This window comes from Vigna angularis, chromosome 1 (assembly GCF_016808095.1).
Source record: "Vigna angularis cultivar LongXiaoDou No.4 chromosome 1, ASM1680809v1, whole genome shotgun sequence".
NCBI classification, from domain to species: domain Eukaryota; kingdom Viridiplantae; phylum Streptophyta; class Magnoliopsida; order Fabales; family Fabaceae; genus Vigna; species Vigna angularis.
This window is the reverse complement of record NC_068970.1, coordinates 59,329,700-59,609,430: the sequence shown is the minus strand read 5'-3', so window position 1 is coordinate 59,609,430 and position 279,731 is coordinate 59,329,700. Positions and strand designations below refer to the sequence as shown.

At 33.2% G+C, this 279,731-nt stretch overlaps 29 protein-coding genes, 1 non-coding gene and 1 pseudogene across 51 annotated transcripts; 12 read left to right on the top strand and 19 right to left on the bottom strand.

The window, feature by feature from the left end:
• Nucleotides 1–442: 442 nt before the first annotated feature.
• LOC108346108 (E3 ubiquitin-protein ligase RGLG3) lies at nt 443–15,627 on the bottom strand. Of its 4 annotated transcripts, none has more exons than XM_052875477.1 (13): nt 15,524–15,614; nt 7,717–10,121; nt 6,411–6,731; nt 5,677–5,761; nt 5,452–5,592; nt 5,258–5,371; nt 3,132–3,229; nt 2,954–3,033; nt 2,774–2,879; nt 1,901–2,028; nt 1,694–1,826; nt 1,541–1,597; nt 443–755 (listed from the first exon to the last, which is right to left on the bottom strand). In XM_052875477.1, the coding sequence occupies exons 2-13, from the start codon at nt 7,771–7,773 to the stop codon at nt 672–674; spliced, it is 1,404 nt and encodes a 467-aa protein (XP_052731437.1). In that variant the 5' UTR covers nt 7,774–10,121; nt 15,524–15,614; the 3' UTR covers nt 443–671. The 4 variants fall into 4 exon arrangements, with proteins under 4 accessions (XP_052731437.1, XP_017440600.1, XP_017440591.1 ...); XM_017585111.2 differs by having other exon boundaries at nt 8,619–10,121; nt 15,524–15,613; XM_017585102.2 differs by lacking the exon at nt 7,717–10,121 and having other exon boundaries at nt 15,524–15,627.
• Nucleotides 15,628–16,990: 1,363 nt separating this feature from the next.
• Nucleotides 16,991–20,089, top strand: LOC108325481 (mitochondrial import inner membrane translocase subunit TIM23-2-like; annotated as a pseudogene).
• A 4,329-nt stretch (nt 20,090–24,418) lies between these two features.
• LOC108318914 (nuclear transcription factor Y subunit B-7) lies at nt 24,419–25,093 on the bottom strand. Its single transcript, XM_017549904.1, has one exon. It carries the CDS (start codon nt 25,091–25,093, stop codon nt 24,419–24,421), a length of 675 nt encoding a protein of 224 aa, XP_017405393.1.
• A 2,952-nt stretch (nt 25,094–28,045) lies between these two features.
• Nucleotides 28,046–33,634, bottom strand: LOC108318899 (probable methyltransferase PMT26). 2 transcript variants are annotated; one of them, XM_017549898.2, is made up of 10 exons: nt 33,451–33,593; nt 33,147–33,275; nt 31,535–32,679; nt 31,316–31,465; nt 30,385–30,655; nt 30,076–30,186; nt 29,815–29,989; nt 28,829–29,101; nt 28,552–28,746; nt 28,046–28,477 (listed from the first exon to the last, which is right to left on the bottom strand). In XM_017549898.2, exons 3-10 carry the CDS (start codon nt 32,639–32,641, stop codon nt 28,237–28,239), a joined length of 2,523 nt encoding a protein of 840 aa, XP_017405387.1. In that variant the 5' UTR covers nt 32,642–32,679; nt 33,147–33,275; nt 33,451–33,593; the 3' UTR covers nt 28,046–28,236. The 2 variants fall into 2 exon arrangements, with proteins under 2 accessions (XP_017405387.1, XP_017405379.1); XM_017549890.2 differs by lacking the exon at nt 33,147–33,275 and having other exon boundaries at nt 33,451–33,634.
• A 3,101-nt stretch (nt 33,635–36,735) lies between these two features.
• Nucleotides 36,736–45,184, top strand: LOC108347273 (protein trichome birefringence-like 14). 4 transcript variants are annotated; one of them, XM_017586452.2, is made up of 6 exons: nt 36,737–36,989; nt 37,152–37,279; nt 37,983–38,246; nt 39,449–39,808; nt 41,183–41,378; nt 44,022–45,184. In XM_017586452.2, the coding sequence occupies exons 3-6, from the start codon at nt 38,090–38,092 to the stop codon at nt 44,848–44,850; spliced, it is 1,542 nt and encodes a 513-aa protein (XP_017441941.1). In that variant the 5' UTR covers nt 36,737–36,989; nt 37,152–37,279; nt 37,983–38,089; the 3' UTR covers nt 44,851–45,184. The 4 variants fall into 4 exon arrangements, with proteins under 4 accessions (XP_052734049.1, XP_017441941.1, XP_017441933.1 ...); XM_017586459.2 differs by having other exon boundaries at nt 36,738–36,989; nt 37,119–37,279; XM_052878089.1 differs by lacking the exon at nt 37,152–37,279 and having other exon boundaries at nt 36,736–36,989; nt 39,423–39,808.
• Nucleotides 45,185–49,076: 3,892 nt separating this feature from the next.
• LOC108330825 (phosphoribosylformylglycinamidine cyclo-ligase, chloroplastic/mitochondrial) lies at nt 49,077–51,609 on the top strand. The gene is made up of 8 exons (XM_017565396.2): nt 49,077–49,585; nt 49,667–49,761; nt 49,853–49,954; nt 50,041–50,100; nt 50,601–50,773; nt 50,853–50,955; nt 51,048–51,206; nt 51,302–51,609. The coding sequence occupies exons 1-8, from the start codon at nt 49,282–49,284 to the stop codon at nt 51,470–51,472; spliced, it is 1,167 nt and encodes a 388-aa protein (XP_017420885.1). The 5' UTR covers nt 49,077–49,281; the 3' UTR covers nt 51,473–51,609.
• Nucleotides 51,610–51,740: 131 nt separating this feature from the next.
• LOC108344991 (uncharacterized) lies at nt 51,741–60,197 on the top strand. Of its 9 annotated transcripts, none has more exons than XM_052875456.1 (8): nt 51,801–51,849; nt 53,100–53,342; nt 53,676–53,790; nt 54,911–55,099; nt 55,617–55,660; nt 56,467–56,566; nt 56,967–57,033; nt 57,121–60,197. In XM_052875456.1, the coding sequence occupies exons 2-8, from the start codon at nt 53,154–53,156 to the stop codon at nt 57,164–57,166; spliced, it is 750 nt and encodes a 249-aa protein (XP_052731416.1). In that variant the 5' UTR covers nt 51,801–51,849; nt 53,100–53,153; the 3' UTR covers nt 57,167–60,197. The 9 variants fall into 9 exon arrangements, with proteins under 9 accessions (XP_052731435.1, XP_052731416.1, XP_052731419.1 ...); XM_052875459.1 differs by lacking the exon at nt 51,801–51,849 and adding an exon at nt 52,760–53,032 and having other exon boundaries at nt 53,120–53,342; XM_052875453.1 differs by lacking the exon at nt 51,801–51,849 and adding an exon at nt 52,761–53,032.
• On the bottom strand, nt 57,995–60,118 carry LOC108344982 (ABC transporter G family member 5). The gene has a single exon (XM_017583531.2). It carries the CDS (start codon nt 60,116–60,118, stop codon nt 58,172–58,174), a length of 1,947 nt encoding a protein of 648 aa, XP_017439020.1. The 3' UTR covers nt 57,995–58,171.
• A 10,123-nt stretch (nt 60,198–70,320) lies between the features above and the next one.
• LOC108321839 (histone deacetylase 14, chloroplastic) lies at nt 70,321–78,881 on the top strand. 2 transcript variants are annotated; one of them, XM_017553714.2, is made up of 9 exons: nt 70,321–70,457; nt 70,676–70,872; nt 71,703–71,777; nt 72,558–72,659; nt 75,637–75,708; nt 75,870–75,926; nt 76,567–76,818; nt 78,014–78,195; nt 78,360–78,881. In XM_017553714.2, the coding sequence occupies exons 1-9, from the start codon at nt 70,418–70,420 to the stop codon at nt 78,658–78,660; spliced, it is 1,278 nt and encodes a 425-aa protein (XP_017409203.1). In that variant the 5' UTR covers nt 70,321–70,417; the 3' UTR covers nt 78,661–78,881. The 2 variants fall into 2 exon arrangements, with proteins under 2 accessions (XP_017409203.1, XP_017409212.1); XM_017553723.2 differs by having other exon boundaries at nt 70,355–70,457; nt 70,679–70,872.
• A 4,256-nt stretch (nt 78,882–83,137) lies between these two features.
• LOC108341308 (NAC domain-containing protein 104-like) lies at nt 83,138–84,430 on the top strand. Its single transcript, XM_017579013.2, has 3 exons — nt 83,138–83,318; nt 83,613–83,884; nt 84,065–84,430. Exons 1-3 carry the CDS (start codon nt 83,156–83,158, stop codon nt 84,242–84,244), a joined length of 615 nt encoding a protein of 204 aa, XP_017434502.1. The 5' UTR covers nt 83,138–83,155; the 3' UTR covers nt 84,245–84,430.
• Nucleotides 84,431–85,903: 1,473 nt separating this feature from the next.
• LOC108322229 (extensin) lies at nt 85,904–93,444 on the top strand. The gene is made up of 7 exons (XM_052875424.1): nt 85,904–86,043; nt 86,893–86,950; nt 87,031–87,144; nt 89,926–90,048; nt 90,182–90,319; nt 91,677–93,060; nt 93,170–93,444. Exons 6-7 carry the CDS (start codon nt 91,936–91,938, stop codon nt 93,254–93,256), a joined length of 1,212 nt encoding a protein of 403 aa, XP_052731384.1. The 5' UTR covers nt 85,904–86,043; nt 86,893–86,950; nt 87,031–87,144; nt 89,926–90,048; nt 90,182–90,319; nt 91,677–91,935; the 3' UTR covers nt 93,257–93,444.
• A 762-nt stretch (nt 93,445–94,206) lies between these two features.
• Nucleotides 94,207–96,932, top strand: LOC108325500 (cation/H(+) antiporter 15). The gene is made up of 3 exons (XM_017558585.2): nt 94,207–94,440; nt 94,531–95,529; nt 95,631–96,932. The coding sequence occupies exons 1-3, from the start codon at nt 94,207–94,209 to the stop codon at nt 96,858–96,860; spliced, it is 2,463 nt and encodes an 820-aa protein (XP_017414074.1). The 3' UTR covers nt 96,861–96,932.
• A 5,194-nt stretch (nt 96,933–102,126) lies between these two features.
• Nucleotides 102,127–104,742, bottom strand: LOC128196012 (uncharacterized). The gene is made up of 2 exons (XM_052875420.1): nt 102,491–104,742; nt 102,127–102,360 (listed from the first exon to the last, which is right to left on the bottom strand). Exons 1-2 carry the CDS (start codon nt 104,714–104,716, stop codon nt 102,271–102,273), a joined length of 2,316 nt encoding a protein of 771 aa, XP_052731380.1. The 5' UTR covers nt 104,717–104,742; the 3' UTR covers nt 102,127–102,270.
• A 755-nt stretch (nt 104,743–105,497) lies between these two features.
• On the bottom strand, nt 105,498–106,308 carry LOC108325521 (uncharacterized). Its single transcript, XM_017558606.2, has one exon. It carries the CDS (start codon nt 106,110–106,112, stop codon nt 105,543–105,545), a length of 570 nt encoding a protein of 189 aa, XP_017414095.2. The 5' UTR covers nt 106,113–106,308; the 3' UTR covers nt 105,498–105,542.
• A 9,151-nt stretch (nt 106,309–115,459) lies between these two features.
• LOC108340443 (U-box domain-containing protein 25) lies at nt 115,460–117,443 on the top strand. Its single transcript, XM_017577839.2, has one exon. It carries the CDS (start codon nt 116,079–116,081, stop codon nt 117,249–117,251), a length of 1,173 nt encoding a protein of 390 aa, XP_017433328.1. The 5' UTR covers nt 115,460–116,078; the 3' UTR covers nt 117,252–117,443.
• A 9,441-nt stretch (nt 117,444–126,884) lies between these two features.
• Nucleotides 126,885–129,830, bottom strand: LOC108334734 (uncharacterized). The gene is made up of 3 exons (XM_017570670.2): nt 129,324–129,830; nt 127,353–127,491; nt 126,885–127,268 (listed from the first exon to the last, which is right to left on the bottom strand). The coding sequence occupies exons 1-3, from the start codon at nt 129,762–129,764 to the stop codon at nt 127,084–127,086; spliced, it is 765 nt and encodes a 254-aa protein (XP_017426159.1). The 5' UTR covers nt 129,765–129,830; the 3' UTR covers nt 126,885–127,083.
• A 587-nt stretch (nt 129,831–130,417) lies between these two features.
• LOC108322379 (ras-related protein RABC1) lies at nt 130,418–133,791 on the bottom strand. 4 transcript variants are annotated; one of them, XM_052875404.1, is made up of 7 exons: nt 133,622–133,791; nt 133,358–133,530; nt 133,200–133,268; nt 132,908–132,973; nt 132,499–132,620; nt 131,141–131,269; nt 130,418–130,770 (listed from the first exon to the last, which is right to left on the bottom strand). In XM_052875404.1, the coding sequence occupies exons 2-7, from the start codon at nt 133,491–133,493 to the stop codon at nt 130,654–130,656; spliced, it is 639 nt and encodes a 212-aa protein (XP_052731364.1). In that variant the 5' UTR covers nt 133,494–133,530; nt 133,622–133,791; the 3' UTR covers nt 130,418–130,653. The 4 variants fall into 4 exon arrangements, with proteins under 4 accessions (XP_052731364.1, XP_052731361.1, XP_017410057.1 ...); XM_052875401.1 differs by having other exon boundaries at nt 133,358–133,502; nt 133,622–133,790; XM_017554568.2 differs by having other exon boundaries at nt 130,418–130,761; nt 133,622–133,785.
• A 6,030-nt stretch (nt 133,792–139,821) lies between these two features.
• LOC108320414 (mitogen-activated protein kinase kinase kinase 3) lies at nt 139,822–145,722 on the bottom strand. Its single transcript, XM_017551832.2, has 11 exons — nt 145,057–145,722; nt 143,934–144,260; nt 143,473–143,560; nt 143,254–143,316; nt 142,964–143,124; nt 142,802–142,877; nt 142,284–142,343; nt 142,066–142,173; nt 141,737–141,976; nt 140,513–140,616; nt 139,822–140,403 (listed from the first exon to the last, which is right to left on the bottom strand). Exons 1-11 carry the CDS (start codon nt 145,386–145,388, stop codon nt 140,139–140,141), a joined length of 1,824 nt encoding a protein of 607 aa, XP_017407321.1. The 5' UTR covers nt 145,389–145,722; the 3' UTR covers nt 139,822–140,138.
• Nucleotides 145,723–155,354: 9,632 nt separating this feature from the next.
• On the bottom strand, nt 155,355–156,644 carry LOC108336005 (60S acidic ribosomal protein P0). Its single transcript, XM_017572283.2, has 3 exons — nt 156,089–156,644; nt 155,893–155,961; nt 155,355–155,748 (listed from the first exon to the last, which is right to left on the bottom strand). Exons 1-3 carry the CDS (start codon nt 156,332–156,334, stop codon nt 155,497–155,499), a joined length of 567 nt encoding a protein of 188 aa, XP_017427772.1. The 5' UTR covers nt 156,335–156,644; the 3' UTR covers nt 155,355–155,496.
• A 2,454-nt stretch (nt 156,645–159,098) lies between these two features.
• Nucleotides 159,099–175,050, bottom strand: LOC108345545 (callose synthase 5). Its single transcript, XM_052872874.1, is given in 42 exon segments — nt 159,099–159,756; nt 160,165–160,350; nt 160,463–160,513; nt 160,768–161,565; nt 161,865–162,113; nt 162,115–162,283; nt 162,605–162,688; nt 162,763–162,878; nt 162,964–163,083; nt 163,167–163,278; nt 163,373–163,562; nt 163,949–164,017; nt 164,093–164,218; nt 164,299–164,408; nt 164,731–164,882; nt 164,952–165,069; nt 165,160–165,251; nt 165,738–165,861; nt 166,371–166,531; nt 166,603–166,704; nt 166,707–166,889; nt 166,971–167,093; nt 167,627–167,713; nt 167,817–167,866; nt 167,934–168,015; nt 168,111–168,171; nt 168,271–168,323; nt 170,091–170,425; nt 171,196–171,310; nt 171,394–171,519; nt 171,595–171,673; nt 171,760–171,836; nt 171,947–172,084; nt 172,218–172,344; nt 172,425–172,516; nt 172,712–172,804; nt 172,895–173,023; nt 173,108–173,218; nt 173,325–173,421; nt 173,494–173,615; nt 174,678–174,778; nt 174,876–175,050. Coding segments are annotated over 42 exon segments (5,916 nt in total). The 3' UTR covers nt 159,099–159,525.
• On the bottom strand, nt 163,940–164,020 carry LOC128195077 (small nucleolar RNA J33). The gene has a single exon (XR_008246650.1). It is a non-coding gene; the product is annotated as a small nucleolar RNA J33 (small nucleolar RNA).
• A 4,305-nt stretch (nt 175,051–179,355) lies between the features above and the next one.
• On the bottom strand, nt 179,356–180,828 carry LOC108340631 (uncharacterized). Its single transcript, XM_017578130.2, has 3 exons — nt 180,449–180,828; nt 180,305–180,367; nt 179,356–179,620 (listed from the first exon to the last, which is right to left on the bottom strand). Exons 1-3 carry the CDS (start codon nt 180,536–180,538, stop codon nt 179,456–179,458), a joined length of 318 nt encoding a protein of 105 aa, XP_017433619.1. The 5' UTR covers nt 180,539–180,828; the 3' UTR covers nt 179,356–179,455.
• Nucleotides 180,829–187,872: 7,044 nt separating this feature from the next.
• Nucleotides 187,873–190,311, top strand: LOC108344100 (BTB/POZ domain-containing protein At2g13690). Its single transcript, XM_017582570.2, has 2 exons — nt 187,873–188,599; nt 189,190–190,311. The coding sequence occupies exons 1-2, from the start codon at nt 188,021–188,023 to the stop codon at nt 190,120–190,122; spliced, it is 1,512 nt and encodes a 503-aa protein (XP_017438059.1). The 5' UTR covers nt 187,873–188,020; the 3' UTR covers nt 190,123–190,311.
• Nucleotides 190,312–190,865: 554 nt separating this feature from the next.
• Nucleotides 190,866–194,873, bottom strand: LOC108344104 (NAC domain-containing protein 82). Its single transcript, XM_017582572.2, has 4 exons — nt 194,126–194,873; nt 193,544–193,821; nt 192,812–193,156; nt 190,866–191,530 (listed from the first exon to the last, which is right to left on the bottom strand). The coding sequence occupies exons 1-4, from the start codon at nt 194,280–194,282 to the stop codon at nt 191,321–191,323; spliced, it is 990 nt and encodes a 329-aa protein (XP_017438061.1). The 5' UTR covers nt 194,283–194,873; the 3' UTR covers nt 190,866–191,320.
• A 1,237-nt stretch (nt 194,874–196,110) lies between these two features.
• LOC108343917 (phosphatidylinositol 4-kinase beta 1) lies at nt 196,111–212,356 on the bottom strand. Of its 3 annotated transcripts, XM_017582366.2 has the most exons (16): nt 210,310–212,356; nt 207,252–207,440; nt 207,070–207,118; nt 206,749–206,881; nt 206,162–206,651; nt 204,037–204,117; nt 203,842–203,961; nt 203,097–203,166; nt 202,048–202,145; nt 201,859–201,963; nt 198,804–198,857; nt 198,545–198,688; nt 198,376–198,429; nt 198,199–198,273; nt 197,031–197,114; nt 196,111–196,947 (listed from the first exon to the last, which is right to left on the bottom strand). In XM_017582366.2, exons 1-16 carry the CDS (start codon nt 211,798–211,800, stop codon nt 196,846–196,848), a joined length of 3,339 nt encoding a protein of 1,112 aa, XP_017437855.1. In that variant the 5' UTR covers nt 211,801–212,356; the 3' UTR covers nt 196,111–196,845. The 3 variants fall into 3 exon arrangements, 2 of the variants coding, with proteins under 2 accessions (XP_017437855.1, XP_052731347.1); XR_008248037.1 differs by lacking the exons at nt 196,111–196,947; nt 197,031–197,114; nt 198,199–198,273; ... (1 more) ...; nt 198,545–198,688; nt 198,804–198,857 and having other exon boundaries at nt 201,922–201,963; nt 203,097–203,137; XM_052875387.1 differs by lacking the exons at nt 196,111–196,947; nt 197,031–197,114; nt 198,199–198,273; ... (3 more) ...; nt 201,859–201,963; nt 202,048–202,145 and having other exon boundaries at nt 203,097–203,235.
• Nucleotides 212,357–217,727: 5,371 nt separating this feature from the next.
• On the bottom strand, nt 217,728–221,329 carry LOC108325530 (uncharacterized). Its single transcript, XM_017558619.2, has 5 exons — nt 220,850–221,329; nt 219,802–220,303; nt 219,342–219,543; nt 218,440–218,916; nt 217,728–218,274 (listed from the first exon to the last, which is right to left on the bottom strand). Exons 1-5 carry the CDS (start codon nt 221,268–221,270, stop codon nt 217,930–217,932), a joined length of 1,947 nt encoding a protein of 648 aa, XP_017414108.2. The 5' UTR covers nt 221,271–221,329; the 3' UTR covers nt 217,728–217,929.
• Nucleotides 221,330–225,620: 4,291 nt separating this feature from the next.
• On the bottom strand, nt 225,621–230,494 carry LOC108325539 (uncharacterized). The gene is made up of 5 exons (XM_017558630.2): nt 230,073–230,494; nt 228,091–228,592; nt 227,790–227,991; nt 226,969–227,481; nt 225,621–226,064 (listed from the first exon to the last, which is right to left on the bottom strand). The coding sequence occupies exons 1-5, from the start codon at nt 230,491–230,493 to the stop codon at nt 225,657–225,659; spliced, it is 2,046 nt and encodes a 681-aa protein (XP_017414119.1). The 5' UTR covers nt 230,494; the 3' UTR covers nt 225,621–225,656.
• Nucleotides 230,495–243,689: 13,195 nt separating this feature from the next.
• Nucleotides 243,690–244,411, top strand: LOC108341105 (cell wall / vacuolar inhibitor of fructosidase 2). Its single transcript, XM_017578742.2, has one exon. It carries the CDS (start codon nt 243,727–243,729, stop codon nt 244,297–244,299), a length of 573 nt encoding a protein of 190 aa, XP_017434231.1. The 5' UTR covers nt 243,690–243,726; the 3' UTR covers nt 244,300–244,411.
• A 5,879-nt stretch (nt 244,412–250,290) lies between these two features.
• LOC108325280 (chromatin assembly factor 1 subunit FAS2) lies at nt 250,291–255,254 on the top strand. The gene is made up of 13 exons (XM_052869436.1): nt 250,291–250,824; nt 251,231–251,503; nt 251,581–251,689; nt 251,911–251,937; nt 252,025–252,097; nt 252,580–252,683; nt 252,772–252,983; nt 253,066–253,162; nt 253,492–253,564; nt 253,715–253,812; nt 254,063–254,201; nt 254,293–254,393; nt 254,470–255,254. The coding sequence occupies exons 2-13, from the start codon at nt 251,390–251,392 to the stop codon at nt 255,084–255,086; spliced, it is 1,764 nt and encodes a 587-aa protein (XP_052725396.1). The 5' UTR covers nt 250,291–250,824; nt 251,231–251,389; the 3' UTR covers nt 255,087–255,254.
• Nucleotides 255,255–255,614: 360 nt separating this feature from the next.
• LOC108344355 (protein trichome berefringence-like 7) lies at nt 255,615–263,803 on the bottom strand. Its single transcript, XM_052869369.1, has 4 exons — nt 261,851–263,803; nt 257,942–258,100; nt 257,373–257,683; nt 255,615–256,425 (listed from the first exon to the last, which is right to left on the bottom strand). Exons 1-4 carry the CDS (start codon nt 262,681–262,683, stop codon nt 256,421–256,423), a joined length of 1,308 nt encoding a protein of 435 aa, XP_052725329.1. The 5' UTR covers nt 262,684–263,803; the 3' UTR covers nt 255,615–256,420.
• A 10,857-nt stretch (nt 263,804–274,660) lies between these two features.
• Nucleotides 274,661–276,438, bottom strand: LOC108338461 (transcription factor HEC3). Its single transcript, XM_017575369.1, has 2 exons — nt 276,238–276,438; nt 274,661–276,018 (listed from the first exon to the last, which is right to left on the bottom strand). The coding sequence occupies exon 2, from the start codon at nt 275,916–275,918 to the stop codon at nt 275,088–275,090; it is 831 nt and encodes a 276-aa protein (XP_017430858.1). The 5' UTR covers nt 275,919–276,018; nt 276,238–276,438; the 3' UTR covers nt 274,661–275,087.
• Nucleotides 276,439–279,731: the final 3,293 nt, after the last annotated feature.

The window sequence follows — 279,731 nt, the reverse complement described above, 5'->3', positions numbered from 1 at the left end:
TTAACAATTGCGTCAACATTAACTTTTTTTTCTTTTTTTCTTGCTATTATATTTTGTGGATAGTTTTTTTTTTTATTTGGTTGGTGTTTTGGTGTGCAATTTTATAGCGAAAGTTATAATCAAACTATTTTCTTGCATTTTATGCCCATGTTACCAAGACAATAAGATGGAAAATATTACTTCAAGTTATAACCAATTAAAGGATGTGATGAAAAACAAAAAAGATAGGGTAAAAAGGTTAAAAACAATTAATTAAGAGAAATTTGATGGAGGGATTGAAGACGTGCCAAAATAAAGAAGATCACACATCGTTGAAAAATAATGAAAACCATAAAAAAAATGTCCCCATTTAAGACGAAAGTCTCAAATTTGTGGGATAGATATTCAAACACTTTCAAATTCAATTACCATAAACATTTTTATTTGAACACAAACACAAACATAAAAAAAAATGTCCCCATTTAAGACGGAAGTCTCAAATTTGTGGGATAGATATTCAAACACTTTCAAATTCAATGAACATAAACATTTTTGTTTGAACACAAACACAAGACTGTACATACAAACCTTACTGTACATCTTGTGAAGGAGATTTTACAGGTGCATTAGATTTCTTATACAGGTAATAGCGGAAATATAAACATGAATGAAGTGATAAGAAATGTCCAAATTCAAGTGAATAGTCTCAGACGAGTTGTAATTGGCTGCCGGCACATAGGGCAAGAAGATAATGTCAAGCCACACTCCTTGCAAGTCTGTCAAAAGCAAAAATGCTAAGAATTAAATAAGATATATTTTGATATGTTAGTTAAATATGCCGTTGCCTCTTAAGCACTTATGTTTAAGGAAGTGAAAATAGATTGTTTCACTTGATAAATAACTGTAAAATAATTCTAAAGAGCTTATTTATAAAAATAAATTGATACAAGGATACATGAAAATTAAGCTAACTTTAGACATAATTATGATAAATAGGGTAACCTAGACACAATATAACCTAGACACAATATAATCATGATAAATAAGATAAATCTAGACACAATATAATTATGATAAATAGGATAATCTTAAATATAATATAATAATGATAAATAGATAAATATTCTAACAGTTTCATCCACCCATTTTGTTAGTTTGTTACGGATTATGTACTAGAGGGAACGATTATTTGAACCTATTATTTGATCATAAACTACTGTGGATAATAAATTCATTGACTTTTATAATAGTTCTCTTAAGACTTAAAGTCACAACAATGCTGAGATAAATATTTAATCGTTGCATTATTCTGACTTTGAGAAAGGAAAGTATCTTTTTCATTTTTCCATCAATTTTCATCCCAAGCACAAAAGTAAGAGTTCCTCAAACGAAAAAGTTTTCAACTTAAAAATTCCTTTAAACATGATTAAACCCGAAACCAAAACATTAACATTGACAATAGCATAAAGTGAAAAAGAAATTAGGATTATCAAACATAAATAGTTAAAACCCTATGGCACATAAACATTAGAATCGAATAAAGTTCATTACAGAAACTTACTGTATGACCGCATCCAAAAGCCATGTCCTTCGGATTGGTTAAGCAAATAGGGCATGCCTAAAGCAAGAAACACATTTATCTTGTAAGCATAATTTGATTTTAAAATAAACCTAATGCAGGAGAAAGACACCTCAATCGGTACAGGAAGCATACTGATTCTACCGTAGCTGGACCTGATGGCTCAACTGATTCAAATTTTGGAACTGCTAGAACTGCATTGTCACGATCTATTACTTCCTTAGGCGGAGGAAGAGGCCTTTTACGTTGATAGCTAATTGACTTTTCACTGCACCAGAATAATTTGAGATCTGTATCCTTGGATATAATTTAGAATTATCACACCTGTATTTCATTACTTACTTGGCAAGTTGAAGGTTTTGGGTTATCCGGTATTGAATTGGAATTTCCATAAGGGCAGCAAGTGCAAATGCTGCTTCCTTCTTTGATGCATCTTTGTTTTCAGACATGATCTTTGTGAAATTCACAAACTGAAGGGGAAAGAAGGAACAAAAAGTGGATAACATGTCCATATTATAATAGTAGTATTTAGTAGTAGTAGTAGTAATAAAAACTCAAATCATAAATGGTTCACAACTAAAGGTGGGTATTCTAAAATATGGAACACTTAAATTTTGCAGTCTTTTTCTACTACTAAGCAGTCATTTTAAAACTGATTACCTCCAATTCACATACTAATGCTATGTTTAAATATATCAGAACGATTTCTTCAAAATGTCTGGTTTTAAGTACTCGTTAGAAAGAGAATTTTAGACTAATTGAACCATATAAAACTAGTCTGTATCTACTTATACACTATAATTTGATTATATCTCAAGTAGTCCAGCAGTACTGTTTCTTTTCAACTCAAGCTGTCATGTCATTTACACAAGTATGTTTTTATGACTTTTCTTTGATACACAAAGTTGTTTGTTAGCTTCAACTTGAGGGGAAATGACAGAATATTACCGTATCCCATGTAAAAGAGTACTATTGTTTTTATTGTGTCAGTACATAGTTAGTGTTGTTGGGTGGGTCATTTATTAGTTGTAAAATAATTTGTACTCGACCTAGATTACAGGCAGAGAAGGGGTATAAGACCCATATTATATTCAGAATCTAGTTATAAGTATTTCTATACCCTTAACCGCGTCCCCTAAAATTTAAACAATACTAAACACTAATTACAAACTCACGAAAATGAGCACATAGTCGGATCATACATCAGTCAAATACCTGAAAGTTGTCAAATAAGCGCTGAGCAATGCTATCATCGAAGTTCTTCATTTCATCCCATGGACCATCTCCAACTCCAACCAAAATAATTGAGAGGGGATAGTGACTGATGAATGATGATCAGAATAGCTCTACACTAAAGACAGATACCAAGAGCAGTAGCAAAAGAAATTGCTTTACCTTGCAGCAATAATGGAATTAATAGTTGTTTCTTCCTGTGGACTAAACTTTCCATGTGGTGTGCCTGAATTTCTGGTAACCTATAAAAAGAAGATATTTCAGAAATAAAAAATAAAATTTGTGAAAAATAAATCATGTCACGAAAAGATACTAATAAAATAACATAAATAGGTAAAACCTGTCCATCAGCAATAAGGACAAGAACATGGTATTGACCATTGCTTCTTTCCACAATATCAACTGCTGCATCGATTACAGGGGCAAATGATGTTGGACCTATGTATAAGGAGATAACTGTCAGGATGGGTATCACTGTTTAGATACCCAAGTCATCTTTCTCCTTCAATTTTTTTTTCCTATTTGGACTAGAAGAATAATTCATTGAAGAAAAATGGAAATATAAAGCAGGATTATCCTTAAAAATGATATAAAACCTAAAAAAAAAGACCAGAGCATATGCATCAACCTAAAAGGGAAATTTAGTGCACATTTATGCATAGCTTATTTTAGACAAATAAGCACTTTGTTTTAAAAAACTCTTTCGGGAAGCTGTAGAAAAGAACTTTCATGACCCTACATAAGATCGTCAACAGAAAGTTTGCAATTAATGGAAACAGCAAAATAATCATATCCACTTGTCCTACTCTAACTGGGAAGGAATAAATGAGCTGCTTTCACGTTTTTTATTGGTGCCTACAGTTCTTCCATAAAACTCGCTTCAATCTCTAGTCCAACTTGGCAGATGATATTCTTTGCATTCTACTTCTAGATTCAGGTAATTCTAATTTTATATCTAAACCTCGGTATATTGGTTCTAGAGCTACGAAGCATAGACACGGACATGGGGATACAACTAAATTGATATATATATATCAACCCGGCTCACCACATATTTGAGCCGGGTTGGGTTTGAAAAAAATATAATTTTTTTATGCAGGTTAGTTTTCAACCCGACTCACTTAGAACCCGACTCACCGGATTGAATTTGTAGTGAGCCGGATTGGCTCACCAACCCACCTAATTTAATTTAATATTTATTATTTTGTGTTCCAATATTATTAATTAGCATTTTTTATTACATTGCAGATAGTGATAAAAAAGATGTTTCAAGAGAGAAAAATATTATAAATTTATTTATTCAAAACTCTAATATTATAAATGAAAAAGTATTACAAAAGTTATCAATATTAAAAACTTATTTGTTCGTCTTTTGTACATGTTTTTGGATTACGAAACATTTATAAAAAAGAAGTCTAACAAAATATTTTGTCTCTTATGATACGTAGACTTGCCCTTCAAGAGTTGTCATTAGGGAGCATGAACTGTTAGACACTGATATATGTGACACGTATTTTTCAATACATAAAAAATGCTTTGAGCCAAGGATTATAGTATGAAGATAAAGGCAATACTAACATGGTTACTCTAATGCGGATTGGACAGGATCACCTATAGAAGATTCAATTTTGGATATTGTGTTCCTATTAGAGATCTCATGGAAAAACAAGAAACATAACATAGTTTCTAGATCCAGTGCAGAAGCAAAATATCATGTTACGACAACAACCACTTGTGAGCTTACATGGCTAAAGCAACTACTACAAGAACTAAAAATTGTGGACATATTTGTTACACTTTACAATACATCAAACCTAATCTTCCATGAAAGAACCAAACACATAAAGATTAATGATCACTTTTTTAGAGAAAAGGTGCTCTTTAGAGTAAACACAACCGATTTTGTCAATTCTATCAACCAATTGGTAGACGTGTTCACCAAGTCCCTCATATGCCCTTGGGTTAAGTACATTTGTAACAAACTTAGTATATATGACATATACTTTAACTTGATACTTTAACTTGAGAGAGACTGTTAGAATGTAATTAGCCACTAGCAATTACAGATTGTAGAAAATTAGGATCATTTATTCCTGATTTTTAGTCAAGAATTTGTTGTATTTAATTCCGTAAATTGGTATAAACATACCACTTGATCTGCATTTGACACACAACATTCAGATAACACTTTCTTATAAACTGCACACAAAGCCCATTACTTTCACAAGTTTTCTAGGTCATTGGATCAGCACATCAACTAGCATGTCTTCTACAAGTTTTTACGTCATATTTTCATGTATACATTTTATAATTTTTCTTACAGTGGTGACTTGCCATCATCATCATACAGGTGCTTCTAGACAATCACTATAGTAGGGTTATTCTGCAGGGTCCTAAATATGTTTGATATATAAACTTGTAAAAGAAAATTGTCAAAAATGGTCAGCAAGGACAATAATATTAAACCTGCCAATTTTAAGTGTGGCACAATCTCTCGGTAGCGTGCAAGTACTTCCTCAAAACCGTGACAATAGCGATCATCGGGATAAAAGCTGAACACATTCTGATCATGTGTATATGCTACAAAAGTATACTAATAATATCAATAGAGGAGAACAAATAAAATTTCTTCGAAAAGTAAATCAGAAACAGCTTCTCACCATCACCAAATCCAAAACATGGGATCAGATTGTCTTCATCAAACGAAGAGAGAGTACGGCCAATAATAGAGATCGCTTGCTCATATGGATTAGGAGTGTTTCCAATATAATGAAGGCTTTTATGGTTGAAAGAATATTTTCCTACAATTACCACGGTGTGACTTTTCAGCGTTCTCCACAGTTATATGTACGTATACAATTAATTTTATGTTCAACAGAAATAACCTGTCCACTCATTGCTTTTGGTGAAGTCAATACCAATTATAAGATTCGAAGACTCCAAACCAGCTTCTCTCAAAGCGGAAACAACCTGAGATATAACATGCAAAAGCTAAGTTTTTTAGGAAATCCTCGCGAAACAGCAAATCATGTACGGTAAGGGGAGGTACATCTTTCTGCCAGAGAATGTTGGCCTAAACATTTTTCAAGACTAACAAATTCCATTTGATTTTATCTTGTTGCGTCCTTAAATATCCTCATATAATTGTTTCCAGTCTCCATAGCTAAACCACTGAGTTAATAGCAAGTTGGTTAATTAGTTTCTTTCTTATCAAATGGACCTAAAAGCAATATGTTAGCTTTTATAAGCGTGCGTTCAGGCAGTGCGAACCTTTTTAAATGGACCCACATTTCTTCAAAGTTCATATTTCTTCTGAAACTAAAGCAGGCTATCAATAAATTTATATTTAAAAGTTGTAACACATTCAATGACTATTAGTATGTCCATATATAGATAATATAGATAACTCGAAAACTTTAAAAAAATAGTGATGTTCAACTGATCAACAAATTCTTACACAAGTTGATTTGAAATTATATAATCAAACAAACTAAAATTTTCCTACAAGTCTGATTGAGGATTCATCCTCTAGTATACCAGAAAGCAGTTTTCCTTGGAATGATAAGATTAATAATTACTATTTCCCCTAAATCAATGAGCAAAAAGTAGCAGTGAAAACCTGATCCAATGAACTGAAATTGTCAGGTATATATGTGGGTCGCTGCTTATGGTGATGTTTGGTATTCACCAAACTCCCAGCATATAAAGAGGGTTGAACCGGTTGATGATATTGATAGCTAGTATTCATTGAACTTTCATCATAGGAAGGGTGGTCATGATATTGATGACTAGCACTTGCTGAACTTCCAACGAAGGAAGGGGGTTGATGATATTGGTAGCTAGTATTTGCTGAACTTCCTTCAGAGGACCGGGGTCGCTGGTGAAAATCAGCATGAGAATCACTTGACTCTGCATTTCCCATAATTAAAAGTCCTTTCACCTATATCAAAATTAAAAGTAAATAGACAACAACATAGAATTGGAGATAAAAACAATAGGACTAAATACAAATTAAAATGAGAACCACAACAAAAGAAGTGATAAAAATTCACAGTAGTTGTAAAATACTATATATCTGGACTCAAATGAAAGCAAAATTACGTAAGTTCAGACTAATGAATAAAGTAGTTATGTTCATCAAATACTTTTCACTGCATGAAATAAAGAGGCGCTTTAACTAAATCATCCCCAGTCATATTTATTTCAATGATGCTCAAGTGCAAGAATAAGTATATCTGACATAAGAACGTTAGATGAGGTTAAGATAATCAGAATTTGGTTATATTTGTTAAACATGGCCATTATTATTTTTTGCTTATATGAGAAAGTATTACCTTCAAGGGAAAATGACAAAATAATAACCGGATCAAATCATTGTAACAACCCTAATTAGCATATATTATACCACTAATTACATCATCACATAATTAGTGATAGACAGTAAAGAGTGTAAATATATATGTAAGATCTCATTTAATAGTGTACAACTACTAAACAAAACAATATAGATATAATAAGCATTAAGGAGGGAAGACTAACATATAACTATTATGTTACCGTCATTCATACAAATATGTACTGCAAACAGATAGCCATATAGCTATAACAGAACAAGAGTTTGTCAAACAGAAGAAGATTATACATAATAAGGTATCCTAAAACTATACGATTGCACCATTCTCATTTTGCATTGGATCAACTACTACATCTTCATTTGCTTACATTATTAGGGTGATCATTGCAAACAAAAAGATCACATAGACAAAATAAACACACAAGAAAGGGTAAACTAATGTGCAATAAGAGTAATCAATAAAACAGACATAGAGATATTATCACATATAAATCATTCTTAACAACATACATATCACATACAAAGACTCATATTAGACTCAACAATCTGAATACGTGTATTGATATCATACCCTGGAGAGTTTTGTACTTGTAGTGGCCTCTGCGCCATTACCAATGGGTTTCACCATACCACACGCAAGGTTAGTTCGTTAACATTTTTTGCCAAGGTAAAACCCCTAGAATAGGACCACCTGCTCCTCTCACCACATACCCCACCCATCTCTAGTTGAGATTATATGGTTATTAGAACGACAAGATAGCTCTCAAAACAGAATCCATATATCAATACACACATTATTTTAACCACCACTAATACTCCTTGGATTAGTCCGAACCGTTCTCATATTACATTATAAACCAATAATCATTTTAACATTAACAAAATCACACATTAAACATACAATAAGAGACATGAAAATTAGTTAGACTATGATAATTTCGCTCAACGAGAATCTCTACTCGCTCAATGTGTAGTGTCCGAAAGCACATTCACCCAACGACCTGGCAATTCACCCAACGAGAATATCATTAGAACTTATAAACTTAAATCCTCACAAAAGTTGCCCAGCGAAACTTGTCTTGTTGAGCTACAACTAGGTCAATGAGCTCTCTAACTCTGGTGGTGCCTAACGACCACCGAGTTAGTAATTCTCTTACTTTGACTTCTCTCAGCGAGTATATTCTTGCCTAGGGATTGTCAAGTCAGTGAGCTCTCTGACTTTCGTCTCGCTCAACAAGTATATTCTCGCCCAACAACTACCAAGTCAGTAGCCCTCTGACTTCAACTTTGCCCAGCGAGTCTTAATCAAACCAGAGGCTAGAGTAGATACCATAAGATCATACTGTAGCTCTCCCACAAGTAAACTCAACTCTTAAACAGAAGCTTCTGACACAAAGAAGTGTGTCGCTCAAGAATCATACAAAACACTAAGATTCCTACTGGCTATCACACAACTGCCAACAATAAGGTTACCTGATCAAACTTCCTCTACTCCAGACATAGCATACACCCTCCTTGTAGCCTGAGGTTTGTCACCCCTCTTCTTCTATTGAGATGTCTACTGAGGTTGAGCTACAACACTTATGCTAGAAGGACAATCCTTAGCAAAGTCCCTCTCCACCAGAATGGTTACATCTCTTATAACCAGCCATCTGAGGACAACGCTCCTTAGATGCGGTCCTTTACAAACATAACACTGAACCCTGCTCTGCTAAAACTGCTGCTGGGAAGAACTCCCTCTTAACCCTTAAGGCTGAGGTCTAGAGTAAGGTTTCTTCCTCTCATCCTGTCCAACTTTTGACCTAGATGGTCCTTTCACTCTCTATGGTTGTTTCTGCTGAACTTCAATCTCAGCCTTCAACTTTTCCACCACTTTGGCTTTCTCTATTAAAGCAGGAAACTCCTTAATAGAGTGGCACTATCACCATCTTCATGTTAGCTCTCAACCCATTCTCAAAATTTCTACACCTCCATTCTTCATTCATGGTCAAGGTATAAATATGTCCCAAATGCTTCAACTTATCTGCATACTCCGTCACTGACATGCTTCCCTGCACCAGTTGTAAGAACTCCACCTCTTTAGCATATCTCACACTATCAGGTCTAGAGTAAGGTTTCTTCCTCTCATCCTGTCTCGCTCTTGACCTAAATGGTCCTTCCACTCTTTATGGTTGCTTCTGTTGAACTTGAATCTCAACCTTCAACTTTTCCACCACTCTGGCTCTCTCTATTAAAGCAGGAAACTCCTTAATAGAGAGTGGCAGTATCACCATCTTCATGTCAACTCTTGACCCATTCTCAAATTTCCTACACCTCCATTCTTCATCCATGGGCAAGGTATAGAAACACCTCAGATGCTTGAACTTATCTGTATACTCTGTCACTAACATGCTTCCTTGCACCAGTTGCAAGAACTCCACCGCTTTAGCATATCTCACACTATTAGGGAAGTATTCAGCATAGAAGTTCCTTTTAAACAACTCCCAGGTGATGTTCTCCCCGCCTTCTTCTAACATTAGCCTCCATATTAGCCCACCAATGTACCGCTTTTCCAGAGAGCTGATACTCGGAATAGGTCAACCTGTTCTTCGCTGACACCTCTTGGCATCAAAGATTCTCTCCATATCACTTAACCATTGATCTGCCCCATCTGGGCTTGTCTTCCCATAAAACTTTGATGGATGATGTTGTAGAAAGTTCTCCAAACTCCATTATTCAACTTGAGGAGGTGGAACATGCGAAGAACCAATTGATGTCCTATTCTCCTCCAACTGCCTCAATGCATCCAGATGACATTGTTGAGTCGTCTCAAAACATAGCCTAGTAGCTTCCATATGTTGCAGGGCCATTTGGTGTTGTTGCATCATGGCATCACTCTATTGCTGAAGGGCTACTGCCACAGACTCGATTGCCCTAGTCAGGTTGGGCATATCTAAGGTTGTAAGGGGAGGAGGAGGTGGCCTAGGTGCCATGACTCTGCCCACACAGATAAAAACAATTAGTCTAACTCAAAGAAACTGACATATTAGCCAAACATAACCAAGAACACACAACAAAAACTAAGCACGCCTAAACCTACAGGGTTTTCAAAGGAACAACTGCTCTAATACAAAAAATGCAACATCCCATTTAGTAGTGTAAAACTACTAAACAAAATATTATACATATGATAATCACTAAGCAGAGAAGACTAACATATAACTACTATATTACAGTTATCCATACAAGTATTATTACATACAAATAGTCATATAACTAAACTAACAGAACCAGAGTTTGTCAAAAAGAAGATTATACACAACAAGGTAAACCCAAAACTATACAACTATACCACCCTCGTCCTGCACTAGATCAACTGCTACATCCTCATCTACTCACACCATTAAGGTGATCATTGCAAACAAAGAGAACACACAAACAAAACAAACACAGAGCAAAGGGTAACCTAATGCGCAAAAAGAGCAATCATAAAACAAATATAGAGATGTTATCACATATAAATCATTCATAACAATAACCATTTGGCATACAAAAACTCATTAGATTCCATGATCTGGACACATGTATTGATATCAGACTCTGGTGAGTTTTGCCTTCCCACACACAAGGTTAGTCTGTTAACATCAGTCCCTAAATTAGGACCTCCTGCTCCTCTCACCACGTACCCCACCCTTCTCTAGTTGAGATTGGATGGTTATTAGAGTGAAAAGATAACTCCCACTACGAAATCCATATATCAATACTCAAAATAGGCCAACCTGTTCTCCGTTGGACACCTCTTGGCATCAAACATTCTTTCTCTCCATATCTCTTAACCACTAATTCGGTCCATCTAGTCTTGTCTTCCCATCAAACTTTGTTGGATGATGTTGTAGAAAGTTCTCCAAGCTCCACTCTTGAACTTGAGGGGGTGGAACTTGCGAAAGACCAGTTGATGTCCTATTCTCCTCTAACTGCCTCAATGCATTCAGATGACGTTGAATTGTCTCAGAAGATAGCCTAGCAGCTTTATTAGAGTGACAGGATAACTCCCAATACAAAATCCATATATCAATACACACACTATTTAAACCACCAAATCATATTACATTATAAACCAACCATCATTTTAACATTCATAAAATCATAAATTAAACATACCATAAGAGACATATGAAAAATTAGTTAGACTATGAGAATTTCGCCCAACGAGAATATCTATTCGCTCAACGAGTAGTGTCTGAAAGCACACTCGACCAACAAGCAGACAGCTTGCCCAGTGAGAATATCATCAGAACTTACAGACTTAAATTCTCACAAAAGTTGCCCACCTTATAAGCTAGTTTTGTGGAGATTGAATTAAGCTTAAAGTTCACTTCTTAACATGATATCAAAGCCATGGGTTAAAAGACTATCCTATCGATATTTGTTGGACATGTTGTTCCACCGACTATCGTGCCACTATAGGCCCACCTATTAATATTTAGTTTCACGCACAAAATGTATATACCTCAATGTAAAGGAGGTATGTTGGAAGACCTACATCTATTAAAGATAAGACTATTTCATAGTATATAAGTAAGTACGGGATTGAGTTAGGCTTAAAGTCCACATTTTAACAATCTCTATGGCCCGAGATAAACTAGGCATATCTACTGGTGGAGGAGGAGTAGGTAGTCTATGTGCTATCTTCTAAGCACATAAAGAATTACGTTACATATCAACTAAAATCTTTATGTCTTTAGATTAACCTTATACAAATTCCTTTAACTTATGAAATTCTACTCCAAAACAAGCATATACATGTTGCATAAGCATTTCCACAACACTTAGACAAAAAAATTCAGAATTATCTTTCTCTCTTAATACTATTATTTTCACTAACCAAATCAACAAAGTTGGACTTAAAAAGATATACACACTAAAGAAGCACAACAAACCCACAACCCTCAAATCATGCTAAGAATAAACTATTCTAATACTAAAAATATAACGAATCTAATTAGCAGATATTATACCACTAATTACATCATCACGTAATTAATAACCAAAGGTGAAGAGTATAAATATATACATATATACAATGTATTTCCAGTTCTCTCACTAAGTGTTTCAAAAAAATTCAAAAGATAAATAAGCATCACAATCATAGGAGGGATTTCAAAAGATACAAGAATATATACATATATACCACCTATTCTAAAATCTCAGATCTTTGCAGCCTCACAACTGCTAGCTACTATCATTTGCATGTTCTTATGCTCACGTATAATATACGATCATTTTAAGTGGAAAACCACGACACAACAAAAAACAAAGGGTAAAGTAGTGAAAATTGAACAATACTACATATAACAATTCATCATCAACTCAAAACCAACAAAGCTCATCAAGAATGAAAATTCTATCGCACAACACAGCTCTCTCAACTCAAACCTTCATGACTCAATCATAAGATAGACATCTGACTTTACTTTCAAAAGACCAATGTATTGAATAGACTCAAAGACTCTGCACCTGTCATAATCACTCTCACCTCTGAGGAGCTATTATTATAAATTTAAGGTTTAATTAGTACTTTGATCCATGTATTGAAAGCAAATATTCAATTGTTTCTCAATATTTTTTTTTATTCAATTGAGTCCCAATTTTTTTTAAAATCATGCAATGTTGACTCTGCTATTAAATTGGTATTAACACTGTTTGGTGGGTGTCACATGCCAATATCTTAAATTTAATTTTTTTAAGTTTCTTTTTAGTTTTTTTTATTTGAATTTTTCTTCATCCCTTCATCTCCTTCCTTTTTCTCCCCACAACACTCTATCTCCTTCCTCCTCTTCCTCCCCCACACCACCCCTCCATCTTCTTTCTCCGCCTTCCCCATACACCACCAACCCCAGCTCTACAACCTCCATACCACCAACAAAAAACCCAACTCTTATTCCTCTCTTTCTCTCTCGATTTTGTTCATCAGAAACCCTAAACCTAACTTCCACATCACAAGGGAGTTGCAACTTTGCCCACAACTATACTTGCTTTGCCAAAATGGGAGTTCTTTAAGGCTTTACATTTTCAGGACAAAATTTGCCTTATGAGCACGCCGGGTATATACAAACTCATCTACATTTTCAGAATCTATCAAGTATAAACAACCCCAATTAAATTGTAATGGTGGTTTGGGGTTTTTGGTGTAGGGGTTGGTGGTGGATGAGGGAGGAGGAGGAAGGAGATAGAGAGGTGGTGTAGGGGTGGAGGAGGAAGGAGATAAAGGGGTGATGTAGGAGAGGAGAAGGAGGGGGAAGGAGATGGAGAGGTGGTGTGGGGGAGGAAGAGGAAGGGGATGAAGGGATGAAAAAAAAATTCCAAGAAAAAGAAAACAAAACAATGGTTCTCCACCTCCCTTACAACGGAAGTCTTTCTTTTTTATCCGCGAGTACACCATGGTCTGCACTTAGCATCTCCTGCTCTTCATGTCTCATGATTTATCTGGCTGTCTGCCACTGGTCGCCTGTCAAGGCTTCACCTTATCATGGAGGGGCATACTTGCTTGAGCCCGATCACCAGACTTGAACCAATAGCTATAATAGCAGTTATAGGGAGGGACGACACACATAGATCTCCACAATGGTAAGATATTATCCCCTTTGGACCAAGCCCTCGCGGATTTGCTTTTGGTACCACTTTAGAAGGCCTCTTACCAAGGGCAGTATCTTATGTGTATATAAACTCATTTCCATATCTTGTTTTATTTGATGTGAAACTTTGTTTGTATGCTAACAACTTCAATATAGGAACTAAAGTACTAATTAAACCTAGATTTAAATATTAGTACCTATTGTCCATCTCGAGTATGACCAAGGTAAATTCCTTATTTATGTGAGGTCCGAACTTTTTTCATACTAAAGTTCCAGATGTGGGAACCTTCTTCGATTCTCACATCTAAATATCTTCTTTTATATGAGTCTGATACCAGTAGAGTTAGGACATCATATCAACGTAGTACTCCTTATTAAGAGTCACTACATTCACAACATCTACACAAAACACATTTTCCATCCCAAAACACTTTAAATTAATTTAAAATACAATATTTCCTCGAATTTTTGCCCGTACCCACTTTCCCCACATAGCAAAAATCGAAAACAGAGCTCTTTGGATTTCAAATTTTAGTTGGTTCCCAATGGCACCTAACTCGTGCCTAGTGGCTCAAGCCTCTATGCTCACTGGAAAACCAAATTTTCATTTTGGCTTACTACCCTTAGGTCTCATTCAGTGATTAAGGTCCCAGAAACCAATTTTGTGGAGCTCACCCAACATGCCCAAGTCTCGGCCAACATGTGATGAGAGGGTGCTCTGCAAGCAATGAGAGGGGGCTCACTAGAAGTGGAAATTTTTGCTCACGCCCAGTGGTGCTGAGGTCGTGCGGGACTGCATAATTCAGAACCTAGCATTTTTACTAGCTTCCCTTACCTGAGTATAGCTTTCTCTCATAGCTAAACTCTCACAAACCAAGAAATAATGCTACCCTCACTAGAGACCTAGAGCTAGGAATTCCAATAAGACAGTTATAATGGTAATACAAGCTGAGGATCACTTTTCTCAAATGTCATCACTAAGATTTATGAGTAAAACAACACCAAAACTAAAGAATAAAGACTCTGTGGAGTAAATGGAAACTCTGTTTTGAAATCTGATCGATTCAAAATCTTCCTTAGCTCTTCAATTACCACGTGGTGCGATCATATTCGAAAATAAACGAGAATTGGAGGAGAATTTGAATGAAAGGAGGAAGGGAAAATGGTTGGTGAAAGGGAGAATGGGAGGAAGAAAGGATAAACACGAAGGTGCTTTCTCTCTCTCTTCTGTTTCTCTTTTTTCTATTTTTAAAATACTACAACCACAACGGTTTTAGTATGCTTAAACATCATTCGCAGCAGCTTATATAAAGCTTAAACAAATTTCCGGGAATAACATTTCATTTTCACAGCTAGCTTTCTAAAAGTATAAACCAGACTCATTTGTTTAGCAATACATGTTTCTGAAAACCCATGTAACCAAACGAAATTGAAAAGTATCTTCAGCAAAAAAAATTCTGCCAAAGCTAGGTTTGACCAGCTACAGAACAAAGATGAAAACAGAAACATATCAAAGCTTGATAGTATTCCGTCAATAGCTATGATGACACATGCTCTGCCAAATATTACTAGCCACAAACTAAACGCCGTTTGGTTTCTAACATCAGATTTCGTCACCGGAAAATAAAAATTTCAATTTATTCAGTAACCTTAACAGGATTGAGGATTCTGCAATTGCATCACAAATCCAAAACACTAACGTCAAACTTAAATTGCACGAATCAAGAATCGTATCAGTATTGTAGAAAGAGAGTGTTGAGTCACCTGAGCCAAAACGAATCTGAGTTCGAAGTGAATGAATTGCCTCAACTCGCGCTTTTTCTAGATACTATTTTGACTGGTGACCATTTTCTCATACAGGATATATTGTTAACTAATTTTATAAAATAAGATTAAAAAGATTAAAAATTAAAAATATAACATCAATTAAGATTTTAACAAATATCTTTATATATTTTCAAATACCATTTCTTAACCTTTTATCGCTCGTTCTGTTTTGATTTAAGTTAACACGTAATCTTTAACATATTCATTTAAGTTAACACGTTATAACAATTAATAAATTACTTAAAAATAGGTCTTAAATGTTAAATTGTTATCAGATTAATTTTAAAACTTGGTATTCTAATTTTTTTTCATTAGCAGCTTAGTAAATTTAATTGGACTATATTTAAAGGAAATAATTGCAGAAAAAACGTAAAAAATAATAATTAGAAAGCACAAATTTTTTCTTTGAAAATATAATATTTTAACACATAAATCTTTTACATTTTTTTTAGTTTTTATTTTAAATATTCGTAAAAAATTATTTTTTATAACTATTTTATCTTTATATTAAGTATCAAATAAATGTATATGCATAGTATATTTTTATGCGTGCACTCAAACTTTTCTTTCTTTGTCAAAATGTGAAATACTTTTTGAGTTTGTTTGATAAGGATGGAATGGAGTCTTTGGCAAAAGGTGCATTATCCATGTCAATCATTGAATCAAATTTAAATGCTTTTGTGTTAATAATTGAAGTGAAGATACTTTTATAAGAAACAGTAAGCAATGCTTTTGGGTCAATAATTAAAACGAAAATATTTTTATAATCAAACCATGCTTTCATTTTCATGGTTACAAGTGTTCAAATATTTTTTGGATGAAAATTAAAAATATTAAAAAAAATTAATAAGGTTATGAATTAAAATGTTATTAAAAAAACTTAATTATTTTTTTCTCACTAAAAGCTGTTTGAGCATGTACATTAATTAAATATTTAAAAAAAAAATAAAAATATATATATATATATATATATATATATATATTTTAAATCACTTATCTAAACAAAATATTTTTAAAATAAAATACTTTAAAACATATCCATTCAAATTTAATCTATTAAATATTTCAGAAAACTTGCAAAATTCCCATCTAAATAAAACACAACCCTTTCTTTTTCACAATATTATTTGTGTAATAAATATAAGAAAACAACAAACACTCAGTGAAATTTCACGACAAATATGAGAAAAGAAAAGAATGGGAAGAGAAGAAAAAAAGTAGTAATACAATGACACGTCTACGTGGCACTTACATTCATATAACACGGCCGACTTAATATTTTTAAAAAAAAAATTACATTCTGATTGAGGGTAAAAAGGGGAGAAGGTTTCGTTCTTGTTTCGGTTGTGAATGAAAAAAAAATTACTACTCTTGGTTTGAGAACCAACTTTGTATTTCTAAACCCTAGCTTCTGCAAAACCCTCTCTCCCCACCCGAGCTTACGATCCCTACAAGGATCTCGATGCTCCAATTCGAAACCTTTACCACCTCCCAACCTCGCCGGAGTTCCTCTTCGTTGAAGAGCCTGCCGAAAGCGCCGCTCATGGGGCGAGAACCTCACCTTCTACACCAGATGCGGCTACCTGGCCGGAGCCGTTGGCGGTGCGGGCTCAGGACTTGTTGAGGGCGTCAAGGCCTTTGAGTCCGGGGACACAATGAAGCTCCGAATCAACCGCGTTCTAAACGCGGCGGGACACTCGGGTCGGGTCTGGGGAAACCGGGTCGGGATACTAGGGTTACTCTACGCCGAAATCAAGAGCAGAATCCAGGCGGCAAGAGACGCGGACGACGTATGAAATAGCGTCCCAGCGGGGCTCTGCACCAGCGCACTGTACCGGGCGGCGAGAGGGGTGAGATCAGCGGCGGTAGCCAGAGTGGTGGGCGGCGCTGTGGTGGGAGTGGCCGTGGTGGGGAAGCAAGCGTTGAAACGATATGTGCCTATATAAAAGAAAGATCATCACCCAGTTAGAGTGCGAAACAGAACCTCTAATATCTTTTAATTATATCAAACTTTGAGGGATAAAGAAATGACATAGATTACAGTGTTAGAAAATGATTGTAATAGTTATGTCAAATATGGTAGTGTTGATGGTAGTGACTGAGCATCTTTTGCAGGTTGCAGAGTATTGCTTTCATGCCATGTTTTTTCACTTTTACTATGACTGCGGATTATAGTGTGTAATTTATTGAGTCACCTTGTGATGAATATAGTTTGTGATGCCACTAAAAAAATTGTGATTCTTTTGCCTCTTTTTATGTGATGGGCTTTGCTGGATATGATTTTGAGTGAATATCAAACCTCATCTTGTGTTTCATTGGTTTGCTGGAAACATTTTGGACCGAAAAATCTCATTTTGAATGTGGTTTTTTGTGTGACTGAGATATCATATCAGAGTTCATTATAGTAAATTTTGTTAAACTTATGGTACTGCATAAATATATAGTTTCATCTGTGAGGGATGCGATGGAATTCTTACATAGATTAAAAGTATATTTTATTTTTCAAACCAATTTTATGAGATAAGTTAGACTTAAATTTACTATTATTACCTTATTCAGAAAAGGTTGTTTGTGCCTCATCAGATTTTTGATGAATTTTGGTATCTTTGATGATATATTTTGCATGTTTCATTGTTTCTTACCTTCCTCATCTCTCATTGCAGCCTTGTACTTTGAAGGTATATTAGTAAAGTTGATTATGGCTTGTGATTAGTGATGATGTTTACTCTTTTATGTTTGAATATATGTGCACAAAAGAAGCAGTTTTGAGTGTGAAGAAAGTATTGTGGTTATAATTTATAAATGTGTTTTTGTTGAGAAAATCAATGGTGTTGCTTGGGTTTTTGATAAAATGGATTCCTAAATAAACCTACGGTAGGAGGGGGAATTTTATGAAAAGCTTATGGCAAAGCTATCTATGTTCAGACTTTTTAGATGAAAGTAAAGCAAAGGTATCATGGAGATGGCCTAAGAGGAAAAGCATAATCTTGGATGTGGCAAAGGGGTTGGCCTATTTGCAGTATGGAGTTCAACCTATAATTTTGCATAGGGATATCAAAGCCACCAATTTTGCAGAGGGATATCAAACCTGCAATCAGTAGTTGGGGATTGAAGGTTTGAAAAAAAAAATTAACAAATTAATCTATGTAAAACACTGTGCTGTTTGCTATATTAAAATAAAATTCTGCAGAAAAATGGTTGTTGTTTTAGAATAAAATTCTGCAGAAAATGGTGCTGTTTTGACATAAAAATGCTGCAGAAAATTGCTGTTGTTTTATACTACAATTTTGCAGAAACCTTTGCTGTAAAACCTCCATAAAAACTTTGTTGTTTGCTGCCAAAAAGTCTGTCTGTTAACTATTATAAATGCTGTAAATTCCTTGCTGTTTTTACACCAGAAAAGTCTTTCTATTGGGTTAAAAATCCTGTATAAAACATTGTTGTTTGTTGTTGTTTTGGCTGTTGTTACTATCGTAAAATCCTTGCTTTTTTAGTATAAAAGTGCTACAGAAAAAAATTCCTTCCTGTTTTGGTTAAGAAACTTGCATAAAAGACTCATTGTAATTGCTGTAAAATCACATGTACATAAGTTTAGCATTGACCATGGCTGTTGGATTAACGTGCATGAAATGTGATGTTAATAGATGTGGTGGTTTAAATAGGTGATTTATATATATGAAATTGGCTGTTCGAAAACTGAGTTCATTTGACCAAATAAACAATTCTTGTTGTTAATCTTAGATGATGGATTGCCAGAAAAAAAAGGTTATCATGTGAGAATGGATCATGATGATATTATATGCTATGCTAGTATGGTTTTACAGAGTTATATGGTATAATTGTGATGTTTTATGTTAATTAGTGTATAATAGAATTAGTACAAACTTTAAATGTTATGCTAAAATAGTCAAAGTGATATTATTGTTTAAAATATTAATTGATTTACTAATTTTATGGATGCAATTTTTATATGTTTAAAATATTATTGGGTTGTGTGATATAAGTGATGTTTCTAATATTTCTTTAATGTGTAGGTATGATTGTGGTATGTTGGTGATTAAATATATGGAGTTATGGGACGACATACCTAAATTTGATGGGAATGAAATGTCCGATTACACAATGGTTTGTATTATTTATGTATATCTTTATTTTAATATAATTTATGATAAGAGATTTATAACTGGAATATTTGACAAGAATAATGTTATTGCAGGAACACTTACAACTTCTGCGACAACAATGTTCATCGAAGTACTGTCATGAAGAAATGTGGGATGCAATATTCAATGAAGTCATGAAGTAGGAGAATATAAACAAGTTAAATATACTGAAGAAGGGGAAAAAGTTGTAATAGAAGGTCAACATGATTTCATTGATGTACATATTGAACACATACTTCATGAAATATGATTGATTAGGATATAATTTTTGTTATTGGTTTTCATGTTGTTTAGTTTGTGTAATGAAGAATATGTTGTACTGGTTAATGTTTATGAATCTTATCATTCAATATAAAATGCTTCATGGTTTAAAATATAAGTTTGGTTAAACATAAAAGTTTTGATGCCAACCATATAGTAGTCCCTACATTTTTAGGAGAAGGTGATAGTTCATGGTGATGAACTTGATATAACCATTTAATGCACCAAAGAAATTGAGTAAAAAATCACATAACATTTATGATATAACTGCTTACTGCACCAAAGAAATGTGATAATGGATATTGAATTTAATCACTTATATTATTGTACAGAATCTCTTTCAAAAATAATCACATCAGAATGAGTAGATAACCACTTACTACAACAATGAATTTGTTGAAACGTATCCTGAAAAACCACAAGAAAATTGTTCATAAGAAATTTAGTAAAAAACCACGTAACACTTATTATATAACCACTTACTCTACCAAAGAAATGTAATCATTAATATTGAATTTAACCACTTCTACTGTTGCACAAAACCTCTTTCAAAAATAAAGACATAGAACTTAGTAGATAACCATTTACTAGACCTAAGAAATGTGATGATTGATATTTAATTAAACAATTTCTATTCTTGTACATAACCTCTTTTAGAAATAACCGCATAGGACTTAGTAGATAACCACTTACTACACCTAAGAAATGTGATGATTGATATTGAATTAAACCACTTTTATTGTTGTATAAAATCTCTATCGGAAATAACCACATAGGACCTAATATATAACAATTTACTGCACCAAAGAAATGTGATCATTGTTATTGAATTTAACCACTATTATTGTTGTACAGAACCTTTTTAAAAAATTACCACATAAGACTTAGTAGATAACCACATACGGCACCAATATATTTGATGAAATCTAACCTCAAAAACCACAACATTTGTTGTTCATAAGAAATTGAGTGTAAAACCACATAACACCTATTATATAACCACTTACTACACCAAAAAAATGTGATCATTGATATTGAATTTAACCACTTTTATTGTTGTACAAAATTTCTTTAAAAAATAACCACATAGGATTGAGCAGATAACCATATACTGCACCAATAAATTTGATGAAATCTAACCTCAAAAACCACAACATTTGTTGTTCATAAGCAATTGAGTATAAAACCACATAAGACCTAATATATAACAATTTACTACACCAAAGAAATGTGATTATTGTTATTGAATTTAACCACTTTTATTGTTGTAGAGAACATCTCTCAGAAATAACCACATAGGACTTGGTAGATAACCACATACTGCACCAATAAATTTGATAAAATATATCTTAAAAAACACAAACATTTGTTGTTCGTAAGCAATTGAGTAAAATACCACTTAGGCATGAGTATATAAGTACTTCCTGCACTAATAAATGTGATCATTGATATTGAATTTAACTACTTTATTATTGTTTATTTGTACATAACTACCTTAACAAATAACCACATAACACTTAAGACATAACCACTTACTGGACCAATGCTTGTGAAATCAATTTTTCACTCACTTGTGCCATTTATCTTTGATTTTTGGCAGGGTGTTCATAATTATTTGCTTTAATCATTGTACTTCGTTGTGCTATGGTTTAAAAGTTATTCAACTGCAACACTTGGTGCAATTTATTTTGTTATTAATCATTTCGTCAGTTGTACAAAACCACTTTAATATATAACATCTTTAACCAGTTTCTGGACGAATTTGTCAATTTTTTTTATATCACAACATCATATAAAACTTAGAACATAACATACATTACATTACCACTTAATTACATTACCACTTAATGCAACAACACATTCATGAAGCTAACTTTAGTACTTCACTAATTGTACTACATAACAAAGTCGTGTAACCACGCACAATATTCAAAAATGACAAGGATAAAATTGAAATACAAATCAACAAATTATGAAAGTCCTCAATTTGTTTTACTTTTAATTGTTCTTATTTGATCCACTGCTTTCATGTTTGTCGTTGTAAACAGGTGAAATCAATTTGCTAAGGATGTCATCATCAGAATGTGTTGGAGGCTTTTGGTAACAATTGGTATTGATAGACGTACTAGGTCATCACTTCGGCAACCAATATCACTTGCAAAAACCTGCACATACGGGGAGTATCATTCAAAGTGATAAAAAAAGTTCAAAAAATATATAACACCACAATAATTCTTTGTTAAAACTGCATTAGCCTCTTTAAAAATCTGTGCTTGAATGTAATTGTTTATCCTACTAAGTATCCTATCCATCTTTCCAATAAATGTACATCTCTTTAAATTTCCTCCTTATTGGTGTGCCTAAAAGATTAAAAATGCATGCGGTATCAATCACGATACAACCACCTTAGTTATAATTGTAGCTAAAGGATAAATATTTCTATATTGTTACTTGGTTGATATGTGACCATTCCCAATGGTTATGTGCTTGTGGAGAACAATTAACTTCCAATAAAGCACTTCATATCATCAAGCATGATGGAAACACGAAAATTAGTACACTTAGAGCAACCAATAAATTTTTATAACTTATTTTAGTTGTTCCTACTTTATGAAAGCAGAGTAAATCTACCACGACAACTTCAGATGGCCATACAACCTGTTAAAAAGAATCACAACACATGTAACCAGAATCAATTAAAACAACACAACATATATACTTCCAATTTCCAATCCACAAATTAAAACACTAACTAACACCCACATGATACTTCCAATACTTTCAACCCTCTTCAATTTCACCACCCACAAAAATCTATACGCACATTCTATTAACACTAAAGCCACTCCAGTATCCAACTTAATATTCTCCCTTGATATGACGCTCTTGAATTCTAAAGAGTGTTTCTCCCCTTTTTCAAATTTCAATTCCTAAGTTGTTATTCACAAATGGAAGGGCAAAATTCACAAATATAAACCATTTACCAAGAGAATATTTATTGTATATACTTAAGACATAAAAGTGAAGATACTTCTTCATTTTATACACTTCTAATTAATCCAAACATAATTATCCAAGTGTGAGAAATTCATTAATAACTGTGTTTACAGTTGTTAGCAACCCTAGGTCAAATAAATATGAAATGCATGACGATATGTCAATAGAGAAAAAGAAAAGGATTATTTATGATAAGGGAAAAATGAAGAACCTGTCCAGTATTTGCTTCCTCCTCTCCGACAACCAACATGTACTTGTACTGAGCTAATTGTGCTTCTCGTACCTGCAAAATGTCACAACTTCAATTTAAAGACATTTCTCTTCAATCAAGAAACAGCTTTCAATTACATATTTACTAAACATTTAGTATACAAGTTACAAATCAAGCAAACCAGATTTGTCATAAATCAATATTAGTTTACAATACAGGACAATCAAATTTGTCAAACAGGGAAACTAACCAAAATAATATGCCAAATTACACATTCAAACACAGTTTTCAAATTAGACAGAACTAACTCCCCAAACCGTATTCTCTCAGTGCTTATCACGGATTGAGAATTTAGTGTTCTCCCTACCGCAACTCTCCCTCAGACCACCTTGCCCCCTTTAGTCTAGGGTTCACCAAAATGAAGCAAATACAAATGGAAAAATACAAAAATCATGACAAAAGAAGAAACAAAGAAGAACCATACACCCTCCGATTAAGTGGCACCCATGGAGTTCTCGCCTTCTCTATCAACCGAACCCTACCACAACACGCTAAAGAAGAACCATACACCCTCCGATTAAGTGGCAACCATGGAGTTCTCGCCTTCTCTATCAACCGAACCCTACCACAGCACGCTCTTCCACTTCTCCGCTTCTCTATCACCCCAACCCTAGCAAAGCACGAAGAGCTCTTCCAAAATGTGAAATCAGACAAACTAGAAAACTGAATACAGAGAGCACCCTAAATAAAACGCAGCGTTTAATTTAGAGGGTAAATGACAATATCACCCTTCTGTACATTCACAAAATTTGGGCCCCACCGCGTGTCATATGAATGTCAAATATTTTGGCTGTGTCAAAGTATTCTTTTTCAAAAAAAAAAGGAAATCTGAGAGTTTATATTGCTACAGCTATACAAACATACACTAGACGTGCATGTTATTACATGCAAAAGCAATGTTATTGAACCCTAAAAGTGCTTAAATTGTTCTAAAAACATGAAATTGTGTCTCCAAAAAACTGTTATATATATGTAATTGTATCCAAATGCTTTAGGCCAAGAAGAAAACGGAGAAAGAAACCCAAAAGGTGGATCACTTTATTATGAAAAATGGAGTTCTAAAGGTTATTTATTTACGCAGTGGGTATAAAATGAAAAACAAAAGCAAAGATGTATAAAAGCTTGGTGGATTTTTTAATCTTATTCGTACCAGTGTCCCACAGAATCAATCTGGTGATTCTGAATGGAGTTTGGGGAAAAGGGTAACGGAAACTTCTGATCAGAGGTGACATATGGAGGCTGAGAAATGAGATTGGTGGAGGCATATGCACCATTGAATTGTTGGTTATTATCGTCTTGGCTACTGTTACTGTTATTTTGTTGGTGCTGTTGTAGCCTTTGCTCAGAACGAAGTTGCTTTGGAATGTTAAGTTTTTCTCCTTCAATCTCTTTATATTTCTGAAGGTAAATTTTCAAGGGTTCAACGTAATCTTCAAACCCTAAGGTTGTGATGGCCCAAATCACATCATCACCGTTGATGGTCTTTCTCTTCTCCCTCTGACATTTGTCTGAGGCTTCTCCGGTGACAAAGCTGATGAACTCAGAGACACACTCTTGGACAGTTTCCTTTGCGTCCTTGGAGATTTTCCCATTGGAAGGAATAACCTTTTTCATGATTCTTCCCACGTTGGCAATGGGGAGAAACCGGTCTTGTTCTTTGTTGTGGTTATTGTTGTTATTATGGTTATTGTTGATGTTGTTGTTTTGTGTGGTTGAGGTGGTGTTTGTTGTGTTGTTGGTTGTCTTTAAGCAAGGGCTTCTGGGGCTTGCAGAGTTAAAACCATTTGGCAAAGTGTTATGGCTCTCATCTTCCATGACAATGTTGGAGATAAAGGAAATGAAGAAGAATAATATTTATTACTTAATTATGTTGCATATTATATTACTGTGTAGGTAAACTGAAAGAGAGGCATAAAACTAGGCATGCAAGAAGGGTTAAGACAAGGAAAATTCGAAAACAAAAAAATGAGTGCCGTGGATTTTTTCACCAATCAAATCCACCGGACTCGCTCTAGATGTTAGATTACAATACTATTATTGACATCCAAAACTCTCTTTCTTTCTTTATATGTCTATGTGATATTCATTCAAAATCAACAACTATGTTTATATTATATATTCTTTTCATCTTTGGTTCTAATAATCAACTTTACGATAATTATATTATGCAAATGTATTATATATATAACTGATAAGATCATTTATGATAATTATATATATATATATATATATATATATATATATATATATATATATGCATATATATATGCATATATGTTGGTCAACCATTAAAGTGAGAAAACCTCGAGTCATTATAAGTGTATTTCTCCACCTGCTTCTTGTTTTATGTTTTGTTATTTTAGATTAAAATATTAATTACGTATATAATCATATATGTATGTATATATGTATGTAGATATGTATATTATCTTTCAATAAAGTAAATTTTGAAAAATGAATGTTGTTTGTATAGGATAAATATGGAACAAAGTGAATGTATACATATATAGATATGAAGTCTATGATTTATATCAAACATATATATACTTTAGAAAATGGGTTTTAGTGTAAAGAAAAAGGAGGAAGTTATTATATGATAAGGTGATTTTGAAAGATTTTTGTTTCAAAGGCTTGTAAACCAAAAGAAGAAGAAACTTATATGGAGGGACGTATTAAAGAACAAATTGTAAAACTGTGATGCATCTTAGTAAGAAATGATTGTGTACAGTTCAAAATTGGTGAAAGATCATAACCATGACTTTATGTCGAAGACATTTGTTGCAATCTATGAGTAACATATCATATGTTATAAGGAGATGTAAAAAGAACTATGATTAGTTTTGGTATTATGATGATTACTACTGGTTTGAAAGTTATAAATATTTGGAGTTATATAAAATTTTGATAAACTTTAGTAATTGTTTATGTTGAAATGGGACGAGCATCTCCGCCGAATGTCTTCCAGTCTCTATCGAACGGTCTTCTGGTTCTGAGATCATTTATTCTATTATAATGTGTAACTAGATTAAGAATAACTTGACTAATATGCTTTAGCTAGGGAGATGGTAGATCCAAAAATGATTATAATTGCTTTAAGAGTGTTGTAGTTTTTACACCACTTATGATGAGTATAGCTTAATTTGTGCATCATTTATTGGTGTAATTCATCAATGGCAAAATGTCATCTTTGATGATTGTACTTTGTTTGATGAAACGCGCTTTTCTCGTAGTTGGTTATTCAAAGTGATCTTTGAAAGTACGAAAAATCAACAACTAAAAATAGTTATTGTAGACCAAGATATTGCCATGACCAAAGCAACAAGATAATGTCAAATGTATGTCATATATATCATTCTTGTGACATATAACTAGTTATGTACCTTCTTATTTGGGTATTCTTAACTTTAAACATAAGTTTCAAAATCTGTTTAATAATTACACCAAAGGTTGTGATTTAGAAAAGAATTTGAAATCACTTAAAATGGAATGGTAAACAAATACCAATTTCATGATCATTGGTTAAACAATATGTACCAAATTTGTTATAAATGGTCAACCAATTCCATCTATAAAATTTTACAATTTCGAGACTAAATATTCCACCGACTATACTTTCTAATATATTTCAAAGAATGAACTCATGAAGACAACTTGATAAATTATAATTTGTATTTTAACTTAATTTTTTGGCACCAAATTTTATATTGGATGTCTTCATTTGGAGTTTCGCATGATATACATACCATGAATTATATGGTTTATTGGGACTAGTAATTTAGAGTAATTAGCTAAGATGTTAAGTTATCTTTTGACATAATAGTAATTGGATATCATGGAATGTATTTTGCATATACCAACATAACTATTATGTAGCATTTTTAGTTCTCACACATTGAATACCACATTGTCGTTAATAAGCAAAGACAAACCTTGAAAGTACTCTAAATTCTTATCACATAAAATAATTAAAATTTTGGATGGCTTTATTTGACAAATAAATTAAATTAAATTTTGGATTTTAGACATTTTTTTATATATTCTTTGTTTCGAGATTTTTCTCATTTCTTTTATTATGATTATAGACGGATGGTCGTTATAAAATATAAGAGATAATATGAAAAGTAAAAACTTACGAAGAAAACAAATGCGTAACAAACATAAGAAAAAAAAACATAGAAAAAGTAGTTTGAAGCATAAAACTGTCGTTTTAATTTTAATTATCCTTTAAAAAATTGATAGGTTTTCAAAAATGAAATCCGGAAAAATAAGAAGAAACGAGCTAAGAATGATGAAGTATGTATAAAACTGATGTGCTAGGTTGTCGATGGCTTGTACACACTTAGCAGAAGGACAAAAAGCTACCAAATGTGTATGTTTATCGGTAGACACAGACCAAAAACTGGTACAATCATACCTCCTCATCATACTAAATCGAACAAAAAGTCCTGTGAAACCCTAGTCTTTCTAGTGTGGTGATTAAAATATGAAACGCGATGATTTAGTTCAGCGAACAGATCAACACGACCCCTTCCCTCTTTCTTTTTTGTAAAACAGAATCATGGGTTCCCATTACAATGCTCCTTTTATTTTCTATAGGGAAAGATTTTAAGACATAAGTAATATTAAGCCTTTACTTCCAGTATTTGATATTTGAATCAAGAGCATATAGCTCCTGTCCCATTATTGAATGACATAAGTACCACCAATTATGGTGAAAACCTCCCTATAACTCCTCAGAATCTCAACTAATTACCAAAAGCCTCTACATTTGAAAGAATATGATAAATTTTTCTTGACTGTATAGCACCATGTTACAGCAAAAGACACAAATCGTAACAGGGATCAAAATTCGTTACCAAGGGAAAATCAAAAGAGCACATAAATGCCTAACTATAATTATACATAAATAATGGCGGAAGTAAAGGTACAAAGAATTTTGGACAGCGAAAACCCAACAATCATGTTGATAACTTGCCAATAGCATACTCGAGTGTTTCGAGTTCCGAAGGCCGCCACGTAGACTTCTGGACACACAAAAAGCCAACTTTATCTTTAGAGTAAGTCATGCGAACCTCCCACTGCATGGACTTCACCATAGCTGCTATCTCGTTAATGATTTCAGTAGTGTCCCGCACAATAAGCTTTCCCTCAGGCCTAAGAATCCTATCAACCTCAGCCATTACAGCTCTCAAATTACACCTGCATGGCCGTAGAACATTAGCATATAATACATATTACTGGTGACCAATTAGAAATGAAATAGTTGTTAGCACCTTTTCTTAATATTTGAAAATAGTCGATCTGCATGAAGTAGATCATAGGACCTCGGATAGGTGCTAAATGATTCACACCAGTCATGGTACATGCCAAAGAGACCACGTTCATAAATAATGGGAAGCGTGTCCGGAGCATTCACTGAAATCACATTCATGACCCAAATATTCAAATCCTTCAAGGCAGCAGCAAACCTGTAAAACAAAAAACAATTTGTCAAAGTGGCTATAACAGCGGCATAATTCAGAGAAAAATGGGAAATCAAATTTCGCTCACCCTCCATATACTGCTCTCATATCCATGACATTCCGCACATTGGACCACTTAATTCCGATCCCATTAAGATAAGACTTGGACACTATACGTTTCCAGTGTTCATAATCAACAGTAAAATCTTCAGGGGCGGGCTTTCCATAAACTCCAACATGAGAATTTGTAAGCCAGTAAGGTGAGTTGGTCAATCTTGCTGGCCAACTTTCTGGCCATTGTGACCCACGTTCTGTTGAATTCACTGGTATTTTATGCATGCAATCTTGTAATGGAATGTTCCTGCAGACAGAGAGATTAGGCAGCAGCTATATATACTTACACCTTTTTGGGTGCATGATAACGATCCAATTAATGCACAGGGGAAGTTTAAAAAAGGTAGTGTGAGATTGTCAGTGTTCTATCTTATAAAATAAATACTGCGGGGAGATTGAAAAGGTAGAAACTACAGAAATAAAGCATTTGTTCATTTGTAGCAGAATCCGATTGTAACAAAATAACCGCACAACGTTTGATTTGTGACTGTATGTTTTTCACACATGTTCCCTGTGGGAAAATTGAATAAATATTTAATTACGCATGGGTCCCTATAATTTGCATTTTTTACACTTTAGCCTCTACTCATAAAACTACTCATTTTAGTTTTAACACACAATTTAGTCTGTTTTAGTCGACAAATTTGGACACCAAGGACTAAAAGTAGAGACTGAAATATATGTAGAAACTAAAACAGATTAAAAAATGTGAGGGGACTGAGAAAATAAAAAATGTATGCCTAGAAACTAAAGTGAATGGTTTTTAGGTGTAGGGATTAAAGCATAAAATTGTGCAAATATAAAATCTAGAGGAGTAACTAAACCTTGACTAGAAATATCTACAATATTTATATTCCAGTGAAAGATGAATATCAAATATTAACGTAGTATGAAACTCCTTTTTTCTGCTTTTTATTTTTAAAGAAAACATTGTTGATGTGTCAATTAACAAAGAAATACCATGCTGCATTAGGATCGTCGGAGTCTGGACACATAGGAGGCTGAGCAGTAGAACGTTTTTCATAACATTCATTAGAATCTGGCTTCTTGAACACAGCGATACCAACTCCATTAAGTTTATCCTTGGTGATGGACACTAGTTCCCAGCATATTGCTTTTGTTAGTTTCTTCATATCTGCAAATTAATTCAGAAAAAGTCAGAACTAATGCAGCAGCGTTAAACTGATTAATAGAGGCAGACAACAGTATATCATTGTCTACCTGTCCATATTTCAACATCTTCAGCAAGCTTCTGGTAAATAGGAGTAGCAGACCATACAAAGAAACCACCTGGTCGCAAAACTCTGTTCAGCTCTAAAAGAAGTTTCCCACCTACACGTATACAAGGAGCAAGTCCGAAAAAAATCCAGTTAAATTTATATGAATTTTACATCTATTACACTCTATATAGAAGTTCTCTTAATACCTAAATGCCCAAGCCGCGGGAAAGCACCACAACGCTACATAAAATTTCAAACTTGTATGAACAAAAAATTTATCTAATCAAAGTCAAAGTTAGGTCGTTTCTACCTTCTATATGCCAAGGAACTCTACAGCGTGCACAATGGACAGCATCAAATACTCTCCCAGGGAAGGGAAGCCTCTTTGTGCCCATCACAGCGGATATAGCAGGAATCCCTCTTTCAAGTGCAAATTGTACCTGAGCTTCGTGTTCATCTTTTGGTGCCATTGACATTGTAAGTACATCTCTTTCAAAGAGAAAGCCGCCAAAGCTGGCAACACCGCATCCAACATCTAAAATCACACGTGTGCGTTTGCCCCAAGCAATATCAGGCACAGACTGCAGCGTCAATGTTCCGTATATTAAGTGCAAAACTCAACATCAAAAAAGAAAACATATCACAGCCACATAAAGCATAATTTCTTTTAGTCATTACCATGTCTAAGTTCTCATATTGCCAAAGAAATTTAACATTTGTATTAGCATTTTTTTCTCTAGTTGTCAGAGAAGCTCAATGTAGAACCTCAAATCCCATAGTACAGTCAGTAACATCATCTTGTTTAAAGTTCCAATCTATCAGGGTTCCGCCAACCCCAAAAGGTTAGACATTGAACAAATTGCAATCACTTATTTTAATGCTAATATAATATCTAATATTTTCTTTGCTTTGAATATCAATGTTAATGTTAATGTCAGACGTCAAACAAAATTAATCTCGTACCATTCACCTAAGAAATGTGAATGTTAGATCAACAGGAAACATTTTGTTTTATGATTTCCCTAATGAGTGCCTTTAGAGCACACGTTAAGCAATTACATTATGAAGTTTTAAATAAAATGTACAAACATTTAATATGTATAAAATCTAATAAGTTGTATAGCACATACAACATATGGGAACATGCAGCAATTTTTTCTCCAGATTTATATATAAAAACTCAACACTAGTAAAAGCAACTAACAGTTAACCTGACAAGAATAGGGTATACATTTATTTACCTGTTGTATGAAGTCAATGTAATGAAGTGCACCGTGTTTGAATTGGGTTCCACCACCTGGAAAAGTAAGGTATTCGCCAGTTACTTTCACCCAATTCTGGTGCCCCTTATATTCAGCAAGCTTAGTGTGTGGAACATTAGAATACCATATCTGCAGGAAAACAATTTATTATTTAGTGAAAGAATAAAATAACTGACAAGCATTTGTGTCATTGTCTACCTTCTCTCTGCTCTTGGGCCATTCAATCGGGCGTTTGTATCCATTAGGAAGAGCGACAAGGCAGGTAGGAGGTTTTTGGGGGCATTGCCTTTCTCTGTGCTCGTAGTGTTTGGTGCTTGGAAGACTACTGATTGCTTTCAAGTTGTCGAGGCATGGAATGAAGTCAGGGCCAGTAGTGACATTGCACAGTTTCCAATCGTACCCAGTAGACTGCTTGGAGGATTCTTGAGATTCCTTTTCATTATTTGACTTTGATGCCTGAGTCGAAAAAGAACCATTTTGCGGGGTACTTTCATTCAGAAGATCTGACTGAGCTACAGTAGGGAATGCATCAGTTGAACCCTGGTTGTTGGCAGTGTCATCAGTTTTCTTATCGGAATTTTCGTCAGAGTCTTTGGTACCAGTTTGTTCCACGTTTTCTTCGGTCGTATCTGGTGTTTCACCTGCATCATCAGATTTCTTATCATCTGAATATGAATCGAACTGCTTGTTCTCATTTGATTCGGGTTTACTTTCAGTCCCATCGGATTCTGATTTTTTATCGTTCTCATCAGAATCTGATTTCTTCACGCTCTCATCAGAATCTGATTTCTTCACGCTTTCGTCAGAATCCGATTTCTTCACGCTCTCATCAAAATCTGATTTCCTCTCGCTAACATTTGAATCTTGATTTTCTGTTTTTGTATCAACAGAAGGTTTCTCTTCAGACTTTTCGTCCGATTTATCTTCTGTTTTTTCTGGCTCGTCAGAGCTTTTATAAGGTTCCACACTACTATCCCCTTTTGTTGCATCAGCAGACAGATCTCCCTGATTTTCTTCAAACTGTTGAGAACTTTTATTAGAGGGGTCAGTTGCCTGTTCTGTCACCTCGCTCTGTTCTTGCACCTCGCTTTGTTCTTTCACCCCACTCTGATCCTGCCCCTCATTCTTATTATCCTGAGACATATCTACGTTTTGCACAGGCACTACAGACGATGACGTCATCATCCAAATACCAAACAAGCAAAGAGCAACAAACACGACAATAGTCACTGTCGAAAGGTAGCTCGTTGCCGATCGCTTATTATTATTATTATTATCTATTCTAGTATACTTAGCTTGAGCCATGTTGTTTGAGGGAGCAACTGTTCACAGATAGTTTAGGCCTGCAACATAAGCCAAACAACAATTTAACACCATCCAAATTGTTAGGCATGGATCAGTTCTCAATTGCCAATATCTATGCAGTTAGATGAAAAAGACAAATACATTCACTCAATTGCCAATATTCATCAGTTAGATGAAAAAAATAAATACATTCGAAAAAATAAATATAAATCTGGAAATAATAACAAAAATTGGCAAAAACTTAAGGTGACGACTGAATTTGACAAGTTATAAGAAGGTCCACTAAATTGATTCCGTTTGACGACTGTCGAAGCCTTGCACAATTCGAGAGGAAACACAAAGATAGACATTGAGATGCATGTTTCTCTCTCTCAACCCGAGAACATCGTCTCACAAAGTAAAACGACCAGATCTAACAAAATTCAACAAACAAGAACGAGCTAGAAACATATAAAACAACCAGAAAAAATGGATGACAAAAATTCAACAACGAAGATTCCATTACCAAGAATTACGGAACGACACATTTCAAAGATTCAAGACATTCAACGAACCGAAAACAGAAACAAAGACAGGTTCAACTCTAAATCAACAACATTCCAGCGCAGATCTACTCTGCCAGGGAAAAAAAAGCCTGCACCGAAGTCACGCAAAATGCATGCTAAGATAAAAGGAAGCAACAAGAAAAACGTCCAATCGAAATAAGCAAAACCGCGAATGCGAAAATTAAATAGAGAAAAACGCAATTCCGTTGAAATAGCCGGTAGATCTGAATAGCTTGAAATGAAAGAAAGGTTAACTGGACGAACCTATAGCTGTTCCGAATACGAGAAGCAAGAGGAGGAAGTTAACTCATCGTGTCGCGCATGGCGAAAGTGAAAAAGAGAAGAACGCAGAAAGAAAACACGGAAATGGAGTGCAACGAGGAAGTGTTTTGAGATAGATATAATAAAACGAGAGGATGGGGTACACCAGCGTTTTGTCTTTATGGGAGGAATGCGTTCAATCAGCGGCGTGAGTTAATTGTATTATTTTTTTTTTAATATTCAAAATAAAAAATTTAAAATATTAATAGTTTAAAGAATTTATGTTGTAATTAAACATGGAAATCTTACTGAATGTGACGTTTGTGAGAGAAAATAAATAAAATTAAAAAGAAAAAGTATCAGTAGACATTAATATACTAGTATGTATTAGAAAGTGACGTCCCCATGAATGGCGTGAAACCGGTGGGGATCAACATTTCAACGTGTTCGCGTATGCCAAACAAAGACCCATGTCGCAGTAAATTCGCGAGGGTATATAGGTAATAAAGTGTAATATTCTTTTTTCAATATTAATTAATGGAAATTGTCATATTAAGAAAAACCTGCACGTGCTCTGTCTCGAATCTCCACGTAAAAATGAATATTGTTTATTAAAAAGAGTTGCCTACAACTTAAGGCACAAGAATATTCAACGTGCCATTCATAATGTATTTGCAGATCGAATTTAAATAATTTTTTTAAGGAGATAACTTGGATTTTACTTTTTTTAAAATAAATAATATTTCTGAAGTGTTTGGACACGTACCAAACGAAGGTCGTTGAGATCTGTAACGTGGTTCCCACCTCAAGTGGAGATGTTTGAGACTTTTGAATCGGTGGGTTGTTTTTTCTTTATTCTTTTAATTTACAAGATTGCATAATGTGACGTGTCATGGGTAGGTTGGGAAAAAGACTGAAAAGGACGCGTGAGGAAAATGAAGTGCATTAACACAAACACAATGTCAGAAATGGTAAAAAATATATTGTAAAAGAAATTGTGAAACATATTACATGAATATTTTAACTGAGTACATAAAAGAGAATAAAATTTGTAAATATTTTTAACAGACATGCCTAGTAAAGGAGTATAGGTATTTAATTATTTGTTAATAGAGTGGATATAGATATTATGACATGCAAATATTTATTATTTATTAATAAATTTTATTTGAGTATTTTTTAAATTAAAGTGATTGAAATAAAACTATTAGTAAAAGAAAAATTAATCATAATTTTTTTTAAATTTATATTGTAACATAATTCATTTAAGTTTTTTAAGAAAAATCTAAATTTATTTACGCTTAACATTTTATTGAGTAACCTAATTTAAATTGTATTTAAAAGTTGTGTTCTTTTTATCTAAGTTTATATTTTCAATATTTTTGTTTAAAAATTAAAAAAATTTATACATAAAACTATTCACGGATATTCATAAATATTGACAGGTATTTTTATACATATACTTAACAAATGAAACATATTTTTAGGACATAACGAGTAGACGTTTTCCATCCATGCATATAAATTAACATTTCCAAAATTGGTCTGAAATTGATTCAAATTTGAACGAATTTAACTTAAAAATTACGAATTTAATAAATTACCAACATAATATATTATTAATTATTAAAACTTATTCCTCATACTTTTTTTAATAAATTGTGAAAGAGTTAAAAAATTGTTATACATCATACTTTCTAACTAAACAACCATATATGCATAATTACCTCTTAAAAAACAAAACTATTTGTTTATATGATTTTGTTTTGAAACATGCTCCAATGCCTTTTGGTCATAATAATAGCTTTTGATAAGCATATAAGGAATTACTTTAGTTTACATTTAATCATAATTTAATGAATTACTTTTAGTAAGCATGAAGGTACATATTTCCAGAGGTACCAAACTCATTAACTCATTTAAATAGTATATATTTTGGATCTTAAAAATTGATAAATGAAGAATGAAAAACCCCCAATAAAAGAGAATGGTAAGTATATATTCGTTGCGTTGCAACTTACGTGAATGCTATCAAAATTTTATTAGAACTAAAGAAAATTATTATATTTATTGATTTTTCAAAAAAAAATATTTATTTACACTTAAAAATGAACATAAAAAAATTGTAAAAAAAATAAAATAAATTACAATAGCTTGAGATATTCAATCATCACTGCGTGGAACTATAAATGTATTAGTCAACCTTTATTATTATTTTTCAGTAAAAATGGTTTTGTTTACTAATACAAAATATAGTGTTGACATTATTTAAAAAGGTTATGATTTGATAATATAAATGATACATATTGTCCCAGATAATTGGATTATTTGTTACATAATGCAGGGGTGATAATTCTAATGTATCAATAACATGTATTTAAAAACCTGAATTATAATCAATATTTAAATTGATTGATGGATCTTTAACCAATATTTTAAAAGTGTTAAAATCTTTATATGAATATTTAAATTTTTTATGGTTTTAATAAATGAAATTTATTTTATTTAAAGAAATCATATTAATTAAATAATATATATATATATATATATATATATATATATATATATAAATTCATAAGGTAGAATATAAATATGGAACTGAGGAATAAGAAAATTATATTTTTTTTATAAAAAATAAAGAAAGCTAATATCATATATATGAAAAAAGGTAAATACCGATTTAAAAAATACAAGAAATGTGAGTTTTGTTGAAATATAAAAAAGGCAAGTAGATATCTCTGTTATTATATCAACAGAGACCTCTGATTATATTAATTTCTGGCTACTTATTCAGGTATTATAATAATCGAAGTGTCTAATTATAAAATTTAAAAGTATTATCACAAAAAATATGTTAGTAATTTTTTTAATAACTGGATGGTATATGAGGCTGAATTGATTTTAAAAACTTAAAAGAATTTTCATTAAGTTTTTCATACGAATTATAAATTACACATTAATAAAGTTATACAAACTAAAAATTGACTTAGTTCATAATTTGATGTACTATATATTTCTTGTATATTTTTAAAAGATAATAATATATAATTAATATTATCGTTTAAATTATTTTTTTAACTAACCGTTACGATGTTTATGTAATCTATTGTAAATGTAAAAAAATATTAAAAAATAGGTCAAAGAATATAACAATTGAAAAATAATATTAAAATGTATGTTTATAGGCGTTAAAATCCAGACTTATTCTTTTATTCTTCAACGCAGTGACTCCTCAGAGGAACATTAATCATCATTTGCAATCACGATTCCACAATACCTTATTTGATTATTTTAATGACAGAAATATCCCTCATCTCGTCATAAAACAAGGTTCTTCAATTTGGATCCCTGGCGGTGAGTCACGGACCAGCATAACCAGTAAAATAATAGCATCACTATCACCATTATCATCTTCTTCATCGTCCTCACCTTCTTCATCAATCTCAGGGTTAACTTCCTCTTTTCCATCTACAAAGGCAGTGGATCTGCAATTGTGAAAAACCCTACACAACCCAATCAAGTTGCTCCTGCAACTACCACAGGTTCTTATTCTGTTGTTTTTCTTTTTCTAATTTTTGTTACTATTAACATTAATATTTGCATGCATTTTTTTCCCGTTTTTCTAGCTTTAATTTCACTTATAAGTTAAGAGTAGGCATTTGAATTTGAAGGTATTTGTTGCAATTGTGCATGGAAATATATAGGTCGAGTCGGATCATTAGCAGGCAGAAAAGGCTACATCAATTGGATGTTGGTTTTGGATGTTTGGAGATCTTAATGAATTGTTAACGGAGATTTTGTTTGATTTTTCCTGATGTATGTCTGGCCTCTGGTAATACATCCACACTCTGATTATTTCTTCATGAACATAAATCCGTGTTTTGGTGTGATAATACAATTCTGTTTTAATGGAAAATTTGTGCCCAGTTCAATCGGAAGTTGTTATCAGTTGAGTATGTGTCCATGACAGAGGTGTGTGTTTGTTTGCGTGGAGTGTGATTATGAAGGTGAATAATGTGTTTGTGGAAGATGAAATGCGGTACTAAGGAAGTGATTTTAAGTTGTTTGCTTGGCCTATTCTGAGTGCTAAAACGTTTTTTTGGGTTGGATGAGACTGAACTTCCTAGTGGGGCATTTTTAATACCAAAAAGTTCGAGTAGGAGAGAGATAAACAATAAGGTACGGAGTGTTGATTTTTTTTATTACATCGTTTTCTATTCGAACTGTGCAAGAGAGGATACATATACTCAACTGTGAAGTACAAATAAAAGAGTATGTATACTTTCCAGTAGTAGACAGTTCCATTAGGAAAGAAGAAAAAGGGAAGGAAGAAAAAGAATAGAAAGTGAGATAATTTTTTAAATTGTTTGGGAGGAAAGAAAGATAAAATGAGCAGACATGTGGACTTCTTTGCTTCATTTTTTGCTGAATCATAGACTTCTCTGCTTGAATACTGATGTCTAGCTAGCTCCAAATATTTTTATTTTCATGTCTTTATTTGTCTTTCTGATCCCTTCATTCTTATACTTACACAGATAAGCCTCTGGAACAACTAGAGTCACTGGAGATATTGTGTGATAGATATTTCCTGAATGTACTGTCTGAGTCAAAGATCTGTATTTTCTATATCGATTAAGCTCAAATGAAAGGAGGACATATTTATAGCTTTAAAGGGAGGTTTATTTTCCTGCCTCTGGTTACCCTTGTTCTATTTACCACATTAATGTGGACATGGGAGAGAAATCCAATAATAGCTATGACTTTAAGATCTGCTCAAGAATGGTACAACTTACCTTCAGGTTTGTACTCTAGCATGGAAATGCATAATACATTAACCACCTCTGTTCTCTTGATCCTTGGTACTGACAGATTGAGTTTGAAACAATTTATGCCGTATTTCAACAAAATCTAAAATCGAAAGCTGCTCCAAGATTAGATTTAGAAGTGGAATATTTTACAAGGAGGAATGCTTGTACCTCTTATTTTTTAGCGTGTTCAGATATTGATATTAATAATAATTTAAATAGTTTTGGAATTTGATGTGTCCTAGTTCTTTAACTTACTAATCAATAAGGATCTTAACATTCATATGATGAATTATAGCTTATAGAAGCTTGATAACGTTCTTGAACTTAGACTTAATTGATAAGGATGTTGATATCTCTTTGGATCTGTTTGGGCTAACTTCTCCATAAGTTCCTTCTTGGAGAGAAAAATCAGAGGAAAAATTGAAATTAACTTCTTTATAAGCTAAAATTAACTTATGCATAAGCTGACTTGTAGAAACTCTCTAATATAGCTTCTGTAAATTTTAGCTCATAAATAAGCTAATTTAATTTTTTTTCTTCTCGTTTTTCTCTTCTAAAAGAGCTAATGGAGAAGTTCATCCAAACATGCTCAAAATAGTTATTGCTTTTGGCCTTGTAGAATTTCTGATAGAAACTTAGAAACACAAAACAGAATGTTAACAGGTTTAGAGGGAAAGTAAGCATGAAGGAATAGTTTGTCACTGTTATTACAAAATTAGGGACTATTCTCTTCCAAGGATTTTCCCTTACAACAGAGTAATGTGCTCAGTTTAGTCCATGATTTCCCAATACCCTTTTCATATGTACACTTTCTGTTATTTATTCTTTCTATAACCTACTCTCCTAATTGACTAACTGTCCAACTTCCAGCCTAACAACACTGCTATTTTTATTTTTTCTAGTATACAATCTCTGGTCTGTCCTTCCTGACACATTGTATTGGTCCCTAACAATTTCCATGGTATAAAATAAACACTGTTAACTGCATGTGTGTCTGTCAATTTCCCTAACAAGTTTGACATTTTCAATTGTATTTGCCTTTTGTTGGATCTGTTCATCACTGTTCCATTGACTAATAATTAATTGATTCTTGTTGGTTTTGTTACCATTTTCTGTTTGTGTTTTGTAATTACCATTACCTAATTCTGCTATTTTCTGTACACTGAGGACTTTCTTTATGAATGCATCTTCAGCGGAAGCCCCTATTGAATCTGTGGGAACCGCAACACTGGAAAAGGATGTGGAAAAATCCGCTACTCCCAGCACAGAAAATAGAACAGAAATTCACCTTGATACTCAGGTTGTGGCAACTGTGGATTCTATACCTGCAGACTCTCCAAAATCTCAATACAATCAAAATTTCACTCCTTCTTCCAGAAGTACAGGAACTCCAACACTGGAAAAGGGTGGGGAAAAATCCATAACCCCAACCACAGAAAATGGAACAAAACTTCAATTTGATTCTGAGGGTATGGCAGCTATGGATTCTATACCTGCAGAATCTCCAAAAACTCAATACAATCAAAATATCACAGCTTCTTCTAGAAGTAAAGGTAGATTCTTTTTGTTCTATTCTTAAATTCATTATAATTAACTTTTTCTTCCACTCTATGAATATTACCTACTGTCATCATTGTTCTGCAAGTACTTGTTTTCTGGGAACCGTTCAAATCACTGCTTTTGAGAATCTGCTTGGGCTGCTCTCTGGCTACTGATTACTGGTCTACGCTGTACACACTAAACAAAGTGAACAACTTTGCTACTTAAGGGTTGTTGTTAATAAGACAAACTAATGGAATCCCTCATCTACCGTAGAGTCAAGAAGTATCCCACTAGATTATTGTTCCCCTGCTATCAAACTTTCTGGATAAGTAGCATTTTCCTATCTATTTTTAGTACTTGCTTAAGTAGGATACAAGTTGAAGATAACAATGACATAAAAATGTTTCCTCTAACAGCTTCTAATTTCTTAAAACATTTTGTTCTCTTTGAATTGGTTGCTTATGCGGAATTCAAATTGGATAACAATGTAACAGATTCATTTCAAGCATTTTAATATTGGAACTTGATATTCTCTTTGAAGTTGGTTATTTCCTTGGGAATCTTAAGTTGTTTGACTGGAGCAATTTTTTTCCTCTCTCTTTCTCAAGTTTTGTAGTAAGTATTACTTCCACCTTCCACTATCATGATATCCATGAATTTTTGCAACATCACCCCAGAAGTTGAATTGTATTTTCAAATCTTAAAGTTTGTTGATAACTCATATTCTGGGAAGTATTTTGAGATCTTAAAAAAACGAAGGCTGAACTCTTATTGAGAGTCTCCTCCTGATGTAGAATGGATTAAGCATATTGAAAGACTATAGTATTTCTGGGAACATTATATTATTATAGAATTTAGTTTTCCTATTATTTTAAAGATCTTTCACTATTTTTAGAGATTGTATGTTTAATTAGTATTTATACACACTTTTATATTTGATCAAAATTTGTGCAGGATTTTATTATCTTTTGACTATGAATAGATTATACCCTTTAGGTGCCTCATATTATTCAAACTTTTTCCCCATAATTGATTATTGATATTTAATCTTAGAGTATCTGAAACTTGAGTTGTCAGAACATTTTCCCCGTAAAGGAGCACTCTTAGTTTGTTTATTACTTTGTTGTTAGATGATTGTCTTATCAGAAGAGGGTAATAGTTTCTTAGTCCAGAGATTAGCATCTTCTTTGTAGTTACATGTTTACCAGTACAATCTAGACTTTCTAACTGGTGACATTTGCCACAATTACTCCAACTAATGCCCCAGAAAATTAGCAAATAGTTTGAAGATTCTATGCCTTTTCCTGGTTTAATATGCTTAAGCCTTGTATCTTCAACAAAATTCTCTGGCTGGATTTATGTTGATTGGATTTCTCCTTTTGCAGTTTGTAATTACGCCAAGGGTAAGTGGGTTGCCGATAGCAGGAGGCCGCTGTATTCTGGGTTCAACTGTAAGCAATGGTTATCCTCAATGTGGTCATGTAGAATGACACAACGACCAGATTTCTCGTTTGAGGGATATCGCTGGCAACCAGAAAATTGTGAAATGCAAGAGTTTAACCGGTCTGCGTTCTTGAGAAAGTAGGTATAATATTTTCTTCTTCTTAGATATAGTTATTCATAACACATCTGTTAGGACATGGAAGGTATATGAGAGGAGAAAGGTGAGGAAGAGTACTTAACTGCTAAACAGTTAAGTGGGGCGGGAAAAGGGTCTTTATAAAAGGACCTCTTTTATTGTTTTCAGTTAGACAGTTATGATTCTTGAGTGTGTAGACCGGTTCAGAACCTGGTGAAGGAGGTTAAGCTCCTGGTATCCCATTGTATTCTTGATTCTTTTGCTGTGAATACCATACAATTCTTTACCCAATTCTTGTTTTGAGATTACTGAAGTGTGTGAGTGAGTGAGAAAGTTAGGATTCTTACCTAGATTCCTAACAAAGTGGTCTGACCTGCCGGATCTGTTTGGGGGAGAGCGAGAACGATGGAGGGAAGAATGAACATAGTTGAAGGACGAATGGAACATCTTGAAATGGCCGTAGACGGATTGAAGGCGGAGTCAGCGGCGAACTGGCAAGACTCGATAGCGATGCGTAAAGACATCCAAGAACTGGTACGGTTGATGGGTGTGCGAACCAAGCAAACCGAGGAGAGCTCCGACGGGAGCCATGGTTCAGTCAATGATAGTAGGGGTGGCCGGCGCGACGACGCAGAAGGAGAAAGAGATGGGGAGCCTTCAAAGAACCCACCCAATTGGAGGCAAAGGGTGGAGTTACCCACATTTGAAGGACCCGATCCTTTGAACTGGATTAACAGGGCCGAAAAATTCTTTGACATACAGAAGGTGGCGGAGGCTGAGAAGATCGAACTGGCCCTTATAGCCCAGGGCACTAGTGCCCTGAGAGAAGTTTACGGGTGGTGCTATTAGCGGAAGATGAAGAAGGGGATGCAAAGGGGAAGAGGTCGAGACGGAGCCACCCCGCATGGAGTTATCGGCATTCTCAGCTGGCGGGCTGACGCAGCCAAAGACGCTGAAGTTACAGGGGAGGGTGGGAGAAAAAGTCGTGCTGATATTGGTGGACAGTGGTGCGAGCCACAACTTCATCAGTAAGAAGTTGGTGGAGGAGCTGAAGCTCAAACAGGAAGACACCCTTCCATATCAAGTAAGCTTGGGGGACGGCCACAAGAAGACCCGATGGTGCTGTCTGAGGGTGGTGGTCGACATGGGGGGAGTTGAGATTGAGGAGAAATTCTATTTTTTCGAGTTAGGAGGCGTAGATATGATCCTCAGAGTCGAGTGGTTGGCCACATTGGGGGAGATCACACTAAATTGGGGGAAGTCCACCATGTCGTTCAGGCAAGCAGGGAAGAAGGTTATCATAAAAGGGGACCCGACGCTGGAGAGAAGGGTGGTTGAACCAGAAAATCTGTTGAAAATGAATGAAGCAGAAACATGGGCTCTGGTTTGGAGCTTGGAGAGCAGAGGACCGAAACGAGAAGATAGAGGAGAAGAGGGGCTGATGGAGGAGCAGAAGGAGGAAATGGGGAGAGTTTTGGAACAGTATGAGGGGGTATTTAGGGAACCCCAAGGACTGCCTCCTGACAGGGAAGAGAGACATCAAATCACTTTAAAAGATGGGGTCGACCCTGTCAACGTACGCCCCTACTGCTATCCACATGTCATGAAGGAGGAGATCGAACGACAGGTGGCAGAAATGTTGCATGCAGGGATTATTCGACCAAGTATAAGTCCCTACTCGAGCCGTGTGATTCTCGTAAAGAAAAAAGACGGTAGCTGGCAATTTTGCATAGACTACCGAGCTCTCAACAGAGCCACCGTCCCCAACAAGTTCCCCATACCCGTAATCGAAGAGTTGCTGGACGAGCTTAGAGGAGAGAGGTATTTCTCGAAGGTGGACCTTAAAGCCGGGTACCACCAGGAAGTAGATATCCAGAAGACGGCGTTTAGGACCCACTTGGGGCATTATGAGTTCCTGGTGATGCCCTTCGGCCTCACCAACGCCCTTGCCACTTTCCAAAGCGCCATGAACGAGCTATTCCGGCCGTATTTGAGGAAGTTCGTTCTCGTCTTCTTCGACGACATTCTCATGTACAGCGCTACGTGGGCAGAGCATCTGCAGCAAGTGAACATGGTGTTGGGCAGATCTGCAGCAAGTGAACATGGAAGGTATATGAGAGGAGAAAGGTGAGGAAGAGTACTTAACTGCTAGATAGTTAAGTGGGGCGGGAAAAGGGTCTTTATAAAAGGACCTCTTTTATTGTTTTCAGTTAGACAGTTATGATTCTTGAGTGTGTAGACCGGTTCAGAACCTGGTGAAGGAGGTTAAGCTCCTGGTATCCCATTGTATTCTTGATTCTTTTGCTGTGAATACCATACAATTCTTTACCCAATTCTTGTTTTGAGATTACTGAAGTGTGTGAGTGAGTGAGATAGTTAGGATTCTTACCCAGATTCCTAACAACATCTTTCAAAGTATTTGCCTGCTACGTTTATTCAATTGCTTATATGTAAATATGCTTAAAAGCTTTATGATTTTACGACAAACATAAATAACCTTGCATCATTTTACTTTTTATTTTATTCGGTCTGTACTCTGTTTGCTTAAATCATAATTTCTAGTAATTTTGTCTTTACCTTTCTCTGTTTTTCTTTGGGTTAAAAAATATAACGGGATTGGTATTTGATACTAATGTGGAATGTAGGATGCAGGACAAAACAATTGCTTTCATAGGAGATTCGTTGGGCCGGCAACAATTTCAGTCTCTAATGTGTATGGTCACTGGTGGGGAAGAGAGCCCAGAGGTTCAAAATGTGGGATGGGAGTATGGTTTGGTAAAAGCACGTGGAGCTATTCGTCCAGATGGTTGGGCTTATAGATTTCCCAAGACTAATACCACTATATTATATTATTGGTCAGCTAGCTTAAGTGATTTGCAGCCCTTTAACATCTCAGACAAACTGTCAAACGTTGCCATGCATTTAGACCGTCCCCCAGCTTTCATGAGTCGGTTCCTCCATCGCTTTGATGTTTTGGTTCTTAATACAGGACACCACTGGAACAGGGGGAAGCTTACTGCGAACAGGTGGATAATGCATGTTAATGGAAAGCCAAATGAAGACAAGCAGATTGAAGTAATTGCAAATGCCAAAAACTTAACAATCTACAGTATAGCCAGATGGCTTGATTTGCAGCTTGTTTCTCATCCTCGGCTCAAAGCTTTCTTCAGGACTATATCTCCTAGGCATTTCTTCAATGGGGATTGGAACACTGGTGGAAGCTGTGATAACACTATACCTTTAACCAATGGAAGTGAGATCATGCAAGAAGGGTCTACTGATACAACTATTGAAGGTGCTCTAAAGGGTACAAAGATTAAAATACTGGACATAACTGCCCTATCGCAATTGAGGGATGAGGCTCACATGTCGCGCTACACTTTTAGAGGAACTCTTAATTCAAGTGACTGCTTGCACTGGTGCCTACCTGGTATTCCAGATACGTGGAACGAACTCCTTGTTGCTCAGATATAGGCTGTCATAGTTTAGGCATCTCTCCTTTCTTACAAATGCATTACAGAATGCATTAGTAAGATGTTTAGGGCACCAGAATATGTTCATTATTTATGGTCTAGGAAGACCAATTATTTGTTTCGTCCAATGATGTATTTCATTTATTGTTTTCTCACCAAATAGGAAAAGTGGGGAGATCGTACAGCCCCATTCCATTTTCATTTTAATGAAAGAACAATTAGGCGAAACTTATATATATGTATGATTTGGACAGAATCGAGGATGAACATAACAACACGAGGTATGAGCTATAAATACCATAGGCATGACCAAACTTGTCATGGCCTTTATTCAACAGTTTGAAATGATTTTGTATTTTCTGTGGAGGTATCTGTATTATAATTGGTTTCCATATGAGTAGAGTGAAAAAGAAATTATCATTGAGACTAGTAATAAATGCTTGTGTGTTAAAAACACTGTCTTCTTTCTTTCAGGTCGGAATAAATTTCTTTCTTTATTTTATTTTATTTGTAACATGGGCTGTGTATCTGGTTACAAGCTAATCTATCCGAGAAACAGAGTGTAAACAGATTATGTTTAAGCTAACATATCATCTTCACTCAGTTTTTATGTCAGAGCATTGAGAATAATTATGTATAGTTTTGTCATCTAGTTTTCAAATTTAGTTAACCTTTTCACTTATCTTTTCTTATTCTTACATGTGTTTGCCCCTATTTAATTTTGTTTATCAAAAGTTTCATTCCAGAGAGCATCATTACAAAGTTTTGAAATTCTAATTACACTGGCACCCTACTGCTTCCACGATCATGTGTCTGCTCTTTTATTTTATTCTATGACTGTCTTAGAGAATGAAGGATCAGACTTAAGCTGCTTTAAGTCTCACAACAATGAACAGATAAAATCAACGATAGTGCCTTTGTGTATATAGGCATACCTATGGGGGAAATCCAAGGAAGTCAACCTTATGGGATGATGTGGTCAATAAAATTAAGAAAAAACTAGTGAGGTGGATGGGTAGGTTTTTTTCTTTTGCAGAAAGAACATGTCTAATTAAATTTGTTTTACAGTCCTCCCATTGTATTATTTTTCCTTCTTTAAATCACCAGCTGGGATATCCAACACCATTACAAATCTACAGAGATTTTTTATGGGGTTGGGATGCAATGCGAAGGGAGATAACATGGATAAAGTGGGTCAATATATGCAAACCTAAGGAATAAGGAGGGTTGGATATTAAGGGCATTGGACTATCTAATACATTTTTGGCCGAGTGGAAATGAAAGTTGAGTACAATAGATAAGGGTCTGAGGAAGGAAATCTTAGAATTCAAATATGAGTCTTGGAGAAATTTGAATGATATTGGTAATCTTACTAACCAATCAAGGTAGTGTAGTGATTTGAGGATAATGTGTAGAAATGAGGCAGATGGGGAGTGCTTTAATGAGAATGTGGAGTAGAAATTAGAGACAGGTTCTAAGATTAATTTTTGGAAAGGGATGGTTAGGAGATTTTCCTCTTATGTATACATTTCTTAAGATGTATCTAAATGCACAAAATAAAGGGGCTATAATAGGGAAATTGGGATGGTGGAATGATAATAAATGTGTGGAGTGGAAGAGATCATGGTTTGAGTGAGAAAGACCGTATATATCAATTCTAATGTCATTAAAACAATTTTCTCTAAATGTGGAAAAGGAAGATGAATGGAAGTGGTGTGATGTAGAGGGGATGCATATATAGTAAGATCAACTTATGAAAAGCTAAAAAGTAACCAACAATGGGACGATACTGTTTTCTTTAGATCTTTTTGAAAAGTCAAGGTTTTACCACGAACATAATTTTTAACTTGGAGGGTAATTTTGAATATAGTGGCAACTAAGCCTAACTTGAGGCATAGAAAGTCCTAGTAGGCAACAATATATGTGTAATGCGTGGTGAGGTGGATGAAATACTGTGTCATCTACTTTTTACTAAGTTGACAACCACAATATGGAGTGTGTAACAAATGGATAGAGACAAATTCAATGCAACATTGTCAAGCAGTAAATCACTTCTAATAATTTAGTAGTTTAGAGCTTAATGTCAAATGTAATATCTTTTCGAAGTGTACGTGAATAACAACCATTTGGGATTTTTGGAATATGAAAAACTATAATTATCTTTAAGAATGCTAGTGTGGATGTAAAATAAATCTTTCGTTTGACACAAATTAAAGTTTGGGTATGATTAACACATAAATTCAACAAGACACTCATTTCATAGTAACAAAGTTGCTCAGTAGGGCCTTGTTCACTTGAGTGGATTTGAGGGAGAGTAATTGAGGGGATTTGAGAGGATTTGAAAATAATTTTTTTTGTTGATTATTTGAGTGAATTTGGAGGTAAATGAGATTGGATTTGGAAGTAAATTTTTTTAATCTGTCACGTCAATCAAATCCTACACTAATTCTCACAAACTTTACTTCCAAATTCATTCTCACTTACCTCCAAATTGACTCAAATAAACAACAACAAAATTTATTTTCAAATCCTCTCAAATCCCCTCAATTACTCCCCCTCAAATCCCCTCAAGTGAACAAGGCCTAGAGGATGGTGTGAAATAGGAAAGTATGTTTGGTTAGTTTTTAGAAAACCTCTACTCTATTTTGTAAATAAGGACCTAACACACTGAAGTAAGGTACTAATGGATTAAGTTGTAGAATGTTTAGCAATGAGTTAACTTTGGTGAAAAAACTTAAACCATCATTTGCTTGAACAAACCTATTATATCTTTACACATCAAAAGCAAGATTTCAATATAGAGTAGTAATGCAATTATGGATAACATTTGAAGGATTACACACGTCCCTATAATTAATCTTTCTACTTTATCTATTATGGGTATTTTGGAGTTTAATTTGAGGTGTGTCCTAATTTTTAGTTGATAATGAGCCCTTTTTTCATGTGATAGATTTTTTTTTATAATTTATATTATAAGCATTGCATTGTATTTAGAAGTATAATTTTGAAAGTACTCTATTAGACTTATTTTATAAGTTTGTATAAGGGTCAAGACATCATAAATGCTTGCATTATTTATTTAATTATTTTTTGTTGATATAAAAGATTGTGAAATTATATTTTATTGGAGAGGTAATATACAAGAAATTAAAGAAACAAGTAAAACTATAAGTTTAAATAAGCTTTCACTAAAATCATTTTTGAAGTTAAGAGACTTTAATATGAGTATTTTTATTTTTAAAGCAATGTAAAATTTAGCGAAATTTTTTCTATCAAGCATACAAATTGTTTTTAATCATTCTTATTTTTTCAAAAATGAAATTCAACCAGATATAAACTATGAAAAATTGATAGATTTGATTTTAAATTATTAAATGTTGGTAATATTTTATCTAAATTAATCTAAATCACATGTCTCTCTTTATGTAGAAACTTAAAAATACACAAATTTTATTAATAGGGTACTCAATAGCTAATTTATATTCATTTTCTTTTTAACCTTTATTGAAGGATACAAAAACTTATAAATATAAATCTAGGTCACACAAAAGTATTAGTTCAATTGAGACTCTTACCTTATACTTTTATTTTCTTGTACTTATTTTCGTCTACCCCTTTCACAAGAATTATCAACTCAATACCTAAAAAACATTATGTCTAAACTTAGTAAGAACACCCTATTATAGTTAAAATATTTATCATAAAAAATTATTATATTATTTTTTAAACTTTTAATGTAAGAATTAAATTAATTTATATTTTGAATTTTAGAAACATGGTTAAAACTTCCCTTTAATACACTGTATATTCTTTAACATGGTAAATTACACTTGTAGCAACAAATAATATAATTTATATATTGACATCCTCACGTGTGAAGTTTATACATCTTCTGATATAAAATTTTCTTACATATTTTTAATATATTGGAGATATAAAGAGGTTTTCTACAAAATAAATAAATATATTTTTAAAACTTTTTTAGGTTTGATTTAATTCGATCTCTAGAAAAAAGAATTCAATCATTTGCATATTTAAAAATTTTGAGATAACCTAGTCATCATGACATAGCCATACTTTGAAGTTTACGATCATCCAATGCAAACATAAAAGTTATCTATCAAACTACATTGTCACTTCATTATTTTAATTTTACATTATCTTAATCTAATACGAGCTTATCCTTTCATCAACCAAAACGACGTTGTTTCAATTATTCTATTAGGCACACACCCACGACAAAAATCTCTTCCCCACTATAAACCCATACATTAGGGCGCGCTTTTACCGGGCCTCTCTCGCCACCGCATCTCCACCGCGTCTCCGCCGCAGTTCCGTCCATCTCTGCCACCGCAGCTCCGTCCATCTCTGCCACCGCTTCTGCTTATCTCACTCGCTCTTTGTTTCTATAATTCTTCTACCGATCTCAACAATGAGTCTTTCAGCATGGGCAGAGCTATCACGTTGTTTCGCCGCCGCAGCATCCGCGAAACCTAATTCCGGCAAGTCCAACCCCACAGCCGCAACAAGCCTCGTTATAAACAGTCCAATAGGTCGTGACGGTGCCGTTTTGTCAGTTTCTCGGTCGAGGAAGACCAGCAGAATAGTCGTGGAAGCTAGTCAAGGTCTTACTTATAGGGACGCCGGCGTGGACATCGATGCCGGTGCCGAACTCGTGCGTAGGATAGCGAAGATGGCGCCAGGGATTGGAGGCTTCGGCGGTTTATACCCTCTCGGTATCGTTTGAATCTCTTTTTTTACTCTTTTGTTTTTCGTTCCTTGTAATTGAATTTTAATCGAACCTGTTCTCTGGGTAGGTGATTCGTACCTCGTTGCCGGAACCGACGGCGTGGGAACGAAGCTGATGCTTGCGTTCGAAACTGGAATTCACGATACTATTGGGATTGATCTGGTAAATTTTTTTGCAAAGTGATTTTTTTTTTAATTTTATTTTGTATTTTGTGTATGGTTTTGGAGGTTTGAGCGTTGTTTATTCTGTTTAGGTTGCGATGAGTGTGAATGACATTGTGACTTCGGGGGCGAAGCCTTTGTTTTTCCTTGATTACTTTGCAACTGGCCGCCTTGACGTGGACGTGGCGGAAAAGGTAAATTCTGCGCCTTCTATTAAACTTTGAGCGAGTTGTGAAAGCTTATTCGTGTTTCTATTCTCATATAACTTCATTTTCTTCAGGTTGTAAAAGGCATTGTTGATGGTTGTAAGCAATCTGATTGCGTTCTTTTAGGAGGAGAGGTAATTGACAAGTCTTGCTGCTTGTTTTTTCACAGTATATAATTGGGTGGCATCGGTCTTGCCATGTCATGTTGTCATGCATTCACTTTTGACACTGAAGTAACTGGATAATTCACTGCTAAAATTAAATCTTTTTTGTTTTAAACTTATTGCGAGTCTCAGATATTGAGTTGAGTGTACTTAGATGAATGATTGGATATTTACTAGAACAGATAAGTTTTGAACAACTGCTTGTGAGAGAAAAAAGTTGAAGGGGCAGTTATTATGTTGTGTGGCTTGACATTGTGAGAAGAGTAATAGAACAAACGCTAGTCACCGTTTACTGGTTTAAATGTTACATGGATTCTTGGAACTTGATTGTCGTGGATTTTTCTGATCTTACATTGTTGCCAAGATGATTAAGTACTTGAAAATATTGTTGCCAATATCTCTTCTGTAATAAGTGTGATAAAAGAGAGTATGGTTTTTTATATTTCTATTTGGTTTTATTTGCTTTTCAGACTGCAGAGATGCCTGGTCTCTATAAAGAAGGTGAGTATGATCTTAGTGGCTGTGCAGTTGGAATTGTGAAGAAAGATTCTGTAATTAATGGGAAAAATATAGTTGCCGGTGACGTTATTATTGGTCTACCATCGAGTGGAGTTCACTCTAATGGTTTCTCACTTGTAAGAAGGTTGGTCAAGTATAGAATCGATTAGATTTTATTTATTATGGATTATCAGTTGCTGAAATTTAATAATATATCCTAACAGAGTACTTGCTCAAAGTGGTCTTTCACTGAAAGATCAGCTTCCTGGTAGCAATATTACAATTGCAGAGGCTTTGATGGCCCCAACTGTGATCTATGTCAAACAGGTCATTCTACATTCTGCGTGACAAACTTTTAAATACCATTTTTTTCTTATATAAATTTTTCCCTTGACTTACTCTCTCACTTTTCAAAATAGGTACTGGATTTAATTAGCAAGGGAGGGGTGAAGGGAATTGCCCACATCACTGGTGGCGGTTTCACAGATAACATACCCCGAGTTTTTCCGGAAGGCCTCGGAGCATTAATATACGACGGCTCGTGGGAAGTGCCTGCAGTGTTTAAGTGGCTTCAGGAGGTAACACATCTTTCTGTAACGCTCCTTGAATAAATATACCATAGCGGAAAAGAAATAATATAAAAACTAAATTGATTGATAACTTCTCACATTAGGCTGGGAAGATAGAAGACTCCGAGATGAGACGGACTTTTAATATGGGCATAGGGATGATCCTGGTGGTTAGTCCAGAGGCAGCTAACAGAATACTCGAGAACAGAGGCCAAACAGACAAATTCTACCGCATTGGTGAAATTATAAGCGGCAACGGAGTCACCTTCAGCTAATTTTTTTAGTTGAGTTTATTTAACGTTGTAATTTTAATACTTTAATATAAAGTTCCTCTCAGGATGGGATTTGAACTCTTGGTTTACTTGGAGCCTAATAAATTTCCAAACATAAATGTTACAACATTTGACAACAATTTTGCGGATGTTAAGTTGCTGTTGAAAAGTGTTTACGCTTATCTTCATTTGACAACAATTTTGCGGATGTTAAGTTGCTGTTGAAAAGTGTTTACGCTTATCTTGATCTCCCATTTAGTGAAAATGATTGAAGTATAATGATCTTGTGATTTTAGGGACGGCTGTAGAGAGAAAGCAATGGAAGAGGAAGCTTTTAGCATAGTATCCACATACAAGCTTATCAAATTCGAGATAAACTCGTGAGAATTGAGTTTTCTTCAGATAAAAAAATTATATAAATAATACCTTAATTCAAATAAATAAGATTACAAAATTATATAACTTTAAATAAATAAAATTTATAATTATATTATTTATAAAAATAAATATTTAAATTATTGTTATTAATTTTGATCTCATTAAAATATATCTTTCAAACTCGTAGAACACAAGTTTGCTTTCGAGCCATAGACGTAAACTCGAGCCATAGACTAACTTGAAAGTTTGATAATCATGTCCACATAAACATTTTTTTTTTTTTAAAATAGCATTTCACAACCATGGTGTGATATTGAACATATTTAAAGACATTCAAGACTTACTTCTTATTTCCTATTATACAAACTTATATATGCTTTAACACATTTTACTTCCATAGATATTAGTTAATTATAACGTTGTTTAAAATAATATATTTTTATGATAAACTACGACGTTGGAAAGTAATCTCCTAATTCTAATATAAGAGACTACATGGGTACTGACACCTTAATCTCCACATTTCTATTGCATCGTTATATATTTATTATATGAAAATAATAAAATATTTCTTTTCATTTTTATACACACAAGATAAAATTATTTTGTTCAACTATTTTTCTTTATAAAAAGATATAATTTTTTTTATGTGTATTTTATATTTTGATATATTATTTTTCCATATTACAACTATTATCTAAAAAAGTAATACTTAACGCGACAGAAAATAAATATTGTAATAAAAACTTAATAACAATAATTTGAAGTTAAAGAAAAATAATTATATTTTCTATACTTTAAGTACGAAACTAATTTATTTCTATCACTTCAATACAATAATGCAAAAATACAATAAAAATATAGATATTTATTTCAAACATATGTATTTTTATTAATATTGAAGAGAAAGCAATAAAACAAACTAAATAAGACATCCAGGAGTACTGTACTGTTATAGATTATAAAAGTTGAATGTTTAAAATGCAAATGTGAAACAAAACCTTTTTTTTCTTTTTTCTTTTTTCGTGCTTTCTTCTCCAAATTTGGTTCTAATCAATCATTTCTCGTTCTGCTCTTTCCCTCTCTCCCTGTTCGTTTAAATGACACACCTTCGTCCAATCCTATAGTTCTTTTCTGTAACTATTGATGTTATACTTTTAACATCACTCTTTCGTTTTTAAACAGGTGAGAAACCCTAGTTTTTTTCTTCTAATTATATGATAACAACTCCAATTATTGCTTGTGTGTGAAGCTGGATCCTCAAGTTTGTAGCTTTGTCACCTTTGGAGCATAATCTTGACTTGGGATGGCGTTTGAAGGCTTTGATCCTATCTTTAGCAAACCCAAAGTGGAATGGACTTCTCAAAGGTCTTCTCCGTTGTGTCCCTTTTTCGTCCATGTTTATGCCGCTGATTCTTCTCACCTTGTAATTCATGTCACTAATATCTGTGATGCCTGGGAAGCTCGTCTTTCACTTTCCATGCTTGAGGACATTGTGAGCATTCTTGATCACCTTCACTTGCTTGCATCATTATCTGTTTGAGGAAGAAATGTGATTCACAGTGTTGGTTCGGAGAAGAACTGTTAAAAATTTAAACAAAAAAGAAGAAGGAAAAATGTTGATTCAATTTAATAAAGAGGTTAAATAAAACTCAAATGCCTTTTGTTGGTAATTTTTGCTATATGTTGTGATGTTATGATCCTGAATATCAAATGTTTTTTTTTCTTCCTTTATTATGTTAGTTTGCTAAAAAATTCTGAAAAAGAAAAGTATTCTTATCATTTTATTTATAGTAGTGATTGCCATTTTTTTTTATCTTTTGTGCAGAGGGATATTGTTGGAATAGGGGGATCCTGGTCAGAGTTTGTCAATTATTTTATAACATCCCTTAAGTCACAAGATCTGAAGCTGGTTCTAGAGGCAAATTCAAATTCTGATGCTAGTTAGTATTCTAGCAACATCTACTCTTCGTTTTCTGGAAATTTTAAAATAAGAAACATCATACAATGTATGATATTTCGAAATAAATTTAACTGCAGAAGTGTTTGAGCACGACCTTACCCATTTTGAATTTCAGTCCTTCCTTGAAGATCTGGATCAATGAAGTTCTGAGGGATTTAAGTTTTTGTGGTCAGGCTATGATTTAGTAAAAACATATATATGTTCTGTTTTATAAGTGTGTATGCATAAACTTCTGAGAAATTTAAATAGGAAACATGAGTGGTCTGAATTGAATTAATTAAAATTTTTATCACCATTGAAGAAACTTTTGATCTTGTGTTTAAATGTTTTGCCAAATAGGCCCTTTAATTTTATGTAAGCCCAGAAAAGTTCTCCTATAGTTGCCATTCCCCTTATTTTTCTTTTAAGAAATTTAATGTTTTAGGCGCATAATTAAACTCTTTGTTGTGGCTGTTCTTTAAGGGGAGTCTCTATCATTAACTTTCATGATCATTTGTTCTATTAGTGTGTGGCATTAGACTTAATGAAGAGGTTTGGTGACTCATACAAAGTGGTGGCTATTTCACATGAGGTTAAATGTTGCATTATGGGGGTTATCGCAAAGTAGATGATTATGGAGTGGACAATCTAAGTTGAAAGAAATCAAAGAATAGAGTTGTTGCATGTATGTAGTTAAAACTTGATTTTGATATTTACCATGATTTTCTTGTTATGTTGCCTAGCACCTTGATATCATTTTCATTTTGATATCTTTCAATCGTGGTATTTTGATTCTATTTGTTGTCTTTCTAATGCTGCTGTTTGTGAAATGGGATTTCTGTCTTGTTATTGCGGATTACTTTTTGTCCTGCTTCAGTAATCCGTTAATAATTTATTATTTTTCATTTTCAATTCATATATTGACCAATATTTCAAGAGTTACGGTTGTAATACTTCTATATGGCTACATAAATATCCCATAATTTTTGTATGTTCTAATTTAGAAGTTCTCTGATGCACCTGATAAAGAATTCCATATTATAATTATTGTTTTTATGAATCATTTTAACTAAACATACTCATTGGTCACTGCTCTCTGTTGTCCGATGCTAATATTTCAGGTGTTAGTCATGCAAAATTAGTAGCTCAGAAATCAAAAGGGATGCCTTTGATCACCATTCCACTTACCAAAGTTGTGGACTGCACTGCTATGGAAGTTAAGTTGAATTTTTGCTCAAGCCTCTTTGATGCATTCAAAATGAAAAGCATGGAGTGTTCTCTTGTAAAAGGTGTGCGCAACCTTTCAAAAAGTATTGATCTTTTGAATCTGAGGTCTTACTTGTGTTTTGTTTTTTCTAATCATGTTTGTAAATGATCAATATAGCTTGTTTAATTATGTTGAATTTCTAGGCTATAATTTTGTCATCGAAAGATAATTTGTTATAAAAAAATGAAATTTAGTTGCATAGTTGTCATTCTGAAATTCATTCTTTATGACTGGACGAATAATTGTAGTTCATTCCTTTTATTCTTTGGTAAAAAAAGTTTGGACTATTTAGTGGTAATTGGAAATATGAGTAGCTTTGGCTTTCATGAATGGCCAATTTAGAAAATATGAAAAATGCTTGCCATCGCCTGTGCTCTTGATGATAAGTTGGTAGGTCTATGTTTCTTCTCTGATATTGATAATTTGTTCATGTCTTTGATTCATTGTAACTCATTTCTAGATTTTCCTTCCAAAGATGTGGGGAAGATATATATAAACTTAGACCTAGACCTATATAGCCTATGTTCTGGAGTTCATTGTTACTTTTGTTGTTCTTTCAGAGCAAGAGCACTCTGCCCGGACAAACATGTTAGCAGCTGAAAAGGTTCGATAGCCAAATTGAGTTGAACTTTTACAGCACAGGCTCTGTATATATTATAATTTTTCTGGTTGATATCTCTGATCATAATTTTTTGGTCGGGATTGCAAAGGAATTGATTTGCGTTCCTCCTTTGTGGCGGTGTTGAAGTTTTATTGGAAACTTTCTGGATGTCATTAATAATGGCTGAATATTATAGAGTTCTCTTACGTAGTGTGGAATTCATTGTTATATTATGAATTACAAGTTTAACAGAACATGTCTTTATTGAAATTAAGTATAGGAATCAGTTCACAAAACAAATGAAAGTATCAAGAAGAACTATCAGGCATTCAAGAGGCCTGAACTCTGCACTTTCCACATTTGCCCAGTCGGCCTTATAATGCGCTTCCCTTCCTTTTTATTCTCCCTAAGTCTACTTCTAACTAACACTAGTTAGCAGCTATTGACAACTGTTTCAGCTGAACAGGGGTCTCATCCCATTCTCCCTTTCCAATTCTCCTATTATACGCCCTCTCCTAACAGGAGGTTGCAACCCTCCTTCATAGATATGATTCCTTTCATTTTCATAGTCTAATCGTGGGTTTTTCCTTTGCTTAATATGTCATTACGCTTGAATGATTTATATTAAAAACTTAGATTATATATCACCTACCTCAACATTTGATTTGAATGGGATTTTGCTTATTCTTAGGTTCTGGGTTGAAAGTTTTAACTTTCACCCATCTGCTGTTAATAGTAAATTGGTAAAATTAAATTGGCCCCTATTATCATTGTAAGCTTAACATGATCATTCTTTTTATACCTATCAGGAAAGAAATGAGAGCATTCAGCTGGAACAGAGGCAAAAGTTTCAAAAGATTAGCGACTTAGACAATGGTGTTTCTACTGAGGGATTGCAAAACTCTCCAGGTAAAGGGTCGGTCTTTGCTGAGAAAGTGTTATCTTGCCTTCTGTAGTGTAGGGGTGCAGTTAATAATTGTGGGGGTGCAGTTAATAATTGTGGGGGTGCAGAAAGCAATAGCCGTCTATCATCTTCGTCTTTTGGTTTAATTATTTCTTCTGCTAGGAAAACGGTAACAGTATTCTTAGATCTATTCTCTTATGAATCAAGAAGAAAAACAAAACACAGGGACAAGGAGAAGAAAGGCCACTTCCCTCTTTGAATGTTCTCTTATGTTTGGGAGCTTCTGCTTATATTTCGCTGTTGCTTTATTGCAACTGTTTTGGATTGTATTCACCATGTCTTGGATTTTAGTGCTTCAAGCATTAATGAAAACAATTTGTGTTTCACCTTCCTGGTGACATGCAGACAAGCAAGCAACTAGGCATGGAGGTTCTACTAAAGTCAAGAATCGTAAGGTGCCAGCATATCGCAGGCAAGTTTTCTTACTAGCTTATTAGCCTTAGTTGTAGTCCTACTGTGTACTGCTTTCATCATAGTAACACTCAACTTTTTTTCTCAGCAGGACCAAAGTAAGAGGGGCCCTCTTGCATGATAATGAGGAATGAGTTATAATTGAGTTCCATTCAAACCAGTTGCTTAGTAGGAAGGAAGTGAAAGAACGAACAAAACAAAGTAGCATTCCATTGAATTTCAGATGTTTTTGCTTGGCTTGGTATACATGGGGAAATTTGATGGGATGGGATGGTTATGTTTCACTTGATGATAAAACTTAAGACGGCCAGAGTGAATTTAAACTAATCTGACATTATAGTGGACATGCTTGTATATACTACAATTATTTAAACGTGTACAATATTTTTTATTAGTGCTTTTGGACACCCTGTGTTGTGAAAAAAATATTTTTCTTTTCTTAAAATTTGGGAATAGGCAGGAAATTCATGATAAGTTGTCCACCCAAAGTTTGTGCTTTAGGTGTAGTGTAATGTGCTCAACCTAACTGCAGCACATGGAATGAAATCTTCTGTTGGTTAACCACGTGGTCCATTGTTAATGATAATAGCCCAGCTTGATTGCCAGAAGTATGAGCTGAAAAAATATTAGTGCCACATTACAGAATAGATGCCTCTTCCATATGTATTAGCATTCGTGACTTTTAGAAATAATGATAAAAATGAATCTTGAGACAAGTGACCATAGGATAGTTCTCGTAATGTTTGCCAATTGCTTTGTAAATGCCCCATAATTTAGCGTTAAAAAAGCACCCAGTTCAGTCATAATGAATAGTGTAATTGAAATTTGGCCTGCTAAGCGAGGTATAGAATAATCCCACTTTGTTTGTTCTTTTTTCAGGACAAAGCCAGTGACATTGGCCTAGCCTGAGATGATTTAAAATGAGTCGAGGAAGGAATCTAGATGATAAGAGAAACACAATGTTGTGAATTAAGTAATCATGTAAAGCAAAAACCAACATAATATCCTGTTAGTACAATTTGTTGGCATTGACCAGACCTATAATTCTTTATGCTTTTTTTTAGAATATCTTCATCGCTTCCTATCAGAAGAAAAACCAAGACACGTGAACGAGAGAGAAAGAGAGAGTCACCATAGACTTAGTTGGTGATAACCTTGCCAAATCTCCTTTGGGAACATCTGTATCTAAGAATGACATAAGAGATGAACCTGTAAACCAAGATGAAGCACACAGTGACCCCAACATTCTTCCATCTGTTACTCTCTCCCCCGTACCCTTCTTCTTCAAGGACATCCTCTCCGCTCTTAAGACATGCCCCAAACATGTACTCCAAGCACTTTCCCGAGTTGGAGAACTCGTTGATCAGGAACCCTTCAAAGGGATACTTAAACAAGGATATATAATGCATGAAAATCCAGTAGTTTGGAATTTCTTGCTTTGATATGAAGTACCCAGAGAACAAGAAGAATGACCCTATAACACCAGCAATCACTGAATTCCCAACAATAAAATTAGGCACCAGAGCACTAAAACACACCACAACTGAATTGGCCGTGTAAAGAATCAGCCATATCAGCAACAAAAAGTGCAAAAAGGCCAAGAAATTCCGGTTGAGACCAACAATCCAGTACAAGGGCATTGAGAACAAAATGGCTAGGATGAGAAGAAATGGCAAGTAAACTAGGCCATTGGCAATTGCATACGATGACACACGGTAGCTTCCACAAGATGTTTCCTTCATTAGAATCTCCCTTTCTTGCAGAAAAATGGGTAGAGCTTCTATGCTGCTTGACAACAAAAACGTTAATATGAAAGCAAATAGACCCACCCTTTCATAAGCTCCCTCTATATCATCCTTAAGGTTACAAAAGATGGATCCCACAACCAACCCAGAAACCAGCATCTGAATTGTCCTACAAGCAAATAGCTCTTTTGTACGAAATATGTTCTTGGAAAACCTATGGGTGAGAATCATAGTTTCTCTCAATCTAGAATTAGCAAAATCACAAGTGAAATCCATTCCAACGAAGATGGTTTCTTCATCAATTACCTTGGATTGCTGAAACAGCTGTTGCAAGGTAAACTTACCGTTCCTAATCTCACCAGCTTCATCACCGATTTTTTTCTGTTGCATTGTCCCTGGCAATTGCCTTGGAGTTTCCACCTGAACTGGCACACATGTCTGTTGTTGCTGAATGGTATCGATGGACTCAATGGCAAATTCAACTACATTGACATGAAGAGGAAGCTCCAAACCGATCAACCTTAGATTTACACCAAGCAACTCAGCAGTTCCATGGTGCAAAACACTTCCATTGGCCAACAACAACAATGAATTGAACAGCTTCACTATTCTGAACCCGGGTTGATGGATACTAAGGATTATAGTTCTCCCTTTTGTGTCAGCCATGACCTTAAGCATGTCAATTATTTGCAAAGCTGAAGTACTGTCAAGCCCTGAAGTTGGTTCATCAAGAATCAGCACTTTTGGTTCATGTATGACTTCAACACCAATGGAAACTCTGCGCCTCTCACCACCAGATATGCCTCGAACCCTATCATCGCCAATTCTAGTGCCAGCAACGTGGTCAAGTCCAAGCTCCTTAATCAATGACTTGACCCTGGAGCAGAGTTCCTCCTGAGAAAGCTTCAGCCTCAGCTTTGCACTAAACATCAGGGTTTCTTCAACTGTAAGCAAAGGAAACAAAGTGTCCTTTTGTGTCACATACCCTGAAAGCTTCCTGAACTGAGCTTTGTCCACAGGCTTGTGGTTCACCAACACAGTACCACCTTGAGGGTTATGTTTGCCGGCTAGAATCTCAAGCAGTGATGATTTGCCAGCTCCGCTTGGCCCAACAATTGCTAGGATCTCCCATGGTTTGGCTTGGAAACTCACTTTCTTCAGCACATGCCTTACTCCACTGCAACTTTGTTCAGCTTCTGCTTCCCCTTCTGGCTCTTTACCATCTTGTTCAGTATCAAGTTGTGCAGATTTGCTGAAGATTTTAAAAGGGTGCTCCGATTTGTGTGTGTGGATGGTGTAGTTTATGCCAATGGCCTCAACCTCACAGCCTTGCATCTTCATTTGAATAGATTGCTATGCCTCCTTTTTCTATATGTTTCTCTCGGTTGTTTCTACTCTCTTCTAATTCCCCAACCCATTTTGCTCTCTTCCTCTCTGTTCTATAATCTTTTTTAAATCAGTGGTTTTGGCCTCTGCTACTGACAGTGAAACAATGTGTGGCTGTAAGGGATTTAGCTGCAAAGACACTCAGCTCCTCGAACTCTGTATAAAAAGTTCACGTGCACCTCTTGCTATTTCTTCACCAATTTTACATATTTGGACACGAAGATGCTCGTATAAATTTAAAATAACTAATAATGTAGACGTAACAACTCAACAATATAATAGTATTTCTCTACAGTTACTAATGTTAGTGGATATAACATGCTTTTGGTAAGAATTAACACTTTTTCAGAGATAATAAGTTCTTTAACTAAAGATAATCTTTGTTGATTAACGTACCAAATTGAACGTCTACCATTTTTTCTCTGGTCTAGGATGTGGAACATTGAAAAATTCACGTGAATAATTTTGGTTTCTCGTTGTTTAATGGACAGCTATGCATCAAACATAGCTTGGATGTTGTTGCCAGTTGCCAATGGCAACTGTGAAATGAAGGATGCTAAATCAAAACTGTGAATGGTTTTGGTGTTTTGGTGCATAATTGATACAGATATGGGATTAGATTCGTGCTGACATATTTTTATTTATTACAATTCAGTTTGTCACACTGTTTATTACATAATACTACACTGTTTTACCTGCACCATGATGTTTGCAAACAATTTTTTTATCACTTTGATCTTGTATCCACTTAAGCAGCGAATAATCTAATTCATGCAATAATAACAATGGAACCTTTTACCAGTGATGTATATCTGGAAACAAGGGTCAAGTTTTTATCAGTTCTATCACTTCCTCTTTATATTTGTGTTTACTGATCAAATTAGCTATAACACAAAATTAAGAACACTGTTGAGAGTATACCAGAGTACTGAAAATTTTCGTGTATTTTAGGAGGATTGGTTATAGAAGTGATATTTTTTGGAACAAAAACCATGAAGGGCTAATCATGGAATTATTGAAAAACACTTAAGTACACATTTGGACTTGCATGAAAGGACAATAAGATTTGGCAATTACCAGAGTGGTGGACCCTTGGGTCTTCAAATTTGTGGCTGAAATTTCATAACGCTCCACAACGAATCAAAATCTTTCATAGCTGTGTATTTTGATAAGCTCACAGATTTTCATCTTTGTCCTGAAGTTCAAGCAAAGCACTTACTACATACAATTATCTTCTGCCAAACACTGCTTTCTCCAATTCTATCTTTGAGCATACTGATAAAAAGTATGCTCTAGAAATCTACACGATCATGAGATCATCTTATCTGTTTAATTATTAAAACAAGAAAAAAAAAATATCATTTTCTAATCAAATTGCTCCAAGACCAACCAACCAACCCTTATGTGCAGTTTGATGGAGTCATGTGATCACTCAAAAACCATAAGAATTTGTTGAATGTAATGTGATCATATCTCCTTCTATATATAAATAATTTTGTTATTGCACCTTAGATTTGCCGTCATGTAATGTTGAGGTTTTTACAAATCTAAGCAAAAAGATTTGCTTATTATTAATCTAGGCAAAAATTTTTATTTACATAAATAAATGAACAAGTCATGCAAGCCTTATACGAATTCAAATGAAAAAATCGTATATCCTGTACGTTTTCTGTTGCGGATAATTGATTACAAGTAGTTGTAATCGATTATACAATGTCATAGTTGTATAAGAGAGTTCCGACTTCACTGATAGTTGATTACATCAATAATGTAATTAATTACAAGTGCTGAAATTTGAATAAAAGAACTAATAATTAATTACAATATTATTAGAATCAATTACAATGTTGTTGTTGTATTCAATTATCAGGTTTTTTATTCGATTACAGAGAAAAAACCTTTTTGGCCCTAATCAGTAATAAGCAAATATTTTTGTCTAGATCCATAAGAAAACCTAATGTTGAATGCTATTACCAGAAAAATCTTTGAAACAAATTATGAGTAAGATAAAGTTGTGTGGTTGGCTCATCACCAGACAACATTATTTTTATTCTGTTACTGGTTTCTCTTAATTTGGTCTGTATGTAAATTGTGACAACACCTATGGAGCTTCTAAACGTTAACAGAAATCCAACACGAAACTCTTTTGAAGTGTTTTAGATTGTTGTAAGAAGTTTTCCCCTTTTTTATTTATTTGTTCAAGAAAGTTTGTCTGGATTCGAATATCTAATTCACTGTCATAGAAGAAGCTGAAGGACCCGTGAACTCTTTCTGTGGTCAATTGGGTACACCCTGTATCTCTCTCACTTGCCACTTGCCCCACCTACAACAACTACCATTTTTACTACTTTGGATCAATATCAAGAAACAAAGTCAAGTTTGATAAAATAAAATAAAAAAAACTAATTAGTCTAATAAGAAAATACACTTAGCTTGCCCGTGAACCCCTTCCCTTTCACTGTTCAATTATTGGAAACATCACTCCTCACCACACAAGCAAAATCTACACCACTAAAGTCCAATTCATTCCATTTATGATATTGGATTTTGATTTATTTTCCTTTGAACTAGTTAAGGAATAAGGATGTTTGCTTATTATAAGCTAATGGATTCAATCATTTCAACTATTGTTGTTATTATTTTGATCATATGTCACTTCTTTCCTCAGCCTTCATTCATGAGATCAGAAGATGCTATGTCATGGCCTCTTCTTTTTGTCTTTGCTGAGAACAGTTTTATGCTTCTACCAGTGCTTTTGGATTCGACACTGCATATAATACACTGTGATTTTCCTTCCACACAGGATCCGATCTAAATCCCAAGAACAATAAAATGTTGCAGATTAATGCATATTGTCTTTTGTTGCTTAGTTTAACGTTTATGTGAATTAGCAGGACTGCAGTTTTAAGAAAATAGTGATATATAACAGTAATATATATACAGCTTTCATAATCAATCTTCTGAAACTTTTTTAACCCCATTTAATCTTCTCTTTTCATGTTACAATTTTCTTTAATTTAAACATAGAGGGTACCAATTCCTCACTGAAATTCTTTATCTTTAGAGAGATTAGTTAAAGAAGTTCTTGGAGGGTAAAGTGTATCATTTATTAATCCATTAATGTGCAAAATAATCCTCTAAAATCATGATTATTCCTTCTTACTTGTTTATTAATCTGGTGTTGTGTCAGGTTATTTAGATCCAAAATGTAGATCCAAAACCAGCTATATCCAGTAATAAACCTGTTCTTATTAGCACACTGTTAGCTGAACCTGCTGTCAATTTTAACATTAAAAAATATTAATATATAATAATCAGATAATTAACTAGTCCTTCAAACAATTCCAGAACAAAGTGATGATATTATCAATAAACAATTCCAAAGCAAAATGATAATGAACATGTGTGTGTCTGACCATATGATTAATTAAGATGGCTAGGGTGTGTTTATTTTCACTTTCAAGGTATTTAGGTAAATTTATTTGAGTAAAATAAGCATATATTTAGAAATGATAATGTAATAAGGTTTTTATGTTGTGATAGTTAAATAATTAAAAGATATTTCTATGATTTTTCTTAAACACTAATCAAAAAATGTGAAGCATTTATTTTGTTAATTTAAAATTCAGTTTTATATTAATTATTTATATGTTAAATTATTTTATTATAACTAATCATTGAAACTTAATCTATAAATATTATTGATTTAAATTATAATAATATTTTATATTTACATCTTACAAAAATATAATATAAAAAATTTATTCATTTTAATTGTTTTTATTTAAATTTTTAATTTAAAAAATTAAACAAGTCAGTAGGTTAGGAACGGATTCACTTGTCAATTTAACTTTGACGAGACAGACGAGTCACAAAAACAAGTTAATGGATTAAAAATTCCAACCAACATTTTTTTTTTTTGACAAAATAGACTTACAAACCATAATTTATTTTGAGACATTTTTTTTAAATTGCCTATTTTTCATGTTTGCAATAAATGTAGAAAAATAAAAATAAAAATAAATACTTTTTTATCATATGTAATTATAAAGTTTAAAAATCAGTTAAAATTAAATCATAATATTTATCATATAACTTTATTTCACAAGTAAATACCTTTTAAATAACATTAACACAATTTTTTAACAATATTTTGACACGTATTATTTTTTATTAGGTTTAAAATACGTTAATATATTAACAAATAAATAATAAACTAGTAAAAAAATAACTTTTGTTGTTAAAAGAAGAAGAAAGGTTGCACAACAGCTCAATCAAACTAGCAAACCCAATCCAATTGAATAGAAATATATAAGTTCATTTTGTGCAGTTTTTTTGTCTTTTTTCTGATACAACTTTATATTCTGTTAGGTGGTACAGGCGTTACACACACCTCACCCACGGTTGTACCCTCTGCTATATTTTTCTGTTATTCTTTTTTGTCCTTTCATAGGCAATAGGTTGTATATAAATATATACTTCATTGCTTTCATCAATATAGCAGAAATTACTATCTCAATCCTTTTGTCTTCAGCCTTTGTCTGTCATTTATTTTGTTCTCTTATATGGTATCAAAGCTCCATCTCTTGGAACTTTGCTAATACCTTCCTTTCTTCATCATGTCTGAAGTTCACTCTGAATCTGAAACCACCTCCAATGGTGGTAATGTAGATCCTAGTCTTAACCCTTATAGCCCATATTGTATTTATCCTAGTGAATGGCCTAGTTCCATTATCATTACCCCTGTTCTGACCGACTCAAACTACCATTCCTGGTCCCATACCATTCGCATGGCCCTAATCTCTAAAAACAAGTGGGTTTTCTCACCGGTGCTATTGCTAGACCTGCTGCTACTGATCCTTTGTGCACTTCATGGGAACGTTGTAATACTTTAATCATGTCATGGCTCCTTAACTCTGTGTCCCCATCTATTGCTCAAAGTGTCATCTATTTTGAAAGTGTTGTTGCTATCTGGAATGATCTTAGAGATCGCTTTTCTCAGAGTGATCTTCTCCGTATTGCAGAGCTCCAAGAAGAAATATATGGCATAAAGCAAGGCTCTCGTCCTGTATCCGAATACTACATATCCCTCAAAACTCTCTGGGAGGAGCTTGATAATTATCGCCCATTTCCAGAATATCAGTGTTCTGCCAAGACATATCATCAACAAGACTTTGTTATCCGTTTTCTCAAAGGATTGGAGGACCGATTTTCTATGGTTCGTTCCCAGATCCTTCTTATGGACCCTTTGCCGCCAATATCCCGTGTTTTCTCTATGGTAGTGCAACAAGAGCGTCAACACTTGCTTTCCCATTGAGAAGAAGAACTAAATGCCTTCATTAACTCCGGATTCACTTCTTCTGGTAAGGGACGCAGCGGTCAAGTTCCTCCTAGGGGTCCTACAAGCAACAATACACGCAATGCTTCCAACAAGAAGTGCGTATACTGCCACCGCACCGGCCATACTGTTGAAACCTGCTATGGCAAGCATGGGTACCCACCGGGTCATCCACGATATTCGGGTCGTCCTCGCTTTAATCAACGTGATGGTGTTGCTTTTGCCAATAGTGCCGCTCAAGAAATCAACAACAACCACAACCCTTCTGTTGAGGGATCCTCCTCTAATGGATCCGGATTTCACTTAACCCAGGCCCAATATCAAACTTTAATCAACCTCCTCCAGCCACAGCCTTCTGATACTAATGGTACAAGTTCTGTCCAACACTCTCGGGCCAACATCACTCAAGTGATTTCACCAACAGGTCCATTACATGTTTCTAACCCTAAGCTTGGTATTTCATTTGTTTTTTGCACCACATCCTTTACACAATCACGTATTCATCATTGTTTGTCCAATACACACACTATCCCTGTCACACACTCACAAAATAACACTCCTTGGATTATTGATTCTGGGGCAACGGATCATATTACCTTATCTTTAGATTCTTTTTTTAATTATTCTAAAATTAAACCTGTCCAAATCAATTTACCCAATGGTACTGTTGTCTTTGCACATTTTTCGGGCTCTGTTCAATTCTCCCCAAATTTTATAATCCATAATGTTCTTTTTGTTCCCAATTTCAATTTTAATTTGCTCTCTATTTCTAAACTCATTCTTTCTCAAAAATATTCTCTCACCTTTTCTAGTGTCCACTATTATATACCGAAAATGGGGTCATTGAAGATGATTGGTTTGGGTAAATTGAAACAAGGCCTTTATCACTTGGACATGAACCAGCATACGAGTTTAACACCTAAAGCCTCCTTCATCAGTAATTTCACTATCCCTCCCATCAACAACGCCAATCTTTGGCATTTTAGGCTAGGACACCTTTCCGGGAAACGTCTTAATGTTTTACACATGAATTTTCCTTTTATTTCTAAACATGTTAATGACAATTGTGACATTTGCCATTTAGCTAAACAAAAACGTTTGTCATATTCCCCAAGTATTAGTAAATCTTCCAATTTATTTGATTTAGTTCATATGGATATTTGGGGACCTTTTTCTAAACCATCTTTTCATGGTCATAAATATTTCCTAACTATTGTTGAGGATTTTAGTCGTTTTACATGGGTTGTTTTATTAAAATCAAAAGGGGAAGTCCAAAAGCATGTTCGAAATTTTATTGCCTTAATTGAAAATCAATTTCATACCACCATTAAGTGTATCCGTTCGGACAATGGACTTGAATTTTTTCAAAGAGATTATTTTTCATCAAAGGGCATTTTACATCAAACAAGTTGTGTTTATACCCCCCCAACAAAATGGACGTGTCGAACGAAAACATCAACACATTCTTAATGTGGCTAGGGCCTTCATGTGTTCAATCTAACCTTCCCACACCTTTTTGGTCTTATGCTATTAAACATGCAGTTTTCCTAATAAACTGTGTTCCTTCACTTGTTATTCAAAATAAAACTCCCTTTGAATTATTGTACAAAGAACCTCTTGATTTTTCTATGATTAAAATTTTTGGTTGTCTTTGCTATGCATCAACAAATCCTTCTCGCCAAAAATTTGACGCCCGCTCTAGACATGAGAGTTTTTTAGGCTTCCAAACAGGAACCAAAGGCTATGTCATTTTTGACATCAACAACAAAGAAATTTTTGTATCACGTAATGTTACATTTAATGAGACGTTTTTTTCCTTTTTCACTACCCTGTCCAGCTTCACAATCTACTACCAATGCACTCCCAGACCATGACACTAGCCCAATTCATATTCAAACCCTTCCAGAACTTGAAATAGACTATTCCAACCACCCTTCCTTTGAATCACCCACTCACCATGAGCCTATAGGCTCCCCAGATCTCACTCTTTGTCCTAACTTACCTTCTTCATCACAAATCACTGACCCTCCTTCACCACACCATCAACCTTCTCCCTCATCACCACCACCAAATTCCCCTCCACCTCCGCGACATTCAACCCGGATCACCACTCGCCCAAGCTATCTTGATGATTATTATTGCAACATTTCTTCCGGTGATTTGGCCATTGTTCCAAAGGAATCCCCTTCAAAGATCTTGTATCCTCTTCAGTCCATCGTCACTCATTCTCACTTGTCTTCTCCTTATTCTCACTTTCTGATGTGTCTCAATCGAGAGGAAGAACCAAAGACGTATCAAGAGGCTGTTACCCAACATTGCTGGAAGGAGGCCATGCAAGCTGAAATTTTGGCCTTGAAGCAGAACAAAACTTGGGACATTGTTCCGACACCTCCCTCTGTCAAACCCATCGGATGCAAATGGGTTTTCAAAATTAAGCAAAGGCCTGATGGATCTGTGGAATGCTATAAAGCTCGCCTTGTTGCGAAAGGGTACTCACAAATTGAAGGGGTCGATTATCTAGAAACTTTTTCCCTTATCGTAAAAATGGCTACTGTCAGGGTCCTTCTAGCTTTGGCATCCATCCACAATTGGGACTTGCAACAACTCGACGTCAGCAATGCTTTTCTCCATGGGGACCTTTCAAAAGACATGTATATGGTAATTCCTCCTGGACTGTCTGGTCATCCTACTAATCATTGTTGCAAGCTTAAAAAGTCTCTCTATGGCTTGAAACAAGCAAGTCGCAAATGGTATGAAAATTATCTCTTTTATTGCTATCTTCTGGGTATGTTCAAGCACATGTTGATCATAGTTTATTTGTCAAAGTTACTGGTTCTGCTTTCACTGCTCTCATTGTTTACGTTGATGATATCGTGCTTACGGGAAATTGTGCTTCTGAAATTACTAAAATTAAGATCATCCTTCACTCTTCTTTTCATATAAAGGATCTTGGTCAATTGAAATACTTTTTGGGAATAGAGGTGGCTCATTCTAGCAAAGGAATTTCTATATGTCAACGCAAATATTTTCTGGATTTGATTAAAGATTCTGGCCTCATGGGTTGCAAACCCTCTTCCACTCCAATGGATGATTCTTTGCGTCTTCATCAAGACTCTAGTGGTCTTTTAGATGATCCTTTGTCATACAGACGATTGGTAGGACGTCTCATCTATTTAACCAGCACAAGACCTGATATAGTCTTTGCCACCCAACAACTCAATCAATTCATGGTAGCACCAAATCAAACTCATTTTTAAGCTGTCTTGGGAGTGGTTCGATACCTAAAAGGATGCCTTGGAAAATGTTTATTTTTTAGTCGCAAGTCCTTAACACAACTTCATGGATTTAGTGATGCTGATTGGGCTACGTGTGTTGATACACGATGTTCCATCACTGGTTATTGTTTTTTCATTGGCAACTCTTTAGTGTCTTGGAAAGCCAAGAAGCAATCTACAGTTTCTCGATCTTCTGCAGAAGCAGAGTATAGGGCACTTGCCTCTGCCACTTGTGAGCTTCAATGACTTTCTTTCCTCCTTGGTGATTTGAGAATTCCTATTACTAAGCGTTCTGTCCTCTATTGTGACAGCCAAAGTGCATTATATATTGCAGCCAATCCGGTCTTTCACGAAAGGACGAAGCATTTAGAGATTGATTGTCACATCGTCCGTGAAAAATTACTTGTTGGTCTCATGCACCTCTTACCAATTTCATCATCCCATCAATAGCAGATATTTTCACTAAAGCGCTCCCTCCACGATTATTTCACTCCAATTTATCCAAGCTGGAGCTTCTTGACATCTTCAAACCTCTAGCTTGTGAGGGGCTAAAAAAAGAAAGAAAGGTTCCACAACAGCTCAATCAAACCAGCAAACTCAATCCAATTGAATAGAAATATATAAGTTCATTTTGTACAGTTTTTTGTCTTTTTTCTGATACAACTTTATATTCTGTTAGGTGGTACAGGCGTTACACACACCTCACCCACGGTTGTATCCTCTGCTATATTTTTCTGTTATTCTTTTTTGTCCTTTCATAGGCAATAGGTTGTATATAAATATATACTGCATTCCTTTCATCAATACAACAGAAATTACTATCTCAATCCTTTGTCTTCAGCCTTTGTCTATCATTTATTTTGTTCTCTTATAGTTGTCTCAAAATGTTTTCAAAGAATCTTAGTCAAATTTTTTTTCCCTAATTTTTGTTATGATAAGTTGGTGTAGCAATAAAATTTGGAAAGAAAGATCTAAAAACTTGTAAGTTTAACTTTTTTTTTGATATAAGAGATATAAGATTGATTTAAAATTAAAAATTAAAAATTTCTTAAAAATTTCTTAAAAATCAATAAAATAAATCACCTATCAATTATACGTAGTCTTGACATTCTTAAACCTTTTTTTCTAACTTTATCTGTAAATGTAAATGTAAATGTAAATTTATTTGTTTATAAATTTTAATTATTAAAACAATATTATATTACAATTTAAGTTCTTCCTTATCAAATCATAATATATATATATATATATATATATATATATATATATATATATCTTACAGCTTTACATTTCAAAAAATAATTAAGGTGTTGTTCTAGGAATACATTTATTTGTCATGTGTATTATTAGCACTTTTATTGAAAACTTTCTATTTTTAAATTTTATTAGCAAGTGTCTCATGTTCTACTTATTATTGTTTATTTAAAATAATTTTAATATACTAATAAAATAACAAACTATTATTAATTGTATATTTTGATCAAATATCAAACAATTATGTGAAAATTCAAAATTGTGACTGCTAGAAATTTGTTAGGGAAGTATAAGCTATGAATTTGTCGTGTTGTTATCCTATGTTTGTGATAACTCAACTTATGAAGTTGTGTTTATGTGGTGGTTACCATTTTCCAACTCTTCTCCATGCACCTTCACAAGCTTTCTAGCATGCCTTCCTCCTTGGGTACTACTCCTCCTTTCTTTCATAAATGCACTATCACATCAACTTCCACTTCAATTTTCAATAGAATTTCAATTTACTAAAGGGAGGATTTTTTTTACTAATCATCAGACCATTTTTGCAATCTTTGTGTGATGCCAATTATGATGTGGGATTGGGATTTTGGATTATCAAAATTGAAACTTAAATGTTTCCCAGAGCCTAAAACTGTGCTTGTGTAGCAGGGAGTGCGTTCTTTCTGGTGGGTCACCGAGTTTTGGACATGAGAAGGAGTAATGGTTGTTTATTCCGGAAGAATCGGAGATGGGTCGGAGCATCCATTTCGTGTTCTGGTGTTAGGAACGATTTGCCTTCTATTGAACAGCTTAGTGATGCACGGGTAATATACTCCGTCGCTGCATCTATGGGACACAACCAGGTATATCATTCCAACTTTGGATCTCTGTTGAAAGGGTTCAACTTGATCCTCGACTCTTTGTGATTCTTATGGTTTGTTTGGAGGAGAAAAAATAATACAGAAAGGAGACAATACGGATAACAATGAACTTTCTTTTATTTGGTTGGAAAAAATGGGGAGAACTCTAATTTCATTTTCTCTTGAATTCAATTTCAAATTTCAGACTTTTTCCTCCTTTGGCATAGAGAGTTAGAGCATCTTTAGATAACTTTTTCCATTAGTATGTAAAGGAGAGGGAAAAATAAGTGTATTGGCTTTTTCAATGAGCTAAATTTAACTTATTAGTTTTTTGGATATGGAAATGAAAATGCCTTTTTATAAAGTTAGATGCGTAAGGTTTTTTTTTTTTTTAGCAGCAAATGTTAGTATTTTGTTAGTGAGAGGAGTTAAGAACCCACAACTTCACCCACCTTCTGGGAGAACTCATAACTTCTCTCACCCTTTCTTCTAATTTTACCACTATCTTATAACTCCAAATGGGTAAGTTGATTTTAACTTATACACTCAATTTATTTTAACTTCTTATTCTGTACTTCTACGTGTGCTAATGGAATAAACAAGGTCTTAAAGTTAGGTTGCAATTTTTTCTTCTTCTTTTGAACTTCTTAGTTCATAACTTAAACTTGTTTGTCGAGGGATTGTGTACTTGTATTCCAGTGTGATATCTGCTAATGTTGTACTCTAATTCTGTTTTGGTTAGAAATACCATCAGAGATTATGCTGTCAGTTGCCACTCTGGCTGAATTCATCGCATCTTCGTGATTGTAATTTGGATGTACTATTTGTTACAGGAGGCTCATCCAGAATCACATTTTCGAGTTCCTGCAATTGTGAATGCTCTAGAAGAAATGCAGCTCTCTTCTAAGGTACTAAAAGCTATGGTGCTTTTGAAATTTTACCTGTCATCTGTTTATGCCTTGTTCATATCTTCTTTTGAAAGATTTGATATTATGTAGATATTGACATTTGAAAACTTAGTTGTGTCTGATATTCAGAAAATAAACAAAGTGTCTTTTTCATTCAAATCGCTTTTGTTCAATGTGTGTTTGAAACTTTGATTCAGTTTTTCTTTTTTAGTGTTGTTTAGAGACTATTTTATAATCAGTTTTCAGAAACTAATGTTTAGATAGTAGGAATAAGGAAGAGGTTAATGAGTATTATAAGAAAGAAGACAAATACGAGAAAACTGAGATAGGTGTTCGGGATAAGAGCTGAAAAAGAGGTATTAGTTTTGAAAACAATTTTCAAAGTTTACTCTTAGCCAATGATTTTTTTTTTAATTGAACATAGTTCCCAAGAGTAGGAAACAAACAAACAAACACACACTAAATGAATGATGGTTTTTTTTTTCTGGGTACAGAAGTAGGCTGCATTTTATCCTCAATAATATATCACAATCTACTTACGTTAATTTGCAACATTTTGTATTTGATTGAAAGACCAATCAGCTTCTCGAGGGCCTAGGAAATCTGTGGCTGTAGGGTTTGTGCACATGTTATCAGCCACAAAAAAGCTTGGCAATTTAAGAAAGAAACTGGCTTAACTGAATGATAACGTGAATTGACTTATGATTTGTCATTCTGGTATAGTGGCATTAAATAGTATAGTATATTAATTTTAACAAATTCTTTTTATGTATGATTCAGTTCCGTGGCTCTGAGTTAATTGAACTTCAAAATTTTGAGCCTGCTTCAGTAGATGATATTGCAAGTGTTCATGCAAGAGCCTATGTTTCTGGACTTGAAAAGGTAATATTTTTTTTACTGTTGGGTTTTCAGATCTGATATCTTATTATGAAGAAATTGAGATAAACTCACAACTCCACAATTACAAAGGATAGAACACTGCAGAACTTTAAGGGTCTGTGTCTCACAATGCCAAAGGCCCTAATTCTCTCTCAAAATGTCAAGATGATCCCTCTTTTAGCTCCCTTGTTATTTATTGGTAACACACTTTTTTTCTCCAACCAACAAACGGAAACTATCTATGTAACTAGCTAACTAATGAGTATATATCATTTTGTTGGAAATTTGCCTTAATGAAGGTCTCTCCTAGCTCATGTTAGATGCGGCCTCTTTGTGCTGCTGTAATTGCAGCCTCTAGAGTTGATAAAACTAGTGTAATCCTCATGTTACAATCCTATTTAAAAGCATTGAGTCAGTCATTAAGTCCAAATTGTAAGGTGATATTAAACTCTATCCTAAATCCATTATTGGCCACCAGTCTTTGCCCATGTTCTTATATCTAGTCTTCGAAATGAGGGACATTGTTGTTGGGCCAATCAGATTTGCCCATGCTCCAAATCTTCAATCGTAGGGATGAGGATGTGTTGAAATTCCTCATCAACAAAGGATATGATCAGTGTAGTCCTTAGATGACTTGAGTAGTCTAACCAATTTCGCAGAGTTAAGTGCCCTTAGCCAAAACTCTTAAAATTTCCTTTGCTTCAATTCTTTTTTTGTGAGATGTTGTGCTTTTTAAATTATAATGTTTTCAATTTGACACTGTAATGAAGAATTAGTGATTTGGAAATATGCTAGTATCTGTTATATTTGTTCCTCTTCTGCTATACATTCATTTATGCTTTGAATTATGTCTCCTAATCTTGCTGTGTATTTCAATTAAATATGTTACATCATAAGAATTATTTAGTTGCTGAATTTGTTATGTGCTCTGCCATCACTTTTATCAATTACTTCCACTTGATGTGTGCTTTAATTCAGTTGAATGCACAATGTTAATTGTTAGATATATTATCTTTTATTTTTTAGTTGGTTTGTTATTATTTCTCATTTGTATTTTGGGCTTAGCCCATATTTCTTCTATTATAAATAGAGAACCCTATATGTGTATTTTACACAAGAGGGATTAATTTAAATATAGTTTTTTACTATATTCAACATGGTATCAGAGCAGGTTCTCTGATCTTCTTCTGGTGTCTCTGCTGTCTGCCGGCGGCTGGCCGCCATGGCCGCCGGCAGCCCCTAAAATTTCAGTGGGCAACCCTTCTCTCTTTCTTTTTCTCTTAAATCTGTGCCACAGTCAGCACCGTGCAGTCAGATCTCTCCACCGTCGCCGCCGCTTCTTTCCGGCCAGTCCGTCGCCGCCTCCGGCCACCGCTACCGCCGTCGTCGCCGCCGCCGCCGCCGGAGTTCCAGAATCGACCGGCGACCACACCATCGGAATCGTCTCGGCCGGGCGACCACCGTCGCACAAAGATCTCGGAGATCGGAGCACCCACGCGCCGCCACGCGCCGCCGCAAGATTCGCCGCTGCCGTCGCGCGTGCCGGCGCGTCGCCGGAGCTTTCCGCCGCCGATCAGCACTGCCGTGATCGCCTCTTCGCCCTCTTTCTGGATCTGTGGTCGTTGCATCAATCGGAGTACTTTGAATTTTTAAGGTTTCTCCCTCACCATGGCTGCCCAACTTGATGATCGGAGTCGGTCTCGCCAACCAGACCATCGCCGCTGGCCATGCCGTTTGCCGCTGTCCCGCGCCGTTTGACCACTGTCCAGCCACTATTGATCGCTGTCCAGGTGCCGTTTCCGCTGTCCGGCGCCATTTAGTTTGCCGCTGTTCGGCACTGTTTGCCACTTTTCGGTGCTAGAGTTAGCCCGATGTTTGGCCCTGTTTGCCGCTGTTCAGTGCTAGAGTTAGCACTGTTTGCTGCTGTTTGGTGCTAGAGTTAGCACTGTTTGCCGTTGTTCGATGCTAGAGTTTAGACCGATCTTCTTGTGATACACGGCTAAGTATCACCACTTGGGAGTTGTCCAGCAAAGAATTTTGGACCTCCAACGTATCTTTAGATCTTTGATGTCTTTGTTTCATCATTGTAGCTTAATATTTTGTTTTGTTTTAGTGGTCCAGCAACTGTGATATTCCACATTTCCGCCGTTCACGCTGAGGGGCCGTTCACACTGAGGGGGAGTACGTTTCCAAGACATTGCAAGTCAAGTCACATATATATGGGTGTAGTCCCTGCAGTTTTGTAAGATTTCAGCTACTACTGTTGATCCCGTCACCCATCCATCATTGATGAGAATTTAGTGTAGTCCCTGCAGTTTTGTAGCTCTTAGCTTTCAGCTACCACTGTTGATCCCGTCACTCATCCATCATTGATTGGGAATCAGTCCTTGCAGATTGTCATTGTCCACCACTACTTTCCTTCATCCACTTTTGAAGTTGAAGTTTCACAAGCTGCTGTTAGTTCATCTATGTTTGCCTCACACTCTTGAAGACAAATCATCTAGTTTAACACTGAGTTCATCTATTCCAAGCTTAGTTCATACAATTTGTATGCTCCAGCTTGAGGGGGAGTGTTAGATATATTATCTTTTATCTTTTAGTTGGTTTGTTATTATTTATCATTTGTATTTTGGGCTTAGCCCATATTTCTTCTATTATAAATAGAGAACCCTATATGTGTATTTTACACAAGAGGGATTAATTTAAATATAGTTTTTTACTATATTCAACATTAATAAAACAAAATCAAGGATTTCTGCTGCGCACTGAATGTTCACTGGGTATTTATACTCAATATATGTTTGTTTGTGTCTTCTGAATTCTGATCAGTCCAATTTCCACCATCCTAGTTTTTAGTTGACGTGTTCAGCAACACTGACCATGTTGTAGCTTTCATAATTTCTATTGTATTTGATTTTATCATTGCACTGGAATTTTCTTATCTGAAATTTGTGATATTTACTCTTCTCAATCCTTATAGGTTATGGATCAAGCTGTGGAGAAGGGCCTTATTTTCGTTGAAGGTTCTGGACCAACATATGCCACTGCCACTGTAATTTCTCTTCCAAGAGCTTTATGATTCTTTCCCAAGCTCATAGGTTTTCCTGGAAGTCATTCTATGCCAGAAACATTAGTTCACTGTGGTTGCAAATACATTGAAAATATGATGTATATTGTGGTTTCCTCATTCTTATGGTGGTATTCATGATACAGACCTTTCAGGAGTCAATAATTGCAGCTGGTGCTGGATTAGCCTTAGTGGACTCAGTGGTGATCTCTCAACCTGGCATGTTCATCTCTTGGTAATAATCTGTGTGTTTTGGGGAGGGGTAAGTGAATGAATATAGATATGAACGATGTTCGTATCTGCTTCTTCTAGTGACTTGTGTACTAAAAGACTATTTCGTTCTTCGTAGGAAATTTGGGTCTTTCTTTTAGCGGAACCCGCTATTGACTGATCTCACGTATATCTATCTTGTATCATAAATATTTGGGGAGATGGGGAGTAGCAAATATAACAAGTTTTGGAAATATTTTGTGTGTCGTCTAATATATTTCAAGTTGTTAGTGATAAAAGAGAAAACATTCTTGAGTCCCCACTTTCAAGCTTAAGCTTTTAGAAACATGGTATCAAGGCCTGTATGACCAAATGATCAATATTTTTATCTGTCATTCTTCATGATTAAGTTCAATTTCTGCACAGGGTGCACATACTGTACATTTTCTATGCTGCATGTTGGCTCTTGCATGAGGGGTTTGTCATAGATACGAAAATCCTGGTCCTCCAATTAATACAGCTAAGGCGTTTGGAATAGTTAGTCTCAGGACAGAAATGTTTCAAGACGTATAGAGAACTGGGTATATATTTCTGATTTGGATAGAAATTTCTCTCGTTCAATTTCATATTCAGGTTGCAGGTTCAAAGATAAAGAGTGATGCACCCACTGGTTTTGCTCTGATAAGACCTCCAGGACATCATGCTGTTCCACAAGGACCTATGGGCTTCTGCATTTTCAGCAATGTGGCCATTGCAGCCCGTCATGCTCAGCGTGTTCATGGACTGAAGCGGGTGTTTATTATTGATTTTGATGTTCATCATGGGAATGGAACAAATGATGCTTTCTATAATGATCCAGATGTATTTTTCCTTTCGTTTCATCAAGTAAGCTTCAAATTTAGTCTAGCTCTGGTTATATTTTCTTGTGTTTTTGTTGATTTTGAAATGCCAACTGGGTTCAATGATTCTGGTTTCTTTTTCCAATGTTATCTCACTGATGTTTTAGAAATTAGAAGCAGAGTTATCTTCAGTGTAAATTTGCTAAGATTCTTGAAAATTTATGTCTCTAATAAATTAAAATTTTAGATTATTACACAATTTTTATTTATTTTACTTGAAGATGATGCCTCGTGGTAGAGGGAAAGATGACTGTATCATGAAATGCTGTTCAGTTTTAATCTGGTATCTGGATGCTCACGGGAAAGTGTTATCCTTGTATATTGCCGCTGACCATATTTTTCTCACTAGAAGTATTCTTATTCAACATTTTTATATATTAAAACATTTTACAAATAACTACTTTATATATGCTATTATGCTATTTAATATCCATTCTATTGTCTGTCTCTTCGTAACATTCAACGAGACTACTGATTCACTTGAGTCATCTCTGGTGGACATGGGTTCTTTACCTCTTCCACTCTCATGTACCCTTTACAATTAATTTTACCATATCAATATACTGCAATTGCAGAACTTCTTCTGTATGTTGCATCTCAAAGGTATCAAGATCTTCTCAGTGCTAATTCTGAAATTGAAGCCATGGCCCAACTGCTTTAGTTTCTGATGTTATTCCTTTGGAGCAATTGATTAATATATAATGTCTATACTTTTATTCTTGACATAACTGCAATTATTCCTTAATTTGTTGATGTAACTGCATTGTCTCCCCTGATCTTTGATTTAAGCATATTATCTCCCAACTTACTAGTGTGCCTTGCATATTGTAATGCTCCCTGCGGAAATATATTTACGTGGTTGGACAAAGTAACAAGCTAAAACTTCACATATTTGCACTGAGTACCCTTTTTTACACTACGTACCCACGAACTGTCATGCAATATCAATTAGATAAAAATCAAAGAGACTACCACCTACCCTTTATTTGCACGTTTCAACATATAATATGATAATGTAATGGGGCACTGGACACATGGAAGTGTTTTTATGGGGCATCTAGGTAATGTGAGGGGGAGAAACATTCTGTGAACTAAGATAAGAAATAGTAAAACTTTTGCTAATCTGCTAAAATGGGAAGAAAGGTGCGATTTTGAGCTTTCTCATGGCTTCCCTGGCTCAGGATGGAAGCTACCCAGGCACCGGTAAATTTAATGAAGTGGGAAGTGGGGATGGTGAAGGAACCACATTAAATCTGCCTCTTCCTGGAGGCTCAGGTGATACTGCTGTTAGAACCGTGTTCGATGAAGTTATTGTACCATGTGCCCAAAGATTTAAACCAGACATCATTCTTGTTTCTGCTGGGTGAGTCTTTCTCTGAATCATGCTCATAAATAGAAACACTGAATCAATTTTAGCAAGTGGCATTCCAGAATACCTGATAAACTTTTAATACAATATACAAGGCTTCTTCGTATAAATTGTCACCGTCTCATTTTTACATGTGGAATTTCGTGTTCATTTGTTAGGTATGACGGGCACGTGTTGGATCCACTCGCTAATCTTCAATATACAACTGGAACATATTACATGCTAGCATCCAGTATTAAGCAACTAGCGAGGGATTTATGTGGGGGACGGTGCGTGTTTTTCTTGGAGGGAGGATATAATCTGAAGTCTCTGTCATATTCAGTGGCAGACACATTTCGTGCTCTTCTTGGTGATAGAAGCTTGGCATCTGAATTTGATGACCCTAACATTTTGTACGAAGAGCCATCTACAAAAGTTAAGCAAGCAATTCAGAGGATAAAACACATTCATTCCCTTTGATGTCGAAATCAGAAACTGACATGACAAGTATATATAATCTAGCTAACATTAATAATTTCATGTTTTGTGGGATCCATCCACAAGTGTATGTCGTTACCTCCTTAGGTTGTCTCTGCCCCACTTATCACATAGAAGCAAAGCAATGGTACAGAATTGTTTCTGATCATGTTGTCATAGCCATGTCACTATATACAAAGGAATAAAACCTTCTTTTTATATCACTGAGGAGTGCAAGCTATAAAGTTTCTAAACACTCTTAACAAATTAGTCTCACCAAATTGATTGAGCCTCAATTTTTTAAGTGGATTTCACTTTCTATTCAGTGAGCTTAGCAAAGTTATATGTATTGTGAGGATCACTGTGAAAGTGACCAACATATTACTTGTTTTAGACATTTTGCATACCGCCACTGGTAGAATTAGGGTGTGTTTGGGAATCTGGTTGTTAGGGCCAAAAAGTACGTTGGTGGAAGGAACTGAAGTAATCTGTTTTAGTCAAAAAGTAATGAGTTTCCAAACATGCACTTAGTAGCACGCCAAGTACTATAATATTGGACTGGGCAATCTCTTCTACTATTTTTTTCAAAACCTTTCAAATCGACTTTATATTTCTCAAATGTTATTTAAAGAGTTGAATTGCAACGACTCTTACCTTTCCTTCGAGTTTTTACCATTAAATCAATTTTATAACTCGAATAACTGGTTGAGTACAAATAAATTTTTGTACAAAAACAAAATAAAAATGGTGAAATTATTAGATACAAATCACACTTAATTGCTTAAAATTTTTACAAAGATATAGTATTGATTTTGAAGAAATATACTCACCAATATTAAATGTAACAATATTTTGATATAGAGCTGTCAAAACGGGTAACCCGGCACGACCAGAGGTTGGCCACTTAGTGAGTCAACCCAACCCGACTCATTTATTAGCGAGCTAAAAAAATTCGAATCCGACCCGATCCACCACGGGTTGGTGGGTTAAACAGGTTGATTCATTGGCTCACTTAATTAACTTTTTTTTCACTCTCTTCTTCTCAGATTCTTATAACATGTTACTTTGATCGATCAGATTGAAACAGTAATAATTGGACCAATTGATATAAAAGAAAATGAAACAAAAGAAATATATTATTATATATATTCTAAGCTATCAAGCATAAAAATTTGCCAATTTAATTTAATGAGACATACACAACCATTTGACCAAGAAACTACATATAGCCGTTAACAAAAATATATAGCAGAAGATAAAACTATCATGCTTGTAGATAGGTCTAAAAACAAGATAAAACAAATGATATATTCCGGAATTATCCAATCTATAATATTATCCATCTATTAAATTGGAGTCTTGAATGGATAAATCCATAGTATTATGCTCTCTTCAAGCATCTTCTTTTTTTATCTCCATCTATAATATTATCCAATATATAATCTTAGGATTTTATTTGCAGAGAGGGTAAAGGTTGTGCATTTTTGATTTCAATAATTTAATTTAATTAAAAAAAATAGGTGGATTGGTGAGTCAATCCGACCCATCACGGGTTCAACCCGTGTGAGCCGGGTTCTTAGTGAGCCGGGTCAAAATTGGCTCGCATCAAAACTTTTACATTTTTTTCCAACCTAACCCGGTTCAAACCCGTGATGAGCCAGATTAACTTACGGGTTTCAACCCATTTTGACGACACTATTTTGATATTTGATTAGTAGTTTCATAAGAAAGCCTATCTTTACGTGTTTACGTGTAATTGACGTTGTTACAATCTATTGATGTAGTTTTTTTGTTAATGATATCTATACAAATTTTTTTTACGGATTTAATTTGTTCAACAATACAAATTTTAGATAGAATTATTCAATAAAATTTTCCTATTCTTTCTTATTCTCTTTTCCTCTTTTTTTTTTCCCTCTCAATTATCAACTTTATATTTTATCATTTCAGCCATATTATATGAAATAACTAACACAAGTACTTCTAAATAATAAAATATTTTTTAATTAAGAAATAAAGAGGCTCTCATATGAATTAATAGAAGGATCTTGTTAACCAGAGTAATTTGTTTTTTAATTTAAAATAATGATCAAACTTAAAAATTATAAAATTAGCAATTTTTTTTATTTCAGCCAATTTATTTTATCTTTTTGGGCTTAAATATTGTATTAATAAATTAAAGGAAACAAAGTTATACCCTTTAATCGATTCACTCCCAAATTGGTTAAAATCCAATATGTGATTTCCACATGTGAAAGTCTCACCCACATAAATACTAAACCATTTTAATCTTCAAAACAAAAACTAGAACATTAAGATTTATTGTATTATTGAACACACTCTAAACATAGTGTCAATATTCCCAAAGGATTATAGATTGATGTATGAGAAAACAACAAGACCTCTAATTAGTTACCCAAACGGTAGGTTGGTGGTAATAAAATGAAAAAGAATGTGAACACTTAAAAGTGTTTCTAGTGGAAAACAAAGTAAACAACAAATCCTCCTCGTCAAAATTTGAAAAAAAAAAGAATCTAAGCTTGATGCTTTTTATGTTCATATTGCTAAGTAGAATTTCCGTTCACACATATATATGGTTTGCATTTGTTGGCTATGGTTAAAGTAATAAAATCAGAGTTAAATAAAAAACTTTGTTTATGAACAGACATAGTGGCAGCAAAAGGTAATGACCTACCAAGCACTGCATGACGCAAGATTTCATAAAGTTTTATCCTTTAGTGAAACGTAATGATGGTTAATGAATCAGATACTAAGAGCCACAAAAACATCCACCATAATGCAACAGAATTATTTGTGTCTGTTATATTTGTCTCACTAAGTAGCATACCAGAATAACGTTAATTTGGTAGAATCAATGTTGCCAAAAATAGATGAAGAGGACAAGTACCAGGAACCAAAGGTGCTTCTTTTCATAATTAAGAAGAGGAAAATAAGGGCAGAAAAATGAAGAAAAGAGACTTTATTTTTAAATGTACTGTGAATTTGTGAACAATGCAATGCCTCTAATTAAGCATTCAGAGTCTTTAATTAGCACGTAATTTAATCCTCCTCTAACGGTGCAGATTGCAATAATTAAAAATTCAAATGGGTTGCCTTTAACATTTTGAATGATTTTTTATCTTTTTGGGGTGTGAGGATGAACTTCCATGGTTAGGGTTAAAATGATTCATGCCTGGGTGAAGGTGAGCAAGAACACTTATGACACATGCTATTCAAACCATGTAAAGAACACATTTTTAGATGTCATTGCCCCACCATTCACCATATACTAGTGCTTACTAGATAATTATAATTAAAGTTGCTAATTAATAACCATATTGATCATGCCCATCTCTATCCACTACTTAATTATTTATACCATAAGAGTGGATACATATCCAAATTCATCTCATACTTTTATCAATTCAATCCAAATAAAAATCAATTTAGGTTTAAAAAATCAAAATTTTAACGTTAATCAATTTAAATATTTCTATTAGTATGAACTCAACCCACTCGTGTCCAACCTTGATTACATATGAATAAGTAAGTAAAAGGTTGGCCAAACATTTTTTTTTGCAGTAAATTTTAAAAATTACTTTCACTATGGTTTAAGTGAGGAAGTCAAAAAGTAAAGCCGAAATTATATGCACATGACACTCCAACTTTGACTAGTCCCACTATTTGTTAGGAATATCCACTTTTCAAAATATATTTCCTTTTTCATTTTACTTTGAGACTAATTTAAATCTTGGAACATCTTTCTGGATAGAGTAATTCTTATCACGTATAATCTTGTCATAGCTAGATTCAAAACCACATTCCCTATGTTCAAATATTATGCATTAATTGAATAGATAATTAAGAAAGCGAAATTAAGGTGTTGGTGATGGATTGTGGTAGCAAGTGGGAGGAAACTAGAATTGACAGTAAAAAAAAAGGAGGAAACATGCATCATGCAGATAAGGCAGGTCTTAATATTCCCCTAGTGCTTATCCTTGATAACTCAAATAATTATGCACAATAATGTGATGTTAAATTATGATTCACAGTACAAAATTTAAAGTTCAATATTATATATTAAATAAAAATGAAAAAGTTAATATTTTACGTCTTATAGTTAAGATTAAAGTGTGGATCAGTTATTTCATCAGTCATATTCTAACACTTAAACTATAATACTTTTAAGTAAAAAGAGTTGCTTTCTGATTTTTTGACTTAATGATAAACACTAAATCTAATAGAAAGATTTATAAATTCTATAATTTTAAGATTTTGAATTAAAAGTAATACGACTATATATATGAAATTAACTCTAATTTTCTTTACCCTACTTAATTTCTTTAGGCAACGCCGACTTTGTTCTTGCAACTCAATTTTTTTTTTCAGAATTATAATCAGGCAAAATCTCTTTCTTACTTTAATTAACAATATATAGTATATACTTTGAGAAACTTGACCTAATGCTGAAGTCCTCCACATAAACTAAAAAAACGAAATGATGGCTTGTGGGAGTGTAAACCTTCCTCCTGGCTTTTGCTTCTCTCCAACTGATGAAGAACTTGTCCTTCACTTTCTTTATCCCAAAACCTCTCTGCCATGCCATCCCAACATCATTCCAGACCTTGACCTCTCTCTGCATGATCCATGGCACTTAAATGGTATGTCTCTATATATATACTTCATTTCAACATCTAATAACTTGTTCAATCATATGCATGCATGTATGGATCCAACTATACATGTCATGCTACTATAACCAGTCTAGTTCAGATGCCTGAACATCATCATCAACATGTCTGAGTTGTGGTAACTTCTCGTATACAAGTTTCACTTGTTTTAGTAAAAACCAAAACCACATATGACCCAGAATGAAAACAAAAAATCATATATATTTGTTTGGTGTTTATATTTACTATACCTACATGTTTGTTGTACATTTTATATATATTCAGGTAAAGCGTTGTCAAGTGGAAATCAACACTATTTCTTCAGCAGAGCGAAGGAAAACAGATCCACAGAAAATGGGTATTGGAAGGAAATAGGATTGACAGAAGCAATAGTATCATCTGCATCTGAAAAAGTGGGGTTGAAGAAGTACCTTGTGTTCAACCTTGGTGAAGCTCCACAAGGCACTGAAACCAGTTGGTTCATGCAAGAGTATCATATTTGCTCATCCAGTTTTACCACTGCATCTTGTGGAACTACTCGAGGAAGAAGAAAATCTGTAAGCAATTAATTATTAATCATAGTATATTATATTTATTGAAAATTTCTCATAGTCTAAATTGAATGAAAATCAAAAAATTTATTAGAAGTTTCGATAAGACCAATTTATATAGGATATAAGTAAACGTAAATATATTAGAATTCATTCTAATTAGTTTTGTGATAATGTTGAATGCAGGATCAGTGTAGGAGTAAATGGGTTTTGTGCAAAGCCTATGAGAAGAAAAGTTGTGAAGGGCGACAAGGTGTAAATTGTGACAAGGATGAGAATGACAGTGGAACTGAGCTTTCATGGCTAGATGAATTTTATATGTCATTAGATGATGACCTTGAAGAAGTTATGAGCCTTCCAAATTAGATTAAATTTTGAATAACGTATGTTAGGATATTAATCTATCTGCATGCCAGAATTTTAATTATATACAATGACTTGTATTTTTAATGGCAGATTACGGATTCTGTAGTTAATTAATTAGGTAATGGCTTTTTTGTTCCCACTTTTCAGACGTCCTTATGCATCAAAGAGAATATACTTTGCTTGTCAAATGCAGCTTATATAGTTTTCAATCTTTTTTTTTTTTGTTTGTTTCGAAACTTCTTTTATATACGGTTGCTTTCATCTTTGTACTATACATACACATACATACATGTATACTTACAGTTTATACAGTTTACAGAGAATCATACATAGTGGGTCCCACCACTGGCCACTCTGTTATAGATAAGCGTTGTCTCTTTATTATTCGAATGCATTTTTCATTGTCCCATAAAGAATGAAATGTTTGGAATAAATTAATTAACCGATCTCGTTATTCAACCTTAATGAAATAATTTGAATTAGATCTCTTGATTAAAATAATTTGGATTATATATATTAAATTGAATGCGTAATTCTGTATCAAAATTGAACTACTCCAATTCAAAATAGTCCGGATTTTCGTTAAAATGTGATTTGAAACAAACACAAAAATTAAAATTAGATTTAATTTTAATTTAATGTTAAGTTCAAACCAAATGAAACTGCCATTTTTGTGATTCAGATTAATTTTTGTGATTTTTTTTATTATTTTAAATGAGCTAAACATTTTAAAATGAAATTTGTCAAAGAGACATGTGAATTTTTCTATATAACTTTCATGGTTATAATATTTTTCAAATTCATAAATGAATTATATAATCTTTCAATTAAAAAATACAATACAGATTGCTATCTTGTTTTTGCTAAATATAATTATATTGTAAGTACAATACAATCAAATCGAAGAAAATATTCCTTAATTATAATTGTCGGTGTGGTGGGATTTTAAATATCTAGTTTAAAAATTGTGTGCCATTGAATGATTTTTATACATTAACTTAGAGGAAAATTTGAAAAACTAGTTCAAAACCAATTCAAAAATTTGAAACTGATTATATGAGCAACAGGATTATAACATTTTTTCTTTTGACACATAGTATAATGATAAAATAGTTATAAAAATATAAATTTTTATATTTAAAAGAAAATAAAGAAAGATAAGGTTAAATAGATGTAAAAAATTTAAGTTGTTAAAAAAGTTGACGGAGAAAAAGTATCATCAACTAAGGTTAGTAGTTAAAACCTATTAGCATAATATTAGGTAAATTAACCATAATCTAAACGAAGAATGTACAATATAATTATATGATATTTAATAATCTTAATTACATGTATTTGATTAACTTAATTACATACTAATTGGCTTAATTTTAACAAGAATATGGATTATTGCAGTATAATCTCTCCAACTGAAGAGCAGAACATTGGCCACCGTTTCTCACAATGGAACACCTTTTCCCTCATTCTCTTCGTAACACTCTTCCAAACACTGACCCCCAATTCCTCTTCTTCTCCTCCCAATTACACCTTCCGCCACTACGCTGCTTCCGACAGCCACCGCGCCTACGTTGAAGCCGCCCTCCGCCCCGAGGGATGGCGCTGGATCCCGCGGCAGAACCCGACGACGCAGTTCCCCACTGATTTCGGGCTGGTGGCCATCGAGGATTCCGGGGTGGTAGACGAGATTCGGAAACTGGGGTCGGTTAAAAATGTGAGCTTGGACGTGAGCTGCAAGAGGGGTTGATGACGAAGGATCATAGACTCGACAAGAAGGATTACTTGGATAAAATTGAGCTTAGGTGGACGTGATTACTTAAATTTCTTGTGCTATGTGTTCCTGCTCACTAATTCAAGAGTATTACTAGTTTCTGTATTTTTCTTATTCCGAAGTAGAAATTTAAGATATGTTACTTGTGAAAATATGATGGTATTATTTGGTGAATGGTTATAAGATGACATGTTAGTTTCTCTGCTGTAACTCTTATATTTAAAGAAACCGTTATTTGTTTCTGGTACTTGTATGTAATAATAATTATTTCTTTCCCATAGTATATAAATGTCCTTTTATAGAGGTTTATGATAACAACAAATAATATAATCATGGTTTCTGAAAATGGAAAGATGGACCACTTTATGGAACTTTGAACAATCCAGCTGATCAAAGTGATGTCATTGGTGTTGGTGGTATTGTTTTCCTCACGTGACATGAGTACCTGGGAGCTTCCTCATGGGTAACATCCTCGTATTTGTTTATATTTCATTGTTTCTTCTTCACTGTCATTTGTTAAATATTTCTGATGATGACTTCTGTATTTTTTTCCCTAGCTTTTTGTTTATGCAAATACTTTTAGTGAGTGAAGAATGTATATTTGAGTTCAAACAACTAATTACTCATATTTAGTTGTGAGGCATAATCTCCACTTGCAATTTGTAGCGATCCTATGTAAAGAATTGATGAGCTTTCAATGAAGCTTCGGTCATTGTACAATGCATGTTAGATGTTTAACTAACATGAAAATATTTTTTATTTAATACATGAGTTATTCTTGTCCTCTGTTTTTCTATTCCGTAACATCTTTAATTTCTATGCAAGTTTGCTTTCTTGTTAATAACTTTTTTAAAATTATATTGACATCTTTACCTTGCAGTTATGGCTGCGTAAGGCCAGGCCTGGTTGGATATGGACGGGGCATTATGGGATCAAAAGTTAGTGCAAACTGTAAACGCTTGTCAGGAACTAGTGTTACAGGTTTTGTAGTTATTGGTGTTGTATGTTTGCTTGTCAGCGTCATTCCTGAACCTGAGAGAAAAAGTATCTTAAACCCAGCAAGCATGAAACAAGCATTGGTTGAGGGTGCTGGGCCTAACATGTATGAGCAGGGTGCTGGCAGAGTTGATATGTATGTTCTCTTGTTTTACCTTTCTATTTTATTTGGTTTTAAGATATATCTTAACGGGACAGACAATTTACCATAGCAAAGCAATGGTTGCAGAGTTATTCTTTCTATGATAGTGCTCAGCATTTTAGGAACCATGCTGGGAAATGAATTAGCATGAGTGTATGTATATATACATTCATAATCGATTGGTCAAACCACAGAGTTGTAGGCATATATGCAAGGTTAAGGAACTTGAGAGTCTGCTGCGTAGACTTGTGGAGGTTTCATAGACTCAGCTTGTGGACTTGTAAGAGTCTACTTCATATGAAAAAGAAATAATACTTGTAAATATATACTAATTCAATACCATAATTAACAAAAATAAAACAATAATTCTGCAAACTTTAGTGAATAAAATACCAAAGTAAATCAACAACCAAGTCTCATCATAGAGGTTTATCTGGACTTAAAATGCAAGAACAGAACTCCAAAATTTTTTATAAGAACAGAAAGGAAAAGAAGAAAAAAAATTATAAAGTACGTAACAAAATCAAAGGGAGAATGTGCTTACGTCTTTGTAGAGCAGAGGAGACAAAAATAATGGCAGATTCAATATTGCCTGAGGACTCATGTGCGATGCAGAGGACTTGAAATACAGTTGCCAAAATGCAGTTCAGACAAAAGCTCAGTTTCGATGCAAAGCAGAATGAAACCAGAAGAGAGTGAAATGTAGAGGAGAATCATCATACCGCGGAAGGAGAAATGATGCAACGTGAAATGGGAGAAGAAAACCTAATTACATCCTTTTAACTGTGTCCTTGGTGACATTCTGAATGAACTTTCTTTTGCACAACTTGGTTGTAAACTAGCAGGTCTGCTTAATTTTTGCCCATGTCTGCCATAGTTAGCACAAGTCTACTCCAAAACTGAGTTAATTTATGGCCACTCACTAGACTCATAAACTTGTACGAGTTTGCAAGATAATAGGTGATTTTGGTAACAATGCATATATGTACTCTATTCTGACAATCCTCTTCAAGGCATATAGATCAGTATCTAAATGATGTATTTGGCTTTGCATTGTGGTGGACTAGTGCAATCATATTTTAATATCACCTGTACATCGCATTGCATGTTAGAGTTCTCTCGAAATTCTGATTCTACTTTTGTTAAAATGTGGATGAGAATGCTACCCTTTTTCCCACTTTAATCTTCGTCAAGATCAAACTTGATTGAGTCTACCCATTCTTTTTAAGTTGTTATGAACCTTTGACTTTTTCTACATTCTCTGAGCAATGATTCTGGTCATGTAGCTTGAGCCATGTGAACACATTGTCATTGCTGTATTTGGGGCATCGTATTCATACTTGAATGTTGACATGATTCAGTAGTAGGGAAAAGGATCCTTGTCTAATTTTCTGAGTGCCAAACTGGGTTGCTTTACTTCAAAATTTGGTACTTTTTCTGGGATCATTTTGTGACAAAAATCTGGCTCCGATTCATGGCATAGAGGGTTGATGATTTGTTTTGAACTTTCATGTTCATCAAGATCATGGTTTCATTTTGGATGTTTATTTTTTAATGGTGATTTTAGACTATGAACTATGATTCGGTAGTCTACAAGTCAATTTTCTTTTAGATTCTGAACTTTACAGGTAGGATATATGAGTAATCAAGTCATCGTATTTAAATGGCCATCTTTCTTTTGGGTGTTTACCATTCTGAGCTATATGCTTCAGGTGCTGCTTTGTAACTTATATAATTGTAGGACTGTAGGATGAAAAGACAAATCTATTTGATACAAGTGTTAAATCAAACTTCAAAGAAAAACCTTAGAACTTGTATGTAATTGTGGATCACATATTTGCTTCAGACATTTTGAATATTAAAATGCAAGTAGTGTGGTGCCACATCCCAAGATTTGAGATATGCGATGTGGGACCTTCGAACACTCCATCCCTTCACAGATGCCTGTCATAACAGGTGAGTCTACAATAATAACCGATTTACCGATATGGATTATAGGTTTTGATGCCATACTAGATTTTGTTACGCGACATATATGAGGTTGCCAAACAAATATATAAGTTGCATCCAAGATTTAAAGCAAACAATGTGGGACAAACAAATATTTTGCTATGAGAAGTAAGTTGTTTGTTTGTAATAATTTTCTTTTACTTGGAGGAGGGGTGCACACTTTCATATTCTTTCTCCTTTTATCTTCGTTTTTTTTTTTAAAATTTCTCTAGTCACATCCTTCATCAGTAAAGTTATGCTGACAATTCTTTTCTAGGCACATACGATAGTATCAAATAATGTCTTTGGCTCTGCATTGTGGACAACTGCAATCATATTTTAAAATCACTGCATGAAATTGCTTGTATAAGTGCATTTTGGTATTCTGTTTCTAGATTAATGTGGCAAAATATGGTAGCCTTTTCCCTCTTTAATCTGTATTCAATTAAAAGGTTCTTTTTCTTTTGAAATGTTAAGCTGAAACCGAATGTCTCTAAAACAACTCAAGTGTTTTGTTCAATAACTTCTATTAACAAAACAGATATGATATGCGAGTAAATAAAATCCTTTCTAATAATACATGTATAATCTATATATTTTTTATTATAAAGATGACAACTCCTTATACCTATAACTGTAATACTTTCTCTCTGATCAATATAAGTCATATCTGTTCTTGCTGCATATCCATATACTACTCCTTGTAATGCAGTTTTAGCAGATTCAAAATATTATTTGCATCAATATAAGTGATATCTGTTCTGATTTGTTTGCCTTGTTTGACAGGTAGTACTTCAATAGCCTTCTATTTAGCTGATTGGTTTTATATTCTGTTATACTCATATAGCCGAGACTCATGATCCCTGACTTCATTGCTCGTGCTTGTGAAGTTGTAAAGCTAATGTCTAGGTGATGCTTGTTTTCAAATTGTTTGTGAGAGTTTTATCAAATGGTTATATTTGCAGATTGGGAATTTTTTAAATTTATGTGGTGATATACGGTGTAATTATTAAATTTATATATACCTTGTTGTACTTTTTAGGACAAAATTTGAAGATGGTAAGTTTGAGAAGAGTTCACATATGCCTGACAATGTACAAAAAAAGGCTTCTAGAAGTACCTCTTGTGCTTCCTTGTGGATATGCTTCAACATTTGCAGTATTTATGGGGGCTTGTAGAGGTGAGATCTTTCTAAACCTTTGGAAAATTGACTGTGATGGTTTGTGATAAACATCCAAAAACCTTAATTTACTCGCAGCTTTTTTTTAATATGTTAGTTTCCTTTTCTTTCAACATGTTAGTTTCCTTTTCTTTCAACATGTTTTTAGCTATTTTTTATATGCATTTGCTTCTTATTAAAATAAACTTAGAAAAGAATAACTTAATGTGCTTTTACGTAATGGAATATCCCATTGCTCGTAGTTTTTTTAGTCAATTTCCTTAGCATAAGCTAAGCAGACACTATATAAAACAAACAATAAAACATTGTTGGTTAATTTCAATTAAACCAACACTGTGATAAAAGAAAATATATAATTAAATATTGTTTATTAACTTCAATTAAATCAAAACTATAATAAAAGAAATATGAAAATACATATTTCATTAGCACTGGTTACAACGTCATATTAAAAAAAAATATAAAAATATAAAAATACATCGTTTAAATTCATATTAAATATAAATAATTATTTTATACTTTGAGTATAGGGCTTTGTATTGGATACGAGCATGAACCAGAATTATTAAGAGTAGTGATATATTTACAATTTATTTAAATGTACAAATATATTTCATTTAAATATATAACCATATGACAATTTGATTTAACTTATCAATCATTTACTTATATTATTATAATCTAGTTGTTAAATGGTTTCATTAGTTATTAAAGTATTAATTTTTATATTTTTAAGAAAAATAATTTTTTGACATCCAAATAACGATTTAATAATCCGTTTTCAAAGATAACGTGATAATTAGAAAAAATAAATCTTTATAGAAAAGTAGAAAGAAACGTATAAACAGTAAAAATTAGCTAATAATATAAATTTATTAGAAAATGTCAATGTATCATTGCCCTGTTTCTAATAGCCGAAGAAGAAAAAGAAAAGGTGAAAACCTTGAATTAATAATGGATACCCCGACTCGTAAACATGCATTTCGATTCAAGTATAGAAGAAAAACATTTTAAAAATTTCAGTGAGAATAACAAAATGAAATTAACGAACAGAATCATTTGTACTTATAACAAAAAAGTTATGGAAACAGTTATGCAGTAAGTTTATCAAACATGTAGTTCTAGAATATGAAAGTAGGTGACCCCACATCCTCTATACTATGGTTTTTTATTCCTTAATGAATTTTAAGCAGTATCATCTACATCATCATGTTGATTTTGTTTCTTTTTCATTCTTCTGAGATTTCCTGTGGGAAAGAGAAAACATCTAAATCACATTGGTATATTGGTTCATCAGATATTAACAGAAGGCAATGACCCCCACTAACTTAGGTCATGTGTATGGCATTTATAATAGGTAAACTTGTGTTCTCATAACATGCAACTTTGGGAAGTTAAATCCAAAGAGAGAGTTTTGGTTGCGTAGGTCCCTTATTACAAGATATCCTATGCCTTTTCTGTTGTTTACATTAATGTTGTAATCACACGAAGGCTACATCTCCTCTTACATGGTTACTATGTCATCTACATCTCAACCTTCTAATCGAATCATAGCCATAATCCACAGGCCATAAATATCAATCTAATTTTCCCTACCAAATCACTTCCAACACACAATGGCTGCAGTGTTCTTGGTTTTGGCTTTAGCTAGTCTTACCAACCCTCTAGCCATAATCAATGCCCAAACACCAACAGGTACAGGTTACCCCTCCAAATTTCAACCTTCAACATTGCCAAACACAACTCCATCTGCACCATCAGTAGCCAAACAACAAGAAGCATCTTCTCCCACTTCAACTAGCAAGCCAACACCAGCAACCACATCTTCACCCTCCAAATTGCCAAATGCAGCTTCCCCCGTTTCTGCTACAAAGCCTCCCATTGTCATAGCAACCCCTCTTCCCTCAAGGAAACCACCAGTAGCAAGCTCTCCCACTTCTAGTAAATCACCAGTTCCCAAGGTTTCGTCTCCAACATCATCTGCACCGGTTAAATCACCACTTCCTAAGGTTTCATCTCCAAAATCATCTGTTCCTGTGAGATCACCAGTTCCCAAAGCTACATCTCCAACTTCTGCTCCTGTGAAATCACCACTTCCAAAAGCTACATCTCCATCGTCTGCTCCTGTGAAATTACCAGATCCCAAGCCTTTACCACCAATATCCTCTCCAGTGAAGCCACCAGTTCCCAAAACAACACCTCCAAAGATAGCTCCCTTGAAACCACCCGTTCCAAAAACAACACCCCCAAAAATAGCACCAGTGAAACCACCTGTTCCAAAGATTACACCAGCATCAAGTCCGAAACCCTCATCCCCCAAAATCCCACCACCAAAACCGCCCAAAAAAGCCCCTATTTTGCCACCACCACTGCCATTACTGCCTACCCCAAAAGTATCCCCAACTCCGGCTGAAGCACCAACAGAAAAGGCACCAGCACCTGCACACAAAAAGAAAGCGCCAAAACCATCACCAGTTCCTTCACCACTAAGTAACACTCCAACACCTGCACCAACGCCTTCGATTGAAACACCAACCCCAGCAGCAGCACCCCAAGATGACATCCCAGAACCTCCTCCTCACAGGCACAGCAGAAGAAGACACAAACACAAGACACATCACTCGCAATCTCTGGCTCCAGCACCAACCATTATTCGGAGGAGTCCCCCAGCACCACTTGTTCAAGATATTACCACAACCCAGCCAGAAGCGACGCCTGCACCAGCACCAAATCCCAAAGCGGTATGTATACAATAATTGTACACTTTTTTAACGTAATAGTTTTGTAATGAAGTCCTAAACAGTTTTACTCATGTCTCATGCATCTCATGTTTTTCGTCTTTGTTTACAGAATGGTGCGCAAGCATACAATAGGCAAGGGAACACATGGCCAAGTGTTGGAGTCGCCATTGCCATTTTGTTATCTGTCATCACATGACACTTTCAAAGTTTCATATGAAGAACATGGATTGATGGTGTGGTTTGCAGAACATATAGAATCAGTTAAATGTATGAAACTGAATAAAGAATTATTATACCCGTTTTTTTTTTACATTGTTCTTTCTGTGTTTAAAGGTATTCTTTGCTAAGATGCATAAATATATGCTCTTTATCGTTTTGTACTATCATCTTAGTCCTTGATTCATAGATTAGCATAATATTTTTATAATGTATTTTTTTTTGTATAATTATAATTATTTTTCAATAAACAGTTCGAGTTATTTTTGACAATACTAAATTTCTAGTTGTAATCTTTTAATTAACAACTATAATCAAAATTTTGTGAAAAGATTAAAAACATTATATTTGTAAGTTGTATTTTAAATAAATGAGATGAAGAAAAAAAAATGATTGTAACGACATTAGTGATGTAAAAAACATATCAAATATCTAAAGTTTATTTTTTTTAATAAGGGCTTAGTAATTTAATCTGATTTTTACTTGGTAGGAGTTATAAAAAATAATTTTTAAAACAGAAATAATGCATGACAAAAGAAGTGGATATTAATCCCACATTGATCTTAAAATAGGTACCCAAACATAAGCCATGAAAATTAAGTAGAGCTCCCTCTTGAATGGATAACCATCAAAACATACGAACATGACTTCTTTCATTACATTCCTCTCATTTCTGTGTTTCATCCAAAAAGAAAATGAAGCAAAACACCTCTCTCTCGTTTTTCATCTTTTGAATTCATCCATCACCCCCAAACCACACATTCGATTGTATTCAGATTTTGCATGCAAATTAGGTGATGTATGCATATATTCTGCACAGTGACAGTTGTAAGACTCAGGCAATGAATGTTTGAGGAAGCAAAGAACCTAGATCGGTATATATACATTGGGATTGAGTAGAAGAGGGAGTGAATTAATATACCTATTACAATGAAAGGAAAATTGGCAACAAAATCATTGGCATTTGATGTAAATGAAACGGAACCTATAATATGCTATGCAGCCACCATGGTATCATCAGAAGGGCTTTGGCATAAGGAAAACCCTTTGAACTATTCTCTGCCTCTCTTTCTCTTGCAATTACTGTTAGTTCTCGTTGTCACCCGTCTATTCGTGTACATACTCAAGCCCATTCGCCAGCCACGCGTTATTTCAGAACTCATGGTTAGTCCCTTTACCATTTTCTACTGTGAATCCAATCAAAGTTTTACATCGTACTTAATGTTGCGTTGTTACATGCATGCATGTGTGTAGGGAGGCATAATATTAGGTCCTTCGGTGCTTGGGAAAAACAAAACATTTTCTAATGCAGTTTTTCCGCAAAGAGGTGAGATCTTGCTTGAAGCAATGGCAAATGTTGGCATCGTATATTTTATGTTCTTGGTGGGAGTGGGGATGGATGCACAATCGTTAAGACGCATAGGTAGAAAAGCAGTGACCATTGCAGTTCTAGGCATGGTCCTCCCTTTCGCAATTGGAGCTCTCTTCGCTGTGTATTTGATCAAATTCGACGGAATATCAGAAAGAAGCACCGCTAACGTCCTATTCATTGGTTCAATTCTTTCTGTGGCAGCGTTTCCCGTTCTTGTGAGAATCCTTGCAGAGCTGAAATTCATCAACTCTGAGTTGGGAAGGATTGCTCTTTCATCTGCACTCGTCAATGATCTGCTTTCATGTCTGCTCTTGATTTTTTCTATTAATTTGGCACAGCGTAATAAGCCTTCTATCACTATGCTGTCGACATTCTTGTCAAGTGTAGGGTTTATCGCTTTTAATATTTTTGTGGTGAGACCTGGAGTGTTGTGGATGGTAAGGAAAACCCCGGAGGGTGAAACGTTCAATGATTTCTATATGTGCGTAATATTAGCAGGTGTGATGCTCTCAGGTTTGATCACAGATGCTATTGGAACCCATGCAGTTTTTGGAGCCTTTGTGTTTGGTTTGACAATCCCAAATGGACCTCTAGGGCTCTCTATTGTGGAAAGACTAGAGGACTTTATAACGTTGCTTTTGCTCCCTCTATTTTTCGCCACTAATGGCCTAAAAACTAATCTTGGACTGCTCGATGACTTCCGCGAATGGGTTATTTTGATTACTCTTGTTATTTTGACTAGCATTGGCAAAATCATTGGCACTATGGTCGCTGCATTCTATTATCAAATATCAGTTCGTGATGGAGCAGTCCTTGGTTTGCTCCTGAACACAAAAGGCGTTGTTGAAATTATTGTGATTAACATAGGCAAGGATAAAAAGGTACACCCACTTGCACTACTGCTACTATTACATACATACATAAATGATTGGCATTGCTTGATCCAAAAATGTCTCTGTGATTGTTGTTCAATTGGCAACAGGTTTTGAGCAGCGAATCGTTTGCAACCTTGATGCTTATAAGCATATTAATGACCGCAATCATTGTACCTGGGATGTCACTTATATACAAACCAATGAGAGGAATGATACCTTACAAAAGAAGAACCATTCAAATGTCACAAAAAGAATCAGAGTTCAGAGTCCTAGTTTGTATCCACACTCCTCGAAATGTGCCGACAATGATTAACCTCCTTGACGCCACTAACCCTTCAAAGAGGTCCCCAATATGCATTTACTTGCTTCATTTGACCGAGCTCAGTGGCCAGGCATCTGCATTATTCCTTGTTCAACATCACACTGCCAAGGATCCAGACCAACCAGCCTATAACAAGACTGAAGCTCAATCCGAACACATAGTCAATGCCTTTCGAAACTACGAGCACCATGCTTTCCACGTCTCAGTGCAGCCCTCAACAGTAATCTCCCCTTACTCCACCATGCACGAGGACGTATGCAACTTGGCTCAGGACAAGCGTGTGGCCTTCGTTATCGTCCCTTTCCACAAACATCAAGCGGTTGATGGCGAAATGGAGCCCACCAACATGTCACACCGAACTGTGAACCTCAATATTCTAAGCCAAGCACCTTGCTCCGTTGGGATTCTAGTGGATAGAGGGTTTAGTACGTGCAGCCATCTGGCTCCAGATCAAAAGTCTCGCAATGTGGCAGTGTTGTTCTTTGGAGGGCCTGATGATAGAGAAGCACTGAGCTATGCATGGAAGATGTCAGAAAATCCAGGGATAAACCTTACTGTGATGCGTTTTGTTCATGGAGAAGAAGTAATGCATCAACATAGTGACCTGAGCCCTGACGAAAGTACGGTACTGACAGTGAAAACGGATAAGGACTCTCAGAAGAAACTTGATGAGAGGCTTATAAGTTGGTTTAGGACAAGCTGTGAGGATGATGGCTCAGTTGTTTATGTCGAGAAAATGGTGAACAATGGAGAGCAGACAGTAGCAGCAATAAGGTCAATGGATGATATTCACGACCTTTTCATAATTGGGAGAAGCGAAGGAATGAAATCACCACTCATAGCAGGACTCACTGATTGGAGTGAGTGTCCTGAGTTAGGGGCAATTGGGGACTTGTTGGCTTCATCAGATTTTGCAGCCACTGCTTCTGTGTTGATAGTGCAGCAATATCTTGGGCAAGGAACGGAAGATGTGTTGGAAACAAACCAGGAGGAGGAGCAGACACTACCACCATGATCACGATCACAAATGAAGAATATTTAAATCATGAGAACCTCATTCAATGATATCATTCAACACCAGGTATTGAATGATCTCATTGAAAAAGGTTTTTATCCACATATTCCACGTTCATTGACATCATTCAAGTACATATATGTATATACGTGTATTGATATCCAGTGAAGTCCTACAATGAGAGACAAGCTTCCACAAACAATTTAAAATCCAGATAATGTAACATTATAGAGTATAGATTTGAGATAGTTCACATGTACATATCCTTTAAATCATAGAATACACTTGTAAAGTTAAATCATAAAATAATTTAAACTTCCTTTATAAAGTTAAAATCAATTTACCCACCTTAAATATTAAGAAAAGTATATGAGCAAGCTTATCAATTTCTAAGAAATTGGTATATTATTTTAGAGTATTGATAGATGTACGTGATCAAAATTGCATACATCAATTTGACGTTATTTATTTAAACTTTGTATTAATTTAACCAAAACATTGCAATGGTTAACGGAAGTGTTGTCTTCGAAAAGTCATGTTTGTCTATCATAATTAAGTGGATTTTTCATGTTATCGTTGGCGATGATTATAGGGTTTTTAGAAGGTTTTTTAATCGTTATTAAGTGATAATTAATTTCTCATATTATCACAAGGTTGATGATGATTATAGGAATTTTAAAAGGTTCTTTAATCCTTATGTAATATTTAGATGTGTTACCATTAACACATTGGTTCAAATAAGAAGTTAAACAACAATTATACTAATTTAATCAAAACACTACACTAATTTAACCAACATGTAAAACACTACACTAATTTAACCAACATGGGAAAGTGCATAATAGGTATAGTATATGCTTATAATTTTTCATTATTCTATAAAAGCAAAATTCATTTTAAAAACAAAATTTACTCTTTTATTATTATAAGTACTACTTGCTTATAATAAAAGTCAATTTCATTCAATAGAAATATGCGGTGAATTATTCATAATCATTTGCTCATAGAGGTCTGTGTCGTATATTTTACAATTACATTAAGACTTTTATGTCTTGGGTGTCTGAGTAAGAGAAAAAAGTGAGAGTGTGCGAGAGTGAAAAACAGAGAAAGCGTGCTTGAGAAAGAGAGAAAGAGAGAGTGAGAGAGAGAGAGTGAGTGAGATTGTAAATCTTGTAAACGGTTTGTCTTTGTTACAAAAGAAAGCTAATCATGACAATTGGAGTTTGCATATCAAGGTTATTCTTAGATCCCAAGACGTGTGGATGTAATAGAGAATGAGTACCAAGAACCAACGGAGGATGAACATATGATTGCACAAATTATCGCGTTAAGAAAAACGCGAGTAAAAGATAAGTCGACTTTGTATCTATTGTATAGAGTTGTGGACGAGTCCAACTTTGAAAAAATAACAAAAACTACATCTTCAAAAGAAGTGTGAGAGATCCTAGAGACAACATACACAGGATAATATCGTGTTAAGCAAGTCACACTTCAAACATTCAGAGGCAAGTTTGAAAATTTGAAGATGAAAGACAGAGGACGGGTGACCGGGTACATATTTCGGGTAGAGACGGTGACAAATCAACTCGGTAGGAATGGAGAATTGTTGCCAACCAGTCAGGCGGTGGAGAAAATTTTTGAGATCATTAACAAATGATTTTGAAAGCATTGTTTACATCATCGAGGAGTCCAAGGACCTGTCAACACTCTTAGTTGAAGAACTTTCTGGGTCGCTTGAGCAACACAAGTAGATGAGAAAGAAAAGAAGGGGCCACTTGATCAAGCACTGCAATCGAAGCTTGACCTGAAAGGAGGAACTCATAGTACTCAAGGTCAAGGTCTTAGAAATAATGGACGAGGTAGCTGAAGGCGTGATGCACATGGCCGAGGTGATTTTGAGGATGACTTGAATAGATTGAGCTGTAGAACTAGGGTGGCCATGGACAAGAGAGGCCAAGGAGGTCGATCAAATTCTAGAGTGGAGTGTTTCAAGTGTGACAAGCATGACCACTATGCAAACGAGTGCAGATCAGCGAAATGATACAATTGTGGTAAGGTCGGATGCTACACAAAAGGAGAATAATTTCCTTTCAGAGGAAGATGACGAAGAAATAGGGATTCTGATGATGACAAGAAGCTAAGAGGTCAAGCTATCGAGCTAGAGATTGGATGTTAAGCTGGGTCTAGGCTTTGTGAAGATAAGAAGATCGGATGTCAGTTGGGTTCGGGTTATATGATGATGAGGAAGTCGGATACCGAGCTAGATCCGGGTTGTAGGAGGACGAAAAGACCAGATGCCAACCTAAATTTGAGTTGCATGGAAATAATGAGGTCAAAAATAAGGTTGTGCTTGAATGTGGAACTAAAGGCCAAACTCAAATCGGGCTACTCAAACAACTCGATTTGGTACCTAGACATAGGGGCAAGTAATCATATATGTGGAAATGAGAGTTTCTTCAAACAACTCACCAAGGTGGAGGCCATATATGTATCATTTGGAGGCGACTCTAAGGTGGTTATGAAAGGACGTGGAACAATATGATATTTATAGAAGGGTTGGAGAGATAAGAGATGTTTATTACGTTCCTATGCTCAAGAGTAACATATTAAACACAGGTCAAATGATGTAGAATGACAACTTGGTTTAATGAAGGATGAAGTACTTTACTTGAAGGACAAGCTCAAACGTTTGGTTATACAGGCAGAAATTAAGAAAAATTGGATGTATAAGTTAGAGCTAAATATTCTGTAAAAAAGTGTTTGAAGCTTGATGTGAAGGACAAAGTCATGATATGAAATTTCCAATTTTGCCACTTGAACTTTAGAGGGCTAACTTTGTTGTCAAAGAAGGAGTTAGTACTTGAACTGCCAAGTGTGGAGTTTGAAAGGAAGTTCTATGAAGAGTGTGTACTCGAAAAACATCCAAGGGCGAGTTTTCCAAATACAAACGAGTATAAGGCAAAAGAACAACTTAGACTGATACATGTCGATCTGAATGAATGAAGTTGGGACAATATGAAGGAGAAGTCATCTAGAAGCTCAAAATCTAAGGGAGAGAGCTTGTAAATAGACAGCAGGAGCTCGAATGTTCATAGAAGAAGCACAGAGTCCATTGCTAAGAGGATTAAGTATTCAGATTAGGAAGATTATCCTTTGCATAAAAAAACTCATAGTTTGCGGGACACTTATAACTCCACTGGTAAGGTACATGCGATATGTTTGTTGACTAGTACAGAAGATCTTAAATTTAAAGAAGTTGTGCTTGATGACGAGCGAAAGAAAACAATAGATGAAGTGATTAGTTCAATTGAATGGAATAATACATAAGAGCTAGCAAATTTACCACAAGAGCCCGATCAATTGGTGTGAAGTAGGTATATTAGAAGAAAATTAACATGGATGGAGAAAGGGAATGTTACAAAGCTTGACTAGTGGTGAAGAGCTATAAACAACAAAAGGAAATCGATTATGATAAAGTTTTTACTCCTGCGATGAGGATGGAGAAAATTCGGTTGTTGTTCTTCCTAGTTCCCCAACACAAATGGAAGATATAACAAATGAATGTAAAGTCGTCATTTTTTAATGGAGTGTTGGAAGAGGAGATCTACATGGAGAAACCTCTCGATTACATGTGAAGAGGCAAAGAGAAGAAGGTGTTGAAGCTGAAGATGGTGTTGTATGACTAACAACAAGCCCCTCAAATATGGAATGAAAGGATTGACACCTACTTCAAGAAGAATGGTTATAAGCAGTGGTCATATGAACATGCTCTATACTTAAAGAAGAATAAAGAAGATATGTTGATTGTTGCCCTATACGTAGATGACTTGATCTTCATGGGAAGCGGAACCGAGTTGGTTGAAGCGTTTAAGGAGGTAATGAAAAAGTTTGAGATGACTGATCTAAGTGTCATGAAGTACTTTCTTAGTTTGGAGGTCGATCAAAGCACATAAGGCATTTTTGTGTCCCAAAAGAGGTAATGTTGAGGAGATATTGAAGAAGTAGAAGATGATGAAGTGCAACCCGATTTCTAATCCTATGAAATCCGATACGAAATTGTCTAAGGTAGTTGACAAACTCGAGGCTAGACTTGATGCTAAGCACATGGATCACAAGTCGGTTTATGCAGGGGCCGATGTATTTTCATTGGAAAGCGTTGAAATGGATATTTAGGTACGTGAAAGGAACAATATTGCTTCGATTGTTTTATACCAAATTAGACAAACTTAGTGGATACTCGGACAATGACTGGTGTAGAGACATTGATGACCGAAAGAGCACGATAAACTATGTTTTCTTTATGGGAAACACGACCTTCACCTAGCTGTCAAAGAAACAATTTATTGTGATACTATCAACTTGTGAGGCCTAGTACATGACAACATCTTTGAGTGTGCGACATGTTGTTTGGCTTAAAAATCTTCTAAGCAAACTAAAGATAAAGTAAGAAGAGAAGGTGGTAATCCGAGTAAACATCAGGTCGATTATTGAGTTAGCAAAGAACCCAATCAATTACGAGAGAAACATACAAATTGATATCAATTTCATTTTATTTGAAAACAAGTAAAAGAAAGATGCTTAAAGCTAGAACATATAGAAAGTAAAGATAAAATTGATGATATGTTCACAAAGTTACTTCCATCATTATTGTTCCAGCACTGTACAAAGCTGATCCAGAGGAAAGATGAAAAAGTTTAAGCTTAAGTAGGAATTTTATTGAATAAACTTAAATTTAAAGGTTTATTGTAATTTTGTTTGGAGATAACAATTTTTTTTTAACAATTTTTTGACAATAAATTATGTATAACTATTTTATTAGTTGATATATTTAAAATAGACCAATTACAAGCACACGACCCAGATAGTTATAAAAAAATTGTAAATAAAAGTTATTAAAAAACATTTTCCATTTCGTTTACCGTTTTATTTTTCTTTTGGTTTACAGTTGTCGCGTAACCGGTTTCTCTTACCGAGTTTGGTTTTTCAGTTGTCGTAGTTATTTCAGTTTTTATTGTGCTCGGCCAGTGTGTGATGCTCGGCTAGTTTTTATTTTGTTTTCTATTTCTATTATTTTGTATTCGGTATATTACAATTTCCGGTTATTTAAAGGCCAATTTCATTTGCTCACACGTGTGTCGTATATTTTACAAAATGATAGTGGGAATAATGGATTCAGATTTGTTAAGTACAAGATTTTTTATTCAGAAATTCATCAAATTAAATGGGAAATCTATAACACTTCTGCATTCTGCTTAGCAGTGCCTGGTTTTAACAATTCAAAAACTCGTACCATTAATATTATTCGGCAAAGATCACAACACAGAGAAAAAAAAGTAAAAAATAATATTATGTTCTGCAAACCACACCACCGCTTAGAGTGAATCATGTTCTTCATAGGACTTTAAAAGTGTCATGTGATGACAGACAATAACAAAATGGCAATGGCGACTCCAACACTCTGCCACGTATTCCCTTGCTTATAGTATGCTTGCGCACCATTCTGTAAACAAAATGAAAAATATGAGATGAATGAGACGTAAATAAAACTGTTTAAGACTTCATTACAAGAGTATTAGGTTAAAGTAAACAATTGTAATTCAAATCTGAGTCGAAAGATAGTATATATATACCGCATTGGGACTTGGTGCTGGTGCAGGCGTCTCTTCTGAGTCGGTTGTGGTAATATCTTCAACTAGTGGTGCTGGGGGACTCCTCCGAATAATGGCTGGTGCTGGAGCCAGAGATTGCGAGTGATGTCTCCTGTGCTTGTGTTTGTGTCTTCTTCTCTTGTGCTTGTGGGGAGGAGGTTCTGGCGTGTCTTCTTCGGGTGCTGGTGCTGGGGTTGGTGTTTCAATCGAAGGCGTTGGTGCAGGTGTTGGGGTGCTACTTAGTGGTGAAGGAACAGGTGATGGTTTTGGTGCTTTCCTTTTGTGTGCAGGTGCCGGTGCTGGTGCTTTTTTGGCTGGTGCTGGCGCTGTTGGTGCTTCGGCTGGTGTGGGGGATGCTGTTGGAGTAGGTAATAGTGGTGAGTCAGCTGGTGGTAATGGCAGTGGTGGAGGTGAAATAGGTGCTTCTTTGGGTGGTTGTGGTGGTTGTGGTGGTGGGAGTTTTGGAGATGGGGATTTTGGACTTAATGCTGGTGTAATCTTGGGAACAGGTGGTTTTACAGGTGCTATTTTTGGAGGTGCTGTTTTGGGAGCGGGTGGTTTCACGGGAGTGGCGGTTGGTGGTAAATCCTTGGGGACTGGTAATTTAACTGGAGCAGATGATGGTGGTAAAGGCTTGGGATCAGGTAATTTAGCAGGAGCAGATGTTGGAGAAGTGTCTTTTGGAATTGGCGATTTCACAGGAGCAGATAATGGAGATGTAGGTTTTGGAACTGGTAATTTCACAGGAGCAGATGATGCTGGGGATATAGCCTTGGGGACTGGAGATTTCCCAGGAGATGATGTTGGAGATGAAACCTTAGGAACCGGTGATTTCACAGGTGCAGATGATGTTGGAGATGAGACCTTGGGAACTGGTGATTTCACCGGTGCGGATGATGTTGGAGATGAAACCTTAGGAATTGGGGATTTCGCAGGTGCGGATGATGTAGGAGATGCAACTTTGGGAACTGGTGATTTACTAGAAGTGGGAGAAGTTGCGACTGGTGGTTTTATTGAGGGAAGAGGGGTTGCAATGACAATGGGTGGTTTCGTGACAGAAGTGGGGGAAGCGGCAGTTGGCAATTTGGAGGGCGCAGATGTGGTTGCTGGTGTTGGCTTGATAGTTGCAGTTGGAGAAGTTGCTGCTGGTGGTTTCTGTGAAGTGGTAGGAGTTGCAGCCACAGCAGGTGGTTGTTTGGCTACTGATGGTGCAGTTGGAGTTGTTGTTGGCAATGTAGACGGTGCATTTGGAGTTGTGGTTGGAATTGCTGAAGGTGCATTTGGGTTTGTTGCTGGCATTGTAGAAGGTGCATTTGGTGTTGTGGTTGGCAATGTAGAAGGTGCATTCGGTGTTGTTGTAGGCAACGTTGAAGGTGCACTTGGTGTTGTAGAAGGCAATGCAGAGGGTGCATTTGAGGTTGTAGTTGGCCATGTAGAAGGTGTATTAGGGGTGGTAGTTGGCCACGTAGAAGGTGTATTAGGGGTTGTAGTTGGCCATGTAGAAGGTGTATTTGGGGTTGTAGTTGGCCACGTAGAAGGTGTATTTGGGGTTGTAGTTGGCCATGTAGAAGGTGTATTTGGGGTTGTAGTTTGCCATGTAGAAGGTGTGCTTGGGGTTGTCGTTTGCCAGGTAGAAGGGGTATTTGGGTTTGTGGTTTGCCATGTAGAAGGGGTATTTGGGGTTGTGGTTTGCCATGTAGAAGGTGTGTTTGGGGTTGTAGTTGGCCATGTAGAAGGTGTATTTGGGGTTGTAGTAGGCCATGTATTAGGGGTTGTAGTTGGCCATGTAGAAGGTGTATTTGGGGTTGTAGTTGGCCATGTAGAAGGTGTATTTGGGGTTGTAGTTGGCCATGTAGAAGGTGTATTTGGAGTTGTAGTTTGCCATGCAGAAGGGGTGTTTGGGGTTGTAGTTGGCCATGTAGAAGGTGTATTAGGGGTTGTAGTTGGCCATGTAGAAGGGGTATTTGGGGTTGTAGTTTGCCATGTAGAAGGGGTATTTGGGGTTGTGGTTGGCCATGTAGAAGGTGTGCTTGGGGTTGTAGTTGGCCACGTAGAAGGTGTATTTGGGGTTGTAGTTTGCCATGTAGAAGGTGTGTTTGGGGTTGCAGGTTGCCAATTGGAAGGGTTACCTTCTGGTGCTTGGGCATTGATTGTGGCTAGCGGATGGCTGAGGCTAGCTAAAACCAGTACCCAGAACACCACAGCCATTGTTGAAGATGGTTTAAAAGTGAACATTAGGTTATTATTTATAGGCATTAAAAGGTTGAGACGTAAATGACATAGTGCATGCAAGAGGAGATGTAGCCTTCACAGTGGAAAAGGCATAGGATGTTTTGACATGCATTAATGGACCTTGGAAATCATAACTCTTTCTCTTTGGATTTAAGTGGCCATGTTGGAAGCTAATGAGAATACAATTTTACCTATTATACCTCCATACAACCTATATGTAAGTAGGGGGTCATAAGCTTACGTTAAAATCTGATGAACCCACATACCAATGTGATTGAGATGTTTTTGCTTTCCCGCAAGTTTTATCAAATGGTAAGGCTTAAGCTTTGCCCCAAAAGAAACCAGATAAACTGGATGATAGGGAGTGAGCAACCTCAGTTCACAGCAATGAAAAATCCTACTCACTTACTTTGCTTTTATATTATGTTAATTGTTACAATAAAAAAAATTGCTGAGATCTCAGATTAACTTTGTTTTTGGAGACGTATAGCAGCCAAATATGAAAAACAAATGAGATGAAAAGAACTGTCTAAGCTAAATTTAGATTCAGAGTAAATTATGTAGTTTATGTTTGAAGCAGGTTTTGTGCAATCAAACTGTATATTTATAGATATTATACCAAACAAAATACATCATAACCAGTTACATGCACGTATAAGCTTACGCATAACAATTGCTCAAAACACTGATAAACAATAACAAAATATATATCTGCCATATATTGTTGGCTTAATTTTCGAACTACCATTATATTATACTCATGCTCAAACGTTAATTTCCTTGCTTCTCGCACGTAACCAGGTTATGCATTATGGCTGCTGAATTTAAACAATTCGGATGGAAGATCAAAGTAGGAACTTATGGAGTTATCTCCTTCGTTTTCATGAACTCTGACTTGTGAAACCAGGCAACTACGTTCAAACTTTTCCAAAGAGCTTGGCTTTGATAATGATAGCACAGGGTTCACTGCATGCATTTGGGTTTCCTTTTTTCTTGCTTTAACTGTCTTTATTTTCCCAAACCCTGGAAGAGGCATGCAAAGTGCACTGCATTTGAATCCCTCTTCCATAAACTTATCACTTTTTGGAATTTCTTGTAGCTTGTAGTTGTAGGTCATGTTTCTGACCTCACTTGATGATGGTTCAACGCTCTTAGTTTCTTCCTTCATTGACAAAGCTCCACGTGATGAGTTGGTTGAATTTGGTTGATTAATTGCCAAGAATTTGAAAGAAGGTTGAAGTAAAGGTAGAGTGTACAAACCAGAAGCATTTGAAGGTGTGACAGAAGGTTTTCTCAGTGGCAGTGGATGCACAACAATCTGCTTCTCTTTTTGTAAACTCTTCTTGATCAAGCTTTTGGGCTTATCCATCATGTGATGAACTTTCAAATTACAGTTGTGGTTTCTTCACGTTTTACAATATTGTAGACACTCCAAAAATATTGATATCGTGGCTATACCATTTTTAGAAACCTTGCCATCATTGCCACAACTTATGCATAGTTTGCAAAGCCTGCTTCACCTGCACTAATTTGCATATTTGTTTTGTGAAATATAGGAATCATGTATCAGAAACTTTTAAGCACCTTATGCAGTTGTACAGCATTGTGATTACTGCTAAGTTATTTATACATAAAAAAAAAAGTAAGACATGACTTCATCTCTTATAGAATTAGTTGACTTCCATGGCCATAAACAATTGATAAACCTGTTGAAGATTCCAAGTTTTCCATGCCGCCGGCATTTATATTTTTGAAATTGTGATTGTGAAATATAACGTGCATGCACGAAATAAAAAAAAAAAAAAGATCTATTGAATTGAAAGTATGCAATCTAAGATTAATCAATAATGTATTAGCAAAATAATTAAGAGTTAAACCTTTAACAAAATTGAACCAACTCCTTCCTATTAACATGTTTTATACTTCATATAGAAACTGATAGACTCACGATCCAAGATTGGTGTTTGACTAATTGCTAATTTTCTCTCTATATATGAGAGAAGAAGAAAAAACTATTAATTATTGTGTGGTGAAATTAATTAGGTTAAAGATTTTCACGTAAGATATCGACCCCGTGATGCTATATAAATTTTCCTAGTTAAAAATTAATGGTAAATTTTTGTAAATCATTAGTTGACTTTTTTTTAATCATATTAAGTTAATTGGAATACACTAAGTTAATTGAAATACACCTCTCGTATTCCATAGTATTATTAACAATATTTGATCAACTCAATGTTGGATGTCCACGAAAATCATCGTGTGCAGTGCTGCAGGCCAGGCTTGACTTTCATTCAGAAAATATTTGAAACAGCAGCTATATATGTTCATTTTTATTTTAAATATTTTTACTTGTAAATGTAAAAGAGTTTGCTATTGTATACTTTAAAATAATATATTTTAAGCATTAAGTAATTAGTCAAAAATATAAAAATAATATTAATGTGAAAAAATAGTATTAATATATACATATTTTAAGCAGTTCTGTGATTGAATATATATCACATTAGACTCAATAAATTAATTACTTGCAATAGTTAAAATGAAAGTTTTCAACTTTACAAATTTAGAATGGCATATTAACTTATGATGTTATATTTATCTAAATATTCACTTAATTTTTTTCATTAGTTTTAAATTTAACAAGTTTAGTGAATATATCACATGTATTTCTTTACTAAAAGTAATATGAGAGTTTGTGGATTGGATTGGCTTAGATTTAAGATAAAATCAAATTTGTCTATATCATGTTATTAAACTTATTTGATTTATTTGGATTTTGAAGAATTTTATGGTTAATCTAGGCTGTCCCATTTGATTAATATTAGATTTCTTTGGTTAATATCCTTGTGTTATAATTAATCATAAAGTATATTACTAGCATGCAGCAGTTTTATCACCTAGAAAAGTTATTGCTTCATGATGTTCAATGGCCTCATTGATTGATTTCACAGAACCAGTACAATGGAGAAGAAGATGAAAATGGGGTGCAGTAGTGTGGGTGTGAAAAGGGAATTGGAGGTGCACTTACTAATGCAAGGATAAAAATGAGAATAAAATTCTTTATGAGGGTGCAGAAAGAAATTATGGAAGAACATAAAGAAAGAGTCATATTATTGTAATATTAGATATGTCAAATTGGGATACAAACGTAAGCTAGCTCGACTCATCGTTTATTATTACGAGTTATGGAGGTGGACAATCTTTTTATATATTAGAATGTTATTTAAGTCTGATTGTTTTGTTTGTTACGTAAGTTAAAACTTTAATTTTACACTACTATCTGGTGAAATAAATGAATTTTATTCTAAAAAAATTAATTAAATCAATCCATTTTTATTGTACGATAATAAATATATAAAGTAAAATTAAAAAAACAAAATATTATTAAGTGAGTTAACATATTAATCAAAGATAAATTGAACTAAAAAAATTGAGTTTATATTTTCTAGCTCAATTTATAATGAGTTAATCATGTGTTTGTTCACCAATGATAGATAAATTTTAATATAGATAAATTTAATGGATAAAGAATAAAAGTATATTATTTAGAAATTTAGTTTTTCTAAAAGTTTCTCATCAATTATATAAAACTAAAGTGTTGTTGTGGAGTCAAATTATATTTGTAAAGAGATACTAAGACAAAGAGCAAGTTAAAGTTAAATCAATTATAATTGACTCAAATAATTGATTCAGTTTCTATTAAAATTTTCATTTCCCACTTTTTTAGCTTTCTTTTTGTGATTAAGGACAAATATTATTAATAGTGTAGAAATTAATATTTTAGATTACTGAAAGATTGGTGAAGAAATTCTAATATTTGGCATGTTATTATTACAGAAAGAGTTAATTTATTACATACTTCAAATGATAATAAAAATAGATATACGTGAATTGTAAGATGATGGTATGAATGTATAAATGATTATGATTACTCATTCGTCATGTATATCATGTTATGTATATCATGTGGATATATTTAAAGTATCATTTTTAATTATAAGAGTCTAATATATTATTATAAAAAGAATTGATTTTTGTCACAGAAAAAATTCATATTAATTGCATAAAATTAACAGGTAATTAGATATTATTCACAAATTATAGGTGAAAAATGTAGGTGAATTTATACAAAACAAGTTTTGTAAGTAAGGTTAAATACAAAATTATTCGTAAATAATGGAATTTGTAAAAACTTTATATATAGGTTATTCCGTATGTAAAGTTGGATAAATTATATAGAGAATAATTGGTATGTAAGTTATATATGGAATAAAATTGTATGTAATGTTAGATGAATGTACGAATAAATTACATATGGAATAATCTTTAGTTAAGTTATATATGAAAAAATTTTGTAAGTATGCTAGTGAGTTACATACCAAATAATTTATAGATAATGTTAAGTATTATCTTGTATGTAATATATCTTTTGAATCAAAAAGTATATTTTTGTTTTATTTTTTCCAATTTTTTTATATTTCTGTCAATTGAAATAAAATTTAAATCAAACAAAATAAAGGTTTACCAATATGTCATTAACACTAAAATTTGATATAAACAACTCACTTAATCCAAATTCAAGTTATAAACAACATAAAATCCAAATCAAATGTAATAAGATATAATCTAAAAAAGAATGACAACTCACAGTCTAAATTGAATCTAAGAAGATATAATTCAAATCAAATTCTAACAAAACATAATCTAAGAGTGCTAACATCTAGAAGTGCAAAATTTTAAATGCCTAATATTTAGAGTAGTCATGTCCATATTGGTCTTGGTAATTGTGTTGGTGATTTTTTGTTGTGGTTGCTCCTGACCTTGTTGAGGTTTGGTCTTACTCAGGCTCGTGTTGTTACTTTTATTGTTGTTGTTGTTTTAATAGTTTGTGTATCAAATTGAAGGAAAGGGAGGACAACACAAACAAATGATTGTAATTGTCGTTGTTGTTTTTGTAATTGTCGACTTAACCTCTCATTATCCTTTCTATAATTCAAAAAGTTTTTGTTTTAGTTGGACAATCTATTTTGAATTATAAAAGTGACTTGAACTTCCATAATAGGTGAGTTTATCCCCATGTTTAATATGAGTAATCTCTGTAATTCATAGATTTAACCTTTTTTTTCTTTTCACCTATAGCGAGAACTTAACTATCAATCCTTACTCTCTCTTCTTTTTTAGTGTCTATGTGGATGATTCAAGTTGTCTAGCATAAGATGCAACCTCTGATCTAGCTTGAGAATATTTGCTCCTATATTCCTCTTATTATTCAAAAATATTAATTATATCATATATACAATATTCAACCTAATAAAAGAAATACCATAAAAATATACTAGACCTACATATATTTTCCTAGATTATTTCATCCACAAATTCACCATTAGTCTTTCCTGTATAAGTTTACTAAAAAACTTCATCAATAGGTGATGGATGACCAAATTCCTTCTCCTATAAACAACATGACTAATATAGGTTGTTATAAAGAAATAAAAATAAAAATAAAAAACTATGTTTGGCTCTTACCATGCGAATTACATGCTCATATATATTAATGGATCCACTTTATATGTAAATTGTTACCTATTTTAGATGCTCGATTTTGTTGGGCTTATGATCACTTTACATGATATGAAGGAGAATTCCAAATCGCAAGTATTGAAATCCAAATCTCACATGTTTCTTGTAGTGATTTAGATAATCTATATGAGGCTTTTGAGTGAAAATTATTTTTAAGATTTCCCCATCTTTAGGTCTCCAATTGACCTCCTTCTATGTAAAGATAATTTCAAAATACAACAACAATGCAACAATTGTATGTTAGAGTATTAAAAATGAGAACACTAGAATAATCTATTTTTTTTTCTCTTCATTAGTTAGTGAACCACATATAGGCAACACTTAGGATATTGTTGCTTAATGGTTATTGTGATGGCATTTGACACAATCTTACATGGATAAGACCTTAACCAAAGAAATTTAAGAAAAAAATTAATATACAATAAATTGATAAAAACAAGTAATGCAAATAACTTATATTAATCATTACCCATGACCATAAGGTGAAATCGTAAGAAGATCAACACAGCGTGTGGAATCCTCCTAAATGTATGATTGCAAATCACCTTGATTAGTATAGATCTTTCTCAACAAGTGAATGATAGACTCTAAAGGCACTCGTAATGGTGAAGGCATTGGTAATGGTGATGTATTGATGATGTTGAGGGTGTTGTAGGTAATGAGGAAGGTGCCGATGCAACAAATGGCGATGGGGAAGATGTAGTTGTAGCATCAACACCTAATTGGGTAGGTATGTTGACAACAATTGGGGATATGGAGGAAGGTATAGGTGTAGGAGTTGTGGGTGAGAAATTTATCTTGTCTTTTCCTTTTTCATTGCCCTTTTTCCAATATCATTTGGGGGAGTAGATCTAAGGAGAAAGAGAGGTGAAATTGGGGTTGTTTGGATTAAGGAAAAGATTATGAGAAATGAAGGAATTTGAGATGAAAGTTTATGAAAGTCATGTGATGAGTTTGATAGATTAAAAAATGTTTTATTTGATAAAAATGAAATATTACCATTTTGTCCTTAGTTATAAAAGTAATTTAAAATAAAATGTAATTAATGTAAATTATGTTAAAATAAAATGTGAGTTATTATTATTATTATACATTATCATTGTATTATTATTTCTACTTTTTATTAACTAAACACTAAGCCCAACCAACAGGTACATCATTGGTCACACCACCACATATAGCACCAACCCCTAACACCACAAACATTAGACCAAAACCATCACTATGTCACTAAAACTATAAGCAAGAGACCACAAGTACCACCTCCACAACACCTTCGTCACCATAGAAGCAACATACCCAATACCAGCAATAGTAATTGCAACCTACATACCATTCAAAAGAAAAAAAATGAAATGGGAAATTGTGTAATAGCACATGAGGTGAGGTGTCTTTTCCTATAAATGAGTCTGATACATCCGGAACGTGAAACTAGACTTAATATGTGATCTGGTAATAAGTGGGTAGGATAGACTCTAACTCATGACTTTATCATGTTAAGGAGTAGATTTTAATTCTAACTTAATTCCATAAAATCAGCTTATAAAGTAAAGTTTTCACCCACTTATATACTTTAATTTAATCTAATCTCTAATCAATGTGAAACTTCTAACAATTATTAATTATACTATTCGTACTACGAATATCCATTAACCATAAAAAATTAAATTAAAATTAAATTTATATTTCATTAGATTAATTTTAATTAAAATTAAAATTAAATTTTAATTTATATTTTTTATTAAGTAAATTTAATTATAATTAAAAATTAATTTATATTTAAGTTTATAACTCTTATTTTTTTTTTTTCAGAATACATAATTTAAAAATAACATATCATTACAATTATAAGTTAACCAAAGTACATCTTTTTTTTTCTGGTCAAATCACGCATGTTCATCGCAACGCCCATCATGCACTGACTCCACAAAATAAAGAGATTTTAAAATAAAAGAAAATATATTTAAATTAGTTTTATATTGAATTAAAATTAAACTATTCTCTTTAATCTTATATTTAATAGTCTCCATAGAGAAGAATGACGTGAATTAAAGAGAAAATATGAAACTTTAGAAAAATATTCCTACATAACTAAGGAAGGAATAATGAAATATTTTATTATATGTGATCTTATAATTTACAATAAAATATTTATTATTGACTAATAGTTACAAAAGTACAACGGCATCACGAAATATTATACAGTAAAAAAATACACTACAACTATTTTCTTAGAAGAGTCTATTTCCAATTACACATTAATTACTTACAAATGTTTATATTTCATTTTGTAAAAGTTGAAAAAATAAAATAAACGAGAAGAAAGAACGTCTGGTTCTAAAAATATTCTTTTATTTATATTAATGATTTTTTTTTTATTTTTTCTATTAAAATAATAAATTATTTTCACATTATAAAATATTTTGCATTTCTTCACTATTTTTGAAAAAAGAAATTTTTTTATTATTTGTACATTTTCCTTCTCAATTCCATTGTCTAACAACCATTATAATTCTTCCATTTCTCATCCTTTCATAGTTCCCTTTCTTTCATCTTGGCATCCAAACTAAATAAGTAATTCTTACTTTTTAATTTTATAACATATTATCTTTGATAGATACGTTCTTAATAAATTAGTTGCCTGAAATTGCGGCAAAAATATCATATTTGTTATGAATTAAAAAAAAATAGTCAATAGTCATATCTTTTCTGTTCTTTGATTTTGTGGACCCTGCCTTTTATATTTTTATAAAATTTATTCACTGTTGTGTTTTATTCGTACTTATACATCATGTTCAATTCTAGTTTTTATAAATAATTAATTTGTATTTTAATCTTAAAATAAGAAGTCTAAGTTACAAAAAAGAAAATATATTTTATTAAATTGGTGAACTTTTCAAAAAGGATAACTTATTTTTGATAATGATAAATTATGTAAAAGTAACAGAGTCTAGAAGGTTTTTCTGGAGACAATAGTCCACAAAAAAATCATTGTGCAGTCACTGATATGAATATGGAATTATTGGATGGAAAAGGAATATATAATTCAAATTTCAAAACGAGATATTTTATGTGTTTCTAGAAGTTCAAAACGTTTGAATGTGTTTCTGGATGTTCCAAACATTTGATATTTTATATGATTTTTATTTTTTTCTGGATTTATTATCAGTCAGACTAATATGAAAAAAAAATGAAGTGAAAATCAAACACTAATAAGAAAACAACAATGGACAAGGAATTATCTAAATTAAAATTTAGATAATAGTGAAAATTAAATACAAATTAATTAGTAAGAGTAATTTAAAATGTAACACAATATACGTAAATTAAGGAAAAAATGGGAAAATGTATTAATGTAAAATATAATATAAAAAATTAAACAAATTACATATAATAATATATTCAATTTGTATTATAGATATGCTTTATATAAAAAATATCCATATATATATATATATATATATATATATATATTTAAAAAATATTTTACATCTATTTATATAACTTATACATATATTATCATCTTAAATATATTCAAACTTCAATTGGTTTTTAATAGTAAAATACATACATAAATTGCAATATTAAAAGGGAATTTCTTTTTATTATTGTGCATAATATATAAAAAACTTAAAATTCTTTATTTACTCCAAGAAAATATAGACTAGAAATTTGTTTATTTGGATAGATTTAATATATGATAAAGCCGTTAAAATAAACAAATACTTCAAAAATTATTCTTTGTTACCTATTATTTTTCTTATTACATTAAAAAAATAACTTTCACTATTTCAAAGTGATACTTCGGTATTAAGTTCCTTTTCTTTTCTTGCCTCTAGCAAGAAATAAAACTATGGTCAAGAAAATTAACACTATTATTTTTAAACAAAGTTAAGTTTTTTTTTCACATTATTACGGATACAAAAATTATGAGAAAATTGTATTCAATTGTAGTATGTTCTTATTATAAATAAGATTGACCACGAATTCAAAAAAAATATGAATTCATAAACTATATGATTTTTTCAATCTAAATAAATTAAGTTTTTCACGACGAAGATTTATCTAAACATGTTTCATTAGACACGAATAGAAAAAGAGTCATATTCGATTTTCTTAGAAAATTCGAGAAATCATAACCAAGTTAAGATGATATGGATCAACTCCTTCTTTTTGTGTTATTGTGTTAAAGATCTTACCATTTCTGAAGTAACTTAAGTTTTACCTATTTTTTCATTTTAATTCAAGAAACCTTGTGTGAGAAAAAAACATAACAAACAAATTAGCTTATATAAAAGCTTTTCTAATCTTATATTCTAGACTAATTTTGAAAATATTGATATTCATAAGATTAAAATATCCTTTGTTACACAATGGGTTGTTGTATATTAGACGAGAAACGCATATAATTTTGTTTTATCAAACCGGAACATTTTATTTATAAAAAGAGTGTTTTAGGTGTCTCAACCCAAACTCTTTATAGTCTTCTTTATTTATAATTTTATATTATATTCTATTATTTGTTATATAATTGTTTAGTTTGGTCAACATTCTATTTTGTCTTATTATTATTTTTATTATTATTATTTTTTTAACAAATTTTCAAAATATTTCTTTTTTGTTTCTTATGAATACATGGTCATGTTTTTCTTTACCTAATCTGCCATCATATTATTAGTATAATTAGTCTATTCATAAAAAAATTATATGCAATAATACATACAAAAACAATGATGAGGATATTTTAATTTAATTATTAAATTTTATATTGAAATCACGTGAGAGGTGACATTATTCATTTATTGATGCACTTGAGCATCGAGCAGAGCATAATTATTTAAAATAAAACCCTTAAGGATGAAATGAAGCATACCGATTAGTGGGTAATGTCTTGTAAATAACCAGTGTGAAGTGTGATATCTTCTCCAACAATTTGACAAAACCAAAAAAAAAAAATGATGAGAAAAAGCTTTGTCGTTGTTTGTTTTCCATTATTTCAAACAAGAAGACTGTGCACCATAAAAGTATGAAAACATGAAAGGCAGAATTTTCTTCCATTAGGATTCAAACTTCAAAGGTATTAACATATTTTTGACTCTTGGTTGTCCAGTTTGACTGGACAAAAGCGAAAGAGTGTTTTGGTTTGACTGGATTGATAAAGAAGATGCCTGGGGTGGGGACCACGGTCACCATTATTCTATAATATCAGTTCCTATTCCACTTTCTTTCTCTAAACATTCTATATTTTTGCCACATTCTATATTTTTTGCCATGAAATATTTGTCCTTTTCTGCTTTCCCTTTTGTTCAGACCTACACAAACTTCCCATCATCTCCCACTACTCTTTTCTGCTGCCAATGTGGAATTAATCTCACTCCTCAACTATGCAACTTTTTTCCTCACATTATCCATCACTTCCTTCCACTCTATGCAATCTTCTTTCCTCATCTCACACTTCTCACTTCTCACTTCTCATTTATAATGCACACTCCACTTCCACCCTTCTTGCACATAATTCTTTCTTCTTCTTCTCTCTTACTCTCTCAAGGCTTTAGAAGCTAAAAGAGGAAATAAAAAAAGTTTCCCACTTTCTGACACCATCTTTGTGTCTGCTTTAGAATGCATGTCTTCCAGTTTAAAGCTTCACATGAAACATCATATTTGAGAATCCACTTTGATTGTTTTGTCTCTTTGAAGTTCCACTGGAGACAAACTCTATTTCTTCTTTCTTCTTGAGAATCTTCAGATTCTTTCCATGAACGAGTCTAAAAACATCATTCCTCCCCTATTCAGATGTCCCATAAGTTTAGACTTGTTGGAAGATCCTGTAACCTTGTGCACAGGCCAAACCTATGACAGGTCAAACATAGAAAAATGGCTTGCTGCCGGTAACCTCACTTGTCCGGTCACAATGCAAAAGCTTCACGATCCATCCATTGTTCCCAACCACACTCTTCGCCACTTGATCGATCAGTGGCTTCAACTGGGTCCCTTATTCGACCCTGCCAACCCTGAAACTTCAACTATTGAATCCTTAGCTTATCTGAAGCGTACCCTTGAATCCCATGAAAGCAGCTTAAAAACCAAGCTCCAAGCACTCACCAAAATCCGTCTTTTATCTGATGAGTATTGCTCCTTTAACAAATCATGTTTCCTCCAATTGAACTTCTTGCCACTGCTTCTTGAACTAGTTTTTGGAACTCAAGTATCAATAGATCACATGGACTTCATAGAGTTGGCACTTTGTTGCATTCAGAAATTGCTGCCACTCGGTAGTTTGGAGCCTCTAAATATGATCAAAGATGGGTCTAAATTAGCCATGTTTGTGCTACTAATTGAAAAGGGTACTAACTCAGTAAAGACTAGTTTGTGCCGTGTTATAGAGTCAGCATCATGGTCATCTGAGACAGAAGATTTGTGCTATATTCTTGGAAATTGTCCCAAACTAGTACACGAGATTGTTGAAGTTGTTAACCAAAATTATGAAGTTTCTGGGGATGCAATTAAAGCCATGTCAGCACTGTGTTCCTTGCAATCCAATAGAGAGAGTTTGGTGAGAGGAAGAGCAATAGAAGGTATGATGAGATACATCTCATCAGAAAGAAGAGAGCTGACCCCACTGGCAGTGAGAACAGTTGAGAAACTTATGGGGCTGGAAAGTGCTAAAGTGGCATTGGTGAACCACCCTAATGGTGTTGTGACTTTGGTTAATATGGTTTTCAAGGTATCTGATCAAGAATGCAGTGAGAGTGCTGTTGAGGTGCTTTTAGTTGTTTGTGGTGAATTTGAGCGTGCAAGACAGACAGCCATTGAAAGTGGAGTTTTGACTAGGTTGTTGTTGCTCCTGCAGAGTCAGAGTAGTAACACAACAAAATCAAAGGCAAGAATGCTACTCAAATTGCTAAGATCAGAGCCAAAGCAGAAATAGGATTGTCAATAATAATAATGTTAATAACACAAGTATGTTTGTGATCAAATGATCATAACATTGATGAAGACTAAAAAGTGTATACGTAAGTGTTTCCTACATGAATTTATGAATTTCTGGTCTCCTTGTTCCCTGTGGTTGTAATCTTTTTGAATAATATGAGAATAGTTGAATCCCATTAGGAGTTTAAAAGTCAGTTTTGTCCTCATTGTTGCCCACTCACCCACTCACGACACAAGCATAAATTAAAATACCATTCAATATTTGAATCTACTACCTCCACCATGAGTATAAAACAAATTCCACTAAATATATTTTTATTTAAATTTATATATATATATATATATATATATATATATATATATATATATATATATATTATGAGAATGACACTTTAAAGATAATTACTGTAAAAAAAATTAAAATTATTAACGAGCACACCAATATTTATTAATAAATTAAAATTATCGATAGTTTATAAGGTAAAAAATTTGTTGACAAAGTATTGGTTGATAAATTTTATTGACAATAATAATTATCTATTGATAAATTATAAAATATTTGTCGATAAATTTTACTAATGGATAAAAGCCAATAACCATAAATCTATCGGTAATTATTTGTCGATAACTAAATATCGAAAAAAAAAACATCAGTAATTATTTGTGGAAAAATCAATAGGTAATTATTCATTGATAAATATTGATATGCTTCTCTCGCTACCATAATTGTCTTTCCTGGTCCTCCTCCTACCAAAATTATCGATAGTTTATAAGGTAAAAAATTTGTTGACAAAGTATTGGTTGATAAATTTTATTGACAATAATAATTATCTATTGATAAATTATAAAATATTTGTCGATAAATTTTACTAATGGATAAAAGCCAATAGCCATAAATCTATCGGTAATTATTTGTCGATAACTACATATCGAAAAAAAAAACATCAGTAATTATTTGTGGAAAAATCAATAGGTAATTATTCATTGATAAATATTGATATGCTTCTCTCGCTACCATAATTGTCTTTCCTGGTCCTCCTCCTACTCTCCTTATTCTTTTGTGTTCTTACTCTTTTCACTCATTCTCAATTAATTTATAAATATATTTTGTCGAATTTGGTAAGAAATTTGACATTCATTTTACTAAGAATTTTTCTAAGAATTAAATATGTTTTTGATCCCTCAACTATAACGCAAAATTGGAATTAATCTCTGCTTGAAACTTTGATTTTGTTTGGTCTACTAACTTTAGAAATGATTAAACATAGTCCCTTCCACTTAATGCTAAAATTTCTCTAAGGTATCTAGCGACGCTACACTATGGTGTATGCATTGTTTACATGTCATTTCACATATTTTGTACATGTGGCAGTAATAATTTTGTGATATCCCAATCACCCAAGAGAGCACACACACATTCTCTTTCTCCATCACAAAACACATTTCATCATTCATCACTTCTTCATTTATTTTCTTCACCATCACTCTAAATCACCAAAATAGAGACCAATCATTATCCATCAAAACCCACACACTAACTTCTTCCTCTACGCACTACACTCACAACCCAAGAGCCCCAATTTTTTCCTTCAACCAAAACCAACACTCCATTTTCGTTTTCATTGGCCCATCAAAACATAGGCATAGATTTCCCATCTGACAACCATGGTGGCTCACGATTGAGAGGAAGTAGAAGGAGAACGCGAGGGAGAATCGACGCTGATAATGTAATCGACATGTTATGGTCGTGGTGACAATGTCAACGAACTAAGGGATGAGATCGCCAGTTGTTGGCATGGTTGGATTTGGAACGAAGAAACCCTACACAAAAAGAAGGAGAAAAATGGTGTTATGATGTTGCTTCTTAGGAACGCTACAACGACTCTATTACGAAAGAGTGGGCACCATAGAAGAAGCTTCAATGGCCATGGGGGAGAATGCAATCTCGCATAAGAGGTAGAAGATGAAGGATTCAAAATGGGGGGAAAAAGCTCATGACAAAAATGATTTTTCTGAAATGATGTGAAAATAGTGCAAACGTCACAATGAAGCATCGTTTGACATATTAGAAAAAATTTAACGTCATTCAGTTGGAGAGACTGTATGTAATCGTTTTCAAAGTCAAGGAACCAAATAGAATCAAAGTTTTGAGAAGAGACTAATTCCAATTTTGTAATATAATTGAGATACAAAATATATTTAAACCAAAATTCTATTTCTGACAGATTTATTGACATATTTTAAAAAATTAAGTGACCATCAAATTTATAGACTAATTTTCAAAAATTCAGATACGGATGAATTTTCTAACGGATTTAACCATAAAATGATAAAAACTCTAAGTGAAAACTTTAACATTCATTTTACTAACAGAAATTATCCAAGAAATATTAAGTCGATAATTAAAATTTTAAAGTTCATTAATAAAATCATCGATAAATTCTATTTTACCAACATTTTTTTCATCATAAAATTTTATCAATAATTTAACAATTTTTTGTATTAAATATTAAGAAACTAGTAAAATTTAATCTATTTTTCCTAGTAGGGTAGAAGTTAGTTTTAAATGAGAATAAGGTGAAATTAGGACTTTACATAAAAATAATTAAATAGAAAAGCATCCTAAATTAAAATAAAATAAAATAAAAAGTGTTTTTTAAATATTTTGAGTAATGACATTGAAATCCTTCAATTTAAACTTGTACTATCTTCGTTTTTCACCCCTGTTATGTTAAGTGTTTTTCTTTTTTTTGCTAACATAAAGTTATCATGGTTGGGAAAGAGAGGTACATATTTCCTCATCTGTAAAAGCAAAATGGGTATTATGCGAAAGCGAAAAAAAATAAAAGAGTAAAGAAGAAGATAACATCAAAAATTTTACATGAAAAACCCTTTTGGAAAAAATCACAGGATCTTATCTAATAAAAAGATCTCCACTATAAAAGCAGAATTACAAAGTGTTTCTTTCTATACGAGGATCTCTCTATGGATCTCACCCTCTCGGATGATATATAAAAAACTCTCCCTATGAAACTTTCTCTTTCTCTCAAAGAGGAATACAAAGAACTCTTTAACTCTCTTATGATTTCTTCGCATGGAAATGGATGATCAAGTCCTCACAAGTTTCCCTATTTATAGGAGAAAAATGTAGCTTCTCCAAAAAATGTTTGATGAAGGTTAATAAATTTCCACAATTCAAATGAATGGGTCCATCCTTTTGATCTCTCTTCAAGAATCTACACTCTTGCTTCTTGTGGTCATCTTTTCCACAATAAAAACATGTCAAACCTTTGGGGTGAGACTTAGATCTTCTTTGTTACTTTCCAAAAATTCCTTTACTTCTATGTTCACTCCTTCCTTTATTTTGAACAACATTGGCTTCCGAGTGACTACTCATTCCCCTTTCTTTTCTTCTGAATTCTTCATTTAGTAAACTATATGTAATATTATACAGACTAAGCTTTTCGTCTAGTGTTGAGTTATTGAGAGTGACAACCAATGTGTCCCAACTCTTAGGTAGAGAACTAAGGAGTATAAGAGTTTGTAACTCGTTATCAATCTTCATATATGCTTTCATCAATTAATTCATAATACCTTTGAAAGTGTTTAGATGCTCAATCATATTTTGGTCATCATAGTACTCCAACTTTACCAATCATTTGATGAAATGAGTTTTGTTTCTAGGAGTTTTCTTTTGAATCATAGATTCAAGCTTCGTCCAAAACTCATATGCATTGGTATAAGTCGACACATGCTCAAACAAGCTCTTGTCGATGTATTTTTGAATCATAGCCACAACTTTACGATTCAGACTTCCAATCTTTTTCAGTCTTCTGGCGTTTCCTCATTTGTGATTGGCTTATACAAATTATTGTAGTATATATGGTCCTCCATCATTGGCTTCCAATAGGAATAATTATTTGTAGTTAGCTTGAACATGTCCCCATCATGAGTGAATGTTCCTTCCATCTTGAATTATACAGGATTATGATTTTTTAAACCAATAGCTCTGATACCACTCTTGAGAAACAACGATACATATTCTCTCCTCTGTGAACGCAAAATGGGCACAATGTGGAAGTGAAAAAAAATTAAAGAGTAAAGAAGATGACACCAAATTTTTTACGCGGAAAACTCTCTCGAAAAAAATCACGGGACCTTGTCTAGTAAAAAGATCTTCACTATAAAAGTAGGATTACAAAGTATTTTTCTCAATATCTGAAAATCTCTTTATAAATTTCACCCTCTCTCTATCGGATTCTTTCTTTCTCTCACAAAAGAATACAAAAAACTATTTAACTCTCTTATGATATCTTCACCTTCTCTTATGATATCTTCACCTTAAAGTGGATGATAAGTCTTCACAAATTCTTTGGTTTACAGGAGAAAAAAGATGTAATTTCTTTAAAAAAATGTTTAATAAAAATTAATAAATTTTCACAATTTTAATGAGTTCAAACAAAATTCAAATACATTCTTCAAATATAATTAAATATGCATGTCTGAATATCAAAGATTAATTCCAAGACTTTGGAATGTTGATCTCCTTTTTCCGTACATTTGTGATTTGAGAATCACGATTGAGATTTGTTTAGTAACCATTGGAAACACGTTGGTGCATTTTAATTTAATTTGGATGAGAAAAACAAAGGCATCAACTATAAGATAAAAAATGAAAAGGATGTGAGTGTAATGTTACCTAAACAAGGTCCAAATATGGTTGTCACTTTCAAAATCTTTGGCAAAGTTAGGAAACACGTTCATACATTTTAATTTAATTTCAATGAGAAGACAAATGCATCAACACCTCACATCATGACTTTAAGTTAAGGGAAATAGTTTCCTAATATACTCTTTTAGAGAATGCATTCATATGTCAAAAACGAAAAGGCCGAGAGTTTATATTAATTAAATAGAAGATGTCCAAACATGACACTTTTGAGATTTCTTCCACAAAGATTGGAAACATATTACATTTTAATTTAATTTCAATAAAAAAGAAAGAGTAAACTATCAGAGAAATATATGCACCTTAGATAAATAGAGGTGTGCTTGTTAATATTATAACATTTTTTATAGATAAATTTCAAGATGTAAAACTTTGTTATATAGATAAATTTTACCTTTTGAAATTGATCTATAAATAGTTACGACGACGTATATAAAAAAATGTTAATAATTTGTCTTTAATATATTCTTTTACAAATTTGTTAAAAGTATATATAATTACAAATTACTTTCAATATTATTGAAGTTTTTTTCTTTGCTTTAATATTTATAAAAAGCTTCATTAAAGTGAGTCCCCATGAATACTATGTGGATTTTTTTGTTAAAACAGTCAGTCACGTAACAAATTACGCCATGTAGTGCGATACGATGTCGTTGCCTAATTATTTTTCTTGTTTATTATTTAACAATAAAAATGCTCTGGTGTTTTTGGAGGGAGAAGAATAATCTTTTGCTGTTCACACCTCTACTTCTGACGAAACTCACCCTTAACCATATTTTTTAGCCCAAACAAGCTGAAAATAATTTCGTATAACCACCACCCATGCTTCTATTCTCACCCCCTCATCGACCTAAATAATTTTTCCCACTATACTTAATTCCAAAACAAATCCACATACATACAATTTAATCATTAATAACATTAAATTAAGTCTAGATTTTTCAGTCCTATTTTGGTTTAACTCATCAAGCTTATTAAATAAAAATGGCTGATTTTTTTTTTCTAAATCTATATTTTAAAAATCTATGTTTTCCATAATGTATATTTACGACTTAAGCTGTGGCCTTAGAAAATGAATTAAACAAGATTGAATGTAATTTGTAAATTCTATTATAAACTAATCCTCGATTCGATTTTGTTTTTTATGCTCTATTTCGTGAATTCGAAATTGAATTATAATGGAGAAACGTTATTTAAATCGAATCTTTCAATATAGTTCTTAGACTTAAATGAAACAAAAGAAAAAAAAAGAATTATATAAATTTATAAATATTAAAAATATCTTTGGATTAGTAATATATTGGATGAGGAATGAATACACATAAAGTTTTTAAGATTGAGTTTAACGTGAGCATTGCGTGCTGTGAAGTTGTTGTAGACGTGTCTTCTTCAAACACGGAAGCATAATGAACAACTGAATTCATAGTCAAATCTATCAAACTCAGATGATGTAATAACCCTTTGTCCCTAATCTGCTCAATTTGCTTCATTCTATCTCTTACACACATCACTTTCAAAATTAAATATACACGTTCAAAACCAACTTCCCAACCAAATACATCGCTAACTTTATAACCTCTTCTACACTTTTCTGCTAAGTTTATTTCGTGTTATTTCTTTATTCAGCCTATAAAATATATTAAAAGAACTCTTGATATACATTAATAGTTTCTTATAACAAACTAATAATTTAAATATATTTTTCTTCTTCGATTGATTCTAAAAATATCATCTTCACGAACTAAAGGTCAAAATATTTTAAAATGTTAATATCAATATATTTTGAGAAAAATAGCCATCCATCAAACTCTGATATTTGTGAACCATCTCACGTCATCAAATGGTTCGGAAATTCCGCACCTTCCTTTACCATATCCTTTTTTTCTGCATGATTAGCGCCACGTAGATAATGACGCTAGTTTTATATTTATCCTTTAGTTAGTAGTATTAAATGTTTTCCCATATGTATTTTTTTAATTTTATTATTTTGGTTTTAGGCTCGATTAGTAATTAAATTTCTATATTTTGGTTTTTCATTCTTTTGGTCTTTATATTTTTTTTTCTTAATTGAGTTTTTACTCTCTTTTTTTTAAATTTAATTAAGTCTTTATTTTTATAAAAAAAAATATTAGTGTGACTCATTTTGTTCAATTAACGTATGTTATCTAGAAATGTCATATGTCAAAATTTAGGTTTGTTAAGTATCAAAATTTAAGTATGTCATATGATACAAACATTATTCGGAATGCTTTGATGTAAAATATTTATACGTGACTTTTTAAGTTTATTGTCAAATCTCAAGGCTCAATGCGGGTGGATACTACCAAGTTAGAGTATGGTAGCGATAGAGAGAATTTTTGGTAGAGCAGTGAAATGCGTGAAGATTGAAAAGAATGTCAACGATGAAAGCACTATGTTAGGCTAACACTAGAACTGAAACACAAAAGTTAGGGAAGCGAATGATATCAAATACCTTAGTAGTCCTAACCGTAAATGATGGATACTAGATGTTATGCATATTGACCTATGCAATATTATAACTAACACTGAGTATTCCACCTGTGGAATATTTTTGCAAGAATGGAATTCAAAGGAATTGACGTGACCCGCACAAAGGTGAAACATGTGGTTTAATTCGATACAAAGCAAAGAATCTTACTAAGACTTGACATGTTGCGAATCTTCTTGAAAGAGAGGATTTCGAGAATGCAAAGACTTTCAAATAGTGTTAACATTAATTTAACAAAAGTGACTATATTGAATCATTTTACAAAAATAGTTAAAAAAACAAATATTAAAATTAAAACGAATCAAAAGGACCAATTTTAAATGTATTTATGAGTTTGTATAGTATAAAGTTGGTTTAATTAATTATTTGATTCATGTTTTCGTTAAAAAATGTCAAGTTAGTACTCTAATTTTTTTCTAGTCTCAATTTGATTCTAATTTGTAAAAATTGATGCAATTTGATCGAAATTTGATTTGTGGAAAATGAATGTAATTTGGTTATTTCTATTAAATTTCTTGAAATTGATTAAGGATTTTTCTTCAAAATTGAAGTAGTTAGTAAGAATGATTTGCTTTATTAATGTAGTTAAGATAATCCTAATGTCAATATTGATGAAAAATTGTTAATCCAGTTAAAAAATTTAACGCAAAGAACAAAAGTGTCAATGTTGATGAAAAGCCGTTAATCCAGTAAAAAAATTAAAGCAAATAACAAAATTGCATCAAATTTTTCACAAATTAAGATTAAACTTAATCAATTTTTACAAATTAAAACTAAAAAAGTTGAAGAACAAACTTAATATTTTAATCCAAAAACATGAACCAAATAACTAATTAAACTTAACAAAATTTACTATTCTACTTTCGCTAACAATTCTATAGGAAACCTCTCGTCCTTAGAATATGTGATATCATAGTAATATGACATATATTATTTATACAAAAATCCTAATATTATCAAAAGAAATTTTTTTATATTTCGTGATTTAAAATAACAAAATTTTATAATTACGTAAACTAAAATGATAAAATAAAGCAATTGTATGAATTATTTATATCTCTTAATATAAAATTATTTTGAAAATTAATATTTACTAATTTTTGTGATATTTATGAAATATTATGTCTTTTATAAACAAAAATATTTTTAGAAATAAAGAATTTGTAACTTTTTTATTTTATACCTTACATTGATTAAGAATATTTTTGTTAATTAAATTAATTCAATATTATCAATTTTATAAAAGAAAAAAATGAATATTTTTTAAATTAGCTTAAATCATAATAATTAAACGGTGTCCAGATTTAACATGATTTTTTTAAACTAAAAACATTAAATAAAAAAATTATTAAAAGTGTGTGTGTCTATATATATATATATATATATAATTAACATCTATAAGTAAATGTCAAAACTATATCAATAATACCTTATCATGACTCTAAAAATATCTTTGTTTAAATATCTACATAAAAAAATAATTTAGAAGTTGTAGCTTTTTATTTTTGTGAAATCAAGAACATTAAACAAATTTAAGTAACACTATCATTTTTAATCAATAAGAAATTACATATAAAATTTAAGGACATGGTTCTTATGAGTATTACAGAAGAGAGTTTAAAGTTGATGAAGAATAATAGTTACATTTTGAATTAAATTTTAAGGGTTATTAGTAGAAAAGTAAATTATTTTATTCTTTAACTTTCTAAAATATCAAATTCTTTAATTTTCTCTTACTTCTCTTTATTTTCTTTTTAAAGATCTTTTTTTTTTCATTAGTCTACAAGCTTGGGGATAGCTAATAGTAGATGTAATTCAACCAGAAAAAACTTTGTTTGGGATAAGTTTTTCTATTCTCTTATAATTTTAAGATCTCTTTTCATCTTTTTGTAGTATGTCGTAGGATTGATTACATGTATAATCCGACTAGAAATGATGAATCCTTGTCAGTTTGAATTAGCGGTGATATGTTTCTGTCATATTTGGTTTCTTAAGAACAAAGTAAAGGTTCTATAAGCATCATCATCCTCTTTTTTCTTAAGAGCAAATTCATTAAAGAGTATGACATTTCTAGAAAAAGGAAGTTAACATTGGAATTTGAATTACGTTATGAGAGCAGAACAAAATTTAATTGAAAAATTAGACATCATTTGAACTTAAATGTTGATGATGTTGCCTGATAGAATTGAAATATTATGTCATGACATGGATTGAATATCTATGGTGACGAGGGACAAAATTTGGATTTTGTTAAGTTAGGATTTTGGAATTTGAAAATCGGTTTTTGAATCTGATTTTACATGTTTTAAATACACTTTGAAAACTTGAGACCAATTGAATAAATATATGCTTGGTACGGAATATAATTGAAATGAAAATATTTGAAACCGAAGAATATAAAGCTTTACTTGTAACAATATTTTGATATTAATATATATCACTCAAATGACAATTTGGTTACTAAAGTGATATATATCATTAATTACAAGATATGAACACCCTAATCAAAATTATTAGTCGGCTTCAACTTTTTGCTTTTATATAGTTGGCGCTTAGTATGGGTTAACCAAAACGTATCAATATTGTGAGGTCTTAAGACAGTGTGATGAAGTTCTGCAGAGAACTGATCAAACTTGGAGGCCAGTGCTTTGTGTCTCTAACATATGAAATGTCTGTAAAATGGGGATCAAGAAGAGTTGCAATGGCAAACTGGTTTTCAGCAAGCAATGCGGCGTGTTTATCTGCATATAAGGCTGCCGCAAGAGCTGCATGTATTTCTGCAGAGGGATGTTGGATTAGAGAAAAGTGAGAGTTTTCCATTTGTAGCGTGACCATGAAGTGCAAAAATTCTACGAATATACCTGGATATCCTTTTAGGGATATTGAAACGTCCTCCATCTCTGCAATTGCTTCTTCTCTGTCACCAACTTCATACAGGGCCAATGCCCTTCCTACCCTTGCATACTCTGAGAATGCCAAGTCTTTGTAGCTTTCAACAACCTGAAAATAACAGGCTGGGAAGTATGTTAAGAAACATGACACAGTTCAAGGAAGAAGAATATAATTGAGAGAATTATGAAATTGTATTATTTGGAATGCATAGGGGGGAGTTTATACTAATAAGCCAACAATGCTAACCGACCTCTATCTCCACTAACTATATTTCTAATAATGTATATCAGATTACAGCGTATGAGAATAAACTTGTTGAAACTTAGAATGTGATTTGTGATGCCACGAAATAGCCCAGGTTGAGGCAACAAATATAAATTAGCTGAATGAAGTAGCAAGGTAGATGAGTTGATGATACGCAATATCTTAAGCTTGGAATGTTAATGAGGTCTTGAACTAAAGAGAAATCTGACGGTGTCATTAAGTGAGCTTCTATGAACTTGATTGGAGTCCTTCACTCCGTCAAGCCTGTGCAAAGCTCACTTTTACCAGGTTTAGTAGGTGAAGGAAGAAGGTACGGCAAACCTGCCATCAACATAACAATACTGCATTTGTTTCAAACTAAACTCTTCTAATTTCCTATTCTTGGTATGAATTTTGCACGATACTCAATCTATTATAAGTACTTCATGAAATTGAGATTGTATGGTACATTTGCCTTGCTTCCAATTCGATATCCTTTCTGTTTTCTGTTCCAACATTAAAATTTGAATCTGTCAGGAGTATAGTGAAACCACATGATGCCTACATGGTGCAACGGTCATGTTTCAAAAGCCACTGCGTAGCATGGCCTAGAGTGGCAGATCAAATATAATATAACTATGAAGCTATGACCAATCCTTTACTTCTCTATACTCCGTATAAATAAATATGGCTGGCATATTCAGTTTCCAAAATGAACCTAGAATAACCCAATCATATAAATAATTGCCTTGCCTTCCATTTCCAGTGTGTACGTGAAAGTAATCTCATCTATTATTTCACTCTTCAAATTTACAAATATGGAGTTGTCATTCATAGAATGTGACAAAGTGACCTATTTACATTTCATGCAAATGATGTCGTAAGTTGTAACTGAGACTACATCAATCATCTAATGATCAATGTCACTGCTACGCTAACTAAACAACATGATCATATACTTAGATAAAAAATCAACAAAGTTGAACAATAAGAGGATATTTTTAACTTTCAAAAAAAGTATTTGTTGTTGGTATTAGCATTACTAGCTGCAAAACTTTACCGGAGATACCCTGATTTTTCGTTCAAATAGTTCATTTCCCAATTGAGGTTTTGATCAGCCAAGACAGATACAATTCAATCTTGCTGATCAAATAAAAAAGATACAACTCAATCTTAAAGAGAACACACATTTCAGGGAAATCTCAATATGTTTTTTTTTTCTCATTAAAAGAAGATAAATAAAGAACAGGAGCAGTCCTATCATAATCCATCAGCGAATTTTATGGAAAGCCTGAGATCATCTTCAGACTCATCACTACTCTGAAATTCAAACGCAACAACCTAAATGGAGTAATATAAATTAGTTATCAAGAAGTACAGACATTTTACTCAATAAATAGTCTGTACACTGTGCTATCTAATCAGAGGTTGTAATGCATAATAAATTTATTGATTTTTTCTTTAAAAGTCGTAATACCACGATATTGTTTCTGATAATGTATAGAAATTAAATAGTTTTCAAAACGTTATTTGTTTTTATCCCTTCTTAGTATGTAAGACAATAATAAAAAAATACTCAAATAAATAACTTTTGATGAATACAGATTAAATCTGAAGACGAACCCTAACCCATATAATATTACGAGTAGATTGGAAATGAAAGAAGAAAGCGTAGCTAAATAAGTGCACTTCATTACCTGAGAAAAGTAACCAAGAGCAGCAGCAAAGTCTCCCTGAGCCTGCAATTCCCTCCCTTTCTCCAACAAATCCACTGCTTGAGAGACTCTCTGTGAAACTAAAGCACTTGCTTCTCTTTCAGCAGCACTTAGAGGGTCATACATTGTGGCAGCGTATGAGGAAGAAGACCCATGTTGAAATTTATCAATTGCACCGTTACCATCACCAAAGCTGGGAACGGGAAGGAGAACGAAACTAGACAGGGGCAGAGAGAAGAGGAACAAACGCCTATTTGGATGTTGAAGAACTCTGCTCTGAGAATTATAGATTCTGGTTTTGGGGTTCCGCAGAGGAAGATGGGAAATGGGTGCTCTGCTGCATGCACCCGCCATAGTTGTTTTTTGAGTTAGGAACCAAAATAAGGAATCTCTGAAACCATAACTGAAGTGAATTATGCGCATGAGATCAGATATTTTGGACTCCTTATCAAATAAATATTCAATGGTTAAGAAACGATTCAATCTTGTATTTTACAAGTTGTGCGTCATTTCATTTTAGATATATTTCATTTACTCTATCAATTTAGTGTTTTCTTAACAGTTTATAAATATATTTTTTGGTACCTATAAATATCTAAATTCATTATGATCGTAAATTTTTATCTCAAGGCAAAGAATCTGACCATTGAGTGACATAATCTATGGAATTGAGATTTATTTGTAAGTATTAATTGTGACTCCCTTCCAGTCTGCAATACGAGTATTAATATAAGTATTAAGAGAGAAGAACTATGCAAATTTATATATTTTCCGTTCAATTACAAATTACAGTGTAAAATAAAATTGATAGCTTTTATAATGATGAATTTTAAAAGTATAAATTGGCATTATAAAAGTAAATTAATTTATTACGCATGTCAATTTGTTATTGGATAACGATAAAATAAGAGTTTTACAATATAAATTCCTGTGTTATTTATTCATTTTGAGTTGTCGTTGCCAGATCAACATTATATACAATTATAGTGGAACCCTTTATAAAAATTATCAGATCTACGACCCTTTTATAAATTTCAACGTCTATATGAGATTAAATATCGCTCAGACAAACAAGAAATCCACAAAGAAAATAAAATTGCAGACAACCAACCATCATCATTAGGTTACATCGAATATTCAAGACAAAACAGGAACCTGAAAATAAAATAAAAAAGAAATTTAAAAAAATGGCTTCCTATGATCCTAGACAACCAGCAAAGTATGTTCAGATTCTTAAAATGGATGCAGAGCCCTTCTCTTTGAGATCCTCATTCTTAAAATGTAGGTTTTTTAGTGAAATAGCTTCTTCAAATCAGCAACAACTACTTGTAGATGCATCAGATTGGGGTGGCCTGTCCTTAAAAATGTTTTTTCGTACGCCCTTTGAGCCATCAGCTAAAAGGCTAGGTGTATCGAGAATCTGCACACACTCAAGGAAAAAAAAAAAGAACAAAGCAACGCCATGGTCATCATCAGCTATTGGTCATCACAATTCAGAAAATGCAATTAATTTGAATGTGTCCCCTAAAACCAAATTTTCTTTAGTTCTCAACCTGTGTCTATTATATCTATATATCGTCAGCCATTAAACTTGTGAAAAAACTACTTTTTTGTGTCTATAATATCTATATATATGAATCAAACATTTTTGTGTTCAAATCACACACATAGAAAGGGTAAGGACAAAAATTACCATAGCCTTTTAAATAATAGAAACATTTTTACATGCATAATGAATTTGTGCAGAACACGGATTACTGCTCAAATGTTAGGAAATGGGTATGTGTTTCTTAGCATACCTTCAAAACAAGCTCTTCAAAGCATTGCTGAACATTAACTCGAGTTTTAGCACTGCATTCAATAAATAGGCAACCATATTCCCTGGCGAAGTCTATTCCCTCTTTCTTTGTCACAACTCTATCACCCTCCTGAAAAACAAATATCACCATTATGCATATCCAAGCGCTCTAATTGAATGCAAGCAATCACTACTCAGTAAAAACTAAGATACGATGCAGAAGATAGAACAAGAAAAAATTAGGACACGTAGCTAACTCGATACTTGCAAGAGCTTAAGCTAGATTAGTATAGCTAAGCGCCCAAAATGGGGTCCACGCAATTCAGGATCTGTATTTCAATAAATACCATAAAGAAGTAAGTTAATTAAAGCTGCCTCCTTATCTTGTTTTAGTACATTCCAAAACAATTTCCACTAATGATATCAAACAGTCATTTTTTAACATTACTTCAAGACAAGCAAATATGCTAGAAGAACCAAAACCATAAAACACATTAAATAAAGACAACTACTTCAGATCAAAAGAGCTCTCAAATCCCTTTGTAAATATGTAATAGAAACTTCTCTACAAAGACATGCTGACACCCTTCTATAATTTGAGTTAAGATCTAATTTAACTTTACAAAATCAATTAGTAAAGTGAGACATGCACCCCTACACTAACTAGATATCACTGATTCTTGTGAGGTATCCAACACACCTCTTCATACCGAAAACTAAATATCTTGAGTGCGAAGTTTGAAGGACTGAACCTCTGTGGCTGACCCCGATAGGAAGTCTTCCAAGAGTGGGTGACCCAATAAACTAACAACAATCTCCGAGATAAACTCTTTATAATTTGAATTTTGGCCCCATTCAACTTAATAAAATTGTCTTACAAAGTAAGATTTACACTCCACTAATAGTAATATCATTGGTCGATAAAAGATCTCCCACAACCCCTAATGGATGACAAGAAAAAAAAACTACGCTGTGTAATTGGAATGGAAGAAACTTTTAATTAAAACAAGGGTACTAACAACCCATCATAGAACACAATGAAAAGAACAGACAGTAGCAAAAGCATTTGCCCGTTACCCTTGCAGAAAAACTCGACAATGAAAAGAACAAAAACTGGTTCAAAGACACTTTACACATTAAACATAAATGTGTTGAACATTAAACATAAATGTGGTGAAATATATTCGACGTTGCTTTCTGTGTAAAAATTTCCTCAATATTTGAATTGAATTGGAATCCAAGGTCTCAAGAAGGAAGGAGACTTATACCAGAATAACATTGATTAGGAACAACTCACGCATGGAAATTCAACACTATATAATGGGAACATACGATCGTAAACCTCTTAAATAAAGATACCTTGTCGACTTTGTTTCCAACAAGCATCTTGATGCAATCTGGATTTGTTGAATAAAGGTCTATTTCCTTTGCCCATATATCAGAAAGATTTGTAAATGTATCTCGCCGGGTTACATCATAAACTGTATCAGTTAGAGGAACAAAATTAACAGCTAACTCAAAAGTCAAATTTCAACACTACATGAGCTTGGAAGTGGCACCTCCCGTCCAAAGACCATCAAACACATTACACCTAATCAGATATCCAGCCCTTTCATGGTGAATCCACAAATTAGAGAATAAAAATCCAACAAATCAGATATACATTGCAATCCAGGTTCTCATTCAAGGTAAATCACATTTTCCCCAAGTCCAGTAAAAGCAGAATTGGGGAAGAGGGAAAGCCAAAAGATGGAAACGGGAAACTTGCCCATGATGATTCCTTGTGCCCCTCGGTAGTAAGAACTTGTCAGTGTTCTGAATCTCTCCTGACCAGCTGCATTACATACATACACACATATAAATACATATATCTATCTCTATATATGTGTGTGTGTGTGTGTAAAAAAAAAACAGAGTCGGTCAATTAAGGTATTGGCCTCAATAACACTAACAAGGCAAAAATCCTCCATGACTGCCACGTCTAGAATTCAGCAGCACCAATAGGCAATAGCTTAAACAAAACGAAACAATAATCAACAAATAGCACTATATGTGAATACCAGTGTCCCAAATTGCAAGCTTAAGCTTTTTACCCCCCATCGTCACATATTTGACCTTAAAATCAACACCTGCAGGAGGCAGCATCAATTTAAATAAGATGCAAAGGTGCAAATAAATGGCTATTGTAATATACAAGTCAAAGGAGAAATAAAAGGACCAATTGTGGGTGAAAGATCTTCAAAAGCCTCAGTGGTGAAACTGAGAAGAAGACTACTCTTGCCAACCCCAGAGTCTCCGATCATCAACAACTTGAACAAATAATCAAATTCTTGAGGCCCCGAACTCAAATCCATCGCATTTAACTGAATCAATCACACGCATCAAAAAACCCTTCATCGCCGACAGAATAAGAATATCAATTTATTTCAGTTCATGATGAATAAAAAAAAATGTAACGAGGAATTTCTCATTTGTAAATTACCTAAGTAATGAAATCCAAATGAAAAAAACAAATTGAAGAAGAAACGTTAGCCCAAGTGTTGCGGGTCAGAAAGAAAGAGGTGCGTGCAATGCAGTTTGTTTCTCCGAGTATCTCTTTCTGATTGAAAAACCACTACTATTTACTTCACCAACAAGCATCACAGAAATTGAAACGACACTATTTTTTTTTTTTAATCACAGAAATGACACCATTTTTTAAAAAACTTATAAAAGGACTTAATTTACTTTTTCACATCAAATACTATTTATTTTTTACTAAAGAATGACACCACTTTTTTTAAACCTTAAAAAATACTTGATTTAATTTTTTACTATATATAACTTTTATGATACTTAAAATTATAACTCACACTTACTATTTAAATAAATATTTTTTCGAACCAAACTTCATTCGTTATACTAAAGCATAAATGGAATACCAAAATGAATTTAACTAATATCAATTTACAACGTGTAAATCAAATGTTAAAATAAAATGATTAATTATATACAAAATTTTAAATCTTAAATTTAACTAAAACAAATAAAAGAAGAAGAAAAATCTAGATTGATAAGAACCATTCAAAATATTGAGAATTAATATTCCAGACATTACTATCATTTAGTTTATCATTAAAACACATTAAGCATATATAGAAAAAAATAATCATTCAATCATAATTTATTAGAAAAAATCAATTAAAGAAGTCCGTAGTTAATTTAAACATACATAAATAATCTTAATTGACTATTCTAACCAAGATAAAATTCATTACTCTTATTGTTGCATTTAATTAATTGTTTTCAAAATAATTGATTAAATGCATATAGAGTTTATGTAACATCCAATAATATAGTATAATACTATATAGAAAGTTATAACAAATATGATAAGATAACACAATTATCCAACTAAAGTATAAAGTATAAAATTACAGTCATCCAAAATAATTATAAAATTTAAACTTTATATGCAACCTGTCTAATACAAAACTATATACAATACTAGTCTAACTAAACTATGCTGCCGCATCATCACCATCCAACGCCTGCTCCAGGAACACCTCATCTCTCTCTACTCACACTCATACGATGATCATTGCAAAGGAAAGAACACCAACACATACAAAACACAAACACAAACAACATGGTAAGCTAGTTTAAATAAACGCTTAATACCTCTTTTGGTCCCTCAAAAGAGGGGTTGCGTTCAAAATGGTCCTACCTTTTTTAAAAAGTAACAAACGATCCCAAGTTGTGAAAAACATTATTAAGCCTCCCTGGACAAAAACATAATGACGTGTCCAATTTATGTCATTGTGTGGCAATGTGAGGTTAAATTACGTGTTCAGCGAGAGGGAGAGGGAGTTGCGCTAGAGGACGGGGATTGGTTTTCTACTGTAGATTTTCTTCAACGAGAAGATGATCGGAGGGTTGGTGGCGCTGAACTCGCTGCGGAACAGCGGGGAGTTCGACCAGAGAGTGGTAGAGATGCTCGGCGCGAAGGCGGCCGATGGGAACGTGTCGTGGCCGCCGACCTCGGTTGGGTGATTTTCGTGAGAGGGTTGGACATTTTTTTATTCGCGATGAACTCGCGATTAGGGTTCCTAATTTGGGGTTTTCTGTCCTACGATTAATGTTCATCTGGAATTTGGTTTTCGCAGGTTCTCGGTGGCTATGGACGAGGCTTGATTTGAGTTTCTTTAGGTCTTTGCAGTTTCTTGCAGGTTTCGAAGGAGGAGATTGGTGGAGGAGCTTGCCTTTTTGTTTGAGTTTTTTCGAAAGTTTGGCCGAGAAGATGATGGTGGTTTTTTGGTTTCGTTGCAGTGGCACATGGAGGAGGAAAATGTGATCTAGTTGTTAAGAAGAAGTCGGTAGCCTTAGCGGTGGTCTGAGGTGTTGACGGCGGCGGTTTGTGGCTCTAACGTTTCTGGAGGTGGAAAATGAAGCTTATGTGGCAAGCAATTTGTTTTTTTAAAATTTAAAATTGACACGTTATATTACCTCAATGTGTCACGTATGAGAAAAAGATGACAATTCGTTAAGTTTTGGCCAAGGAGGCAGCTGCACCGTTACATTTTTGACGCCATAAGCAAAAAGGAATAACTTGACTCGTTTTTTCAGAAGTTAGGATCGTTTGTTACTTTTTTAAAAAGGTAGGACCATTTTGAACACAACCCCTCTTTCGAGGGACCAAAAGAGATATTAAGCCTTAAATAAAAGAACAAACATACTATTTATCAACCACATATCATACCATCATACATGGACATTTCATCAAAAAAACACTTTGTGCATGACACTACACTGACTTTGACCGTCCAGACTTAAAATGATTGTCAAGTTATGGCGGTTTGTGCACTCGTGGTGGCTTCTACTGTTTTGCAAAGTCATCCCCAATGAGTTTCACCTTACCATACTCACAAGGTTAGTATGTTTCGGGCCTTGGAGCATATTGGAAGCCTCCAAGACTAAGACCTCCTGCTACTCCTCACGACATGGATCAATCCTTCCTACGTGAGAATGAAAGACCATTGGAGTTTCAGGATAACCCCCAAGACTGAGCTTTCTGCATTCATTCTAAACATATTTGAATCTCACCAAGAGGATTCACTTTGGAACTTACTTTCACCACTTTGAAACTTAACTCATGACTTTATTGCTCATACAACTCATACATAATCATACATCATTCACAATGAATTCAATTTATATTTCAAACCAATCAAGAACAAGAAAAGAAAGAGGACTCAAAGACCTAGACCAGTCGCTTAGCGCATACCCTCGCTAAGCGACTACAGAGTGTTCTCGCACAGCGACCCAACTCGTTGTGTAAATCTACAGACAGTGACTCCAGACTCCAACCCACTTGCTCAGCGACCCAGCCCGCTGAGCGAATAAAACTTCCAGTGGTGACAAATCCCAAACTCTCGCTCAATGACCCAACTCGCTATGCGAAAGTCCAGAGAGTGGTCCAGACCTCCCAGTCACTCGCTGAGCGACCCCATTCGCTGGTCGAATAAACTCACAGTGCTCCCAGACCTCAACCAGTCGCTCAACGCACCTTCTCGCTGTGCGAATCACCAAACAGAGAGCCAGCCTCCACCACCACTCGCTGAGCGACACCACTCGCTTAGTGAGTCTGCATAATCTGCAGAATTACGCAACCTACACCAAGTTTACTAATTCCAAACTTTTTCCCAACTTCTAACCCCCATAAATTGTGTTATATACCTAAATATACTTAACCAATGTTGTCTAAACACTTCTAACCTCAATCTAAACAAGTAGACTCAAAATCTCACCTAAAAACTTACAAAAATTCCACTTAGAGACTCAAATTGAATTCTACCATTTGTGGCACAATTCCAAGCAACTTAGGGACTCTAACAAGTCTCAAATAACTTACTAGAACTCTTCAAACTAATCATTTGCATACAAAACACCAAACTCAAGTTTTCACTAGTTCACTTCCTCCAAATTGAGTTCCAACCTAGTAGAACTCTACCTTATCACCACCATACACTCACAACTCAGATTTCTACCATTTTAGAACAAGAAATAACTTAACTCATACTCAATCTCAACTGCACAGAAACAATTCACCAACCATTTCTTACTATTTCCTTCCTCAAGAACTCATTCCTAGACCAAAATACTCTACCATCAAGTTATCCTTTCTTTTAACAAATTCACTCAACATCAAAATACTTCAATACTTAAATACAACAACTCATAAACACGTAAAAACATATTCATCATTCATCTCAACTACTCATCATCATAATACCTAAATAATCACAAACACCAATTAACATTCACATCCAAACAATTTAGGCTCTACATATCATCAAATTACACAACATACATACATTTAAAAGAAATTATCTAGCTTCCCTTACCTCCATCTGATTTGTACAGCTAAAGAAATATCCTGACCGAAGCTTGTACCGCAAGGAAATTCTAGAAAAACCTACAAATCACCGATTGATGATAGGAAATCAACCTTAGAACCTAAATTGAGCTAAGAGTCAAGAAAGAGAGGCACAATTCTTATGCAAAGATAGAAAATCCGCTTAATCACAGATTTTAGGGAAAACCTAGAAAAGAGGAACGAAACTTACTGGCTCAAATCAAGAAATTGATCGGTTGAAAAGAAAGCTCTCTATGCCAGGATCACCTAGACACCTCCTCATCGTTGAATAGATGATCCAAGTGTGAGAAAAGTTAAAGGGATGTGAGAGAAAAGGGAAGAGAATAATGTTTAGAAAGATAGAAGTATTTTAAATAATGAACCGAGCTTTAGAAAGTTCTATTTATATTATAAGATTATTTTATAATAAAATACTTGATCTCATTATTTTAATACACCTATCTACTCTAATACTCTATTTTCTAGATTATCACAGTTAAAAGTTATTTTGTATTTCTATCATATTTAATAGTTACATTTAAAAACAAAATTTGTATTAAGTTTCAGTGTTCAAAATAAATAATATCTTAAATGTGTAATAATTGATCTCATGTTATTCGATAATAAATTATTACATTTAAAATTCAAAATAAAAGATAAATCACACAACAACCCAAAACACTTTAAAAAGACACATATTTATATATATTCCCTTATACATCATGCAACTTCACAGAGAAAAAGGAGAAAGTCCTCCATACATTGGCTTATGTGAAATGCTTTTAAGAATGCAAATGTTGGTTGCAGAAAAAAACTTTCTCCTCAGCCCATTCTGACATTTGGTTTTATAGGAGTAAGAGACGAGGCTTGAGAGGCCCAACTTATTATTTATACAGTTTAAAACTTTACATATTTTAGCTTGATGCATAGTAGAACAACACAGTGTAATTTAATTTGATTGTAATTGATTTTCTAAATATATTATCATTTCAATTAAGTTTTAAATTTTAAGAAAATCAATTACCACATAAAATAGTAATTGATTTCTAAATATATTACCATTTATATTAAGTTTTAAATTAAGTTATATTCAATCAACATTAATATTTATTTAATTCTTAAGTTAACATTATTTGGTCTCACAACGTCTATTATTATTTTTTACTCTTGTATTATAATACATGTGTAAAATATTCAAGGATTAGGAATATATAAAAATATAAAGAAAATAAGAATTGGATTATTAGATTCTGTGAAAAGAAAATAGTTTCTTAAAGTTCAGTCACTTTACTATACAGTTACCTTTTATATTGTTATTTGATTATAAATTATTTTTATATAAATTTAAAAAATTATTAGAAACAGTATCATTTTTTATATTCTCAAATGGCTATAATAGTTATTAATATATTTAAATATTAACAAAGTATTCCACTTTAAAAATTTTGTTTGGTGTCAATATAAAAGAATAAAACATTGCTATATCCAACACTTGAGTCAACTACTACCATTATGCGAAAGAGATAAAACTAGGGATATAATGCATAATCAAATTTTCCATTTACAACATACTTTTATATTGAGTCGTTTAATTCGCTAAATTTTGAATATGGGTATTACAAAAATATTTATTCTGGCCATTTCACGCATGACGGGCACGTTGTTGTCGGGGTTTTAAGGTAAATTAAAAAAAGTTTGATAGTTTCTTTATCTCAATTTTTTTGTCAAAATTATTCAATGTAACTCTTTCATTTTGTTTTTCAACACAGTTTTTATTTTGTTAAAAAAAATAATATAACCTTTTTTTTGTTAAATTGATGTAGACATTTATAGAATGATAATCTAGATAGTTGAAATTAATCAATGTGACAATTGTTACGCTGTAAAACAAAATTGAGAAATTGAATAGTTTTGAAAAAAATTGAAAACAAAAAGATTACTATTAAATCATCAGAAAAAAGATTATACCAATAAATTGTACATTTTACTATTACTTTTTTTAACATTACCATCAGAAAAAAGATTATACCAATAAATTGTACAATATATAACTAAATATCATTACTTTTTTTTCATCATAAATTGGAAAGTTTAAATACATATTACAGAACAATTTGGGTGAGAAGATATTCTCTTGATAAGTCCTATACTTCTTACCAGTTTTTCAAAATTTCAAATGAAAGTGAATCAGATGCTTCTGATCTGCTGATGCTAATGAGCTAATTTGTTCAAGCTACCGTACATGTATCTAATCTTAAACAGAATGTCTATTTCTAACATGAAAATAGTAGCTATGAAAGTTACTCTTTTTATTATTATTATTCTGCCATAAACTAGCATTATACAACATAAAGTTACTACAAATACAGTAAGACATCGGATTTACAATAATGAAGAAATTGTTACAAGCAGCAAAGTCTGCCCACCCCAATCCAATGCACCAAGAGCTTACGGCCAGAATCATTTTTTCTGTCATCTGGTTTTCATGTATAAAGAATGGACCAGAATCTATTGGATAGTTTGTGCTTCAGAGTCCACGTCCAAGTTCATCCACAGACCCACTGGGGAGTCATATATTAGCCCTATAGCTATTTACAATTTCAACTCAAATGAGTCTCATTCTTGGAGATCCACCAGGTGGTGTATTGGCTTTGAACCGAGATGTTTCATGCCAAGGATCAAGAGTCAACGGTGCATTTGACCTCATGGGATACGAGCATACGTCATTCAAAGTGTAACTACTTTGTCCCATTGTTGTGTAAGCTGGATGAGGAGGTGAAAAGTAACAGCTCTGGTGCATTGGCCCATACCGTCGCAATGGACTTGAAGAGGGAGATACCGGTAAAGATAGGATCATTCTTGTGTTATCTCTGAACAAGGGAATCACAGAAGAATTTCAGTCTATATAACATAAAAATGATGATTGTATCAAGATCTAAATTCGTTCCTTAATTATGATTAACAGGTGGATAGTTTTACCTTGGACTTCTTGATGCACGTGGGGCTGCAAGAGCTGGCTTTGATGCATAATCTCCATCAAACGAAGTTATACTTGTTCGGTTCGAATGGGACTCTAACACAGGCTGAAAACAGATAAAAATGATGAAAACGTTAACTCCAGTTCTACATTTACTCAGAATGTTCAACTTTGAAACCACATCATTCAGGGCAAGAAATGTGTTAAATTTTGGACATGTTTATTTTGTTTTTGTCAGAAACAGGCCCGAGACATGTTACAGGGAGGAAACAAACAAGCAAAAGTGTCCTTTTTGGGGTTTGTTCCAAAGATCAACTTCCAAAGGGACTTGGTGTATTCCTAAAATCAAGCATTCATGCTTTAAATTTTACGAGAGTTTGGACAAACTGACATGACAAGTTTATAAATCTACAAAATGAACCTTATCGTAACTATTTGAGAAAGAAAAATCTTGACTCAAAAACTAGTGGTATCCTCCACATATGTCTGACAACATTTAAGTCCCCTCTAATATATACTCCACTGCGATGGTATATTCATATATTTTCCTTTTCACTCAATACCAAGTAATGGCTTCCTTTGTTTATTCTCCAACTTCAACTTTTTCTGGCATTTCTGCCATAGATATGCATCAAAACAAGTCAACATCATTCAAAAGCAGGAAGAAGATCAAATTTCAAAGGAAATGTATGTAGCCTAAGTTATTTTGTAAACAAACACAACAATGATGTGAACAACCAATTAGGCGAGGTTAATTATACCACTTCAGTTACTTTACTTTAGAGTTTAATAATACTATATATGATGGAGTACAAAATGCATCTACATACATGACTAAAAGACCTAAGCAAGCCAAGAGATGATATCCTGACATTGAATCATAGTGATTTGGCATATAGATAATAACCAGGTCAATTGATATATCAACAATTGATAATCAACAATTGATATATCAAATCAAGTAATTATACATCATCTTTACATATTATCAAATACTTTATAACATCTTGTGTCATCCAAACTTCAGGACAATTGCAGCATGTCGGAACTAGTATGTAAGAAGTAACACAACACATGAAAAAAAAGAAATATGTGTATATATATATATCTATATATATATATATATATATATATATCTATATATCTATATATATATATATATATCTATATATCTATATATATATATATATATATATATATATATATATATAGCCAAGAATATATACCGGTGTCCGGCTTCCATCAAGCATGTAAGGCAAAGCTTCTCTGGTTATGCTGACATTTGCAGCTTCTGTTGCTGATTGATCTTGAATGAACGGGTGCTGGTCTAGTAACATTTGGGCCGTCGGGCGAGCCGATGGGTCTCTTTGTAAGCATAACTTGATGAAATTCTTTGCATCATTGGAGAGATGCTCAGGGATTTCAGGCATATCTTTGCTGTTCCCAATTTTAAATATGGCAGCTACCTGTTTAATCCACACGAAAACAATTTTAGCCATTCATACTAATCAAACAGAATCATAACAGGCTAGTTCTGAAATATCCATTATCTTACCCCTTCATACTGATTCCAAGGAGGTTTAGATGTTGCCATTTCAATAATTGTGCATCCCAAGCTCCATATATCAACAGGAAGACTATAGCCATTTGTATTCATCACAACCTGAAAGGGAAATATCATTATAAAGTAGTTTCGGCGAGAAAGAAGGAAGAATATGCTGACTTCAAAAGAAATTTCAACATTGCAGAAGCATAGCAAGAACAACTTATTACCTCAGGTGCCATCCAGTATGGACTTCCTTTGAATGAAAGCATTGAGGCAGAAGAATTTATCTGGTGAGGACCATAAAATGTAAGAGACAGTGCATTAGAAATGAATAAAGCATACAAAATCATTGTTTAAGCTGTCTAGATTATATTTCCTTTCTAGCAGTCAAATCTAATAGGAATTATAAAACACTTCAGAGAAACAGAGTTTGTGTTTTGAGGGCGTGGATGCATCGTGTAAGGGTGAGATTTATGTATGCCAACTCTCCTGCTCAATTTTAGAGACTGGGAGTGCACAAATGTGAGATGGAGCATGTGCATCCAAGAGAGAGAGATGTCTCTGCTACTAGGAATCAGTAGACTTGCAACTTTTGACCTTGAGCATGCAAAATAATTAAGTAACAACTGTCACCTAATTTTACTATCACATGCATAGTTAATTATTTTCCTAACAAAACAGTAGATGCAGTTTACTTTTGAAGTGAGCTAGAAGCAATTTGTTGTACAGGATAAGATGAACATACATGTTTAGCCATTCCAAAGTCGGCCAATTTGATTTCACCATTAGGATCAACTAGTATGTTTGCCCCTTTGATATCCCTGTCAAAAGGAAACTACGCTGATAATATGAAAGAATGAAGAAGCTTAAACGCAACATTATAAATTCAGTAGGAATAAGCGATTACCTGTGTACGGTATTTCTTGCATGCAGATAGGCAAGTCCAGAGACAATCTGCCTGGTATAATTTTGAATAACAGGCTCCTTAAATGGACCATACTCCTGAAGTAATTTCTGGATGGAACCACCAGAGACAAATTCCAAAAATACGGAAAGTGATTCTTCTACCTGAAAATGGAAAATCTATTAGTTACATACATGTCGGTGAAATTCTTCAGTTTTTCTTTTGAGGGCACACAGGAGTATTAGGTATATACATGTTTAAAATGGTTTTAAACTTTGAATATTGAAGCATACCAGTTCGCTCCCATAGTATTGAACAATATTAGGGTGCGAAAGCTGATTTAGCAAATTTATCTCCTGCAATCAAGTAGAGAATTTGTTATAACCTTGTGGACTATAATATAATAATTAGACATATCAAAACAAACTCGAACACAACAGTGCAAGAGCTCCAAAATTTCTATATAATGTGTTAGAGCATCATGTTTAAATCTAGATAAAACATCATATTACCTGGTTAAGTTGTTTGAGGCACTCTCTTGATGTTTGATCATCAGAGACAACCTTGACTTCTTTTATTGCGCACATCTGCCCATTTTCACTGTCAAACGTAGGAAGTGGAATATAAATTGTTTCAGTAATTTGTACAGAATATGAACATTGGGGCAGAGAGTAAACATTCCAAAGGATCAATGATGAAATAACTTTGAAAATATGGTAGCACTGTAATTGTAAATTTGAAAATCAAAGAAATAACTACTTTGTAATTTATTTATCATACTTTAAACTAAGTAATTAATTTCTCAATCCGTGGTAATAACTCTCTTTTGATTATTGGTCATGAAGTACAAACATAGGGTAGCAAAACCACAAATTCGAACACTGCAAATTATGCATACTACAAAGCTGTCCCATGTTAATATTGACCGTAAATTTCCTGTATTTGAAAGCTAAAAGATAATAAAGTTATTTACCTATTGAATCCCAGATACACGTGCCCAAATGTTCCTCGTCCTAGAAGCTTTCCTTTTCTCCACTTGGACACATTGCTTGTAGCATTTTCCAACAGTCCATTTGGTCGTGTGATGGAACTGGAAAGCACAGAAGAAGGACTAGTTGGAGAACCAGGAGGAAGAGGCAACGGATGACATTCACTCCTTCCCTCGTCTTGCCTCCCCGTAGGAGAGTTAAGACTCAAAGCATGCAACCTTGGATGAAGCGGTGAGGTAGGACTAGTAGGCCCTCTTGACCCAGGACCAGGACTTTTTGACCTCACATTGAACCTCACCTCATCTTGTCCTCTGCACAATAAACAAAACATGAATTAGTTCAGCACCAGATTGGAAAAACACCCTCCTGAACATTCCATATTCTCTCTGTTCCTCACACCATCAGCACGAATAATCACAGACTATAATCTCAACCATTTGTCATAGCCACATGGCTTACAATTCCTAACAAAAAAGGTTTTCTAAATCGGTTCGCCACAGTGATTTCATCCTCTAAGTCAAGGCTTATGGGCTCTTTAAAACGGTATCAGTTTCATCCATCGGCAATTTCCTACTCTGTCAAAGATTACGACAAAGGTTTTAAATTATGATCACAACCACGACCCTAATATTGCAATAAAGTGCAGATAAATGCGACTGATACGACTACAAGTGAGACACCGAAAAACCTTAAAGTTGCAACTGAAAACGCGGAGCCTGACCTTTGCTTTAAACCGTGTATGCAACTCGACCACAATTTAAACCCCCATAATAACAAAGAAGTTCAAAGTAGAAATTTGGCAGAGGGGGATCCAGTAGATAACTTTCTGTCTCTGAACAATATTTTCCACATGTATATAAAGAACAAATTGTCACTTTTCAATCACAACCAAGAAAGAATCCTTAACAAAAATAACCAGCAATTTCATTTTTTCCAATTTAAAAAATAAAATAAAAAAGAAAAAGGCAGAGGAGAGAGAAAGGAAAGGGAATGAATCAGAAATCAGAAATCAGTAATCAGTAATCAGTGTACTTTATGCAATCAATGATGGGAAATGGTTACGGCACCACTACTCCCGAGGAAGGAAGGAATCAGAAGCGGAACAACCTGTTGGCATTAAAGTGAGGCGAAATTGGGTGATCGTCGAAGGAGGTGGATGAGCTGACGCTGGAACCCGACACCGATAGAGATCCAAACGTTTGAATTTGATCGCTGTGACTGTGAGTAGGACGAGGCAACGGAACCCCTTTCAGCTTGTCGTCGAAGCTCTTCGGCTTCTTCTTGTTTCTTTTTCCCTTGCTGACGTCACCCCTCCTAACGGCCACCGGAGATTTCAAGAAACTCAACTGAAACCCGCCACGTGGCTCTTCCTCTTCCTCCTCCTCGGCCTCCTGTTCCTCCTTGCTCCTGCTCCACTTCCTATTCCACCACGCCGGCATTCTAATCAAGTTCCCAAATTTCTGAGAAAGGGAGAGGAAAAAAAGTGCTTTTGTGCGAAAATAGAAGAGCCAAAAAGGCTAGTCCTGAAAGGCGACACACCCGCCGGTGGTGGTGGTGGTGGTGGTTGGATTAGAACAAGAAAGGGAATACAAAATTAGAGTAATTATTAAGTGAGTGGATGCCATAAACGACCGTGTTTTGGTTTAGGTATAACCCGTGTGTGGTTTGGTATGGTGGAGGTAGTGATGTGGGTTTCTTTCTTTGGTTGTTTGTAATTATCTGGAGATAAAGGGACCAGTTTCAGTTCAGTTGAGTAACATCAAATGAATTACATTAGACAAACACTGTTCTACCTTATTTATATGTCTGCATTTACATTTTCACTATATTATTTCATTAAATTTAATTTAACATTTTATATTAATTTTAGTTTGTATTGTAGTAACTCAAAATTAGTTTTAAATAAAAAATTATTTGTTTATTGTAGGAAGGAAAAATGGATTTGGATGGGACAAATTAGGGGTGGTTTTGTTTGTTTTATTATGAAGGGGTTATGTTTCTCTATATTTTATTTTCTTTTAAAGATCCAATCATAAAGTGTACACATATTTCATCTTACTCTCTCACTCACTTTAATGTGACAAATGTCTATGTAAATGTAGTGTATCAAACACTCCATAATTTTTTTTTTCATTATTACAAACCAAGAAGTTGAAACTCTAGTACTATATTTTTTCTTAATTTTATAATAATTTATGAGAATTGGAAATGTTTTTATGAGGAGTGAGTGTGGTCTATTTTTGGAATATAATACATCCTCCTTGAGCGAAAAAAACGAAATGGAAAAGACCGTAATGAATGAGATTTTTATTCGAAAGAAAAAAAGTAGGATCCTTCTCTGAGAAACACATGTGGTAGCATTCGTGTCATCCCATGCACGTAACGTGAAACTAATTTAATAAAATATTATTCGTTTGATAAAACTTTAAAAAGAAACAAAACTTTAGATGTTACCCATGATGCCGCCTTAGACATATGGATAGCGTGATTCAAATCTCCAATATTCATCTTTTGTAATGTGTTACTTATTCGGGAAAAAGTATGTAACACGTTACAAAAATTTATTCACAAAATATTTAATACTTTTAAAATTGCATATAATTTTATATTTTTTATGTACTTAGTGAATTTTATTAAAATTTAAATTAATGAAATTCAATCTTGTCAAAATATTTTGGTTAAACAATTTGATTTCTAGACGCACTACTAAGTTAGATAAATTTTTTTATGAACATTAAATAATTTTGGTTTTTTTTTCTCTAATAATAAAAAAAAGAGAAAACAATGAAAAATAGATGGAAAACGCATTTAGTTTAAACAAATAAAATACAAGGAAAGTAATAGTTTTTAGTGAATTAAACATTTACATTTTTTACAAAGATTTGTTTTAATAATTTTAAAAAATAAATAATCCATCATATATACTAGTGTCTTGTCTCAAAGATCAAACTAATAATGGTGTTGCTGTAGGCAAACCACTGGACAAGGCATAGGACTCCTGTTCTAAATAATCTTGTAAAGTAACTATTGCAAAATTCCAAATATATAATCTAAACAATAGCTAAAAAATTTACCTATGCATTCCAATATTTATAAATTACGTTATGTTTTCTTTTAAAATTTTAAAAATATTAAATATATTCCTAAAAAACTTGTATTAGTTTTATCTTTGTTATTATATTATATATGGTCGTAGATCTTTCGGTTAGGCTGACTACAACCTTTAAATGAGTTATTTAAGACAATGACATGATATTATTTATTGGGTATCAAGTGTCGAATAGTTTGAAATCGATAGGATGACCATTGGATATTTTATGAGAAATACATTACCTAGTCGGACACCAAATATCGGGTATGTTTCCTACATCAAAAGCTACATGTATTCTTTGATAATGTTTCTTATTAAGTCAAGATACTGCCTACTAGTATCTTCTGATCTGCCGAAGACATTATCATGTTAGAAAACTTAGCCAAAAACAAGTGTAGTTTCTCACAGGTAAGTTAATCATTAGGCCTTTAAGCCAATAGGTCTATAATTGTGGTTCATTTAGATAGGAGCCCATGCTTAGTGAGGTATGCCCATAAATATTAGCTTCATCTAACATTTTGTATTAATTCAGATTTGACCAGAATTTATGACCAAATACTAACTTGAGCATCAGAGGATACTTTGTAGGTATCTCACCATTCAATAGAGGACAAAAGAGACTTAGTAGACAAGTATCAGATAGTAGAGAGTTCGTGAAGTAGAATGAGACTTTGCATGGTACGTTCAGTTTTGTAAAAATGGTTACAAATTGCAACATCCCATTTTTATAAACTACTTACTTAATGTTATAAAGTTTAATAAGATACATAAATATAGATGAGTTGAATATTACTACAGTCCTTGACCTAGTTAATATTGTATCTCAAAATACATTCTAAATAAACTCTTAAATGAAGCTTAATACAAATTTTCCAAAAAAAAAATAAAATTAAGCCTAGTCATTTAAACTACCATTATGTTAGTCTTTCAATGTCCAGCTTTAGTGTTGATATCACCATCAGCTCTTATCTCTACTCCAATATTAAAATATACGATCATCGCAAAAGAAAAGAGATAAAAAAAATACACAAGAGAAAAGAATTGCAATAGTAAGCTATTTTTTTATAAGAATAAACTCAAATTGAAAGTTATCTTTTTTAATAAAAAGTTTATTAAAATAGCTCTTTGAAGTAAATAAAAAAAAATTAGTTTGTTTAAACTCAAGCATCACACTGCATGAGCAATACCTAGACTTTTGCTTCTAAAAAACTAGTGGATTGAATGAATTCATGAGACTTTGCACTTGTCCTACTTACCACCCATTTTTCTTCTCTAGAACTTGTTATCAATTATTGGCATGATTAACTTCATTAGTTTCATGAGTATGATCCTCTTTCATATCATATTATTTGCCAAGTGAAACCCCATTCGATTCTCAACATCTATTTATCTTTTTCTATGTGAGTTAGACACTAATAAAGTGAGAATAGTCTCACATAACAAATCATCTTCAATACACTTTGACTAACACTAAAATATGTCATGACAATATCCGACGATACTTAAATGCCACCCATCAGAAATCTCACATAAGCCATTTTGAAGAGTAGCATCCGATGGTATTTAAGCATCGCCCGATGGTAAGGATCCTGGAACACCCTGTTTACCAATTTTCATAATGGCACCTGTCAATGATTATTCAATTTCTAACGTTAATGCAACAAACATCTAATTTTAATAAAATTTAAGAGATTTTCACATCAATTTAGATTTTTCTCATTTATTTATAATTTACAACATTTCATACATGTATTCAATATTCTATTTTGCAAATAGTGTGCTTCATTCATTACTACATCATTCAAATGTATTATCCTATCTATACTCTTACAAACCACAAGAATTAAGAGTTCAATCATATTCCCAAATAACTCAACAATCAAACATGTTACAAACCATATATTCTAACCATGATGTAGAGAACACAACAATATCAAGCAAATTCATAAATTTCTCATCAATAAGAAACTCCATAAACTTCACCTTCTTTATTAATTTAACTTTTCATATCCTCAAAGTTCATATTTCCAATTAATTATATAATCAATACCATAATTTTGCTACATTCAGTTGAAAGCTAATAGTTTATAAAGAAATTAGTTCATAGAATTTTCCTAACATTATTCTCCTCTTCTAAACAGCTTCACATGTACAATCACTTTATTTACACAACAAAAGGTCCCATAAAAAATTAAGGCACAACTTTGAGATCTCCTCCACCAAAAGTTTCATTAAGAATGAAAGAAGACTATATGAAATAAAAAAGGAATTGCATGCGAAAAAAACATATTACTCTATAAAAAAGAACAAAAATTCAAATGACCTAAAAAGAAAAATCAGTCGAAGACTTTAATAGAGTTATTCGCGTAAATTACTCCAATAATATTAAATCTTCACAATGGTTTATGATAATTGCACACAAACAATAATATATATATATATATATATGAAAAATATTTGTAGTATATAATTACTAGTAACAAGAACTAAAGTATAATTAAATTTCAAAGAAATGAAACTAACATATTAAAAAATGCGTTTAATGCTTTACAAATTTAGAGATGATCAATACATATTTTGTTTGTATATATATAATACAATATATAGTTAATTAATTTTCTATTTCTCCGATGGTCATTAGTTTAAGGTTTGTTTACATAAAGTAAACATATTTTTAAATATATCATTTAAAAAACAAAAACTAAAAAGTTGTAAATATTAAGGTAAAGAGTATTAATATGAAAAAAATTAAAAAGGAAATTTGTCTCAATAAAAAGTTATTGAATCTGAATGAAAACTAAAATTCGTTATCGTAAAGGGTGCAAGTGTTTGTTAATACAACACACACTACAAAAAAATTGTTAAATAATAATTAATTTTAATTATAAAGAATATGTTTAAAAATTTATTTTGAGACTAATTTTTTAATTATAATTTCTTTGATAACTAAATAACTAATGATTAATTTATATACCAATTCATAATAGAAATTATTTTAATTACTAATTTAAAAACTAATTATAATTTTTTTATATAATAAAAATTATTCTAATTACTAATAAATTTTAATTTATAAATTAATATATAAATCAGTCATTATAATCATTAATTATTTTTATTGACTATAATTACTGATTACACAGAAAATTTTTTGCGTCAGTTGTAATGTTCTGACAACTTTATACTTTATAATGTGACAATAACAAGATGCTTGTAATGCACACAAAAAAGGTACAACAAATTAATGAATTCATAATATCATTAAAGCATTGCTAAAACTTAGAACATAAAATTCATATTCATGAGTAGTGATATAAAAAATATATTGTTTTACAGTACCGCAAATCAACCAATGTTATAAATTTGTCACTTGCAAGTGCAAGTGCCTGGAAAGTTTGTAAACACGTGAAGAAACCATTTAAAAACATAATTAAAAAAAATTAGTTTACAGTAAAACATTTGTTTTAGATAAAAAAAATCTCAATTATTTTACTACTAATATTTTCTATTAAATGAATTATAAAATTATAAAATTAATTATACAATTACGTTGAAATAGAAATCTCAAAAGTTTTTCGTTAGTATTAATATATTTTTATTAAATTAATTATAAAATTATGTTTAAGAAAAAGAAAAACTCAATTTTTTTAATACTAATATATTGTATTAAGTTATTAATATCAGTGTTTATTAATTTTTATTGTATTAAAAGTTATATTTAATGACTTAATTTTTTTTTTATAAATTAAAGTTTTGTTATGAAAAAGAGAATTATTAGTGATATTTATTTTTATATAATTAATTTTGATTTCTATTTTTTTTATCTTTTTGTGACTTATTTACTGATTCTACTTATTTTTCTCTTTGTTTTTTTTATTCCAGAGTTATTTTTTATAGGCTTTTGTAGATTTATTGAATTTCATATTATCTATATACACCAATCTTTTTTATCCTTATTTTTTTAGTATGTTTTTTTTTCATTTGTATTTTTGTTGATTTTATTTTATTTGTTGATTTTATTTTATTTATTGAGTTTATATTAAGATTAAAAATGTGTTTCTTTTATCTGGTTTTATTTTATTTATTTTTTATTTATAAATTTTAAGAATTTATATATATATATATATATATATATATATATTCTGATAAAGAATTATAATTTTTATTTAATTTAAATTGTAAAACTATTAATAAGGGTTAAATTTTTTTAGTAAATAAAAATAAAATCTCTAATAAAATAAGAGATCAACTATTAAAATTATATAATAATATAAAATTAAATGAAATTAATTACTGTAATTTAATAAATAATTTTACATATTTAAAAAAATTAAAGTAAAACGTCACATCTTAAAGTTGTTTTAGGTCTGAGTCACCCATGATAACAAGTTATTTCCAATTTTGGAATTTAAATTCATATTGAATCACATTAAAAAATTATAAAAAATTAATTAAACTTTGCAAGTACTACAAAAAAAATTGTAAGGAAATAAACCTAATAAAGCGAATAATTAATTATGTTTAGTGACGTATGAAGGAATAAAATAAGGTAATGGTAACGCTATTGAGATGTAATGTTTGGATTAAATTTGTCAACTTTGGTGTTGCCTTTTGCGCAATTTATTTTTATCCTAAAGTTCAAAAGTGAGTCTTGATGAGCCTCAACCCACTTGGATTTATAATTTAGTTGATTGCGTTTTCTTTTGCAAAAGTCAACTATAATCAAGTTAACCCATATCCATTTCAGATCTTAATGTTTGACATAATATATGTACCTAAATTAATGCTCTTTTGCACAATATTTCAACTTATGCCAAACTTTTAATATACTAATTAGTGTTTTTTTTTAAATATGTTTTTATTTCTTAATTTTTAATCGAAATTGAAATTAATTATTTTTCAAAACTTTGATCACGTATTTAATTCTTTTAACTAATATAATCTAAATAAATTCTTACAAAAAGAAAATTCAAAATATTATATTGCAATTAAATTCAAATCTATACTTTTTAAAATAAAATAGTTTGAATGTTTATAAATTGACTTTATATCCAAAATAGTTTAGATTTATTTTTAATAACATTTTATAGGATGAGTCTTCATATTTCATAAAATATGCAAATAATTAATATTATAAAAAATGAACGATAAATTGGTACACGTTATATTTTAATACAATAATATAAACAAGTATACAAAAGTGTATATTTCTCTTTTCATGATATATGATAATTTTTTTAGGATTGTTGGAAGTCTCACGTCGACTAAAAATAAGGTCAATTCATAGTTTATAAGTGAGTGCAAACCTCATCCTACAATCCGGTTTTATGGGATTAAGTTAGAATTAAAGTCTACTGCTAACCAGTTATATATATATATATATATATATATATATATATATATATATTTTGATTGAAGTTGCTATACATATTCTTTGTTGTATTTGTTCATTATATTTTGCTCGTAAATATTTTCAAAGATTAGTTTTCCTCTATCAGTCATTATATATATTTTTTTCTTACATTTTTCTCATACCTTTCGTTATTAAGTTTTTTAACACGTTGCTCCAATTTGGTATATGGATTATGTTTCATAATATGTACACACTTTATTTTATTAAGTTATTGATTGTATAGGTTAATTATATATATATATATATTTATATATATATACATATATATATATTTATATATATATACATATATATATATATTTATATATATATATATATATTTATATATATTTAAATTATTTATATTTGATATGTTGCTTGTTAAAAAAATTTAACTTTAAATTCATGTTGTTCTAATTTTATTGAGGGACTACCTTTCATAATATATTTGCTTTTTATTTCAACTTATTTATATATGCATGTTGTTTTTGTTTACAGTGTTTTAAGTTTAATTTTATTTTACTTTAATTCCATGGTTTAATAATGAAAACTTCATCATATAATAATTTAAGTATTGATATATAAGTTAATCGTGCTGGGCTTTCTAAATTAGAAAGACAAATAGTTAAATTGTTTCCTATTTTGTATGATAGTTTATTCACAAGAACAAATCAGGCTTAATACCTTTTTTGGTCCCTCTTTAGGGGGGCAATGTTCAAGTCCGTCCTATCTTTTTTAAAAAGTTCAATGTCGTCCCAACTTGTGAAAAAAATGTACAATTAAATCCTTTTTGGTTACGACGTTAAATATTTAACGATCTGTGCAACGTGGCTGTTTAGGTTCATAACGTGGCAGTGACAGTGATTTTCATTAAAGTTCACGTGACAGTGGCAGTGATTTTCATTAAGAGGGGTTAGGGTTTGGTTTCCTCCCAATTTAATATTGAAAGGGAAATGAGCTTCCAATGCTTGAAATTAAGGATTAGAAACAAATTGTAGAGGATTATTAAACTGGAATGAATTGTAGCCATTACCAAATGGCGTTTCATAACTAAATATAGAACTTGCTTGAAACTCAAAAAATGAATACCAGAAAGAAGCAGCATGTTGCAATTAGGCTTTCCTAAGTTGCATAAAGAACAAAGCAAGGATTAACAAGATATGGAAGATGCAAAAGTGTTTCAGTCGTTCTAATCCAAACATTCAAATGTTATAATTTAGTGGGATAGAGCAGGTAAAAGGGTAAGTAAAAGGTTTTTAAAATTAAAGAAGAGGGAGTAAAAGGTTTAACTTTAAATCTCAAGAAAGGGAAAAAGGTTTGCTTCCTTTCTTTCCTCAAGTATCCTAGAACAGGGGGGAAATACTCTCCCTCCATCCGATCACCAACCTTCCTTTACATTTTTCTCTACTTTCTTCTCCAACTCGACACAAAATCATCCAAACATAGTTTAAACATTGATTCCATCCAGTGGTAAAAATCATGGGAGGAAACCAAACCCTTTGGTTTCCTCTACAAGCACCATCGTGGGACGAACGAGAAGATCCTTTGGCCCAACTTTTCAAAAACGAAGAACACCCTTGGGAAGTCATTCCTATGTCTCCCCAAACACTTCCCAAACCTTGAAGACCAATTGGGAGGAAACAAAACCCTAACCTCTCTTAATGAAAATCACTACCACTGCCACGTGAACTTTAATGAAAATCACTGTCACTGCCACGTTATGAACCTAAACAGCCACGTTGCAAAGATCACTCCATGCTGTCAGCTGGATCGTTAAATTTTTAACGCCGTGACAAAAAAGAATTTAATTATACACTTTTTTTACAAATTAGAAAGACATTAAACTTTTTAAAAAAGGTAGGACGGACTTAAACATTATCTCCCTAAAGAGGGACCAAAAGAAGTATTAAGCCAACAAATCATTATCCAAATGTGGAATTGTGTATAATAAGTATTAAAAAGTTATCCCCAGATAATGTTAGGAATAATAATCAATTGTCAGAGGATGTTCAATTTAGACAACTATTAACAAACAAGATTAAAAAACCCATTAAAAAAATGTTAAAGAGATGATAAAATATTTCTTGAATGCTTTAATAGGATTTTGTTGAATTTTGAATTTCTAATTTTTTTCCCTGTATATGGTCTCTCTTCATGACAAAAGTTAATGTTAAGGATACACAGAAATTGAAAATTCAAATTCGTACTAAGTTAAAATAACTTTTCTTTTTTAAAGAAACTCTATAAAATGGTACTGTATTTTTTATATAAAATATATCATTAATATTTTATATTGTATAAATTTGACTTAGTTTGTCTACCTAAAATCTCAATAAATTTAAAACTTTCATTAAATTAGATTATAATAATTGGATTTAATAAAGTAAACATTAATTTTTAATCAAACAATGTGTAAATATACAAATAATTAGTTTGTGGAAAAGAATCATAAATCTTGAATTTATAATAAATTGATTGGACTTTATGTCAATAATTGATAAACATTTTATTCAAAATGAATTGTGTTAAGAATCAATAGGTAAAGGACAAGTATCTTATTATATTTTGTAAAAATTATCATTATATGCAATATACATATATACATACATATATGTATATACTTTTTTATGTGAATTAAAAATTATATTAAAATGTATCACTGTTAATGAAATCAATGTAATAGATTAAAATGATCCAACTCGTAACATCTGTGAATTGAAAGGATGAGATCATGATGAGAAATCAACATAATAAAAATCAAATAAAAGATTCTGAAATTGTGAAAATAGAGAGGTTTATAGACTGTCACAAGAAGCTGTACTTAGTAGATAAATTAGATAACAAATATGTTGTCATATTCTTATTCAAAAAGAAGATAAAATTTCTGGGTGAACTAAAAATCTACTTGTACAGAAATGTCAGTGATCAAATTGAAACCCTGATCAAAATCATTTCATTTTCCATCATCCCCTGAAAGGGGAGAACTAAATAGAGTTTGAAAGCCAACAGCACAAAAAGGAAGGAGTAATACAAACCATGTGATCCTAATCAAAATACTTCGATGTCACAAGTTGCCAGCCAAAAGGAGAAAAGGAGACCATATACTTGTCATCAAGAACTGCCTTGATCTCATCATGAAACAATGTTGGTGTGGCTGGAATTTTGAGCATACAAGAAAAGGCTCAGAAACCTGCGAAGACTGCTGCTGATTACAACATGTAAGGCCCAAAGGTAACTGCCCGGATTGCATATAGGAACAATTCTGGTATGTGTCATGTGACATATACTTGGGACACATTAGAATAGGTTGAACAACCTGCAGAAATAGATAGTGAAAATATAAGGCTTTTGATCAAGAAACCTTCAAATAAGTTCCTTATAAAGAAGCAAATCTTCCAAATCTGCAAATGACTAATAATATTAATGTGAACATAAAATAAACAAAAACATGTTACTTGACCTTGTACTTGGCAATCTGTTCGCTGACCTCCCTTATGTCGCCTTTGGTGAAAATTAATGCCACATTTCCCTGATTAAGGAAACAAACTAAAACATTAAAACTGTCTTCAAAATTTAACGAAATTGCTTCACTTTTACTACTATTATAAAAATGATTTTGTGGTACAAGACACACCAAAAGAAGGAAGTAAAGTTACCACAAGAAGGGGGACAAGGTTAAGGAAGGCCTTGTTGCCAGTCTTCTGAGCATCCAAGATGATAGAGCGTTTCATCAGGGAGTTCTTTCCCATCACCACAACTGAATCAGCATGGAGTCCCCTTCGTATGCCCTGAAGCTGATTTGAACCCACATTGTCAGATGAAACCACCAGCACCTGACTGTACTCTCTCAGAAGCTTCAACATCTTTGCATCATAAGCTGCCTTTGCCAGTTTCCCCGCCATTGTTGTTGATCACTGTAGCTATAGAAAAACGAGTGGGCTCGCGGCGGTGCTTCTCTCGCGGCCTTGCGATTCAATCCCTCTCAGTGGTGAGGGAGAACAAGCGGACAAACCTCACGACGGCAGCACCTCTCTCGGCGGCGTCTCTATTACCGGAAACTCTCGCTACATCAACGTACCCGGCGGTGGTGGCCTCGACCCTGACCTCTCTACGAGTCTCTTCGTGAGGGGTGATGGGTGACAGCTCTAGGGTTTTCTTTAATGGGCTGGAATTTTTTTCTAACCTAAAAGTTTAGGCGGCCTCTTCCTCCACCCCATATTTTTCTTCCAGCACCCCTATAAAGTTTATAATCTTCAAATTACTTCTCATTAAAAATATAATTAAAATTTTGTGTCTTTTTTCTTTTTGAATATTTTTAGAAGGACACAAGAACTGAACTAGTGTTTGTTGTAACCAGCACTGCTTAACATATGATTAATTGAAGTATATATGATAAGAGTATAATATATTGGTTTAAGTTTAGATCTGAATTCAATTCTATGGAATCAATGTATAGAATAAACAATATTTCTTACTTGCGTATTTAATTTGTCCATGAAAACCTTAGATTTTACCTTGTATTTCATGTTTTTGGCTTGTAATTAACCCTCTACGGTCTATTATGTAGAGTACTTCTCATGCAGAGTACCATTTATGACCAGTCCAACTTCATATTAACGTACGTGCCCTTTTTCATTTCATCCAATCATCATTTCCCAGTTTGGTCACTGATTTTGATAATTTTGACTATGACCTGATTAGTTAGAGGTGTTAATTAGTGATTAGTTTATTCTACCTTGCCCCGAAGAAAAAGCAAGAAGCAAACAAAACCGTGGATTCCATGTAGCTTTGTCATGTGCAATGTATGGTGGTTTTTTCTTAGAAGAGATTTAGTTCTAGTATAAAATCCAATGTTACAGGTTTAAGCGTAAATTCCTTAACTTTTATAATATAATTGTTTTGCAATTAAGTTTTGTCGTTAAAAGAATTTGATCCCCACTCTAGAAACTACTTAGTGCTCATATGCAAAATGCAAATCAATGTTTTTCTGGGACGAAATGATCCATGTTGTAGAAATATGCAATAAAGTTTAGAATTGTTCGAAGCTCACGAGGTCATTTTTTTTAGTGGTGGTGCAGTCAAGTGATAGAAAGAGTGAAGTGATCAGCATCCATTACAACAATGGAGCATTGCGAACATTATCTTTAGTGTTGTCCTTTAGTGTTGTCAAACTAGATATATTTATATGCAGGAACTAGGGAGCATGTTCACAAGGGGTGTATATAACGACTTCCAATTTTATATAATGTCTCTAATAAGTGTTTCTTCATAGGTTGAAGCCATCTTCTTAAACATTTACAGAAATAACGCTCAAGGAGATATGGGATATGTAACTGTAATAACACTCTGACTTAAACAGAAAACGTAGGAATCTTGTTTGAACTCTACACGCTCGCTGTTGTCTACAACATAAATATAAAATAAGTTGAACTTCTGCCCTGACTGTTCAGAAAACTGTCATATACAGTATTCCTCATTAGTCATGTTCCATTAACGTAAAACTACAGCTAATGCTTTCAACAATGGTGCCAGTGCACTCCTGCTCTAGGTGTGATAATAATTAATATAACTAATTCTAATAATAATTAACATAACTAATTATAAAAATAATAACAATAATTATTAATATCAAACGAAATTATAAAGTTTTTTATTATAACTATTAATAAACTTCTATTCCAACAATAATTCTGATAACTATAATTATTAAATATAATAATATTAATATAACTATGTATATAAAACCAAATAATGCATGAAGTTGTATACCTTTAATAAAGCCGTGATGTGCATGGTGCTTGGAATCAACTCGTGGCAAAAGGGTTTGTTCTGCCAGAAGACGTTGTTCACAAACACGCGTGATGCTTAGTGCAACAAGTTGGATCCTTTAATTCCATAGAAACGATTATTAGGAACATTATATAAAATTGGATATCGTTTGAGGTGCACTGTTTATAATCAATACCAAAGTTGTGTTGCCCGCTTTGCAGGAGTTGTGTCCCATCACAACGACTTCTAATTTCTATACAAAATTGAATGTCGATCGTGAGCACTACTAACGACTTCAGTCAATCACTTAACATAAGATGTTCATCAAATTCGACTTCTAATTTTAAATAAAAAAAATTGAAATTAGTATTTCAGTTTAGGTCTTGTGTCCACAGTGAGATCGTCATCAGCACGACTTGTTTTTCCCATGCACGACTTCCCTAAATTCTGTTAATTTTTTAAAACATGTATATTTACGTAATTTATCAACAAAACTGCACCCATTACGTAAAAAAAAAACCCAAATGAATTTATAAGAAAACTTCCGTGTCAAAGTATTATTTTCCAAAAAGAAAAACACAGAACACGAGAAGAAAAACACAACGCTCGTGATAGAGAAAGAAGATTATAACGGGGCTCGTAAAAATCATAATATTTTCTTCGAAGATTTCATTTAGATATTATTTTACTACTGTTGTTTTGCCCGCATTTGCAAATTGTATTATATCTATAAGCGTACAATGCATGGTGAAGCGCAGAATTTTGGTTTATTTCACCTATTAGGGAAAAAGTTACGTAATCGTAAAATAATATCCTAACAATTTTACCATTGCCTAATTTCCATTTCTGAAACTAAGACAGTAAAATCTGACATGGAGCCCAACAATATACTAGTAATTCCTTCTGTCAGAGTTATTCTAAAATTTTCACTATTGCCTACATGGTCTCAGCCAATTGTGACATACATGTGTAACTACCGCTGTTTTCATTCCAAATGTCACATGGTAGTACTCAAGAATTAACTGACTAGCTTCCTTTCGGACAGTAGGGACTGTGACTCATGGCCAAACATGCCACTTCTTGCTTCTCTAAGACTCTAACCGGTAATCTTGGAGTTTAATCTGTTTCGTTATAAGATCCAACTCAATGCTCTTCAGAATTCATGAAATTATCCAACACTATATCAAAGTATGGTTCTTATGTACAGTCTCCATATGCAGTCTGCTACATCATAATTGCTGATTTTTATTTTTGTATGCAGCAACATTCATCTCATCTTCCGTCTAGACTCTGTAACAAGATGACTGAAAAGGATCTAGTTGTCTTATTTATTCTTCTTGCCACCAGCCAGAATGCGCTGGATTTGGAGCCCTCGGCTGAAAGCTTGATTGTATAGCAGTCTAGTTTGAAATTCTGATACAAATGGGAACCAAGCCAATATGGCCACTGGTGCAAAGATAATCACTCCCATCACGTATTCATATCCTTTTGATAACGCTTTTATAGACCCCCACATTCCAATTGCCTTCACCATGGTCTTGCATGCTTGACCTATCTTCTCATATATAACACACCAGCTAAATCAGAAAGATGTAATTTTTCATTGACAAATAACAGAAAAAGAAATCACGGGGGAAACTTCTCTAATAATGGCATGAACTAGGAAGGAAAAATTAATTTACTAGATTTTGAGATATAATAACATAAAGAAATATTGCTCTTTTTCGTAAATTAGTCAATTCCTGTACATGTGAACTAAATTTATGGGACAAAGATAATTAATTAAACCATCCTGGAGTAATGGCTGTTAAAAGCTCAAGTACCAAGAGAAACCACCATAAGGGCCTAACGTATTGTCGGGTCTATTGTTTTCAGACACAATTAAGGTCAAGTTGTATGTTCAATATCATCAAATGAAAGAAATATACATCAAAACAAGAGGGAATGACTACTAAAGAAGTACCTGTATAAATGCCCAACCTGTCGGCATAAAGGCTAGGATGCTCACAAAGATGTCACCAACTGTGAGACTCAGTAGGGTAAACATTAAGACGAGAATGACAACAATTCCAATAAACAGAAACAATTTGAGGAGACGAAACATCAGTTGGAAATCTGCACTGAACGTCTTTCTACCCAAGGATACTATCTGGATTTTCAGATGCAAAATTGCTACCAATTAATTAATAGAATAATAATTAAGATCAAGCATAAGAAAAGTCCTTAACTCATAATGAACCGTCCTATCATTGAATACCGACCTTCAAGATGATTATGGCGACTACTACCACTAGCCAGGACAGACCGTAAACCTGAGAGAGAAAATGCATGTTAGAAAGTTATTATCTTATTCTTATACACACCCGTGCCTTTTATTTCTTTTTCTTTCTTGTTTACCCAGGGAGGGTGATAAACAAATAAATTATCTTCTGAGCAAGGAACTTCTTCATCTAAAACGTATATTAGAATATAGTATGGATAGGTGTTTGCAGTCACACCCTGAGAAGAAGATAAACAAGTTTGATGTGAAAACGTGAAGTATACTTAAATATGAGAGCAAACTTACCGTGATGCTCTTATCAGATCTAGCTACATGAAGATGATACACAATCCCATACTGATAGACAAAGAAACGCAGGGCAAGAATGACCTCACAAATCTTCCCCCAGAGCGCAGTGTGCAGCAGATGCTGCTGTTCCTCATTCCACCATGATTCCCAGCTCTTGTTCGAAGGAACACCAATACCACCATGACTATTTATCCATTTTGTCCAATCATCCCAATCCTCAACTATCTTCTGCCACTCAAATCCTGATGGATTAAAAAGAAAAGGACCGAACAACCACGAACACACTAAGAACCACATTGATAACGAGAGAAGGCCATATGATACTGAATCAGGAGTTGCTGCTCCATAAAGCCTATAACATATAAGCAGAATAGCTAACTCCATCCCTTTTACAAAGTGACTCCTGGAATACATCCTATAATTTTCCGCAAACCTTTCATGACGAACAACAAAACCACGCCCAGTTGCTCTGTACTTTGCCCCACCATGCAAGAGAGTGCGCCCATAGTAGTGCATCTTAGTTCCTAGTGAGAAAGTGAAGAAAACGGGTGCTAGCTGCAAGTGCATTATTATGATCTCACTTAGAGCAGTTCTGAACCCTCTCTCAAGTCCAATTTCCATGACCATGGGAAGAGTCATCAGAATACCAATTTGAACAAGGGACTGGGAAGCCATTGCTGCCTTTAATGGATCATCTCCCTTCTTCCTGGCTAACTTAATTATAGCAGCCTCAAGTCCACTCAATGACAGGTAAAATTTGCCATACAGGAAAGCATAAACCGTGAGGGCCACCATCTGTGAACAGCCGAAGAAGGCTTTAGTTCTAGATGCGGGAATAGATGATTAAGCACGCAGGTTAAAACTCCCCAAAGACATTTAATCAAGACAATTATATAGCTTCCATGTAGAAAATGCCAGCTCATAGTGTCAAGTGACCAAATTGTCAAAAAATTTCCATATCCACTTGGACATTATTTTATACAATTATTATGCAAATTATAATAACAGTTTTCCTCAATAAACCTTATCGATTTCTATATAATTAAAAGATATTCAGTATTTATTTTTCTTAATCCTGAAGCATTAAGCATTACCATTGAGCTGAAATAAAATCCAACAGTTGTAAAATAAAATGATAGCATTCGGAAAAAGTCAAATCGATGCCCCAGTCGGTAGATATCCCTGCTTATTGTCTGCTCTCCATTACCACAGGCCACTTTTGCTTCAAAAAGAGAGATTTGATTGAGCCCTACATCTCTACCCTTTCCAACTTGAATGTATTCATGATGAGTAACATTTCCACGTCTTAGTGTTGAGTTGAATCCTGTATAGGGAAAGGCATTGATGCAGAGGTAGAAATATCATATCACTGCCAAAAAACAATGAATCAACAATGTTACCAGCAAATATATCCTCGCTTAGGTTGATGCCACAAGAAGCCTTGCTGAATCCTCCACGGGTAAAATGGAAAATTCTATCAAAAACATCTGGATGGCCATAGTGGAATCGAACCCTACAGAATGGGAAAAAAAAATCCATCATGTAGAAAATGTGTATTCTGTATTGTAAATATTTTAAATCTCTCGCAATAGCACCTGAAATACTATTGTCTCCAAAAAAATTAAGGAGGGGAGAAGCAGAAAACTATTCAGTAAGCAAAACTCAGAACAGCTATGGTTTGAATATGTCAACCTGAGACTAGTTCTAAATATCTTGTATGCATTGCAATCTTAAATTAAAATGCTGCCTTAATTAGTCATGCGTTTCTTGGGCGTTTCCTAATTTATGGAGGTCAACGGTATCATACGAAACCAAAAAACAAATAAAAACTTACTTTAGCGTTCTAGCAAGAACTCTTTGGCCAATTGTGACAAAGCTAGTTTCTTGATTTGACATAAACCAGGCCAAGGAAGAGACACTGTAACAAGTGATAAAATTAAGTAGTACAGGGTCTAAACACGGGAAAGGGTTAAGTAGAAAACAATTCATAACCTTCCAGTGAAAATATGCTCACGAACACCTAATATGGTGGGTGCGCGCAATCCATGATCCTCGTTAAATTCTTCCAAAAGGTTACGCATTTTCAGAGCTTCTTCTAAGTAATTATCCTAGAAAAAATTTCCAATAAACCAATTTTAACAGGACTGACCATTGTGTAACTTGTTTGAGCTTTCACATTTTATAATATTTTACCTGGTTCATGTCGATAGTCTGAAGAGCTTCCCCTCTAGTAAAAATGATAGCATGGTTTTGATTTTCTGGCTTTCCTTCTCCTAACTTTGCCGCTCCCGGAAGCTTTATTCGATATATTTCCTTCAAAGATACACAAAATCAATCATTTCTAAGGTAACCACTAGTAATTAACCACCTTTTTCCAGACATTAATATGCATTTACTTGGTCAAGATTGTCAACAGCTTTGACCAATACAGAATAATAAACTTTATGCACTTGTCCATCTTCTCTTTCTTCAAGTTCATCAATATATGCAACACGCAGTGAGGGATTGCTATAAATAAAGAACCAAATTAGATTCTTAAATTACGTGAACTAAGCAAAATATATGCTAATAAATTTAAATTTTATTTAACAAAAGAACATACTTAACCATCAGATTCAGGATATCAGTTGCACGGCGATCTCCACTACGCTTCTGATTCCCATAATTCTGACAGGTAGCAATGTATGTGAATTTCATGTCAGCCATAGCCTCTAAACTGGCATATAAGGATCTATTACTCTCTTTTTCTTCCGCAGATGGAACATCAATAGCTTTATAGCCGTCAAGTATCTCTGATCACAAGACAAAATAACGTGCTATCATCTTAGCTGATAAAAACTTTTCTTTTTTCTGCCACCCTTGATTAATATATGACAAGTATTTTTACTGGTATATTAGCAAGGAAATGCTTGTTAAGAGTTGAAGGTATATATAAATAAGAAAAGACTAAGGCCAAATGTCAGAAAAAACTATGAATCGCAAAAAAATCCCATAAAAGACCATGATCTTACCAATTTGAGAAGCCATGATTAATATATGACAAGTAATTTTACTAGTATAGTAGCAAGGAAATGCTTGTTTACAGTTGAAGGTATGTATAAATAAGAAAAGACTCTAAGGCCAAATGTCATAAAAAATTATGAATCGCAAAAAATCCCATAAATGGACTTGATCTTACCTTTTTCAGAAGCCATATCAAGAAATGCTTGGAGCTTTATTGCCCGCCTGTAGTACATCATTCCCCTAACTACATTACAAGAGGAAACAAATCAGAGTCTACCTAATCCAGCCTAAAGCAAGGGGAAAAGGAGTCAGCATATACCTGTCCTACAAAGAGTTTGTCCTCTTAATGAGGCCCAGTGACGTAGATGTAATATATTCTCATCTTTCTCCCATATCTCGCTATCTTTCTTACAATCAAGTCGCTCCAAGAAGTTATTCCATTCGTCTGGCAACATTACCAAATTTTAGTCAGTCCATTCTCTACTATCAACATACAATCAAGTTATACTGTTAGCTATTACTAACCAGGGAATATCTTCTGAAGGTAATATATGATTGACACGCCATCTTCATTCTCAAACTCAATGTCATTCTTAGAATATACAGTCTCTTCACTGTAGTATGGAGTTAGGACACTGAAATAAGAGACAAAAAAGGCTATAATACATACGGACAGGACAGCTTCAAAATGCTGCACATTTTGAATTTTATGCATAAAAAATTTGTTCAGAAAAAAATCTTAAATAACTAAAAAGGGTATATTTTGCATCTGCTGTATAAGATAGTAATCCTACAATAGTTGAAGTTATCAAACTCTGAAGAAAAAATTTTGTCATTTAATTTGCAAAGTTTATTTTGAAAAATAAAAACATGATATTCCTGCAGTTAATAATCTGTATGGAATAACATGGGTATATATATCTTCGTGGTAATGTAATTAAGGAATCTGTACCACACCTGAATGAGAGCATTTTACGTACTCGAGGAGCACGTGGCATATCCATGAACAATGAATTGCTAAAGAATGTAACCCTTCTTCGTACTTCGGTGTTTGTTGGAACATCAACGGCAGATTCTTTCACAGTCAAGAGTAGATAAAGACGTCTTATCTGAAACAACCACAATGATTCATTGGTTACGGAAGCCTGGATCATTGAATAAGAATATAAACTAAGTACCTGTTCCTCCCATTGCGCTGTAACCACAGGTGGGAAACGAATAGCGGGTTTTCCCTCTCTACCAGCAAAAATTTGTTGTCCAGTGTCCTTGCTACTTTGATTAAGTTCTGCCAATTCGCTGATGAACATAAAACATAAAAAATCAGGCATTATTATTTTCAATGAATATATATTAATATATTCCAAAAATAGTGCTTTCAAGTCAAACCTGATTTCATTCACCATCATGTCGGTAACCACTTCTAACATGTCTTGCAGCAAAACCACAACAGTACCCTGCTGGGATGGATCTCCATTTTTCTGTGACAAGAAATCAGTGCGTGAGTTTCCTGATTAAATATTTAAGTTTCAAGTACCTAATAAATCTAGATATTTATTGAGTTCCTATTAAAAAATTTCAAATGCCTATGATATTCTTTTTTGTTGTATATGTATCTAACCATTTGACTTTTGCATCTGTGGGATGACATGGTCGGTACTTCCATCTTTCTATCTTGAACTTGCGGATAAACTTGCTCCATTCCCTCTCCAATCACCTCCAATTTGCTGGTCAACTCAATCTTGAAGAGGGAAAGTGCAGGTTGATTGGCGAGTTAAAGATAGGAAGACGAAAGTAGTGGCAATCTTGTTAATGGAAAAAAAATCAAATAGGAGGATACATAGACAAAAATAAAAAATATTTTATCAAATTTCTAATTTATTTAAAACATAATCAAGCCTTTATGACAAGGCAGCATTTAAGAATATGAACTACAAATATATTTAGTTTTGTTTTGAATGACTCACCAAAAATTCCACAAGTTCCACGTACTTCTTACAAAGGGAAGGTAAATAGGCCATACGGAAGTTTGTAAGAAGAGTATTCTTTGAGATGTTGCTCTCGACTTCTTTAATGATGATGGAAATTATTCTGGTTCGTCACAATTGATTCAGAAATACTGATAAGAATTTAATTAAATTAAATTCACAGCTTCGATAGTTCAATTATATGTGCTTCTTAAGAAACAGCAAACGGCTGATAAGAAATTTCATCTGTACTTCAATACGAAATTATGAATTAATGTTGGCTAAAACTAATGTTGATTAGGCAAGTTAGTGGCTAAATGTTCCTTTGTTCATTTATTTACAGTGTTGTCAAGTAGCTCGTGAATATAAATAAAATATTGCTAGATTAAAAAAAGGAAAAAGATAAAAACATCTAACTGTAATAGCTATGCATGAAATTCTAAAGGACTGATAGACTGCAAGAACCATTTTGAAGTCTTTGTCCAAAAACATATCTAAGAAGGATAGAAGATTAATGAAATTGAGTCTAGTCTGTAGCACTAAAAACGAAGTTAATCCATTAATCTTGAATGGCATCTGGCATGAAGTCTAAACTCAATTCAAACGCAACAACACAAGATGCCAAAAGGATACCTTTTTTCAGTTTCCCCTATCACCAAATCCTGTAGAAAATGTTTAAAGGATTCGTAGCATTCAATCACAGAACATTTCATATATTCATCTGCACATATGCGCTTCCAAAGGTCAGAGTCCCTCCCTCGAAACTGAGTTGCAATATCCAGTGCCACAGTAATCTGTAAAGTTTTACAGTGTCAATCACAGAAACTGGTAATAAACGTATGAATATTGAATGATATTAACCTACCTTCCCTGTAAGCAAAAATGGCGGCCACTGAATTATTTTCAGACAATGACCCAATGAGTAAGGAACTAGCAGAAGATCCATCTCCCTGGAGTCATGCAAAGATAGTTTAGTCCTAAATAGGTGATGGGCAAAAAAGAGGGACTTGGAAGCATATAATCTAGGATAGAGAGCAAGATAGACTGAGGTCCTTTCCTATCACTTATGAGATCTTCCTCACGGAAACAACAAATAATCTCATTCCATATTTGGGCAAATTTGGCAGCTTCGCTTCTTTTGTTTGCAGAAATCTATACAAGCACGGAAACTAAAGTGAAGATGAATTGATGCAATACATTTAATGTACTTAGAAAAGAAAATGTGCTATCAACCTCAGCGAATTTCTTTGAGAAAGAGAATCTCTCTTTTTGTTTCTTATCAGAAGGAACCAAGCATGTGTTGAATGCACCAGGCAATGACAGAAACCGGGATCTTAGCATGACCAGGGTGTGTATCTATGGAATCAAATTATAACATTAGTTAATTGTAAATATGATAGACTACTTTAATCTCTAAATCCACAGAAGTAATCCGATCCCAAGTTTACCCTTTAAATGTAAAAGAAATTCTGATTTAGTTACAAATTGAAGACTTCATAATTTGATACAAGGGAAATGCTACTAACACATTATTTCAGACACTATAATACTGATTTAAATTTATTGGGACGTACAAGATTATGTGAGTTCCTTATTTAAAGGGTCTTCTTAATTATTTAAATTTAAGAAAACAATAAAGAATATGCTAAAACTTAAAGAGTTATTGAAAAGTGTGTTGCTATCATTTCTGGTATATAGAAATATAATAAATGAGGATCCAGTACTTTGCATATAAAAGGATCCTATAAATTTCTTAATTTGATTAAATAGGTTTGAATTTCCCTAGGCTATGTGCGTGTGTTTTACAAAAATTTAGAGTTAATAGGAAAATGGATGGCAAGTTCTTTTTGGACATGACAAGCAAAAAATCAAATAAAAATTATGATGACCTCTCCTAGACGATCAAAGGCTCCAACAGCACCTCCGTACAAAGTTGAGAAGATTGCATACCAGATTTGAGTGTCCATGAAATAAACCTGAATTGAAGATGTAAATAATGAGATGTGAATACACTGAAATGACTGTACAAGAGAAAACAATCATACATGAAAACATAACCAGCATATATAATATACACACCAAAATTACAGGGGTCCAGAGTGCAATTATTGCCCCATAGTTATTTCGAGCTGCATAAAATATTAGATCATCAATAAAAGCAAACAACAGTGCAAGCCATGAAGGAAAAGACACTACCGGTGGGAAAAAATTCATGCCATTCAAAATCGACACGCCGAATGCTCATTATGTCCTTTGTTGGTCTAACTAGAGGTTTAATCTGAAGATAGATACAGCAGTTACAAAGATGCTCGATAAATTTACAAAGCTAACTTATTAGGTACAAACTTGTAACTTACTAGTTACAAGATATACCTGGACAAAATAACTGAATAAAAATTTGCAAGTCAAAAGCAACACCCAGAATATAGTGTACCTGAAAGTCAAGAAATATTTTAGATGATGGAAGTATATTCAAACAATAAATGAAGGAAATAAAAAATATATTGTTAACACAGTGCTATGTAAATCATACTTCAGAAGAGTAAATTGACTTTCATGCATTCCTCTTCCAACATAGATGCTTGGCTGCATGGGGAGAAATGATCACTTATAAAATGGGAAAATATTACACAAAGAATGCAAATTATGCATGTAATAGAATAATGGTCATTTATAGAAAAGAGTCAACTCTATGGGCAAATTGTGCACTAAGTATAAAATTTCTAACTTTAACATTGTGCCCAGACACCTCAAGATACTGTAACAGAAAGATATATTATAGCTATTCTTTTTAAATATTTATGAGAACTCATTAAGTATGTTGCCACCAAAAGATAGCTGAGATGGATTCCTAAGCAAGTGCAAGAAAATTATAAAAAGACAGTAAACTATCAAACTATAAGCGTTTGATGTCTTACTTGTCTCCATGGGTGTAGAATGAATAAAAGAGATGAATTGGATCTGGTGTAAGACAAAGGTAGAAGAAAATTGTGATCAGACAAAGTAAACCACCAAACTATGAAAGTTTAATGTTTTACTTGTCTTTGTGGCTGTAGAATGAATAAAATAAGAGATGAAAGCCAAAGTAAAAGTTACAACACGGAGTAGCTTTTTATTGAATGAGTTTTTGACAGAACCAATTATTATATAGAAAGTTCTTGTGGCCACCTTAGTTGTGCATACCCCTTACTCGCTTTAATTGTGACCTCTTTGGACTTGCTCAATTGTAACCCCAAGGATAGTGTTCAGTTCTACATTGAGTAGTTCCTAAAGATACCACTACACAAAACTGGGACAATTCTCACCTTACAAAATTCTAATATAGTATCAAGTTTATCTTAGATCCACTGTCAGGCCACTTGTAGTGCCATGCTCGAGACTAGAAGCCCTAGGAGTGAGAGCAAGCATTGCAAAGTCGTCTTAGTTGTTGTCACTCTTAGCTCGTGCAAGTTGTAGCCTCTTTGGCATTTGCCTTAGTAGTAGTCTCAAGGGTAGATAGTATTTACTCTCACATAAACTAGAAATATGGCTTACAAAGAACTAAAAAAGTTTTGACAGGTCTTTGTGGCATAAGATAGGCCAAATTCAAAGAGTTTCTATGTACATCAACAGCAATAAAATTTATGTTACTCCAAAAATTGTTTTGTACTCGTTGATTTGCATTAACATCAATGTAATATATGCTTATTCCTTGATTAAAATCAGACAAATAAATAACGTGATGGATTCTTACAATTCAACTATAGGGTAGATAAAATTACATCTTATAGAAAGCTAGTGCATTTTATAGTCAAATACTTATCAAATAAAATAATTATGAAAAGTTAAAAAAAGAAGAAAAAACTACTTAATGGGACTCCTAACATTGTATGCAACAATTTTCATTCTACCGAGGGCATCACTCACCATTTGAGTATTTAGATACACCTTAATTCAGCCTATAGGTGACTCTTTGCATAGCCCAATTCTCAACGAAGACACCTATTAAGACTGAAGCATAAAAAGAGAGTCCAACCAAAAAGACTAGTCCATTAGATGGGAGAACCTCAAGGCTTGAAGTACTACATCAAATATACACCCAATGTGAGACTCCTAGCAAATTGTGTACGATGTACGTATGTAGTTTGCTTAGGAACTACAGGCTTTAGCTATATCCCCTTCGGCTTTCAACTCACATATATTAGTCATATCAATTTAAATTGAATTAACCAAAACAAATGTTCCCTAAAATTTGCAATACTTTCAGAATAAACAATAATCAAACGGTAAGAAGCTCTTAACCAACAGAGTCATATAGCTTAAAACCATGAAGAGAAATACTTAAAGTTGCAAGTTTATAAGACACGTGAGTACCTGAGACCACCACAAGAAGAATCTAACTATGCGCCAGTCTGAGTTTTCAATCCAACGCCTTAACATTGGGAAAAGAAACAGAATAGCAGCCAGTAAATTTGGAAGCAAATATAATATAACAGCCATTATGTAAAGTGGTGGAATGCCTTTTATTTGATTGAAAAAGGGAAGCAACTGCTTCAGACCCGCAGGTGCACCCTTGAAGGAATTAACATAGAAGAGTGGGAGAATGATAACCCAAAAAAGAGTGACGAAGACTTTAAGAATATTTCTTAGCACATCAATGAATTTGCATCGATGATAGCCTGGAAAGTTCAGGATCAGGTCCAAGATACCTAAATAATATAAAGAGGAAAAGAAACGATAGTAAATTTCCATAATCAAGGAAGAAGACAAAAAGGACAATAAAAAATGGGATGAAAATATTACAAAACTCGGGTCTACTTCAATACTTAGAAACGAAGGATAAATGGTGTAGAAAATAACACTTATAGTCTGTTTTTAGAAAGAATCATTATTAACTGCAGTATTATACAAATTGGGTAAATGAATTAACAAGATAAGAATGGTGAAATAAGCATCAAGGTAGAAGAAAACAATTTTTCAAAGAAATAAGAAAAAAAGTTTGAGACATCTCAACAATTGGGGTGTTACACACCAAATAACTTGGGATAGATGTTAATCCTCAAGGGAAGTGGCCTATTGATCTTATATAAATTGTCCTTACTGAATTATTTTCTAAACAAAAATCTTGAAAACTCATGGGTATAACGTGCTGGGAACAACTCTTGCACCTGATTTGCCTAACTGGGAAATAGAGGCCAAGCATCATTTATTTAATGAGGAGGAAATAGTCATACCAAAAATTACAATAAAATATAATTCATCACTGTCTTGCTTCTGATATGACTTATGAAGTTTGTATTGCTCGTGACATTTTCATGCAATTTCCTAAAAATAACATGCCAATCTTTTGAACAACTAGGAAAAAAAATAAAAAACAACCAATATATGATCTTGCTACTAGAAATCCTGATGGTAGAGTGATCTTGCTACTAGTGATAAGTCAACATTATAGAGAGCAAATTAAGTTGACATATCATACTTTGAAGCAAGCGCAGAATGGATGCTGTGATGAATATGCTTGAGAGATAATATAAAACTTCCCTCCGAAATATATTCGACAGTGTAATCCCTTCCCAAGCAATAATGAATATCACCTGCAATGTAAATGTTCAAGCCAATAACCACAAATAAGGGGTGAACAATAGATATTTGCATTTTCTTTGCTTGAAATAAATACCTGCAAACCCAGTATAAAAAATGTCCACAGACGATCAAAGCTGCGGAAGATGTGCCAGAATGATCGTGTCTCAACAAAATTTGATTTGACAGTTTTTCCAAATTTTCTTGGAGCACCCTTTCTTCCCTGGTAAGAAAGTTATATAAATACTGAAAATAATTACATGACAATCATGCCAGTAGCTTCTTTTGATGTGGATACCTGTGCCAAATCACTAGTTGATTTAAAGAATTCACCATCATCACGCATGGGCCATCCAAGAGAAAAGCAATCAGATGACCTGCAACGAAAAATAGATATTGTAAATTAGAGATTAAGCAAACCAACAAAGTCAATTTTAGTGATAAGATTCTAAAGAAAAACAACCAGAAATACTCATTTAGATCATCGTAGTTGCACCATGCTGAGAGTGGAGCCTTTCCATGTCGACTCTTCTTGGCTTCCTAGATTAATCAACATGATTAATATCTCTACACAAATCATTGTACAGGAATCATAGGTACCTGAAGTTACCTGAAGTTTTACGATGATGTCATGAGAGACAAAATCTTACCTTTTCAATCACTCGGTACAAAGGAGTTATAACCTTGCACAGGAAAGCCTCGTCATCACTACCATAGGAAGGCTTGATATTCTCACCAGTAACAATACTGACATTTCCAGCCAATAAACCGTGGAGTTCATATGCCATCTGAGGTTATAGTTGGCCATTATTGGCAAAAGTTACTAATAAATTAAAAAGGACTAAAGGAAAAACAACTACATTGCATTTGAAAAAGCCCTATACCACAAGATATTATGGATCGCATGGAAAGTATACTCACGTTGTGAAATATGTAGCACAGACACTCGGGCATGAAGCGAACGTTGGATGCTTCACCCCATATCAGAAGATACAACCCCATATAAAGCAACTTCCGTTGCTGTGTCTCTTGCTGACCTTGAGGAAGTCTGTTTGAAAAAACACCATAAGCATTTTTTGAGAAAAATATTTGAATTTAATCATTAATGCTGATATTGTTATTTCTCACCGTAAGCTGTGTTTTCGTCCTAGGAATTTGCACCACATTTTGTAATTCTTAAAAAGGTTTTTCGTCACTGAATCTATAGCACGATCATCCAGCTGAATAGATAAAACCAAAAAACAAATGAAAACAAATATAACTTCTGGCCAGAAGTAGAGTAGAGTACTGTGACTGACAGATATAGATAAAAAACACGATAATGTATATTGGCAATAGTTTTCTTGATTATAGATTATCTTTGTTTAGTCCATTACGCTATGCCTAAATAGAAAAATTGAGAGACAGGTACATGCCAGGTTGAAAGGCTCGGGTTTAGGATGTAGCCTTATATGAGTGTTAGCAAGAAGCAAAACCAGATGCTCCCTCTGATTCCTGACATTATCCCTCTGTGTCCACAAATCAAACACATTAAAAATTTAAGTAGGTCAAACAACAATCTAGTCAATCACAAATCTTCTCATTCTGTTTGTACATACCTGAAAACCAAATATAGCTTTAAGCCAATCAAGCAAGTCTAAATCTTCAGTTTTCTGCCTCTGTAGCCCAGATGAATTAGGCCAGTTCAAGCCACGAGTGTTCCAAAGTGCAGAGACAGAAGCCTTGATCTAGTGAAAAAGAAAGCCAAAAAAAGTCAGTGCAATGTCAAATAAAACACAAATACTCCATATCAATATCTTGAGGCACAAAACCTCTTCAAATTGCATTATTGGCACGGAAGCCCCAGCAGCATCCAGAGGAAGAATATTATAAGGCGTATAAATCTCCGTCTTCTCCTGGACATCTCTTGCTGCGGCAATAATCTGGGCATACAAATTGAATATTGAAAAGGAGAACACAGCAAAATAAAACACCTATTGTTACAACAGAACAGAGTAGAAAAATAAAGGGTTTAGAACCGATACTAACCTCAGGAGCAACTTCTTCTACCTTCTCAGTCTTATTTACCGCACAGAGCACTTCAAATAGAACCCCAGCAGTCTGGTAAGCTTTGCTGAGTTGGGCTCTGCAAGTGAATTCCGATTTCAAGGTCAGCGAGGGAATTCTTCATAGCAATTGTAAAACTTCATGCATTTACCTGTCTGCTTGCTCCTTCTGATCGAGAGTTCTGACATAATGATCGTAGTATTGCTGATAATAGGACTGAATTTCTCTTGCATCCGTCTTCTTAACCCGCGAAGCAAGACTTTTTGGATTGTCCTATTCCACAAAAGTTAAATTTGGAACGTAATAACGATAATAAGTATTTATTTATCAACTATTTATTTTGTAACTATATTATACTAAAAAAATTCTTAAAAAGTATAACTTTTATGCTTTTATAGTAAATTTATAATTTAGTGAAAATTCTATTTTTATGATATCTTTAATATATAAAAATTAAGTCATCAATTTTCTGTTTCAAAACAATTATATGTTTTTATATTCTAAAATTCCAATTTTTAGAATAAAAATTTGTAAATAATTAATTATTTTAAATATTTATTTACAAATTCTTATTTTAAGTTTAATCATTCCGACATGGAATCGAAGCATTTGACATGTCAATTTCTTATAAAAGATTATTAACATATTATGTAATAATTATAAAAAACAATGAACTTATCATATATTTGAGTTTATGATTCAGTATCTATACTATTACATCTATATTATTATTACATAAAGAGGAATCATCTTTGTGATTTTTATATTTTTTTTTCAATTTCATTTTTTACTTTTTAATTTTAACTGTTTTTATGTTTAAGTATTTTTTAATTTAATTATTTTTTTAAAATTAAATAAACTAAAATCACCTAAAAATTAAATAGAAACTATCTATAATTAAATTAAAAAAAATACAATATATATATATATATATATATATTTTATTTATTATATGATAAAATATTTACACTTTATTACATATTTATTTTGTAAATTTTTCCAAAAAATAATATACAATGTAATATAATAAAATAGCATAATGTAATATAACAATTATGATTCTGATTTGTAAAACTATATAGTGAACTTTGTCGTGAGAAATTTAGTTAGTCTTTTGTAGATCTTATAAACTCTCTCTCATACACTTCGATGTATATTTATATTTTAACTTCTCAGAAATCTAAAAAATAATGTAATGTAATTGTATAATATAGCAAATTATGGTAATATTAGCAAAACTATATATACTAAAAAGATATCTGAACACTCTACTGATAATTTATAACCAGAAGTAGTATTAAGTAACATTGCATTTATTCCTGCATGAGAACTTACCCTCTCCAATCGTTGTAACAACAAGGTCTTAAACTGCCTAACACCACGCCCGCTGGAACTCTGGTCCAGCCTATGCGCTTTCTCAAAAGCATAGAACCGACCTGCACATATTTATATATATATGGTTTAATTTTGCAACAATTAATTATGCTGATAAGAATAATAATCACAAAGCTATGGTTGATTATTCATTCATACAGAGATAAGCAACCCTAGGACGCTCGCTCTCTATCTCATTGGCGACTCTGAGAATTGGCGAGATGGAGGCGAGTGATGAGGGCACAACTTCGTTGTCGAATACCTCAGAAGAAAATGTCGTGGTTGCGGCGCTTCTTGATGGACGCCGATTCAGTGTATAATCCGAACTCGCCATTGTTTCTCTCCACCGCCTGTCTACACACACATTTCACCTCTCATTCATTGTTAAAACATTAATTAACATATTTAATACCATTTAATGTACAATATGTTTTAATCTACACATTAAGATTTTCTTTTGTGTATAACCAGTAATAACGGTGAGATGTAATTCAACACTCGTACCTGTTCCGTAATGCCGGAGATTAAAGAATCGAAATCTTGGATCTCAGATGACGGTGGTGTAGGGTGTGGCATCAATGAGCATTGTGAATAGAAGGAATTGAGAAGTGAGAGAAGCAGAAATTAAGGTCAAGATCGAAAGAAAGAAAAAAATGAGCGAAAGAATGATCTAGAAGTATATATATGATAGGATAATGCGGGAGTGAGAATGTCTGGAAGAACATAGTTTCCGGTTGTTAAGGGTAAGAGAAAAGAAGAAAAAGTGACGAGAGGGACTGAAAGAATAGAAGGAAAGAGAATGGAATTTGAATGGAAGTCCGTTTTCCTCTTCTCGTCACCAATTCATCAACCCTACTGTAGATTACATGCCATCTGCTACCTGTACGGTTTGGATTAAAACATGTGGACGGATAGTTTATGTGATGCGGTCAAACTATTTTTTATTTTATTTAAACCTAATTTTGTGAAATAAAAGTTTATGAAAAATTACATAGATGACTCCAAACTATAAAATATATTTCTTCAATCTGTTGTTATAGTAGATTCAGTCATTGGGTTATTTGTTTTAATATTCTCTTTATAAATTATTTTGTTCAATTGTCTATACTATTTCAATTAGTATTACATTTATATTTATATTTAATGAGTTATAAGATATTATTATTATTATTATTATTATTAACGAAACAAGAAATAGCACATAATTTTGAGACCATTTTGTTTTATGTTTATATTTTTTTCTTCAATTTCAGTTTTGTTTTTGTATATGACTGAAATGTATAACAATTTGTATTGCAGTGCATAAATTGAGGTGGGGTTGGTACAAGGATGATGAAATCAATGATATGATCAAGATGTTAAATATATGTAAATAAACTTTTACTTTATGGATAAATTTCTTTTATGTTGTTTGAACTTTAACATTAATCGCACCACTCCGTCCTCTTCGTCTAACTGACGTAGTTGGTCGCACAATCACTTTGAAACCCTCGTCTAGTTTTTGCCATCTTTATCTCAATATACACCAACAAAAATAACGTTATACAACAATGAATACAGTACAAAAATCGATATTCATGAACAAAATTAATATTACACAGTCCAATACACATGACAAAAAAAAATAGCAATCGAAAACTCTCCCACAAAAAAGAAATCTGGAAAACGTCTCCGGAAAGAGAAATCCGGGAAGGTATTTCAAAAAAAACTTTCCGGTAAGCATTCGGAAAACAAATTCTGTTAATTTTTTGGAAAGATTTTTCCAGAACACCCTCACAGATTTCTCTTTCGGGATATGTCTCCCACCAGTTCAAGTACTCTAGCCACCCCACCGCTGCATTTGCCCTAAACCCATTCAGGAAGAACGTACGTACTTGTATTCGCCGGTGAAGTGCGGAAATTCACCGCTGCTGGATCGCCTCACTTCCAAGAAGCGTGCTCCTCCTCTTCGAAATTTCCCTCAAGATGCTCTCTGCACACATTGTATCTGCAGTGTAAATTGTTAGGGTCAAAAAGTTAAAAAATGTTAAGAGGAGATCGTTAGGATTAAAGTAGAAGAAGAGAACTGGTATTTGGCATGTTTGATGGGCGGCAACAGGAAGAAAAATGATGGGAGTGAAGGAAGCCATTGTCAACTATAAATACCTAAAAAATAAAAACAGGCCACCTAACAATCCCAATCAGAGGAACAATCAGAATATTTGTTTTTTTGATACAAAACCAAACAACTTTGGGATCTTTTTCTAATTATAATAAAAAAACTATCCAAAAAATGTTATTTTACATTAACCATAAATATGTTCTTAGAAAGTAACACTATAACCACTTTAGAAAAGTTTGATTACGCTTAAAATTGAAAAGGGTATTTGGAAATGGAAGATTTGGGATCAACATGCGCTTACGCAAAATGAGAAGTGATGGTTATATCAACGTGGACTTAAAATAAGATTAATTTATAATATATAAATAGAGTGTAAATATTATCTTACAATCCAGTTTTGTAGAGTTGAATTAAGTTTACGCTCGTTGTCGAGCCACTATCCTATTAGTTGGAAGCAATATCATGCTAAAATTTCTGGATGAGTAATGTAAATGGCAAAAATCGTAATGTTTTTTTTGCTCTTTTCCGTTTTATAGTCTCATTCAATGTTTTTGTAATTTCTTTTCCAGAAATATTGGGAGTATAAAATATGTTACTTAGATTAGCTTTTCAATAGTCTCCTTTTCTTTGAAGTAATTTATTTTTTTAAAATAAATATGCGGGGTCTAACTTTGATTTCAAAGATATAAAAAACTATAAAAACAAACATTTGGTGTACCGTACGGTCTCCCGAGGACGACCAACCATTTTCGACCGAACAGCCTCCAGAGGATGACCGAGCATCAAGACCGAACGGCCTCCAGAGGATGACCAAGCATCCAGACTGAACGGTCTCCTAAGGTTGACCAACCATCCAGACCAAATGGCTTATCCCAAGCTGAATGATTCTTCTTAGGCCGACCATCGAGCTTACAACCCTGACCGACCGTTCTGGCCAACCAACCACTAGGCCGGCCACATGGTTAGCTTACAAACAGTAATCGCTCATTAAAGCCCCTAATGAAGATTAAGGTATGATTGAGCCATTATCAGGTCCACAAAAGGTAAAAGCCCATTACAACTACTATAAATAAAGGTTCCAGGTATGATTTCTGGTCAGGTTGCATAACACATGCTCTACTTGCGGTAATAACTATTCGGTCATTTTACTGACTTGAGCGTCAGAGTACCTTTGACAGGTGCCCGTCCGCCCGGCTTGGAAAACGAGGAGGGAGAACAAATACTACAACTGGAGAACGAGGAGAGGAGAGAACCCGTTCGGTCTTCCACAATTTGGAGAGCTTGGAGCAACGTCCGGTCTTCCTTCAATTCGTGATCTTCACTAGCCGTCCGACCTTCGAATACAACATGGAAAGCTTAGGTCCGTCCGGTCATCAAAGTCCGCTCAGTCTTCAAGATTCGTCCATCGGCACAATGTTTATACCAGAAATACTTGGTTTTTCTTCCATCACGCCATACTTTCTTTTCTCACTCCCATAACATGTCAATATGTTTTTATTATAAAAAAAATCGAATAAACGTTTAGGTTAAATAATTTGAAATATGATTTCCTAATTTAAAATAGTATTACGTAATCTGACAATCTGTAAAAAAAATTCGAATAATATAATTATATAATTCAAGATATAATTTAAATTTGTATAGTTATGAATTGTGTAATCTTAAAAAGTATTATGTATTCCAGAATATAATTTTAAATGGCTTATAAGATGACAAAGTCGCATTGTAATTTCTTGTATTTGATGTAGGAGAAGAAATTGTGGGATTGCTGGAAGAAAATCCTCGCATCATCCTATTTTCCACTAAACAAAACAAGTAATATTGTTGAAAAAGCAGCCTATTTTTCACAAGACAACAGACCACGTGTTATTTGCAAATTGTTTAAATTAAATAAAAAATAATGTGGTTTGAAAAAAATTTAGATGAATGTTTGGGTATGTTTGAAAAAAAAATTAGATGAAAGTTTGTCTATGATATATAATTAATGTGAATGATGTATAAATTAAGAAAATATTTTAACATAGATGATTATCATTTTACTCAAAATTATCGTAAATTTTTTTTTATCCACTTATTTGTACTTCTATTTGCTGTATTTATGTCGAAAAAGACATAATTAGGTAAAGGTAGGCTAAAATACCTTTTTTATTACTATTTTCAAGTGGATCTCTTACCAACGGTGTGTTGTGCAGGAGCCCTTATTCTATATATATCATCTCAATTTGTTAATTAATTAATCTGTCTTACTTCCTTCCAATCTTTGTCGGACACAGTACGAGGTTCTCCACTAACGATACCGAATTGCATTACAATATTATATGATATAGCTTTTGGTTTTTGAAAGTTAACTAATCAAATTGATGAAGAGACAACAAACTGAATTGCTCCACCTGAACAACCGCCCATGATTTTGAATATATATAATCGAGTTCCAATTATTTTACAACGCCTTATCGTGTACTTAAACAACCAAAATGTGGCAGTTAAACAACCCAACAAATTGGAAAAGCATCCAATGGAAAGGAATAAGGAATCAAATGAAATTGTTGGGAACCCAAAACTTCAACTCAGGATATGTACAATATTCTACAATTATTGCACAAAAATATTAATATGCAACACATGTTGAATTATTGTTCTAGAAAGGTGCTGATGCTATGTCCCTGAATGCTGCTTCTGGGGCTACTTGTGTTGTTGCGTCTTTGGAATTCATCAGTTCCAGTTCTTCACCCAAATCTATGTCTATGTCCATTGTTGTGCCGGATCCTAAGCAGCAGGCGCCACTCACCACTGGTTGCAACCCCTGACAGTATTTAACTAAAATTCTTAACAATTATGTATTGCAGAGAAGTTTATCTTACATAAGAACTTATCATCTCAGTAATGCAAATTTTAATGTTTCAGAAGATGATGAGGAAAAATTTAGTGAGATTCAGTAAAAATGAAACACACGAGTTAAACCTAGTTGGACACCACCTTTGATCTAAAAGAGGGTTGTGGGTCGACAAACGATTATCATCACTAATACGCAATACATTTTTGTTTAAGCTCTTAACTGAAAGTTTAAAGACAATAGCTAGTAGTTTTGTACAAGTAACTCCAACCAATTTTGTAAATTTTAAAATTATTTATAAAAATGAAAGTATTAAATGCATTAAGAATCACAATAAAACTGTATATATATAGCATTAATTAGTAATATTTCCTGTAATTTTTTATTTTTAATGTGATTTGTCTACTTTAGCTAGCGTTTCCCCAATCCCTTCAACTTGCAATTGCCTTACAAAAACTATACACTAACGCACGGACGTTTCATTGCATGCCAAGAGCCGTAAATGTTCATGCAAGCATAATACCATTAAAAGAAAAATTCACACACGGAAACAAGATCCCAAGGTGTCATGCATGCATGTCTTTAAAACATATTACTAAACATGTTTTCAACAGGTGTAGAAAATAGATAAAGGAGCAGAATGGATATATTTACCTCCGTGAAAATTCTGGAAGCTTCTTCTATGGTCTTTGTGTTCAATATATATGCTGCCAATTCCTGTTGAAATCCACAACAATATTAAATCCCATGTTGATGACGTGATAAAGAACAAAATAAAAGAAACGAACGATGACTTACCCTGGCCGATTGAATTTGGTGGATATTGAGAGTTCTGGGCTCCCTTTCGATTGACGAAGTCCTTCCAAGGGGTAATATGGGGGCCTCCATTTTCTTGTTCTTTTTCTCTGATATATTATAGTAATGATACCCAAATGCAAACCCGATCGTTAAATGAGAAAAGCTTGTTACTTTCTTAATGGTGGTGTAGGTGTTAGTATGGAAACAACTAAGGACGTTGAGGTGGGTGTATTATATAGTGGAGGAAGAGAGGCATTGATGGCGGTCTACTGTGACGGCACGCAACAACGTGGCAGGGGAGAAGGTGGGGTGCACGTGGCAGGGTGGATTCGTGGGTGATGATACAGATGGCACTCCGAAATGACGTTGTACGAATAGAGAAAATGGAAACACCTAGGTCATGCGAACGTGTTTTGTATGGATTCTAAAAGTGGAAAGCAGAAGAAAATAGCGTGAGAATATGTTTGATATTTTTTGTTTGTGCAGTTACGTGTTTGATGAGGGTCGACACTGGAAGAATCGGTGGACGGTTACGGCCTTGTGTTTGGGCCACGTCGCTTGACCAATGGTGATAAACGTGTACGCATGCGATGCTGTGAATCGTCGTCGATGGAGACGTAAGATTTGTTGGGCCCAAATTCAGGCCTACGATGCTGCATGCACGTGACTCCCTGGACTTCCTTTGCTGGATTCATTAATAATAATATTCTATTCTCGTTGGGTCAATTATTCTGTCACTCGCTTTCCTGTTCCTCTCAAACTTTCTCTTTCCTTCTCTTTCTTCTTTTTCTTTTCCACCGTTTTCTCTTACCAACTTTTCGCCTTATCAAAGGTTTGCGCTACTTTATTCAAAATGTAAATTATGTAAAAAGGCTTTAATATAACAGGATCCAAATTGGATCAAGGCCCGAGTCATGAGCCCAACAAGGATACAAAAAATAAATTCTTCCTGCACCTCCAATATCTTTTTTTGCATCTCAAAATTTTTCTAAATTCCTGAACTAACCATTTTACTAGAATAAAAAAAAGTTTCTCTCTCACTATATTAACTCCATCTAGGATGGCAAAAACAAGTTTCTCTCTCGTTATATTAACTTCAGCAAAGAAATCCAAGTCCGCGTTTGCAGATAAACTCTGCGATGGATAGTTCATATCTAAAGATATTTACTATATTCAAGTTGTGGATAACGAATATTTTAATATCTAACGGGTTGGGTGCACGTATTATACTACCCGATCCGTGGATACCCGTTATTCGAAAAAAATAAAAATAATAATTTAATTTATATTTTATTTAATTAAATTAAATTTAAAATAAAACTAATTTATATTTTTTAGATTAAATTTAATTAAAATTAAATTTTAGTTTATATTTTATTTTATTTATATTAAACTTTTTATATTTTTCTGTGATTATATTTTAATTTTATTTTAAAAGTGTATAAAATATTTTTTTTAATATTTGCAGGTATATACAAGTATATGGTGGTTTTAAAATATCTGCGGATATTTTAGAAATAGATATTAGTGCGAATAACAGGTCGGGTTGCGGGTAGAATTTTCATTTTTGAGTCGGGTTGCGGATAGGTACTATCCGTGTCGATCAGACCCGTTGTCATCCCTAATTCCACTTACTCATTTTCATTCACTCACACTTTCTTTTAACCCTAATGCCACACCACTCATACAAATAGTTCTTCTTTCTTTCCCTTATCCCTTACACCACATCCTTACCACAACTTTTCTCACACGTCACCTTTAACCTTCAAGCATGATGGAATCCGTTTTGGGAACTAAATGGAGATTCATGAAGGAAACATCAACTTAAGTTAAGGCTAGGAGATTGGTATTGATATTGGTATCGCGTAGTGGAATGTTTTAGACAAATGGTCAATAACCAAGAAATGATGGGTGAATTGATTCTTTTAAAAATTATGATTTTCTTTTACAACTTATCAAACAGTTTATACGCAAGAGCTATAAAGTTAAAGAAAATCACAAAAAAAAATTTATCCTAGTTTGAATCAACAGATTCTACGTCTAGTCGTTAATCACTATAAAGAGTGATTAACCTTTTTCACTAGAAATCAATAACATTACAATATAGAAATAAGGATTGAGATCATAAACCACCTCTCTCAGCAATAAGAGATGAAAGACACCTCTTTTTGATGCACAAAAGAATGAACATCTTGACTATGCTTTATAGGTATACTCCACCACTTAAACACACCAAGAAAGAGCATTTCCTCCTACAAGCACCAAGTTCACAAGTTCCCTTTGTTCTTCAAACATTCTACAAACATTAATTCCATTAGCATAGTTTCTCACTTTTATTCTTGAGCATTGCATAGCATTTATAAGAGTCAAATATTGAAAAACAATTCTGTATTCGTTAGGAGACGCTCAGGGTTACTTTAACCCTGTCTACTTTCTTGACTACTAACTTGACAATACTAAAGTTGTCTTGAAAAGTAGTATTAGTTTAATAGCTTCAACAACAACGTATCACCCACTTATATGAGCAGCTTGGAGATGTTAACTTTGCAGAGACAAAGCAATTAGTTGAAGTATGACGCGAGGACCTACTTGCTCTATCTTATTAGATACATAATTTTTAGTATAAGAGCATCACATTCTTCTGTGTATCATACTTGATGTTCTTCAAAGACATGCAACCATATGACATTTATGTTTTAAAGTTGCTGCACTTGTCCACTTATATGAGCAATTTGGAGATGTTAATTTTGTACAGACAAAGCAATTAGCTGGATATATTACTTTTTCAACATGGCAACCTCTCCCTTTGATTATTCCTTTAACTTGACTTTACGTATCAAATTTTTATTTTAATAATTTTTCATTAAAGCTTTTGCTCTTATATTATTGTCATGTTAGACCCAATGACGATGAGGTCTATACACCCATGATTGATTGGGTCTATAAGGAGATGACATTAAAGAGGGACAACAAAGTTAATGAGTGTTAAAGATTCTGAAAACTGATAGAAATTCAAGGATGAATGACTTTAAAGGGGGAATGATATGTTTTTGAAGGGTCTTTTGAGTTTTCTTGTAATTTTCATCTTTTAATTGATAAATAATCATTCATATAATGATGACTAAATAAACATTAATTGGTATTAAATATTAATTATTAAGATTTATTATAGAATATAAAGAGTTTTATTTAATTCATTTTATAAAAGGATACACTTGTAACGCAATTTGATATATATCAATTTATAAGAAATTAAGTTTTCTCTTTGTGAGAACCTTTTGGCTTTCTAAGTTATAAGAACTCAACATCGATTTTATCATGATAACATGTGGCGATCGAGTACATGACTTATTACTTACATTCTTATCTTTCTTGAATGTGACGTCAATATTTTTTTTAAACCGAATATCATAATGGTTTCTTTTCATCATCAACTTGCTTCATTTAAGACAAAAGTGTTAACGTTTAGGTTGTAGTTTATGACATAATGTTTGAAAGAACTTATGAGATGGGCAACAAATTAAAACAAGCCAAGATGTTAATAAGGTATTCAATTTTTTTTTTAATTTTACTTTCTCCATTAAAGACTAAATAATTGTGTTAAAATTTATATTAAAGTCCATAACTACTTAGAGGAGGCTATTATAAAAGATGACTTGTATTTTTAATATTCTTTACTTAATATCTTGTATATATATTATACCATGCGAAAATATTTATGTTGTGTTCGAATAACCAGATTTTACTATTCAAGAGAAAAATATAAGATTGATTTGAGAAATATATCCTGTTCATGGATTTTACATACTTTTACCATCACTCACTGATATACGAAGATTTGTTAAGAAAATCGCACGATACACACACTCAAATATTTTTCTAAAATTGAGTATGTTATTCATTGATAATTGGAGCGCTTTAAATAACCGTGACACTTACAATATAACGGGAATAAAAATAAAATCTGAAAATAAAATATCAACTATCTTAAAAATAAAATCTGCTTAATTTATCATAAAATAATATTTTACCTAGATAAACCGAAAATTATAACTACCTATTCCTATTTTATCTCTATCAAAATCAAACTAAATATTACTAGATCCAAAACTAATAAAATAAGATTTAAATAAAGTTATTAATAAAACACTCAAATTTAAGTTTATCCCAACAAACTCCCCCATGAACTTAAATTCTTCCTTTCTTCATTCGGTTTTCCATGTGCATCATCCTACACCGGACTTGCTTCTTTCAATCAGATTTGATTTCTTCTTTTTCCTTATGGCCCTCCTGTCTTTTACCTCGGTTGACCTTTTTAATGCTTTGACTGACTTTGTTATGGCTAATTCTCAATAACCTTGGCCAACTCGTTTTTGACCTTAAGTGATTTCTCAACAATCTTGGTTGACATCTTCATCGGGTTCTTTTCAATATCTTCATAATCCTCTTCGTCTGGTTCAAGAACACTAGATACTTTCTCTTCCTTTTCAAGAGCCGCATTCTTCAGCTCCTCAAGCTCAACCCTCTGTTTATTCATAATTTCATTAGCTTCATCTAGAAGCCTCCCTATTTGCTGAATCTCTTCATTTTTTTGTTTGAGTTCTTTCTCCAGGTTTTCCTTCTCCACAATTGTTGCATCCTTTACCGAGATCACTTCATCCATTGTTGGGATCGGGCTCTCCGTGTCCATTGCATCCGAGCTCTTTGCCATCAACAAGATTTCACATTTTTCTTCATCTCCTTCTTATGTAAGAAGGTTTCTCTCACTTTTCTTCTCAACTCGACAAAATTTAGCAATGTGACCGAACTTACCATTGTAGCACTTTTTTTATCTGCACTCATTTGCATAGTATCCATACTTTCCACACTTAAAACACTCCACTCCTAACCGATCTCCTCGAACTTTCCCTTGTCCTCGATCATGCCAATTTTGTTGACTGGTTTGTTCTTCATTATCATTCTCAAAATTACTTCGGCCACGTCCACCTCATCCTCGGCCTCCTTGCCCTCTTCTGCCAGGACCTCAGCTCTGAGTAATTCGAGTTTTATTCGAGTCAAACTGTACTTGTAGTGTTTGATCGTCGGGTTCCCTCTTTTCTTTTTCTTCCTCAATTCTTGGGCTTTTAATGACCTCGCTAACTCCTCCATGGTGAGAGTTGACAAATCCTTTCTCTCTTCAATAGTGACCATGATACTTTCAAAATCATCTGTGAGATCTCTCTCAAGATCTTTACCGCAACCTAGTTAGAAAGAACATCTTCTTCATTCATTCCGAGTTGGTTGGCCATCTTCTGCACTCGAGCTATAAACTCGGCAACTCTCTCCTTTTCATCCATCTCCATATGTTCAAACTCTTTTCTGAGAGCTTGTACTCGGACCTGCTTTTGGTTCGTCCACGATCACTTGGTTGGGAACCCCAACAGTGTCATTTTGGAGGAAAATTTGCAAGTGGGCGACTGCTTCAAGCATTGAAACTCGGTCGTGGAGGCGACTCACCAACTCGGGGGGGTCAATGATTGCGGTGCCTGGATGTGTGGCTTAGAATTGTTGGAGGTGTTTGTTCAATTGTGGAGTGTGATGTTTGTGGATGATGCAGTGGAAGGGACCTTGTTGTTCTAAGGGTGAAGAGGGGTCGATTTGGACGAGATTGATGGTGTGTTGTTCGGCGTAATCGAGGAGGGAGGATTGAAGAAAACTTTCCACTTTCTTGGTTTGGAGAGCATATCCCATATGTATCTCTTACCTTCTGCAACTTCCGATTCAAACTTAGACATGTCTGGTTTATGTGAGAATCGAATGACACTGCAAATGAAGAGTTAACCAGCAGATTTATTTCTTCAAACACTCAAATAATCATAGTTTAGTTTTGTTCAATTTAAATTTAATATGAAGTTTGAATTACTACAACCACTATTTTACTATTACATATTATTTGAATTGATTTTTTCGTGTCATTAAAAAATGTAAATATTTATTAAATATTTATTAAATATTTTATTAGGATAAATTTATGCCAATATATAGAGAGATTTGCTAGTGTATATATTTTATATCCCTTTGTATCCTTTAAATAACATTTTTTTTACATTTTAAAAATTAATTTTAATTTTTTTTCTCTTTATAAATATTTTTACAATTAAATATAACATTATTAAATAATTTATAATGTCACATTAATCAAATTCTACACTAATTATCACAAACTTTACTTCAAAATTGACTCTCACTTACCTCAAAATTCACTTAAATAAACAATCATTAATTCACCCTTAAATCTTCTCAAATCCTCAAAATTCACTTAAATAAATAATCATTAATTCACCCTTAAATCTTCTCAAATCGATCCACTCACTCACTCCCAAATCTTTTAATGTAAATGTAGCCTTAATGACTTTATCTAGGACTAATTTATACATGACAACCAATCAATTAATGTCTAATTTATTTTTATATTTAGCATTATTTCTTATTTTATTCCAATCAATTAATGTCTAATTTGTTTTTATATTTAATATTATATTTTATTTTATTCTTAAAATTAACTGTATTTCTATCTTATCTCCCTTTTAATCCTTAAAAGTAATTGATAACTTAAATAAACCACAAATCTATAAGTGTTTTTTATAAATACTAAAATAGATTTTTTTGAATGTAATGGTAAAAATAAAATGTTTCATATATATATATATATATATATATATTATTTTTAGCCGAACAAAAGAATTGGTTAAAATAAAAAATGTGAGAAACATGAAAACTAAAATTGTGACAAAATTCAACATTATAATAATGGTAATTACCCAGAGAAAAACCCAAATGATTATATTGAAAATTTGAGGATGAAATGATTAGTTTCCTTCTTATTTGGTTGTTGACTAATACAAATGGGAATTTGGCAGGTTCCATGGTTGGTGCTGCTTGTCTATGGCTTTATGCTGTTGGATGCCTTGACATCTGCCACTCACAAACCCTTTTAACATTTTCCCAAAATGATGCTATTTCCATCATCACTTATTCTCTTGTCACTTTGTTATCACTCAAATGCAAATGCAAATGCAAAAGCAATCATAATAGGCCCCACTTCCTTTTTTTCCTCTTAATCTTCCCAACTACCTTTCCACAACCATTTATCACATCTTAATCCACAATATAATCCTTAAACACCTTCTCTTAACCAACTTTACAGACCGTAAAAACCAACCTCAACGAAATTACCCATTATTCTGTTTCTTACTAATATGTGATGGCAAAAAAAGGTAGTCATAGCAAAAATTTAGGAAAAAAGATTCTGTAATAGTGCAACGGTAGAGTGTACGTATAGAGCAGAAGAAGACATGTGAGATAATAAGAAAATGAAAAATGCCACAACACAAACAAGGAAAAACTTAAAACCCAAAACTTGTATTAATGCAAAGGTCAAGTCGAAAAAGAGAAACAAGTTATCCTCGTTTTCTTCACCCAAACACAAACTAAAATAACAGTCCAATAATAAAGCATCGCCATTGTCGAGAAGAAACACAATACAACTTCATCCTCTCTCTTACTCTCTCTCTCTAACCGGTGACTTGCCCAATGAAAGGGTGGTCACGCCGGAAGCCTCGCCGGCGAGCGTGGTGCTGCTCGTTCGCAATCCCTCCCTCTAGTCCCGAACTCACTTCAATCTCCAAATCGCCTCACAAAGCGCAACCCTTTCCCAAAAGCAGCGTTTCGGTCCCTAACTCTCCTCAGAGCGCCAAATCTGGGTTCCCCATCGTGGGTCGGATCGACCCGCGCCGGATCTTGTCGCCGGGAAGAGTCTCTCCCATTGACTCGGATCCCACCCCCTCCGTGTCGCAACTCCGATCCCCTAGCTTTCGAGCTCCCTCCCCGCCGCCGGTGGCGGATGCCGCGGCGCTGGACGTGAAGCTAAAGCTGCGAGGGAAGAACGGGGGGAGCATGGTGATGGAGGTGGACTCAGAGGTTCTTGAAGCGAACTCGGAGGTGTTTGCGGGTTTGATAGCGGATTGCAAGAGAGGTGGGGGTGGAGCGACGATGGAGGTGGAGAACTTGGGTGTGTTCAGTGACACCATCGAGCTTATGTTTGAAGATGATGATTGCATCACCAAGAAGCTCATCAACGTTGGCGTTTTTCGCTCCATTGACATTTTAGAGGTTCCTATTTCTTCACCTTTTGATCTCTGTTCATTTTACTTACATTCGCAAGTTTTTCGTCTGACAAAATTACTCATTTTGTCGCGGCCGTTGATTCATAGAGTGGCATGAAGTTAAGTAGAAATCTTTTATAACAGGAAAAATATTTGGAACTATCGACCAACGTATGTATGACAAAACCTGTAAAGAGTGGATAGAGGGGTTGTTTTAGTTTTATCATTGTTCTCGACTTCAAGATTTGAGAATATAATTGGTTTGGAGAAGAAATTTTACCAACACCGGAGTCTTATCAAGTTGGAGTAGAATTAAAGAATCGTCCTGTTTCTGAAAAAACTGGCAATAAAGTTTTCCATGTTAAATGTTTGAAGTTTTTAGTCTAAATGCATGTTAACCATAAAACTTAGTATAAACATTTTAGTGCAAAAGCTATCTAATATTCTTTTAATTACAAAATGAATTTGAAGTCTAGAATCAGTTTCATTGTATGGAATCAAATATATGAATGGTTGTGAATATTAGTTGGGATGATTTAACGTGCATAGAAACTAGCACTTAATCTTTGGCTGAGGTTGACTGATATATATTACTAGGTTTCGGCAGGAATTATGTTCACTAAGGGCGTTCGGTGTTGTTTAAAGTACCTTGAGGCGGTTCCTTGGACTGAGGAGGAAGAAGAGAAACTGAGGAGCCTTTTCACAAGATTTGAGTTCGATGATGCAACAACAAGAGACATTTTGGGAAGACTGTACTTGCACGACTCAGTAGATTTCCGGCCAAACGTTGCACAACAACTTGTTCGGTCTATCACCACTTCTGAGGATGCAAATGCCAGAACTGAAATGAAGTCACTAGTCAAGGGTCTTCTCTGCAAAAGTTCTGTGTATGAGAAGAACCATCTTGACCTTAGCAAGGAGGATCTATTTACTGTTTGTGACTCGTGTTTGAGTTCACTTATCAGTCTCTTTGAAGAGGCATCAGATACCATGCGTCCTGAAAGGTTGATTACAAAAGACACGAGCAAGCCTCTGATTGAACGAATCTCAAGACAGGTTGATAACATTAACTGGTTGCTTGAAATTATGCTGGATGGGCAAGTGGCAGAGGACTTTGTGGATGTATGGGCACGTCAGGAAAAGCTTCTTAAAATGCATGACGTTACCTCCCCTATGATAAGATATGAGCTCAGTAGAGTCTCGGCAATCCTATTTGTTGCTATGGGTACGAGAAAACTGCAATGCCCTTTGGAGGCTAGATCAGGGCTTCTCCAAGCATGGTTTGGACCTATGCTGTTGGACTTTGGTTGGCTTCAAAGATGCAAAAAAGGGCTTGATATGAAGGCCTTGGAAGAGGCTATGGGGCAGACACTACTTACTTTACCTTTAAAGCAGCAGTATGTGCTGTTTATGGAATGGTTTCGGCATTTTTCAAGACATGGCACTGAGTGCCCAAATATGGGCAAGGCATTCCAAATTTGGTGGCGTAGATCTTTCTTAAGAAGCTCTGAGGCTGTTGAATCAAGATAGATGGTATCGTGATTTGTCTTTTATAGTGTGTAGAGTTGGAATTAAGTGAGATATTCTAATTTATTTGAACTGAATAACGTAGTTAAATAGGATCATCATCCTCGCAACTGACTGGCATCAGGTTTTCTAGATGTTTTCCCCTTTGTTATTTGTTGACTACGGTGAATTAAAACCTGAAGGCTTCTACTCTATCTATCTCCTAGGATCGCTTCCCATGTTTTTCGACGTGATTGAGTCCAGTTGGGTGTAAATGGAATAAGGATAGATTTTGCGGACAGAATTGGAAATCGATCTTCCTCCGAAACCGCGATTGCCGAGAATCTCAACCTTCATTGAATCCAAGGGCTGTGGCTAGATATTGTTTTTCATAACTTAGCTATTTTATAACATATGTACCTAACCATTTGCTGAGACTAGTTATGAGAAATGGGGATGGAGAGGGCGAATGTCGCATTTTACCTTTAAGAAGGAGCAATCTGGAGCTAGAAAAAGAACTTCTTGACGGCAAAATCCTTGAAATCTTTCCAAACACGATTATAATAGCTATTTCGGATTATTTAATAACAAATTCCCAACAGTTTTTCATCTGATCGACTTGGGCATTAGTTCGCATCCGCATATCTAACCAAGGGATCCTTCAGACGATCCTTAACCAAGGGCAGATAGCAAGACCATCGGAATTTAGTGTCCATCTCGAATATATCACGATAACAAATTTCAGAAATGAACAGTGAAATAAACAATTTCAATCATGAGAAAGAAATTATAAAATGAAATATACACAAATACAAACAATCACTCAGGACTTGAGTGTCAAAGTTCAAACCACAGAATAGCCTTATTTAAAAATATCTGATACCCTTAAATTGGGATCATGTTCGCATTTGATCAATCAAACTTGAAATTGATTTCTTTTTCTACTAATTTATAAATAGAATACTTTTGGTCCCCAATCTATGATGGTATAGTTGATGATAAAGGACCAAAAACAGACTATCTTCAAATTAGAGGACAAAAAATTACTTTAAAATTTGAAAGATCAAACTCAAACTTAGTCCATACATAGGAAACCAAGAAGATATTTAAATCTAAAACAATTGTTTAAATAGCCATCTGGCTAGTTGCCAAAGGTCAGTTATAAGTCATCGCCAAAACAACCCCTTTATTGCGTATATTAACTTCAAGGTTGTGTATTCGGCTAGACCAATGAGATGTCTAGATCAGATAACTCTATGAAGTCCAAGCTCCAGACATCATCTGTAGTAACCATTCCGTTTGTGCTAAATTCAGCATTCTGGCCAGAGGATATAGCAGCATGATAAGCATCCAAGTAGGCATCCAAGCCCACGAATAATTCGGCTAAAGGTGGTACACCCCCAGCAATGTTTTCTTGATCATTATCAGGTTTCTGTTATCCCACAAGAAAAAAAATCAGCATCAAGAAATGAGCACACACAAGCATATTACAAGACAAAGTGCATAGATAGGCTTAAAATTCAGATAAACAAACTGATAGGGTCCTAAGGGTCTATGTTAGGAAAAAAGGGACAAAAAACACGACATAAACGGTTAGAGGGTAGAGAAAGGTTGTTGGTCAGTTGGGAGGGTGTTAGTTTGTTTAGTTTGTTGTTAGTTGTTTTTGTACCCAGTATATAAGGGTAAATAAGTGTCTTTTGGGGAGACGTTTTGTCTGTATTAAGAGTAAAGGGAGTTTTGTCTGTAATAAGAGTAGAGGGAGTTTTGTCTGCAATAAGAGTAGAGGGAGGAAGAATTGCTTCCTTGGTTGTTCTTGTGTTGAGTGTTTTCCAACAATAAAGAATCATTTGCAGTTTACGCGTGTTGAGTGTGTGTTTTTGCCGTGTGGTTCAAACCAGAGGGTAATCTGGGTTTCTTGTCACCAAAAATCCTATCACAAACACTGAATTAGGCTAGTGGAAGGATAAAGTTTCAAATCTCATTGTTATCATGATTCCACACAAAAAAATCTGCAAAAGCTACTCAATATGCTATCCGACATAGAAGAAATTCCATATATAGTATTGCTACATTTTGAGAAACTTCTCCATAACTACTACTTCAAAGATAAGAAAATAAATTAAAATTCTCGCATAAACTAAAATGAACCGATGCACTCTATTTTCAAAAAACCTCAATTTGACTTCTTTAAAAGCTAAAAACTATTTTCATTTAACTGACTTTCTTTCATGAACTAACCACAGATACCAGGAGATTGAAGAAGGCATTTTAAAACAATTAAGAGGAGCAGGGGGAGAAGCCCACAAGATTCTTTGATGACACTTGGCTCAAAAAGCAGAACAACTAGATAGACAGCTACGGTATTTAGCATATGGGCCTTAAATCCTTTAAAATATAACTTCTGATAAGAGTAAAAAACAGATTATAATACTAAAAAGAATGGTGTGTGCACAGAAAGCAAACCAGAGTGTATGTCTAATACAACATATCCAGGGTAACAAAAATATATTCACTTTCCACAGATATCTAGCATAAGCCCATATACCACAATCAATTGATAAAGTGAAAAGGAATTATGGAGGCAATACAAGGGGAAAGATACGGTTATAAACACTACAGAAAATAGGAAGTGCTGAAACATCACACAGCAAAAGAAACATTATAGGCTTCCAGCATTTCCCAAAAGAACACAAACAAGAAATAAATACCAAACCTCAAACAATTTGTCACCATCTTCAGAAATATCATTCATCCGTAAAATATCTTCATCATCATTGTTAACAACTTGATCATTTGGATCAGAAGGATCCGCGGTTCCAGGTAAAGGCATTGATCTTGATAGACATGATGTACATCCACTAGCAGGGACGGAATTGTCCTTCGGGACAGAAGCATCGGATGTCATAGGCAAGATGGGAACTGGTGCAGTTGAAGCAGTACAAGGGATTTCCAGTTCTTCATCGCTCCACTCTTCCTCATTAAATGGCCTTGCATATTGCGCCCCATTCCTGGGACCAAGACCTTCCTTTTCAAATACCTTGCAGACTACATAGGAATTCTATCACAAAAATACACCAGGAGAACAAATTAAAATACATTCAGAAGGATAACACGATGTAAAAATCAGCAACTAAGTTTAAGAATGTGTGAAGGGCACCAAACTAAGTTATATAGAAATAGACAAAAAATCTCTCAACAGGTACAAGGCAAAACAATGAATGCAACAGCAACACAGTCGGTGGCAGCCAGCCACCCTAAATTAGAGCATTCAAAGATACCAACAGTAGCAAGAATGATACCATACATCCTTATGTTACGTTCGATCACAATCAAAGGCACAATTTCTATAAACTTCCATATATCAAACAGTTAACAATAAACTGTAATAGAGCTCTTTTATAAAAACATTTTAACAGTACATAATAATCAAGCTGTAAAAGGATACCTGTGCAATTCCTTTGCCAGCAAGGTCCTTATCTTCAAGCCTATGCTCATGCATAACCCAATTAGTTCGTTCACCTTTAGGCGATTTACCCTTGTGAAATATCAGTGTTCTAATCATCCCCACCGTTTTATTATTGTACTGAACACTTCTATCCCTCCCAGTAGCTTTCCAGTACCCAATTTCAGTAGCGCGCTTGATCCTACTCCCACTGCCATATTTCTTCTCCAGTGGGCAGAAGAAGTACCATTCCAATTCCCCAGTTCTTAGACAAGACTTAGCTGAAAAACAATCCACCAAAAATTAACCCCAAGCAAACAAAACGACACAGACAATAGTCCGGATTGAATAAGCTCCTCCACAATCATTTACCAATTAAAAAGAAATCGAAATTAATTAAACTTGTTCTATAAAAGCTAGAATCAACTTATCCACTTAGCTTTCACAGAGTCTCTGTTTTCTCCAAATTTCCGAAGTGAGAAATTTGATTTGAGTTTATTCATTTCATTTTTTTTTACCCTTAACTGTTTAGGAAAAAAAAATCTAATTGATGATGACACAACTAAGCTAAATTGGGGTATGTACCTGGGAGATCCCATGGAGCATATTTGTAAATGTCAAGTTCAGCAATGGCACCACCAAAGAACTTTTTCCCCATCACTTTCCTTTTCAGAAAGTACACAACCAACTCGACACCCGAGGGGTGGAACCGAAACCCCGGTTTCAATCTCGATACAGCCATCGAATCGAAAATAAAACACCACACAACACTTTCGTTTTTGTTTTTTTTTTTATTATTGTAGTTTACTTTTAAAATTTGAATGGAAACCTCGTGCGCGAACAACGATTACTAGTATTTCAGGAACGACGTGTGGAAGGAAGGAAAAGAAAAGAAAACCCTAAGTGCTAGAGATGTGTCAAGTCCAGTGGCGAAAGCGGATCCTCGAGGAACAGCGAAGCCTTGCACGGTTAGTGAAGCAGGAGCGGTGGCCGACGATGGATGAAGACACTCCAATTTCGAGGTAAACAGACATCGGCGCGGTGAAACCCTAAAAGGAAAATAGATCGATTCGAGAGAGGAACGAGCGACGAAGCTCGGATGAGTATGTGAGGAAGAGAGAAGAGAGAGAGGAAGAAGAAAATTGAAGTTGCGATAGGATTTGGGGCTGAGTGAGAAGGGTGAGCTTTTGTAAGGAATTGAGCTACGACTCTCTCTCTCTCTCTCTCTATGTGTGTTTGGTCTTTGAAAATTAGAATTGCAAGGAAAGTGAGGGAGTGTTACTAGAGAGGGTGGAGTGGAGTAGCATAGCAACCGCGTCTGGAACACGGTGAAGGTTCTGGACTCCTGGCCCAGCAATTTTTTTTTAACCAATAAGAAAAAACTTGTAATAAAAATTAAATTAATAAATGTATAATTGTAAATAATTTTTCAAGTGTCAAATGTAAAAGAATTTTATTTATAAATAAATTTGTTTCAAATTTTGAATAAAATTATCATATTTCCTTTTTTTTCGTATAAATATTTATAAAGAATTTTTTTTTATATCTTAGATTATTTACATTTTTCTCAGTTTCTTGAGACGAAATTTTTTTTGACACTCATAACTTTTGTTAGAGTATAATGAATAATAGTTTTCTAATGAGTAAAAGTTTCTGTATATTTCTTTGCAAAAATTAAAGTAATACTGTTTAAAATTAAGAAAAAGACACGTATCAAGAAAACATGGTCTGAACTTGAAGTATGTCCGTATTTTTTTAATCTAATAATTCATGTTAGTAAACTAAAAATGATTGAAGATGGGGGTTTTAAAAGCAATTAATACATAGAATTATGTAATTGAAATTTTAAACTGACATTATATTTAATTAAAATTAATAAAAAATACAATATGAATTTATTTGTATTTAATAATAATGGGATATTATCTCTTTTTTACAAGTTATTCTAACTTGAGTACTTTGACGTATTTTTATAATAATTATCCCATCTAAGATTCTTTTATATACTAATATATATAAATCGATATTAATTTATTGCATAAATTTGGGCCATTTTGCATTTATTTATTTTTTCTGATAAATGTTTATTAAGAGGATTTTCATTCACAACGTAAGATACAATTTTACTGAATTTTGGTGGATACTACACAAGACTTGGATCAGAAGTTTTACGTTCTATTATTATTTTTCATGAAATCACAATGGCAAAAATTCAAAGAAATCAATTGATGCATGAAAAATATAAAAACGGAATGAATATATTTGTTTCTTTAAATGCTTGGTTTTAACACGATAATATCAAGAATGAGACAGCGATGGTTAGCATTTTAATACTAAAAAAATTATTTAATATCTTCTTTATCTAAGTACCTATTTTCATTGCACTAGTCTCTTAAAAGCAACTTTTAAGGGATGTAAATTTGACCTTCTTTTCCTCGTATAAGAATCAATTTTATTTAACGATGAGAACCTAATTAAGTAGAATTCTTATTAATAGAAGCTTGACAAACAAGATTTAAGCCTGTATCACATGATATGTTGATAAGCAGAATAATTCTGATAATAATTTCCAATTAAGACCACTTGCTGAAATTAAATTTGTAATAAGATATTCAAAAGTCCCCTTGTTTTGGGTGCGTACCTGTACAGATCTAGATACAATGCCACCAAACTTTTATACGATTGATATTAAGGTGAGACAAATTTCACCAAAGGACATAATACAATCAATCATCTTTAAAGAATCTGGATCACAATTTTTAATGGTCACGTAATCAACTCTGAGAAGACAGACTCCATTGACCATCTGAGAAGGAGATCAGGAAAAATTACAGCGCAGATCGCTTACACATACACTGAGGCCTGTCCACCATTTCCTCCACAAGGTCATTCAAATTATATTAGGTCAGTATCCGTTTAACACTTTTAACACACTTTCAGTTTACCCAACAACCATTTCAACACTCATTTTAAATGTGGTCTGTACCGCTCAAATCACTGTACACTCTGCACTGTCCCTCTGCATTTAGGAGGCTAATGCAACTTCTCCAAGCAGCAGAGCTTCATATGATACGAAGGAAATGAAATAAAAAAGACCCAGCTCCAGTAAATATAGCCTGGTACACTATGTTTTTGACGAGTTAAGATCTTCGTGGGGGAAAGGAGGCTTCAGGTTCCCAGCTATTAATTCTTCCCTCTGTTGAAAACTTTAAAGCCATTTTACAGTGAACCAACCTTCCTCTTTAGCTAATTAATTACAAGGGTTGGCGTAAGAGGAAAGCAAGTGATCACCATCACAAAGTATCTCATAATATTCCATTCAAAACCCTCTGATAATAATCATACTGCCGGGTCCTCCAAGCATCCAGGCTACTGCTGATGAGTGACAGCACCAAGGAGACACATTGCTGCCAAAAAGATAATAACCCTCTTAATAATCACACCCAAAAACATTTTACATTTGAGTAGGTATCATTACTAATATTGAAACCTCTTCAGTTAAACCGAGATGGAATCGCTTTCGTAGGTTCTGTATTGTCCGGGCACCACCTTTAAAACATGGGAAACCAGAATCCTGATTCCAACATTAACAAAAATAAGAGAGATTCAGAGGAAATCCAACACGAATAGAAGTCAGGAGAGTATTTCTTGATCCACAGAGTCAAAAACAGAAAAAAGTGAGGTAAGAGGCACTTAGTATTACATGTCTAGTTGAGAACAAAGACAAATCTTATCACTTGATATAAGAGAATCATGAGGTCATCTTCCTAGATGAACCAGTCTAAAAGTTTACGATCAAACATCATTGAGAAAGAAAAAAATGTAACCACTCTTTTATGTAAAGTATAGCAAGAAAGGAGGTTTGTTCCTGCCTTAGTTCAATTTGGAACAGCATTATCAAGACATACAACCTTAATTCCAAAGCCATGTTCAAGAACAGTCTTTCTCATTTTCCATCCCCTGCCCATTGCCTATAACAACTACTGTATTTCAGTAGGCCAACAGTATGGTAGATACCGGTCATCCACCAACTCCATACCAAATGACAACAAAATGTGGCAGAAATGAATATTTCTTTTGACTCTTCTTATTCCCACAGAAATGAATTTTATTCATTGTTTCAATTTTGCATATTAAAGTCGTCCAGTGAGTATGAAGAGATCCTTGAGCATTTCATTGTCCCAGTGGTCTCTCACTATACTCCAGGTTTTACCTAACTTAACTGTAATTAACAAAATTCATAGCAGAAATCATGTTAGCCAATTGCTCTTTTGCATAGGATGTGAGTATTAACTTGTCCAAAAACACCATAAGCTACAAGCCTACACAACAGGAAGGACTGCAGTATTTAAAAGGTCATCTGTCAGCGATTAGAGAGTTAGCTTGTTATTTAATTGGTGGTACCTATTTGTTTGATAGGCTGAGATAAAAATAATGAAGATCGATTGCCTTATTCTTTCTAACAAGACCACAGGTTGCCATCATATAGTGAGATATTTTCAGTCAGCACAGTTGTGCGGTTGTTTGAGAAAGCATTATCTAAGTAACCTATTGTCTTGTTCGGGGAAGCTGGAAGTAAAATCACAACCAAACAGAACAAAGGCAGACTATAAATTATATGACCATTGAACCACAGGAGGAGCTAATATTCATGTTACCTGCAACATCTCAACAAGAAGAATGATGCGCTCTGCATGCTTGCGGCAAGTAAGGAAGCCTTGAATGCATAAAACCTAAAATGTAAAGGACAAAGCAACATATAAAAAATTAGAGCTAACAATAGCATGTCATCTACAATCTCTCAAATAAAAATCAGAAGGAGTTTTCGTCAGCACCTTAAAGTAATCAAAGAATTCACTTGGAACACCCTCAGCATCAGAATCCATAACCTAGCACAATCCATTGTTGTGAACTTGTGATCATTGTAGAGAGAAATATAATATATAATCAAATGGACATTTGCATGTGGGGAGTATAATAGAAAGTAAACAAACTCAGTTTTACCTCAAGAAGTTCCCGAGTTAGTTTGAAAGGTGCACTTTCAAAGTTAACACCACCAGGTGAATTGGAGAGCATGAAGCCAAAATCAATATGTATGATATGACCTTCTTCATCCAATAGGAGGTTCCCATTATGTCTATCCTTCACCTGGATGACAAGAAATAAAAAAGAGAATTAAGAACAAAAAAATCCAATAACAATCAACAGTATAGTGTTATCATTCAAATTGTCACTCAACATCAGTTACTAAGAACTTTCAAACCTGCAGAAAGTAGCACACCAGGGAATATCCTGCCATACTTTCAACAAAGTTTCTCTGAAAGAAAGCAAAATTATCAGAATAAAACAGAATAACAAAAATGAAATCATCTCCATTTTAAACATAAAAACAAGGTATTCTTCATCATGCACGTTAACATTAGCAAATTTATTAAACAAACAACTTTAAAAAATAATAATCCCTAAAAATTTAAACATTAAAACAAATGGCTGTAAACAGTTATGCCAGATTAAAGAACAAATACAGAGGGAAAGTAAAATAAGCTCTAGTACATCTCAGAAAAAGGTCCATGGTTGTTAAACCTAAAAGAAACCCGTTGCTTAACTAATGTTCCCTATAGCTAAAAACCTGTAGACTGTCTGTTAGGAATCTGGGTAAGAATCCTAACTATCTCACTCACTCACACACTTCAGTAATCTCAAAGCAAGAATTGGGTAAAGAATTGTATGGTATTCACAGCAAAAGAATCAAGAATACAATGGGATACCAGGAGCTTAACCTCCTTCACCAGGTTTTGAACCGGTCTACACACTCAAGAATCATAACTGTCTAACTGAAAACAATAAAAGAGGTCCTTTATATAGACCTTTTCCCGCCCCCCTTAACTGTTCAGCAGTTAAGTATTCTTCCTTATTTCTCTACTTTCTTTCTCCTTTCATAAACCCTTCATGTCCTAACATTACTCCCCCCTTGAAGATCCACCTTGTCCCCAAGGTTGAACTCTGGAAAATGCTCTTGCCTTGTTATCTTGTCTTCCCAAGTTGCACTATCCGCCCCTCCTGCTTGCCATTCAACTAGAACCCGCCTCCCCTTGCTGTTGGATCCTTCTATCCAATACCTTGGTTGGCCTGCAAGATGGCCCCTCCATCTACAAATCCGCTGGCCGAAAAAGTCGATAGCTCCATTCGTTGTGGCTCCGCTTCGACCTCCTCCTCTTCTACATCCCCATCTTCATCTTCCGCTAATAACACTACCCGTAAACTCCTCTCAGGGCATTGGTGCCTAGGGCTAAGGGCCCCCCACATCTAAAACACCTCCCTTCTTCCCTTCGTTTCAGAAATTTTGGGTAGGGAAGGTTTCGCGAGTTCCTTCCTCTACTACCACTTCCCACGGGGCTTCCTCCTCTCGCCGAACTACTCCCTGTCGCGCTGTCTCGTCTCACTAATCCAACGCTCTCAATTGGGGCCGTTCTTCCTGGGTTACTCCTAATGGGTTCGGTTTTCACCATCGCCGCCCCTCCTCCTGTCGTTCGACCCCAAGATTGGGTATTCTTGGGTGCTGTCCAACCGCTCAGACCTAACCCGCGTAGCGCCTCTTCGACATCCCGCGCGATTTTCACTGCCGCCATCAAATTTCGCGGATTGTGTGGCCGTATTTGGCACTGCAACTCCTCTCTCAGTCCTGCCAGAAAATATCCCAGTAATTGGTCGTCTGAAAAAGCCTTCGTTTGTCCGGCCAATGCTTCGAAATCCCATACATAATCCTCCACGGTGCCCGTTTGCCTTATCGCCGCCATTCTTTCAAAAATCCTACCTCGATGGCGACTGTCAAACCTGATCAGCAACGCCTCCTTAAGCCCTTCCCACGATCGGTCGCTCGCTTTATCCTTCCAAAACTTAAACTAATAACCGACGCTTACCTCCATGCTAATATGGGCCAATTCTATCTTCTCCGCCTCCGCCACCTTCTGTAATTCAAAGAACTTTTCGACTCGGTTGATCCAGTTCAGAGGGTCGGGTCCTTCAAAGGTGGGTAATTCCACTCTTCGCCTCTAATTGGGTAGGTTCTCTGATCGCTCCCCATCTCTCTCCCCCTCTGCTTCGTCGCGCCGATCCCTCCGATTGTCGTTGACTGAACTCTGGCTTCCGTCGGAGTTCTCATCGGCGTGTTTGGTGCGCGCACCCATCAACCGCATAAGTTCTTGGATATCTTTGCGCATCGCTATCGAGTCTTGACGATTCGCCGCTAATTCCGCCTTCAACCCGTCTACGGCCATCTCAATATGCTCCATTCGTCCCTCAACGACGTTCATTCTTCCCTCCACCGTTCTTGCTCTCACCCGCACAGATTCGGCAGGTCGGACTACTTTGTTAGGAATCTGGGTAAGAATCCTAACTATCTCACTCACTAACACACTTCAGTAATCTCAAAGCAAGAATTGGGTAAAGAATTGTATGGTATTCACAGCAAAAGAATCAAGAATACAATGGGATACCAGGAGCTTAACCTCCTTCACCAGGTTCTGAACCGGTCTACACACTCAAGAATCATAACTGTCTAACTGAAAACAATAAAAGAGGTCCTTTATATAGACCTTTTCCCACCCCTCTTAACTGTTCAGCAGTTAAGTATTCTTCCTTATTTCTCTACTTTCTTTCTCCTTTCATAAACCCTCCATGTCCTAACACTGTCCGTAATACTTTTTCTTTCCTTCAGTGTTAACAGATGTCATCTTGAATGTAAAGGAACTTAAATAAATTTTTCGACAAAGCATTTTTATTTACACAGTGTCAGAACTCTCTTTATTTTGTTTAAATAAAGATTTGTTGCAAAGAAAGAAATGTAACACATAAAGTATGCCAATAAATCCACCTGAGAAAAAGTAACAAACAAGCAACCGACAAATGCTGGCAATACATTTTTTAACACTCTTTCTGACAATTTTTTATTGGGTGGTGAAATTCATGTGGATCCCACTCCATTTTGGTGGTTTCCATTCCTAGATTAGTCACATTCACATGAAACTCCTAAGAGGAGAAAATCTGTTAGAAAGAGACTGTGTTGCCAGCACTTCTCCCAACAGAATAATTTTCGTTCATATCTTTTCATCACATGAAAGTTAAACCAAAAATAGTGCTACCATAGTTGATGTTTATATAACAAAATGTGAAATCAGAGTATTAACAAATGATCAAGGGTGAGGACAAAGAAAGTAAAACAATATGTACTAGTGGAAAAAGAAGCCACAACCTTAGTCTACAATAAGATCAACAAGTTCAGTCTACAATGACTCAGTGCATCTGCATCTCTAAATTACCTGGGCAAGTTTAAAACTGGGAGAATTTTCTTGATACTTAGCACTGAAGAATTCACGTAAGCTTGAGATGTTGGGATATCTACTTTTGATAGAGTGTAGAGAAGCCTAGAAAGCAGAAATATTTTTTTAATAAAAAGGGAGAAAATTTGGATATTTCAATACATTTAAATTGTGTGAGCAGAGAATTACCGTATCTGGAATTGTTTCAATAATAGCTGTGTAAGAAGACGTACACAGAACTTCATATGGTCGCAGCCAGAGGGGTAGACCAGCTTCTTGGAAAATATCTGGCATCAAAACGCAATGATTTTAAGCAACATGTAAGACACAGTTAACAGTTCACATAATGGTTTAAACTCACATAACAATTCAGAACATAATGAAAATATGATCCAATATGTATCATCAACAGCTGTTAGATGCATGTAATCCAACTAGCTGTTTAGATCATGCTATAGTACAGACTTCCACTAACAGCTACTGCATAAGAAACTGCAAACAAGTAGATTTATCAATTCTAGAATCACGCTTCCAAGGCAGAATTTATACTGAGATTATGGATAACATCATTATTATAAGAGAACCTTACATGACTTAGAAAATGAATGAGAATGAAATTTCTAAGGAATAGTTACTAGAACATGTTCTGATAAGATTAAAGGCTTCATTTAAATTCAGGGAAGCAGGCAAAAAAAAGAAAATACAATAACTTGAACGGGAATTTTTGTTTAAGTTCACCAAATCATGTATAAAACAATAGCCGTATTTATTTTGAGTTAAAAGAAATGTATTAAAAAAGAACCAGTCTTTTAAAAAAAACTATATTTAAGGCTAGGTTTAGTTCAGTTCAGTTCATTCATGTTTTTGACCAGCCTTGGTAAAGGTGCGTATCTAATAAATGTAAAACAATAGTAAACTTTCTGGTTCTCACAAAATAACTCTTTCGTGTCATTCAGATCCTACTTAATCTAATTTCAAAGCAGGCACAGGCAAAGTATAAACCAATGTTCTACTAAAAAAGGAAAGTCAGCCTTATTTTCTTTTTTACCTTAATTGTTCCATTTAGACATACATTTTAATCCTTTACTGATAATCTCATTTATACTCATCATTGGGGGAAACAAGAAAAGATAAAACAACTGAAAAACATTTTTGCAACATAATGAACATCAGCAGGAAAAGAACGATTAAATTATGTACATAAGGGTGGAAAAAAAAGGTTCCGAAAGAGCACCTACCATAGAAGTGAGAAATAAGTTGAACAGCCAGATGCTCCTGCCTGCAATCATCACCACTCTTAACAATAACCTATGTGAAAAAAAGGAAAATTGTGCCATCGTGCTCAAAAAATTTGTAATATAAAGTAAAGCACGAATTCTGAAACAGAAAAAATAAATAATTAATACGGATGAAAAGCCAGCCATGCTTATAAATACTAGTAATAAAAGACAACAAATCAAGGAACAATTTTATTACTAGCAGTATGCAGAAAATATTCAGAGCCCACCCTTTTTCTTAGCAGTCTTAAGCCTTCAATCCTAAAATCTGTGACATTTTCCACCAGGCAAGTGGAAAATTTCAGATTGTTGCTTCATGGATATTTCAAGCGCTTTTTGAAAGCACAAATTATCAAGTGTGATTGCAAAAAAATTGTAAATAATTTGACTACAATATATTTTATGTCCATGAGCCAAAGGACTGAATCTAAACTAAGAAAAAGTATGATCTATAACAACTCAACATTCATAACCGAGCACATTTATGAACATGATGTTGATTACAAATCAATATTTCAACCATAAATTTTATTAAGGAAATTAACACAATTTAACAAATGGTGTGACTTCCTATTATAGTAAAATAAATTGTTCAAAAGATCCTTCAGTTGGTTCCTTTTTCCTGTTAAGCATAATATCCAGTACATATCTTCATGAGTTTCCAAAATTATAGAGCAAATTAATTTGTTTGAAACTTGGCACTTACAGATCGCAAGTCCCAACCAGGTAACTTCGCATATATGGAAGCCTTGCATATCCTATCCTTCTTTGCCTCCCAAAGTTCACCAGACAAGGCATCGCTGGCTTTGGGAGTGATTCCATTAGCCTGTTGGAGGAATCATGTTATATATGACAACTACACATTCATGAGGTTAAGTAAAATTCAATAATTATGGCTCACCCTTGGTTGTGCATCAGATGAATCTTGACCAGCACCTTTCAAAGGAAGTCCAAGAGGTGCTTCCCCTTTTGCTGCCGCAGCCTACCAAAGGTTCAAACGTTGACAGTAAAAACAAAAGTCTAGCAATTAAAGAACTCTTGATGCATAATTACAACAAGGGAAAGATGAAATGTAATAGTTATAAGTCCATTTTCCGAAATGGTTATTTGTTTCCTCTCATTGTAATCACAATGCTTGAAAATAATTTGTAACAGAGCAGTGAACGTCAAACAAATTAATTAACAAAGAGATAAAAAAAGAAAGAACTGGTAAGGTACAATCCACAAGCCCAACCAACATTTGTTTATAGTACATGACAGGGTTTTAAAGGCAAAATCATTCACTAAAATGGATTGTTTTAATAACACGCATCACTAGTTTATGTTACCACCCTATGTCCTGCATATTCTATAATTTAATATTGTAAGTTCTTGATAAAGCTATATCTTATTTACGCCATACATTACAGAATATCTTCTTTTTAAATCCACTTTTAATCCCTATGGTTTTGTGAATATGCAATACTTGTCCCTTTAAAAATTGAATTGCAGATTTGGTCATCCAGATTTCCAAAATAAAAACAATTTTGATCCACTGTTAATAAGTTATTTAATTGTTGACATAACATAACATGTATGTAAATCATACTAGTGTCAATTACTCATTTCCATAACATTTAAGATTTTACAACAAACTTTAATACATATCATACTGAGAAATGCATTAACATTTTCGGTAACAATTGAATGATATATTAACAATGACCAAAATTGCTTAGTTTTGGAAAACTAGAAGACCAAAGTTGCAAATAAAAGTTTATGTAAAGACCAAAATTACACATTCATGAACCTACAGGGATCAAAAGTGAATTTAAGTCAATATTTTTCTAAAAATACTTTCATTAACAGTAATAAGACATAAGAGCAATTATATTCTGGATTGCTATTATACTATTACTTGTATAACATTAGAAATTATCCACAAAACACCCAAGTAACTAGTACATGCAAATGCACAATACTTGGAGCATCTAATAGACCAACAAGCAGACTTAATCCGCATGCATTTAAACAGATAACCTTATGCTGCTCCAACAACTTGATGGAGCAACAATTTTAGAACAAGAACTCTTCATAGTTCATAGAAACTACACATGTACAACTTAACATCTGAGTTAATAATTTTGCATATGGACACCAATATAATCATATCAAACAGTTTCAATCTTAACAATATTCACAACTAGAATTTGATAGTTTACAAATTTAAGTGCCAGCTAAAAGAGTTTCGATAAAGAAGAGTAGTAGTGATCAGAAATAATGCTTAAGTCTATTTTCTAAGCAGTAGGAAATTTCAACTGCTACTTGTTAAACAATACAATTTTGGACTAAAATATAAGCAAAAAAATTGTCACATATGATGAACTTAAATATAAGAAAAAATAATTAATTTCATCATATTTAATGATATCATCCCTAAAACATCCTGCATTTGATTGTGATTGTATTTTCAACGACTCTTTAATCAAGTCAAGACAATTAAAATTACATTATTTAACTGACTTTCTTAATTAGTGTAAAATTAGTTATTTTTACTTATATCTGAGTTCCAAGGAAGTACATAATTTAGAAAGCAGTAAAACATCGTCGGACAGGATTCATAACAGTTTCTTAATGAAGAGAGTAAGACACACAGGCAGCATGGTTGTCAAGGGAATATAAAAGAAGACTATAAAAAATAGGAAGATTGGTAAAGAAAGAATGATCACTGGATATCTACTTGTAAAGGAGGAAAAAAAAGAAAATGAATTTGGGTACTCCAAAGCACACAGTCCACTTTTACAACCAGTCCTGATTCACTTATTGACCCCCACTGATGAAAAGTAGAAATTAAACAATATTAATTCCTTTCATCATAGGTTGAAGTGCGTTGAGGAACCAGATCACCAGATATATGATAAGTAATTTCTTAAGGAGATGTGGCTGACTTTCTCTAACAAATTAAGACTCAACCAGATTAGTAGAAGTTTAGATAAAAGTAATGTCAATAGCAACAATAATAACACCGTGAAAGCACTCTAGCTGACCTTTACTTCCTCTATTGCCACCGTACTTGGAACACGGCGATGTTCTTTCCTCCGGGGAGGTGCTTGCTCCTCAATATCTTCCAATCTAACCCCAGGATCAGCAGTCAACACTACACGTACCCATTCCAAATTACTGCCAAGTCCTGCTGCAGCCTCGTCATACACACCATTTGTATGAATTGAAGCAGAATGCTGATTGCCACCATGTAGATCAACCACTTCAATTTTCTCTGGCTGACCATTTAACTGTGTTTCTGTGGAAATATTCACACTAACAAATTTGATTTTTGCCTCAGATACATGAGTCATTGCCTGGTCAATTGCGTGAGCAGTTGAACTGGACATCCTATCATTGCTATTGCGATAAACCTCTTGTGCTGTCCGTAATGGATAAGCCCAGGGGGGTGGTCTTTGCAAGAGCGCATCTCCATTTGCCAAAGGAATTCCCCCTTGAGAAAGTTTTTGAGAACTGGATGCCTCCTTAGAGTTACTATACCAAACAATTGTAGGGAATGAAACACGTCATAAGTAAGCTTTCACTTTACTATTATTCTTCACAATGTTGAGGAGTACTATCCATGTAATACCTTGGCATTTCACATCTCAAAACCTCTACACAGATCAGGAAAGGTGCCTTCTCCCTAGAATTCAAGAGAACAGCTTCATCTTCAGGTATATTAAGCACACGATACATGCCCTTTCCCAATGGAAAACAAACACCTAAAAACATAAAATAAGCAAGATTCATACAGAAGCAGGGAGATAAATGAAATTTACTTAGCATAAGCAATTAAAAATGCAGCACAAAAATTCAGACCAACTCTTTGAAACATACAAAAGCATACATGAATCCATTATCATCAATAAACATCATTCAAATAATATATATAATAATGGGGAAGAAGTACCTCCAGTGTTCTGAACCTTCACTACATGTAGATTGATTTCTACAAGTGCCTAAAAATATAAGAATAACAAATAATGAGACAGAAAAGGAAACTTTAATAGAATACAAACATATTTCTGTGATCTGTCTTTAACTATGTTAACTAGACTGAGAAAGCATCCAGGAAAAATGTATAGAAATAACCTCACGAAGAGCACTCTTGCGATCTTCAAGTGGAAATATATCCACTAACCCATACGACGTATCACATAATGACTGCACAAACTCCAATGAGTCATGGTATGCCCCTTTCCGAAACTGAGATGGACTAATTGGTAATGGTGGCTTTGCACTTGATTTTTCACTTTGCTGCGTTGGGGATCCAGGTTTCTTCTGCCAAAATAATAGGATAACCCCCAGAAGAGGCATAACAAAGTGATATATTAGAAATTATCCTTTTTCATAGATTAAAGACTAATGAAACACAAAGGAGAAAATAAAAATAAATTTAATAATGCATTGATAATATAGCAATACTCCTTTCCTTGAACCTACGACTATAATTAGAGAATTCACAAATATGGACCATTTCTAATGCCATGCAATATATCATGTTTATACAATCCTACCATTGTTTATTTAAATTCATTTTACAACAAAAGTTTGTCTTATCCCTCAAAGATGAACTCTGATAAAAGCTTAAACTTAAATTATTTGGAACAAGCTCACCAATGGCTTTACTACATCTCTATTACACCCCCACAAGCAAAAGTAATTAACTGCAGCATAAATGTGCTGAAAATCAGTTTTTAATTTGAAGAACAACTGCAGCATGGATTGAACTTTCTAGCCATTCGATCATAGAGGATCTATTATCATGTATAGGTCCAAGTCTCTAAAAAGCTTATGTTGTTAGGTAAGGCTCGTGAATGACTTTATTAAATATCTAACAACAACCTTACCATCTCATAAAAATATATTAGTTGAATTTAGCATGGAGTATGAGGCATTCCTAAAGCTTATGTTGATCACCTTACAATACCTCAGCTGGCCCCACAACTTAAGAGACTTCTTGGTGGTGAAACCCACCATGTTGTGCAATGCTAACTTAGCTTCGTTGCTTCATCAACTACTTCTATCATCTCCTCAACAGACATCCCTGCTCCCTCCTCCTCCCCTCCTAACATCATCAAATTTTTTATTCTTGCACACATGATTAGGGCCAAATTTTTCATCACAACACAAATATTTCTCTTTTCTAACTTTTTCTTGCACTTCCGCTTGAGTCAGCCTCCATTATGGATTCCTTCCTTTAACAATATTAGGAAAATCTTATTATTAACGGAGGCTTGAGATGCAATGCAACAGTACTTGCCTCATAATTCTTGTGTGCACCAGTTAACCATTCTTTCTTACAAATCTTGAACATGGTATGTTCGAAAAGATCCATTGCTTCCTTCTTGAACCTGACTCCTATTATGTACTATCCAATTCATTTCTTCAATTCTCCTTGATTTGTTTGTAGCTTCCAATAATGTATGAGGTTCATACAACTTCAATTCTACTCCCACATCTTCTTTCAGCCCTTTCATAACAATTCATATAAAATGTTGTTCTCTGAAACCTTCAAAAGAACCAACATATTTCTCAAACCTAGTAACATACTCTTGCCCCAAATTACCTTGCTTCAATGCTAAGAAGACTGGAAGGGATTACTCATAGATGCAGGTAGAAACCTCTCCAGTAATGACACCTTGAATTCTTCCCAACCTAGATCACCTTAACACATCGACCTCTAATGCCACCATAACTGCTTCCATCTTCTTACCAAGTGCAACCATCTTGTTAGCCACCAAAACCCATTTTTTCTCCAAAAATATTGGAACATCAAGTTTCTGCCATTTATCTCTTCCACTTGAATCTGCTGTTAATTCATCTTATTTTGAGAATGCTTTATCCACAACCCCCACAATTTTTCCAACATTAATTTAAACCTCAGTAGACGTGATTCTTGCGTTTAAAATCTTGCTGATATGGTTTGTTGGTTCTCTTCCACAATTTTTTCAAAATTTTCAACTCATCCCTCCATTATGTTCTTTCTTTTACCCTTGTGCAACATCCACATAGCTCCTAGATCGTAGCTCTAATACCCATTGATGGAACTGGGATCAAATTTGGATCTAGAAACCGTAACCAGAGAAACAAGAATGCCTCTATTGATCTTAAAGAACTCCTCACTCAGAAACAGTTCCCAGCTGAATTAGTCTCAAGCATTTCAAGAAGCCTAAAACCTCCCACACAAAACTATATAATTTTCCTAACAAACTTCCCCTCTATCGATTACACATTTTAATTTTTCTTATTCTTTCTTTTGATACAAGCATTTATCATAAGTTCTTGCCAAAGAACTTCCTGTCATGCACATCCTTCATAAAGATCAGCTAGGTAATCTTCTCACCAAGCCCCTTTCTCTGTCACGCCTTTTGTTGTTAATGCAAACTCAAGGTGTTATTGGCTTTCCTCTTGTCAACCACCTTGAGCTTGGGGTGTATGAATATATATTACTCTTTATTATAATATAACTGTCTACTGACAACTGTCACTATTTAGATAGAGTTAATTACAGTTCCAAAATGGTAAGTAGTTAGTCAGAGTTAGTTGCAGTTCCAACTGTTGGTAGTTAGGGTTAGCTACAGTTCCAACTGTCATTGTTAGAGTTAGTTACAGAACAATTGTCACTAGTCCGTTAGCATGTATAAAATACCTTTCTGTAGCTACTCAATGCAGCTGATTCAATAAAATAAAGAACTTTGATAGATTTTCTTTTAGCTTTCTCTCAAAATTCTCTCTGCAACTATACGGAAGTTCAAAGAGGGATACGATTTAAACATTGAAGGGCCAAAATATGAAAAATTAATAGGTTTCAACATTATAGTAATTTCATACGAGCTCACATTGTATATAAAAAGAGTTAACAGAAACAAATATGGAAACAAGGAAATTGTCAATTTTCCAAAGTAAAGGGGTTTGACTCCAGTAATGAAGCTAATAAAGATGTCAATACAAAATTTAAGTAATGTCTGAGTCCAAATGAACAATGTAAAACAGACTTTCTATCAACAAATGACAGAGCCTAAGCAACTTTTATTAATAAAACAAAATAATTAGGAATCTTTATATACGGGTTCCATTCATACTTTTCTGCTTTATATTAATTTCCTCAAAAAATTTAAATCAAATGATAAACAAATATTCAACAGACCTCTTTCTGTCTTTTTGGACCCAATAGCTCTGAATCTTCAATTGAACGGTCACGATCTCTGAACAACTTACGAAAAAAATTATCAGTACCTGGACTACTTTCAACTAAACCACCACTATTGATGTTAGCATTGGCCATACTACTTTTAGCATCTTCTGGGTGCACACGAAATAATCTTTTGAACAAGGAAAACTCAGAAGACTCTTCTTCCTCGACACTGGGAGTACCCTCTTCAATCTTATCATTTGTATCCTTCTTGTCCTCGAATTTATCCTTTAATAATTTCCGGAAAAACCCTTCTTTTTCATCCTCTTCAGCAAGTTTGGCATATTTCTCGTCAGCATTAGTAGCTTCTCTAGTATCATTCCTATCACTCCCGTCCTTCCTATCTTCTGATTTCTCTCGGAACAACTTTCGAAAAAACCCCTCTTTATCTTCATATTCTATTGTTTTAGTGTGTGCTCTGTCCTCAGAATCATTCTTGCTATCACGAAACAACCTCTTGAATAGTCCATCTGAACTTGAAGCTACATCTTCTTCTTCACTTCTACTGTCCCTCAAGAGTCTTCGGAAGAAACCATCCTTTTCTGAGTCTTCATCATCACCTCTACTGTCCCTTAAGAACCTTTTAAAGAAATTATCTTTTTCAGACTCTTCATCATCTTTCACAGATGACTTCCTAAACAGAAATGCATCACGAATTTTTTGGCCCAGTTCATCATCACCTTTGCTATCTCTCAAAAGCCTCTTGAAAAAACCATCCTTTTCAGAACCATCATCCTCTTTGTCCACTGACTTCCTAAAAAGAAACGCATCTCTAACTTTAGGGCCTGGCATAAACTTCTTAAATATCTTGTTCTCGTCAGGAGACACTGGTTTCCCATCCTCTTGCAAACTGTTTCCTGAGGAAGGTGAAAATGATAAAGATTTCTGACCAGGTGGTGAGGACGTTAGTGACAACAAGCGATTTTTTGATGACAGTAACCTATTCAAAACTTGGCTCTTCCCTCCAGGACTTGGAGGTTCAGTTTGAGGCCTAATTAGAGGTGGCCACTCACCCATCAAGGTGGCAGCAACCTGACACTTCTCCTGAATCCTACTAATCCCTTCATTATCATCAGAGTCCTCAAGCTCTGCCAACAAGAACCAATGTACCTTCAAAGCAATTTTAAGCGACTTCGAGCACACATCTATCACATATTTATCCAAGGATGGACTAGGCTTGTGTATCATCATGTAACATATCTGGAACAAATAACTCTCAACACCTTGCAACGGAAGTGTATACATTCTATTGCAGAGATAATCACGCACCCCCGCGTGATCATGCTTATACAAGTAGCTAACAGCAATCCACTCACAAAAGAACGCCGAGTCAAAGAACCTGATGAGCCACCCATTTTCACCAGACTCACTGGTCAGATTCGATCTTGATGCTATTTCTCGGGGTTCTTCTGTGTAACCAAGAGTCAAACCTAAAAACCTCACCATCCTCAATCTACTGTCATCAAAGAAACACCCTAATTCCAACTGGATCAAATTCAAAACAAACTAAAGCAAGTTAAAGCTACTGTCACTGGCTACCTTTTAAACATAAATCCTATAAATCCCTAAAACCTTAGTGAAAACCCTAATCCACTCACAAACCGATATTACCCTCTAGCAAATTGTGCAATTTGAATGACTAGTGCAAAACCAGAACACCAAGATACAGAGCACAAGCCTTTGCACCAGTCAAGCGAACAAAATATCAGTGCAAAGCCTTCAATTTTCTATACACCGGAAACTGAAGCTACAGGTGAAACATCGAAGAGTTACAACAGAATTTGTCACTGGAGTTTGAATTGCAGGAAGTAAAGATACCGAAATTGCGATGGAAAGTGAACCCGATTCTATAATTGTTCGAGTGCGTGGAATTGAATCCAATATCTCAGCGGATCTTCGTAGCTTCTTCAAACGAGGACAGCGCTTTCTGGATGATTGTTGCGGTGACACCGCTGCTGCAGTGGAGGTCGTCGTTACTTTTTCAAGAGTGAATAGACGACAAAATGAGGTTCTGCTCTAATAAAACATCGTAACGTGGCATTATTTTATATTATTAAAACTATTATTATTATTATTATTACTATTATTATTATTATTATTATTATTATTATTATTATTATTATTATTATTATTATTATTATTATTATTATAATATTGTGATGAGAATATTAAAATTATAATTATAAAAATCTCGAACTTATGACATTCCTCATGATTTATAAAGAAATGATTCATTAATTGTATTTATACTTTTTATTAATAATAAAAATTATTTACATTGTCATATATAAAAAAATAAGTTAATATAATAATTTTATTTTACAAAAAATTGTCACCAAAAAATTATATTTATCTTTTCCTATATTAAATTGTAATATAAATTGTTTCATATTTTTATATTTTTAGTATGTAAAATTTAAACTAATATTATTTAATAAAAAATCTAACATTAATATGCATATAAAAATTAATATGATGTTTTAAATAATTATATTTGGAACCTAATACATTAAAGTTTCTGTATTTAATAGTTTATTCCAAATATTTACATTATATATTTATAATAAAAGATCACATTCTTTAATATAACAAATTTTATTTTATATTCTTTGAATTAATTTGTATCATTTTCACCTTATGTAAGATTTAAGACTTTGGAAAGACAAAAACAAAAGGTAAAAATTAATAAACCAAATGTTTTAAATGATATCACTAATGTATTTATATTCTTATTAGTTGAATCTAAAAATATATATTAGACATATATTGATTAACAACAAAATATTAGATAAGTCTAACAATATACATCCTATATGAATTTGTACTAGACGAATATAATAAAAATTATTAAATAAATTTAACAATATATATTAAACGAGTTTATTCATGCATGATTAGATGAGTCTAAAATATAACAACAAATATTAAATGAGTTTGACGATGCATTGATTAAACAAGTTTAACCATATAGATGCGTTGATTAAACAAGTTTAACAATATAGATGCATTGATTAAACTAGTTTAACAATATACATTGGATAAATCTATTCATACAATCATTAAACAAGTATAGCTAAGATTGGGCATAATTAATTTAGTTACAGTAAACTATAGATAATCTATACTATTTTGTACTATAAAAACTGAACTTTTTTTATAAAAACTGAATTATACTGCTTTTTAGTGCAGTTTAGAAAAACTAAACTTTTTCTATTAAGAGTATAGTTAACTGTTTTAAACTCTGAACTGTATTTTAGGCTTGATTTGAAACTTGTACTTAGTCTTCGCTTTTTTTTTTCTTCTCAACAACATAAAAAAAATAAGAAACAAAGAAACATGTTCGAATTATCTTTTAGATTATATATATATATATATATATATATATATATATATATATATATATATATATATATATATATATATAATATGGACAAATAAATAAATAACTGTTTTTAGAGTTCTTTATAAAGTTAACTATAATAATTATTATAATAAAATAATATTATTAAATTTATACTAAAATTCATTAAATATTTTAAAAAAAACTAAATTTTATTAAATTGTAATTATGAATCGATAGTTATTTTGTAAACTAATAAAACTAAATATATATATATATATATATATATATGATATGGATAAATAAATAAATAACTGTTTTTAAAGTTTTTTATAAAGTTAATATAATAATTATTAAAATAAAATAATATTATTAAATTCATACTAAAATTCATTATATATTTTAAAAGAACTAAATTTTATTAAATTGTAATTATGAATTGGTAATTATTTTGTAAATTAATAAAACTAAATATATTTGTAAAATAAAAAGATAAAAATGTGTGTATGAGAAAATAATTATAAAATATAATACAATTATACATATATTCTTCTATTTTGTGTGTCAGGTGCAAGCAATGACTAGTATTTTCTCTATATTACAAATATTCAATATTATTAATATATAAGCAAGATCGGTATATATACGTAAAAATTTGTTAAATTTCAAAATAATACAACCCATGAAATAATTGCAATGAATACACACTTTTGTGTTTCAACACGTTCTCAGTGTATATAAATAACAATGTATTGATTTAGTACAGTTATTAGTTAACTATATAAGTTTAGTTTTTAAAAATTGAACTATAAAATAGTTCAGTTCAATTATTATCTTAAATAGTTCAGTTTCTTTTAGTTTAGTATAATATAGTTAGTTATAGTTTAGTACAATTTAGTTTGATTTGCCCAACCCTAAGTATAGCAAAAAACATTATGAGAAATATTTCATACACTGACAAGGTGAGTCTAAGAATACCCGTTAGACAAGTTTGTCCATACATTAATGTTTTTTTACAGGGCTAAGTATATTTTGTAAGAGTTCCAACAAGCACTTGAAACAGTCTAAGCTTCAAACTCTAGGTGTACTCGTCTTCTCCAATGGTGCTTCTCCTCTTTAAGTCGAGTAAGGGTTATGCTTGTAGAACTCACTTCCTACGCTCAAGTTAGTCAAGTATATCCATAAACAATAAATGTAACCATTAATGAATGTAAATAATTTACCTGATATTATGTGCTTTTATATTATGTTTATGGGTTTTTTTACCTAGATGGACCTCACTCATGTGGTTAATTACCTTGGTTAGTCTTTGATTAATCCATATGCTTAATTGTACCTTAATTACTACCTTAAGTCGGTTGTCCATGTGTTGGATCTACATGGCTGACATGTAACTAGCCATATTGTTATGGTTTGTTACCTGACCGACATGTAGCCGACCACATCGCCATGATTCGTGACCAGAAATTAAGGGTTGATTACTCTTAAAACTAGGTGGTTGAGATTTTTTTCACGTATTTATTATCGTTGGTGATGTGTACTCGACCAAGTTGCTTCCTTGTGTATTGCAAACCATGAGATTTGAGGACATGAGACATGTGTCAAGATATACGATACAATTAGTTAGTTTAGCAACAAACATTAGACGTATTTGTAGATACATTGATAAGACAAGTCTAGCAATATACATTGCACAAGTTTGTCCATATGCAAATTATACGAGTCTATTAATATACATTAGACAAGTTTGTTCATTTACTAATTAGATGAATCTTGCAATACACATTAAAGGAATTTATTCATATATTGATTAAATGAGTATAGCGAAAAAAATTAAACAGGTTTAACAATACACATTAAATGAGTACTTAACATAAATTTTGTGGCTTTTGTATTGGGTTTGGTCTGAAATACGGAGTTAACAATTGACAATTGGTCTGAAAATTTTGTGGCTTTTGTAACAGGTTTATATGGGGTTGTGGTTCTAGTGTTAATTATCGTTTGATGAGTTGTGTTTAGGTGGTGCAAATTTTCTTGAGGATGAAAACACGAAGATTTTTGCTCGGAAAGTAGCTGATCATTACAGTGCAAGATCCAACCAGACTTTGGAAGAACGGGAGGCCAATCCAATAATTCATTTGAAGAAACTCAATAATTGGGTATGTTTTGTGTTCTGTAATATATCATGTGTTACCCACAGATTACTACATGATTCTAGATTAATTCCTGCCATTCAACAGATTAAGAGCGTTTTAGTTCAGCTTTATGCTCGTCGAGGAGATGCAGTACTTGATCTAGCTTGTGGCAAGGTGTTAATGGGTTTTCAGTTGTTGTTTAAATGCCACTAGTCATTTTGTTTCATGAATGTTTATCAGGGTGGTGATCTTATCAAATGAGGCCAAAATTGGATATTATGTTGGTATTGACATTACCGAAGGCTTGGTGAGTATTAGCCTGCACTGGTTTTCTTATCATGCTTCCATATTGACTTCCACCAAATCATATCATTTATAGGGATGAATTAGGGGTACAATCTTGCAAATTAAACACAAATATTTGCATTTTTCACTGAATGTGGAAGTGAGGCGCGTAGCAAGAGTGTGGAAGTGAAGGCGCGTAGCAAGAGAGAGAAAAAGTTGACAAGAGAGAGAAAAAGTTGGACAACAGAAGAGAGAAGAGAAAAAATACGGTCACATCAGCATGAATTTAACGTCGTTACTGTCAACTTAACAGAAAAGACCTTATTCATACATTTTTCATAATATAGGATCAAATGTTTTCATTTTTAGAACCGGGTACTAAACAGAAATTCACCTCTTTGGAGACGAAATAAACATTTAAGCCTTTATAGCTAGAGAACCAAAGATTTGAAATGGATAAAAATATATTCTCTTACAATTTTTTAATATTCTCATCCCACTTTCAACACAATGTTATACTTTTAATTTCTTAATCGCTGTCCACCAAGACACAGATGTAAAAGTCCATAAATAGTATATTTAATAGTAAAAAATAAGAATTAAATTATTTAGTTATTATAAAAAATATACGTATGTTGAAATAAATATCTAAGCATAGCTAGAATTAAAAAATAATTATATTTTTTAGTTAATTGTCTAATTTTTAGTGTCGTTAAGTAAAATGTTATTTCCATGACCTAAATTATTTAAATTGTGAATAATAAATAAATATTTTTAATAACAGAACATATTAAATTTGATGATTTACAATAGAGTTTCACTAATAATAAATAATATATTAAAAGAATATTTTTATACTAAAAAAATAATGTTAGGGAGCATATAAAAATCTATTTAATGATATAATTTGTTTCAAGTATTGACTTATTGAGTTATTGATCTCTGCTTTTGAAACTTAAAGATTTCTTTTTTGGAACACACATTTTTTCTTAAATATAAGTTCACAATTAAAAGAATATTATGAATAATGATTTTGTTAAACTTTAAATAATGAATAAATATAAATATTTTATTAAATTTTCATTTAAATAATCTGTGTTTTAATTGTTGAAAAGGTCTTTTTTTTTCATTTAAATATTCTGTTTAATTTGTGTTGTTAATGAGATGACGTGACAGTTTATTTTACGTTTTCTCTCATAATTAGTTTGTTCATTCCCTCTTTCATCATCTTCTTTATCTTATCAATTAAGACGCTTTCTTCATTTCCAAGAATTCCTCTACTTAAGAGCTGGATAAGTTGGAAACAGAAAAAATAAAAATCACACTATTCTCACAAATTTAAACGGTAAAATACCAAGACAAATAAAAAAAAATAGCATTTAATAGATTGAACTTTTTTAATAAAGATTTAATGTAAAATCTCAAATTCATAAGATTTTTAAATTTTACTTAAGACTTAATAATATTTAATTAAGTACAATATAACAAATTGATTATAAAAATAAAAGAGCATTGTTCAAAATCTCATAATAACTTAATAATTCTTTCTAGTAACCCACAGGAGTTGGTTGGAAATATTAATCATTGTGTAAAAACCAAAGTATGATGAAATATTTGTAAATAGAAAAAATAATGTTTGGTATGTATTAACTTCAAACAATGACATGGATAACTATTATTTTTAAACATTTAACAACACCTATGAAATTTCTGTCTCTCTCCCTTGCATTACATAGATATATCTGTCGTTTTTGTTTTACTAGGTGTTATTTAGTATTTAGGTTATCCATATATAATTTTTCTTACAGTAAAAAATTAAACTTTGAAGCAGAAGATATCTGGATGGAGTTCCTCCTTAATTATTCCCGGAGATGGGAATTTTGGAAGGCGAGTAGCAATGCATTTAGCTACCTCAAAGTTTGATTCGTTCCTTCTCATCACCCCACCAAAGTTGCAGTTTCCTTCAATGGTTAGTGCCTCAATTTTCTCTGTCTTCAATCTCCAGCTCCCATTTATCAAATTAAAGCTATAAAGGGGAAAGAACCGTTGGCCATACACAGCTAAAAATTCTATGGCTTTCAGAATGTATTCAAAATCCTCTTCACTCATGTAGTAGGGAAAACTAACTCTACTCCACCCTGGTTTTACTCCAATGTAACCCTGCCAAAGTAACAAACAATTTTGCATTTCAGAACTTGCTTTGGCACTTCAATTTTTAGAACACCTAAATGTGCTTGATATCGTTGATTTTCAGAATGAGTTTTAGTCCCAATATTGTATAGTTGGAAACATAATATTTAAAGCATATTGTGGATCATTTTTCACCTTTTCAACTGCTGATCTAATGGCAAGTGACTGTGACCTGTTGATGTGGAGCAATTCGTGGCCATAAGGTCCAGCACAAGCACACCCTCCACGAGCTTGGATTCCAAAGAGGTCATTGAGCAATGCTGCAACGAAAGGGCCATGAAGTGGTTTCCCTCTTTGGTTCCCTGTTTCTGCCCACAGATCAAGTTCCCCTTCATCACTCCATTCACCTGCTAAGGAACAATTGATGGTGGAGTAAATCAGAAACGACAATATAGCTTGTCTCTTGGCCTTCAAGTTTCCTAGAACCTCAATGTTGGGGTTTGAGCCAAGCCTCTTTAGTGCCTTGTTGATGTACATTTGTTCACTTTTTTCAATCTCTTCACAGCTTATGTATTCTTTCACCCAAAATGCCAATGCTGCTCTCACTGTCTGGATTATTGGAGGCGTGCCCCCACTTTCCCTTTCCTCTATGTTCTCCAGGTATAATGTTTCCTGCATGATAACGTGCAGTGGATGATGATGATGATGATCGATGAAGTTTGAATGAACACAAGGTGAAGGGAAAGACAGTGTTAAATTGTTTAGCAAAATGAATATTGAAATGGATCAATGAGTACATATTTTGAAGTATATGTTATTAGTTCTCTGTGATATTTGGTGTTATTCTTCTATCAGACCTTCAATGCAATCTCTTATTATAGCTATTATTGTTGCAATACAATGGGAGAATAACACAAACAAATAAAGACTGCATGTAAGTTTTGTTAGCCAAATTTTCTCTGTATTTGTTTTCACTGATTCACATCTAGCAGCTACAACAGAAACCCTTTGATGGTTTTAGTTGCACCAACTTTTCTCTGTATGTTCCTTCATGCAAACAGTGGACAAATGCATTTCCAAATTCCCAACAGAATTACCTGTTCGTTGAAGCCATTGACATAAGTCACAGTTCCACCTCCACAAGTTGACGGTGGTGAAGATCCTAGCAGATAAAGGGCCTTGTTCATGAGGAGAACCCCAGGAGAGTCAGGACCACCTAGAAACTTGTGTGGACTTAGGAACACTGCATCATACCCATCACTTTCCCCAGACCTCATGTCAATCTCCACGTATGGACCACTAAACAAACAAGTAAAACCATTATCAAGTTTCCAAGTTTGCAACACACAAACTCATGTACAACCAGAAATCATTGGATGATTTTACTAAGTGTTCGATTCTCTCATTTAGTTGAGTTTTAAAATCTATATAAAAAAGAAAAGGTTTAATAAAACTTGACTAAATGTGTCACATGAAAACTGTACAGTACTATAAACATGTGGTGGTTTCAAACTATGTAATAATTCTCCATTCTCACAATTCTATAAATATAAGTACCTTGCTGCAAAATCAAAGCATGCAAAGGCTTTGTACTGATGAAGAAGCTGAGCAACTGCACGTGTATCTAGGTAGATTCCCGTGACATTGCTACAAGCTGAAAAAGATCCCAACATGGGCCGGTTGGTATCTTTGTAGGCCTCAATTTGTATCCTTAGAGCATCCATGTCAAGCAATCCTTCGTCATCAAGATCAATCTCTACCACCTCAGCCAAACTTTGCCTCCAAGAAAGAAGGTTTGAATGGTGCTCATGCGGTCCGACAAAAACCACCCATCTTTCTTCTGTGTTCAGACTCTTCAAAACCCTTTCCCTCATAACAGATGGCACAGTGATCCCCATCACTTCTTGCAGCCTCTTGATAGCTGCAGTTGTGCCCGAACCACATAATATAAGTGCATCATCTTCCCCACCACCTAAACATTTCTTAATGTACTCACTTGCTTCGTGTACCATTTTTGTTGTCCTGCTTCCAACGTAACTGTCGCATGTGTGCGTGTTACCTATGTCCACAAAAGATAACTGATTAAAAGAAATGTTTCCACATTCAAAATTCCAGTGTCTTCTACAACTCGCTTTTCTAATCTGGGAAGATTAAGCTGAGCTACGTACCTTCTACATGCATACAAAACCCAACTGCCAACACACTCCCTCTGCCGCCACAATGATTACAGTTCAGTTTTAACAAATTGATCGATGTTCTAATCATCATTTATTGTAAAAATGAAGTTATTTCACTAGAATTATTTCTAAAAACAGAGTATATTTATTGTCATTCTTGATCCGTGTACAATAATCTTAAACTAGTCATTGTGGAGCCAAGGGGTAAAACAACAGCATAGTTTCTGTGTAAATCAGTCAGAAGTCATGACATGAATGACATTTAAAGTAGTTATTGTTAAAGGTAACAAACATATACCGATAATTTATGATAGGAAAAACAATGTTAGTACATATACTATTTACTTACTCTTATAACAATCAGAGTTTATGTGTGTGTGTGTGTATATATATATATGAATGAGGGTGGCTTGATGTGAATATCATACCATAGAACGGAAGAACGTGACTGATGATGAAATTTTCATTATAGTGAAGGCTGCGGCCCGAAGCAGTGTGGTCAGCATAGAGAACTTTTCTTTTTCCAAACGGGGAATCAAACTCTGCATGGCAACCAATGATTTGGGACCGCAACCAACGCAGTTTTTCCACCACTGATTCATTACACGGCAGACCCATCTCCACAAGCGTCTGGAAGGACTCAGAGTGGTTGCAAAAGTCATGAGATTTTTCCGATGTGGTTGTTTTGGATAACACTCCAACCTCGGTGTTGGTTTTGTCCTGGCCATGGCTTTGATCCAAGCATGGTTGGACTAACACAGGTTTCTCTGCTAATAAGGGGTGCTCCTCCCGCATTAGGTAGAAGAACTGAAAATAACAGCGAATGATGTTGTTGATGTAACTCAGCATATAAGAAAAGGTGGCAGCGTAGAAGGCTTTGAGAGAAGGCAAAAGAGTTTTGGACTTATATTTTGGTAAAAGTTAGAGTTTCAGTGGGATTATATTATGGGCTGCACAAACCTGGTGGTGTTCATTTTTATTGTGGATGCATGAAATTCAGGTGCGAAACATAGTATTTGAACTTTAAGAATTATAATAATAGTATGTTCATTTTTGTTGTTTCTGTTGGCTATCAGTGCATGGTAACGCTATATTTATTGCCTTTTCTTTCAACCAAGTAACCGTAATGATACGTTATCCTTGTCTTAGAGGTAAAAAATATTATTTTACTTTCTAGAATATTTTAAAATATGGATTGGATAAATTTTAATTTGGGTTATGATAAATCAAATAGAAATCATTCATGTTTTAAAAAAATGTTCATTCTTTAATTTAAATGCATTAACTATTTTTTTTTTAATGATGGGTATCCAATTAATTCATGAAAATAATAGAATATGTGGCAAATTAATATGTATCTAGTTATAAATACAAATAAAAGTAGTTAAATTGATTAGTTTTAAATAATAATAATAATATCATTTGGAAATTCTTTTCAGAGATACATGTAAAATTAAATGGTTTGAATCGCATTTATGTTTAATGAGCCGTTGTATTAGTGAGTCAATAAATACATCAACTCTAATGAAAAATTGGTAATTGCATTCAAGAGTGGTTATATATGTATTTCTTATGTTAGGAAAAAACGATATTTTTGTTTGCTTCATATATACAAGACTCGAGATAGTATATTTTGGTAATTGTTCTTTTATTCTTTTAAAACGATTTTGAAAGTTTTAATATTTAATTGGGAAAAAAATATTAAAGTAATTTTAATCCAATAAATATTAGTTAAAGAATCCATTGAATTAAAAACTTAATATCTATAAAAGTAAATTAATAGATTCGATCTAATTCGTTTTTTTAATTATTAGATGAGTAGTTTTGCTCTCCTTCAACTTTAGCTTATATGTTTATTTGATAAAATTCAAAAATAATTAATAAATCATTAAATGTTTATATATATAAAAAAAAGTAAATTAATAGATTAATTTGATCAATTCAATTTTTTATTTTTATTTTTTAATGACTGGATGGATTGTTTGCTATCCTTGACTTTTAGCTTGTATGTTTACTAAAAGACTTAACAATTAATCATCATCTATTTATAAAAGTAATTAGTAAATTTGATTCAATTAATTGTTTTTAATTTTTTTCAATACAACATACCGCTTAAATGTGAACTATCATACTAGTCCAATAGAACTGTAACCTTATATGGTATTACATGCATTATGCATTTTATGATCCTAGTGCATTTCTTAATACCCTTACGTGTGGAGTATTGGGTACTCTAAATACATTTATGTAGTTTCATTATATTACATAATAAAATAATAATAACAATAATTCATAAAATAATAATAATAAAAAGAAAAAAATAATAATAATAAATAATAATAATAATAGATTCATAAAATATTAAAATAATAATAACAATAAAACTAAAAATGATAATCAAAATAAATTTATGAAATAAGAATAATAATAAAACTATAATTTAATATTTAATTAAAATTAATTTATATCAATACAGATAATTTTTTCAATCTATTAAATATATATCATTTCATAATTTTTTAAAATTCGTTATGTTAACCGAATCATTTACAAACCTTTTATAAAATTCTTCGTAGCTTTCCATTCACTTCCCTTTCATTCAAATAATCTTACTTTTTTTACTTTTTCTTTCTCTTATTTCTATCATTTTTGTTTCTCTCAAATTTCCTATTTGAAACAAACACACCCGCTAAATTGTTTGAAAGAGTAAAAATAATAAGAAATATATTGAAAAATTTACCTTGGACAGGAAGAAATTATGCCAAAATGAAATTATTATTATCTTAACTAAATATGAAAAAAAAATGTATAATCTGTGATTTATTTTTTCTTCAAATTCTAATCCCTAATTTTCATTATAGTCAATCTCTTTTTTTCCTATTTTTTATAAAATAAATAATATTAATAAGGAAATAGTATATATGATTATAACATTTCAATTTAGTAGTTTTACATTAATAACTGAATTATTACAAATTAAATATTAAATAATAAATAATTATATAAACATGTTTATAATCCTCTATAAAGATAATGATAAATATCTTTAAATATATAAAAAAATTAAACAATACTTGTATTTTTATGTAACAATTATACTTTATCCAATTATCAAGAATTTCGTTATTTCATTTTATCTATTTGTATTATCTTTTACTAATGTATATTACACAAAATAAACCATAAACAAACACAAAAAGTTAATGTAAACTAATGTACATTTAAAATATGATACTTATCAAATTTAAACATCCATATGAATCATTCATTCTTTCAACATTTCATACATCATATTCGATCATTAAGTATAAATAATATAACACATACAAAAGCTCTTATGGCTTTTCCATACACAAATATCAACAACCTCCGGGAGGACTAGTGTTAAGTAGAATCTGAGACCAACCACTTATCATACTCTTCCTTGCCCCTCAAAGGTTGTAACTATATCATGACAGAACCACGTCCTCTAACAAGTGTATGACATGATAAATTTTTTATATCTGTTAGAAACTATCTTTTTTCACACCGCACACTTAAATATCTTCCTTTATTTGAGTCCAATAATAGTAGAGTCAGGATAAACTCATTTCAATTTTGATGTCAATACACTCCACACATAAACATATATAGTAGTATTCCCATCCTAGGAACCACTGCCCTCTTATTCCATATCATTCATATAAAACCAAAGCAAAAATACAATTACTTCAAAGTATATACAACATCTGCACATAGCTCACACATTACATTATCATATAATTCTTAAATCATGACACATGTCATCCCTATACATTTTACCTCAATCTAAATTCATCACACAATATTACTCACATTATTTATCTCAATTGAAATGATAATAATTCATCATTTATTTTTTATTGCATTAGCATAATATTCAATATTACAATATTTCCAATAAGTATATCAAAACCTTGAAACATATTTATGTAATAAAAGATCTCTAATTGGCAATCCCAATCGTCAAAGTGAAGAACCATAATTTCAAAACCTATATGTCAAAATTTTAGTCCGATCCAACGGTTAACAAAATAAGAATCAAAATTTTACCAAGACAATCTAAAAACAAAACCAAGGTGTTCAATGGCAAAATCCCAGTGTTCACTATTAAGTGAGCACCCAATGCGACCATGGTACCCTTAACGCCTTGGCCTCTAGATCTCACTGTCAAATGGTCCCAAGGTATCGTCCAACGCCTTGTACCTCATGAGTTCACTGACTAAAGTCTCCACTTGGCACCCATTGACTTTATGGTAATGTTCGACATTGTATCAATATTTTTAGCTTCTGATTTGACTAAAACAGGTTATCCAACTTGTCTATCTAGACAATTCTAGCTATTTCTTAGTTCAAATAACTTTGTTTAGTTCAAAATAACCATTTGATAAAGCAAATTGGATTATTCTAGTCATGTCAAATCAATTCCACAAACAATGTTTCCAATCCAATCCAATCAAATCAACCGTTCAAAACAATAACACGACAACTGAATTCCATCACCATACTCAATTCATCAATTTAAACAATTCAATCATTATAAATAAACTAACTTTCCTTACCTAGATAGATTCTCACAAATTCAAAAGGTGTTCCCACACAGATTCTACTACTTTATATATGTTGTTGTACTTGTACACAAAGAACTGAGATCAATTATCAGAACACTTTAAAATCTTAATTGAACTAATATTCATTTTGAGTCCTTTAATATCACATGCAAACCTCTACACTCCCACATGCAATATATATTTACTAACAAAATCCAAAATAAGAACAAGATATGAATTTACTCTGTTTAATATTTTGATAGTATAATTATAGATCTTGACTTCAAGAGTATTATGACATACTCCAATCTTCAAATAAGTAAAATATGAAGTTATAAATATAAATAAAAGGAAGCAAAAAAGTTAAAAAGAAAATTAGAGAGACAATAATTCTTTTAAAATAAAACTCAATTAATAGAAAAAACTTTTTATAGTCTGACTTTTTAAATTGAGTGTCATATTTTAAAAACTACTACTATTTCTAATTATTTTTTAGTTCCTTGCAACGATAAAATTAAATATAAAAAGTTATATTTGTTTTGAAACAAAATTGTGTTAAAATTATGTTGTTCCAAAGTTCTATTGATTTGTGTTGCTTAATGTTCTCGTTATTAAAGCAAGTAGTGAAATATATATTAATGAATGCTAATTGATATTTAGCAAATAATTAAACTCTAAAATACAGAACATCGGGATCTACATCTTCATGGAGTATGGCCTCAGAAGGGAACTTAGGGAGAAGACTTGCAATATATTTTGCTGTATCTAAGTATGATTTCCTCAACACCCTAACTTGTTTGGTTCCAACGTTATTCCCTGCTTTTAGTGGTTTCAAATCATTTGCTTCCTCAAGAGTTTTCCGAAAGTTGCAGTTGTTTTGGTTTATCACAGCCTGAAGTTGCTCTTTCTTCATTCTCCAACTGCCATTTCTCAAATTGAAGCTATACAAGGGAAGGAATCGTTGGCCATAGTTTGCTACAAACTCTATCGCAGTTAAAATGAACTCAAATTCCTCCTCCTCCATGTAATACGGAAAACTGACTCTGCTCCACCCAGGTTTTACTCCAACATAACCCTGTTCAACAAGCAATTTCAGTTTAAACATTGTTTAGCCATTTTCGCTAAATTTGGTTCTAACAAGTTTTTTTTTTAAATAGTATATATCACTATTTGCTGAAGATGTAACATACATTTTAGCAGATGTTATATAACCAGCTTATGATAATAGGTGACTTAGATTAGAATTTTTTAATATATATTTACCATATATAGAGTAATGATATTATTGAACTTTGTATATAATTATTTGACTATTTTTTTCAAAATATTTTCACTTGCTTCATTCTTTTGTGTTTAGTTAATTCGGTTTAATTATTCGAATCGAGCTATATTTTTACTTGATTTTTTAGTTTAGATTAGTGTAAATCAATTTCTTTATTTAAACTAACGTGTCTTTGATAAAAATATCTCCATATTTAATTTGGTTTAATTTTTACTTTCAATTTTGAATGACTCTACTTGATCATTTCTCTCAAACTGACTCGGTTCAATTCTTTCGTTTGAGTCGACTTAAGTTGGCTTAGCTCGACTTTCAACTTAAGTCTACTCAATTCTACCTAGGTCGATTGGGTTCAACCTTTTCCTTAGCTCATTTAACTCAACCTTCAACCTAGACAAATTCTACTAAACTTTAGACTTAAGTTGATTTGACTCGACTTGGTGTTCAATCTAATTTAACATAATCCTTAGTTGTCTTATTTCAAGTTAGATAAATCTTGATTTTAAATTTTCAAAATCTAAAAAATAATTCAATTTTAATCCTATCCAGATGAATTAACCAGATTGGACTTAAAATCCAAAACTATATATTTGGATTTGGATAAATCTATTTAAATTTGGGCTGGATTGAATTTCATAATTTAAATATTTTTCTTATCCTTATTTTTTACACTGATGTAGAATACAAGGAGAGAATGTACCTCTTGAATTGCTGATCTAACGGCAAGAGATTGAGCTTTGTTGATATTGAGCAATTGGTGGCCATAAGGTCCAGCACAAGCACACCCTCCACGGGCTTGGATGCCAAATAGGTCACTTAGCAGTGTTGCAACAAAAGGGCCATGAAGTAGCTTACCTCTTTCGCTCTCTGTCTCTTTCCAAAAGTTAAGTTCTCTTTGTTTTTCCTGTTTCTGGCTGTCTTCTAGCCATTTAATGCCCCAACCAGGTGATAAAGAGCTTTTGTTCGTGGTAGAATAAATGATAAATGACAATATGGCTTGTCTTTTGGTTCTCAAGTTTCCAAGAACCTCAATGTTTGGGTTGGACATTAGTCTCTTAAGTGCTTTCTTAATGTAAACTCGTTCACGTTTCTCAATCTCTTTGTAGGTTATGTACTCTTTCACCCAAAATGCCAATGCTGCTCTCACTGTCTGGATTATAGGAGGGGTGCCCCCATTTTCTCTTTCCTCTATGTTCTCCAAGTACAGTGTATCCTGCAATATTATCAACACCCACATAAAGTTTGAAAGCACAAGAACCTTATCCATTGCTGACATTTCTCTTTCCATTTCAATTCATACGAATGAATAAAAAATCCTATCTGTAGAAAATTACAGCAGGGATTGATTTATAAACACGTTTTTACAAGGACAAAACATAAATTTTTGTGATACAGGAAATGAAATGATAAACAACGTCCGAAGACTTCTTTTTCTTCTCCAATCAGGTTACGTATTTGACTTTAAATATTTTGTTTATAATTTGACATAAATAAGTCTGCAATTTGAATATGTGATATTACCTTTTTGTTGAAGCCGTTGACGTAATCCACAGTTCCACCTCCACAAGTTGATGGCGGCGAAGATCTTAATCGGTAGAGAGCATCGTTCATAAGCAGAATCCCAGGAGAGTCAGGACCACCAAGAAACTTGTGTGGACTCAGGAACACTGCGTCATACCCATCACTCTCCCCACACCTCATCTTTATCTCCACGTATGGACCACTACACAAACACATACATAAAACAAATTTTCATCAAATTTCTTAAAAACATTGAAACACCATCAAAGGATGTCTACGATTCTAGCTAAGTAAAAAATACCTCGCTGCAAAATCAAAGGATGCAAAGGCTTTGTATTGATGAAGAAGCTGAGCAATTGCTCGTGTATCTGAGTAGATTCCCGTGACATTGCTACAGGCTGAGAAAGATCCCAACATGGGTCGATTGGTGTCTTTGTAGGCCTCAAGTTTTAGCTTTAGAGCATCCATGTTTATCAAGCCCTGGTGATCAAGACCAATTTCTACCACCTCAGCCAAACTTTGCCTCCAAGAAAGGAGGTTGGAATGGTGTTCATGAGGTCCAACAAAAACCACCCATCTTTCTTCTGTGCTAAGGCTCTTCAAAACCCTTTCCCTCAAGATAGAGGGTACTGCAATTCCCATCACTTCTTGCAGCCTCTTGATGGCTGCAGTTGAGCCAGAACCACACAAGATGAGTGCATCGTCTTTCCGACCACCTAAGCATTTTTTAATGTACTCTCTTGCTTCGTGTACCATCTTTGTTGTCCTGCTTCCCACGTAACTGTCTGACGTGTGAGTGTTGCCTGTGTATGCAGAAAATAAACAGCACGAGTTTGAATACATGTTCTTATGGTTGAAAATTCATCTATGATTGGCTAAGAAGAGAAGAACCAAATTTGTTTCAGATTTGGCGTATGTGCTAGTCAAACAAGAAAGAAACTAAACCCCTTTCCTCCTAGTCCAATCATGATTGTATGTTCACACTAGTTTGACAAACATAATCCACCTGATTTTTCAAGGGACAATTAATGAAAAAAAAAAAACATATTCATAAACTACACAGACTATTTTTCTTATGATAAGTATAGGACTGTGTCATGTAAATATTTTATATCTCTTACTTCTTTTTTTTTTTTAAAAAGGTGAGTTTGTATTAAATTTTATATATGTACGTTTCCCTCCTGGTTGTGAGTTTAAAATCCGCTAATTATATAACTATTCTGTAAAACATATATATACCCCAAAAGAATACATATATGATATATATTGTGAGAGTACATCCTCCCTCGTTAAAAGTTTCAACGTGAGATTATTAGGTCTTTATCCTTTTATAGACATTTTATTTATAAATTTCAAGTGAGACCACTATTAATTGAATATTATTACTGCACAAAACTTATTCAATTATGTGATGATACAATGATTTGATCTTGAACTTATGCATATTAAATCAATTTCATCAATTTTAACTATGATTATTTTCTTATCCTCCCTTTTCATTTATACAAGTTATATAAAAACTATTAGTTTTACAACTATATCATAGTATTTGGCGGTCATACTTATATGTTAAGATATTATGTATATTAATATTTATAGCTTCATATATATTTGTAATTTGGAAAAACTTATAATGAATACGTTGAACCCCACACTTCTTTTTTTTTTTTTGCTTTTTAAAATGAACATTTAGCTTAATATAAAAACAATCCAATTGTAACTAAAACTATGTAACAATTTCACCGACTATGTATCTAATGAACCGTTCAATTTTTAAGTTGAGTTTATTAGATCAAATGTTTTTTTTAAGAAACTTAAGTTATATTAGTTTTTTCAGAAGAAAAAACAAAATGTTTTTAGAATTAAAATTAATTTATGCACTCCATCGCAAGAAGTTATAAAAACTATATTTACTTTAATTTGTAAACAAAATTATGAAAAAAAAATTATCTACCCATTATATGTTTCTCTCTTTTTGCAAGTTGTATTGTACTTCCAAAAAAAATTAGACATAATTATTTTTTATTCCTAAAAGTTAAGAAGAATCATATTTTATAATAGTTAATTTTCAAGTTTAAAAAACATCTTAATCCCTCGAATGAGCTATAAAAAATACTAAAATAATTTTATCCCCTCAAGAAACTAATCTGATTTTAAAATTTTGAAATGAAAATTGGACTGAGAAGAAACAAAAGCGTGAGGGAGTTGAGATTTGATATGGAAAAGATTGATAGATAAAGTAAAGATGATGTGAGGAGAGATGAAGAAAGTGAAGGCAGGTACCGTAGAAAGGAAGAAGATGATCGGCGATGAAGTTTTCATTGTAGCGAAGACTGCGAGCGGAAGCGGTGTGATCAGCATACACAAGGATTCGTCTTCCAAACGGAGAATCGAACTCTGCACCGTTACCGATGATCTGAGACCTTAACCATCGCAGTTTTTCTTGAACGCATTCGTTACACGGCGCTCCCATCTCCACCACCTTCTCAAAGGACGATTCCGATTCGGACTCTGAGTGCTTGCAACATTCATGATGAAACCTTGTTTCTTCTTTGGTTGAAACACTTACCTGAGTATCTTTGCGTTTCTCTGATTTAACAATGTGACGTGGTTTACGTATGCAACGATATGCAAGAAGAGATGCAGCTTGGATCATCTCCAGATGCATTTCCCTTTCACTGTTCTTCACAACCACTTTCAACATGCATCACTTGTTCTGATTCTGCAGTAACAAAAGAGGTATATATAATAAGTATGATGTATATATGAGTATGTATGTGGGTCAGGATCAAATTTATTGACATGCATGATTAATCATAAATGACACGGTCTAAGGCCACTCGTGCCTTCTAACAGCAATTACTAGTATTATTATATTTTTTTCGTAATTCTAAATATTCCACGTTTACCTTACTTTTTTTTATATTTTTTATAATAAATGTTAATAGCATCTTATCCTTTTGAAGACATTTCAATATTATTTAAGATAGGAAGACGACTCTTGAGAGGTTTATTCTCCTACAATTTATGAAGAAAAAATGAAAAGTAACTTACTATCTTCAAAATTAGAATATTGACGTATTGAAATTTTAATATTGATTTTTTTTTATTTTGTATAAATTTCATTACTCAAATGAGCGTTAAATTTTTTCCTTTTGATATTTTTTGTGGTTAAATCTTTAATAAATCGGTTGGAAGTTGAATTTTTTAAAATTTACCAATAAATCTATTCACAAAATGAGCATTAATTTTTCTGCTAAATTCAACTAAATATTTAAATTCAACTAAATATTAATTAGAGATAGGAGAGGATAAAAAGAAGGAGTATGAAGAAAAGAAATATATGATGACAAAAACAATGGAGATGGAAAAGAAAGAGTGAACTGGAGATAAAAGAAGAAAAAAAAAGGAAAAATAAGAAGGAGATGAACCGGAAGAAGAATCAAATTACGATATTTACTGGTGAATTTTACTAATAACCAAAATTTATCAGTAATCATGATTGAATATCTATCTGACAGATAATTATTGATTAATATTTTGATCCGTCAATAAAACTTATGATAAATATTTATTGATAGGTTTTTAGTTTTAATAAACTTATGACAAACAAATTTTTATGATGAATTGTAATCATGGACAATTTTGATTTTTTAAAGTGTTATAAGAATTTGAAATAAGAATTAAATATGTTTTTAGTTCTTAAACTTACACGTGAAATTGAAATTGAAATTTGTTTGTGTTTTAAATTTTAATATATTTTAGTCTCCAAACTTAAAAAATAAAAATAAATATAATTCTTTTAACACAACTAACATTAATTTTTTTTATGTGTTAAACAATGTTAAATTGATATTTGAGTTGTTTACGTAATTTATCATATTTTAGTTTAAATATCAACTTATAAGATTGTTTAACAAAAAAAAAATATTATCATTATATTGAAATGATTATATTTTAAAATTGATAATTAAAATATATTAAATTTTAAAATAAAAATGAATTTTAGTTTCATATTCAAATTTAGAAAATAAAAATATATTTAACCTTTAAAATATTACCTATATATCAAACAAAAAAATATTATTTAGAGAATCTCAATTATATGAATATGATTAGTTTGATCTTTTTGACAAGTTAAAAGTTAATATATAATCAATGGGTAATACTTAAGGGTGTGTTCACTTGAGTAAAAGGATTTGGAAAAAAAAAAAGAATAAGTGAATGAATTTGAAAAAATTTAAAAAAAAAATGTATGTTATTTTTATAAAGGTAAATTTAAAAACAAAGTTTGGGAGAGATTTGTCTGAAATAATATATTAAAAAAATGTTTTAATAGATAAAAACAAAGATTATCAAATTGTCTTTAATAGTAAAAATAATATAAAATAATACTTATCTAGTTTTTGAAAAATATCATTTGAAATAATAGAATTAAAAAAGTAATAAATAATTAATACAATACATTTTTTTTCAAGAGTTTTGTAATTGATAAGAGTTTTGATTAGATTTGCATTTGCCAAAATTAGAATTAAAGAAAATATATTTGGATAGTTAGTCATCCCCCGACAATAAGGAACACGAGCAAATAGATATCATTCCACTTCTGTACAACAATGATGCTAAAAGGACAATGGTAGTTTTGAATCAAAGATGTGCACAACGAAGGGAATCGATTCAAATTTGTGAAATCAGTTACAATGGTTCGTGACATTTTGTTTTTCTTCAAGGTCAAACACGATTTTTTCACTTTAATACTTTTAAATCCGAATTCATATTCGAGGAATGAAAAATCATCCAATCCCTTAAATTGTCTCTTGTAGCTTCCAAATTCATCAAAGCGATGCAATGACCACCCGAAATTCGTCGGCGTCTGCGCAAATACTCTTTTAGAATATATCAATGTTAAATCTGAAAATTGATGGCTATTTGTCACAACCACCAAGTCGGCAACTACTTTTTCAATTAATTAATAATTTGACTCCTCTCTCTTTAATTTTTTTATCAGAAAAATATATTGCATCAAATAGGTATTAAATAGGTGCAAGCAGTACCAAACACAAACTGGTCAATCACGTTAAGGCCATAACATTGCTTCAAATTTTATTGGATGACCATTCAAGAAATCCAAAATATTCTTCTTTTTTTTCAAAGAACAATTCTTGTTTCACGTTGTGATTTCCACCTGCAATTGAAGTAGGCACTATTATATAGATTTGTTTAATGATTAAGTGCTTTTCGGACTTAAATCTCATACTTTTTTTTAACAATTTCAAAACGTATATGTATTAATGGCATAATAGAAAAACAAACATACGTATCTTTCCGGAAGTTCCACTTCTTCCGTTGTTGTCGTCGGCTAGATATATATCATATTAGGTCCATACCTCAGCAAAAAATAATGAATGCACACTAAATAGAAAGTAGTTGGTTAATTAATTATACTCACTTATAATGTCATATTCATAACACATAACATTTATTGTATGGACTTTTTAAGAATTGATCATTTAATATATTAAAGTAGGTTTTTATGACTTGGCTTTTTTTTTGTGTTTGGAATTTTAGATGAAAGTGAAAAAAAAAATGCATTTAAAGATATTTTAACTTCAATTATAGTGGAATCTTTTTATTTTGGTTATAAAACTGATTTTAAAATTCCCAACTCTTTAGGTTGTTGATTTTTTTTGGCATGAGTCACATTCTCATACTAAAAATGGCTGTCATTACACTACCCAACTACCTTATCTGTGGTTAAAAAAAGTGTCAAAAATATAGTTGAAAGAGAATATATATGTTGTCTTCCCAAAGCAATAATTGAGAAAAGGAATTGAAGTCAATATCATGAATTCAACATGCAATGAATCATGAGCAGCCAGGATGACAACACTGGCTACGCATTTCTTTTTATTAAAATAATTTTACTTCAATCTTTAACATTTTTTCTGGTACAACTAGTTTATTACTCGTGATTGTGTGTATTTGGCTCAAGTAATTTGAGATTATATTTAGAAGGAAAGTTAAAAAAAGAAAATATTTTACTTTTATGTTAGTTTACCCAAAAAATAAACTTAAATTTTTTTTTAATATAATATACAAGTTTGTCTAAATGAAATTTCTTAAACATATTACGTTATTTACTATTAGAATACTCACGCATATTCATTTTCATATTATTCAACTTTTGACATTATATATATATATATATATATATATATATATATATATATATATATATATATATATATATATATATATATATTAAAAATGTGTTAAAATTCACATCAACCAAAAAATTAAAAAATAAAAAATATATGTTAAAAATCACATATCAACTAAAAATTAAGTGGATTTAAGTTTTATTTTGTTTCCATTTTGTATTTAGTAGACATGAAATGAAAAACCCGTACCCACCAATTACGAGTATCTATTTACCAAACTAATTAAATATAACTTTTTCCACGTAAATGTAAATAAATGTATATAATTTGTTATTTACTTATTTTTTTTATCAATTTTTATTGCAGCGAAATTTTTTTATTTGTTTATTTTCATCTTTACTTTTAGAAATATAATAGTAAAAGATAATTTACTTAGTGAAATCATTAAACATAATAAAATGTTAAATGGGAAACAATTTTACTACTTACCTTTTAATTCTCTAAATTATTTCTCTTATTATAATGTATATATAGTTTAAAAATATTAGTTACAATCATTTTTATTAAATTATATTATTTTTATATCTATTATAGATATAAGTGTGATATAAATATAATAAATTTTATATCAAGTTTATATACGTGACATCAAAAATGATTTTTACATCAATTGAACATGATACTGATTTAGAAATCTGTACATCATTTTTAAGTTTATTCAACATAAAAGTCGAAACTTAAACTAAAGTAATAACTTTATATGAATTCTAGCATAATTGACATAAAATATATTTTTCTTTTTATTGTCTTTTACCATAACTAACATAAAGGATATTGTTTTATATTGATTATGATCATTCACTACAAAAAAAAAAAAGTATGTTTTATTAGCGATTATTTTGTGGCGGTCAAAAAAATTGTTAAAAATATATTTCATTCCTGTTAATTTTTTTAACTGTCACGATTTTTATGTATTATTTTTAATTTAGTTATTTTCTTCAAGTTATAATATTTTTCATACCATGATTTGTGCCATAGCTCATTCGGTACATTCTTCTACTGATCTCTACACCGTTCCTGGAACGAAATCGTGGCGCCACTGAGCTTTCCTCCCTGCTAAACGTTCTTCCGAGCATGAACTGAACGACAGCAATGAGGACCACGAGCCGTATGGGTGTTCGGAAGCAGGGTTCTGAATTCAGTATACGTTCTAGATGTTACTGTTACGATTGTGTTTTGAGTATGGAAATTGTATCTGACATTTTGAAATTATTGTATTGTGGTGTCGATTGTTGTTGCGGATTGAAATTTGAAATAGTGGTATGTTTATTTGTTAATAGTTGGTAATTTGGCGTTTAGGTTTGCTAATGCTTGCATTTTCAGTTTAAATTGTATTTGATTTTCCTGTTGACCTATATCTGACGATAATTTATAAGCACGTAGACAGTTGCTGTTAACTTGGACTATTAAATAGACTTTTGTTAGTCTTGGTTCATTCAATTACAAGAGCAAAGTCCTTCACATTTTGGTATCTATGGAGTAATTCTCCCCTTGATTTATCTATTTTTTTAAAACTTATATGGAACCAAATCATTGTTGTTTGATATCTGGTGGGAGAATGTGACTATGTTTCTTGGTTATTTGTCATTATGTATGGTTGCTTCTCATTCAGACAGGTTTTCTCTTTTTTAATTTCTGTTTTTCTGTGACCTTAGCTCTGCTTCTGGTCTCCCAACTTAATATTAAGTATTATGCTTGTTTCAAGAGAATGGAAACTAGGGGGATCAAGCTCTATAATGCTGCAAAAATTTGGGCGCTGAGCAAGTTTATTTGGGTTGTTGTGTGGTTGGCTTTGTGGAAGGTGAAAGAAGTGTACGTAAAGTGTTGAGTAAGCAAGCATTTTTCACTCTCCATCTCAGTGGCTTAATTGCAAAATCGGATGGGGCAACAAAAGGGGTTCTTTGGAGAAATTGTATATGAGCATTAATGCCAGAAACATTTATCTGTTCCATGGAATCAAGGTTTGGTTTCTTTTCATAGGCTTTCTTCCGAAGTTGTATTTTTGATGTGATATATTTGATTAGAATGGATTGGATTGGATTTTTTTTAATGTTAAATGCTATTTCCACATTTCCTGAGAATCACATATGTATAGTAACATCAGGAGTGGGGATTTTGGGGATTTTGGGGAATAATAGGCAGAACAAGAAGAAATAGTGCTGTGTCAACTATTCTTATACATGTTTCTATAACAGAAAGGGTTGACACTAAAGGAAGTTCGGGAGATGGATTTTCTTTAAAAGGTATATCTATTGATCTGAAGTTAATATCAATATGTACTGTATCAGCTATGCTTATGCATGTTTCCATTTGCCACATTGTTTAGGTGATTGATGAAAAAATGCGTGTGATTACATTCTCACTGGTGGTTTTTCGGGAGGCAAAATCTGTAAGATAACAGAGAAAAGGGAGAAAGAGAACCAGAGAACCAAGAAGAAGAGAATGGTATTGAAGAAAAGAATGAATTCAAGTTGAAAAAATACAACGAGGAAAAGGAATATATACAGCAAGTAAAAAAAACTTCCTAGACCGAACGTCCTAAAAGGGAACGATCGATACAAAGAAGACAAACGGAAAAAATAAAGGAAAAGGAACGAACGACAGAGCAAAGGACGAGCGTCAAAGGACGAGCGTTCCTGTCGAGCAGTGTGAACGACAGGCACTCGGACGAGCGTTCTTGTCGAGCGGAACAAACGACAGGCACGATGTCGAGCGACCCTGTCGAACGGAACGAACGACAGGCACGATGACGATCGTACCTGTCGAGCGACAATAACCAGATGAAGACGAACGGCAAGCGGCAACGACCAGATGATGACGAACGACCATAATAGCGTTCTTGTCGAGCGACCCTGTCGAACGGAACGAACGACAGGCACGATGACGATCGTACCTGTCGAGCGACAATAACCAGATGAAGACGAACGGCAAGCGGCAACGACCAGATGATGACGAACGACCATAATAACTCTATCATCCCCCCTCAAGATGAACATGAATGTTATGCATGTTTAGCTTGGAAGTAACCATATTGAAAGGAGAAGGATAAAGAGATTTAGTGAAAACATCTGCAACTTGACTGGTAGAGGAAACATGCAGAAGTTTGATGAGACCATCTTGAAGCTTCTGTCGAGTGACATGACAGTCTATATCAATATGCTTTGTTCGTTCATGAAAAGTGGGATTCTTGGCAATGTGAATGGCAGAGTTGTTGTCACAGTAAACAGAATAAGGTGTCGGGCACGATATATGTAAATCTTGTAAAAGATATTGCAGCCATTGTAATTCACAGGTTAATGAAGCCAAAGACCTGTATTCAGCTTCAGAAGAAGATTTGGAGACAGTGGTTTGTTTCTTTGATTTCCAGGAGATAAGAGCAGTGCCAAGAAAAACGCAAAAACCAGAGATAGATCTTCTAGTGGTAGCACAGGTAGCCCAATCAGAGTCAGAATATGCGTGAATGCGGAAGGAATTATTAGCAGCATATAAAAGACCAGAACCGGGAGCATTCTTTAAATATCTAATAATTCTCATGGCTTGTTGCATGTGAGGTTGGCGAGGAGTGGAGATAAACTGACTGAGTTGTTGAACAGCAAAGGAAATGTCGGGCCGTGTATGAGTGAGATAAAGAAGACGACCAATGAGACGGCGATAAGAAAAAGGATCAGTAAGAAGAGTGCCTTCATCAGCATGAAGTTTGATGGAAGGATCAGCAGGAGTAGAAGCAGGTTTACAACCTAACATACCAGCTTCAGAGATTAATTCAAGACAATATTTTCTTTGATTAATACATATCCCAGCTTGAGATCTAGCAATTTCAAAACCCAGAAAAAATTTGAGATCTCCAAGATTTTTGATGTGAAACTTGTTGTTTAGATGATCTTTGACATTGGTGATTTCAAATAGGTCATTTCCAGAAAGAAGAATATCATCAACGTATACCAGAAGAACAGTGATAGCAGTAGGAGAATGTTTGATAAAAAGAGAGTGGTCAGCAGTGCTTTGTTTAAAACCAAGAGAAACCAACTCATATGTGAGTTTATGATTCCAGTTCCTGCTTGCTTGTTTTAAACCATAAAGAGACTTGTTAAGTTTGCAGACAAGATTGGGAGCAGAAGAACGAAGACCAGGAGGAGGCCTCATGTATATCTCTTCAGATAAATCACCATGAAGAAAAGCGTTGTCGACATCCAATTGATGGAGAAACCATTTATTTATGGCAGCAAGAGCAAGAACGAGCCGAACAGTAGTGATTTTAACAACAGGTGAAAAGGTTTCATAGTAATCCAATCCTTCAGTTTGAGTGAAGCCTCTTGCTACTAAACGAGCTTTATATCTATCAATAGAGCCATCCGGTTTGTGTTTAATACGATATACCCAACGACAACTGATAGGTTTCTTTCCAATAGGAAGATTAACCAAAGTCCATGTCTGATTTCTTTCAAGGGCAGCAAGTTCAGAATGCATAGCCTGTTGCCAACATTCAAACTTGCTAGCTTCTTTAAAAGAAGAAGGTTCAACTTGAGCAGAAATATTATGACAAAAAGAAGTATGGTTAGAGGAACAATTATTATAAGAAAGAAACAAATGCATGGGATATGGGGTAGTATGAATTGGTTGAATAGCAGAAGTGATACCACAGTAATAGTCATTTAGATATGTAGGTCGAGTTTTATTTCTAAGTGAGATTCGTTGTTCAACAGTAGGAGTAAGGATATTATCAGTGGGGTGAGGAATGTTACAAGGAGAATGATTTGTAGCAGTGGAAAAAGGTAGAACAGTAGGAAAATCAAAGAGAATAACATCAGAATTATCATCATTTGTAGGAGAAGAAGAGGAAGTAGAACAACTTTTATAGGGAAAAATATGTTCATGAAAAATCACATTTCGAGAAACGATAATTGAGTGGGAATACAGATCATACAGTACAAACCCTTTGGTTCCAGATTTATATCCAAGAAAAATACATTTAGTGCTTCTGGAATCAAGTTTTGTACGTCCTGCAGTGGCAGAGCTGGAGTAAGATAAACAACCAAAAACTTTTAGATTTGAAAAATCAGGTTTGAGTGAATAAACTAATTCATAAGGAGATTGATTATGAAGAAAAGGTGTTGGAAGTCTATTAATGATGTGAATGGCAAGTTTGACAGCATATGACCAGAAGATATTAGGAACTTTAGATTGAAAAAGTAAAGAACGACAAACATTAAGAATATGTTGATGCTTCCTTTCAACAATGCCATTTTGTTGAGGAGTAGCAACACAAGAGGTTTCATGAAAAATACCTTTAGTAGAGTAAAAGTCATTAAGAAAAAATTCTTTGCCATTGTCAGACCTTAGAATTTTAAGTTTACATGAGAACTGATTTTCAGTTAAGAGAATAAAGTTTGGAAGTAAGTTTTTAACATCAGATTTTTGTTTTAAAAGAAGGATCCATGTAAAACGACTATAGTCATCAACTATAGTTAAAAAGTATTTGTATCCATCAATAGAAGAAATAGAGAGAGGACCCCAAATATCAACATGAATTAGATGAAAGAAACAAGGAGATTTAGTTTTGCTAACAGAAAATTGAAGACGTTTTTGTTTAGCAAAAGCACAGGCGTCACAAGCATCAAAAGATTGAAATGAAATATCAGTATATTGAGAGGCTAAAATTTGAAGAACTTTATTTGAAGGATGTCCAAGTTTCATATGCCACAAATTACAGGAATCATTAGAACTGTTATGAAAGGCAGAATGAGAAATATTCAATTCAGAAGTAGTGGTGACATTATTACTAAGAAGATAAAAAAGGCCCTTGTATTTCTTAGCTACTCCAATCGTCTGGTAAGTATCCATCTGCACAATGAGACAGCTATCTTGATGAAAAACAATGAAGAAATTATTTGAATGTAATAATTTTGAAATAGAAATAAGATGAACAGAGAAGTTAGGAACAAAAAGAGTGTTATGTAAAATCAAATTGCCTAAATTTACAGTGCCAGAAAATTTAGCAGTAACAAAACTATGATTTGGTAAACGTATAGAAATAGGAGTAATGGGATGCAAGGAATGAAAAAGAAATTTAGAAGAACATATATGATCAGTAGCGCCACTATCTATAATCCAAGAAGAAAAATTAAATGAAGAAAAAGAACCTGATGACTGTGGAGTGCATTGATTAACACTGGCCTCCTTAGTAGTAGGAGATTGAGATTGTTTCAATAAACTAAGAATGGCGTTATACTGATCTTGAGAAAAAAAATGTTGAGGTTGAGTTTTATCAGCAGAAGAATCATCATTGGAATTATCAGTAGAGGTGTGTGAATCACCATTAGTGATGTTGGCAGAAGAATTGGAGATAGCTAAATGAGGTTTGATGACGGGTTTATAACCTTGAGGAAGACCATATTTGAACCAGCAATTATCAGAAGTATGATTAGTTCTTTTGCAATGATCACAGTACTTAGAACGACCACCAAATTTAATATTACGTCCTCGTCCACGACCAGAAAAAATACCAGAACGATCAGTTTTATAAGATTTGTGTTGAGGATCGTAGGAATTGAAATTGGCCATAGAATCTTGTGGAGTTTGTGAGGACGAATTATGAAATTCACGTTCTTGTTGAAGAATCAAAGAAAAGGTTTTGGTAAGAGTTGGCATGGGTTCCATTAGCATGATTTGAGAACGTACAGAAGAGAATTCATCATTTAATCCACGGAGAAACTTGATTACAGAATCATCATTACGATCTTGTTGAATCTTGACTAACAATCCACAATTGCAAGGAGAATGGCAGGTACATACAAGAATGGTTTGATATAGAGAAAGCTCTTTCCAAATTATTTGAAGACGAGTATAATATTGAGATACAGTGGAATCACCTTGTTTGCAAGAATGAATGGCTTCTTGAAGATCAGCAATACGAAACTTGTCACCATGAGAAAAACGTTGAAGAAGATCAATCCAGATGTCATAGGCAGACTCCATCCACATAACAGATTGTTTAATAGGGAGCGTCATGGATCGTGTCAGCCATGAAATCACCATCTTGTTACAACGTTTCCAGGCTTCGTGAAGAACATCATCAGCAGCAGGGCAAGGAATAGTGCCAAGAACGAATTTTTCTTTATTCTTGGTTTCCAGAGCAACGAGCATATCATGGCGCCATTGTTGATAGTTGTTGTCAGAAAGAAGAGGAGTAACAAGAATAAGAGCGGGATTCTCACCGGGATGCAGAAACAGAGGGTTGGCAGGGTTGGAGAGATAATCAGTGGTAGAATTGGAGAAAGCCATGAGAAAAGTATTTGTCTACTGATACCATGTAAGATAACAGAGAAAAGGGAGAAAGAGAACCAGAGAACCAAGAAGAAGAGAATGGTATTGAAGAAAAGAATGAATTCAAGTTGAAAAAATACAACGAGGAAAAGGAATATATACAGCAAGTAAAAAAAACTTCCTAGACCGAACGTCCTAAAAGGGAACGATCGATACAAAGAAGACAAACGGAAAAAATAAAGGAAAAGGAACGAACGACAGAGCAAAGGACGAGCGTCAAAGGACGAGCGTTCCTGTCGAGTAGTGTGAACGACAGGCACTCGGACGAGCGTTCTTGTCGAGCGGAACAAACGACAGGCACGATGTCGAGCGACCCTGTCGAACGGAACGAACGACAGGCACGATGACGATCGTACCTGTCGAGCGACAATAACCAGATGAAGACGAACGGCAAGCGGCAACGACCAGATGATGACGAACGACCATAATAGCGTTCTTGTCGAGCGACCCTGTCGAACGGAACGAACGACAGGCACGATGACGATCGTACATGTCGAGCGACAATAACCAGATGAAGACGAACGGCAAGCGGCAACGACCAGATGATGACGAACGACCATAATAACTCTATCAAAATCTGATGTCAATATCAATGGTTAGTCCATGTTCTGCCTATTTCTTTGTTGTCAGTATCAGAATATTCTTGCTTCGTACATATGATAAAAGAAGCGAAAAAACAAAGCTATACTCTTCTCCGTTATTGAACTTAGTTTTGTATATTATATATGGCTAGTGGCTAGTATGATATTTGTTCACTACATAAGTGTTGAGAGAATCACGTTACAAAGTATTAACTGTATATGGGGTAATACAGGGTACTTAATTCCAAAAGGTTGGAAAGCAGTTGTGTGGTTGAGATCAGTTCACCTTGATCCTGAAATACATCCTAATCCAAAGGAATTTACCTATTCTGAATTGAGTCATGCATTCTGCACTTGTATATGTGCTTTATGGTTTAATTTTGAATTTGGTGATGCTTATTCACAGAAAGAACACAAAGTGCAGAGTGTGTGGTAAGGGAGGCATACTAACCATTCATTAACCATCCACTAACCATCCACCATCAGAAGAAATGTATGATTTAGAAATGACAAGATCAAGCTCTGCCAACACCTGCACCATCTCCAATATCCCATGCCTGTTTAAATATTTTTATTACTAATTTATTAATATCATATATGTATGAGTATAAATCTAATTTTATTTTATAATACACTTTGATGTATAATTTTTATAATATATTTTATTTATTTGTGATAAATAGTAAATTATTAATTTTAAATTTGTTTAATTATATTGAAGTTGTTTAAAATCATACTTTTAAAAAATATTCAAATATAAAATTAAAAAATTATAAAACACTTTCATGATTTTTTTTTGTTAGGTGAATTGCAGTGTTATAAATAGTAGCATTCCAAAACCATATAGAAATGGGATTCAGAGTTTAGATAATCTTTTGGTTGTTTGCCTTGACTTTTGGCTCTTTATGTATATGCCAGAAGATCAACAAAGTCTTATGAAAGAAAGTCTGCATAATCGGTAATTACAACCATAAAACAACTCATTTTTTTTCTCAAATTGCGCTATTTACGCTAGCCCCGCCCAAAGATATATCATTGCTTTATAACTAACCAACAAAAAATGTGTGCTACGAGATATTCCTAGTTTATCACAAAAACATGGACCAAACAATGAAAAAGTATATTAAAATGACATATATTTTTATATTCATTTAACATGCATTAGAAATATAAATTAATAATAAAAAAGAGTAAACTTTTAAACTTAAAAAAATTTGAAAAGAACGATATCAAACGAATATAAAAAGTTTTATGTGTGTCAAATATCGTTTGTTCTTGCCACGACTCCCACATAGAATATTGCAACAATTTGTTGTCGTCCCACTTGAAGCCGAAAATTTAGGCAACTCGGTAATTCTTGAAACGCGTTTCCGAATATTACTCTGTTTTCTTGACCTTATCGCCTCGATTATCATTACAACTTTAACGGCATGTAATGGAAAACAGAGAAGGTATCTATCTATTCAATGGTTTTACCTAACTTCAAAATAAAAATTACAAATAATTTAAGAATAAAATCATAAAGAAGTTACAAACTTCAAAACAAAGAATACTTTTATATTTTCATTGAGTATTATTTCAAAAAGTATAACCAAGGACGACTTATAAAAAAATATATTTCTTTGTGGTATGAAAAAAATAATATCAAATGAACTTTACTATTTTCACACATATTCTCCCAATAGTAAATTTCATTTAGGTATTTTTCTAAATTATCCTCATTCATTTTATTGATAATGGTAGAACTCTAAGATCAGGTAGCAAACCATATTAAAATTTGCATCTACATTTTGTCCACTTACAAATATACCTATGATGATTCCTTGGTGGGTTGTTCTTTTTTCTAGCATAATGATTTCTAAGAGGTTCTTTTTTCTCCTCTTGCTAGCACACCTTCAACCAGAAGCATTGGTGAAAGGAGATGGCACTTTGATAAAGAAAACCTGCAAGAACACCAACTACTTCGATCTATGCTTCTCCTCCTTAAAATCCGATCCAAGCAGCACCAACGCAGACCCAAAGGGCTTGGCTGTGATCATGGTTGGGATTGGAATGGCCAATGCTACTTCCACTTCTCTCTATTTATCCTCTCAGACTCGGTTGCTTGGCACTACCAACGACTCCACCAAAAGGGTGCTGAAGGAGTGTGCAGAGAAGTACACCTATGCCAACGATGCCCTCCAAGCTTCTGCACAGGATCTGGCTAATGAGGCATATGACTATGCTTCCATGCACATCGCTGCAGCTTCTGATTACCCAAGTGTTTGTCACAACATGTTCAAACGTTACCAAGGTTTGGTTTATCCTCCTGAGCTGGCTCGTAGAGAGGACGGTTTGAAGCGTATATGCGATGTTGCTCTGGGGATTGTTCAGAATCTTGATTAGTAGGTAGGCAATGTGAACCACTTAACTGTTACCTGGTGTTTATTTCATTCAGTAGAAGTTGTTCTATGTAATTTATTCAGTGTTTTTATAAAGCTTATCAGTTTTTCCTTTAGCTGCTTTTGTATATTTTGCAAATAAAACAGTGAAAGCATATGACATGCAACTGTTTGTCGGGAACTAGGTGGGCCAAAATAAAACAGTGAAGCTAGAAACTGACTTCGTTTGAACAACTTCTGAAAGTTTAAAGCAGAATGAAAGTTGTCGATGGTATGACAGAATTGTAAGTTATTCTTGAGATTTCACTGAAATAAGTTTCAAATAAATGGAGACCAGGGACGGTTAATGACTCGCAAATTAACACAAAATACAAGCTTTCCACCTATGTATGCCCCTCCACGAGGGAAGCCCAACAACGAAAATTCTCATAAAACACATTGCTTCTCGCACCCCTACAATTTACTACATCCACATCCATAATAAGAGGAATCATCTTAAACACCCTTCACATCATTGCTTATGGCACAACTATCACCATTGTTATAAAATTTGACGAAAATACAAACTATATGGGTTTCTTTAAATTATCATTGTTCTCAAGGACTTATATGTGGTGTCTTATGTAAGTTTTTCAAAATACAACATAAACTTCTCATAATGTTTTTAAGGAATTGAGAATCTAGCAAGAAACTCTTAAAGAGTATTATTATTAAACCCAAGTTTATAAAAAAAAAAGGAAAAAAAGAGCAAATTAATTAGAGTAAAAGAGATGTGAATTAAGTGTATTTTTGGATGAAGCATTGGACACTTATTTATAGGTATAAGAGGAGTTTATGATGAGTGAAATATCCCCACACTCGTAAAGGTAAACTTTTGCAACCAATCCAATGTTCACCACAGTGGCTTGTAGAAGAAAAATCTACAACAAACCTAATGTTCAACAAGTCAGTTGCAACAAGCCTACACCATGTTCGAAAAGGATGGAAAAACTTGCGATTTAAGAACTTCGATTGTTGTGGCTGCAATACACTCTCATTTTACAATAATCCCCCATATATTGCAAAGAATAAGATATGAAAAATAAATTAAAGAAAAAAATCTTGTCTCATATAACATGTAATACACCAGAGTTAGTATATCAAGTTATATAAACCAGTTTTAGATTGAGTAACTTAACACAGAATATAGTTAGTAGAGCAAACTATATGAACCAAGGAAACTTGACGTGTGTTAGCGGTTTATCAATCACAATACAACCCCACAACTTTTATTATTATCTCTATGTTGCACTTTATGGCCACACACATGCTTGGTATTTATGAGTGCTCTAAATATCATGTCAATATTTCATATAAGTGACCTTACTCGACACTCATACAGGTGATTTCATCAAGTATTTGTTGCAAATCATACACTACCCGTGAGAGATATGGAAATCATTAAAAACTTTGTTTAAACTAAAATTCTTAAACCACATAATTTTAGTTACAAAGATTAACCTCTCAATAATACAATTTCTAGCATTGTCACACACATCATAGGAATGAACATAATTGATTTAAAATCATTTTAGTGACTAATAAGTTACTTGTTTTTACCCATATGAACATTATTCATGGGATCTATAATCACAAACGTTGGGTTACCATTGCTTATTTGTTTATAAGTGGCTCAAGTCTCATTTCTCTCGATGTTTCTAAAATCAAGTTTCTTCCCATGGGTTTTGTTTTGATTTTACATAATCAATGAAAATTGTTTCGCTCTTTAGCAGTTATTTCACCAAATTATATATCAATTGTATATGTCTTTTCTTTCCATTATAGTTATTGATTTTAGTTATAACTATTGTTGATTGGTAATCATAATGTATTGAAACACATGGGGTTGGTTTCATTTCCTAGTGAAATGTTTGCTAAAAAGAATTTCAACCACTCAATTTAATTATCAGTCATTTCAAGAGCAATGAACTCAAATTTCATTATTGATCTTGTAATAATTGTTTGTTTGCCTGATGTAAATGTAATTACATTACCCCTAAGTGTAAATATATAACAACTAGTGGATTTTCTCTCGTCTGAATCAGAGAATCAATTAGCATCATTATACCCTTTTAGAGTAATAAGAACTCAACTATATTCAATGTCATAATACATTAAACCTCGTAGATATCTCATAAGTATTGCAAGTGCATCTCAATGTTTTTTATTAGGACGTTAAATATATCTATTCAATGTACTTCCTATGTAAGCAATATCAGGTCTTGAAAAGATTATTAGATACAATAAACTTTCACTTATTTAAGAATATAAAGTTGATAAATAATTTATTTTTCTTTAATTTAGAATTAACATTAACATTATAAGAGTTATTGATTTAAAACATATTTTATGTATGGTGTTTATGCACAATTATAAAAAAAATATTATATATATTCTATAAAGTTTGTTTTGGAAATCTCATTCCAAAAAAAATCATACTAAAATATATTTCACATGTTTTTAAAAAATTTCCAAAAAATCTCATAAAGAATGAGAAACTCATTAAAAAAGTTAAAATATGTAATTCGAAAGTTACTTTTACAAAAGATAAAATGACTATTTTAAAAAATTATATATACTCTATAAAGTTTGTTTTGGAAATCTCATTCCAAAAAAATCATACTAAAATATATTTCACATGTTTTTAAAAAAATTATTTTGGAAGTCTCATTCCAAAAAATCTCATAAAGAATGTGAAACTCATTAAAAAAAGTTAAAATATGTAATTCAAAAGTCACTTCTACAAAAGATAAAATGACTATTTTAAAAATTTAAATCGATGCATGAAAAAATTGTGAGGATGTTGGAATTAAAGCCGAAAACACAAAGGCTTTTTTTTATTCCACGTCATAAAGGTTGTATGATAACATGTTATTTTTCTTCCTCAAGTGTAAAAGAGGTAAATAAGTTGTTACTTTGTTTTGGTGAGTTTTAATGATCATCTTCATTAAACCTTTTGTTTTAACTTTATAAAATTTTAAATAACTGTTTTTAGTAATTATAAAATATACAAATTCTGTTATAAATTCTTAAAATTATTTTTCTTCATGTCCTGTTACTTAAACTTGAAATTTTTTATTAGTTATAAATTAACAATTATGTTTTTCATAGAACCAAAACTAACACATGTTTATTTTTCAAGGATTAAAGACATATTTAATGTTTTTTTTAATTAATAAAACTATTTTTTTATTCTTATCTAAACTATAGGGTTTCTCACTGGTGAACAAAATGCATAATTATACAGATAAAAAGATTATTGGTATCAATGTAATTGAATAAAGTTAAACATTTAATTGTCTTAAATTATTCAACCAGACATGACTTACTTACTTAATAAATATTGATATTAATTTTACTTAAGGGATAGATTGAAATGGTTGAAGAAAACAGTACTTTAAATACTAATTAGTTAAAGAGAGTGGTTGGTTTCAGTGAGATTTAGTTTTGGTTTCCATAATTTCTTTTAAAAGTTTTGTAAACTTTGAAATAATAATTTTTAAAAAGATAGGATGAAATTTGTTTTTAATGTATAAAAATACATTTTATTTATTTATCATGTTTTTAAAACTTGAAATTATTAATTAATTATAATCTTTAACATTCACATTTTTCTTACCAACAAAAATTAAATGATGTTTATTTTATAGGGATTAAAAAAATATACATTTTTTCTTGAAAATGAGTTAAATGTTTTGGTTATTACATATAACTTCTTATCTTTTCAAGCTGAAATTAAAAAACAAACTTAATTATTTTTTTTTATATTTATAAATATTAAGACATCTTTTCTGAAAATTTCCTATATAAAACATCTCCTAATGTTAATAGAATAAAATTCTAAACTCTAAATCTTAAATAACACTCTTAATAATATAAATGAAAAATATGAAATAAAATATTAATTAAAGTATGAAATTTTTCATTTTTTTTTAAAACACAAGCTGCACAAAAATGTTTAAAAATAGAAATTAAAACATTATGATTAGTTTTGCAATAAATGTTTTGTAAGCATATCAAGATAGAGTATAATCCTGAGTTAACTTAGCTCATTATAGATTTGAGTTGAGTCAGATTAAAAAATTGAATTTTTTGTTGATTATGAGTTAGAATGGTTTCAACTCACTCAATTTAAGTTATATGAGTTTGAGTCAGGTTAAGGTGAATTGACCCACAACCCATCTGAAAACTCTAATTTATGTTGTCTCTTTCATATCTTGGAATGACCTAGAACAATATTTGTATTTAATTCTCGTCGTTACCACCGCTTCTCATATCTAGGTTGTTTTATTTTCTCTTCATCAGATCTCGTTATATCTAACTTGATCCTTCACTGTTTCTCTGACTTTTAGTGTTCTTGGATGTTCATCTTACACTTCTTTGCGCTCCACTCTTCTATTAGTCTTTCCCCCACTAAATCAAAGTTATTCGAGTTTGAGTCAGGTTATGGTGAATTAACTCATAATCCACTTAAAAACTTTAATTTTTGTTGTCTCTTGCATACCTTGGAAGGACCTAGAAGAAGTATTGTAAAGTTTGAAATAACATCTTTTAATCATTATACAATATATGATGAAATTTGTTATTAATGTATAAAAATACATTTCTTTATTTATCATGTTTGTAAAATTTGAAAGTATTAGTTAATTATAATCTTTAACATTTACAATTTCTTTCCAACAAAAATTAAATAATGTTTATTTTGTAGGGATTAAAAATGTATGTAATTTTTCTTTAAAATGAGTTAAATATTTTGATTGTTACATAGAAGTTCATATATTTTCAAGCTGCAGTGGAAAAACCAACTTAATTTTTTTTTAATATTTAAAAATATCAAGACATCTTTGTTGAAAATTTCCTGTATAAAACATCTCCAATGTTAATATAATAAAATTTAAAATTTTATATCTTAAAGAATACTCTTAGTAATATAAATGAAAAATTTGAAAAAAAATATTAATTAAAATGTAAATCTTTTTGTCAATTTTTTCTTTAAAACGCAATTAGTTGCACAAGAATGTTTAAAAATAAAGATTAAAATATTATGATTAGTTTTGCAATAGATGTCTTGTAATCATGTCAAAATAAGTTATAATTATGAGCTAACAAGCTCATTAGATATTTGAATTGAGTCTAATTAAAAAAATTAAAATTTTTGTTGATTATGAGTCAAAATAATTTCAACTTCCTCCATTTAAATTTTACTTATTTGAGTCAGCTTATGGTAAATAGGTAATACCTTCCATTCTTACACACTCTTTCTCCTTCCTTCTACGTATTTGAGTCAGCTTATGGTAAATAGGTAATACCTTCCATTTCTACACACTCCTTCTCCTTTCTTCTAAGTGAGATTTATTTTTAGTTTCTATATTTTTCTTGAAAATGAGTTAAATGTTTTGGTTATTACATATAACTTCTTATCTTTTCAAGTTGAAATTGAAAAACAAACTTAATTTTTTTTATATTTATAAATATTATTAAGACATCTTTTTTGAAAATTTCCTGTATAAAACATCTCCTAATGTTAATAGAATAAAATTCTAAATTCTAATGTTAATAGAATAAAATTCTAAATTCTAAATCTTAAATAATACTCTTAGTAATATAAATGAAAATATATGAAATAAAATATTAATTAAATTATGAAATTTTTTTGTCAATTTTTTCTTTAAAACACAAGTTGCAGAAAAATGTTTAAAAATAGAAACTAAAACATCATGATTAGTTTTGCATTAAATGTCTTTTAAGCATGTCAAAATAAATTATTATTCTCAATTAACTTAACTCATTACATATTTGAGTTGACATAGATTAAAAAATTGATTTTTTTTTTGTTGATTATGAGTTAAAATGGTTTGAACTGACTCAATATAAGTTATATGGGTTTGAGTCAGGTTAAGGTGAACTGACCCGTGACCCACTTGAAAACCCTAATTTATGTTGTCTCTTTCTTATCTTGGAAGGACCTAGAACAATGTTTGTATTTAATTCTCAGCCGCCACCACCTCTTCTGAGATCTAGGTTATTTTATTTTCTCTCCATCAGATCTCGTCACATCTGACTTGAATCTCCACTGTTTTTCTGGTTTTTCAGTGTTCTTAGGTGTTCATCTTACGCTTCTTTGCCCTATATTCCACTACTGGTCTTTTCCCATTCAATCTAAGTTATACGGGTTTAAGTCAGGTTATGGTGAACTGACCCGTAACCCACTTGAAAACTCTAATTTTTGTTGTCTTTTTCATATCTTGGAAGGACGTAGAACAATATTTGTATTTAATTTTCAGCCGCCACCACCTCTTTTCAGATTTAGGTTGTTTTATTTTCTCTCTATTAAATCTCATCACATATGACTTGATCCTCTACAGTTTCTCCGACTTTTCAATATTCTTGGGTATTCATCTTATACTTCTTCGTGCTCCACTTCATTACTAGTCTTTCCACGTTCCTGCGCTTGTTTCTACACATTCCTTCTCCTCTCTATTTTGCTAAGGTTAGTAAGTTAATAATTTTTTTTAGATGAATTAGTGTTTTAATTTTCTTAATATAATGAAATGGATCGAGACAAATTGTAAAATTTCTAAATGTGGTCACAAATGTATCAAGTTGAAGTCATTTTTTTTAACCTAACTTCTTAACCTCTAAGCTGACTTACTTTGACATTCTTTGTAATGCATAAATATAGGTATTAATGAGATTATTTGTGTTAAATTAATTCAACTAAAAGTGAAATGTCAAATAGTTTTTGTGTTCATTCCAATCGAAATACGATTTTACTTGAATCAGTCATATTTAAAGAAAGATAGATTAAATTGATTGAAAGAAAACACAATAAAGTTGACAAACATCCATATATTTTAATGGCAATGTGTTCAACAAAAAAGGTTAATATGATACAGTGTAGCCAAAAGGATGAAATAGAAGAAGAGAAGAAGAGTAGTGTGGGCTCACATTGCATTTCCCGCCAAGTGTAAAGGGGCGCGCGAAAATCCATTTTTTCAGTGTCTGAGTGGCTTCTTCTTCTACACTCTAAACCTAAACCTCTGAATCCGAAGAGAATGAAGGGTGGCACGGTTCAGATTATCTGGCACGAGAGAAAACCCGTCTTAACTCTCGATTTTCACCCCCTCACCGCCACTCTTGCCACCGCTGGCGCCGATTTCGACATCAAGGTCTCTCTAGCTCGCTCTCGTTCTTTGCTTGTGATTAGGGTTAATTACTCACTTGATTCTTTTTCTTGTGTTTGCAGTTTTGGTCGATAAAGCCATCAGGGACGGAGAAACTTCCCGTAGTTTCCTATCTCAGTAACCTCTCTTATCATAGCTCTGCAGTGAATGTTATTCGCTTCTCTTCTTCCGGTAATTCCAATTCGCCATTTCTCTTTCTCCTCGTAGAATCAGGATGCAACAAAATTTCATTGGATCAAATATCTACCAAGTTAATTACTAGCGTATACTTTCGTTGTCACGGAAATGGAACCGATTAATGAAATTTGCATTATTTTTCCTCGCTTACTGTGCTGCAAGAAACGGTGTGGTGCTTTCGTTTAGTGATAACTTCTATTTCTGATTATTTGCAGGGGAATTGCTGGCCTCTGGCGCTGATGGTACGACCTTGGTTAAGGAATTTTAGCTTGAGTTAATGTAATGAGGCAATGCTTTGTCTGAATCGGATTTTTTTTTTCTTTATCCAGGAGGGGACCTGATAATATGGAAGCTAAATTCTGCCGATACTGGTCAGGCATGGAAGGTTCTCAAGATGTTACGGTAAGGCCTTTGACATACTTAAATAGTTTAAAAGCTGAACATTGTAAAAAAGTTAAAAGAAACACGAAAGGCTGTAAAACAAATTTTCCATATTTTAGCTGCCTGATCTCCATTCTGTTTGTGAAATTGAATATACCACATTTTATTCAGAGAGGGAGTGCCAAATTTGTGCTTATGCGTTTTTATTTGAAATATTGACATTGATGTAATCCTATTTATTTCTGAAAAAATACACGTGTTTGGAAAAATGAGTCTTATTAGATTAGCATTACAAACAATGACTACAACCATTCGTAATGACGCATGACAATAAAGCCTTATCTCAACAGATGAAATCGAAAAAAAAAGGATTACAGGACACCATTAACTTCAGTTAAAAACCAAAGCTCCAGGAACCGTCTAAAGACCAATGACATTATTTTTCAGCATTCATGTTTTACTGCATTTATTTCTGACTTATAAGGGATATTTTTATGCATTAGATCTCATCTCAAGGACATTTTGGACCTGCAGTGGTCTTCCGATGCCACATATATCATATCTGGATCAGTTGATAATTGTTGCATTATATGGGATGTTAACAAAGGTAAAAAAGAAAACACATGAGTGTCTTTGATACACTTGAATCGTGGCACATGTTAGTTAATATGTTGTACATGATTCTTGTTTGCCAGGAACTAACCTTCAGACGTTGGATGCCCATGCGCACTATGTTCAAGGGGTTGCATGGGACCCTCTAGGGAAATACGCTTCTTCTCTTAGTTCAGATAGGACTTGCAGAATTTACATGAATAAGCCTCATAAATCAAAAGGCACTGAGAAAATCAATTATGTTTGCCAGCAAGTCATTTCTAAGGCAGATAAGCCATTATTAAAAAATTCTCAGGTTAGCATATAATGGTTGTCTTTATTTGCATCATTTAAGGTTGTAACATACTTGAACGTTACGCTTGATTTTCTTAATGTAGGAGACAAAAATTCACCTCTTCCACGACGAGACATTGCCATCTTTTTTCAGAAGATTAGCATGGTCTCCTGATGGTTCATTTTTAGTTGTGCCTGCAGGTATTAGCTTTGAGTTCGACTTGATCTTGCTTTGATTAATCTTACATTTTGTGCTACTTCTAAGGATGAGCTGTTGTTGAGATTTTTCTAGAATCTGGCCAGTTTTTGAATTTTTCATAGTTTATCATCTTTTATTTTACAAGGAAGTGAATGAGTGTCTAAGTCAAAGACGAACTTTTTATAATTTCCCCTTGTTTTACATGGCATAATTTAATTGCCTGTTATTGGTTGAATCATATTGGTATCTTTCTCCCAGACCTGAATTTCTGCACAATATTTATTACATGCTTTGTTTCTTATCGGTAAATTTATGTCTCCCCATATTTCAGGCTCTCACAAAACTAATACTGCATCTGAGACTGTGAATGCGGCTTACATAATTTCTCGAAAAGATCTTTCTAGGTAAAATTTCCGCTATTTTATCCTTTTCAAGAGCATGAGACATTATGCAAACTACAATTTTCTCTTTTATGTTCAGTTATTCATGTTATGTTAATGAATCAAATAGAGAAGTATGCGTTTTGATGTGTTTATTTATTTGACCTCATACAGGCCTGCTATACTGCTCCCCTGCACAAATAAAGCTGTTGTAGCGGTCCGGTTCTGTCCCATAATTTTTAAACTTCGGGGAACGAACTCTCTTGACTCAGGTATCTGTGTACTTCTATTTTATGAACAGTTATATTTAAATGGTCTTTAATCAAGCCAAATAACATTGTCTGATCCATACAATCCTCACCTACTGCTAGATTGTCTTGTTATAATTTAATTGTTTGAGTCGCATGGGAGTCAGCTTAAATTCGACACTTGCACTACCAATTGGTATTTGCTTAAAATCATGTCCATCTTGGAGAATTTCTTGCTCAACAGAAGCCTAATAGTGGTTTTTGTTTAGTGCAGCTCGTGTATTTAACCTCCCATATCGCATCATATTTGCTGTGGCCACTTTGAATTCGCTGTACATTTATGACACTGAGAGCATATCTCCGTTAGCTGTATTATCTGGTCTTCACTATGCCGCAATAACAGATATTACTTGGTAACTTTTATTTGCTAGCAATTCCTTTTTAGGTTTGAGAATTATAATTTTTTGGGGAAAGGTTTATCTCTAACTGGTATTTGTTCACAAGGTCATCTGATGCTCGTTATTTGGCATTGTCATCACAAGATGGTTTCTGCTCTTTGGTGGAATTTGAAAATGACGAACTTGGATCACCTTACTCTTTATCTGGTAAGCTGTCTTTATTTTTCTGCTGTCATCGTCACCAGTCCAATGTTTTTTATTTCCTTATTACATGTTTCTCTAGAAGCAAAAGTCGAGGAGGATAGTAAGAGTGCTGTACAGACAGGCAATGCCACTGTACCAACTGGGAATTTTAGTGCAGTTCTATCAGAGAGCAAGGACATGGAAATAGAAGCGGAGGCTGTTGACATGGTCACCGGAGAGTCTGGGAATATAGGCACTGCAATAACAGAAAACCTGAGCACTCTTACCCAAGACAAGCCTGACAACATGGTCATAGAGGCAACTGGGAATGTTGAAGGGGTTATAGTCGATAGTAGGAAAAATGAAGCAGAAGAGAAAACCGATGACATGGTTATTGAAGCAACTGGAAGAATTGGTGCTGCTGAATTAGATAGAAGAAAAGCGGAAGCAGAACATAAGGCAGCGAAACAGCCATGGAATTTGGGTACAGTAAGTTTTGGAGCTCAAGACAAGACTAAGAAACAGCTAGCTAATCCAGATTCAGATGGAAAACAAACGGAATCAAGGGAGAAGACAGCAACTCTGCAATCAAGTTTGGACAGTATAAAATCAGGGGCAGAAGAAAAGGCTCAGCAACAATTGTCCAGTTCGAAGAGTACACCCTTGTCAAATAAGCCAGCCAGGAAACGTATTACTCCAATTGCCATTGATCCATGATTTTTCAATTCCTGAGAAATTTCATCCATGCCTGTCTTTGTACATCTTTTTGTGCGCCATTTATTCGGAAGTCACATTTCCCCTTCGTCGTTTTCATTGTTTTTGACCTATTCTGTAATATAGGTTCCAATATAATATTTAGTGAAAACAATCTTCATCTTGGAGACTTCTCTGGACCTCTTTTTCTTCTCTTGTCCCATCTCATGTTCGAAAGATTAAATAAGTGCAAGAATGGCAAATGAATTTAATGGCGAACACAGGGTAGAGGCGAAACATAAGCATGAAATATCGATTACATGTATTTATAGATAAGAGGTAGGCTTTATTTGCTTATTTTCGATAGGTACACTTAACTGCATAATTATCTCAGCTTAAAGGAAAGTATTTTTCTTCCGTAACTTATGCTTTACAAAATTTCGTTAGAGATGTGATTTAATTATATTAAATCCTCAAATTTTCTCTTCTCTATATTGTAAAATAAGAATAAACATTTCCTAAAGATGATCATGTTCCAAATGCGAAACGAAATAAATGTCCCATCGAAACATAGATTCAGAAACTGATATATGTCGACTTGTGGGAATGTACACAGTACCTTTTATGGACTGTAATTGGATTTTACATTGTGTATCCAGATTGTCCACCGATTTTTTGTTTTCCAAAGATGTCAAATATTCTAAAACATGTCGAGTTATCCATATTTACAATTGACTGGATGGGTCTCCACACAATCTTTGATTGTTCCAAACGCAATGTATTGAGTGAAAAACATATATAGATACGAACATGAAGTGTCTGAAATTCTGAATAGGGGTGATCCCATGATTGATCCTGTCAAATGGTGCCGTGCCTCCATTTTTCACAAGGCCGATAGAAAAAGTGAGAAACCGCATCCAAGTGAAGCAAGGATTTAAACACAAATCCATTTGAATAAAGAGCAATTACATAATTAAGACGGAATCTGAAAAAAAAAAAATTGATTGATCTGTACTTTCCTTCTCCTTCGCTTTTTCCTATGCAGAACAGTATTGTCATGACCAAAACCAAAAATCATGACATGCATCTCAGACAATACCTTCACTGATATACAAAGAATTGGCAAATTAAAGAATTGCTTCCTGTTTAATTTGTTTTAACAAGCTGTTATGTGTAATTGGACCATACTTTTACAAAACCTGGTACATTTGAGTGTTGAAGAAAACCATGGTCGATGGCAGAGTTCAAAATTGAAGAATGAGATGGCTTCAGATTTATGGTATTGGAATCCGATCCATACTTCTTAGGAGGCATCAGAATTTGAGGTACGCTTGCAACAACTAAGAGTGTTAGTCTCTCTAATCTGCACCCATAAATAAAATACGTGAAATGTATTTTTTTCTAAAAACGATGAAGCACTAGAAGGTATAAGAAAAATATTCTCTCTGAGACATCCAACCTAAAAAAAGTCATAACTAAGTTACATGTATAACATCTAACCTAAAAGAAAAGTTATAACTAAACTCATCCGACTTAAGAGAAGGGAAAAAAAATCTCTTTACTGCACTGTATATATGACAAGGGAAACTATGTTTTGACAATTCTTCTTTTATATACCATTAACAACTCTTTTACAATAATATAATAATAGTAACATCTATGTTAACCAACGATGTTTTGACAAATAATTAAGTGATTGCTAACTGCTTGTATGACTAATATTGATTTATTAATATATGAGTACTCATGATACTTCAGTTTGTGTCGCATATCCATGTCTGATATATATCCATATCAGATACTTTAGGATACCTTACAAATACTTATTAATAAGTATCTAATCTATAAAACAGTAAATACTTTTATAATACTGGACTATCCCAAGATAGTGGATAGTAAACAAATACAATAATTTATAACTTTTTATTTTGACAATGTTTAGTACATTTGATTCAATTTGGATTCACACAATAGTAATCATATATTTATTATCATGTTTCTAAGAATTTTTGCATACTTTTCAATATGCATATATCACGTCGTATCCTATTATTTTCATAATAAGTGTATCGACGTATATCCAATACACATATAGTGTCTGTGCATCATACGCGGACATAGATACTCTAATGCGCATAGGTCAACTCAAGGAATGTATGTCTAATTCCAAAACATATGGGGAGTGACTCAATCGATAAAAGTCATGCCAAGTTTGTACATGTTAGCCTGTCATGAATATGTTTAAATCATACCACATACTCCCACGCAAAACTCAAAAATTAAAGTGTATCAGAAGATAACTGAACTTACCGATTGATTCAATTTGTTGAAAAGGAATTTCAGATTCAGAAAAAAGTTGGGACAGGATAATTTCATTCCACATATCAGGTACTCCAGGAAGACACCAATGGCTACAATCTTGAATAGATGAATTGTCACTCCAATTACCAACATGTGCATCACTCCGGAAAGCAGACATAGAAGTAACATGGAGAGCATTTATAGGAATAGTAACATTCTTTACAACGTCTAAAATTGTATCTGAAAACAAGCTTTGATCCCTTCCATCAGTTTCTAATGTTGGGTACTGTGTCACATTGCAAATTCTACGGGTAAGATCACTGCATCAACCATAAAGGCTGGATCAATAACTTTTGAAGTGAGATTTCAAAGATAAGAAATCCCAGTGCATGAATAAAAATTCCTATAACCTGAGCAAAGTTACATGTAAGTATATATTTGGGGCGGTGGGAATGATAGGCATAGTTCTAACTAAGGTTTTACCAAGGAAAGGAATAATTTTAAGCAATAATATATACTATATAAAGAAAAGATAGACATGCTTAAATAGAAAATCATGTTAACAGTAAAGTAGGTACCTCCAGTGAGATGGCTCAAAAGTCCTAAAGAAGATGCGTGTTCTATTTTTATTAATCTCTCTCTCAACCCATGATGCCCAAGTTTCAAGTGCTATTCTAAAGGCAGCAGGAATTGACATCCCAAGTTTAAGAGAGCTTCCAACCTGGAAATAACAGCCCCTGTTGAAAGAAAGAAGAGGACCATTTTACAAAGGAACAGAAAAAAAAAAATTAAGAATCCAAAAACGCAGATTCTGCCTAACAATGAGAAATCAAAAAGCAAGTGAATGAACATTTAATGAATAATGAATCTGTTAGGCCTGATTGGGAAAATCAGTTGGTTAATGAGCCAGATCAAAAGCCTAGAATCTGGAAGGTATATGTCAGATCAAAAGCCTACAGTCTGGCTTGACCTTTATTGATTACAAAGCTTTAAACTGGCTAATAGACTTGTGGGCTAAATGAACCTATCACTGAAAAAACCCATAAATTCCTGTGTTAAAAAGTCTATCACAAAACAGATTTATTGTATAATAAACTACCTTCCTATCATACTAGTGATGGTTAAAACAACTGAACTTATTATCACATCTAACAAAATATTAAAACTAATTCAAGTAAGGAACATAAAGGTTTAGGTGTTACAGTAATGATGTAACACTATATAATAAATATTAATATTTTATTAAGAATCAGCCCTGTTATAAACAGTGTGGTCAATAAAGTCTGGTAGGTTTTATAAAACTGAATAGCTTGAGCATCTTAGCTAAAAGGCCTTTTAAGTTCAAGCTTAGCATTTTTTCTAAATAGGTTAAGCCAAGACTAGCTTTCAGTGGGTGACTCTGGGTAGCCTGACTTATTTCCAACCCTATTTGGAAAAAATGGTTTTCAGCACAGTGTAGGTAAAAGAGGGGATCATAATTCTCTTGCAATCAGCTTTAGGGCTGTGAAGTCTGGGCAGAGAATTTCATCGCTATGGAACTTCAGGCTTTGGGTAGTTCGGGAGTCACACAGTTGGTTTCTATTAACATCATATGTTTACAACAGTTTTCTGCTTTTAATTGAGAAGCAAATGGAAGTTAATTTTAAAAGTCTGACCACTGATACTTTCAGAATGAAAAGTAGACTCCATTCCATTTCTTTTACCTAACCCTCCACCAATTAATTTCACCACACCTAAGTTCCGCTAATACAACATTTTCTGATCATGAGTTATATTCGATTTATACAAAATTATGGTTACAAACAATAGCCACATGCTATTCCCATCCAACAGGTAAGCTGACAGAGAGCTTATCCAGAGAGTTTGGGACATTCAAATGAGGATATGCATATGGAACCAAAATCTCTATTATGATGGTTTCAATGTCGCCCAATTTTGCATGATATAACATAGGTTATGTTCAGCAATGAAGTACTCCTGAATTTAATTTTAAAATATAGCAATTGCATAGAAAGAGGATAACTACAAATGAACTAAATTAACTACAAATATTAAAATAGATGTCAAGATGGGATAACTGCATTCTATCTGAAAATAGAATATGGACATAATGTAGTACATATCTTAATCCAACCTGAAACTACCCACAACTCCCACTAACAGAGAGGATGGTCTCAGGTTATGTAGCAAAACTCTTCCCTCCATCCTTCTCTCTCTTTAGGAAATGAGATATCTTTCCTAGAAAAGTCCAACTGTAATATTTAGATGGTAGTCATAATGGGAAAGTAAAAAGAATATGCAATTAAGCATGATTGAATTCAGTTTTTCTGATGAATTGCAAGGCTCAGAAGGTTTTGTAAAAGCAGTAAACTATGTGCAGATTAACAGAAGGTTAAGCCGCACCAGTTAAAACTGTGTTAAGTTGAATAAATTTTCTAAAAGTGGTGTCAAATATATCTTAAGTTAGAAATTTAAAGAACAAAACATAGTCATGTGCCACACTAAGAACAAGCAAAATTTCAAGTATAACTAGCCTCTATTCTCAAAAAATGCGGAGGCAAGAATCACAGTAATAATCTCCAGAGTCCAAGGGATACAATTTAACTGGGTGAGGCAGACTTCTGGTAAAAAAATTTAGTAGTCTATGTATTTTCAATTGTATGGATTTTAATAACGAGAGGGTAGACAGAGACCGAGAAGGATATTGGAAAAAAAAATATTAAATTGGATATCATATTGAATCGTGAGTTTGAAAATTTTGGTTTTCAATCAAAATGATCCGTACGGATGAGGTGACTTCACCAACTGGAATAAGTTGGTCATTGGTATGGCCATGAAGTGATGCCACCACGGACTAAAAGGAGCCCACACAAAGAGAAGTAGCTCCAAGAAGTATCGTCAAAGATCAAGACAAGGAGAAGAGAAGTCCGAGAGATAAGCAGAGCTTCTAGGGGTGTCTTAACTAGAAGCAAGGCTAAGGAGCATGAGGAGGAGCTTCATCAAACCAACAAAGACACGAGGACTCTTAGGATTAGTGTAGATAGGAATAATAATACCTCTTTCTATACATACTTAGTATTACTTGGTGTTAATCCTCTCTTCTTAGGATCATAGGATTTGGCTAGCTTAGCCTGGTGTGCTTGTACTGTTCTTAGCATAGCTTTGTTTGGTTATAAGGTTTAAAAAGAAATGGGAAGGGATATCTTTGACCACAACCTCACATGCCTACCTTCTCCTATATAAGGACAACTCTTGAGATAACTTTTAATGGAATGAAAACTTAGGAATTTGGTGAAGAGTATGATTCTTCTTCTTTTCTTGGAGAGCTCATATCTTAGGTGACATACCATGTAGCGAACCTCCTAAGTGTTGCTTATCTCCAAAGAGGAGTGGCCCCTACCTTGTCAAAGTTCCCCAACTTTGTGCTTCAATCTTGAAGCCAGTCTTGTTCTCAAAGGTAAACCTTCTTTTCTGGTCTTTCCTTCTTTCTCTTAGTCTCTTTTGACCTATCTCTCCTTCGCTTGAGATCCTTGTTTAGCCATAGCATACCACACCTATCTATTTCAAGAATCATCACTCCTACACGTTACACAATTTTCTAACCAAAAGCTTATTTACCAAACTATAGCAAGATTCAAGAAACCAACAAGTTTCTTCCTAGCTCACGGCCTTTTGGGTTTACACCACTCAAATCACTCCTACAATTCAAGCCAAGTACATCATTGCCTTCCCTATTCAATCCGCATCATAACCTAACAAGATTCATCCAATTCCAATCAGTTTCATGTTAGAACTCATCCTATCATCACCTTTAGCTTCTGCAACCAAAAACCAACCCTGTCCTTCCAAGAATCATACCAAATCCATCTTGACGAACCAAGCACCACCTTTCCCTACCTTTCTATAGTTTGACCGAATCATAACCTCACCAAAAAACAATCCAGAAAACCCACCACTTAAGTGCAAGGTTCTTTCTCCTCCTTCATCATATATGTCCTTGAACTTGTAGTGGAAAGATCCACCAATCTTGCAAGCCTACAAGGCTTCCATCATGAAGCAAATAAGAGAACAATAGCTACTATTGTGAACAATTAGGTTAACTGCTACAAAAGCTTTGTATCATCGGGGAAAAGTTTTTTCCCCTTAAAATAAAGGACATAACTTCAATCAAGTTCCTTCTGTTCTTCTGAAATCAAACCAAGACATGCATTTTTTTAAAATGCAATATTTATTTAGTGAAGGCCATTTAATGCTGGGAAGGACAGCCACATGTCACATTTGATTTGAGAACAAGGACATAAAATAACTTGATCTAAATTTTGTCCCAAAACAAAAGCCACTGATAAACAAATGATAAGAAAAACAGTGAAAGCTGAAAAGCATGGCAATGAAATTAGAATGAACTATAGTAGATATCCTCACAGTAACACATAGCAACACTTGGGTAGCAGGTTAACATTAAAATGTGAAAGAGAAGGGAAACTTACATATCAAAAAGCTTAGATGGAACCCACCAATGCCCAGTATTGAATATCAGAATATCTGAATTCACCCACTGGTCACTTATATCATCCAACTTGTCCAATAAGAGTGTGGATTTGACCCTTTTTGGTGCATGTCTAGGCATCCTGCCCTGCTGCACCAGGAAAACCGAGCGAAAAAACTCAATGGTGAAATTGAAGGCACTGAACCGCACCCCTAAGAACCTGATCTTCTTTGTTATCTGATTCCGGTTCACTTCATAAACACCTCTCTTATCTTCAACACCAGTCATGAGCATGCAAATCAGAGACTCCCACTGAGTCCTACTCATTGAATCCCCGACAAAAACAACCCTTTTGCTTCTCAACATTTCCAACACACCACGCACATCAAACCTTGGAATCTCACAACTCCTAGGCTTCCACCTCCATCCAAGATAATCCCTGTCACTCCTCCCATTCCCTAAACAGTCGAATCCCCTTTCTACGAAAGGGCACTCTGTGGCATTATACAAAGGGTGATCTTGAACCCGCACCCAGCTTCCATCAAACACATCACAATCTCTCACTGATCCATTGTTATGTTCAGATGAAAGAACTTGAACATTGGAAAACGCTTGGCTAAGGCTTGGAAGGACGTACATGTAGCCACCTACGGCTACAAAGAAGGAAAGAACAGAGACAGTGATGATAAGAACCTGAAACCTGAGAGAGACACATCCGAAGCGGTTGTTGGTGGTGTTGTTAAGACTGCCTCTGGGACTTCCAATGGCGAGGGACCTTCGATTGACGGAATAAGTTTTGTTGAAAGAAATGGTCTTATTCAGAGCACTACTCATTGTGACAGAACAGAGCCATCACGGTACGCAACCTATGAGTAAGTTGAAAGGGCAAATAGAGTGACCCAGATGAGAAAGATTCGATTTTGGCGAAAGAAGAAAGAAACCCAGATGCCAAAAATGGATAAAGTATGGAAATACAGAAAAATCAAAGTCCAAGGACAGAAGGAGAAGAGTTGTTGTGTACATTATTATTGTTGGCCACAGAACATAACATGTTTCATCAGAACTCCCTCAGTGGTGTTAGGTACTCTGAGACATTTAATCACTCTCTCTCTTTCTTTCTTTTTTCTTTTTTTTAATAATGTAGAGAACTGTGTAATTATGGGATAGATACGTTGATTAAAAAGAAAAAAGAAATTGGTAATTTCTAAGAAGTATTTTTAAGGTTTAATCATTTTGAATGTTTCTATTTGTGTAGAATCGTCTTAATTAGGTCCTCGTATTTTTTTTTATCTCACTTAGGTCCCTATTTATGTAAAATTGAATCAATTAAAACTTTGCCGTTAATTTTAATGAATGGCGTTAAAATTGTAGTAAAATAGGATGCTGACTTTGCATGTGTGAGACAGGTGGCAGAGTTACGTGAAATTTAATTATTTTAAATTTTAAAAAACTATCATCTTCCTCCTATGAGAAGAACCAAGAATCAGATAGCAAGCCAGAAACCCTCAGTTCGAGAGACGAATATCAAACTGCAAAACCCTCAAAATCTCCAACCGAACCCTCGCCGCAAAACGCAGAAGCCCTCACCCCCGATCTACAAGGAAGAAGAATCCCAACCAAATTTCGAATACAGAGGGAACCTAGGATTTCCCAAATCGATTTGAAGTGAAAACCCTAATCTCAGTTCGCAAAAATCAGGTATCGGCACAGAAACCTCTACGGAACCCAATAAAAAACAGAAGAAGAGGAGGAGAAGGAAGCTTCCTCCTTGCCGCGAATCAGAACGGAGGGAAGAAGAATAACAACTGCCAACGTGCCTCCGACGCCTTTCCGTCGCGCCTCCGACGCCTTTCCGTCGCGCCTCCGACGCCTTTCCGTCGCGCCTCCGACGCCTTTCCGTCGCTTCTCCGCCGCGTCTTCGCGAGATTACCCCCTAAGCACGAGCCAAGGATGGTTTTTCCCAAGGTTGGGTGGTCCGCGAGATTAGAGAGAAGAAGAAGCTTGAAGCTTCTAGTGGCTCACATAAAAGAAAAAGAGGACGAACTGGAAAAAAAAAACAGGTTTCTAAAGCTATCCAAGGCTTGGTTTTCCAAATTCTAAAAATACAAACTCTGAACCCTTATTTGAGTTCTCTGTGGAAAATTAGAATCAGAAATCCAATTTTAATCTGATGAAGAAATTAATTATGAATAGAAATTAATTTGGTTTTTGCTGCTATCCAGAACATGGCATTCATTATGCAGCATTTTTCATTATTGGATTCCGCTTATACTGAATGGAGATGCGTGTCCAAATTATATGCCAATGGCAATTTTTTCTTTTTGGGTGTCTATTTTTCTTGGTTTGGTGGTTTCTCTTAGGATCTTTGTTGGAAAATTTACAGAAATGAACCAGAAGCCTTTTTTTTCTTCATTTGTTTTGACCATTCAAAATTCTCGGGGTTGTATTCCCTTTGTTTACCCTTGTTTACTTTCTTTGTTTTCTTTCTTCGAGCTTTATGTTTATCATATCTTCTAAAGATTTAATGAGAGAAATAAATAGCGGATCTGTTGTGCATTCCTTAATGTCGATTGCCATGTTTTCTTTTACTCTTCTGTATCCCCCGTTTATGAAGTTACTGGTTTTTTCTGAATATTTGATCGCCTTGTTGTTCTTCTCAATATTCATTTGGGGAGGAAAATTATCTTTATGGTGTTTGATATGATTTGAGTGATATAGGAAGTTTTATTTATTTTTCCTTTTGTTTTTAGTTTTTTCTGGTTTTTAGGAATACATATACTAGCTATTGAAGAAGTTTCAGTCATTCATAGGAGGAAGAGGATAGTTTTTAAAAATTTAAAATAATTAAATTTCACGTAACTCTGCCACCTGTTTCACACGTGCAAAGTTAGCATCCTATTTCACTACAATTTTAACGTCGTTCATTAAAATTAACGGCAAGGTTCCAATTGATTTAATTTTACATAAATAGGGATCTAAGTGAGATAAAAAAGAATACGAGGACCTAGTTGAGACGATTCTGCACAAATAGGAACATTCAAAATAATTAAACCTATTTTTAACTTGTAATAATTAAAAAAACTTGAGTTTGTTTAACAAGCATTCCAATAACTTATTAATGATTATTAATTATTAAGTATTTTGATTAATAATACTTTTTTCATTCTAAATAAATAATTTGAAGAATATCTTATGTTGATGATTAAAATATATTAAAATAATAAAATTGACTAAGTATATTTAAATTTTTAAAGTAATTTCCATATTAATTTCTCTTTGAGAATTTTGTTCAATAAATAGTTTAGAAAAGAAAATATTGTTATTTTAAAAGTAAAAAGTAAAAAAAAATTATAATGAAGACTACTAACAGTGATGGGTAGGAAATTTTTATTTGAAATTTTAATTCTTATTGTTCATATGAACTTGTTTGTGAATTTTTTAAAAGAGAGAAATAAAATGCTTTTTTTCTATATCCGTGCATTAAAAGAAAATTTTATAAAAATATAATTTTTTTTCTATATATCAGTTTGTATATAAATTAATTTTATTTTATATATACATAAACCTCACACTAGCTGTGATCCCAACATATGTTTTTATTAAAAGAAAAATGTAGTGGTTAGTAGATATGCCATAGCTGGAAAGTGGACACTATGTTGACATCATCGTTGACAATGACAATCAAATCTAAACGCGTTATTGACTCACTAATTCAAAACAACAGTGTGGTCACAAATTTAGTTTACAAATTTATTATGCAAATAAGAAATAAAAGACAGGAAAAAAACAAAGAAGATATAAGAGAAAAGATTAAGAAAATAATTAACTTTTATTTTAATTTAAGAGGAAGTAAAACACTGTTTTTCTCTTGTTCATTCATAGAATTTATAATATAGAATGATACATTTGTTTTGCAATGAAAAAGAAAAGAAAAAGATTGGTTGGTCTAATATATGTAAACTGAATTTGTCTAATTCTTCAATCCGCTGAACCCAGTTATAATTTTTGATAATTAACCTGGATTGAATTATTGAGTGTAGATCATTGTTAAATTCACCTCCCTAAATTTCGTGTTTTTAATTTGATCTTTTTATTACATCCCTTTTCTAAAACTAATTTCTGAAATATATTTTAGTTTCAAAAATTAATTTTAAAAATGTATTAGATATTCTAAAAATAGAGTTTAAGAATTTAATAATTATTCTGCAATTACTAGTTTTTGTTTATACTGCTTAATAATAAGTCAAGTATAGAAGTATTAGATAAACTCATAACACAAACCATTAAAAAAAAAACAGAATTATTGGTAGATAAAATTATATAGGTATGCTCTTTGTTAGGGTGGGAGTTCTAGTGACTCATTAGGCTACTACACCTCCATGACGATGGGTTGACCTTTACTTCACTTTGTTAGTGTTGAATGTAAATCCTTGTTTAAGGTATTCTTTTTATTTATTGAACTTCAAATTTGTGATTATCATGATTAAGGTTCTTCACATGTGTAAATCTCATATTAAACTTGATTCACTTACTACCTAATAAATCATGTTTGTTTAACAATGTTGCAAGCCTTTTCTTTTTTCTCCTTTTTAGTTCTAAGCTTTTGTTGGATTATAATTAGTGAAAACAACTTCAAACTTACAAAAATAATATAAACTATATAAAAATTAAACATTTTATTTTATTTCTTGACTCATATATCCAATTTATAAATCCAAATTAAAATATTTAGGAGTTCGTTACAATTTAATATATATCACAATCTTTCAAAATAGAGTATTACAAGAATTTTTTTAATTACTAAATTTATCGATAAAATCAAAGTTATCAACAAATTTTAGGATTTAGTTATCCTATAACCTCAGTTAAAAAGATTATTGGGTTAAATATGTTTTTAGTCTCTCTTTCAAACTTTGATATACTTTGATTATTCTCCTTAAGTAAATTATAGGTAGTGTGTCATGTCATTTTTTTTTTCTGACACCGAATCAACTTTTCCCAACTTTTCTCCCTCCTCTCCCTCAATCTTCTCCTTAAACTCCTTCTTAGAAATCATCACATCCTTCAATCTCTTCAACGCCATCACCGGTCCTGCCTCAAGCACCGCCTTATACGTCGTCCTAAATCCTTTTCTCTAAAACCTCCGCCGAAGCCTTGAGCAAATCTTCCAAATCGAACACCCTGGCTGCATGTAGACTGTTTTTTTTCTTCTATTATACACGATGCAATTAAATATTTTAGAAAGTCGAAAAGATTGAAGAAGGCAAGCCAAAATTTACGAGAAAGTCAGAGAAAAAAATGAAATAAAAAGAATAGAAAGATATAAGAGAATATTAAGGTTCTAGAGGAAGGAAGATTGAATTGATTTAGAAGATCTTCGTTCCAATTCCGCTCGGCCAACTCGCCGCCAACCTTTCCGATTCTGACCTTTCCTTAACAGCCTTTGAGATCTACGTTGCTGCCTGTCGCACCTCCTTCGGCAAGCCACTCAGTTTCATCCCTAATCACTCCTCCGCCAATTCACCCTGACCAGAACTCGCCGAACTCGCAAGCACTCCAGCGATCCATCACTTCTACCGCCGCCAACAACGTTATGAAGGCCTTTGGCTTGAAATCGCCTGGTTCGGGCTCCAGAAAGAGTCCTGGCTCCGGTTCGGGCTAGGCAAAGCCGAAGCGATAATTAATAGTCGGAGAACTCATGCGAAACCAGATGAGGGTTTCCGAAGTCATGGATTCGCGCGTGAGACGCGCTCTTCTCAGGATTTCCGCTGGCTAGGTCATAACACTCTTCGCTTAATCCCTTCTTCATGTTTTTCGCACTTCCTGCAATGCATGTAACAAGTGATGGTTGATCTGGTTCAATTTTACTTGCTTATTGGTTATCACTGAGGTTTTAAATTGCAACCACTGTCGAGGTTTGAACGCAATCCTTGAGGCAGGGCCGGTGGTGGCGGTGAAGAGATTGAAGTATGTGACGATTTCTGAGAAGGAGTTTAAGGAGAAGATTGAGGGAGAGGGAGGGAGAAGGAGGGAGAAAAGGTGGGAAAATTTCAGAAAAAAAAATAACGTGGCACACCATCGTTAGCCACCTTAGCTGATTTACTTTGAAGAGAAACTAAAAACAAATTCGCTTGATTGTTTAGAGACTAAAAATATATTTAACCCATGAACTTTTCTATTTGTTTCGAGGATTATTTATATAATAATAATAATAATAATGTAACAAGTGAAGACAAAATCCACATTAATTATTTTTTATATAAATAATATGTAAAAGAATGAAATGCATAATACAAAAATTTCAGAAACCAACACACACTAAAATATTTTAATGTAGAAAAAGCCCAATATAAAGGAAAAATACATGAGACGTGGTTCAAGAAAATCTTCCACTAATAATAATAATTAATTGATACACAACACATTCTTTTAGAATTTTCAAGGATTAAAAAAAACATTCTTTTCACCAACAAGGTGGATAACTAAATAATATAGAAGAAACCCTCTCTCTCTCTCTCTCTCTCTCTCTCTCTCTCTCTCTCTCTCTCTCTCTCTCTCTCTCTCTCTCTCTCTCTCTCTCTCTCTCTCTCTCTCTCTCTCTCTCTCTCTCTCTCTCTCTCTCTCTCTCTCTCTCTCTCTCTCTCTCTCTCTCTCTCTCTCTCCTCTCTCTCTCTCTCTCTCTCTCTCTCTCTCTCTCTCTCTCTCTCTCTCTCTCTCTCTCTCTCTCTCTCTCTCTCTCTCTCTCTCTCTCTCTCTCTCTCTCTCTCTCTCTCTCTCTCTCTCTCTCTCTCTCTCTCTCTCTCTCTCTCTCTCTCTCTCTCTCTCTCTCTCTCTCTCTCTCTCTCTCTCTCTCTCTCTCTCTCTCTCTCTCTCTCTCTCTCTCTCTCTCTCTCTCTCTCTCTCTCTCTCTCTCTCTCTCTCTCTCTCTCTCTCTCTCTCTCTCTCTCTCTCTCTCTCTCTCTCTCTCTCTCTCTCTCTCTCTCTCTCTCTCTCTCTCTCTCTCTCTCTCTCTCTCTCTCTCTCTCTCTCTCTCTCTCTCTCTCTCTCTCTCTCTCTCTCTCTCTCTCTCTCTCTCTCTCTCTCTCTCTCTCTCTCTCTCTCTCTCTCTCTCTCTCTCTCTCTCTCTCTCTCTCTCTCTCTCTCTCCTCTCTCTCTCTCTCTCTCTCTCTCTCTCTCTCTCTCTCTCTCTCTCTCTCTCTCTCTCTCTCTCTCTCTCTCTCTCTCTCTCTCTCTCTCTCTCTCTCTCTCTCTCTCTCTCTCTCTCTCTCTCTCTCTCTCTCTCTCTCTCTCTCTCTCTCTCTCTCTCTCTCTCTCTCTCTCTCTCTCTCTCTCTCTCTCTCTCTCTCTCTCTCTCTCAGTTTTTTCTCACCATAGACACTCACAATTTTGTCTATTTGTCCTCCTCCTGTTTTCCTCCTAACATACAAATGATTGCATAATTTTAAATTGTATAATGATCAGAAGTTTATAAATAAAAATACATATTTTTTTCTTATTGACTCACAATAATTATGTATATATATTAAAAGAATAATTTCAACAACTTACCAAGAAAAAGGAAAAATGCCAATCAAAATCAAGGAAACCGCATAAAAGTTGGATGAAGCAAAAAAGATTATGTTTTGCACGAGTAAGTGGAATTTTAAGTTCGAACGATTCAACTCAATAAAAAGTTGTGATTTCACATGTGAATGCATGTTTAAGAAAGATCGATACAAGATTGGCTAATTATTTGTTATAAAAACTTCTAAACTTAATTTGATTTTTTTTAAACAAGAAAATAGAGTTATTGTGTTATCTTCTTAAAAGCTTATTTTATATGACATATTTTTTTTTTACAAGTTTGACCTATTTCTAAGCAAAGAGAGAGTATGTCTACATTAGTAATTAAAGACGGTTAGATAATATAATTTTTTATGCTAACATGTACAATGCATAATTATTACACTTTTCAAAACACAATAATAAACCGATAGTGTTTATGGAGAAATTTTTATGCAAAATAAAATATAATTTGTGAAAATTAAATATCATTATTTAAGACACGAGAGAAAAGTAGAAATTAGTAAGTTTAACTTTATATAAGTGGAGTCTAATTTGTTTATATGATGTAAGTATATTTTTAAGACTTAATCAAACTTTTTGTCATCTTTTTAAAGACCATTTTGCAACAAAACTTTTATATGTGGCATATATATTTATCTTTTTTTTTAAGCTTTATCCTAGTCTAGATTTTGAGAACGCACACAAGCTAATAAATTTCTCCTTCTTTCTTTTCTTTTTATTTTTATGATCATATCTTTTGATACTTTAGCTTACATTTTTCTTTCCTATTCTTCCTCTTTTTTATTTTTTTCTTTGGTTCTGATTTCATTTATCACCCTTCCATAATCAGATTGTATCAATTAGGAGGTAACAAAGTATAGAGCACACAGCTCTATCCAATTGGATTTTGATAAAGAATAAGTTCATTTTAAACCATAATCTCTATACTTTTGCAATTCAATTATAGTTGTGATAAGTTCATTTTTGTTATTGGTTCTACTAATTAAGAATTTTCATTCTGTGAACTAATATAACTTTCATTTGTGTTTTGGTGACTTACTAGTTTTTTAGAATTTTGAACTATTTTTTGGTTTGCTCGAAGTCCAGGTAAATTCCAAGTAAGAGGAGTCATTTTGAATCATAGATTGAAATATTATATTCACTAAATTATAAATGTGTGGTAATGATGTGATATTTTGTTAAATTAAGTGAATGTCAGATTGAAACTTAAACTGTTAAGTTAATTTAATTTATACTAATAGGAATGGCCAAGAATTAGCTCTAATGTGATATATGCTTCTTAATTTTAAAAACAAAAGTAAGATGAATTTGGAGACATGATGGAAGGGTTTTAAAAGATAGAGAGAATATAGAAGTCCCCTTAAAACTGCATTCTTATCAAATAGTTGTTAAATTACTCATATAATAACAAATAAATTACTCATATAATAACAAATCAAAGAGCCTCGTAAGACATTAAAACAAAAGGACACATAAAAGAAAATATATTAAAATATAGTTTTTGAGTAAATAAGCTTTGGTGTATGCATGTTAAATGGTGACTTTTATCCTTTTCATGTATAAGAAGTGCTTCATAAAGTAACTAACGTATAAGATTTTGTGCAACGTAAAGGAATGAACTTCATGGATGTTACAGTGTTTTCCATTGGGTTTAGTTTTCTTTAAACCTTAAAACCTGTGTATTCATTGAGTGAGTAGCAGGGTTAAAACGGGAATGCTATAACATATACTTTATAGTGGTAAGCACATGCACCGTCATCAGAGGAAAAGCCACTGACAGAAGCAGTAATCTAACTAACAGCCACTGATTTTATGCAAAACACCCAATTATAGGCATTCAGTATCAGTTTTTTCTATTTGTTTTTCGAAGTGATTTGTTAGTCATTGAATGAATGACCTAGTCACTGGTCTCTTAATGGAATTCAAGATTTTATCATTGCTTTCATCCACTCACCTTATGGTCTGCACACAAACACACACACATCCTGTATTCGCAAAACCTAAGTGAATGAACATATGAAAATCCTCAGTTCTCAACCTTATTCTGTTATGCAGTTTCTAACTAACCCAACAAAAAACAGTATAATATTTAGATATCCACATTAATAGAAGTTAAAATTAAGGATGATTTTGACTCATGGGAATTTTGACCACATCTAGGGCATTCTCTAAATATTTCTTTATGAATAGTTGAGAGATAAAAATGTGTAGAAGTTGATGTTAAGACAATCTCTAATATAAAGAGTTATATTATGGACAACTCATTTTCCTTTATGTAGATTTTTTTGTGTTATATAAATTGTAAGATAATGTTGCAACTTCATGTTTACAAGTACAATACCCACACTTTAATCATTTTTATTTACAGTTTAGACTTTTTAAAATTTAAAATAGTGTTATTTTTAAATTTTATATCAAATAAACATTATATTTCTTACATTATACACCAAGAGATATGTAAGTATTGGAGTTTATGTATATGGTAAATGAAGTATTATAGTGGAGATGAAGTGAAATTATGGATGATATGAGATATTTCCTTGATTTGAGTAGTCATATTTCATATATGGGAAACAGGGAAATGTGTGATTTTAGTTTGGATATATCTTCATTATCTTATTAAAGGAAATCATAGTATATATTTTCTTGTTGAATTATGATGAGTATTAGGTTTAATTCTTCTTCTTTAAGTTACACCATAATTTTGGCCATTCAAGTTTTTTTGGTTAATTACTTTCTATATTTTGAAGATTAGGTCAATTATGTTTCTCTATTCTTTTTCTTCTAGACAAAATGATCAAATTATGTTTTACTTAATTTTTTCGGTAGTTAAATCATCACACTTTGTTCAACCTCATTCAAGTCAAAACTAACATTGAATTTTTGACCAAAAGTTTAAGAAAAATATCAGAATTTTCATTCTTCGAACCCTAATTTTATATTATAATCAAAATCATTTAAATTTTATTCAACATTCACCAAGTTTTTTTTTTAAACTACGTGTCCAAAAAATAATCATAAACCCCAAATATTTTGCATAAGAAAATGAGAATTCGGGAGGTTTATGAAAAAAGAAAATAAACAAAATCAAATTTAAAATTTAAAAATATAACTTAGTTATTGTCTCCAAATAAAATAGAAGTCCAAAATTTCAAATAGTTAAGAGATAAAAAAAATATAGTTAATGATAAGCACTTTTTTAATATGAAGAGGCATGAGCTAAAAAAGATAGAGAAAAAACAAGTCCAGATTCTTGTTGGATTTTTTTATGCTATCTTTTGTTAAGCATTAAAAATACAGAGGTTGATATTTTAAAAATCTTTTTAATATATTCTAAAACTTCAAAATCAATTTTCATCCTGATTATTTTGAAGGTACAACAAAGGAATAACACATATCAATCACTAGAAAATCCAAAATCAAAGAAAACTCTGTACTTGAAATAGAAGAATATTTTAGGGCTAAAATCAAGTCATATGTATAGAAATAATAATCCAAGCAAGCACCAGTCCTTTTTTTCAAATTCTATAAACTGGTTTCGAGTACTTTTTTGGACAATGTGAATATTAACAAGAAGGTGATAAGAGAACAAATAAGAAACATTTAATATATTACCATGCAAAATGATTTAATATTCACTTATAGCATTTGAAACTAACTAGTATGAAATATATATTTTTAGATAATAAATATTTTTCATGAGAGATAATCCTATATTTAAGTCTTACAATATTTATTTAAATAGAATGCTCTCGTTATATCTTAACTTATATTAAGACCCTTTTCAATAAAACTTGTGAAATATATAGCAAGTCTGTTACTAAAATGCATGTATTAAGTTAAAACTAAAAGAATCATACATTCTAAATATGGTTTGTGAATTTCATTTACGAGTATTGAACATTACATTAGTAACACTTTCAATAATTTTGACGAAATTAATGACTATTTTATTTATATTACCAATATATATATATATATATATATATATATATATATATATATATATATATATATATATATATATATATATATATATATATATATATATATATATATATATATATATATATATATATATATGCGTACCTGGATGAATGAGATACCTCCCTGAGCAACCTTTCTAAAGCTAATGGACATATGATTTTGAATATATTAATTAAACACACATTTTTTTTGCAGCCAATATCATAATTATAATACTACTACATGTATCCAACTATGTATATATATGTTCAAATCCATTACGCATTTTGTTGTCAACAAAGTAAATTATTAACTAAACTAAATAATAGATTAAATATCATACAAAGTTCTATGGCCTGAGTATACTTTGCAGAAAATATATACATACAAAATGAGGCATGATCATGTGCATGCAAATGCAGGTTTTCCCCCATACGCATACCAGGATGGAAATGTCCTTGTATTCTTATTCACTAAGAAAGAAGACATACAATAAAAGTGGATAAAGATGATTTGTATGAGGTAAAAATAAAAAAGAAACAAGGCACATAGGTAGACGAAGAAGGTTTCTTTTTCAGTGCAAACGAAAACCGTTAGGTTTTGAATCCATAATCCACATCTGTTTAAGTGTTTGATTTTATGGCACTGAAAAGAAAGAAGTGACTGTAATATAAAGAAATTTGCTAAGGACGTAAGTTATGAAAAAGTTAAAATTATAAAGAAGAATACATTTAATATTTGAAAAGGTAAAAAAGTAAATTAACACTTTACTTTACTGTAAAATGCTTAAAATAACTTAAAGAAAGATATGACATGTTTGATCACAGAGTAGCCTTAACAATGGTTAAGGTTAGTAGGATCATGCAAATGTGTGTGAAATCTAGGTACAATGAAAACAACTAAATGTCGAAGCGATAACTTCCTTTATGTAAATCCAAAAATCATTCAATTGTTGAAACAATGAGCTGCAATTAAAGGTTTACAAGAAATGCATGATCTAAAGTGGGATTTTCAGCTTTAGGTTATGATCTGTCTCGCCATGAGTTTTCTCTTTTGACCCCTTTAGGCATCAAAACATTATCAGATACAAAACTTGTAATGACATCTGGTTAAGTTGTTTTGTTGGAGTAGAAATCAGTGTTGAGTGCGTGTGTGTATATGCGGCACACATGCCAATAAGCATGTATATATGTAATTATGCTCACACAGAGAGAGAGAGAGAGAAAGGGCACAGAAAGTAATAGAAAAAAATGTATACAAAGAGAGAGAGATAGCCAGAAATCAGTATTGTTCATTATTGAATATAGTTCCAAACGTCACAGTTGAATTTATTCCCGGAAGAGAGTCGGCCAAACACACTTTCCGGCCAACACCCGAACTGGCATACACATTATTATTCTATTCTATATTATATATATTATATATATATATATATATATGGCTTTACGTAACGAAGCCAACCGTTATGATTATTCTACAGAACCTTTAGTCAACAATATCCTAACAAACCTTTCTCCTCACCACATGACCCTCCCCTAAAACATTACTCTACCTCCTCCTTCAACCTTTTCCTTTAGTTTCCCCAAACTCAACAACACTCATCAACATACACTACCACTTCTCAATCATGCATAAACATACACAGATACATATACATAAGCAATACAATAATTATATATGTAACCTAATTAATCAACAGCCACTAATTATTCACTGATTACCTCGTGCTGGTTAAAGCTGGAGGAACCGTCACAACCATGGCCATGGCCGTCGAATCCGAGTCCCGCCGGCATGTCCATCGAGGAGGAAGAGGCTGTGGCTGCAGTTACGGCGGTGGAGCTGAGTAACACGTTTGGTGCAAAAGACCAATCACATGAAGGGGCTAATAGCAAGGTGCTAGCGTTTGTGGTGGCAAAACCAATGCATTGTGGTGGCTGGGAAGGGTGAGGAATGGATTGAAGCAACCTGATTTGTCTCTTGAGGAACTTAACATAGCGAATGGCTTCGTCAAGCATTGAAGCAGTGTCCATTTTGGTTCCCCCGGGAACGAGTCTTTGGAGGATGCGGATTTTCTCGCTGATCCTCTCTCTCCTGTGGCGTGCAGCCACGCTCTGAGGGTCGTCGCTGATGCGAACGTTTCTTCTCTTTGGTTTACGGATGGTGGCGGGGTCGATGTCCACCGGTTGCATAGCAGCTATCTTGTACATCATCTCCTTCATGGCTCCCAGCTCTTCTTCCGGCTCCTCGTCTTCTTCCATGCTGTGAACACCCAGTATGTCTCCAAGGAACCCCGAGGAGGAGGGTGGGGCTACAACGGACGAGGTTGTCGTGGGGGGTGTTTGATGCATTTGAAGAAGGTTGGGGTTGTGACTGTGGGGGTAGTTGTTGGACCAAATCCCAGAAGCAAGAGGGTCTTGAACTTGGAGAATAATATGGTCATGATGTTGATGTTGTTCGTTTGTTTCCATCTTTTCAAGATTCCAAGTGGTGTTCACATTTGTGAATGCACTTGTGGTGGTGTTCTGGTTGGTGTCCATGTCGACCAAATCGACAAATATGAGAAATATGGGATTGGGGTAGCTGCTTCAGATCGGTGTGTTGTAGATTAATTTGTTGGTTTTGTTAAAGATTAATTGGCTGAAAAGGAAAGAAAAAAGGGAAGGAGATTAGAGAGAGGTAGCTAGGTAGCAGCATGAAGGAAGAATAAACAGGGTTTAATTTTTGGTGTGATCTTGATAGGACTTGAAATGAAACCCCCTTATAAACATAAAATCAAAGTATGAGTAGTACTGGTGCGTATAAGAGGATGACAGCTGTGTGGTTGAATTGAAGGAATAGAAGGTTAATTAGCCTTACCTTGAAGCTTTTATGGGTGTCTCTGAATTAACATGTTGTAGGATCTTTGATGGGTGTAAAAGGTTGGTAGACCCTAGAGAGGGACCCCGTGGAGGAGAGAAAGAGGGAGAGCAAGTATTAGGAACGGGTTTTTACTGAAAGGGGGAGTCACTGCAAAAAGCATGTCCATGAATCAATAAAAACAAAAGGTGGTAAAGCAGATTAAAGGAGATTCAATGCGCTCTTCTACGAAATACTATCAATGCTATCTTACCCTTCACACACCAAAACCTAGTTAATCTGCACGGACTCAAAACTTCTATATGTCAATTAAATTAATTTAATTTCCATGATGGGATTAAAGTCTGTGTCTGCTTGCTTTTCTTGTTAAGAAAAAAGACCAAGTCAACAAAACAACGCCTTTGTTTTACGTGGAAAACTACCAAAATGGTTATTATTACCATTACCACAATGTTTTTTAACTCCTAAACCACTAACACAATCAACGATGATGTTACGAGTTCCGTGTTAACTACTGTCACTATGTAAAATTAGAGTTTTTTTCTCTCGAAACATGATTTCGAAAAGCTTGACAATATTTGTTAAATGGATGTTTTTAATGGCGAAAATGAAGGATTTTGATGAAAATGTGAAGTCAAAGATCCAATTATTATTACTTGAGACATGATAAGACCTTTCCAGAAAATTGACACGACCAAAAATGATGGTATGAAATTTAGATTAGATTAGGTTAAACTGGTATACGAGCGATGACATGAGTGATAGCAGAAAGGTAGCGGTGAAAAGAGTTGCACCTAGGAAAGAGTAGATGGGTCTCTCTCTCCAAATTGATTTTTGGGGCACTGAAATCCTAGGGCTGCTTCTCCTTTATTACCATTTTAATGTGCCTCTTGCCATTTGGTATATTCCAGTCTCCTTCAATTCCCTCAATTTCGGGATTGATGAACAGTTACATTGCCTCCTCAAACTCACACCTCACACTCTTACCAAATTTTAAATCAATAACTTTTTTCTTTATTTTATCGGCAAAAGCTCCAATTCTTTCTATCAATCACACTTAAAAAAAAATAATGTTTTAGTTTATCTGATCTTTCAATGTTTCAAGAAAATTTAATCACTATTTTGTGAACAACACACTTACCAAGAAAGGAGAAGAAAAAATGGTGTGTAAAATGTGCAAGTAGTAATTAATGAGAGAGATAAATGACAAGCTCGGAAAATAATGTACGATGACAAGTTTTTTCGCTTCTACTATAAAATTATTTTAATATACAAGAAAAGTTATCTGTTTATTTTGTTAATTTGTGTGCCTAAATTAACCTTGAGTGTAATTCGTCAAACCATTGTTCTATTTTCAATGGTGAGTATCTTATCCCAATGTCAACAGTGACACACTAGTGAAAAAAAACAGTGTAACGCGTTTAACGTTTAACCACTAAATAATCAACGTTAAAAATAATTGGTGACAATTTTGTAAATAAATGTAATTATTAAACGTCGTTTAGAATTATAATTCGACGTATGATGATATAAAACATCGAATGTCTCAGCGTTAAACGTCAAAAAGCCAGTCAATTCAATACAAATTTGAGCGGGAGATTGAAAATTCATTCACTTTATCTTAGCGCGCGAGACCCTCTTCTCTGCTCAAACTTTTCTCGAACGAAGTTTGACGACCATCACATGTAATCTTTCTTTCATTTGATACAAATGCATATTAATTAACTACTTTAGATATAATTTTCGTTTGTTTTCACCGATTATTTTCGTGTTCTTGTCCTTCATATGCACATTTTGCTTTCTCTCTCACTGGTGGCAACACTTTATTCCGATGAACCCACCTTTTAAAGGTTAGTTTTCGTTTTCGTTTTGAAGAACTTATTTGTTAAACTTGTTTGTTGTTTTTTTTGTTGAATTTGTTTGTTGTTGTTTGGTTGAACTTGTTTGTTGTTGTTTGATTGAAATTGTTTTTTGTTTGTTATTGTTATTTGTTGTTGATCCTATATTACCGTTCATAGTTCTGCTTTTCAGGTTTCGGAGAGTTGTTAAAAAGGATTACAATTAATTAAAAAAATTGATTAACTCGTATATGTTCAGAATTTGACGTTAAATTAACGTCGAATTTTTTAAATTCGACGTCAATTTAACATCTTCCGATATAACGTCATTCTCGAATTCGACGTGAAAGACCAAAAATATTGGATGTTATACACTGTTTTTGTACTAGTGATAGGTATATTGGTCCGGAAAAATACAGAATATTTAACACATTCAAAATAAATATTGTTCATTCGATGTGAATATAGTTGTAGCAGAATCCAGCTTTTGAAGTTTAAATTTTGCTTAAAAATAATTATTCAAGTTTGACTAATTTATTCTATTAAATTTAATCAAAGTTTGAGTTTGACTCATTAAAAACATATTATCTTTGAGTTTATTTTGTTTGACTAATTTGTGATTAAGTATAGTTTTTTCATGTTTATTAATATATCTTTTAAATTTTTTAATATTAATATGCTATTAAAAATATGTATAAACTTTTTTTATCAAAAATAATTCATACATTAAAAAAAAGAGTAGTGTTTTACACAAACAATTTAAAGTCAAGTTATTGAAGTTTAGAGTCAACTCGTTAAAATAATAAAATTTAATAAAAAATTTTATTTATTTAACTTAGCTAAATGAGTAATTAACACATTTAACTGAATAATTCAGAAATAGTAAGAAAAACAAATCAACTCAAACTTCTAATTATTTATTCACTTATTTTTACTATGATTTTGAGTCCGAAATCAAATTTGGAAGTTTTCCCATACACTTTTTTATACTAATTAAATGGATTTGTGAACAAGCTTTATTATTCTGCCGAAGAATTTAAGTTAAAAGTGCACATTCCAGGTGAAGTTCAGTTCCTTTTATTTTTAACAAAAAAATTGCTATTTAAGATTAATATGTGCAAATTTTAAAATATTTAATCAGTATAAATATAAGTACATCTTAATTAAAGTAATTTAACAAATTAAATAATAACTAAGATATTGAGAAGAAGAACGCATTGACAAAAAGAAAAATGATAAGATCACTTATATGAGATATCCACCTTATTGATGTCATGAAAACAGAATATTGAGGGGTTGGAATTAGCGTCACTATTGAAAATATGAGTTTGTCATATAAAATAGGTTTCATTCGAATAATGATGTATAATGTTTATTAGTTTTTCTTTTTTGTATATATAGTTTGGGACAATTCAATTATCTCCATTTAATATATTTAATATATGTGAGAGTCTAATTTATCTAAAAAATATTTTTATAAGCTTTTAATAAACATGAACATATTCCCATTTAGAAAAAATATGACATACGTTTTTACATATTATGTAACCATGCCAAAAGAAATTTCACGCAGCAATGGTGGAGAAAAGATCAAATTACTGAAAATAATTGAGTCAATTATTTAAACTCATATTCCCTTAAAAATTGTATAACTAA

Bases quoted from the DNA above. Each gene is read 5' to 3' on its own strand.
- LOC108346108 (XM_052875477.1), bottom strand. From the start codon at position 7,773: ATGGTGAAACCCATTGGTAATGGCGCAGAGGCCACTACAAGTACAAAA. The intron at 5,762-6,410 runs GTTTTCACTGCT...GTTATATCTCAG, and splicing joins ATTTCAGTTCATTGGATCAG to GTTGTTTCCGCTTTGAGAGA. The intron at 3,034-3,131 runs GTTTTACCTATT...TTCTTTTTATAG, and splicing joins TCCTTATTGCTGATGGACAG to GTTACCAGAAATTCAGGCAC.
- LOC108318914 (XM_017549904.1), bottom strand. From the start codon at position 25,093: ATGGAAGATGAGAGCCATAACACTTTGCCAAATGGTTTTAACTCTGCA.
- LOC108318899 (XM_017549890.2), bottom strand. From the start codon at position 32,641: ATGGCTCAAGCTAAGTATACTAGAATAGATAATAATAATAATAATAAG. The intron at 30,656-31,315 runs GTAAATAAATGT...TTGACGCTGCAG, and splicing joins ACATTGACTTCATACAACAG to TCTGTGCCTGATATTGCTTG. The intron at 28,747-28,828 runs GTGAGCGAAATT...TTTGTTTTACAG, and splicing joins ATGAGAGCAGTATATGGAGG to GTTTGCTGCTGCCTTGAAGG.
- LOC108347273 (XM_017586444.2), top strand. From the start codon at position 38,090: ATGAAAGGAGGACATATTTATAGCTTTAAAGGGAGGTTTATTTTCCTG. The intron at 38,247-39,448 runs GTTTGTACTCTA...ATGCATCTTCAG, and splicing joins ATGGTACAACTTACCTTCAG to CGGAAGCCCCTATTGAATCT. The intron at 39,809-41,182 runs GTAGATTCTTTT...CTCCTTTTGCAG, and splicing joins AGCTTCTTCTAGAAGTAAAG to TTTGTAATTACGCCAAGGGT.
- LOC108330825 (XM_017565396.2), top strand. From the start codon at position 49,282: ATGAGTCTTTCAGCATGGGCAGAGCTATCACGTTGTTTCGCCGCCGCA. The intron at 49,586-49,666 runs GTATCGTTTGAA...TTCTCTGGGTAG, and splicing joins CGGCGGTTTATACCCTCTCG to GTGATTCGTACCTCGTTGCC. The intron at 49,955-50,040 runs GTAAATTCTGCG...CATTTTCTTCAG, and splicing joins ACGTGGACGTGGCGGAAAAG to GTTGTAAAAGGCATTGTTGA.
- LOC108344991 (XM_052875456.1), top strand. From the start codon at position 53,154: ATGGCGTTTGAAGGCTTTGATCCTATCTTTAGCAAACCCAAAGTGGAA. The intron at 53,791-54,910 runs GTTAGTATTCTA...CTAATATTTCAG, and splicing joins AAATTCAAATTCTGATGCTA to GTGTTAGTCATGCAAAATTA. The intron at 57,034-57,120 runs GCAAGTTTTCTT...TTTTTTTCTCAG, and splicing joins AAGGTGCCAGCATATCGCAG to CAGGACCAAAGTAAGAGGGG.
- LOC108344982 (XM_017583531.2), bottom strand. From the start codon at position 60,118: ATGAAGATGCAAGGCTGTGAGGTTGAGGCCATTGGCATAAACTACACC.
- LOC108321839 (XM_017553714.2), top strand. From the start codon at position 70,418: ATGCACCTTCACAAGCTTTCTAGCATGCCTTCCTCCTTGG. The intron at 70,873-71,702 runs GTATATCATTCC...TATTTGTTACAG, and splicing joins CATCTATGGGACACAACCAG to GAGGCTCATCCAGAATCACA. The intron at 71,778-72,557 runs GTACTAAAAGCT...TGTATGATTCAG, and splicing joins AAATGCAGCTCTCTTCTAAG to TTCCGTGGCTCTGAGTTAAT.
- LOC108341308 (XM_017579013.2), top strand. From the start codon at position 83,156: ATGATGGCTTGTGGGAGTGTAAACCTTCCTCCTGGCTTTTGCTTCTCT. The intron at 83,319-83,612 runs GTATGTCTCTAT...ATATATATTCAG, and splicing joins TGATCCATGGCACTTAAATG to GTAAAGCGTTGTCAAGTGGA. The intron at 83,885-84,064 runs GTAAGCAATTAA...TGTTGAATGCAG, and splicing joins CTCGAGGAAGAAGAAAATCT to GATCAGTGTAGGAGTAAATG.
- LOC108322229 (XM_052875424.1), top strand. From the start codon at position 91,936: ATGGCTGCAGTGTTCTTGGTTTTGGCTTTAGCTAGTCTTACCAACCCT. The intron at 93,061-93,169 runs GTATGTATACAA...CTTTGTTTACAG, and splicing joins CAGCACCAAATCCCAAAGCG to AATGGTGCGCAAGCATACAA.
- LOC108325500 (XM_017558585.2), top strand. From the start codon at position 94,207: ATGAAAGGAAAATTGGCAACAAAATCATTGGCATTTGATGTAAATGAA. The intron at 94,441-94,530 runs GTTAGTCCCTTT...GCATGTGTGTAG, and splicing joins GCGTTATTTCAGAACTCATG to GGAGGCATAATATTAGGTCC. The intron at 95,530-95,630 runs GTACACCCACTT...AATTGGCAACAG, and splicing joins ACATAGGCAAGGATAAAAAG to GTTTTGAGCAGCGAATCGTT.
- LOC128196012 (XM_052875420.1), bottom strand. From the start codon at position 104,716: ATGGCTGTGGTGTTCTGGGTACTGGTTTTAGCTAGCCTCAGCCATCCG. The intron at 102,361-102,490 runs GTATATATATAC...TTTTGTTTACAG, and splicing joins CAGCACCAAGTCCCAATGCG to AATGGTGCGCAAGCATACTA.
- LOC108325521 (XM_017558606.2), bottom strand. From the start codon at position 106,112: ATGATGGATAAGCCCAAAAGCTTGATCAAGAAGAGTTTACAAAAAGAG.
- LOC108340443 (XM_017577839.2), top strand. From the start codon at position 116,079: ATGAACGAGTCTAAAAACATCATTCCTCCCCTATTCAGATGTCCCATA.
- LOC108334734 (XM_017570670.2), bottom strand. From the start codon at position 129,764: ATGCGCATAATTCACTTCAGTTATGGTTTCAGAGATTCCTTATTTTGG. The intron at 127,492-129,323 runs GTAATGAAGTGC...TGTTATTTTCAG, and splicing joins CTCTTGGTTACTTTTCTCAG to GTTGTTGAAAGCTACAAAGA. The intron at 127,269-127,352 runs GTATATTCGTAG...ATCCCTCTGCAG, and splicing joins ATCCCTAAAAGGATATCCAG to AAATACATGCAGCTCTTGCG.
- LOC108322379 (XM_052875404.1), bottom strand. From the start codon at position 133,493: ATGGATTTGAGTTCGGGGCCTCAAGAATTTGATTATTTGTTCAAGTTG. The intron at 133,269-133,357 runs GTCCTTTTATTT...TGCCTCCTGCAG, and splicing joins AGATCTTTCACCCACAATTG to GTGTTGATTTTAAGGTCAAA. The intron at 132,974-133,199 runs GTATTCACATAT...TATGTAATGCAG, and splicing joins GCTTGCAATTTGGGACACTG to CTGGTCAGGAGAGATTCAGA.
- LOC108320414 (XM_017551832.2), bottom strand. From the start codon at position 145,388: ATGCCGGCGTGGTGGAATAGGAAGTGGAGCAGGAGCAAGGAGGAACAG. The intron at 144,261-145,056 runs GTTGTTCCGCTT...TTTATTGTGCAG, and splicing joins CCTCACTTTAATGCCAACAG to AGGACAAGATGAGGTGAGGT. The intron at 142,878-142,963 runs GTAATCGCTTAT...TCCTTTTGACAG, and splicing joins GCAAGAAATACCGTACACAG to GGATATCAAAGGGGCAAACA.
- LOC108336005 (XM_017572283.2), bottom strand. From the start codon at position 156,334: ATGGCGGGGAAACTGGCAAAGGCAGCTTATGATGCAAAGATGTTGAAG. The intron at 155,962-156,088 runs GTAACTTTACTT...TTCCTTAATCAG, and splicing joins ACCTTGTCCCCCTTCTTGTG to GGAAATGTGGCATTAATTTT. The intron at 155,749-155,892 runs GTCAAGTAACAT...CTATTTCTGCAG, and splicing joins AACAGATTGCCAAGTACAAG to GTTGTTCAACCTATTCTAAT.
- LOC108340631 (XM_017578130.2), bottom strand. From the start codon at position 180,538: ATGGAGGCCCCCATATTACCCCTTGGAAGGACTTCGTCAATCGAAAGG. The intron at 180,368-180,448 runs GTAAGTCATCGT...GGATTTCAACAG, and splicing joins ACCAAATTCAATCGGCCAGG to GAATTGGCAGCATATATATT. The intron at 179,621-180,304 runs GTAAATATATCC...AAATACTGTCAG, and splicing joins CTTCCAGAATTTTCACGGAG to GGGTTGCAACCAGTGGTGAG.
- LOC108344100 (XM_017582570.2), top strand. From the start codon at position 188,021: ATGAAAGGGTGGTCACGCCGGAAGCCTCGCCGGCGAGCGTGGTGCTGC. The intron at 188,600-189,189 runs GTTCCTATTTCT...ATATATTACTAG, and splicing joins GCTCCATTGACATTTTAGAG to GTTTCGGCAGGAATTATGTT.
- LOC108344104 (XM_017582572.2), bottom strand. From the start codon at position 194,282: ATGGCTGTATCGAGATTGAAACCGGGGTTTCGGTTCCACCCCTCGGGT. The intron at 193,822-194,125 runs GTACATACCCCA...ATTGTTTTTCAG, and splicing joins TGCTCCATGGGATCTCCCAG to CTAAGTCTTGTCTAAGAACT. The intron at 191,531-192,811 runs GTTTGGTATTTA...GTGGGATAACAG, and splicing joins ATGGTGACAAATTGTTTGAG to AAACCTGATAATGATCAAGA.
- LOC108343917 (XM_017582366.2), bottom strand. From the start codon at position 211,800: ATGGTGAGGTTTTTAGGTTTGACTCTTGGTTACACAGAAGAACCCCGA. The intron at 201,964-202,047 runs GTAATTCTCTGC...TCTGCTTTCTAG, and splicing joins TTGAAACAATTCCAGATACG to GCTTCTCTACACTCTATCAA. The intron at 198,858-201,858 runs GTAATTTAGAGA...GCTTTCTTTCAG, and splicing joins CCAGTTTTAAACTTGCCCAG to AGAAACTTTGTTGAAAGTAT.
- LOC108325530 (XM_017558619.2), bottom strand. From the start codon at position 221,270: ATGCTGAGTTACATCAACAACATCATTCGCTGTTATTTTCAGTTCTTC. The intron at 220,304-220,849 runs GTATGATATTCA...TTGTGGACATAG, and splicing joins TCACGTTCTTCCGTTCTATG to GTAACACGCACACATGCGAC. The intron at 218,917-219,341 runs GTAATTCTGTTG...GTTATCATGCAG, and splicing joins TCAATGGCTTCAACGAACAG to GAAACATTATACCTGGAGAA.
- LOC108325539 (XM_017558630.2), bottom strand. From the start codon at position 230,493: ATGTTGAAAGTGGTTGTGAAGAACAGTGAAAGGGAAATGCATCTGGAG. The intron at 227,992-228,090 runs GTATTTTTTACT...GTGTTTGTGTAG, and splicing joins TCCTTTGATTTTGCAGCGAG to TGGTCCATACGTGGAGATAA. The intron at 226,065-226,968 runs GTACATTCTCTC...CTTGTTGAACAG, and splicing joins TTAGATCAGCAATTCAAGAG to GGTTATGTTGGAGTAAAACC.
- LOC108341105 (XM_017578742.2), top strand. From the start codon at position 243,727: ATGATGATTCCTTGGTGGGTTGTTCTTTTTTCTAGCATAATGATTTCT.
- LOC108325280 (XM_052869436.1), top strand. From the start codon at position 251,390: ATGAAGGGTGGCACGGTTCAGATTATCTGGCACGAGAGAAAACCCGTC. The intron at 251,690-251,910 runs GTAATTCCAATT...GATTATTTGCAG, and splicing joins TATTCGCTTCTCTTCTTCCG to GGGAATTGCTGGCCTCTGGC. The intron at 252,984-253,065 runs GTTAGCATATAA...TTCTTAATGTAG, and splicing joins CATTATTAAAAAATTCTCAG to GAGACAAAAATTCACCTCTT.
- LOC108344355 (XM_052869369.1), bottom strand. From the start codon at position 262,683: ATGAGTAGTGCTCTGAATAAGACCATTTCTTTCAACAAAACTTATTCC. The intron at 258,101-261,850 runs GTAAGTTTCCCT...TTCTTTCAACAG, and splicing joins CCATCTAAGCTTTTTGATAT to GGGCTGTTATTTCCAGGTTG. The intron at 257,684-257,941 runs GTACCTACTTTA...TGGTTGATGCAG, and splicing joins TTTGAGCCATCTCACTGGAG to TGATCTTACCCGTAGAATTT.
- LOC108338461 (XM_017575369.1), bottom strand. From the start codon at position 275,918: ATGGACACCAACCAGAACACCACCACAAGTGCATTCACAAATGTGAAC.